The sequence below is a fragment of the Cebidichthys violaceus genome, unplaced genomic scaffold (genome assembly GCF_023349555.1).
Source record: "Cebidichthys violaceus isolate CVI_PGR_0920_01 unplaced genomic scaffold, fCebVio1.0.p SCAF_16, whole genome shotgun sequence".
Taxonomy (NCBI): domain Eukaryota; kingdom Metazoa; phylum Chordata; class Actinopteri; order Perciformes; family Stichaeidae; genus Cebidichthys; species Cebidichthys violaceus.
Genome location: NW_027176329.1, coordinates 13268915 through 13536368, shown reverse-complemented (window position 1 = coordinate 13536368; position 267454 = coordinate 13268915). Strand labels below are relative to the sequence as shown.

Here is a 267454-nt window from a genome sequence, read left to right as displayed (position 1 = left end):
TGTGGCAGCACAGGCAAGAAAAAAAGAGAATATTTGCTTCGGGTAACTTTTTTATTGTTGTTTTGAGGAAACTTGTGGTGAAGGTGTTGAGATAATCTCTCCATTGAGAGCAGCATGGAAGAACCAGGGACACAGAATAAAACACCTCCACGGCTGCTGTTTGTCTTACACATAAAAGCTCCATAATGATGTGTTTGGGGCTTTGTTGACGTGCAAGCTTACATGACAACGAACCTAACGGCGAAAAAGAAAAAACTGCAAATTTCAGGCGGGGAAAAAAAAAAGAGGAAATTATTCCTTCTCACAAACTTGCGTGCTAATTACAACAATGGCTGCTATAAAACAGTAGTTAATTACAACCTTAGAGCGAGTATAACATCTGAGGCCGGCAGAGGAAACAACTACAATGAAATGCAGTTGCCCCCTTTACATGAAATACACCAGAGCCTGATGTGACAGTTTTTTTTCTTACCAGATTTAGTGGAAGCATCTTAGCTGAAAGCGTCACATTTCAAATGAAGAGGGACTTTTCAGGCAATAGATTTCTTAAAACAAAGAGGAGATCGCCTTGAATGTGCCAGCGGGACGCCGCTTTCTTATCCCGGACACAATTAGGCAGCACAAATGTCTCGAATAAGAATAGGTGTTTCCAGATCAAAGTGAAAGGAAGAGGTCTTTTCAGGGCTGACTAACAAAGCAGACTAGCCACAGGTAGCTCTTTGTTTCAACTCGAGCATTAACAGAAACAGCATTTCATATCAACTCTGACAAACAATCTAGTTTGCATTCACTTAATCTGGGAAACAAAATGCTTTTCTATTCAAGGTAGGAATCCGCAAACAACGGATCGTTTTTTTTGTAAATGCGACTTCTTGCAGCAACACCGCGTGTCGGACATTAAGTACAAGGACTGGAGCGCTATCGAAGTACAACTTTCAGGTAAAGTTTAGAAGTTTGAAATGATGAAAAGATTTAGTTTAAATGCTAACATGTGTAAACTGTCTGTCAGGGACACCGTTCTCTTTTAATGAAGTCCACTGATCAGAATGTTGTAGGTAAAATAAAATGTCACTTGCTGATTCGCATGATCAAACGCTGTCACAAAAGAAGCCAACAAGTTAAAGATTTTACATTTGACACCAAACAGCATTTAAAAATTGCTTTGAAATAGTTTAAAAAAATAATTTAAAATTTTAATATCTTGAAATTCTTAAAAACCTTTGAGAATCCCTTAAATGCTTTATAAATCCCTAAAAAAACTAGTATTTTATAGCATTACCATTTCCTCTAACTTTCTACTTCTACTCGATAACATTGAAGTGGTAACTGTATTTTTTTAGCATACAAAGCATACAAAGTTATTTAGCAGACAAACATTTTAAATATAAGTATAATATCAACTCATAACAAAATGTTCCATTGTTACAGATTACATTTGCCCAACTGCATATAAAATGGCCTCACTGCTACTAGTATCTGATCACTTTTGCCACCAGCGGCTCAAACGCACACTGAAGCAGTAAGAGGAGGCCTGCAGGCCTCTCTGGCGCGTTACAGCAACATATGTGAGGGTGTTTGAGCCGCCTGGTACAGCGTGGCTCTCATTAGCAGACAGACAGCAGACGGAATAACGATTAGGAAACTCATCCTGGAGCGCATCAGGTGAAACAGAGTTTCCTCATAACTTAGACCAGAAGGCCAATAACTGCTGGTCACCACGGGCTCAATTTCCTCCTGCCACATCATCGTCACAGTCGTACGGAAGCCCTGAGAGGCCAGTGAGGAAAAAATAAATAAATCTGATGATTAATTTTCTAAGTCTGATGGAAATTATTTTCACTTAAAAAAAGATGAAGAAATGGTGAAACCGGTTTTGGAGGGGTTCATTTGTATGTAAGAGTGTTTATTATTGTAATACTCACTTCAGCCACAAGATATTGACATGCACCACTACCCCATGTGGTAAATAAGAAATGAGTATTTCAACAACAATTGAATGATTGTGACAAAAGTACAAAATTGTCTACTGCCAAAGAAAGATTATCCTTGTAGAACGATTTTTTCACCTGTACTTAAGTCATAAACACAGGAAAGAAAACAATAAATCATAGACAGATGTGGACACCATGGACGCATTGTAGTTCTGTTTATACTTTTTTCTCACTGGCCTCTCAGGCTCCCGTAGCGTTGGGAGCGCAACACTGAAGAGAATGAAACCACTTGTCTGTCTACACGATAGTAGTCTTAAAGAATTGTAACTCCCAGACATGTTAAAACCTTTTTTTTTTTCCTTTTGTGGCAAACATGAATGATGAGGCCGAGCTCACTCGTGTCCGTGTGAAGCTGCGGATCCTCGTGAAATGTGAAGTTTAAAGCTCTCAAACAAATAAAGGTGTCATCTCCCGCCCAGTAAAACAGCAAAGTCTCCACCACTGTCTGCACACAATGAAAAGGAGGCCAGCAAGAAGAAGGAAAAAAACAGAAACTAGAAAGGGCCCGGACTGATTTTTATGTGAATGTTGACTAAGAATGGTCTCCATCTGTGTAAACCCACTCAAACAGTGACTTCCTGTGAGTAACAGTCTGAAGCCTGGAGCAAATCACTGATATTTATCATGCAGGATGGCACACATTCCCAGGGTTACAGTTTGCCTGCTGCTGGTCTCCCATTCTGGTTCAGGCCCACTACAAGAGGCTACCTTTCAAAATCGTTGGTTTCTTTAACCCTGAAATGCCTGGATCGGATTTTTTAAAGTTGTAGGTAAGATTGTTTTCTATTTCACTCGTCGTAGAGAGCCAGCATTCGTGTTTGGTCACAAATATGTTCGGGATATAGCAGCATAGGACACATAGCAGCGGATCCAACGGGGAAGTAACTCAACTTGAAATGCTCTCGGTGGTTTAATCAGCGACGTTTCGGCCTCTGCTGGTCCTCATCAGACTCACAACTGAAGCAGTATTTGAAGCTAAAGCTGAAATTAGAAACAATTAATGAAACAGTGAGGCTAGATCTTTAGATGTAAATAATTGCAGATACAAACAGTTAAGGTTCAGGTTATGATTATTTATTCCCATAGGTAGACTTTGTTCGCAGTAGAAAGACGAAGTATCCATCGTGATGCACATTTTTACAAACATCCATCATAGCAGATGTTGCGGTGATGCATTCATCCGTCTTCTTGTAAATAAATATCTTGGCATCAAAGCCGCTGGAATTAAGATAGACAGTAAACTTGTCATTTGTTGGCATTACTTTGTTTTTTTCCTCTGTTAGCGCTTTGATACGTTCATGTTCTCTCTTTTTAGTTTTTTTTGAGTTTCCATAACCCTCAGCTGTCACCCCGGCTTCCCACGTATTAATGATGCAATAAAAGGCAGCACGGGAGGTGCAGGTTATGGATAACTGCAAAGTCATGCTCCGTAGGGCCGGCACGGTTTATTTGATTAACCTCTAGTGACAGGTCAGATGTTGAGAATATGTTTTTCAGCCAGATGATCACGGGTCATTTATGACCTGCTGCTGAAGGACAATCAATAGCTGGATGGACAGACAGCCGGACAGCTGACAAGATCTGTCATCAGGGTTGTGTTTGTATTATGTCTGGTCCTGCGGGCGTAAGAACCCGCAAACATCCTGATGCTGCCAGGGGCTCGTCGACACTTTTTTGACGGGGCCTGGTGTTTACAGAGAAATGAAAAGGAGAGAAGACTTTGGCCTCAATCAAACCCAGTAAATGTTTCTGTTTCTACCCGCCTCGCACTCTTGTTGTCCTGCACAGCCACGACGCAGCGGACTGCGCCACAAAAATGGCAGAACGTGCGTCAAATGAGAGGGTAGAGGAGACAGGAGGAGGGGGAGTGAAGAGAGAGAGAGAGAGAGAGAGAGAGAGAGAGAGAGAGAGAGAGAGAGAGAGAGAGAGACAAACAAATGTCATGCGATGCAAACAGTAAACAGTTCAATCTGCTTTACAGCAGTTTTTACAGCACATCCTGGGGCGAGCCTCGCCGGCTGCCTGCAGACAAACCCTCACTCTCACATCCGGGCCGTTCGCGGCGGCCTCGCCAGCTCTCCGCCGTCCTCGCCGGCTGCTGCACTTTGAAACCACCACCCGCCCTGAGCTCCGCAAGGCTGTAAACAAATGCAATTTTGCATTTCCTGTTGTCTAGACACAACCGAGGCCGAGCTGCAGCAGCACTCAGTCGTCGTCACGTGTAGGAAAAGAAACGGTTTTGCGAGACCAATGAAATGACAAAGATTTAGTCAAGATGCAGTAGTTACAGCGTTGACTGTGTGCAATTTCTTCCTTTCATTAAGGCCACTGAAGATGAAGGTCAATTATATGGAGTGTCATTATAAGACTGAGATTTTACAAAACACAGTAAAAACCTATTTCAAATTCCTTTAAAATCCTTGAGAAAGCCATAAAAGTCTCAAAAAATGTTTTTAAGGAAAGCCTAAATTCTAACAATCAATTACCTTTAACCCTTTAACCTTTTTTTGTCCCTAAAAATGCAATTAAAAACCTTTAATCATGCTAAAAATGTCTCAAAAGAAACTCCTGAATAAAAGAAAAAGTATTCAAACAACAATCTTAAAATTCACTAAAACATAATTTAAAAAATACCTTAAAAGCTATTGAAATCATTAAAATTCTTAGATTTCCAAAAGGACAAACCTTCAATAAACAATTCAAAGAGAAATTCTAAACAGAAAAACTAGGAATCTTAAAACTCAAAAAGCTTTAAAATAAACCTCTTATAAATCCATTTACTGGTACTAGTACTGATGAAGACAATGAGATGCGGCTGAAAGCCCTTAAGAAGGAAGCAAGTGGACCTTGAGTCTAAATCATCCCATCACACACTCACACAAGGTAAAGAATGAACTGCACTACATTACACTACACTTCAAATTTCATACATTTCTCCGGCCCCTTTTTTCCTTCAATATCCAGACAGTGAGCGTCTGTGTAATTTGTCCCAGCGCTGCTGAGACAGTCGACTCTGTTCTGCTGCGCGGCCAAACGAGACGGAATCAAAGAGCCTTCGGAGAGATGATCATTGATTTAATCACATCGTCGACGGCGGCCACTTCAGGGCCAAAGTAGCTAATCCATAACCAGCCCAGCAGATTCACGCCAACGCCTGCAATCATAGCTAAATGGGGATCAGGAGGTGTCGAGCGGGATATCAGCTTCTATCACGCTCAGATGTGTTATGAAGTGTCTCAGCATCGATCAGGGATAACAACTGCATGTCCATCGACCACATAAGACATAACTGCATCGACAAGAGAATTAGAGGGATAATTGTTCCTCCGTCATCTAACTCTAACATGACCGTCCTCCTCTATCTCTTTCTGAGTGTGTGTGTGTGTGTGTGTGTGTGTGTGTGTGTGTGTGTGTTTTCTCTCTGTGCTGCCTGTACAAAGGCTGACATTAGGACTTTCTTGAAGTGAAAGAGTCATCTGTTGTCAGAAAGCACCTTAGTTGTATTGAAAACTGAGTAAAGAATAACCGTTATACCGTTATATATACAGTGCATATAAAACATATTTAAAACACAATGAAATGTATATGCACAATTAGTTGATTAACGTGCAGGTTGTGTGCATAATGAAAACAGCCTCGTCTCCAAAAACCTCCAAATTACGTTCCCATGCAACGAAAGTTCATTGTGAATTATGTTAGTACTGTGTTTGCTTTTGATGTATCGCAAATACGTTTCAAACGAGTGGCGTAAAGAACACAGGAGACTGAAGAACAAACATATGACAAACATAACTGATTAGTAGTTCTGTTGCCTAAAGCTGGCAAAGTAGTTTTGTAGCATTTTTTTGTTTGTTTTTTTCTATTCACAACGTTAACGACTGTGATCTGGTGAGAAAATACGTTTCCTCTGAGACGTAATTGAGAGTTTAGTCATGAGGGAATGTAAGTTTGTAGGAGACAAGAGATGAATTAAAAATAATGTGCCATCTGGATGTTATTTTTTGAACCTATTTAAAGTACACATTCACGTAAAAATACAATTCATTCAAAATCCTACTCATGTAAAAGTACAGAAGTATTATCAGTACAACGTTCTTATAGTATCATAAGTAAAAGTACAGCATCTGCAGAAAGATGGCAGGTCAGCGATACTGATGCATCGTTGTCTACGTTTAAGTACTTTGGACACAGTTCGGTATTTTAGTCGTGGCGGTCACCAACCTGAGGGTCAGGCCGCTCCAAAGGGTCACAAGATCAGCCCTGGTGGGTCGTGAGCTGTTATGAGGGTGAAAAAAGAATCCTGTGATGAATTTGTGTTCACTTTTGGATTTTTCTCTGCTCTTTGCTTTTCTTTTCATATATTGAATGAAACCGTGTGAGAAGTTCAGAAGTGAACTGCTAACATCTGAAACATGACAAGGGACCTCGACTAGACACCGATTTTTGTTTTTATAAGAGTTACAAGCCAAACAGGTTGGAGATTAAATATTATGTTTGTTTTATGGAATTAGTAATTGAAGATATCAGACAAATGTAGGGAAGTAAAATTACAATATTTGCCTCTGGGATGTAGTAGAAATATAAAGGAGAAGTGTACTCGCCACCACTATGAAGTGTCTTAAAACATAATCAACATAGAAATCAACACTTGTATTGCTCCCATAAATCACATTAACAGTTTAAAGTGCTAAATATTATTGCCGTCATTTGATCAAATGAGCTCCGAGTCTCGTTAGTTTCTCGATGCGTTTTACAAAAGCGAAATCACAAGGAAAGAATGAAAAGAAAATGGAAAAAAATGGGGGGAAAAAATGAAAAAAAGAAAGATGCACTTGCTTTTAATTTTAAATCTGATATCTGGACAGAAAAGACTTCTTTCGTTTCCTCCTCCTGGGTGAAAAATACAGCCCTGGGAAAGCTTTGGGTTATTATTGAATGTCCACTCTTAAAAAAAAAAAAAGAAAGAAGTATTTCCAAACAATCCAATGTTGTGCTCTAATAGAACATCTATGAATGCTTCTCGGGGGCGGAGGACAAAGCTATGGCGGGGCTGTACATCTGTGAGTTTAGAAACAACGCTTTGTTTGTGAGCCTCAATCACTTGTGCTCATGAAAGCAGACACTTACTTGAAAAACTTTCTTTTTCTTTCAGGGGGGGGGGGGGGGGGGGGGGGGGAGAGACCGGGGAGAGGGGGGGGACACTCTAAACCTACATCCTGGTATAAATTTGCAAAACGCAATACAGGCCTGATTGTGTGTGGAGCAGACGCAGGATGCATACAAATAGAATCCCCTCTGAAATGTCCCCTTCCCTGCATGGCTCAGTGGCTAATGTACAATAAATCAACAAAAGGGGGCTTTAATACGAGCACCGGGCAGCTCCGGGATACTGTTATTTTATCTTTTTTTTTACAGTATTTAATTGGAAGTTTTCCCTGAAACGTTACACCGCGCTTTCAAATGACTTTGCCCCAAATCTAAGAGGAGATTGATAAGAATTTCTCCCCCTCTCTTTAAGTTTTTTTTTTTTTTTTTTCCTCTCCCTCTCTTACCCCTTCGCCTTTCAGGGGGGAGAGCAAAGTTTTTTGCCGAAGGGAGACTAAAGTTACAAGTGTGTGGCATTTAGTGCAAGGGAGAATGAAATCGGAGGCTCGGAGGGACGGATAAGGACAGGCTGGGAAAAAGGGAAGTTGGCAGTGGTGGCGGGTCAACAGCGCGCCTCAGAGCCTTACCCACTGCACCAGGTGTCCACTTAATTCAAATGATACTATTATTCATAGACAGAGGAAGAGTATTGAAACGGGCCCCCCATCCCCCCACCCCTCCAAATCATTTGCAACTGAATACAGATATAATCCTGGAAATATAAGTCTCCATTAAGGCTATCCCATTTAGCAAACAAGGCTCCCATTGTGCAACATGTTGTGTGTATAAATCAGTCTGAGAGAGAGAGGAAAAAAAAAACGAGGGGAGGGAAACATTCAGTCCGAGACGAGATTTGAGAATGTCACTCAGTCACACATGACAATTAAGAGTGTGTTTAACTTTCTGATTTTATGTGCCGTTTGTCCTCTTCCCTGTCTGGACTTTATTCATTATTTAATCCAGAAAAAAAGGGAGGAGCAGTAAATTAAGAGAGGAGAGAAAGAAATAGGCCAGAATAATGTCATATCTTTTGGAATATATATATATGTATATATATATATATATATATATATATATATATATATATATATATATATATATATATATATATATATACATATACATATATATATACACACACACACACACACACACACACACACACACACACATCATGTGTGTTAAATATATATCCCAAAATATCCGCACATCAGGGGCCCGGAGAACGGCATCACCCGTGTACACTGACAGCAACAAAGACAAATGCTTATTACTTTAAAAAGGCCAACAATATAAAACTCCATCAAACTATCTAGAAAAAAGAAAATGGAAAGACATTATTCTAAAAAAAATAAAAATAAAATACAGTTAAAAATGTTGGTTATTTGGAATTCATTCAATAATTTTTTTAATACAATATTTGTGCAAAAGCCCAGAATCTCTGACTAAATGTTGAAAGCGCCTCTTAAAATGTTCAATTAATTAGAAAAAGAACAGTAAAGTAAAGTTCCAGGAAAGTTTTGAGCCCAAATCAGGTCTTCTTCAGATGCAGGTGTATCACAAGATGCACTTTTTGAAATATGTAATAAATTCAAATCAAAACTAAAAAATGGAGGGTTCTACAGAGTTGTGAGCCCGAGGAAGAAGACTGTAAATACAATTCTTTACATGCTGTATATTAAAAGTGTGTGTGTGTGTGTCTAATATCGACCAAAAAGTCTATTTTGATTGAAATCTTAAAACAAAAAAACACTCACTTAAGATCTAAATCTAAATAAAAATACAATTTCATGGTAACCTTGTGATAAATTGGTCAATTTTAATAACTAATATTTTCTTTATAGACAATCTTGAGCTTTTGTTCAGTATTTCACTTATATTGATATTTTTTCCTAAGGCCTTAACTTCTCTGGACACTTTATTCACCCTTGCACCTTCACTCCTGAACATGTTAAAGGATTCACCTTCCAGCTGCAAACACACACACACACACACACACACACACACACACACACACACACACACACACACACACACACACACACACACACACACACACACACAATGGTTCCCAGTTGCCTAAAACGGGTAATTAATGTCAGTTCCCAGTAAAAAACCAAAAAAGGGACAAAAACAGCTTCAGGACCACTAACCCCTCCTGGTCCTTGAGTTGCTGGGTGCAGTACAGACACCAGGACTTCACCTTCAGTCAGTGGATCAATCTAATCCTTCAGAGGAACGTGCGATGGGCCGCTGCAATCACACCAAACAATGGCCGCGCAGAGGTCTATTCCTCTCACACGGGAACTCCGAGGTGAAAGGAGCGGCTGCTTTGTGGAAGCAGACAATATCGAGCTCCTGATAACTTTTTCTCTTCTGATTTTCTACGAGCACAGAAAGAAGAGTTTCCCCCCGAGGGCCAATTACAGTTCAATCCTCAGCTCGCTTGTCTAAATATCCAACGGACGGAGCTTATTTTGACAGACACCTCAAATAAACGCACACGCTGAAAGCTAAAGCAGCGCTCCTCTTCACACAACTTCACTCCGAGTGTCACTCCAACGCCTCCTTTTTCTAAAAACTTGACGAATTGAAGCCGTTTTCACTTTTCAGCCATTATTGCAGGGACAGAGAGCGGTGACTTAGAAGTCTTCATCAATGACTTTGTGCAAATTGTCGAATTATCATTTGGATTCTCTCAGCATACCTATAATTTAAGTAACTCTTTCTCCAACAAAATGACATTCCCATACAAGTAAACAGCACTACACTGCCTTTTGAGGGAAAAGTATTTCAGTTCGAAAATACACAAAAAATGCTGCAAAACTACTCGGTTAGGTTTGGTTAAAAAAAAAACACCATAAAATGACGAAGGAATTTAAACAAAACAAAACAAAAATTCAACAGAGGTACCTGGTTATGTTTAGGCAACAAAAAAGTCATTCCAGATCACACTGGACACTAATAGTCTTCAGAGGACTCATCTGAAACTTATTTGTAATAATAATAAAAAAAAAGCAAACGTAATTCATGACAAAATAGGTTTCCCTCTAAACGCAGTTTCGTTGTATCGGGGCCTAGTTTTTAGGATTCTGAATGTAAAAATGTTTGCGCTCTTGAATCAAGTTTAACAGCTCCAGAACGTTGGAAAGCATTCTTGTCAGGTGACAACAAACTATGGATGTACAGTATTATAAATACATCTTTTAAGGAGCCTCTTTATTTCACCCCCATGTTAGTGTGCGGGACACTTTTTTTTCTCTCCCAGTTTGCATCAAGAAGGATTACCACAAGCTGATTTTGAATTGAACTTTGAATTTTTAGAGGCCATCTTAAGTTGACACTTGATGACGGTTTAAAAAAAAAAAAATTAACAAAAATAGTTGAAATCAATTATCAAGTAAACACGTCAAAAATTATTTTTTTTAAACAATCTTTAATGTGATGAATAAATGTTGACAAAGCCAGTTTGAGCTGAAACGATTAGTTAATTATTGATTTGTTGAGTATTTTGATAATCAATTAGTCATTTCAGTCTTGTTTTAAAACAAAACATGTCAAACATGTTCTGCTTCCAGTGGTGGAAGTGTGAGGATTTGCTGCTTTTCTCTGATATCAGAGTAAACTGAATATCTTTTGGTTTTGGACTGTTCGGTCGGACAAAAAAGCAATTTGAAGACGACTTTTAGGCCTTTGGCAAAGTTTGACAGGCAACTCTAAACTTGACACTCTTTAAAAAGAGAGTTTGCCTTTTATAAATAAAGGTTTTAATCAGCCGATCAAATCGATCGCTTCAGTTCAGAACCTGTACTTTTGCGCAAACATTTCCAAAAAGACTAATTCAGATGAACATAAAATCTCTTGTCATACGTCTAAAACATCTTTATAGATTCTCCGGTCAGTTTGGACTTTCCATTATCAGTTTTCGAGACCTCTCTGCGTCTCCGTCCCTCCGTCTCCGAGCTGAAGTTCCCATGACCCGTCACAATACAGTGATGATGTATTCAAGCAGTGATGTATGAAATTCGGGCAAATAAAAACCTTTGTCCTCCCACACTGGCTAATTATTTGACAGATTGGAGCCCTGTTGTGTGTGGATACTGTGAAGGAGCCCTCCGTCGCCCATCCCCCACCCAATAAAGAGGCCACTTGCAGAAAAAAAAATTCCTCTATAGCCACCCTTTTCTATTCTTTGTTAGAAGATTACATTTTTTCACCACATTTTGGAATGACAAAATGGGGGAGAACTGTGGGTTTTTTTGGAGGGGGACCCCGTGTGCTCAGCCAGTGACAGAGGGGGCCAGGACAGCAGTCAGTGGCCGTTTAAAAAGATTTTCTCAAGCAGAAATATTTAATCTTCTCAGGGAAAATAAAGCAGAGAAAAAACAGAGGACAAAAAGAAGCTAATCATCCACAGGTCTCCCCCCACTCCCTCTGTCTCCTTCACTCCCTCCCTCCCCATAGTTATCTGTAAAAAAAAAAACTAAAAACAAGGGAGAAAAAGATTATGTAAGATTGATAGAATAAATCTGCATGTATAATTATGAATTATACATGTTCCCACATTTGCGTGTGCAGCTTTTCTGATGACTGTTAATTCTTTTATGTGAGCTTTACGAGACAGACGCATAGTCACATAACTGACAAGAAAAGAGAAAACTTTAACCAGCTGGGCTTTAGCAAAGGAAGGTGGCACTTTCTCCGTACTTCATGTTCTGTATTTGCTGACCTAATTTGACTTTTTTTCCCCCCTCACAGCAACAACTTTCTGGGCAGACTTCTGCAAACGGCTAATTAGCAAAGCTGGAAGCTTATACTCTCTTAACGGAGTTCTGTTTGTTGCATTTGTACTACTGTTGTAGACACGCAGGTGCAAGTTGCTATTGATGAGAAGAGTTAACACCTGCACACTGACTCCAAACCACAAACTCATTTCAATTAGATGTTTCCATCCAAGACAGACCTTCATCTGGTCAAAATGTGTATTAATGGTTACGACAGCCATAAATGCAATAGTCTAATTGGTGGACTTTAACCATGCAGGTCACTGAAGGCTATCGGCTTGTGGTTAGGAGTCAGTGTGTGAGTGTTAGGCTACTTTGATGTATTTGTACTTTTTGAAATCAGTAATTGAAGTCAAATTAGCGGCACTACGGATTACAAATTCTGTCACACTTTCTTTGATCTTTTTTTCTTAGCCGATTCATTTTGTTCTTTGTATCCAAACCCTTAATGGCATTGATAACAATGCTAGCTACATTAGCTTAATTTACAAGCTAACATTAGCTTTACTACTATCAAACAGTTGGTTTAATTGCAACTATTCATTCATTAATAGTATTGTTTGTGGTTGAGTAGGTTCAATAAGGTGAGCAAAATACTTGCCAACTTAGCATGACTTAGCATAAAAAGTAGGCTAACATCATTTGTTTTTTGCATTTATACCCCCTTCAAACTCAACTACTTTAACAACTTCATGCTAGCCACATTAGCCAAACTAGCCACATTAGCCAAACTTGCGTGCTAACATAAGTCAAACTTTTGTCATTTGATGCATTTAGTTCAGCTAATTCAGTGACATTAATGAACACTATCATGGTTTTTAAAATGGTTGGTTTTAGATATTTGCTCACTGGTTGGCTGTAGATTAAGTAAATTGACAGCCGCATACACAGAGTTTTACACCAATATTCTTCTACTAAGGTAAAACTTTTCTCTGTCGTTAATTACATCAAACTATAGTGAATTATTATTCACTTCTTTTACATTGTAATTTCTTGTCATTTCAGATGTTGCTGAGCCAGAACACAAACTGGCATCATACATCACGCCCTCTCCATGACTAATATCACAGGCTCCAGTTTTGGACACAACCTTGATGTTGTTGTCCTGAAGCTACCAGAGTTTATCCTCTTGGCATCTGGCTGCGAGGTAGAGGGGACTCGTCCTCCCCTCCCTCGTAGAGCCGAGGCTGGAGGAACACTTGGCACCGGCCCAGTGAAGAGGTGGCTGGAGTATTAACCGCACAACTTCCCCCACGTAGAAGGTTAAAACCCTTTCACGGTTTCCTCCCTCCCTCCCTCCCTCAGCAGCATTAGCACAGAACATATGCTCTTTAAAAACATATGGTCAGAAACAAAATTTAAAATCTTGAATGAAAACGCAAAAAAAAAGCTCACTTTGAACAAAAAAAGTGGTGAATGTAATGATACGTTTTCAACCAAAATGAAGGCGATTAGAGGATCCGATGGCAGGCCGCGTTGATTTATCACGCACATATTGTCCCAATTAGCACGATTATGGCGATGGAGCAGGCTGCTTGACCTTCTAGTACCATCCTCATTTGTATCGTGTCAACCAAACAACAGCTCCTAAATCACTGCTCCTCACTCCCTGGTCAAATTACCTCACACTATTTTAATCTGTGATCCCAAAGACACAGAACAGAGACACAGTTAGGAGTGAACTTTCCAAAATGTGATCTTGTGCTACTGCAGAACAAGTGCAAGAGAATTTGGACCAGTCATAATAGTAATGAATAGCAATGATTGTAGGTAAAAAAAAAAAGAAAAATTTCAGGCTATACTATTTTGTAGGAGTTAAAATGTTTCATCATAAAAATCACAAGCATCATATTACGAAGTACATACACTGTTGAGAGGTGATACAACAATATAAAGGGGATACAAAATAGACAAAGTAGATAAAGAATGTGCAAAGTAGACAAAAAATGATCTAAAGTAGATACAAAGCAGAAGGTTCATACAAAACAGGAGGAAGTAGAAACAACATGTAGAGTGGAATCAAAATTGGTACAAAATAGAAAGTAAAACCAAAATCAACACAAATTAGAAAATACATGAAATAGAAAATAAAAAGGAAAGAAAATCAAGTGAAACTCGTGAGCCGTTGAGTAAAAGAAGGTGAAAGTGATATACAGTATGCGTGGCTCTGATGAGTCTGGCGACTGCGGGAACAGAAAGATCAGCAGGCCCGCCCGTGTATTGAAATGAATCTCTGGTTGTTTTGGCTAATGGCTGATGTGTCAGCTCGTATGTCTGTGTCACACCACTGGCCAAGGCAGCCTCCCGACAGGGTCTTCTGGGTGTGAATGTGTGTGTGTGTGTGTGTGTGTGTGTGGTTGTAACAGAGAGTTTGGAGTTTTTTTCTCTTTTTTTGGTGGGGGGGCTTCAGGCTTCGAAGGGAGCACATGGAAATGAGACCCCATTCAGCCCTCTACCCATGACCCCCCCGATTGGCATATGGCATGGCATTGTCCTTGGCCGCTGAGCCAGAAGTGATGCAATTTGTTGGCATGTCCTGTCATTTCACAAACTACCCATCCCATTGAGGCCTCCAGAAAACAACAACAGAAGACATGGAAGGGCAGCCAACAGCTCAGCTTCGGCGAGTGCCCTGCCAAATTCACTCAGGAGGGAAATGAAAAATAACTAGGGTTCAAACACTCATACATTTACCAATATTAATTTAGGTTTTTACATTAGAGTGACAAAAAACAGCAAGACCAACATGTTTTATACATTTTGCAGCATTAATATTGTTGGGAATGCCGAAAAAGTTGAAGTTGTTTTTAAGTGGCGGTTGAATTACACATACTCAAAAAAGTTGATATAGCAGTTTAAATGGAAGTGGTCAAAGAAGTTGAAGTTTAAATGTACGCAATGAAGGAAGTTGAAGAGATTCAAACTAAGTGTACGCGTTGACTGAATAATTAGATCTGTATCAGTTGCAATGAAGATGATGAATGTACTTAAAGATAAACTTGAAGATAAAGCATTGAAAGCAGTTGAAATGTCAGACAAAATGGAAGGTGATAAATTGAAGTGTCAATTGTTTTTTACATGAGACCAATGAAAAAAAAGTTTATCAAAGTGCTTAAATATTGCAAAAAGTTGAACTTAAAGTAGCAGTCAAAAAATAACTGAAAGAATAATGAAAGTACAGTCAGTAGTTAAAGATTCAGTTGTTTCAAGAGTCAAGTTCATAAACTGAAAGGAGTTGAAATGTTAGACTTTCACACCGGGTCTGCGTTTTTAGAATGAAGATCTTCAATCCTTAATCTGATAAAAACAATCACGCACAGAAATCTGCGTGCGATGCGGTTAATTGTTTTATTTGTTTAGCTGCCTGGAGCACAATACTACTGTCTAATCTTTCCTCGCGTTACATCATTTGTTTCGCGACCCTCCGCGATTCCAAGCAGTTCTGCAATCACCTTCCCCAATCTATCTTTAAATTCCGAATCTCTGCATTCTTTAATTTGTTTGTCGCAAAGTGCTTTGAGCTGTAAAACGAATGAATGAAGTGAATCAGCTTATCAGTGGTGAACTCTAACGGAAGAAAAGAAAATTAAACCTGTTCCTTAAACTTTAATGACAGATGGAAGTTTGGGAGTTGCTGTGTGAATGTGATTGACACAATGTGAAGTTGTATTTATATTAAAGGTGCGACAATTTCGGAGGAAAAATATGGACTCGGTTGGCAAAGACTTTAAGTTTAGATGATAAATTGAGCTGGAAGTGTATAGAAGAAAGTGTATAAACTGAAAGACGATGTCAGCTAAAGCTGAAGAAGTGTAAATACTGAAAGCAGTGAAAGTAAATTGTGTATGTACTTGATGTTCAGAGGTGAAAACTTAAAAGTGTCTGTCAAAGTTCAAGCATTGAAAGAAAAAAAAAATGTGATGAATGCAGTCAAAAGTTCAGTTGACGTAAAACAGTCATAATTTTAAATGTGAGAGCTGAAAGCAGTTGATGTGTGAGTGGTAAAATTCAGAAAAATAATAATGACAATTTTTTTTTTAGCACTTCAGCAGAAGATGATTCGCTTACATTTCATAACAACCAATTATTCATGCAATGGGAGGATAAAACAAAGTCTTTTTCTCTTTCACTTTGAGCAGAGGCTTGACCCCAAGCTGTCCAATGTTTAATTAACTCTCACAGACTTGACGGGAGGGGAGGTGGGTGGGTGGGGGGGGGCAAAATCTTCAAAGAATATGGCCACTGCTTTGTGAAACATCAAATCCAGCTCCAGATCCCATTGTGCAGAGTTTGCTCATAGTTGACCTCACCTTCTGTTGGGATATCCTGTTGAAAGACACGGCCGGCTCGGACCGCCACGACAAAGAGGATTTCTCTCCAGGGAAACTCTGAGCCATCAGTGGGAGATGCTGCTGCTGCTGTTGTCGTATGTCTGATCTGTTACTTTTAAAGACTCACGCCTAAAAAAGGACCTACAGAGAGATTAGTTGTTGTTTTTTTTCCCTTTCGTATGTTTGGCTGAAAATCTGCCAGCCCCATGGAGAGGCTCCTATTGTTGCTTCTGGAGTGAATACATCCTTTCAATTGACGCACAAACGTCACTTTGTCTTTTTTTTCCTGACGGCAAATGTTCTCCACACTCAGCACAATCCCCTAAAACCTACACCTAAAGGATGTTCATTTCTCTTAATGCTGACCAGGAGTTTCCTTCTGCTGCCTCTGGTGGTGACAAGACACTCAGGGGTGTCTGAATGTTGGCTGGTTAAATGCTGCTATGCAGTAATTGCATAACTCATCTCACGCGTACAGTTCATATTTTCTTATGATGTGACGTCTGAGAGGGTCCTTAAAAAACAGATAGTAGCTGTGTTGGTACAATATTAGCTGGCAGTACAATATCCTTCTCAAATACCAGCACTGCTACCTCGCTGGTGATTTGCTTAATGCGGGTAAAAGATACATTATTTGATTTCACATTTGTTTGGGTTGCCCCTTTAAACTGTAGAGTGGAAGCTGTTTTACTTGTAGCAAAAGAAAAAAGCTTAAAAAAAATGGACAATATATTGTCAAATATTGAGCACAGTAGGACAAAGTCAAGGTGGTCTGAGAGATCCTCCATCCAGTGACATCAGACAGTTTGGCTCATATTTGTGACGCTCAAACGAATGGTTTAGTTAACGTGTTTAAACTGTGGATTTGCTTGAAACCTCTGATTATGGAGTCATCGGAGTGCATTCAAAATAAATATTTTGTTAAAAAAATATAAGTAGAAAAAAATGTGGAAATATAAAGTTATTAAGTTATTTGAAATTTCTAAAAATATATTCTTTGATTTTGTTATTCATTTTTTTGCATATAAATGACTTCTTAGATATAATAAGAGCATGTGTGTGCAGGACTGGACTACTCAGTCTGGGCAGGAAGGCCCGTCCAAAGTTTGGCCCTTCATAGAAAAGCAAAAGCAATAGAGAGAAGTAAAGGGCTAATAAAAAATAAATAATTATTTATAAAAATAAACAAATAAATAAAGTTTTAAAGTAAATAATAAAACTGTAATTCTCTAAGTATATACGTTTGTCCCTACCAAAAAAACATTAAATTGAGCTCAGCAGTGAAGCCGATGAGTAAAATGCTGTATTGGATAGGAATGATAGAGAAACGATGCAGATTCAAACACACACACACACACACACACACACACACACACACAGACCCCGAAAACAAATGCAAGAGAAAAACGCTGCAAATCCAGTCAACATGAAGAACGTGCTCCAGGCCTCTAGGAGGAGCGCTAAGTGGAGCAGCTTGATCTTCAACCTGATAGAGAGACCAGACGAGAGGATGTGTTTGTTCTTGAAGCGGGATGAAAAGTGGAGTAATGAGGCAACATAAAAAGGTATGTATTGTTTTTTACATTTGGCACGGTTCCGTTGTTTTATTTGTTTTGTATTTTTCGTATGTATTTTCTAATTGGTTACCTTTCTGAAGCTGTAGCATGTTTCTCCTACTGGGCTGTGATGGCGTGTTAGCGTGTTTGTCCTTGTCGGCCACCATACAGAATAACAATTGTTTTGAGCTGCATAAATTCTTTAAAAATTGTAATCTGCGAAATCCTTCTTTTCATTGTTTAATTACACTTCCTGTGCACCAGAGGACTTTTGTCCCTGGCAACCGGATCATAACTGGAATCAACGGGCCTCATGCAAGAGCATTTTCATATTCCAATACAACTTTCATTTTCCTTTTTTTCCGTATGGTGGGCTCGTACGTGTGAGACACGTCAGAATCAGCAACGCTCCTAACCTCAGATAACTGTGTGGATGGCCGGTGTAAACATGATCACCTGCGTGCAAATGAGCGCACGTTCACGAGAATTTTCAAACAGCATGATTGACGCCCCAATAATAAGGCTACACCCCTTTATGTTCTAACGAATAAATAACCAGAGTCGTTAATGCCGTGTCACCTGAGGGTCGTACTGTCTCAGATATAAAGAAGGAATGGTCTCGATATGAATAACGTCTCGCCACAGTGAGGCGTTCAGGGACTGCAACAGGAGGGAGGTCCATCACGGAGAAAGACAAGAAGAAGAATACGTACCATAGTGGGTGATGTGGCATTGTCGGGCAGAGCAACGGAGAACGTTCCCCTGGACAGCATGAACCTGCATGCGAAGATGAATATGAAGAACGATCCATCCGTCTCCGTCAATATCAAGACGCTGTCTGAAGACACGCTCTCTTCCCAGGGTCTGACGCTCTGAGGCCTCCAGAGGCTCCTGGTTACTCTTCTCTCTGACCTTTTCATCTACAGAGACAAATCAACCTTCAACTTAGCGCATAACGCAAGTCGTTTGGCAGCTTGAGATGCTCATATTGATATTGTTATACAATAGCATCAATAGCCAATTTTGAAAATTGTGTTGGTACCCAAGAGAATTTTTTAAATACAAGAAAATTGGTCATGTGATAAGTGCTCTCAGGGGGAAAAAAGGAATATTTTAAGTTAAATGTCGCTTTGAATCAGTTCTTGCTGCTTGTCACTGACGCCTCCATTTTGACCAACAGGTAACAACCACATTAATGGCAAAACACAAAAAAATGTGAACTTTAGAGCTGTTCAATCCTTCAATTAGACAGCTGTGTAAGGGGTCAAGCTCAGGCCCCGTCCATCATTTAGTTGAGCAGGCAAATAAATAAAGCGTTTGAAGGGGGGTTGAGGAGTGTGGAGGAGGTGTTCATGACAAATCTGGAGAGCTGTTAATGTGACAGCTGGGTCACACCGCCACTACCAGCGTGTCATTATTCTGGGTCAATGGACATGTATGTGATCCCTCCTTTCCTTTCCTTTGGTCCTATCTGTTCTGCTCCTTCCTTCCTTTTCCTTATGTTCCTTTCCTTTCTCTCCCAGACCTTCCCTGCTGCTTTTTCTGTATTTTGTGTTCTTCCATTTGTTTCCTTTCCGTTCTCTCTTACTACAAGCACATGCATCTTAAACCTATGGTCAAACATGATTACAGTAATTAACTCTAGAGGCCTTTACAGATCGGTGGCGTGACGAATAAATAACGCAAATATTAATAGAATATGTCTTTTATTGTAAAAGGTAAGACTGGAAGGAGTGGATCTGTGCTTTCTTTGTCATGGTTGGAAGGAGTAATAAAGTTTGCAGTCTTAGTTTGAACTACGGCGCGTCCCTGTTGTTGTATTATAATCCTCATATACATGAGCGCAACGCAACCTGTTCAGCACAACTCGATTGGTTGATGCCTTTATTCACAATACGAAAGCTCAGAAAAATCAACCATGGTGTGAAAAAAATTAAGTCCCGTAATGTGACGTAACGTGGCGTGAGGTGTGATTTTGTGTAACTCAGTTCTCAGTTCAAAAAAATATAGTGACGTTCAAATTGATGGCACAAGAAAAAAAATGTGTGAATAAAGGCCTAAATTCTGAATAAATGTATCTTTTAAAGTGACTTATCTCTTGAAAAACATGAATCACTGTTTCTCTCTTAATAATGAATGATAAACCAATGGCCACAATGCTACATACTGTAAAGTGATGTGTATTTCTCTGTCTTGTCCGCCAAAATCTTCGCACTCTGCCGGTCGTCTCTCTTCATCAATTAGGAAATGTGTTGGCATCACAGGCGAAAGGGGGGGGGGCTGAGTAATGCTGATGATGTCATCGACGCAACCCACAGCTTACAAATCACGACAAAATCATAAATCGCCTCACAGATGTGTCCCTCATTCGATTAGCACGGTGTCCATATGGCCCACTGTAGCATATCAATCAGCTCAATATGCCAGCCGCTCGCCGGCCTCTCCTCCACCTTAATGGAGAACACGCAGTAATACATAAACTCCTCAGTTTTACACTTTGGTGATATTGCCAGAGCTGTTATTTTCCATCACCGCAGACTGTCATCTTTTATTTGTTTATCCTGTCGCGGTGTCGGACAGTTTTTTTATTATTTTGACACTTCTTCTATTTCCCTCTATTTATTATTTTTATGAGAATCCAATTTGCAGACACGGCCATTTGCATTTCCTGTAAAGTGAAGCTCTTAGCGACTGCTCAAAGCCCGATCTTCCAGGACTCTGAAGGTAGCAGGAGGTTATGATAATTTCCCCACACAATAAGGCCGCTGCCGTGAGCCTCATAACACGGGCAGGCCTCAATGCTCCCTCTCTGCATATCAAAAACACAACCCGTTCATGCGCCGCGCGACCGAACTCATCTCATCTCTCTTCTGAAGAATCGCCCGACCATTCTAGTTTTGAAAAGATCTCAGAAATCATGCAAAATATAATTAAGGGATCGCGAGCTGCAGATATGAGCCCCCGGCACGCTAATTATCGTACTGTCGCAAATGTATTCCATCGTGTTTCAAGTTCACTCTATTGATTTGCTCCCTCTCAATAACATTTCTTTTATGTCCGCATGACCTCATGCATTAGTCCATCGGTCTCATTTACATTCAGGTCCAAAGCTCCGCAAATGACGAGTAAAACCTTTGAAGTAGGTGAATATGATTTATTTGTTTCTTTTCCAACCTGGTAATAAATATCTTTATCTTTAATATCTTTTCGAAGCAGCTTAGCACAAACATATAATTCAGAGGCAGACAACACAAAAGGAAAAGAGAAAAAGTTTTCTGTAAGAAGGTTCAAGAAGGTAGAAATGTCAAATTACTGTAAAGCAGCAGAATAGGAGAATCTTTAAATCTGGATTAAGCAAGCAAGTTTTGTTATTTTGTACATTTCAAAACAGGAGTTACTATGTGCTTCATATGAAGAAGAAGAAGAAGAAGAAGAAGAAGAAGAAGAAGAAGAAGAAGAAGAGAGATAGAAGTGACAGAGGTGGTGCACTGGTTTGGTTTTGCTGAGACTTTGCAGGAAGCTGTTCCGAATGCAACCTATTCCAAACAAAGCTACCACTACCAAAGTAAAATACCTCTGTCCTTAAGCCTGAAAGAAGCATAAAGGTGGAGATGCTACGGTTGAATATGGGGAAAAATAATCGATAATGCCATAGATTGTGTTTAAATATTCAAATTTGGCATTTTCTTATTAAATACGTGCTAATTTGCACACATTTCCAAAACAGAAACCTGAACATTTGATAAAGCCATGTTCAAAATTCTTGTTTTAGTTTGTTGACATATTAGAGTCAAAGGTTTTTACAGAGGGAATTTTGTTTCACTCCATAAATCAGAAAATGCTATTGACTGTCTTTGTTGATGTCGTATAAATACGCTATGAGTGATATCTGAACAAACCCCTCCATTAAAACTTTCAGAGTATAGAGATGAATGAAACTGTAAAATTTTGGTGTGTCATTTTGTCAAATTATGTTGAAGAAAGGGTACAAAAAATGAACTGCTAAAAATCACCATGAAGCTTCCTCAGCTGATTACTCATATTAAGACAATTCCTTTTTTGTATTGAAGGTTTTCTGAAATATTATGTATAAATATGCAAATGAGGCATTACCTAAAGGTAACTTTTGGTGAATTTAGGAGAAATCTACAGGCCAAACAGACAAAGTAGTGAAATGAACATATAAATGTGTATTTTGGATGTTATGGAAGCAAGATAGCCCAACACCTCTAAATCAACCAGAGCATGGCAAACTAAAATTTTCCACTAAAGAAATTTAACTTAAACTCACCTATATTTAAAAAAATATATTTACATCAATTTAAAACCAGCATCCGCCTATAAAATAGCAATATAAGTATTTTATAGGCCTACAGTACAGTCTATGATAGCCCAACATAGAACATAGAATTGTGTTATTTCTGAATATGGCTATTGTTGTATTTGTTTAAGCTGCTGTGTTTGATGCATTGGAGTGAGAATGTGTTGACGAATGTGTGTGTGGACAGGAATTGAACCACCAACCCTGTAATCACTGGCTGACCCTAAACTAAACTACAACCACCCACTCTTAGGCTGAACCTTTCACAACTTATCTGCAACCGGTATAAAGTTTATTTTTAAACCTGTATGATTTGAAAATCTCTGACTTTGGTGACTCCTAGTGGTAGTATCAAAGTTTACACCCTGGCAAATAGCATGAATAACCATGAATTAATGAATAGTGCTGTACTGCACACATTTTCACCAGGACTGTGTCTCTTTTTCCCAACACACAAAAAGAAAATGTTAGAGATGCTGTAGTTCGGGTCGCAGGAAGGCCAAACAGGTTGGGCTCTACTGATTTAAAGCATATAAACGATGGCAAGGGATATATTCATGCATACATTTTTTTTTTCTGCAACTCTCTAATTGGGTTGGGACATCCGCAGATACAGAATTAATAACTCAATACCAAAACAAAAGCTGCTATTCACTTCCCGCTGGTGGGTCCTCGCTCGTTTCGGATTGAATGGCTGATGTATACGCCTCATTGTCAATAGAGTGTTGTCTGGTGGGTACTTGAAAATGCATTAACCTACAAACCAGGGGGAATAAGCCAGAGAGGCTCCATGTAAAACCAGTGAACCCATTAAAAGGCCTGATCAGAGCGCTCCGTTTATGAGTGTCTTCCACTTCATCCTAATGTAGCTTTTAGATGATGCTAATAGATCACAGGCCGTTGTGATCAGACAAGGTAATGGACCTTTGTCACAGCTTGCTGAGTATGGCTTCAGGGCTACACGCACACACACACACACACACACACACACACACACACACAATGCTTAGACACTCGCGTACACACATGCACAGACAGACGTTCGTATACAAGCACAGGGACACATCAGCATACAAAAGAACGACACATAAACATAAACTGACGTGCACGCGCACACACTAGAACAATGACCCTAATTAATAACGATTAGTCCTTCTCTCAAACACACTCACAAAATGTGCAAATGGAACAATAAATATAGCTCTTAAACGTGGCTTTTTACAAGTGAGCTGAAACAATCTCGACTAATCATTAGTCAACATCGGCCCGATTTGTCATTATTACCCTGTGATGCGTTAAACGCAGGAGGCAGATAAACCGGGGGGGGGGGGGGGGGGTCGGTCAGGTCTGGCACAGCAAGCAACTCGTCAAAGTTCAGAGTGAGCAGCAAACACCTCAAAAAGTCCAAATACAAACTCACACAGAGAAAATAATTTGTCTAGTTTTACCCAGCAGTGGGAAATAACTATGTGCATTTACTCAACTACTGCTGTTGGAATTATAAAACAGTCTCAATTAAATAGTGATGCCGTCAGCGACCGGCCCGCAGCAGACTGACACAGATCCCGCTTCGCTGTGGCCTTCAACCTGGAGGAGGAGAGCTCAGAGCTCAGCAGCAGCAGCAGCTCCCCTCTCCAGCCAGGAGCAGAGCCTCGATGCTCCGCCGGACCTCCCTATAGGAGCCAACACCGACACCGCGCTGCTGGAGGCCCAGGCCTTATTGCCGGGCCCCCTGAAGGGAAGAGAGAACCAGAACCAGGACTGAGTGGAGCAGACTGTCAGACCCTGCTGCAGTAAAAATTAGAGGTTTTCTACGTTACCGCTTTTGTCCACAGGGACCGCAAGAATCAACACAAAACTGAAGTTGTTTTTTCCATTTAAAAGACTACTCCACACATTTCTAACGTCGTCGGACTCACGATGTAATCAACATTGACAGAGCAGAACCAGAGATGTGTTTTGTTGTTGTTCCATACATTACCCACAATGCAACTCCAGCGCACACTCACACAATTCTCCGACAGTTGGGTCTCAGATTTGGGTGTGTTATGCTAGCAGCAGCTAACGTATCCTGGAGCCTCTGAGCAGCGGGCTGCAGAGATCTGGTGAACTACGGTGACCAGACGTCCCTGTTTGTCCACTATTGTCCCGGTTTCAAGCTGGGTGTCCCGAGTCCTGACAAATATCTGTAAAATATTGAAATGTCTCAGTTCTCATCATTATTACCTTCATCAATAGAAAAACAAACAATGCACCGACGCGTCTGAATTCAACACTGACTTCTCCATCGATCAATGTGCCGTTGATAAGGCTGTTGCTATGACGCATCCTCTTTTCTGACAGAACCTTTCTGTTCGCTTAGCGGTTAGCTTTCATGCCGAAGAGAAAGTCATCTTTTCTAAAAGAGCTCCAGGAGGCTGACTCCTTAAATCGTAAAGTACCCCGCAACGAAAACGCTGTGTTCTGTACAAACTGCCAGAGTACATTTTTTGGTGGAAATGGCGTCATATTGAGACGGCCTGCTGCCAGTAGAATGTGTCAGAGTCGGCCATTTAGCCGGCAGACTGCGTAGGTATCCTACAATCAACAATGATGTCAGTATTGAGTGAAATGTATTCATATAGCACTTCTCATAGACATAAGTCACAAAGTGCTTTTCAAATGCTTAACATACAAGACAAATAATCTTAGAGGACAAAGTGACCACAAAGGCCTCGTAAATATAACAATAGTACTCTGTGATAGTACACCACTGAAATCCTTGCGTTGTGTGTTTACTAGTGTTATTATACAGTTTTTAAATTAACTATACTTTGGTGGATTTTTCATCTGCTGTCCTTGGTGTTGAAAGGTGCTCTTGCTAGGTGTGATAAGCACTGACCTGATGAAAACGCCTATGCATATGTGCATGATCGTGCAGTACACCTCACGGTCCCGCTTTGGAGGTTTGAAAATACTAATAACTAATCATTATTACATGTGGATTGTTGCCACCATATTTGTAACCGACTCACTTGTGCAGATACAGTGAAGCTTCTATTTAACATGGGGTGGCCGTGGATAAAGTGGAGAGCAGGGCCACCTTTCAATCAGAGGGTCGGCGGTTCGATCCCCGGCTCCTGCGCAACTAGTCTAGTCAATGTGTCCTTGAGCAAGACGCTTAACCCCAAAATTGCTCCCGTAGCTGCATCTACGGAGGATAGATAGATACTGAATTGTAAGTCGCTTTATATAAAAGCATCTGCTAAATGACCGTAATGTAATGTAATGTAATGTAATATGATCAGATTTTCAGGCAATGTTCTCTTTACATACATGATTAATTGATTTAGAGGCATGCCATAATAAGGACAAGTAATGAGTACTTTTACTTTAGATACTAAAAAGTTTAGATGAATGCATTTTCTGTGCATTATGTGGACATTGGGTAAAGTTTTTTGTTTGTTTGTTTAAGTTTGTTTCTGGAATGAATTTATTTATTACTGGACTGGATAATGAAAATCAGAAACAGGAGTTTGAGGTGGCCATGGTTGTTAACAAGCTACTTGTAAAGGGAGCCCTCTATGACTGAGGGTATCTAAAAACATATCTCTATTTTTCACATTTAATGTCGTGTTCCAAATGCCCCTTTCGAGAGTACTTTTATGAATCATTGAATGGTTTTCAGCCTTCAGGCCTCCTCTGATCTCTTATCAATGACACGATCTGGAAAAAAATAATACACCATCTGAACTCCACCACTCCACATGGTGCAGCCTGAGACAAGAGGCTGTGAATACTTTGGTTTTTTGCTGCCCAGCTTCTCAACATTTAAATCTGTTGCTTTCTTTTGTTTGTATCATCGTAAACTGAATATCTTTGGATTTGGACTTTCTGGCCTTTTTTTTTTTTTTTTTTGACAAAACGATTATTCAAATACGATGAAGAATAATCTGTATACTAATCAAAAATGTATCGTTAATTAAGGCCCGAGCTGGGTTTAAACGGGAGTCAACAGAAACTGTTAGAAATAGTGGGACAACATTAGACGTTATTCAAATGAAAAAGGAAAACTTAAACACTTAAACATCCAGGACAACAAATGACGGTGGGAGCGGGAAAAGTGCTGACAATGAACCGTTCACCTTCTTTGAGCGGTAAAAACCGCAGCGTTGATCCAAATACTCGCTGCAGTCTGTTGTCTCTCGTGTCCTCCATCAGTGAGCCGACCATCAGAGCATCACTTCTGACAAACAGCTTATTGTTTTAGCCCACAGAGACGCAGAGAGGGAGCACGGAGTGGTGATCGTGGGTAATAGGGGACATCAAAAAAAATAATGATTAGCCTACTATGTAAATGGCAATTAAAGGACACTAAGTGCTGCAGGCGTTGTCCTTGTATTTCACGGTTGGTTTTGATAGGAACACACCCAGCTGCTGAAAGCCTCTGGCCTCTGAACCTCATTTGTCAAAATGTGGTGGGGGGGGGGGTCTGGCACTATGCATTAAATCAATTAAGTTTAATAGAAAAAGTGATCAGAGTGATTAGTGCACAACCCAGTATCTACCCTGTACTGTGTGCACATTGTAAATAGATGATCACTTTCTCCACTTGTCCGAAATCCAAACTTTTGAGTCCACTCCACACGGCCTGAACACAACGCTGATAAATGATGGAGATGGTCAACAGAGTGCTGAGGTGTGCTTCTCAAAACGAGCATCATTAGTTTCACTTTAACTAAGAGGGCTCTCGGTGTAATCGGGGGGGGGGGGGGGGGGGAGGACAACAATCAGCCATGGATGTACAGAGCTCGTCTGAATTCTCACTGATTCAGCTCTTCAGACAGTCAGTCCAAACACAGACAGCAGAGGGACATTGGAGATGATTTGCATAGGATGGCACTGCCACCTAGTGAGAGGTTTTTATGCAAAAGCTCAGAGACGAGAGCAAGGTTTACGTTTGACTTCTTACTCATTGCTGGATGGTAATAATAGTACAAATAATAATGGTAAAAATAACTTTAAAGACAAAATGACTGCTTTCGAAGGACAGAAAAGTAAGTAACATGACAGAAGAAAAATGAAGAAGACGTTCGATCCGTAAAGATGGACAAAAATGAGTCAGAAAACGTTAAAAGACAGCTTTAAAAAAGACCAGTTAGTACAGAAATGCAAATTAATAAAAAATGGGTCTTAGGTAGAGATTCAATGGAAGTCTCTGATAATGGAAGACGATGTTGAGACAGTTTGGAGGCCTTGACAGCAAATCTCTTTTCAGTTTTGAGTTTAGGCCAGGAACTATTAACAGAGTTACATATAAGAAAGACAACGATTTCCTAATTCTAACACCTTCAATACAGCAACATAAGCACCCACCTATTGTCTTCTGCAAGCTTCTTTCTTCTACCATCTTGTTTGCTGCTTCTCAAGCAAACAAAAACAAGAGTTTTCAGACTTTTTTTCTTGATTGAAAGTTGATTTAGTTGCTTTATAGCGTCAAATTGTCCTTGGCCCTTTGCGTTACAATCAATAAAAGACAACTGAGGACAAATAACATGAACGCAGTAGGTCTATCTGGAGTATTTCTTCAGCTTCTTTGAGTGAATATTGTCCACAATTTCTTTGACTTCTGCTGCTTTGAGCACCACAAAACACCAAATAAAGAATAAAAACAAATAAAACCAAAACCAGCATGGCTATTTGCCACAATAAAGGTAAGTTTGCTATGAATTGGGTGAACCAACAACCTTTAAGCTGTAACAAAAACGTCAGCACCCCGACAAACCTCTGGGTGAGACAGGAAGGAGGTCTTTGTTCCCACCAGTGGGGGGACCAGTAATGAAGTGGACTGGGTTCCTCTGGTGATCTCAGTCTGGACGAGAGCAGCGATCTGGTCGCACTTCATTTTATTTCTTCCGCGCCGATGGGATCGCAGCTATTATCTGATGAAATTGAACAACCTTTACTAAGCGAATAAAGCTCTTTTGAGTGCCCCCTAACAGAAATCCAGAACGCCCCCCCCCTCCCCTCTTTGTCCGCTGTTTTGAATTCATTGGCCCCCTCTCGACAAGATGATAGGAATAATCTCGCCAAGTGAGATTGACAGTTCATTTCAGAAATCAATATTTACAATTTACTTCTTTCAAAGTTCATTCTGGGAGAGGGCTCCATATTATCCACCTCCCAAATAAGCTGATCATATCTCCGCCGGCCGTGGAATGAGTTTCCTACCCAAAATGTGTCGTTTTCTTCCCCTCCTCCTCCCTCTCTCTCTCCCTCTCAGAAATCAATGTCTACGTTTGTGCGCTTTAATCTGGCCTCTGATGACAGTAAATCTTTATCTGTTTCTGGGCGAGCAGCAGTGAGCGGCTGACACCATTTCCCATCAGAACAAAGAGCCGGGCCTGTGTGGACTCTGGGAGATACATGGGGCTCTAATGTGGCTGGACATGTTTCAGCAGGGCCATTAATCAGAGAGGGTGACAGCCAGGCCGGCTGTGGTTGTCGTCGGAGAGAGCCGCACCATGCACTCAGAAAACTGAGGAGTCCGGGAGAAGGTTGATAGAGATTAAACCTCCGGTGTTCTGTCACGACACGGGCCGGGTTTGGAGATGGAAATCTCCAAACCCGAGTGTTTCAGCAAGAAGTTTTTACTCAACTCAACTTCATCACCGCAAATGTTTGACAAGAGAGAACATAATGAAGTTCAAAAAGAGTGCAGCGGTAGGGAGGCTACACATGGGAAATGTAGTTCACGATTGTAGTTTGGAAGCTCAAGATAGTGGAAATACACGTGAGAAGTAAGAAGTAGTGCATTAGTCATATCAAAGCCCAGAAAACCTGGCTTCAAATTGAAATGTTTCCGTGTGACATTCATAGACCGTATAAAATAAGGACCTATGACCCATCACCCACAGGTTTCACCACACTGGCAGAGACAACAGCCAAAAATCACTAACTTATTACCCAACCCAGTAGAAAAAGCATAAACAATTCACCAAGCATCTAAATTCAACACTGATTTGTCTGCCCGTGCGTCAATCAATCGGCGTGTCGTTGTCAACGCTGTTGCGGTGACGCTTGCGGCTCTTTCTGACAGAACCTTTTCAGTACACCAACGGTTAGCTGTCGTGTCCAGGAGAAAGTTGTTCTTTTTTTTTTAAAGAGTTCCAGAGAGGTTAACTCATTCCTTCATAATGCACCCGGTAACGGAAACGTGGCGTTCTGCACACGCTGCAAGAGTCCTACAATTTCTGTCGCACACAGCGGAAATGCCAACGTAACATTTAGATGGCCAGAGAGCAAAACACAGAAGCTGGCAGTTGAAAGTGCAACTAAAAACCGGGGACAAGCAAATACAGACAACAATGCAAATACGTAGTAATAGTAATAGAAATAAAATGGAAGGAGATATTGTTGGAAAACTATAATATGATGCTCATGTCAGAGGATGTACAGAGTCTAATGTGATAATCCAGAACAGCCCACGAAGGGGAATATCATTACTTTTAAGTTTCAACACTAGAAATCACCTAAATGAGGTCTTAAGTTCCAACATGGCGCTAGGATACGTTCAAATGAACAGGAAGCTCATACACTGGTTCACCTGCCGGAGGGCCCCAGGGGTCAAAGGGAACTGCTGGGCCCCCATTCATTCTGCTGTTTTCCGATTCTCTTTTTAATGTGAACAGTTTTCTTTTGTTCTTTTGGTGCAATAAGCTACTACTCCCCCCAGGTTAGTGGTGTCAAAAGGTGATTCAATTAATGAATTAGTATAATATTGAATAGAAAGGTGCAAGCACAACAATAATGACATAATTATTAAGGTCTCAAAGTAGATTTTGACACGGGGGTTGTCAGGATTAAGAGATAATGCAGTTCAGTCGTTGTGCTTTATTGCTGCATATTCCCACAGACATTTCCAATGGAACGAGCACAAACCAGTGGCTCACCACACCAGCTTGGCAATCAAGCCTCACGAATTAGGGGAAGATCTTAACTCGATGTTGACATTCACATCATGCCTAAACTTCAATGACATGAACTCAAATATCTAAAAAAAAAAAAAAAAAAAGAAGAAGAAAGACAATCTGAGCTAGAGGAGTGTAAAAGCAAAATACAAATGCCACAAATAATCCACACAAACAATCATGAGTTACTCCGTTGCAAGTCAGAACCCTCCAGTGAAGTCCTGTAATGATTCATAACTTCCTCTGTATTAATAAAACCACCTCCAGCACTAAAAGAATGGACCACAGTAATATGTATTATTTTGCAGATTTATGACCCCCCCCCCCCCCACCCCCCACATACCAAACAAGGCTGAAGTAGCCCACAGCTCTATTCACTGTGGCTCCATGGGGAATTGCTGGTTGGTAATCTATTGTTAAACAGCTTTTAGAGTGATGGATGAAAACGGCCGCAGCCTCCACACAATCAATTCATATCTAATTAGCCCGTATTATTTATGACACTTTGAATAGGCGGAGTGGGAGTCTCAGGGGAGGGATAGAGACCTCAGCTGCCACACAGGGAAATGAGAAATGGGAGAGGTTATCAGGCTGTTATTGATGAGCATAAAAGATGTAGAAATCATTTTCCCACCAGTGGGGGAAGAAATCACGGTTGACTTAAGACGCCACAGATCCACCAACATCACACAAGGAGCTAAAGTAACTGGGATCCTATTTTTGGAGAGACAGGTTGCAGCTTTTGTTTTTTAAAGACGTGAGCCCCAGAAACCCAATTCCAAAGTGTTCATTTAAACACACATACATGTGTTTATATGGAGAGTGGTTTAAAGATGAAACCTACAAGTATTCCACAAAAATTGTGCAAAGATAAGAAAGAAAGAAACTCAAAACTTGTCTGAGCCTGACATCTGCTGTTCAACTCAGGTTATAACAGCCTGTGAGCAAAGTATTACATGTCTGTATCTACTTTAGTTTAAAGGCCTCAGGAGCAGCAGTGATGGAAAGAACTCAAGTATAGATACTTAAAATACATCTGTACAGTAGGCTACTTGTGTAAAAATGTTTAAAAGTAAAACATGGGTTAGTTAAAATGTGCTTAATAGACTGCAATAAATAAGGCCTTGTATCCACACCCACCATAGTAAGAAAAGCCTGTTATCAATTAGAAATATACAACATCCTCCCTCAGTGTAGCCTTACAACCAACTAGAAAAGAGAGAAAACTCATAACAATAGATACAAATTCAGTGGACAGGCATCCTATACACCCAACACTATATATTGTATTAGCAAAGCCGACCGCAGTTTGAAACACCTTGCAGACGCTGTCATATCTACAGTGACTCACAACAACAAGTCAGTGTGTGACTCACCCGTCTGAAGGCCATTCTGTGACCAAAGCGAATCTGATCCGAGCTCAGCTGCTCTCCTCAACCGTCATCACTGCAAAATACAAGCAGTACACTCAGAAAACTCTGTCCCAGTAGGCTATAACCAGTACACTTCTTACTGTGTTCCACCATGAGCATGTTAGCTCTCACTGGTGACCTGGTCATTTAGGTGGATGCAAGCTCTTTTTTAAACAATGCAGAGGTACAATAATCCAGTCCATAACCCATAAAGACATCATCTTTAATTGTATTGTTATGCCTTTAAGTAACGGTCACTAAGACAGACAGCTGTACAGACAAACGGGTGAACTGATACACCTGCAGCTCATCAACTGCTGCTGATTTATTTCCTTTCTTTGTTCCATTCTCACAGTTTATTATGACTTTTTTGAGACTTATCTTTTTCCTCTGGAACAAATGCGACTGGTAATGTGTAGCTTAAAGTGGTACTTGGTTTCATTAGAGTCTAGTTAACGTCAATGCTGTCAACACATCAGGGACCTTACTTCTGTCCTTCACAATAACACGACTTGCAAATGACATAAAAACTCCATTTTGCGGTAACAGCTTTGTTAAAATGTCCTGATTTCAATTCACAAGCAAAATACCAGCTGATGCATGACAATTAACAATTTTGCATACATATGTATAAAACAATTACTATCATTAGACACAGAGTAGGGTTAGATTTAAAGTAGCCTGTAACTATTTTATAAAATGGTCATCTCTTTTTTTTAACAACGACAAATGACTATAGAGCAAATGATGAAGAGATGGTTTATTCAGTGTTTCATTTAAAAAATAAGGACTAGATAAAAAAAAATTCACAAATAAATCCATAAACAAAATGGCCGTTAGTGCCGGAGTGTAAACTCCAAAGCTGTCTGCAGGCATTACGAGTGCCGGAAGTGACCGGGCTGACTGACTCTAAATGCTGACGTGAGCCTGCATGGATGATCAGAGATGAGGCCTGTCAGACGTCGTAATAAATGTTTTTTAAAACTGCAATTTAAATTCCAAACCAACATATTCAATATGAAATTGATCAATATAAATGATATCCCTTTTAACTGGAGCATGTTGCCCTCAGTGGACATTTTACATTATAAACTGGTGTCAGGGGTCGTTGGCTATGGGACCAATACTTTACCATAAACTACAAGGATTCTGTGATTCTCCGTGCCACAGTGTTACGAGCCAGGCAAACCTTAGCAAACTCTGTCTTCTTCACGGGGCAAATGTTTTCTGCTATTTTCATAACACAGTATTTTATAAAGTCACCCTCCGTAAAAGGTTTGCCATGTTTAGCAATTAACACGGCCACTTCGTAGCTTACTTTGGTGACGTTTTCATTTGACGCGAAAAAGACCGCTGCTGTGTGGCCAAGTTATCGTGGAGTTCACTTTTCTAGCACGGTCGCTCTCTGATAGCTTGTTGTATGCATTAGCATGTTTTGTCTCGTAGTGTCTCTTTACATTATATTCATCAAACAAGGCAACAGTCTCATGACAAATTAGGCAGACACAGTTTTCTCGGTTTTCAGTAAAACAATATTGTCCTCTCCTCTGTCCTGAAAGCGGCGACCCATGTTATTGACTTTCCTTATTTTACTTGCCGTAGCCATGACAGTTGAAGGGTCAGAGCAAATTCCAAACAGCCAGACAGTTAGAGAGTGGTGCGGCCACCATGAGGTAGAAAGAGGGATTGCATGTTGAATTTGTATGATTTATTTATTTTGTTAGACTGTGCTGGTGGGCCATAAATAATGCATTTTAAGACAGAAGGTGCGGCCTTATAAAATCTGACCTTGGGCCGTAATTTGCCTGCGGGCGGGACTTTGGACATGCTTTAAACCAACTTCAAACTAGAGTAGCTTGCTTATAACAGACTCATAATACCGTGCCATCATTTGAGTGCATCAATGACAAATTAAAATGACAAGAGATGTGAGCAAAACATGAAGCAACAGATAGCATTGGCCAACTTCGCTATGTCATTACGTTAGCGAGCATGCTAACGTTAGCTGAGTATGCTAGCATTAGCAAGATGTTTGCCGTTGCCATTAACTTACGTATATGAATATATATATATAATTTTGAGAATCTGTGATTCAAATGAAGCTGAAAATGAGGTTTAAAAATCCATTTAACCGTTTCAGGATGCTAAACTAGTTAGAATAGTACAGTGAGTGCGGAGAGATAAGTCAGATTTACAAATATATGAACCCAATAAATCTTAAATCACCATTCAATTGGCAGCCTGCACATTGACTACTGGTTGTTTTTCATATTTCATATCAGCATTCTTTACACACACATAGGTAAAGTACATATTTGAATCTACGTTTCAGAAGCGGAGCGCTCGCGGGCGCCACCCGCGAAAATTGTGAGATCCCGCGATAATCTCCGTAACAACCACAGATCTATAAAGAGAACAACAAACACTTAAAAGGTCACTTTACTTGTCCGACGTTGAACTGCTGTTGATTTGGTCATATTTCCCTGTTTTTTAGACATGTTTAAGCTTAGAATCTTGAATCTTTGTGGTTAAAGCAAAATATAAGAAGAAGAAGAAGAAGAAGAAGAGAAGTGTAGAAGAAGAACAACGACAGAACAAGCATAAACCCGACCCGTGGGCTCTCGCACTCCCCCTTCATTGAGGCAGAGGTACTGTTTGCCTCTCTGTGCTTTTTCACTGCGGTTTAATGTCAGATGTGCAACATTAAATATGTTCTACACAGCCGTGAAATACATTACATATTATATGGAAAGAAAGGACATATAATAAAAATGTCTACAAATATTACAGTGGTGACAAACAATGAGAAAGCAAAAGACACGCGCTCAACCCAGTTAGTGAGGGATTCACAATTTGAGATGAGGCACAGCTCACCTCGCGTCTCCTCTCTGTTTGAACAGGACATGCGCTAATTCAGCAATTTTGATTATAAAAATGCTTGACATGATTGGAATCATACAGAAATTACATTTATTGCACAGATTAGGAGAGAAATATTATTTTTTATTTTATTTTATCATTAATTGTTTTTTACTTTTCATGATGGCAGGGGAGGCTCTGCCTCTGCCTCACCTGCCTCCCCTGACCGCACGTCCTTGGAATAGTAATACGTTGATAATAAATGAGCCTTTGGTTCATTTAGTGAAGTCTGGTTCACCCACACAGCTGCGTCCACTTGTTGCCTCATGAGGCCTCTTGTCAGCACTGTGTAGATACAGACTGAGCTCTGTTAACACCTTCTGACTCTCCTGTGTTGTTACTTCTGTTAAGGTGGTAAAATTCACATCTTTATGATTTATCAACCCTCTTATTGTGGTGAAAATACAGGCAAATAACCAATTCAAATTAGTTATGTTTTATTATGGCTTGTCAGAGAATTCAGAAAGAAGAAATATAAGATCAACTGATCTATACGCTATAATAACAACTATTTAATAAATATATATTGTTAAGCTATGTCCTTCTCCTCTATTTCCCTATTGTTTGTAAAGATTGGCCCAAACAAAAAACCTTATGTTGCATAGTCTTTAGTCTTTGTCAGGATGCAACAAGTTCTCAGTAGAAGTGAGAATTTGAATGAAATCATCAACTGAAACTTGTTAAAAAAAACTTTTCTTGGCTGCTGGAAGCTTTGTTTTTGTTTAAATGATGATCTCCTATAAACTACATGCACCTGGAGACGAAACAACCGTAGAATCCCTCACGTCCATATTGTGCTCATGTGGTTTTCAAGGTCACATCTCACCTCTGTAATCATCTGAAGTTTCATCCAATCAGCCTGCAAAAAGGCCTGAGATCAAGTCAACATGTGACTATGAAGACATGTCCACATCTGTCCGCATCCTCAGTCATATTGTCGGATAGAAGTTTGTCTCCAGTCTTATCAACAGCTGGGCTATACGTCTTTTTGCAACAGTTTGACACAGAGTCTTAACTGCAACTTCATTACTGTTTATATGTTGTATTCTTTTCTCTTCAAGTTCATTAAATAAGCGGCTTCCGGTCTTTCCAGCAGCATCAACGGCCAAATCCCAATGTCCCCCCTAAAGCCTCAAACCCTGAACCCTCAAGGATTTACTGACGTCACCTGGTAAGTGGTTGAGTGTGAGAGACTGTGAGGGCTTGAAATGGTGTAAATATGAATGGGACAGCACTTTGCTGCAACATATCACGTTACCATAAAACAACAAAAAAATAAGATGTATAATTGTGGGTATTTATTTTATTTTTTTACTGATTTGAACGTCCTCACAAGATGAGGTGATTTCATATAATCTATTTACTTGTTTTTGACAAAATCAAATATTTGATGAATAAATAATAAATATCCTCTGAGTTCAAGTTTATTTTTTGTTCCATCTTTAACCCTTAATGTTTCTGAGTAAATGTAATATGACAGGCTGAACACATGTGATCCGTCCTCTTTATTTACCTTTTTTTTTACGTCTCCATGCGTCCACTGGTTACCCCGTGTTTATTAACGTCACATTGCAATGATTTGTGGGTAATTCCATTAGGCTAAGGAAATGGTTCATAAAGGGCTCAAAATGTCTGCCAGAGAGCCCTCAAACACTTGACAATTTGACAGTGGGACATCCCTAAACCCTCACGGATGGTGACTAGTAGTTCTTTTGATTACCAATGTTGAATGCACTTATTGTAAGTCGCTTTGGATAAAAGCGTCTGCTAAATGACTGTAATGTAATGTGTAATGTAAATGGATGCCTCAAAGTCTGTGAGTCCGTAAAGGGGGGACATTGGGATTGGGCCTGTCTTCACATTGAGAGAGGCGCGACTGCACATTTTACGCACGTGGCACAGCAGGCACGGCAGGCACGGCATCTTTATCAACGAGGCCTATTTGAATCACCTGACATAACAACAGGATGAGGAGGATCTAAAGTGTCCTTTAGAAAGAAAATAAAACAACTTAGTTTTACCTGATTAATAAAATGTTCTTTGTCTTCTGTCGAGATTATTGCTTTAATGCAATGTCTCGCGGTATTTGCAGCAGAGACCTCATATTCATCATGTTCATATACTGAACACAACTTCTCATAACCTTTACGTTAAATATCACGCTACGTCAATAGTAATAATGAAGATCATTATGTTTGTTTGTCTAGGAGTCCTGGCTGGAGGGAAAAATAATGAAGCTATGTACAGGAATGTAATCCCTGCTCTCGTTCAGAATTGTGTCTCTGTGCTAAAATATTCCACAAAGATACAATCAGGTTCTATATGCATCTCAAATACTCTCTGGTGCTGTAAAAACTCTTTTTAAAGTCATTCTATACACTAACTGACTGAACAAATGAATAAACGAGCATGTCAGAGATACATTCTTCTTCTTCTTTTCAATTGTTTAAAGTGGTAGATGATGCAGGTTTTTACATAATTTATCTGTCAGGGTAACTTGTAGATGAGAGGGTTATTTAAAGCCATGAACCTCAAAATTATGAAAAATATGGGTCCATTTCAACGTGGGATTTCCCTGTATTTACTGTGAATGCATTAGTAGTTTTACTTATATTCATTCATTTAGTTTTGTGTTGATATCAAGAAATATGTTCAACATAACAGAACACACATTACATTTTGAATTTGTAACATCTGCCTTTTCAATCACAATAAATTCAATTAGTAAACATGAGGAGGCCTTATCAATAATGTCTCAGAGGCCTTATTTACTAATTTCTTCCTAATTACAAACTCACCATTAAGTCCTCCAATTATGTAGAGTGGTGCTGATTGTACTCACACTGCTAGAGGACCGTAAGCTGAGCGAGCAGAAGGTGAATCTTCATCTCATTGTCCATTTTCATTTTTGAAAGGCATGAAATTTGAAAAAAATTGTTTTGTAATAGGAATCATCTTAATCGTGTTGTCAAACGTTTGTCATATTTGTCAGTTATACGTTTAATAAAACAACAAAACACATTTCAATTCCTGACACAGAAAAACAAGAAAACAACAAATAAAAAAAGAGATTTTTGTGATATGTATCTGCTGCTTGTATCAGTAGTGTACTGTAAACAAAAACCAGACAGCTCCTCTTCAGTATTTACAAGTCATTTGGAGCGTTTGCCTTCTTTATGTAACAGCAGGATGTCTTATGCAACACAGGATATTAAAATGAGACGCATATGTTTTCTAAGAAACCTATAACTATCATGAAAGAGACAACTCACCAGTCATTATGTGCACTGTTTCTTTACAATAAATCTTATTTTCAGACATTAAATCCTTCGATGCTTTACGTGACGTCATAATACTGAGAAGCAAATCCCTTTTCTTTGCTTTCTGAGGCAGCATGAAAGGCCAGGCTGCTATAACATATATAAAATGGCTGCAGGGGGTTAGAGAGCAACGTCCAGCACTATCTGTTTGCAAAAGTCATCTTAATCTAATGCTGCCTTTGCAGATCAGAGAGCCAGGTACGCCAGCTCTGCTGAAACTGATTACAAACTGTACCAAATCACTGATTACAGCTGTGCTTCATGCACATATGAGGGGCCTTTTCTTTTTAAAAACATGAGTAAATAATCGATTTGTTTGCAATATTATTTTTTCATCTCTTTGTATTCAAATATTCACATGCACATTGTTTACTTATTTATTTGGGCTTACTTTTAAGCATTTGTTTGCATATATAATAACAAGACAGAATCATTCACAGTGACGTTAACTTTACAGTACAGACAGTGAACCAGAGGTTCCCATTAATTGAACTGGGGAAAATCAAAAGCAAACAATATGTGTGATGTGTGCATCTGCATGTGTGACCGTGGGGTTGTATTAAAGAGAAATAGGAGGAAATTAGCTCCTTGCCATGTCTAATCCTTTTCCCTGCGGACATGGACTCTAGCAAGAGTGAATCTGCTGGAAACTACTAATGAGAATCTGATGAGATCGACCTCCCAGTTCCTCTGGTAGCTCAGATGTGAACCAGCGAGGGGCTTTCTTTATCCGTCACCCTTTTTGTCTTCGGAGACAGAATGGTTATTTAAATGCTGCATTATTATTTACATGTACCTCATGATCTGTGGTATGGCGCCAACCTACAGTGTGTACATAGTAACCCAGCCTATACCACAAACAATCAGAGTCTGAGCTCACGATGCTCCCATATGGGAAGAGAATGGTGCCTTCTGTGTTCGTCATGGCTGTGATGAATAGGCTCACATGAAAGGGTAAAATGATTGAATGCATAGGTTTGAGATTGAACAGGTGATTCTTTGCAAATCTGTCTGTGCTTGTTTTCCAAAAATGGTTTATGCTGCGTACTTTCCATGCTTAACCATGATCCACCTCTGACCCTAAACATATTGTTGTAGAAAAGCAATAACATTGAACTCTACATTTGAAAAAGTATGTTTTTGTCTGCCGATTTTCAAAACAGTGATACATATATTCCAAATTCAGAGAATTAAGGGATTGCCTCCACACGGCTCTCAACATGGCGACGGCTAAGCTGGTTGCTAGGAGCTAACGGTGCAAACGACGGCAACAGTGCCCGTCAGGAGTAGCTTATCCATAAAATGTGTGATAAAAATGAGTAAAAGGTCATGTTAATGGGTTTGATAAAGATCAGTAGGGCTGGTCAAGCACAGTTTACAATACATTAAAAAGAAATGTAAAAATCCAGTATTTATTCAGAACACAGACGATGCTCTCAACACCAGCGGCGACATCAAAGCATTTTACTGATCTGAGACTCGTGACCTTTTTGAGTCGCACTGACGTTGGTGGACGGCATCCTGCTGCGCAGCTCCCTGCTGTCCTTCACGGGACACGTGCTCGGCACCCGGCACCAGAAGACCTGCTTGTAGGAGTTCCGGAAGTTCTCCGACAGGAAAGCGTAGATGATGGGGTTGACGGAGGAGTTGCTGTAGGCCAAGCAGTGAGCCACCATCCTGAACACGAAGGAGGCCTGGTTCAGGGGGAAGGAGCCGAACTCCACCCACAGATGGACGATGTGGTGAGGCAACCAAGACAGACAGAAGACCACGACCACCACCAGGACCGTCTGGGCAGTCTGCAGAGATAATGATTGGTTGTTGTCATGTTATCGCATGTTACTGTAACAGGACAGTCTGTGGAGGCAGAGCAACACCAGATCATCACGTCATCCTTTAATTCTAGTAGACATTTTGTGACAAATTGTCACATGAATTCTTAAGTTTTGGCCAAAAACATGTTTTGTGAGGTCACGGTGACCTTTGACCTTCCACCAACAAATTCAAAACAGTTCATCCTTGAGTCCATGTGGGACATTGCCTTCTCAAGAATGGGGCGGACAGAATGATGTCCTGACTGACAGTTTTTATTTGTGAGTCCCTGAAATGTTAAAAGGTATTAAAAACTGCCCATCCCAGTTTCTCAGATTCAAAGGTTACATCTTCAAAAGTCAAGTTTTCTCCGACCAACTGTCCAAAACCTTAAGATATTTAATTTACTCTCATAATATGAGACAATAAAGAAGCAAATCCTCATATTTGTGAAGCTCTAGCCAGCAAATCCCAGGCATATTTTTAATTAAACTATTGAAACAACTAAAATAGTTTGAGACAAATTTCGGTTCTATATTCTAAGTCTATTATGTGTGGCTATTTTTTTTTCCCCCTGTGAGCAGTGTGCTCACTTTCCTTTCGAGCATCCCTTGAGAGACACAGACCTGGTCCATCACTAAACCATCAGCCATCAGGGACATCAGGGAAGCATGTCCACAGTCACTGTTCCCACGTTTCCAGTCACAACATTATAATATAACATGATGAACACATAGAGGGACAGAAATAAGCTCCCACCAACCTTCTTTTTGGACCTCTCGGATTTTTTGGAGACATTCTTCAGCTTTTTATGCAGATGGTTTAAAACCTGCAACAATAAAAGTATCATTAAGGATAAACGTTTTATCTTTAATTAATTCTTACTGTAAAATGATCAATCATCGCAGCACCGACCATCAGAGTTGAGGACAGATCATGTTTCTATTGTCAATTCCAAACCAGAAAATGAATTTTACGGAGATTGAAGCCACACCGTTTGCATCATGTTGAACTTTGCATTCATGTGTGCTTGCTCCAAACTGTGACATCTGTGTGGAATTTTACGTGCACACGGATAGTTTGTTTTAACTATGTTTTAACTATGTTTTTACTATGTACTGGCTCTGTGGCACTCTGAGATTCTATGAAAAGTGCGTTAAAAATAAAATACATTATTATTATTATTATTATAATCCGTGCGCACTCACCTTTGCATAGCAGACCGATATCAAAGTGAGAGGCAGGATGTATCCGAAAACAAACGTGCACATCACGTAGACCTTCCTCTGGTGGTCCGGCCAGACCTCCCAGCAGAAGGTGTTGTTGTCCTCCCTCTCCACGATGCTCTGGTGGTGCGCAACGGGCGCAGCCATGGCCAGGGACAGGATCCAGATGAGCACCACCCCGAGCATGGCGTGCCTCCCGACCCGAATCAACGAGGACTTCCTGGCGTGGACGATGGCCACGTAGCGGTCCACGGACATCGCCGACAGCGTGAAAATGCTGACCAGCATTGACACGGTGAAGAAGTAGTGGATGAACTTGCAGATGAACGCTCCCAGCACCCACGTGGGCAGCATGTAGATGGTGGACTGGAAGGGGACGCAGAAGAGGAGGTAGGACAGGTCCGCCACGCTCAGGTTGAGGATGAAGATGTTGGTGGTGCTCCTCGGCTGTCCCGGTTTGCTGCGCGCCAGCACCGTGATCACCATGGTGTTCCCGAGCACGCCGAGGATGAAAATAAGTGCAAATATCAGAAGAGAAATAAAGTTGTCCAAACCCATCCCCAAAACGGGTTTAGCTGGCAGCCGAACATTGTTGGTGTTGAAAGGCTGACTTTGGTTCTCCACCTGCAGCTCCATCTTCTTTTTTTTCCCGCTAGTGAAGAGAAGTTACATGTTGATGTGCTGAAGCTCAGGTTTGGAATTTCTCCTGAACAAAGGCTGGATGGAGCTCATGCGTGTGCAGGCTGCCTCCCCTGCCTTCTTTGGCAACGTCACCATGCCGCGCGCAACACATCGCGCCAATACCTTTCCACTGTTTCCAGTGAGATGGGAACAAACAGAAACTCTCGAACGCACTGTTTTAAACCATCAACAAGAACTCGGTGTTACTTTATTCAAACAAGTGCATCAACACATGTTATTCATGAATGTGTTACCAACCGTAATGTACACATTCAGATATTACTGCTATTATTTCATTCATTTTACAGAAAAGTGACAATGTCTTCTGCAATATTATCAAAACAGATTAATTCAATGTATTCCACATTACATGACAATTATTGCATGCATATTATTTTTCCCCAAAAAGATTTAAGAATTCAAGTGTGTGTGTCAAGTGTGCCTTTGTTTAATTTAAAGTGACTAACTTTTTCTGCAGTGTAATGAATCTGTCTGCCTACATTAAACAGAGGACTTTATACTTTCTCCAAAGGGTCCACTTCAGTCTTTAATATAATAAAACCTCTTAAAGGGCCAGTGTGTTGGAGCCATCTATAGCGGCGAGGCTGCAGATTGCACACAACCGAAGCTCTCGGGTGCTAAGCGTGTATAAGAAAGCAAAAAAAGCATGAGGGGCCCTATCTAGAGCCAGTTGTTTGTACAGAATTACGTGATAATCCATCCAGTATTTGTTAAGATATGTTGACCGACCGACAGACCAACATTGTCATCCCTAAAGCGTTGCCACTAGCATGGCTAAAATCTGTCTCGCAGAAGGCCCCCCAAATGTATGGAAGTGCAAAATGAAAGTAGTGGATAAGCCCTATAATTTCCTGAAATATTTAAGAACATTTAGATATAATACTTAAAAAATTTCCCTTTTCTGAAGGGTCGAATACTATAAGTGAACGTGCTTGTGACTCAACTACGTAATACTTTATGATTTTTCTCAATTCCATCGATCGTCCTCAGCCTTCAGCTATTGATCTGCTCTGACCAGGTCTGGGAACAGATTTTATTATCATTATGCAAGCATGTGAGTTTCAGGTGAACCAATGCTGAGAGATCCGCGCGGGGATAACCATCTGGAAATGACGACAGAGATGATGCACATGCTATGTAACGTGAGAGCAGAGGCTGATGTTATCTTGGGTTCCACTTGTCCTCAGGCGATTGTACACGTTTTGAAGATGTTATTGTATACGCGTCTGGGTAATTTGCTGGTGTTAATCAGGTGAATTAAACACAGATGCAGCTGCAAAAACCTAAGGATAGTGAAGATGATGATGGTAATGATCCGGTGATGGTTTTCTGGAGCTGAGCCTTGACAGCAGCCATTATATCACTGACTTATTATACTTTAGGGAGCATGGCTGTTGTTTTGTAATTGGTCCTGAAGCAGCCTGAAGTTTCCATGGTGACTCTGTACTCCATCGACCAAGATGTTATCCGTCTCTCTGCTGAGGAGAAGAAAGGCACACCGAAGCCTTGAGACAGCGTCCAATTTTTTCCAGAAACATATAATTCATCGTGACAAACATGACAATGTCATATATCTATTTTAAGAAATATCTGTCAGCTCAGATCACAAAATCGCAGCTGCATGTTAGGGGCACCAGCACGCACAACGTTTTTTAGCATATAGGGCAGCCTATGTTGCACTGGATCACGTTTTCTCCATTTAAGGGCACCCATTAGTGCACTGCATCCCATTTTCTCCACTGAAACGGTCCTCCTAGAGGGCATCATGTTTTAGCTACCGTAAGGGCATCCAAGAAGGCACTTTGTTATGGTTTTCTCCACTGGAAGGGAACTATCCAGGGCACTTTATCATGTTTAATCTGCCATAGGGGCATCCAAGAGGGCACGTCATCCTCTTTTCTCCACTGGAAGGGAGCTATCCAGGGCACTTTATCATGTTTTATCAACTATAGGGGCATCCAAGAGGGCACTTGGTGTTTTCTCCACTAGGGCATCCAAGAAGGCACTTTTTCATGTTTTTCTCCGCTGGAAGGGCACCTCAGAGTGAGCGTTGTTATATGTTTTATCTACCATAGGGGCATTAAAGAGGGCACTTCATCATTTAAATATAACTCAAATGCATCCAAGAGGGCAGTTTTGCTGCGTTTCTTTGTAGCATGAGAGTAACAGCAAGTTTTTGCTTTCTAAAAATGGCTGAAGAATAGCTTCTTTACTGTTTTTAGTCTTATTACGATTCATCATACTTAATCTTTATTGAATATTATACTTTCTTCTTGTAAATCAAGTGTTTTTTAATGAACTTATTCAATACAATACTTAAAGACATGATACGAACAGAACAAATAGAACAAATGAGGGCAGAGTCCTTGGGATTAGAGATTGAACACATTTAGCAAAATCAGGCTTTGTCTGACTCTACTACTACTGTTTTCCACGGAGAAAGCAAATAACATTCCTGGTTTGAATGAAGGAAAGCACCTGCTACATTTTAAAACTTCCAACAATAATTCTCGTCCAATAGTCAAATTTTTTTTTAGCGACGCTACATTATTTTGTGAATATTGTCATCAAATGGCACCTTGGGTGTGTCGTACAGATTGTGATTTTGTGCCCTGTGAAGAGATCCACTTTTGTTGTGACAGAATAAGACATGAGGCAGAGAAGAAGTCCCCAAAGAAACCACTGAAGCAGACTAATGAAGTCTTAAAGGGCAGAATCACAAGGCTCTCAATTTCTGTTCCAGCTTGAGTACACAGTGATATGATGTCACACTACAGTGTCTCTGCATCAGCTCCCTCCCGCCTCTGTGATCTTCTTTACCAACCTGGGTAGAAACTTAAGCTGCTTTGGACCCTGCTGCTCAGACCTGTTGTTACCATGACACTGAGCCGTGAGAGGAGACCACAGCAACAGCACATCCATTTTTGCCAATAATTTGAAATGAACTCGCTCTGTCCGCTAAATAGCCGGGAGCCTCGGATGGCCATTTGGGTGATTTACCGCTATCAGACCGCAGTGTTTGTTCTGTTTTGTATTGGTCAGTCGTACAAAAAGTACGTCTTCAGATAATGATGGTTGTCTCTAGTAAGACTATTTTTAAAATATTACAAAAAACGATTTTTGATTTGAATTTACTGGTTATTTTTCATATTGAGGCATTTGTAATGAATACATTGAATTTATTTCTCAAATGTATTATCATAATACAAAACAGGACCTTCTTTTTACAAAATCTCTCTCTCTCACATATATATATATATATATATATATATATATATATATATATATATATATATATATATATATATATATATGTGTGTGTAAAGTATCAGAAATCAGAGGAGAGGTGAGTAACAAAATAAAACAGAAAACACTACCATGTACATATAAAAATACAATAAAAACAGGGAGCAGGGCAGATATGACAATATCATATTATCAAAATGCTGGTGCCTCAACAAGTAAGCGGCATTTTAATTTAATGGCGGAGGCGGAACACATTTGAAGTACTTTATATACTGTTGGATAGGTTATTTAAAATGAGAAAGTACAGTTTCACATCTTATAAATTGATTGTATGTTTTGTCTGTAAAATCTTAATCTGTAAAGTAACTGATGCTTTCAGATAAATGTCAAGTGGAGCAACAATGACAACATTTTCCAGATGTCATGGAGTAGAAGTATGACGTGGCATGAAATGGAAGTAAAAGTACCTAAAAAAATGCTACTTCAGTAAATGTACTTAGTTACTTTCAACCACTGGACAATCTGCTGTCAAGCCATATCTCGCCGAGCCAAGCATTTATATAAAGCAAGAGAAGATGTTAAGTGTGGAGTTTTTTTTGACACTGTAAGTCAGAGAGGCGTTGATTACCATCAAGTCGAGTCAACACAGTGCCAGTGCTTTTAATTGCATGCTTTTGAATTGAGCATTAAAGTGTATTAAACCAGCAGGCGCAGTTCCTCGCACCAGCAGTAGAGGGAGTGAGGGAGGTTTGCCTCCACACTCCAGTCATTGCAAAGGCCATTCATCTTCCCTAAAGTGACACTGTGTCAAGTGCAAAAACAGACCGATCTGTTATCAGATGGAGTCTGGAGCCGGAGGACATTTCTTGTTTTATCTGCTGCGGATAAAATGAATTGAACATGTGTGCTCAACGCCGCCAGCGCACACACACACACACACACACACACACACACACACACACACACACACACACACACACACACACACACACACCACACACACAGTGCGTGCAAGCCGAGCCTAGTCGCTGATCTGAAGCAAATGCAGATAAAAGTTGTTTACTCAGTCAATCCCTGCTTCCATATTCTGTACATGTAACATTTTACAGGAGGCAATATGGTGGTAGGCCTACATGAAGTGATAAAGTGAAATGTGGCATTTGTGCTGGGAACATGTTTTTTTTTTAAACATGGCATCGGAAGTTACTTCTAAATGTCAAACACACCGTCAGATGAAGAATTCATATGCAAGTTGTGAAGGCAACAGCGTGTTCTCAGGTGTGACTGGAGGTGCAGTGAATACGTAACGCACAGTGCTCTTTAATATATAATAGGATGCTGCAGATGATTCTTGTTGCAGAATGAATGAAAACAACAGGTGGTTGGCCCGGTACCTCCAACTGCACTTCACATGAGTCTAGAAAACCATCGCCAGCACAATGAGTTGAAAATATTGCGAAATGGTGTTATTACAGAAACAATAAGACCGCACCGCGTTTCAGAGCATGCCAATCTCACGGATCTGTTCAAATGAACCAGCACAGGACATTGGTGGATGTTGTGTTCAATTCTGTTGATTCTGCCCAGAGATACAGCTAGAAAACGAAGCCGTCATAGACAAATGCATTACAGTTAGTCTACTTCTGTGAACCATCTTGTGTTCAGTGACCTTGGTTGCCTACCAACACGTTGCAGTCAGCGGGGTTGTATCACGAGGATGCGGTCGGTCTACAATCCCGGGAGAGATTTATTGTTTTCACAATTGATAGGAAGCTCTGATATTTAAGCCATCATGGCCGTAAAGATTTACTTAACCTCTCCCCTGTGGCACCTACATGTCTGTGGGTGCACCAGGTGCAAAAGTGTGGCCATTTTTAGACCCAGCGCAGGAGATTTGTGAGAACACATCTGTGAATCTAATGAATAGGAAGCAGTGACTGTCGGGTGATAATCAAAGGACGCTGTGAACTTCTGCATGCATGAAAAAAAAAATCTCATTTGCACATTATTTTGCAGGTGTGAGGCAGAAGAATGAGTAAAGAGAAAGACAGAGATTAGATGATGAGTCGATTACACACATTTTGATGCACCAGAGATGCATAAAATGATCTTTTAGGAATTAGTGTCAATTGATAAGATAAGTCTTTAGTTTATAGACGCTAAATTCAATCTGCAGAGAATATCTATGATTGAGGAATTGCCTTCATGCAGCTCTCAACATGGCGACGGCTGTGCCTTTAATTTGCCGCTAACGGTGCAAACAATGAAAGAAAGAGAGTGTAAAGAGAGAAGGAGCTGAGAGTGTTTACCTGGAGGAAACCAAAGGAATTTATCTCAAGAAACTATCTATGTCAAAATGCCATATTATATTATAGAGAAAAATATGATCATTTTTCAGATTCCCTTCAAAGATGACGGACTATGAAAACCATAATTCCCCAAAAGGCCTGAAATTACATCCATTTGTAGTGTGTCATACTTTTCTTTCACAAATCTGATGGTGAAGTGAAAATCTCAAGGTGAATGCAAAGAATTGGAATTTGAAAATGCCTAAAAGAAAAGCAAATTGATTAAAGATCATCACTGTAGAACTTCTCTTCTTTTCTGACATTTAACATCAGAAGAATACTCCTGTTCGCATCATTCCTTCATTTACAGCAGCGGTCGCTCAAAAAATATCCTCTGGCCCTCTGTTTGAAACCAGAGAGAATGATATTGTTGAGATGCTAAACAAATGATAGCATTATGCCCGAGCGCTGTGCGGCGGCTCCTGCCAAGTGTTGATGGAATCGCTTGGCTTCCGACCAACAAGACATTTGCATTGAGTTGTTTACTGGCCAAAAGGATTCGCTGTGAGGACGCACTGTGGGAAAAGAAAACCATTCACAACTTAGGGCTGATCCTATTAGTTCAAACAATGGGAATTTTCAGAGACAATGGATACACAAAATGCGTCAGAAAAACAGCAGCACATCAAGTTTTAAAGGCTTTAAAGGCAATAGTTCTTTGTTTTATCGAACACAAAAGGTGAAGTTTGACACAATTATGTTGGAGGAAGTGAGACTTTTCTTGGCCTGAGCATCCAATGAATGGTGACATCAGCTCCTGAGCGTCATACTTATGTTGTCATCTATAGACGGCAGGGGCTGGATGCGATAGGAAGAGGTCATCCAGGGTGACAAAGACACACAGCAACACAAAGGCTTTTCACTCCCAAAGCCAGTTAGTTGACCGTGATTTCACATAGAATCCTGCTTTTGAGTCACTGTCAATCCGTGCTGGATTTGAGAAAAATAAGTGGATCAAAGCAACACTTTAACAATCAACACAGTAACACTGTCTGATCTTCTCTGCAGACTTCAAGGCTATAAAACTTTTATGAGACAGATGTTCAGCGACAAAAAAACCTGTCAATGAGTAACGGAAAACAATCCTTTGTTGTTGTTTAACAGCATCTTTCAGGGTCAGACTGAGTTATTCTAACTGAAAAACAAGTATGACGCATTTCAACACTTTTGAGATATCGTCAGGTCAGATATGAAAGGAGTCTAAAGCCATGCAAGTTGTACTTCGAGCTAAATGCTAAAGTCAACACGCTAACATGCTCACAATGACAATGCTAACATGTTGTTAACAGGTATTCTGTGTTCCGTGTAGTTTTGCATGTTAGCATGCTAACATTTGTATACTAAACAGCACTAAACATTAAAGTCTAGTTCACACCACACAACTTTAGCACACATTTTTCAGTTTGGAGACCAGACATACACATCAGGGATTCCTCCTGTCACCGGTCAGTCATGTAGTGTGAAAACCACAACGACTTCAAGACTCCCGATGACAGCACAGCAAGTTGAGTAGTGTGAACAGTACAGCCAATCTGACGACTTTGAAAGTCATGTTGTATGAACTTTGCTACAGTGAAATGGGAGTGTCAGTAGGTTATAAACCAAAGCATTGAAAGAAGTACAATTTCGACCTGATGACGCAATGTAAAGTTAAGGGATCAACAAAGTTACAACAATTCATCCTGCGGGGGATATGAACGTCGGCAAATTTCATGGCAATCCATCCAATAGTTATCGATGCATTTCACTAAAAACCACAGATTGTAGATGTAGAGATGTTTGACATGATAAGCAAAAAGTGACCTGCTTGTGGTGCTGGAGAAAGAGTCTCTAAAGTTGATAAGATCCGTCCTCTGGCGACCATGAATATATCTAAAGAGTTTCATAGCAATCCATCCAATTGATGTTGAGATGTTTCAATTTGGACCAAAGTGGTGACCAACCTGCATTTGCATCTCTACAGTAGAATCGCTGTAGTTGTATAGTATTAAATCTGACATTGGGATATTTTTACAAACATGCTGATGGCTGCATTTGTTTTCTCACAGAGGTTTCAGAAGTCATTAAACGAGTTTTAATCAATTACTGGAAAAGCCCAAACTGTGTGTGCACATGTGATGGAACAGAGGAAGGCTTTCTTTCTCCCTCTCCCTCCAGCAGCAGATAGATATTCAGCTGCCTCTCTGAGTGGGCGTCTTTGGTCTAGATTGACATTCCTGCCAGGGTTCAAGGATATCTCCCGTGTTTGTGTCCCACAGCTCTATGGCAATGGCCGCTATTGTTTGCCCCGCGCTGGGCCTCAACCTTCCAGCTCCGGGGACAAATCCAAGACTCTTCTGGATGCGAGGGCACAAGCAGCGTGGTCAGCCCACTCTCTGCATTCCTGTACCCTACCTCTGTCAGGCCCGTGGGTGCTGCGCCGAGGCTCGGCCCTGCGGGACAAACAGACGGAGCACTGTGTGCGAGGCAGAGTGGACAAACATGTCCCCCCTCTGAGTCCATCCCCATTTTAATGTGTTTGTACAGGAAACTATGCAACTATGATGCCTCCATAGACTTCAGTGATATGAGCACTTGTGTTTCGATGAAAGCTTCCCCCGCTTTCATATTAAGGATCGAGTTTCTCCGTTTTTACAAGGACTTAGATTTCTTCTGAATCATCCGGATTCAGAGAAAATGATGTGGCTTTTACCAAACAGGAATGCAGCCACTGATGTGGCTGAATGCTCTGTATTTGAGGCCCATGTGGTTTCCAAAAGATTAATCACTTTGTATTAGTGGCTGTATTATAAGGAGTAATAGTCGGATAGTGCTCCACGTATCTGGTTCAAATAAAAATGCCTGTTTACTCTCAAGGCACTGCTACTGGTGCTTTGAGCTAAATGCTAAACATCAGCATATCAACATGCTCAAAGTAACAATGCTAGCATGCTGGTGTTTAGCATGTATAACGTTTGCCATGTTCATCTTTTGATTTAGCTAAAACAAAAACAAAACAAAAAAAAAATTATCTCGTTGTGGCACTGGTGAAAAGTCAAGGATGACAAAGTCATTAGGATTTATCACCTGAGAACCACGAATGTCTGTACATTATGTTGTGCCAATGTATCGAGTAGACGTTGACAAAAATTTCACTTGACAAGTGAAAAGCGTTGATCTGATGGTGGCAATACAGGAAAATACAGGTGATCAGTAGGATTCATCACCTGGGGAACACGAATGTCCGATCCAAATTCCATGGCAATCCATCCTAATTTTTTTTTTAAATATTTCAGCCCTTCACAAAAGTGGTTGACTTTGCCGTCAGATGTCATAAGCAATATTAAAGACGAATCTGGTGGTTGTTTAAAGTCTATTAAATTCTCATGTCCATTTTCCAAAGCATGCCATATAAAATTAGATTCATAGCTTACTGTGACTTAGACCCCCCACCCTTCTCTGTGATTGTCATGTGATGCAACATATTAAAACAGTCAGCTCAAAATAAATGCACTAACTTATAAGAAACCCAGCTTCATGTGAAGGGAGAGAAATGTCCATCTCCACTGCCCCGCGTAGACATCAGCAGGGAGGACTGGAAAAGAGAGAAAATACGATTAGACCCTACCAGCATTAGCCTGGAATGAAGCTTAGTGACACCGCGGCACGAGCATGATGTTGTCCACTTTCTATCTCATTTCGAGGGTTTAGCGCACACGGTCGGCCTCCCTCTGTGAGAGTCCATACGCAGGTCAAGTATTACTCATTATGTTTTCTCACGCTGCATCCGAAGAAACAAACAGTCTGTCGGCCGGGAATCTAATCCACCGAGAAAACTTCTTCATCTTGTGTGCTTTGTTAGTGACAGAAAATAGGAAATAACTCATTTTAGTCTCCTCACACCCTGTTTTATTTAGAAGGCATGCCACGTGTTTTCATTTAAATTCAGTATTTTGGGGACTGACATTTCCTGTGCTTATTTCAGTCCAATACACCTCTTATTGCTTGGTTGCTACTCAAATGCAATCAACACTTAAATCTGTTTTTTCAGTTTGTCATTGTTATTTTTTTCTTTTCTTATTATGCTCATCTGGGTTTTTGCTTCAATATAAAAGCAGCAGGATAAGAGGATGAAAACAAATTTCTGAAATTCTGAAGCTGCACTTCTAAAGTGCTGCTTTGTGTCATATGAACTGTTATATGAAAACAGATCCATCTGTTTGCCACACTGTTTTGTTTTTGATCGCTAAAAGTTACTTTCTGACTTGAAATAAGAATCAGCCATAACAACAAGTCGTCTGTTCCGAAATATTAATATTCCGATGCTGCATGGGTGTTTTCTGACACAACTCACCCTGCAACAGATCTCGCTTTGTTCGCTGGCCGCTGCGGCCGCTGCGGGTGAACCAACACACCCAGGACTCCTTGTAGTGATGAAATGTGGTACAATGGCAAATGAAGCTTAAGTTACACAGCCTAACATTAAAGGATCATTCGGAATCAAAATCTGACAAACCTACTCGACGTTGGAAACAGTGTTGTACAAAACACTCTTCACTTTTTTGTCCATGTTAGCTTAAATGTGGAGCATGACAGTTCATTCTTTTGGCTCTTCAAAACAGTTGACCAAATAATCTCCACTCTTAGCCCATTTTAGGTTTTGGATGAGTACATAATGTTGACCTTTAACTCTAACTGGGGATCTTTAGGGGGTGATAGCTGGTCAACAGTATATGCCACATATTAGTGTCAGACATCATCTAAAAGCTGGGAACCTGAAGAATAAGTGAGAATTTAGCTCAGCAGCTGTGTTTTGTTATCCACCTAATCACATTTTTTAAGTTTATACTGTATAAGGGGCTTGGAACAATATGATGGAAGTGGATGATGGCCATTTTTATCAAGAATTAACAAAAACATTTTTTTTTTGTCTGAAATCCCTCCAAAATACAACATTAAGACAGGAACTCCAGAGAAAAAAAATCCATGTTGTGATTTGGTATCAAAACCTTTCCTTCTGTAAGAATTGTTTGTTTTGACAATTGGATGGCGAACATTTCAGTTCTAGAAGCTGCTCAGAACACCAAGAAAATCCATACATCCTCTGAATCCACTAGTTCTCTAGTTTGTGGTTGTGAAGTTCCTTGAGGCTGTGGTTATCCTGGAGGTCACAACAGGTCATTTTTATCCCTTCGTGTCGGTGTCCGTCCGTCCGTCCATGCCTTTTTTTAATTTAAAGTTTTTGAAAATGGCCACAAGACAATAAAGTCTAAGCTTTGCAGTCACACCCAATTTATGCAATTTCTTGTCTGTTGGTATTATCATAAAGTAGGCATGTCCATAAAGGGAAGATTCATGGATATCCAGAGAACCAGTTTCATTCACATTTCTTGCCCAATTTTATCATGCCAAGTTTTTCCCTCACCAAAATGTAGCATAACTTTGTGGCGTTATTTAGCCTTTTTGCCGACAAGCTAGCGTGACATGGTTGGTACCAACATTGACCTGCTACGCCTCTTACAGACAGTAATGTCGGGCCTCAGACAATAGGCCATTGCATTCCAGTTTGGTAAAATCTTTTAAAAAATGTTAAATATTCAACCTGTAAAGCTCCATTAGCCATAAACCTCTGTCATAGTTGGAACTGTTTAGATTTTAATGGTTTCAACATGAAAACACAAACATTCAGAAAATCCAAACATGCAAAGTCACCACAAGTTTATTGTATCAGACACAGATACTTGGCCCGTGTCCATAGGTTTCCACACAAGAAGCTTTTCTTGTCTTCCGGGCCTCTCCTTATGTTAAACTGGGTGACTGTACATCCAATTTAAACACCATCCATTGAGAGGATATATGAGGCTGATTCAACAATGGCCCCACAGAGCTGCGGGGCTGCTTTGCATCAGGGTGTGAGTGCAGACTCAGAGATAACCCTTGTTGTCCCTGCGGCTGGGGTGAAGCAGATGGGGGGGAGAGGAACAATGGCCCGGGCCCATTCGGAGGGCGGCAGTGACTGACACAGCCACTGAAGCCCCGAAGAATGCCTGGAGCCGAGCCAGAGCCATGGACCTCACTGGCGCAGCAGCATCCCCCCCCCCCCCTCCACCCCCCACCACCACACCTGACCCTCCTCATGTCCCATGGTGCCCTGCGACTGGAGGGGGCGACACCTTCAAAGACGGCCCCCCGGCGCGTCAGAGGACCAGCGAGCCACCCTGAAGGAGCAGCAGAGCCGAGTGTTTGGCACTGTGGGCTGAGGACCGACTTGGAAGAGGACTACTGAGTAGACAGAGAGAGGACGACCCCACCCAACCTCAGCAACCACTGGCATGGCAACGGCGAGCACCTCAGGGCAGAGCACCTTCGGGCTCGGCAGGAAAAAGAAGAACCCTGGTCTCATGGATCAGATTACAAAGTTCTTTGGAGGAGACAAAAAGAAAAGGAGCAAGGTGAGCATCTATGCATCTGCATCAAAAGGATGTTTCTGGGTGTTTCTTCTTCCAGAACTTTTTAAAACTTTAACTTAATGTTAGAACCTCATTGCACTGCAATACGGCGCTATATTGTACTTGTTTTTTGTTCTTTAAACATTTGTTAATAATTCAAGACTGAATAATTTATTTTCGCCCATATAGTTATCCACAATATTAATGAATTCGGAAAAGCAATGACAAAATACATTTTTAAAGATTATCCACTGGGTTTGTAGACATTTAAGTTGCAGGGAAATGTTCTCAACCCATGAAGAAATACACACAAAACAAATCTAAATCAGGGTTTGCAGTAGACAGTATATCTCTTATCTCCTTCAGCTCCACTCCAAAGCATCCAGGAGACTTCTAATACAAACCAATAAAACATTTTGACAGTAGTTGCTTGAAGGAGCGAAGAGCCCTGACCAGACGCTCCTTAATTTGTAGAGGTGATTGCCATATTTTGGGCCTGTGTTTTAGGCAGAAGTCCACCAGGCCTGCACTATATTTTGTGAGAAACATGATGATTTCAATGTCATTGGAAAAAAAAAAAACATGCTCAGAGCACTTTTTTTTCTGGCTGGAAGATTTATTTCTTTTTGCCAACCGAGTGCTCACCTGTGCTGTTATCTTGTCTCTTCCAATTTGTAAGTAAACTTACACAGTACACTACGTTAAAGAAATAATGCAGTTTGTAATGTCAGCCTGGCCCTGAGCTGCAAATAGAAAAAAAAACTCTTTCAACTGCAAGACTGGACTCTCTGTGATGGGAGGGGCCCTAGGCAGTCAGATCTCATGCAGCACCGCGCTCCTTTTCATCTGACATTCAAGTGTCTCCAGCTTTGTGGATTTGTATGCGCGCTTATTGTCTGAGCTTGGATCTTTTCCCTCATATGTTGCAGGCTTTCTTTCCTGCACCAAAAGAAAGCCACAGAGATGTGTATCTATGAAAGCTATCTTTTGAGGCTGAAACAGAACATAGTAAAACAAATACACATGAATTAGAGGAAGAGACATCAATGTGTGTTTTGTCAGACTGCACAGAGACAGTCAGATGTGTGAGACTGTTCTGGAGGTTGTTGTGTCAGCCAGCTACAACCTGATGAACCTGACATCCCACTGTAGTCGACTACACTCTCCTCCACTCTGTAAACCTTTCATACCTTTTCCGTCTAGTATTTTAATTGCCTCTAATTGATTCAATTTGCAGATTTCCTGTCATCTCACATGATTGCAGTCCTTTTTTTTCTGTATATTGTGAGATGTGAAACTGCTATAATTACTGTAATTATAACATTAGGAGGTACGGTGCATCTGGGACCGATTTATGGCAAGATGACTGATGTCTTTTCAAGCTCACGCCACGCTACTCTGTCATGATTCATAAAGAAATACTTGACAATGCTATTGAGTTACATGCCGCTTAAAGTCGAGATGAAATGAAAAATGACTATTTGACCCTTTTAGATCACATCTCCCGGTCAGTTTCTTTGTAATTACAAAAATTTACAAAAATGTAATCATCTTTTACTTCTAAATTTTAAAAAAAGAACGTAAACCAGTGCCGTCCAATTTCAACCAATAATTTTTGCAAACTCCATCCATAAATAAATCTGCAGCTTTTAGTGACAAGTGAGGTGTGTGTGGATCCACAGTCCTCTGTAGCTTCGTATCAAGCAAGATTACTTGCTTGATACTTTTTAACGGTCCAATCAAATGCACAGGATTTGATTTAAACCCCTCATGTAGTTGTACACCGCTCAAATATTCTGTTTCACTGGGACTTTAAAGGTCTAAAAGCCATTTGATTTTGTTCCAATTTGGTTCCACAGTAGCATTTACCAAACAGATGCAGTTACTTGACCTCTGTTGATCCTCACAGGGTTCGTTCCGGGGTCACCTGGCCACCTCACCCCAGCAGTCCTCCGCTCGCCGCCGGACCAATGAAAACGCTGTGGTGCATTTCTTCAGGAGCTTTGTGAGTTTCTTTGATTAAATGGTTCTATGTTGTACATAAAGTCAGCTTTGTTGCGTCATGCTAACATCCTCGGGTTTAGGCAAATTTTGTATTCAGTTTTAAAATGTTCATGTATTACTCTGAGACTGCTATAAGCCACAACACAGAACAAAATCATTCTCCTCCAACTTAAGTGTCTTCTTTCAATTTACTTTGGCTCGGACTCTTGGCATCAATAGAGCGGCAGCGTTTTCAAAGCTAAACTGCTTCCCTCAGCTCCCTCACTGATTACAAAGCTGCATGACTCCTTCATTTACATACTGATAAAGATGAAAAATAAAAACAGGAAGTGGGGGAAGTTTCAGTCAGCAGCTCAAACATTTGTTGATTTCAAAACGGTGTATGTTGTTCTATCAGTCACTCTGTTGTTGTTGTTGTTGCTTGGTGTCTCTCAGGTGTCCTCTCCTCGTCCTAAATCCAGGGTGAGTCTCATTTTCTTCACAACATCTGTTCTGTTGATCGTTCCAGAGGTGTAGCCGCAGGGTGAAGATGCAGAGATGCATTGATCATTCACTTCTTATCACTTTTTTAGACATGACTTTCCTTCTCTATTTTGTTCGCCATCATATTTCTCAACATCCAATTTCAACTGAATTTTCTTTCAGCGTTTTATTCGATATCCACTTTAGGGTTTCGTTGGATACCTTTGAGCCATTATGTGTGGGAGTTTATTACTTCGGCATCACCCAGTGGGAGCATCACATTAGATGTCAGACAGCAGCGCAAGCCACTAGCCCCGCCCCCGAGCGGATCTGACCCGAACACACTTCAGACAACAAATAAACTAGTGCACTAATGCTCGCCGCCATTGTCGTGTCAAAAACTCATGCCATCAAAATCATTTATGCTAGTGGTGCAGTGAGCTAAATGCCAATGGCAGCATGCTAACATGTTCACAATGACACTACCAACATGCTGGTGTTCGGCAAGTGTAATGCATGTTCACAATTACAGCGAATGATTGGAACGTCATCAGTTTTTCTTTGACTTAAACCAAAGTATTGGACAAACTGAAATTTGGACCAGACGACGGCGCTAGAAGGAGTTTCCAGGGATCACTGAACTCATCAGGATTCATCCTGTAGGGAAAATTAACTTTAAATGTAAAGGCATTTACACACCGGGGGGCGGGACGAATAAACTACACAAAAGCGAGAAAAAATGGTTTGCGAATATTTCGCATTAAAACTATTTATGAACGGACGGCTGCAAAACACTTGAAACCAAGTGTACAAAAGTACAGTCAAATAATTCAAAGTTGACTTATTTTACTGTACTTTTGTTACGTAACTTACGTAGTACTTATTTGAATCCAAACCACGATCTTTTCTCAACCCTAACAAAGTAATTTGTTTCTTAAACCTAAAGTCGTTTCGTTTGGTGCGTTTGACCCGTCTAAAGCACTAGAATGGTAGTGTTACCCGCTGATTACGCCCAGTCACTTCACCCTGTAGGTGACACGAAATAAAAAGTCAGGAGAGTTTCATCCTCCGGGGACCATGAATGTCTGCATCAAATGTCATTTACAATACATTATAAAGTTGTATTTCACACCGCTAGTGTGGCTAAAATTTCTACACACTCTTAAGTTGTAGATGGAGGGGAGTGTTAGGGGGGACGTCACTCTTTCTGTGCAACCACTCACGCTTCATTTTAAGGGGTCACAAACCAAAAATAATGGGGACCACTGGGGTCGACTCCAGAGTGAGTTGGCTGAATGTATTTTTAAAAAATAAATAAATAAAGAAAGAAAGTGTCAACCTGATCGTCAGTGATCACCCATTTTTAATATACCACCACATCGCTGCTAATCTTGCCATTTAATATCTTTAACTGGATGACTCTCAGATGAGGCGGACGCAGGTACCACTACAGTCCGCTCACTGTATCTCATCTCATCATGTCACTGTCTGTTTCTTTTTCATGTCCAGTGGAGAGACGTCCTGGGCTTGGTACGTCACAACTTCCCTTCTCGAATCGAACAAAAGCCCCATTTCTGACCTCACCGCTTTGTGTGTGTGTTTGATTGTGTATGCGCGCAATGATCCCATTTAAGTCCGTCTGTAGAGAGCTCTTTGTCTGCAGCGCACCCGTTGCCTAACCTCAACGCTTGTCCTGTGTCTCTCTCACCACTGTGTGCTTTTTCCTCCTTGAAGAGAAATATCTTTTAAACCCGAGCGCATCGATTCAAGACGTGTACAAAAAGCTGATTCGCCAGTATCTGCATACAGCAGCTGGAAGGCCAAGCTCACTCTTGACGGGTGCCACGGGAAAATCCCTCTCATTCGGTTGATCAGTCAAAGAGAGTATTGGCTCATTGGTAAATTCATGACGTTGCAATAAATTCTTCTTTGCTTCAATCCAGAGCGACTCGCTGCCTCTGGATGACTTTGAAACTGCTCGACTATTTATGAACCACAACCGGTAAACATTTTCTCTCAGGACCTCTTGGCCTGCATCCTCCTCCTCCTCCTCCTCCTCCTCCTCCTCCCTCACACCTCTATTTCTCTGTAACACCTCCACCTCCTCTGTGCCAAGAGATGACTCACCGATCGATCTGTTGTGGCTTCCCACCTTCTTTGTGTCCTCCCATCTGTCAGGCGACCCTGGGACAGCCATGTCATATGTGTGTGTGATTGGACGGTGATTAAGGACCCATGTCCTCAGTTCAACGCTGACCTCATCTCGTCCTTGTCGTCCATTTTCTTTCCCTCCTGAAGGTTGCCGTTATCCGAGTCTGGTTCCTGTCACGTCTTCATGTTACCCCCCACCCCCCACGACTCGAACATATTATTCTCTCACAATAGCAGATGGAAGAACAGGGACCACTGTTCCTTCCACTTCACACTGCTGCTGCTGTTGCAGAGAAACCACAGACCTGCCGTTTTGTTTTGTCTTACCCCTCAGCTATAAGTGAAGTTCGGGTTATACAATAAAACAATTTGATGACTCAAATATAACTTCTAAAATGATCTAATGACAAAAAAACCCCACCTGTTCCACCTTTACTGTCCACAGGGGAAATTCAGCTTGTAGCAAAGCACATTTAAAACTCAGTCGAAACACTAGAAGGTTGATCCTAATGCAATTGCATAGGATGGATGGAAAACAAAGCGAGTCTTTTCTTCATTTTTGAAATACTTTATATTTGTGGATATATGTTTTTTTTTTAATTCAACAGCAATAATTGTTAATTGTTAATTTTTAAATAGTTGTTTTTTTTGGCTTTTGGTCAAAAAGTAGTGGGACGTCTCCGATTGCTCTGATGAGACAAAATGTGTCTCATCTTGAAAGAGAAGAAGGCCATCAATGTAAAGTGAATTAAAACATCTGGTTAAAGGTTACGCAATGACAGAGCAGCAAACATGCTTTCAGGCCCTGCTTCCAGGTCTCCATCTGTGCTTACAGAGCGTCTTTTTCTAGGCCTCGTCGCCGCGTGCCGAGAGCACAAAGTCGCCGGTCAGAAGACGCAGAGACCAAAGCACACTGTCCAGGATCTTCAACCTGGTGAGCTTACTGCATGTTCGCCCCCGTTGTTTCACTCAAATATACTTCCTGTTTCTACCTGTAAGACTGGGCTTCATAAAACACTGTTTCCTGTCTGTGTTTGCCTTAAAATGCAACAGTGATGCTCTCACCAAAGACCAGTGAGTAATGAATAAATACAGTATAATGATTCACCATTTCAGTTTCATTCATCAGCACGCGTTCACAGCAGCCTGTCATCATAATAAACTAACCAGCTTAAGGAGCGACATTTCTCATTTTCGCAGTGACACCGACATGTAAACCCAGATATCGCATCTCTCACACAACTGTTCATTAATTTCTGCAAATATCATCTACTTTGACTTTTGTGAGGGGTTCATTTTCAGTGTGGATGATCTACTAGAAATCCCAATAAATGTGAAGTACTCGACAATCAAATCTCTCGTGAGGTTTCCGCACAGCTCTAACTGAAAACGACTTCACCCCAGATTGCTCTTATAGATGCCATCTCTGGGGATAGAAAACACACTTTTCTCTCAGCCACCTCATCCTCCTCCTCCTCCTCCTCCTCCTTCTTCTCTCCAGGGAGAAACCAAGTCCCGTGCACCCCCAAAACGCTGGAGCACCATCTTCTAAGCTCTCCGCCGAGGACCAGGCCACAGATCCGACGCCGACGGGACGAGATGAAGGAGGGGAGCAAGCGGCGGACTCACAACCTCAAGAAATGCTAACCCACTAACACGAGCCCTCCTGTGTGTTTCGACGGTGACATTGACAGAGTGTTTAGAAGAGGTTTGGTCATGCTTTTAGTAAAACATCCCCCATCCCTTCGAGTATCTTGGTGCTAGTGTCCAGCTGTCCCCGGCAGATGTTTGCTTTTTCTATTTGTCTCCCGTCGCGTGCATTTTGTAGACGAGTGGCACTTTTGTCTGTCTGTCTGCTTTCTAGAAACCCGACTCACACCCCAAATTCCACACGTGAAAACCTAAGCGGAGAGTGGTCTGTTTGTGCTCGAGTGGAACGTATGTTGCAAAGCATTTGAAAACACAACTGGAAACCTGCAGTATATGAACTCTAATATTATCTTAATGCAACTGTATTTGTTTCATTGTACCTTAGTGTAATTAATGAAGATGTACAGTATGATGTCATTCCAAAAACAAATGAATAGAAATGCCCTTTTCAAATGCACTGTTCCATAACCAAAGAATGCTCTCTTTTCTATATTGTGGCTTTTGCATGGATCTCCTTTATTGTGAGTTATCTGGTTGCATCTTAAATTAGGTTTGAGGTTTTAATGTAATTTGTGTTTCATTCAGAAGACGACAGACACCAGTTGGTTTTATCTGATGGTCAGACAGTAAGTGGTTCAAAGGTTTAAGGCAGAAGCACCCGAGGTGGAAGGAGGAGTACTGAATGTTGAATTCAAATGTTCTGACGTGTAATTTGTCGATTTCATTTTGTTCTTAATGAAAGACATCGCCACTCTCATTTGTACATGCTCTGTTTGTATGTTCACTTTAACGGGATGGTCAGTACAACTGTAAAGGTGTTGTTGTGTTTTTGCTGACGTGGTGTTGCTACAGGAGTGTTATGTTTCCTTTTAAATGTTCAGCCTGACTAAAAATAAACATGTTGTGTCTTCTCTCGGCTATTAAATGTTTTAAAATTGGACAATTTAGCTGTCTTCATTGGATCATACTTACATTTTTTTCCCTTTTTACGGATCTCTTAAGCCAAAATAGAATGAGACACCATTATGTCTCATTCACTTTTAGTTAGCCTTGGCTGGACCCAGGAGACGGTTAGCTTAGCTTAGCATTAAGAATACAAACACTGGACAAATCTGCCCACCAGCAACTCACCAAGTATCACATTATATTGTGATTTGTCGTTTTGCAGGGGGGCTGTGTGCCAAAGTGGAGCCAGGCCACCTGTCTTTATGCTAAGCTAGCCTAACCCACTACTGGCTCCAGCCCTTTTATACCGCACAGACTTGAGGTGTATCGAGCTTCTCTTGGCAAGAATTTTCCAAAATATTGAACTAATTTTAGTTTTAGTTTTCTGCATACCAAAAAATGAGCTAACATTATCAACAGAATGCGAAGACGTTACAGTTTTGACGTCACGTGGACGTCTATGTATCGTGTTGCATGAGCATGCTAACCAGCTAGCTCCGGCCCATCCCGTCTTGTAATACCACTTGTACCTCGAGAGGCGATAGTGAGTCGCTGTAGAGTCCAACATGTCCTCGGTCCAACATGAGAGGACGAAGAAGTAGAGCTGCCCAGAGGACCTGTCATCAGTACATCCATGGTCCAAGTACGTTTAGTTTGTTTATTCTGATAAATCCAAAGTGGCAAAAATGAGAAAACAATTCGCACCCTCGCCTTGTCTTCCCGCTTTGGAATTTTCCCCCAATTTTTTAAACTGATGACTGTGAATTTAGAGCGTATGGACCCAGTATTACAGGTACCCCTATAAATGGTACCTTGATGTTTGGAACCATGACGACAGCAGAGACTGCAACCGGCTTCAAGGTTTACTGAGCAGCTGAATAACTGAAGAGGGAAACAGAAAGTGTGTATGTATCAGCCCCAAACTCAACCCATGATCCATAACTGAACACTCACACACACCCTCGAAAAAATCCTCTGGAGGCCAATCATCCATCTCAGACGGTAATCCCTGTATCAAAGTGTTGTACCAACTGAAAAAAAACAGATCTCAATTAAATCCAGCTGTACATTTTGTCCTGCAGTAACACTGAACAAGGATGATGCTCAGAGGCGGGAAAAACAATGTTTCACATCATTAGACATAATGCTGAGATCGAACTTTTCAAGGACATCTGCCCCTAAGATCACAATTAGCAAGGAGCTCCATCTGCCCTGCATGCAATGTTCCTGCGATAATTGGCTCAGTGGCACGAAATCTTCATCAAACAGGCAATTTCTCTGTATTTGACGCATTTTAGATTTCACAGCAACAACTAAATATACCGTGAGGCTTCGATTATGGTTTGCCCCTGCACTGATTCTGGCCACGGAGACGTCTAGTATGAGAAAAATTGCCCCAGAAATGTATTAAAGATTTCTTACTTACTTTGAAAGAAACAATGTCAACTATCTGTTGTGTAATTCCCCATCCTGTGTCCTAATTTAACTGGCTACATATGGAGTGCATTACAGTATGTAATACATTTGTTCCTCGTGATACAGTTGCTCTTTGGTGATGGTCACAACCTCATGTTTGCCATTAAAATGGGAATATCTAAGGGCTGCTAAATGAACCAGATTACATTAAATGAGTCCCATTCACTGGCTCGTCATCTTTCAGCGTCTCTGGGTCTTCAATGGAATTAATGGAGGATGCTTCCTTCAAACACAGTGAGGAGCTTTTGTACAGTTTGATCACAGGAAAGGGATTCTGTAGCGTTGAGCAAGAGAGACCTCTGGTGCTTCACCATTGTGCTGCAAAGGAACCGTTCTGAAATGATCCACAGTGTTCTGGTATGAGCCAGACTGTCCTAGAATGAGCCAAAGTACTTTAGAATAAGTTTTGGTATTATAGAATACGCCTCACAGTGCTCTACAATGAGCCACGAGTTCTTAATGTCAATGTCAATGTCCTTGAATAAACCACATCTTCCACATTGAGCCTAGAATAACCCACAATGTTATAAAATGAGCAAAATCATTTAGAAAAATCTAAAATGCTGTTATTACCACTTATACCGAGATTTTCTTCCTTCATATAGTTTGAAGAGACATCAATGTGTCGCAGAAAACACTTTTTATGCCCTTGTATTTATTTTCTAATTCAGATCAATGGCAAATAATTTATGTGCAAAATACAAATGAACTTTAATTGGGCCCAAGAAGTACATTTACTACACAGATGTACAGTTTACAGCATCACTTAACAAGAACTGAGGCTATGTGGCACTGCACAAATACAAAAAGGGCCACTTGATAAAAGCATATGATTGTTCCTTTTTTTGTTGTTAAAACATCCATGGCATGAAAAGAACAGTCACCGTGTGTATTTCTGCACACACAATTTACACTTTACAATTTAATTTCCGCTGAAGCTCTCACTCGCCTCCTCTTTAAAAACATGACTACCGGCGTCCAAGTTTTGCGACTGAGTTCTGAGCTCGTCCACAATCCCAGACACGCTGCCCAGGAGGCCACGCATCCCGTCCCCCATCTCCCCGCGAAAATCCACCTCCTCGACTTTCACTTGTCCTCCCGTCGCGAGAAAAGCCTCGCCGTCCTCAAATCCATAACCGAAGCCGTCGTCGACGTCCGCTGCAGGTGCGCTCTCGTTGTTGCCGTTGGCTGAGGAGCTGGAGGCGAGTCTCTCGCATCGGACCTGATGCCTGAGGAAGCTGTCCCTCCAAATGACTTTCTTCCCACACAGGCCACACTCGTAGGGCCGCAGCCCTCCGTGAGTCTTAAGGTGCTTGGTCAGATGGTGCTTCATCTTGAAGGACTTTGTGCAAACAGGACAGCCGAAGGGCCGTAGGTTGAGGTGCTGCATCTTCACGTGCCGGTCACGCATGCTCTTCAGGGTGTAGGCTTTGCCGCAGTGGCAGAAGTGGACTTTGCCCGTGTAGGGGGCGCCGGCGAGGGACACCGAGGAGGACGAAGACGGCGTCGGGGGCGAGGAGGGCGGTGGAAACGCAGCAGACGATGGAGACAGGAGGCGGCTTGAGGTGGGGGTCGACGAGCTACCCTGTCCCGCGCTGGTGGAGGGCCAGCTTACCTCTGACCCCGCCATGGTGAAGTCGGGGGACACGGGCACTAAAGGCCTCTGGGAAACCTGTCCCGTGCCATCTTGGATCTCGTCATATGTGCCTCGGCTAAACGTCCCTTCCGTGAAACATTCAAAGTCCGCCTCCTCCTCCTTGTCATCTTCATCCTCGTCTTTACTGCAGCTGCCACCCCCTCCGTCCTGCGGCCTCTGCTCTTGTTGAGACCAGGGACCCGTCTGCCACTGCGGCCGGGCTGAGACGGGACAGGCGGGGCCCGGAACTCCTTCACCTGTTTGGCAAGCATGAACGCCAGGCAGGTCTGAGGAGGGGTCTCTTCCTGCCAAACTTCTCTGCACTTTGTCCTTGATCTCCACACTCGTCTTCCCCGTGACTTGTCCTACACTTTCATCTGAAATTGGGCGGAAGTCTGCGGAATAAATATAGAAACAGGATCAAATCAAATCCACGCACAGCACAAGGAGAAGTAACACGTGTAGCGCATATAGGAACAGACACACAAATGTCTGTGTATCTCATCTCAATACCTTTTTAGGTGACACTGGACTAAATGTGCCTGTCAGTATCACAATCTCTAAACCAACGCCTAAATAATTTCACATTTCTACCACACAAGTGACCTAGTTTGAAGAAGTGACCCTCTTTCTTACGGTGAAATTCCTCTTAGGTAAAGAACTATATGTGTGTTAGAATTATTTGTGGTTGAAGTGAAATGAGGTCTTTGTATCGTACCGCAGTGCCCCATTTGTGCAAAGCCCCCCTTCTTCTCCACCGGAGCTTCTCCGACTCCCTCGTCTGCCTCAATCTCTCTTTTCTCCTTCCTCCTCTTCTCTTGCGTCTCATCACTGTCCCCGCTCTCTCTATTCTTATCAAGCAGCCTGTCGCTGCTCGGCGGCACTCCCCGCTGTTGAAACCTGACTTTCTGCTTTAACGCCTCGCCACTGGGGAACCCCCCGTGGTACCGGCCATTGTGGCCCGGTCCATCGTGAGCAAAGTGGCTGGTTTTGGTGTGACCCGATACCCACTCCTCCTCGCAGTTGGCGTAATCACCCTCTGCATAGCTAGCCAGCGTGTCCAGTTGGGAGTCGGCCAAGTGCTGGGCCGATGAGGGCCGCGGTCGCCCCCATCTAGGGAACTGCTGCGGACGTCTCCACGTGGCTAAGGGGGGCAGGGCATCCGGCTTCCTCTCTTTCCTTCTTCCCTCCCTTTCCAGGTACAAGCAGTCGGTGCTGCTCGGGGACTGCTGGCGGGACGCGGTGCCGGGGTGAGCTGCGGCGGCGGCCTCCCCAGGGCTGACTTCTGCTGAGGGCCGGGGCCTCTTCAGGATCTCCGTGCATTTGTCCACGATGTGCCACATCTGGAGGAAACTGGCCACGGTGACGTAGTTCACGATGTCATCGTGCACGATGCTCAGCTGGCCCGTGTAAGCCGAGCTCAGCACACTCTCGAAGGCCACCGGGTCCATAACCGAGGGTAGGGAAACAGTCGTAACATTCTTCAGCAACACCTGTCGAGAGAATGCAGAGAAGACGTACTGAGTTTTGAAATATTGGGGCTGAGTGAAAGCAACGACACCTTTTAGTAAATTAATGAATTTGACCCGCCCTGACCCACCTGGTCGTGAAAGTAAGGCGAGGATGCAGCGAGCACGCAGCGATGGGCCCTGAACACTTGCCCCTGCACCTGGATGGAGAGGTCACACAGTCTTCCTTCCTCTCGCTGGCGGTTCAGATTGTCCAAGACGGCAGCACGGGCACCGGGGAAGCACACCTGGACAGTCAAACCAGCTGGAGCAGCAGAAGCACTGCAGGTGGCATCCATGGTCTCACAGAACTATAGAGAAGAATAACACTTTACAAAGTGCAAAACGATTATTTCCAATATTTCGTCTCAATGCAGTAGATGTGCGTCTATTGTAGTTATTATGGTTACTTATCTATACATCTGTTCTTGTACTTCCCTTTGCTGCTGTTACACTTTCCTTGTGTGTAGTATAGCGTTTATCTACTGTGTTTATTTTTTGTTGGGTATAATATTTTAAAGAATGTGTCCTTTGTATCGAGGAATGTTTAAATTACAATATGTGTTGATGACTATAATGTTATAGATCATAAAACATTTACAATACTAGTACATGCACATCTAAACATGTTACTGAAGACAACAGGACAACACAAAAGACAGGAATAGAAGGCAGATCCAAGACAGAACTGAACAAAATGGAAAACAATGGCAGTGACAACTGAGAGTTTCTTCATTGCAACATTCTCAGTGAGGTGAATGTATTTTATCTCGACAGCAATTACATTCCCGCAGAGCTGAAATAATTAGTCAACTAATCAATTAGTTGATCAAGAGAAAGTTCTTCAGAAACTATTTTAATAATGGAGTAATTGCATTTTCAAGCAAATAAAAAACTAAATTGACTGGATTCAGCCTCGCAGAAGTTAATATTTACTGCTTCAGATTGTCTTATATGAAAGTATGTTGAATCTTTTTGTCATTTGGACAAAACGAGAATCATCAAATTGATGGTTTTCCCAAGTAACACTAACAATACCTAAACATATTCAGCTCACTGTCAAATAAACACAAAAAGCAGTGAATCCTCACAACTGTGGAACAGCTGGAACAGTAGCTGGAAAACAAACCATAACAATGAATTCATCACCCTTTAAAATGCTTTAATTGTAAATTACTTTTTCATTACTTGTCAATCGACCGTGTAGCTAACGTTTAACATGATTAACCGATCGTTTGAGCCCCATCCTCAGATGGGCAGGCTGTCGATAAAGAAATTGATTTGTGATCAGAAATACAGGAGCTTCCACCTGATGATCACGACCACATTTACCGTTAGCTCGCTAATGTTAGCTACAGTGAGCTCTCACATGGTCCGTCACATACACGGTTGTCGTTAAAAAGCACTATTAGTAACATGTGGTCAAGGTGTGCATTCGCTCATGTCTGCTCATTAGCGTGTAAAGTGAGCTGACCAGCGTCGGTTAGCTCACACGTTAGCTAGCTAGCAGTTAACGTTAGCTTAGTTACTTTACCTTTGATATGTCGGTATGTCGAACTTTTTTTTACTTTTACAAAGAGCGTCGCTGGCTATTTGCAGCACAACATTATTATTCGCGAATTCCAGATACAAAATGACGTCACCGTCGCTCGTTTGTGTAAAAAATAAAAATAAAAGCAAGCTCGTAAATGCTAACAGCAGCTTGCCCGTAGGCGTAGCTGATGCTAGCTGGTTGACAAAACAGCATCGGCACTCCTCACACACAACGTGAGTGGGTGTTTGGTGTTAGAGTTGAATTGTTGTGAAATACCATCACACTGGTTGGCAGCTAAAAACCCGCGCTTCAGCTGCATTGTTATCAAATTATTAGAAAAGCTGAACCCACAACTGCATGGGCAGTTATTGAACGTTATTGACAGATACGGCGTTAAATGACCATGATGACAGAGAGATGACGCATTAGCATAACTAACCACGCCCATTGGAGCTCAGTTAAAGGGCCAGTTCACCCTAATATCAACCACCCCAACTGTAAAAGCCCTTTGTTGCTCATTAAACGCGCTATAAACGCTCAGTGAGGCCCCTGCAGTGCCCCCTCGGACAAAGCTAAGCTAGTTTCAGTTTAAAAACAGCGGGGCAGAAGCTCAAACAGTCGTCACATACTGGTTCTGCTCAGCCACACACGCGCGGACGTTTTTTTTTTTTTTACCGCAGTGCATCTGCAGCTTCCTGAGATGTGAGCGACAGAGGTGCCGCTGTGGCGCAGGAAGAAAAGCACACCGTTAACAGCACAAGACGCATCTAATAGATTAGTTTCTCCTTTTTTTGGGAGGGCTCGCTTTTCATGCACCTGAGTGCGCTCACGCAGTTTTATCCGCAATGCCTGCACGAGCGAAGCATCTCTTCTACGAGCGCGGGGGTCAGTAGATAGGTGAAAATACAAAGTGGCTCCATCATTCAGCTGTCATCGAAGGGGAGGACGGGATTTTTTTTCTTCTTCTTCTTCTCCGAGGAGACGACTCGAGGAGAGGATGCCTCTATTTCAGGACAGTAGGCTCTGATTTCGGTGATCCGATTAAGGATACGAATTGGCCATTAAATCGGTCTGTATTTAATAGGCCTATTGTAGCGCGTAGCCTGTAATTGGTAGCCATTTCTGATCACAGAGCATGCAAATTCATTACATATGCACTGGCGTGTGAGTGTATTGCAGACGTGCAGTCAGTAGCTTGCGTGTGGCACATTATATAAACACACCTAATCTGTGTGCATACCCTGCTGTTGTTCCAACACAAGAGAAGCAGAGCATGTGGCCTCAGGCAGGTCTGATGGTTGCTCTGTGCATCTCACATTAAGACCTCAGGGGAAAAGAAGATAATCAAATCTCAGGCTGTTGATCTGGGTGAACTCTGAGAGTCAGATATCCGGATTGTTTCCTATGCTGCTGGATAATTAAAAGCAGAAAAGAAACCACCACTGGAATGCACCAGTTATAGAGATACAGTAGGGGGGCTGTGTCTAAAGCATTAATACTTTTTTTTGTCAAAAACAAAATTCTGCAACCATTAGGGTGTAACTGTTGGCTTTACAATGCATGTTTAGCTGATGCAGTCACTGCTTCCGTTCAATAACAACAAAATCTGAGGTCAGTTGACGAGTGTCATGACAATCATTTAAATCTCCAACAACAAGTCTTTTGGAGCTCCACAACAGGAGGGCTGCTGTTAAAGTTGGTACTTTTTTTGAGGCTCCTCGTCACATAAAACAGCTTCTCCAACATCCGGTTGACATGGCAGTATCAAACCTACTGCTCCTTGCTCTCCTCTGCAGCATGTTTGGTGAGTTGAGTCGATTACCTGTGGCCTTCGTGATGTGTTGCTGCATCGTGTTGTAGACAAAAGTAGTGAGTGTTTGTCCTTTTTTTTTTTTTTTTTTGCAGCATACTGCCGTGGGGCCTGTGCAGAGCCGGACTCTGACACGGAGGCGGTCGCGGGCAAGGGCTTCAAACTGGGCTGCCTCTCCTGCAAGAGGAGGAGTGAGGTGACGGGGACCGCCACCGTTGAATGGTACTTCAGAGGGAAAGGAGAGGCCGACTTTAATCGCGTGAGTGTCCAAATCATTCGCCGGAGAATTTCTTAGTCTGGTGCCGGCACAAAATCTAACTGACGCAGCACATTGTGGAGTACAAGGAGTATTTGTCCTTCCAAAGGAGTTTAAGTCGTGCGAGCATCCTTAAAATCCCACTTGTCCTAGGCCCCTTTCCTTAAGACAAAAGCTTTTTATATATGCATGCATATACAGTCCACACCCAAGCTTTTTCCCCCCCTCCCCCTCTTTCACACACACACACGCCCTCCATCCCATCATAGCGCCCAGTGCCGAGGTCATAGTGAGATTCAGAGGCGATCGATCGTTGGATGTTACACCACAGGGATCATTAAAGCTCCAGAGATGACACGCGGCCGTGTCCTCTGTTTGCCACTGGAGTGCATAGCTGCGATAATGTAGCTTCATATATGATTCCATGGTTGTTGTCCAACAAAATATATCATCAAGCTTGAGGATCTGGATTTTTGTGATGCATTGTAGGTGACCTTTTTTTTTCTTCTTAATGCTCCTTTATGTCGCTATAAAACACACATCTGTAAGTATCAACAGACACTTCAGGCTTCAGGTTACTTGCGCTTTATACTTTTTTTTTTTCCTTTTCAAAAAATGTATCTGTTCTTATTGTGATCACCATAGCACTGAAGGAACACAATTTCATTCCCCTGTATACTAAGCTTTTTTATTTTTGTTTGTTTTTTTCCTATAAAAAATAGACATAGACATACAAAAATAGACATAAATAACTATTTTAAATTATTAATACAACAAAAGAAGAAAGTAAGGAAATGACACTGAAAAACTATTATATATAGTGCATTACAATACCCAAAGGCCTCATATATGTATGTATATTCAGCATTTCTGACTAACCCTGTTGTCTCTGTGGCACCAGATCTACACCTACAACGAAGAGGGCCCAAACATCGAGAGCGACAACTTCTTAGATCGCGTGGATTGGAACGGAAGTAAGAGGAGCAACGACATCCAAGACGCGTCTATATACCTGCTCAACGTCACCTTCAATGACTCGGGCACCTACCAATGCTTCTTCAACCGCATCCTCTTCTACGACAACTACGAGTACAGCACCACCGTCAGCAAGGTGGTCCACCTCACCGTGGTCGCTAAAGGTAGGCCCTCGGCTGTCAGCGCTCTACTGTACGACGGTTTGGTTTGTGATATGAGAGCAGATTGCATCACCAGCAGGATTTGTGTGCATGCCCTCGATCCCGTCTCTGCACCACGAGCAGGAAACATCCCGCACCCATTGACAGTGATAGACACTTTGCTCATTCAGCGCTTTGGTTATATTATGTGCAGTTTCCTTATGAAATCATACCGTCAGCATTATGCTCTAAAAATACATTATATTCTTCGTTAACTGCGCAAAGCATGTAAGACCTCCATTTACGGAGGAACAAGGCGATGGTGCCTTTTTAATTTGATGCAAATTATGTGATTTCACCTTAAACGGTCAATGTAAGGGGAAGTGAATTGCATGACTAAAAATGTGAGTTATGGAGTTTGAGATTTTGAAAAAATTATATGTTTGTTATGGAATCAGGATTAAAACCCAACCGTTTCAGATGACTATGATTCACAGTACAAAATCCCAGAGGGGACTCCTGAACAATAAGAAATCAGGAAGAATATCGTTTTTTAGCCAGACAACAAAATGTGTCTCTATCCAGACTTACTCTTATGGAATGAAATACCATCATTTGTTCATTGGAAATGTTCCTAATAAGGGTTCAATTTCAGTTTTTTGGTGTTTGCCTGATTTCTTGATTTCCTGGCTTTCATGTGTGCAGCCACCAGAGGGACGGCGTCCATCGTGTCCGAGGTCATGATGTACGTGTCCATCATTGGCCTGCAGGTCTGGCTCCTCATAGAGATGATATACTGCTACAGGAAAATATCAGCAGCCGGGGAAGAAGCATTACGAGAAGCAGCGTAAGTGTTTTTTTTACTGCGTACATCTGTGTGCACATATAAAACTCACATGTGAAAACCTTGTAACTCCAGTTTTAGCGATTTCAGTTTTATTAATGGATGTTACAGTGCTTTTTTAAAATGTATTTTGGTATAGATGAGGCCATTCTTTCTTTGAGTAATGCAAATGACTTAAGCCAAAATTTTGTGGTCAAGCTAAACACTTAGATGCAGTTGTCAGTTCTTGAAAAGCAGACACTTTGGAGATACAAGGTTTTTATCCAAATAACATTAAAACCTTATATATACTGTAAGTATGTGTGTTGTTGAGCCCAAACAAAGTGCTGGATTTTTAAGGCAAATGCCTGCATAGATATTTCTAAGAGTCTAAAAAAAATCCAGTTACGGTATATCACGACATAAACACAAAACATAAGCAAATGTTTTTTGATAAGGCTACCTTACATTTAAAGATTTGTAGCTAAGGTAGGCCTACTGAGCACTTCAGTTTACTCTCAACTATGTTATGGAAGCACTGTTTCTAAATGACCTCAAATATATCTTAAGCACTTCCATACTGCAATTTATTCTTACTTATTGGCCAGCATGTATGCTGATACTGATATATCGTTTGGGCTCTAAAGCATGCAAAGCTTGTAACAACACACAACTGGAGTAAGACCCGGTTACATGAGCATTTAAAACGCTGACATTGTGGCCCCAAAATCACTTAATTACAATAGAGCCACCGTGATCTGTAGATTTACTGTCAGGGTCCACGTAAATCTGCTCAAATTTTTCGTGAACAGATTGATTTTGTGGGTGTTAACGTGCAAAATTTGCACGAACAGAGTCGAAGATTATTAGCTTAACGGTAGGAATACACGCTTAAACACCAATGGGTTTTTTGAATGGGTTTTTAAAACTTTTATGTGTCTTAAAAATGGCAATTGCTAACAAGTGGCTAAATGAGACTACAAAACGTCATCATGCCGTTGAGTACACCTTTACAGTATTGTTACTCGCACTCATGCAACCCTGGTGTAGTTCTTTTACAGCCTAGCTTCAGCTTTTTGACAAGAGAACCAGTGCGATGCTAACTTCCTGGTTGGCCCACAACCCATCCATGCAGCACTCTAGCTTCACTTTTCTTGAACCCTCAGTCTGTCTGTTCCACGAAAGAGTAACGGTTTTGTGGACAGTTTCGAGGAGTCGATGGTACAAATATGTCTCTTGAGTACACGTTCATTTATTGTCCTGTTAGCGAGTGAGCTAACGAGATAACTGACAGCTTGCTTACCTGACAGTTAGCAAGCTTGTTGGCGGGAATTTTTTTTTTCACCACTTAACTGTTAAGTGAATGAAATACAAAATAATAATATTGATAGAAAAAAGCTTGATGAGTTATTGTTAGTGACTAGCAGTAGTCATTTGCCAGCTTGTTAGCAGTTAGCTCACCTTTAGCGGCAAGCTTTGAAGGAAATATTCTTTCTGGTGTGACTGGGCTTTTACTCTAAAAAACAACTTCATAACTTGCTAATATGTTCAAAATTACAATAAATTATGCTTTGAAAAGTGTGTATTTCCCCATGAATACTGCCATATGTTATTCATGCTGTATTGCTGAAGTCACACCTATAATTTGAAACTTTTACCTTGTTTCATCCTCTTTGGTTCATGTTCCTCTCCTCTACTTTATACCCGTTATCTTCCAGCACTTATTTTGAAGATTATCAATGTTTCCATCTGGTTTGTGTCTTTTCACTTGTGTATCTCTTGTCCGTCCCATCCTGTCATCCTCCTCCCTAGTAAAAACCAAAACCTTCCTCCTGTAAGTCAAAAAAGGAACAAAAATCTGTCATAGCTGTGATATTTTTTTGTTTTTTGCATTTTTCACCCAATTCACTGTGCTAAAATTAAAAGTTTGACCTTGTTTCACAACATTATTTCTTCTCATTTTCCTCCTAGAAATGCTGAATATTTAGCGATAGCCTCGGAAAGTAAAGATAACTGTGCAGGGGTACAGGTCGGAGAATAGCACAGGTATGTTTGTCCAATTTTTTCTAGAGCTGGGTATCAAACCTCAGTACTTTACTTAATTTACTTTTTCTTCAATTATTTCAACAGTTTTGTGATTTAAATAATAATTTTGCTTATTTTAGACAGTATAGACTATGTTGGACATAAGCCCATTTGCTATTTGTGCCGATGGCAGATTTTACATTTGGACAGAGCCAGGCTAGATGTTTCCTCTGTTTGCAGCCTTTATGCTAAGCTAAGCTAACACGTTGCTGGGCTCAGCTTCAGATTGACCGTACAGTGAATATATCTGAAGAGATCTCTTGGTTATATTAGAAGTTAAATAAATTGATGATATCCGTCTTATATTTCTGAAAGGTATCACAAAAAAAAGTCAGCACCAAAACTCTGAGCTAGTATTATAAAGTAAACCCAGCTTTTGATGTTTATTTCAGAGGTTCTAGTGTTTATTAATGAACTGTAAACACAGTGGTTTTGAATCATTGCCATTAAATCCATTAATATATGTTGTCTTTATCCTCAGGCTTCTAGCGTGGACTGAAAACATCCTTCCACCCTCTGACCTGCATGTAGACAACTTGGGGAGGAAACTCCTCTTCATATCAAGCCTCTATTTTCCCTTTTCCTTGACAAAACTCACACATGGATATGACGTACAAAGAGAGCATGGTACCAGCACTGTATATAGTCTTCTGCGCCACAAAAGCATGTTCTGCACTTATCCGAGAAACCCATTATGCATTAATGAGCCACATTGTCAACAGCATAGACTGTTCATACAGCATTTCTTTAAGTATATGTAGTCATACATTTATATCAAACGTCGGTGGTACTCTTGAACTCCACAAGGATGATTGTCGAAGAAAGCTTTATACTAAATCACCGCCACCTCATGTATAAATAATGCGACACACACAACATGTATGGAAATTTAATAAAATAAAAATAGAATGTGATGGACTACGATAGTTTCCAGTTGCTAGTTGTACAGTCAATGGAATCTTAAGAAGTACTAATAAAAACTGAAAAAAGCACACGTGATGCAGAAGTCTTCTTTTCTTCAGAGGGTTGAAATGGACGCCTTCTGTTACAGAAATAATAACGCAGACAACCGCCAATCATCTTTTTGTTTGTTTTTAATGTCATGTAGCTGAAGCAACCACCACGTTAAAGCTTTGTGCTTTCACATGAACAAAACAATCCTCCAGAGAGTTAATAAAGCTCTATCGTAAGCACCATATTGGATTTATAGCCGTCACCATATACTCAATATGAACCGATCAAATTCCCAACATTTATTTGATTTATTTCCAAAGGTTAGACTGATACCACTCTCATGTCAGTGCGTTCACTACAGAGCTGGAGTTAGTGGAAATCGTGAAGGAACATATGGACATGTGCAACTACAAACAGTTATTTTTACATTTCTGTTTGCATATAAATAAAAGCAAACAAGCTATGTGTTAACTTGTGAGCTTTAGAAGTTCTGGTACGCTTACAGAGCCAGGCTAGCCGTGTACACCCGTTTCCAGTCTTTATGCTAAGCTACGCTATAGCCTCCAGAGCGGTATCGATCTTCTCATCCAAATCATAAAAGAAAGAAAAAAAGGTGGATGAGAATTATTTCCCCCACAGTGTTGAAAGACGACACTCTTCCTCCCATTGACCCCTCAGTGCATCGTCCCCTACAGTTGTAACACACAGTCCAGGCCCGGGTACTGAGGCAGGTTGAGCTGGTACTTCCTCTCCAGGCCCGGTGGCACAAACCGGCCTCCCAGGAAGTGGTACCGTCCCCTGAACAAGCTGGCAGACTTCTTGGGAGCAGTGAGAGAGATGAGCATGTCGGGCTGCAGTCCATCTGCGCTGCCCTGCTCCACATCCCAACCTTGAAAAAGTATGAACAATAAAACAAACAGGATGTCAGAATCCAGTCCAGGCTTCTTCTTCTCGTCAGTGAATATGCACAGTGGAAGTCGTGAATATCAGATCAATAGTTTTCAAGATATTTTGGTTACAGGAGGTTTGGTCTAATGGTCGCACTACAGGAGAAGTCAACAGGTCACCGAAAGCAAGAGGATTCTTCCTTCTGGGAGCATCAGCAGCCAATTCTATGCAAATTCAGTAAATGTTTTCTTATATATATTCTACATTTGTCACACACATATGAAAGACCATATAAAATCAAACCCCTTCCACCACTGCTAACAACAATTACATCCTGTAATGTATTTTAATATAATTAACTAGAAACGCTTTAGTGGAAAATGCAGATTCTACTGTGAGTGAGGACTGACCTGAGGGGATGTCGATGCTGGCGACGGGGGCGGTCGTCTTCTTCAGCACGTCCAGGATGGAACCAAAAGGCTCTCGCACCGCCCCCTTGAAGCTGAAGCCGAAGATGGCGTCTATCACCAGGTTGTAAGCCTCGTCGATCACTGCAGCCTGAGAATTTAATGTTGTTTTCTATTTTACATAATGTTGCAGATGTGTAACTGTGGAAACATAAGTAAAAGACTCTGCATCATTTAGTTACCAAGAATATAATTGACTGTGTTGTCCGTTGCAATGCAATCTCCATCCCTAATTCCCCCACAGGGATCAATAAGGCTTCCTCTACTCGAAACTGCAGCCTCATTTAGCTACAGCTAACGATGTGTAATAGAGTAGCCGCATAGCTTGATATAAAATGCACACTCATGAACACAATGAGCAGGAGGAATTGTCTTCGCCCCCCTGTGGATAGCACTGCTGCATTATTGATTAACGGCAAACAAACCTCAGGCATCTCAGTCAGGAAGGGGATCTCCATTTTCTGGCACTGCGTGGTGAGGCCCTGGAACAGAGGCTTGTTTGGCCTCTTCGGGTACAGGACAGTGGGCTCGTAACCCTGCAGGAGGAAAAAAAAAATGTTCAGTTTGAAAATTGACAGCCACTAGTTTGACCAAGCAAAGTTATTTACCATTCTGCACAGACGGGTTTGTAAATATCCAATGCTGATTGGTTCAAAGCTGGCACTAAGGATTTGACTGTCCTTAAATGGTCTTAAGCACTACTTAACCGCCTGAAGTCAGAATCTTGCCAGGATTGAATCCAATCATTTATTTTGCGGTGCAATATTTCAGTCTGTTTTAAAGCTACTACCAGGAACTGGAATTTTGTGTTGATGTTGGCGGTCCCTGTGGACAAAGCCGGTAGTGTTTACGAGCACCAGACCCTTTAAAAAACTAAAATTTGACTGCAGCAAGTGTCTGACAGTCTGCCCCGCAAGAGTGGGAATTCTTTCTACTGAAAAACGCACATTTTAGAAGCTTATCGTATGTTTTGTTTAAAAAAACATCTTCAACTTATGCAAAATAACTGTTATTTAACTATACTGGAGTAGAAGTATAAAATACACTAAAATATAAACAATAACTCAAAAGTTCTTGAGGAACTGTACTTTGTTAAATTCCACCACTGCTGCAGAGTATCTTACTGTCACTCAAGTGAAGGTCACTCACAAAGAGTTTAAGATGTCGTGCACAGACCAGACCGTCGCCTCCGTTGTTACCAGGTCCACAAATCACCAGCAGAGAAGGCCTGGCCTTGACCAGGGAGGTGATTGGATAAGCCTGTCGGAAAAAGAAAAAAAAACAACAAACATATCTATCTATCTATCTATCTATCATACAACTGGTATTGGACAAGGAAACGAGTATTTTCTTTACAGCAACTTCTGAAGAGAAATGCTTCTAGTGAGTAATCTCATTTAGACACATCCATGTACTGTAAACCTGGTTCATTTTATATTTCAAAATAAGAGCCCTGATTGATGTCTCACCCTGGCGATGGCCGTGGCACAGCTGAGTCCAGCCAGCTCCATCAGCTGGTCCACACTGAAGCCGTACTCACTGAAGAGCTCCTCATCAATGTGTTGGGCCTCCTCCTGCCTGTGTGGAGCATCAACAGGTCAGTCTGGACAGTCTACACACACATATTCTGTAAATATTGTTGCTGCTCTGAATACAAGATGTAAAACTTCACCCGAGATATTTGATGGTCTTAGCCATGGTGGATGCTGGTCTGCCAGTGAAACAGTCCTTCTTGCGGTTGTTAGCTGCGGCGGACAGCGGACATGTCCCTGTCTGAGCGAGGACCGCCGCGGCCCTTGAGGTCACCAGGAAGCCGATCCCAAACAGAGCCCGCGCACTCAACATCCAGGTGGATCCTAACTGCTGGGACAGAAGAGACCTCAGCGATCTACCCTGAACTGAAGGAAGCTAGTCCCCACATCGATCCCATGACTTCACCAGCAGATTGAAGTGGAACTGTGGAGCCTATTAGACAAGAAACTTTTACACAAAGCGAGGCCTGCAGGCTATGCTCAGTCTGGATGTTCACTTTTTCCCCCACTTATGAAAGCCCTGCTGCTCGGTCTGCTGACGCCGCTGCCTCCTACACATCCTACATTGCTGGCTTTTATTGGTTTTTTTTGCTCCCTCCATCCACTTGCAGGCCGTGCACTCACAGTCCCTGAAGGGTATTTGAGTCGATCGTCTCTGTGCTCTCAGCTCAATACGATACACAGGAACAGACGGGACAAAGAGTCTTGATACTTGAGTACATTGTATTCTATTTTACTACGCAAGGTCTGAACTTGAAATCAGGGCTGAGTGATCAAGCAGAGTCATACTGCAACGAAGTGATCCTAGCCAAGTACAGTAGGACACCTAACACCCTAATGAACACTTATGATCTATCATTCTGTTGATTATTATTCTGTAGATTACTTTGTATTAATTTAGTGTCAGAAAATAAAAAAAACATCTATACAATTTCACAGAGCCCACGGCCAATTTCTTGTCTGAACAAATGCTGAGAAGATCAGTCAATCATTCGATTAGTAATTTTTGTAAATCAACAAAGCTCTTTTAATTACCAATATTTACATTATTAATACAAAGAGTGATTAATTAACAGTTCTGTTGTTCACCATAAAAAAAGAAAAGCACTCAAAAACAGTCAAACCTGCCATAAATATGATGAAATGTAGTGAACAGTGTGTGGGAACTAGTTTTACTTTCTAACATGGAGCTCTATTTGATTACTGCAACGTAAACTTGATCACTTCTTAATAAGTTCATATATCAATACACGCCATGCTGACATTATGTTATGTGTGTATGTCTGATGTACACTGTGTACTTAGTAACTTTAGCAGCAAGCAACTAACGTTTGCTAACTAGTTAGCCCTTGATGGACATGGCAGTAAGAGTCAAGTATGTTAATTAAATACGTTTGTTTAGAGTTTACAGTTCATAAACGAAAGAAAGCATCAAGGAATATCAAGTCGTTGGTCTACAGGCTGTTGAGTTGTTGTATGTTGCTAGCTAACGTTTAGCTCGAGCTTGACTTTGTTAGCGTTCAAGACAAATTATCGATGACACTCACCCAATGCTAGCAAAGCCGTTCTTTAAAATAACTTCACACGCACGTGTTCTCAATTTACGGATCAATAGCATACAGATACAAAGGCAGGGGGCCGTGCAACAACACTTGCAGCCGAACAGTGTCTCCCACTTCCGGGTTTTAAAAAATATAAACACTGCTAATTTCAAAATAAAAGTCCGATCAGGAAGAAAGTATGTACCAGGTAGGGTGAGTATTGTTTTAAGCATCGGCAGTAGTGGAATCAGAATTTACTTATTTATTTGAAGTAAAGGTAGAAATTCTACTTCTAGCACAGAGGTAAAAGTCCGGATTATTTGCTACTTGGGTAAAAGTGCATATGAGGTTTTCTTTAGTTTTTTTTAAATCAAAATGCTCTTAAAACGTCAAAAGTAACTTAGGTAGGTTATCATCACACACAATGACCAATTTCTGAGTGTTGTATTGTTATATGTCATATTTTTTTTTGAGATTTCTTATTATTGGACCATTCAAACAACTGTCACATAGAGTTAACCGTACAATTAAAACAGCCTGCCGAACCTAATATTTCTGTACTATAGTAAGACTGTGCAAATACTGCAAGTACGTAGTCTATCACATCATTATTGAACAAGACACATTCTGAAAACATGTTTATTGATATCAGCAAAACAACACACAACATTCTACAAATCTGTAACAAGTTTACTTTAACTACAGAAGCTAATTCTATTTTCTAAAAATCAAAATAAGACAACACAAATTAATTTACTGCAACCCTGCTGCATCACTATGTTCACAGAGTGTAAATCTGATTTAACTATGATATGACTAGCATAAGACAGTGATGATTTTATCTGCCACTGTACTGTTTTAATCATCTTTCATATTCAAGGAAATATTTCATAAGCATGCCTATGTACATTATAAAAAAAAGCAGTATAAAGTTGTATTGCATAGAATAAGTGAAAATGATCCAAAGTACTTGAACTAAACGTAATAACTACAACAACTAAATAAGTAATAACTAAAAAGTAATACAGTTGAAGTGTTTCAGCGTGGATCCAGGTGGCTCACATAATTGGACAGTTCTCCATTCTGGTTCCAGTCTGAGAGGAAAGATCGACAAAGTTACTATCATTTAAATCAAAATAAAGGCAGAGAAGTTGTCAATTACTTTCAAAGGAAGCCAGTGTTGTAGTGCCCACCTTGCGAGGGGTGCTGGCGCTGAACACGTAGGAGTGCGGCAGTAGAGCCTCGGAGATCCCTCCGCTGCGGAAGGAGCGGGAGGCCGAGCTCACGGAGCAGTTGCCGCCGGATTTGTCGGAAGGAAGTCCGCAGGAGCCGCAGACCACCGTCCGGCTCCGCAGGTTGTACTCGCTGTCTCCACAGGTGCTGTGAGCCACCTGCTGAGATCGGGCGTTAATATCCGAGCATTTCATGAGAACACATTCTGCATGTTTGATTGCTGTGGTGAAGACGGCCCCAAAAGACTAAGACAAGATTGTTTTATTTTGAAAGGAGCACTGGGTATATCTTCAGGGGATGCAGAATTCTTCACTAAACTCTAAAGCAGACATAATAAATGTATTAAACAATAAGTTGATGAACAGAACATTATATCAGCAACTATTTTGATAATAGGGGATGATAATATTATCTGATTGTAGCTTATTCAATGTGTACATTTGTGGATTTTCTTGTATTTATTGAAAGCACATTTATTTTATATGTGTTTTGGACTACTGGTCTTATAAAACAAACTCTTTTGGCTGTGAATTGGCATTTTCCCCAATTTTCTTACAATTTATAGACAAAACGATGACTTAATTCAGAAAATAATCTACATATTATTAAAATATTTGTATGCTTGAAATATGGTTGTTCCACTCTGACAATAGAATGGGTAAAGAAATCAACTTTTCATTACAGATTTTCAGGTCGTTTATATGTCTCTGCATCATGTCAGTGCACATGGCCAATTTCCAATATTAAAATTACTTTAATACAGGACAATCCCAACCTGATCAAGATTGTTTAGAAGTGTTAAAATAGCTAATTTAATATTTCCAGGAAGCTGAAGAGCACTGCTAAGTGTTCTCAAGGTGTTATTGGCCTAATTCAAAGTGCACCAGCTCCATTTATCATGAAAATTAAGCATCTGATGAATGCTGCTGCCTTTTGGTCCTGCAGATTTCTGCGGTATGGGTAGTATATGTGATCAATACAACTGCTCTCACCATGTCGTCATCTTCTTCTTCAAACTGTGTGCGGGTGACCTTCCTCATTGCCATTTCCTGGAGGAAAAAGCTCAGTGTATAATACAACTAAATAGAAGTTTAGTTTCAAATAATGTAGCACAAGTCTGATGGGGAATTTATAGTACCTCTCCATTGGCGCTGATCAGGGTGGTCTGGAACAGGTCTCCGGTGCCCCAGGAGGGCTGAGTCTTCCACACCAGGTCAGAGGGAGGATTGTGGGTTCCACCAGCACCAGAGGCCCAGATCTGTCAGCCGTGGTAAAGGTACAGTATAGGGTGAGTTATCTGTCACTGTGTTTGTCGCTGTTCTTGACTTGTGATTGTGCTGAGTAAAGGTGCTGCTTACCGTGACCCTCTGGCCGGCCTTCAGGGTGAATTTTACCGGGAACTTGAAGATGCTCAGAGCACCGGACCCCACCTGCCGCTTCACCTGCCAGTTCCCCAAATTCTGATCCTGGTGGGTTGCATAAAAAGTCAGCGTGTCAAATCCTCCGAGTGCTAATCTCCAAGTCTAATTCGGCCTCCAATGGCAATGTCAGGAAACTGACTCGTATTGACCAAACACAACGTGTGCAACAGTGTGCAACTGTGACGGTAAAAATCTTTAGTTTCCATCACATTTGATCATCCCAGCATCTCACCTCATCTGATTTGTTGCTGAGTCTGACATATTTCCCGTCCAGGTCCACCTCGTCCACAGTGACCCGCCCGCTGGCTGAGGCCTGCTGGGCGATGCGTGTGCGAGCAACGGTTCCACCAGCGATACTCGAGGCCTCGCTGTCGGTGTCGTTGGGGCGGCGCCTCTTGGCAGGAGAGCTCTGAGCGCTGTAGTGCACCGAGCGAGAGGTAGCTCCTGAGGTAGAGGAGCGACTTCCTGTCATTTTGGCGGGCGGGGGGCTGGGGGAGAGACGCAGCCTACAAGAACAAACACAAAAGTGTGAGAGTCGGAGAAGATGTCTAACTAACAGTGGAAAGGTAAGACTCTTATTTTGTTGGATAAACTCATTGCGAGTGGCCAGCGTACCTCTGTTCCTCTCCCTCCAGCAGCTTCCTGTACGCACATATCTCCATATCCAAAGCCAGCTTGACGTCCAGGAGCTCCTGGTACTCATCCAGCTGCTGCTGCATTTGCTGCCTCATCTCGGCCATCTCTCTGTCTTTCTCCCCCAGCAGGCGACGAGTGGTGTCCCGCTCCCGAGACAGGGCGTCCTCCAGGTCCCTTAGCTTCGCCTCGCGGGCCGCCAGCTGGATCGGACAGAAGGATAACGGTTATTGTCAGATCAAAATTAACACAGCTTCCTTTTGGTTGCCAATGTGGAGGTAAGTCTTCTTCAATACAGCATGATGTTCATTTTGTAAATTATGGTCCATTTAGAGTCAAATAGACTATAAAGCAGGGTACGCTATAGGGTGGTGCTAACTTGTGATTGACAGGTCATTAACGGTGTTCTCCGGTCTGAGAGTTGTCTGTGTTTTCGTCTTACGACTTTAACTTTTTCACACTGTGTTCTGAGTGTGTTCTGAGTTCATGAAAGTAAATTGTAACATTTTGGTCACCTAAAAATGTGTTATTCAGCTTTTGGTTGTCCTTCGCTCCACCCTCTTGAGTCACTTCTGGTTGCAAAAAAACAAGATAGCGACCACCAAAATGCAGAACTCGAGGTTTCAAAACAGTTGTCAACAAACCAATGGGTGACTATACGTTCACTTCTTATAGTCTGTGGCTATAAATCTGCACATGGTCATCCTGATGCAATGCATTGTGCCTACGAGCATCTTGCATGAGTCCCAATAAGAACTCTGAATGCGATCTGTGTGAGCTGCTCGTTTCAGGTCACCTGTTTCTGCAGCTGGCTGATCTGACTGGACATGGACTCCAGGCGGATCCGGGTCTGCTGGAGCTCCTCGTGTGCTGCCCCAACCAGGTGACTGCTCCGGTCCGCTGACTGACGAGCATTTTCCAGCTGACAGAGGGAAACAACGAGGTAGAGCGTGACTAAAATCCAAATTGCCAAACAACTCTGCAGTCTGGATCTCATTTTGCTTCTTTGAGACCAGTTTGTGGCTTCTCCAAAACAAAAACTGTCCTGCTGTTTTGACATTTTATCTTCTGTTGAAGACCACAAAACTGAGTTCAGTTGTTTTTTTAAAAACCTTTCAACTGTTGTAAAACTGATGGACTACCTTGGAATTGTAGGTCTTCTCGATCTCATCTTTGTACATTTTGATCTGCAGTTCATGCTGGCTGCGCATGTCCGTCAGCGCCTCGGACAACTTGCTTTCAAAATCCTGCAGGTGGCCATTGTCCAACTCAACCATGCGAGACTCATGGCGCCGCTTTGTCTCCCGCAGTTCCTGTTGGACAATCACAAAAGGAATTTCACTCCCGACTACAAATTCATGTTTGGTTGATGCTGATGTGATCAAAATGAAGGAAAGAAAAAGAAGTAGAGAAAGTTCCCTTTTAACATGATTTAACAAGAACTTTTCTCAGGGACTCTGACCTCAGAGTGGAGGTTCCTCGAAAACTCCAGCTCCTCCTTGAGGGTCTGGATGCGATTCTCTCCGTCCACCCTCCTCAGCATCTCATCCTGCAGCTGCTTCTTGGCATCGGCCAAACTGGTGTCCAGCTGAGAGAGCACAACAAGAGCAGACTATTAGTGCGAAGCAGCACACAAACATTCACTGTGCCGAAATGTGCAGTAAATACAGTTAAGCGGCCAGAAGAGTCGAGAGAGTCGTGTTTTTTAATAAACATGTCTGAGCTCCAGCAGCCATGACAGAAAGACTGAAGTCAGCAAAGAAAACCTTAATTTGCTCTCACGCCAATACTGAAGATTATATATTATTTTTACTCAAGAAAAGTCCTGGGCTTGCTTTCAAAACTCCACTTGAAAAACTCCCAAATAAAGAAAAGCTAGTGGTAAATGCAAAAATAGGGTTGCAAAATGGGTCTCTGATAAGCTATCGTTGATCATCACAAAGTGGAAAAAAACAGGAGCATGAGGGACAAACAAAGAGTTGGGAGCTCCTAGGCTAACTAATTGCAGAAAGATTGACCCCAGATGTGTTTCCGCAGAGCCACGGGTTGAGCGTGGGTTTGAGTTTACCTTGGCAACCTGCGCCTTCAGGTCCCTGTTTTCCACCTCGAGGCCTCGTTTCTCTCCCAGAGCTGTAGTCAAGGACGCGTCCTTGGAGTTCAGCAGAGCCTCCAGGTCTTTGAGCCGCTGCAATGCTGCGACCAGTTCGGACTCCTTTTTGGTGTTCCTGCAAAGACAAATCAAGTCTCAGGTGTTAAGTTTCATCTTCCTGGATGTGTTTATAAGTATTGATACAGGACGTCCATTTTGCTTTGTAACTCAAGGGCCAAGTGGAAACTGAATTACTACAGTTTCCTTCACGCAGTCAAATTAATCAAATGTGAGCTATTTTTGAATGAGGATGTAGCCCGGATAGGAATGGGAAAGACCTCGGTGAGTATGACTCACAGGCCACAATGATCCTCGTCCAGTCCCACGTACGCGCTAGCCACAAACCACAGCAGTTGGTGTTTAGCTGAGACGCTGCCATGGCAACGGCTCGGCTTTGCCAAACACACATCGGCCCGTCGTCTCAATATTTATGGAAAAATAATGAAGGCAAGAGTGGAGCCCTGTAAACAGTGCCACGTATTGTGTGCATAATGATTACTGTGGCGAAGGAGGGGAAACTGGGGAAAGAGTTAGTCATCGGTGTCTGAATGTGGCAGCATGGGAAGGAGTCCGACGTCAAACTGCAGTGAGCAATGAGGAGGGTATGCTGAAGACAGGGAGTGGCCCCGAGGCTCGCAGGGTGTCAGCAAATAAAAGCATCGGCTATTCAAAGCTAATGAGTAATTGTGTTCTGCTGCTGTGGTCCGCATGCTGACATGTTTGACATGTTAACAGTGCGATTGCAAACACTCTCACTCACGCTTTAATGGGCAAATGGGTGCCTTTAACTGAGGAAGATTTGGTTGGAAATGGGGATTTCAGAAGCCTCGAGGCAGCAAAACATCTGGTTCTGTCGTGTCTTTTCATTTTATTAAAGGGCAAACCAGGCTGATTTGTTTTATTTTGGACCAATAACCCAATAACTGGTGAAGGGAAGCAACTTAGACAACGCTTGCTCTGCTCAGACTTTAAAGCTAGACTTTGTTGCCTCTGTGGCCGCAAGTGCTAATTATGGGATAATAGTAAATGCTCAAACAGTAGTGTAGAAAATAGGCACCAGGACAGCAGTTACACCACAATGTCTGTATAAAGTTTGCTAACATTTGCCACCGTTCATCCCAGACCACGTGCTGCTGCAACAGCAAAACTATTAACTGAGTGTATTGAATTAAAGGTGCCCTTTGTTGCTCGTGAACTCATCTTTTTTCATAAGTAAAAAGGAATATTTAAAGTTGTAAAAGTTTCTTTAGTCTCACTTTAATTGTAAAGAAACTACATCTCACAGACACACATGGGCGCTTCTAAGGGATTCAGGGGCTTTAAGGTGCTGAGACAACCCCTTAATACATCCTCCACCCCCTCACCCTAATCCACGTAATTTACAGTCTGGAGACATTGCTCCTTCATTTGGATTGCGATGTGCTGCGACCCACCTTGCCTTCAGCTCCTTGTAGTCCTCCCGCAGCTTGCCCAACTCCAGCTGCAGGCGCGCTCGCTCTTTGGCAACAGAGTCCAGAGTCTGACGGGCGTCGGCCAGCTCGGCTTCGTAGGCGGCCTTCAGGCCCGACAGCTCCCGGCTGACCTCGGTCTCCGACTCGGTGATGCGCACACGCAGGCCGGCGTTCTCGGTCTCGAGAGAGCGTACCTTGTCGATGTAGACGGCCAGCCGGTCATTGAGGTTGCACAGGTCGTCCTTCTCCTGGAGCCGGGTGATGCGGTTGGGGGACAGCGGTGAGTTGGCACCTCGGGGGGTGTTTTTGGGTGTCGCCATTTTACTTCTATCTTTCCTGAAACAGAAAACAGGATTACCAACTCAATTATTCTGAAAGTTGGTTCTTTTCATGCACAATAAATGCACAGGATTTATTTATTCTGATGTACAAATACATCTATTGTCATTGGACTGTACAATGTGCAGGCTATAATTAATACATAGGAGGATGGAGGAAGTTGGCCACACTTTTCTGTCTACAAATCTTCATTCAACATCCACCACTGTTATTATTCAAATAAATGAAACACATGCCGAATCCATCCAAGGAGAGTTTTACATTTAAGGGAAAGCGCGGATCTGTGAGTATGAAAAAGCCAAAACTAATAAAAAGTTTAGAATTGGAAAAAAAACTGAATTCTCTTTGAAGTGTGCACATGTTTCCAGAAACTCTTTTGAGTGCAGAGACATAAAACGTGCAAAAGACAAAGAGCATAATTGATCAGAAGACATGGGAGGGGTTGTCAACTCCACCCTGAAATCAAAGTAAAGTCTCTGCACAAATAACGCCAAAGCTGACAGGACGGTTTACCTTTTTAGTGCCGGTCAGAAGAAGATGAATCTGCTCCAAATACTTTCGTAGACTTCTCTGTTAATCGCCTTTTCGTTATTTTGTGATCAGAGTTCCCCCTCTTAGTTCTACAGCACGGTTCGGTCTGTTACTGCACTGTCTGCAAATCCATCTGAGGTTGCCCATATAGGAAAGAATGAGATGGGAGGAGAGAGGTTGGCCTCAAGTTTGGCACTTGGTAGGTGGTTGTTCCTCTCTCTCTCTCTCTCTCTCTCTCTCTCTCGCTCTCTCTCTCTCTCTCACTCTCTCTATGTCTCTCACTCACAGGAATGGGTGTGCAATCTGAATGAATGAGTCACCGGCTCCTCAAAGAAATGCACAATGCCATGTGATACAAGGGATAATTTTAAGGGTTGAGTTCTATTTATTCGCTGTGTTTGGCTCAAACCAGGCTTCCTTTCTGTAAAGTTCAAATGAAAAAAGATACAGAGCAGGTTTAAACTTAAGTTTCCAGAGCCTGAAGCCTGGTTTTATGCACAATGATTCGATCAAACTTCCTTATTCTTCAATTAAAACGTCTAAAAGGTCGGTTCAATTTTCAGGAATGTGTTTTTTCTATACTCGGGGGGGGGGGGGCATCCAGATCCTGAGTCAGCTTGATACTGTAAAACATCCAGAGGTTCTCAGCTGGCTGATAGAAGTTAGACATGTCCCAGTACAGCAAACAAACTAACATGGAGGTCTTTTCTATCTCATCTGGTAGAACATGCGTCCCGGGTTCAATTCTGTCCCATAGTCCTTTGTTGCGTGTCTACCCCCCTCCCCCCTTCTCCAGCTTCTCTAATAAAGGCAATTAAGGCAATAAAAATTGTCTTTAAAAAAACAAACAAATGTCCTCTAGCTAGCAGATCCATTCAACCAACTTCAAGCTAAGTGACCCACTAGTGAGCCAACCCTTACAAAGAAAAATCTCAATAATTTAGGATGAAAGAAGTGACATGATGGTGCAACTGTAATAACCTGAAGTCCTGTATTTCACTCAGCGTGAAAGGAAGAGGGAGGAGGAACAAGCTGATACAGAATATACTGAGTATGAAAATGGGATAGTGTTTGTTTTCCAGCCTTAGAAGCCTTAATTTTTAAGAATGTACTGTAATTATTACACATCTCCATCGGATGATCCAGCAGACCATGGTTTACTTTTGAAAATGTTTATTTACATGACTTTATTTAATTATTTGCTTGTCTTTTTTTCTTAACATTCAATACTTATCAAGAGGCAGTTTGTATTAACAAGCATCATTTTAAATGTCATTGAATGTGTCGGGCCCTGCTGCTGTGAATGTAGAGGTTGTTAAGGGTCAAGGCCTCAGTGTGGGAGACAGTCATTTGTCCTTCATGTTTCATTTGCAGGATTTTTTCAGAACGGAAGAGATGACAGCACTCAGTATTTCACGTTTCAACAGTTATGTTCCAACTGATTACATTTTTCTTTTTTTCTTATCCTTCCAATCATCTTGTGACCCCCTCCGATTTACACTGCCTTTAACAAAAATGCTTTTTAAGATTGAATGTGTATTTTATTTACACTGATCAACAGAAAAAGATAATTTAATGTCAAAGTGAAAACCGATTTACGCATTTGTATAATGTGTAATCATGTCCGTTTGGTAATATTTGTGGCATCAAACGCACAATGTTGTTTTCTACTCTACTTTATAAGGTTACGATGTTTTTATTTTATAACATATATATATTTCTTATATATATATTTCTACATACATACATTATATATATACACATTAATTTTAGCAAATATATATACATACATAAACATTGTTTTATATATATATATTACACACATTATTATTTATAAATTATGCATATATATTATACATTACATTATATATATACACACACAAACACACATTCCTTTATTATAATATATACACACACATATATATATATATATATATATGTACATATGCGTGTATATATATATATATACACGCATATATATATATATATATATATATATATATATATATATATATATACGCATATATATATATATATATACACGCATATATATATATATATATATACACGCATATATATATATATATATATAGATATATATATATATACACACGTTTATATATATATATATATATACACGCATATATATATATATATATATATATATATATATATATATATATATATATATATATACACACACACACACACACACACACACACACACACACACACACACACACACACACACACACACACATTTATTTAATTTTTGTCTCGCTGTATTTTGTGCTGAGGACATCCTGCATGCTGACAGATGAAGATCGCCTCCCATCAGCTGAATTTGATGGAGAGGTTGACTCTGACTGCACAAAGTCAACACGATCCTCTATCTGCTCTCCAACTCAACCCGTCTTCTGGTTTTAAAATAAAAACAGGTACAAGCTGTCCCAACACGACATAAAACCAGTGAATTATGAGAAGCCTCCGTGTGTGCGAGCGCTTCTGGCTCGACGTAGACGATTTTTGTCATGTGGTTTGTGGGAAAACCCGTATTGGATCTCCGCGGTCACCTGGGCAGAGAACCTGAAGAAGAAAAAAAAAAAGTGGTGAGCTGATTGTCTGTCAAATCAATGTTGTACAGATGAATACTGCCTGAGTAATACATTTATGACATTGTCTCAAAAACGCAAGGCAAATAATCCACGCGCGTGGAGGTTTTAATGCAGAAATAACCCGGGAACAAACACAATACTACAGTTTAACCACCAAACTATTTGAGTCACGTGAATGCTGGGTAACAATATCTGAAATCTCATAAAGCCAAACCAACACAATTCAGTGCAAAAACACCCCCCCCCCTCTCAAACATGTTTTTCTCCATTATAAACGAACAAAATAGTCCACTCCGCATCTTATTGGCCGCATGTCGCAGCCCGCAGCTTTGCGCGGATAAACAGCAGCTGTGCGCCGCGGAGCAAACCAAGGGCGAACACATTACCAGCGAACCAATTTAACAGGAAATGATCTTCCGTCCGTGCACCGTGCAGTTCATCTAATATATTATAACGACCTTAACCCCGCCGACCGGAGCACCGCCGCCTCCGTCGTAGCCGCGTGAACACCCAGAGTGTTTTTTTGTGCGTGTTGTGTAGTGTTTTCCGCGCAGACGACCGCCTCCCCGCTCAGCAGCGGCCTCCATTTTAGCTCCTCGCCCGGCCGCTGCCTCACGTGTCCTGGACTGTCTTCCTCACATGACCCGTGTGTTTGTCCCCGTGATCAGCGCTCCCATCTCCGTAAATCAGTGTCGTTGAATATCAGCGTTTTTTTTTTTACACCCGCAAAAGCCTTCATGGATATGCTGGAGCAGAGTCTGGACAGCTCGGCGAGGTGAGAGGCTGCCGGCCGCTTCCTGCTCAGCCATGGCTCCCTTACACGGCCTATAAAAACCCATGTTTTCCTTCTCTTTGCTAACGCCAGTGCTCCGTTCACAACCCCTGCATGCTCCTTGTAATACTTCTGATATCTGTGCACTGTTTTTTTGTTTTTGGTTGAATCAGAGAGTGTGCAGCTGGAGGAGATGATGCTCTTCGGCATCCGTAAAGACATTTTTTCAGCAGAAAACTGTGCGCCGTTTTGCAAATGTGTAACATGCCGTTTACTGTTTTATTTACTAGACAATGATTGCACCGCAGCAATTTGTGCCAGTATTGTCAGCGCGATATTTATGTAGTATTACTGCGTTGTTACTCTACGTTATCTAATGCAACTGTTTTTAGGGTTTAAATTCTTAACTCTAACTAGGAGGGGCGGTGTTATAGTTGTTATGTTAGTTTATTGTGAAGTTAGTCTCTTCTTGTGCACTAAATCAAACCACTTCCGCTTCAGTTTTGATTCATTAAAGTTTACATTTTCCGCCTGAAAGTTGCAGTAAACATATCTGTCACGCTTGCACGCCAGTTATGCATCACTTTATTTGTATGTCTTATCCGTTGTCTCCTCTTGTGACCACCAGGGGGCGCTGTTCGACCACAACTGAGATCTGGATCCACATTAACACAATTATGATTAATTTAATTTTCTCTTGTTGTTGTTTTTTTTAGTCACGACAAACAGGAAACGGAAGAGGTGGTGCAGTTACAGGAAGGTGGGAGCCTCGTTTTCTGCTAATCTAGACAACAAATAATAATAATATCTAATTAATAATAATCTGTTTTAATTTCTCAATATAAAAATATGTGATGCAGACACAGGTTTTGCCTCTTTTGAGACACATTATAAGAACTGAGATCTCGAACTAATATTGTAAAAGAAAAACATGTGTACGTGTCTGCAGTCCTAATCTGCAGACATGCTTGCAATCCTCTCACATCTGTGTTATTGATGCTCCTGCCCTGGGGCACCTGCACAGATTTGAAACACGTTGCCCTGTGTGTTGCAGGGGAGACGGTGGGGACGGAGGAGCAGACTGCAGTGACCATCACTGGCGTCCCGCAGGCTGCTTTCACTGACCACAATGTGCAGTACCAGTTCCGCACAGAGAACAGTGGAGGACAGGTGAGCATGGAGGACCTCTACAACAACAATGTGGTTTATATGTTAGTTCATTAGTTTGTTAAGCCCATACATTCAAGAAGTCTCATTCATTTTAAAACAGAGACAGCAACATCAATACATGTAACAGCTACACAGTGTAGGCTACAACATCACAACAAACCTACACTGATTAAACATTACTACAAAGTATCACTAAAATGATCAGTGAGTAGAACTTACTCGGATGAATGAGTGGGTCTAACATGACAGAAAATTAGTTTTCCTGTGATGTAATTATGCTACGTCTGGATGTTTTGTAGAGCTTTCATAATATGGCATATTTGTGTTAGCTTAACGTGAGCTAGTTAGCGTTAGCTCAATGGCTAACAGCATGAAGTTCCCATGCATGTTAGCTAACTGCCCTACTGGTGTTTTAATTTGTACAATTACTACACAATGAATGATTCATATTAACTGTACTCACTATGGAGAGCTGAAGTAAAACTCACAGATTCCGTTCCAGAAGTAACGTTAAGAAAAGCTCACGCAAAATCACATTTGTAACAATTTAAATAAACAACTTGATATGTGTAGTTCTTCAAAAACCTACCTCTCTCATGTATTTAATGCCAGTGTTTATTCAATATTTATGTTTTTGAAAGAGTGACCGCACACTTTAAACGTGTTTTTCAGCTGTAAACTAAAGGATACGAGTGTACTGTGATGAATTAATTAGTTTCAAAATAGCTCAACACACCCAGATAGTGTTTAGAATCAGCCCAATGCTGAGAGAGTCAACTAGTTGGGACTAATCTATGTCATAAATTATATAATGAAAATGACGTATAAATATAAAAATAGTGGCCTGTAAAGCCGGCAGTGTGTTTATTGTTTTTTCACCCAATAGAATCCCTTTTAAAAGATAAACACCATCTACTCTCTGCTCTGTCCCCAGGTGACGTACCGCGTGGTTCAGGTGACCGACGACCAATTAGAAGCAACAGCTGATGGGACCGGAGCTGTCAGCGTCGTCTCCACCGCGGCGTTTGCCGGAGCCCCTCAGGCTGTGGCTCAGGTGAGTGAAAAACGTTCTGTCAGACTGACTCACACGGTGTGCAAATGCATTACTTGGACAAGAAAGGAAGGGATAGCTGAGTGTTAAACTTCACACAAATGTGTTGACATGTAGTACCGTCTATCCAGAGAGCACTTTATGGTGCGTCCCGCTGTGAAAGGACCCAAAGCTTTGGTTCTTATTCCAGTTTTGGGCCTCGAACTACAGCAAGATTGTTCTATTGGATAATAAACGTAAATGAATGGATTCAGAACCGCTACGGCAATGTGAACACTTACAAAGACACACACAGTCTTACTGTATATTATATTAAGGCTGCAGCTATCGATTATTTTAGTAATTAAGTATTCTATCAATTAATCGAGAAATAAGATAATATATATTTTGTCCTTATTATTAAAGAACAATAGTAAAAAAAACAAAAAAATAAGACTCTTAAAATGAGCAACTAATTGGTTTCCTCAGAAGAATCCCACAGAATTAGTTTGCTTCAATTGCATGGAATAAATAATAAAACAAAACCCAACCAATGTCTTTAAATGTCATATTACATTCTAGGGTTTTAAATGAAACATTTTCTGAAATGCAAACAAATTGATTAAAAGAATAAGTTCAAAGTACTTTGTTTCAGCCCTGTATTATATGATGGTTGTTTACTGTTTGACCGACTTGTCCCTGACTCCACCTTTTGCCAGGCGGTCATCCAGAACCCTTTCAGTAACGGGGGCAGTCCCAGCGGCGAGACCGTGGGAGGCGAGACGCGCTTCGCTTATTTCCCCGCTACCACCGTCAGCGATGGGACAGCCGTGTCCGTGCAGGCCACCTCCGACCCAACGATAGCACAGGCGGGAGGTGAGCGAGCGGCAGTGGCTCCGACACCAAAATCCAAATTCAGAAGTCCAACCATCAGTAGAACTTTATCTAGTCCTCATTTCTGTCTCTTAAAACCCAGGCCAGTTTTACGTGATGATGAGCCCACCAGAGGTGCTGCAGACGACGGCCCCCCGCACCATCGCGCCACGCACACACACCTACACTGCGTGAGTATGACCGCACACATTCACCCCATCCCTGAAGTTACCAAACCCCCCCCCCCCCCCCCCCCCTCCTCCTCCCATGTTAACTTCACGGTGGATCGGATGTCCTTTACCTCTTCCTTCCCCCTTGCTGGAGTGATTAGTTGTGTCATTGTGTGTACAAATGAAGATACCTAAAAATACAAAAAGACAAATCATTTAAAACATCCAACATCTGAAAACCACACTGTGTCCTACTTACCTGCCATCCCCAGAGACCTTGGTGAAAGCGAGATGTTGCAGCATGGCAGTTCAAACTGGTGAGAAGAACTTTCACATACGACCCCCCCCCCCCCCCCCCCCCCCACCAAATCATGTGTTGTAGAGACAGCCGTGTGGCGGCTCACTAATCAATCGTTAGCACCCTTCTGTCATTCATTGTATGTTGACAGGTTTAGTTAATGGACAGCTTGAGGCTGTTAATGTCCTGTGACTGGGTCCCTTTGGCTCAAATTAGCAAAAGTGTTCTCCCCACATGGCGTTTTTCCTGTTCTGTTGCACTACAACCTGGCTTTAAAGTGGATTTTTATTTGGTTTGTATGTAATGGACCTACACAAAATTCAATTGGTAGCACCAGATCTTATTGAGGGGCTTTTTAGCAAAGGAGGTGAAAACATATGCATGCATGACTTTTTAGAATCTTTGAAAACAAGCATTTTTTTTCATTTCACTGCAGCAATTTTGACAATTTTGTGTTTGTCCATAACATGAAGTCCAAATAGAACTCCGTTTTAACTCCAGGTTGTAATGCAACTAAATAGGAAAGAAGGCGCTGTAAGGCTGATGGCAAATACTCGTCCTAACTCAGTGGCTGAATCCCACAAACCGTTGTCCCTTCAGAGGACCTGAAGGTTCAGCTGGGCCTGCACCTTCTTCCCCAAGACTCATAAAGACCAGTTCAAGGAACATCTGGGCACTCTTCGCCAAACATGACAGCAAAAAAGCCAAGAAATGAGTTTGATGCATCTGACGATAACATTATTCTAAGTCAGGTGTTCTATATTTGGTTAACACTGAAAATCTGCAAATGTATTAATAATTTCACCGTCGAGTTTGTTTTGCTGTGTCTTAACAGGAAGGTGGAGGGTCCACGGGCGCCCAGAGACGAGAGGCGACGAGCACAGCACAATGAAGGTATGTGGGCGCTGATGATGTAAAAGCTGCACAGATAACCGTTCTGAAGGTTCTCCGTTTCAAAGGGACTCGCACTTCATGACTTTAACTGTTGTATTTCCGGTTTGAAACCAGCTTCTTCCTTTTCTTCACAGTGGAGAGAAGAAGAAGAGACAAGATTAACAACTGGATTGTCACACTTTCAAAAATCATCCCGGACTGTAGCATAGACAGCAGAACTGGAGCGGTGAGTGCTGTGCAGAAACAATGATGCTCTCTAAGTGACAGATTGCTCTCGGCCTTCTTTGATTGCATTAAGTCTGGCTCTAAAGATGAGGGTTTAAGGACACGCTGCTGGAATGTCTGTGGTCTTTTTTTAAATTTCTGCGTCACATTCTCTGCTCTACAAGTCTTCACTTCGACACATGAAGCAGTGATGCTCTCTGTGCATCCTGTCTTTTCATCTAATGCATGCATACAAGATGCTGAAAGTCAGATTTTAAAACATCCGGTGTAGCCGGGTGGGTATGTGTCAGTGCTTCTTCGGTTTATTGATCTGATACAGCTCCACGTGTAACCAGAAGTTTGTCTGAAAGGGTTTAGTCACAAGAGGAAAGGTCGGCAAAGATTCTTGAGAGTGACACAATGGTAGGGAAATAAAAGGAAGTGCTGAGTCATATAAAAACCCCTTTTTGTTTTTTGTAACTTCTCGATGTGCTGTGTTTCTCAGAGTAAAGGAGGCATCCTGTCCAAAGCGTGCGACTACATCCGAGAGCTGCGCCAGAGCAACCAGCGACTGCAGGAGAGTTACAAAGAGGTGGAGCGGGTCGAGATGGACAACGAGGTGCTGAGACAACAGGTGAACTTCCCGCATATATATAATATATATATATATATATACTGTATATATTTATATTCCTCATCCAGAGCCTCTCTTTTCTTTCTGCTGTACTTGCCGTCAGTCAGGCTGAGTGATAACGATGTCATTATAGTAGCTCATGGTGCGTTCAACTGATATGGGAGTTATTAATTATCAGTTTCAAGCTTGTAAATAGCAACAATATTCGCATTGTGAAACTTTGTAAACACAAAAAGGCTGATGCATACAAAATATAGGTATCACTACAGAAATACTTTTACGAGTGCAACCGGTGGAGTGTAGGTCGGCACAAGCATTCTCTAAACAGAATCAGTCTCAGCTTAATAGAAAGACTTTGAAAAAACTTTGCTTACACGACGAGCAGCAGTCAAAAATCACTTCCAGCTGGTTGTTATCAGCAGACGGATCACAAACAATTTTCATGTTCCTCGGGGCTGTAGCGAAGTTCTAGCAGCCAGCAAACCTTGTAATTGATCGATTTATCCGTCACCTGAAATCGCACGAGGTGCAACTCCAGTGAAATGCGATCCCGTCAGCTCGGACTGCTGCATTATTCATCATAAGCACACCGCCTTCCCCTCCACCAGTTCTCTGGCAGGTCGGCTCACAGAGGAAGAGTGAGCTGGTTAAAGGGCTCTGTCCACTGGAGAAACATGACGCCATGTTCTATTTCTGATTCCATGCCTCTAATTTTCTCTTTTGTTTTTTTTTCTAGATTGAGGAACTGAAGAACGACAACGCACTGCTTCGAGCACAGCTACAGCAGCACGGCGTAGAAGTCAACGGAGACGCGACGCCACAGTGATCGTGGACTGGACACGAGCAAACGTCACCAGCGTGGCGTCGCATCGTCCCGCCCACCTGAACAATGCCAGGAAAGGAAGAATGAGAGACAATTTCCATCTGAAATTGGACCACACACACAAACATGTGAGCAGGGCTTCGAGAAGAGCGCTGAAGGACTCGAGGCCGCCGCCTCCTGCTCCTCCTCCTCCAGCTGTTCGAGGCCTGAACGCTCTGAAATCCGTTTACTGTGTAGCTACATGAACCTCTCGCCTCTGCTTGAAAGGAATACGACCTCCGCACAGCACCACCACCACGCTTGCACCAAACTTTCTTTTTGCTTTTAAATTATGAACCTGCCACAGAAAAATTTCCTTTTAAAGATTTCACCTTTTTATTGTAGCGCAAACTTTTTTTTCTTTTTCTTTTTCTTTTTTACTTTTGCTGTTTGAAACTACTAAATGTGACTCGAATGATATCTCTCCTTTGCTTTTTAATTTATTGGTGTTTAAGGAATGTTTGCACAGAAAGAAAAGCTGATTCTACAATTTACTTTGTTCCCCCCCAACAACAAACGCATAATGGACAAATCAGATGTTTTGATCACTGTTACCATGGGCGGTTAAAATTACCGTCAGTGGATCGCGTATATATATTGTTGATCTGTGTGCAATTTGAGGTAGCTTTTTTTAAATTTCTGCCTCTTTACCCTGACACTCCCAAGCACCAGGCAGTGCTCCAAAACTCTGTAAACATAATCAAAGGTCGGTAAACTAAATAAACTATCGTACTTTTCTGACAGTCAAAGCTGATTTGAAGGCACAGGCATGCAGCTTATGTGTTTAGTGCGAGGCCTTAATAGAGACCAGTGTGAGAATCTAGGCGTTAATGTAGCTCAGGTAATCGGCATAGTGCTCTGGCAAGAGGTTCAGACTCAATGAAGTCTTGACACGGTCTCAATCTCTCTGGTGTCCATATTAGGTGCAATGTAAAGATAAATGATGATTTTCAAGGTGGGAATCATTTTTTTAACGGGCATTAAAATACAGTTGGTTTGTATATCTGCTTAATAGGTCACTGGTGTAAATGCACTGAAAGAGGTTCAGTCATAAGAGGTTTTGGTTTGAGACCAGCCTCTGATTGGCTCACGAGTATTGCTGCATTTTAGTGGATACCTGAGGTGGTGCTTTTTTTTTTTTTTTTTTCTTCAATCTTCCCTAATCTCTAAACTCTTGGGAACCTTTGCTGCCAACAGACCATAAAACAACCACGGTCAGGAATGTGCTGAGGGCAGTTGGGATGCGAGTGATGGTAGTTGTAACTAACCAGCTTTTGTATACACTGAAAGTCACCACAGCATGGAGAAAAATATAACCACTGGCATGACTAAATCTGATACTACAATAAAACTGAAGTGTTTATACCCGACTGTTGTTCAGCGCAGGTCTGTTTTGTGTAGCGAGCGCGGTGATCAAATGAAACTTGGGTGTCTTTTCTGTGTTTTCTTTCTCAGTATTTTTTGTTTTGAATATGAAGCATTATGGCATCAAATTCCACGACCCATCAGATTTTGTGACCTCACAGGAATTTTAGCTTTATTTTGATGGGCGTTAAAAATGACGCTCCTGTAGTGTTTACATGGGACCACACATTTAGATAGCTGTTAACCAAAGACTGTGATATGATAAGTTTTTATAGTGTTTGATTGATCACTAACAACATCTGGTCCACAAGTTGGCTTGTGTCATATAGTTGATGCTTCAATGTCAGAGTGTTTGGCTCATCGAAATCCCAACTATCAGTATTTGACACATGTCGATACAGTAGCTATCTGAGAAAGTGTGATTTCAAAAAACAACTTCTGAACTGTCAATACAGCTGAAATTCATAATGACGTCACTGAACTTGGTGCTTAAAATGTTGCATAGTAACGTTTCCGCTCGACGCTCGAGCTGGAACAGTACGTGTCAAGTTTGTTTGTCCTTCGTTACGTTCCTTGTCGAGTGACGGTGTCACCGAGAGGAGCGACGTCATGAACGTTGCCACGGTGTTTTAATTATTAAAGAATTCCACGCGAACGTTGTGTCTGCTCGTTGCCCCGGAGACGGCTCGTGCACCTGTCGCTATAGGAAACCCTGGTTCCAGAGGAACCAGCACGCGCCGACTATCTCAACGTTCTAGAATTCCGGTGAGTAGAATTCAATAAGAAAACTTTGAGATGCAAAATGTTTAACGTCACGGTGTTTGACATTCAGCTGCGTAAACCGCAGCAACACCTAGCAGCTTCATGTTTAGGCAGTTGGCTACACTTTACGTCACCTTAACTCATTTACATATATCCGTTAAAAGTTGTTAATAGTGTCCTTCTAGCAAACGGCCTATTAAGTTAAAATGCTGCATTCAAATTAACCGTAAAATATTCAACGTTACATGAAACGCGTGTGTATGGTATGGTAACACAACACTCACCTCTGAGTCACTTAACATTAAATATTGTTTGACATTAACCATTTTAAGTGAACTTTGTTCATCATTCTCCTGCATCAACTTGTGTTTTCTGGGTCATTCAGACTGTGCAGAGGATATGACGACGTGATCAGACTTTTTACTGGCAAAGGCCGAATAGCCTACTTTATTTTTCCTCTTTGAAAGTAACATGATTTTTGCAAACTCTGTTAATTATAATGAAAGAACTGCTCCATCTTAAATGTTGGCCAAAGTAGCTCTGTTGGTCTGTTTCTGCTCACTATGAAACTCGAGGGTATTAATTAACATGCCAAAACAAATCCTGCACATGTAACTGTACTCAACAAATACGGTGATTTGGATGTTTTGTGTGTCGCCGCAGCTGTAGGATGTCTGCACTTCCTGCGAAGCCTGGCCTGCGCCACAGTGTGTCAGAGTGGAACAGCAACAACCACCAGCTGTCTGCCATGGCTCAGCATGAGCGATTTGTTTCCAGTGTGATCCGGCAGGAGGGGAGGTCACTACGCAACGAGACCAACTGTAAGGTGGGTCCATGTTGGCGAGGATTTCCAGCTAAACAGTCAAGAGTCTCTCTACAGGATGAAGAATATTGCGTAACGCCACGCATTGTCCACACATGACTTAATATGTCCACATGTTGTCAACCAGTTCTTTTTCTTTTCTCCGTAGACCACCTGGGATGAAAGTGATACCTGTCGCAGGCTGAGGGACCGGGCGTGGGATGTTGCCCGGCGGAAAGAGGAGCTAGAAACCTGCGCACAGAGAGTGGATGAAGAGATGGAGGCTCTGACCCTGGTGATTTATCCCAAAACTTGTGAAATGAGAGTTTGTCTCATTCCATGTTCATAATAGTACAAAGATGTTGGCCTATATATATATATATATATATATATATATATATATATATATATATATATATATATATATATATATATATATATATATATATGTTTGTGTGTTTCCCTAAGAGAAAGGATCAATATTCCTGGAATCATTCAATATTAAAAATCAAAGAAACTTATGAGCATAGATGCTGCTTGACTCTGACTTAACTGACCTCACCCTCAATGTGTGTTGGGACAGTCCAAAGAGCAAACGGAGCAGGCCTTGGCTGCGACTGCCGCGCCCCTGGAGGTCGGCGGCGAATGCTTGACGCTGAGGGACGGACGGCAAGGGTACGAGCTCGCCGTCGACCCCGTGGACGAACAGCTGAAGAAGGAGGTGGCGCAGATTGAGAGAATGCAGCAAGTTCTGCAGCAGCACATCGACAAGGCCTTCGAGCAGCTGTGGTGAGGGAAGCTACGGTGTGAAGCAAAAAAACTGCAGAGGCATTTTCAGTTTATTTATTTTTTTGCTTTTTCTCCGACGACCTTTCCACTGTTCTCCATCATAGTGTTTTGCAGGAGGCTCGGCACCAGCTGACCGCTGACCTCCAGAACAAGATGGACGCCCTGGACATTGATATGTCGTGCCTGTCGCTTACTATTAAGTCACCTCAGATCTCCCTGAAGACCAACCCAACTCGCATACTGTCGGGGTAAACTCGGGATGGGGGTGTGCACGATGAAGTAATGCTTTCTTTTTCACCTCTCCTGGTTAACACACATGAAATATCATAATGTTGAAATGTCTTTGTTGTAGTTCCTCCACCCCCCAGGAGTGGGTCCAGTTCAGCCAGTACAATGTGGCCCGTGCCCAGGAGGCCATGCAGGTGTCCCAGCAAATGAGGGAGGACATGAGTCTCACCAGAGCCCAGGTGTGCATGATGTAGTTTCTGTGTTCATTTCTTCTGTTTTGTCAAATGTGGCACATTTGCAATTCATTCGTCCTCTATCCTGTTTTTCCTCAGTTGCAGAATGAGTTGGATACTCGGCGCCGTGCCACGGAGTTCGCTCTTCGTAAGCGCATTCACCATGAAGAGCAGGCCCGGGACGAGCTGGAGTGGCAAATTAGAAATGTGAGTCATCAAGTAGTTTATAACAGTAGGTTTTTATTGTTCGAGGACTATGCATTTGAGATAAAGTGTGCAGGGGTTGCAGCAGTTTTAATCCAGCCATGTTCCTGGTTGGTGAGAGATTACTGTTTGTAGTTTAAGTGTCTCTGACTGCCTGCAGACTGAAGATGAAATGGCAGAAATGGGGAGAGACATCCACGGGCTGGATGCAGATCTGCTGGCAAAGACGGCCTCCCTGAAACTGGCTCACACTCGACTGGAGAACAGGACCAACAGACCTGGCATGGATCTGTGCAGAGACGAGGTTTGAATAAAATACCTACTATTTCAAATCTAGAATATTAGCATTAGCAGCGGAAGTAACAGTAGTGATTAGGCCAGGTTAGGTCATTGCGGTTAATGTGACTTTTGTCTTTTTCTTCCTGTTTATTTGCAGGTGCAGCACGGCCTCGTTAATGAAGTCCATCAGCTGGAGGCTACAATCAGGGCTCTGAAACAGAAGCTGTCTGAAGCTCAGTAAGTCAGAGTCAGATCACCAAGTGGATCTTATAGGTTGCACATACAGGGACGTCAAACAACAAGTCATTCTGTGAGTTTAATCGTTAGTATGTCCTGTACATGGCGTTGTTTGCGACCCAGCAAATTAAACCGATAAGAAGCCACAGGAGTAAATATCAGAAATAATACAAGATCCCATCAACAGATCAAAAGTGGCTAATAACGGTTGTTTTAAATGCCAAAAAGGGAAAGAAGTCACTCTAAAATGTTCACCCATGCTTTTCTCGCTCAGGCACTCTATGCAGAAGATGAAGCTCCATCATTCCCGCATGTTGCAGGATCTTTCCAGGAAACAGGAAGCCCTGTCTCTGGAACAACGGAGCGTGAACACTCGCTCGCGCCTCCCAACAACCTCCAGCACCGACAAAACCCCGGTGCTGCTGGTTCCACTCACAAACTCCAGTGGCAGGAGCAACCTGCAGCTGCTGGCTCAGTAAGATGACAATGTGTCCAGTTTGTGAAGGGAAGGGACATAACTCAACACATACATTAGAGGGATTCCTTCATTTTTAGCTTTCACTTTATGTTTTTCTGTCCACACTTGAGATACATTCAAGTCTCTTAAAGTCTTGAATTAATTAATCCTCCCCATTACTGCTGGAAGACAAAACACAATTTTATCTATTTATTTAAAAAACAGAAAAGTATTCTCCTGACCTGTCTAGACCTTTGTGTGATTAATTTGCTCTGTGTTGTGTTAATAATCAATTACCGTATGTACTTAATCTGTGTCCACAAAGTAACTATAATGTGGATTATATGTTTGTTTCCTCTTGTCTTAATTAAACATTTAGTCATGAAGATATTTCTGTTGTCTGACTATATGTTCACAAAAATGTTTTTTGCATAATTTTGATGATGATATGAAAAGTATTCTCTCTTTTTTGTTTTGTGATACACTTGTACACAAAGTCTGATTATTATTCCTAGAATTGTAGGCAGATGCTGGATCCCAAAGTCACAGAAAAAGGTAATTTAGTGTGTCCTAAAGACACTTTTATACAAGAAATTATATGAAATGAAAGATTATGCATCAGTGCAACTTCATAAAAAGCACTGGTCTTAACATGCAACACAGCTGACAGTAAAATCATACAATAATATCGAATTATATTTAGATTGTAATTTAGAGAATTTATAGTTATATTTTTAGTAGTGCTGGGCAAGTTAACGTGTTAACGCATTAATTAATTAACGCCGCCAATTATTTTATCGCGCATTAACGCAGTTTTTTCAAATTATTATTTTGAAAGTCCGTTGCTCACTGGCAACGGTGGAGGGAGGCTTCGGCAGACTATGTTGGATGCAGCGTGTGGGAGAAGTATAGATCAACAAAAGCAAGACAAGCTAACAGAGAAGTGGATAGCTACAAACTGCAGGCCAATTAGTATTGTGGAAGATGTCAGTCTGAGGAACGTTCTTAGGATCGCATCGAATAACAGCACATATGAGCCTCCCTCAAGACGCACCATCGCAAGAAGAATACATGAGTTGTATGAAAAGGAGAGAACTACAAAAGCGACGGCGTTACAACGTGCACCAACTGTTGCTCTCACTGGAGACTACTGGACATTGCTGGGTAACCATCATTACCTCGGAGTTACAGTGCATTATATTGATTGATGAACAGTGGGAGCTGCATTCACGTGCTCTGACTGTCATGAAAACAGCAGTCAGACATTTTGCTGAAACGTGAGCGGAACATTTTATTCATGTTGCACAGCAGTGGAACGTTTCAAATAAAGTCTGCACATTTAGCACAGATAGTGCAAGAAATATGATCGCTGCTGTGAGACATCTGCCTTTTGAACACGCCCCCTACATCGCGCACAGTCTCCAGTCTTATTTGTTTAAAGTTTTTGCAAACCAAATGTTATTGCACTTTTGTTCATATAGCAGTACTTTTAAAATAAAAGTGTGCAATACACTACTTTTTAATTAATTATTGAATTTTGCGCGTAACGATGCGATTGAAATCATGCAATTAATCGCAATAACATTTTTTTTGAGTTGCCCAGCACTAATTTATAGTTAGCATCGACACTGGAAAGTGTTTTACAGACTAATGAATAGCTGTTTTCAACAACAACAAACTCGCTGTACACCCACCGGATCAGCACCAAACAGCAGACAGACACAGTCACAGACTAGTTAGTGAATAGTGGAACATTTAAGCTAAAGAGGGCGGGTGGAGACCAAAAACAGCCAAAAGAGAGTAAATATTTGACTTACCTTCATCAGGTGGACACAAACAGGACTCCAAATGAATAATAGCATTCCTCCGTCGCCGCCATAACAACTTAAAAGATGATGATGTATCAAAGTTGTGTTCACAACTTGTTTCCACTGCCCCCAAGTGGCAAAAAATTAAATTTTGCAGGTCTAATAAGTTTAATAATACCGCCTCAATTAAGAGATCCAATGTTTTTGTCATGTTCTAGGAAAGTTCAATCAATATTTGTGAATGTGAGCCAGAGGAGCAGAGAGGGAAGTCTCAAACTTAAGATGTCATCAAGTATAACGTCTGGAGCTGCTCCATAAGCAATGAATAGGAGACTGATTCTGTGTTGTTATATTTTTTTATATCCAAATTAGATTAATTATATTGTAGTGTTCTCAGTTGTGAAACAGGAAATGTACTGATATATTCAGCTCATTCCCCTTTGTGCTCTCGATGTTATTGTCACATATTTTCCAATTCATTGTCTATGGAGCACTTCCACACTTTATACTTGATGACATTACAAATTGGAGTAGCACGCTAGTTTTTTGGATTCGGGAGAGAGTTGTTAATGATTACTTATAGTTTTGGACTGTCTTAGAACATAGAAACAACATGTAGGAAGTTTCTTAAAAGGAGCAGTGTGTGGGGTTTAGTGGTCTCTAGTGGTAAGTTTGCAGATTGCATCCAACTGAATACCACTCTGCTCATCCCTTCCTTTCCAAGTGTCAGAGAACTACGGTGGCCTTCAGGTAACGTAAAAAACGGGAAAGGTTCTAGCTAGAGCCAGTGTTTGGTTTGTCCATTCTGGGCTACTGTAGACAACATGGTGTTGCAACATGGCAGACTCTTTGAAGAGGACCCGCTCCCTATGTAGATATGATGGGATCATTCTAAGCTGACAAAAACACGATTCTTAGTTTCAGATGATTTAACAATAACATAGTTATAAACATTATATACAATTTCTGTCAATAAATCCCCCTACATCCTACACATGGGTCCTGTAAGTGTTTGGGCAAATATTTGGAATTAGGGAAAATAAGCACATTAGAAGAAGTTGTGGGATTCATACATTTTTTCCAAAATAAGCAAAATTAATCATTAAGGCAGTCATACCAATGACAATTTAGCTGGAGCTAATCAAATGGCCCTCATGATGGAAACACCCACTGTAACCTCCTGAAAAACGAAACCGAGAAAAAATATGAAAGGTGAATGACGCTAATGTCGTTTTCACTTCTGCTAATAAATATGGTAAATATGTCGTAATTACTTCCCTAGATATCAGAAGAGTAATTATAAACACATTTGTTTTGAGCAGTGGATCAATGGACTAATCAAACAGCTTGCATGTGTTGATCTGCTGCCTTTCTTTTCTCGGAAAAAACACTTCTCGGTATCCGTCATCCTGCTCCCAATAAAATGCTCCTGCAACAAGCCACGGTGATTTTCTGCTCCATTTTCTACACCAAAAGGCCCTTTTGCATGGCACACCCACCTTTCACACATACTCAGTAAAGAACTCATTCTCGACCATAAAACTGTGAAAAGCGGCCAACGCGCCACAAACAAGTTGACGTTTCCCAAAGCCCAACCCATCCCGTCCTCGCATTGACCATCAACTTCAGCACATTTATGACTTTACTGCCCTGGCCCTCCAGTTCATTTAGACAGCTTCGGCTTTAAGGGGATGGACATGTGCTTCCTGACACGCTGAATTAGTCTGAATCATTGCACTTAAGGGCCCAGATGCTACCTGTCTGTTGCCCTTCACTGAGAGGGCAATTAAGGCAGCCTGGTGCCTGCTAAATGACCCCCTTCTGCATGAGTGGATGCGTCTCCTTATCTGCATCTCTGTTTCAATGTCGTGTGCGCCTCGCCCCCTTCCTGCCCACCTTGTGGCCACCGCCTCCTTTTTTCCAGTCTCAGAGTTGTTGTCTATACGTCTCAGAGCGGATTTTGACAAACCCTGGAACTACAGAAGCTGCTACCAATGGAGAATCTGTCTTTTGGAAGATGTGGTTAATAAATGGAGAGGACACAAGGACAACCGTGCACCTAACTACCCGCCAAATAGTTAGATTGCTAGCTCGTTGTATTCCAGACTTTTCCTGTTTTGGAGAATCATCCTTGTCATGGTGAATTGGAGCCAGCGCTTCCCTTTGGCCGGACATCCTATGGCTCTCGGCAGCGATTGAAAACATGCAGGTGTCTTCCAAGGATTGCGCCGCCCTGACCGTCTACACCTTCACCTTCCTGCTGGGCCTCCCCGCCAACGTGCTGGTCCTGCTCGTGTATGCGCGCAAGGCCCGCAAGCGTGGTGCCACGCCCAACGTGGTCTACGCACTCAACCTTTGCCTGGCCAACCTGGTGCTCGTGGCCTGGCTGCCCGTCAAGGCTCTGGAGACTTTGCTTCAGGACTGGAGGCTGCCAGCGCCCGTGTGCCCCGTCTACAGCTTCTTCCTCTTCTCCTCGCTGTACGGCAGCTGCCTGTTCATCACCGCCGTGACGGTGGGGCGCTACCTCAGCATCGCGTTCCCGTTTATCTACAAGAGGTACCGCCGTGCTCGGATCTCTTGCTTCATCAGCGCTGCCTTGTGGTTCGTGGTGCTCCTCCACCTCAGTTTCTCCCTCGTGGCCGAAGGAGGGGCGAACTTTGTCTCCATTAAGGACGACGCCTCAGCCTGCTATGACCACTTCAACGCCTCCCAGCTGGCCGTGCTGCTGCCCCTACGCCTGGAGATGGCCATCGTCTTCTTTTTTTTGCCACTTATCGTGACGTCCTTTTGCACGCTGCGCTGCGTCACGCTGGTGTGGCGCTCAAACTTGCGCCCCATTGGGAAGAGGAGAGTCCTGACTGTTGCTCTGTCCACGCTGGCCGTGTTTGTGGTGTGCTATGCGCCCTACAACGCCTCGCACATTGTGGGGTTTGTGTTGAAGGCAAACGTCGAGTGGAGGACGTACGCCATGCTGACGAGCTCCTGTAATGTTTTCCTGGAGCCTGTGGTCATGCTGATGCTGTCGCCAGCGGTGTCGAGGGGGATCGCAGGAAAAATCTGTGGCCGGCAAAGCCAACTGAGCCGGATTGAGAGGTGTCGGCATCGATGCAACAGCACCAACGGTGTTGCAAATGTCAGGGCGCTACACACGCTATCTGAGAGGAGCCAGGCGGGCGCCGAGGTGACGAAAGAAAGTCAGGAGTGAGGTCACAGTGGGTGGAGACACCGGATGAAAAACATTCATGGACAGTCTGATAGAAGCTCATCGTCCTCCAGAAAATCTAGCATCACCACTGAAGGATGAGATCCAGTGTATCTCCTCCTAACGCCAGCAAATTACCTTTTTTCTTTAGATTAAAAATATGATGTCAAAAGACAACCATGAGTCTTAGTTTTAAACCAGTCAGTGAGGAACGCCGCTGAACTTAACACCAGATGATGATGATTACGAATGGCTCCATCTGGTGTCTGTCCCTCACTGCTCCAAGCTTTAACCGGGGAAACACTACGAACTACGTCATGTTCTCTTTTGGAAAGTGTTTGCGATGCGTTTTTCCTGCTGTGACGAGTCAAAGCAGGTCTACTGAGGCATATTAACAACAATTTGATGTCTGAAATTAGTTATGCATTTTAATGAATATCTGTTGGTGCATTTACTGCTTGGTTTCTGAACATGTTAATTATCTTTTATGTCTGTTAACTTGTAAAATGTTAAAAAATGTCCTTCAAAATAAACTGTGTTGTTTACAAATGTATTTTGTAATGTTGTCTGTTGTCTTTAGAGGAATACGGTATAATTTTAATGAATATTTCTATCTTCCTGCTACAACAAACACGTTCGAATGGAGGGTGAAGTCAATGAAGTTTAGAATTAAATTAAATCTTAACAATTATCTGTTATCAAGGAATGGCCATTTTATATCTAAATATATATTTTAAATCAAGTATTATAATATATTACATATTAAACTTGAATATACATTTTCAAAGGTTTTATGATAATGTAAAACCGTGAATGCAAAACAATAATGGAATGCTTGCATTATTCATAAAGAGTGTTATGACATTCTGATATAATTACATATTCAACACAAAAACTATTTAGAATGCCCACTTAATAAATCAACGAGAAAGGTTCACTAAGTAGAGTACGGATCTCTGCCAGGTGTGTCTGCAAAGACCACTGCTGTATTGTGTGTAAAACACACTTCATTTAAACTCAAAAACAAGCAGCGATGTATGCAAGCAATTGTCTTGAAATCGACGTATAAGACACTTCATACAATGTTGCCAAAAACAAAATGAAACTCACCAAGCTGTATGGCCACTTAGCAGCAACTGACTTGCAGCGCGGTACAGCAGTGTGTGTGTACTGGTAGTTATGTTAGCTGTTAGCCAAACATAGCATGAACTGTTGTCCACAAAGCAGCCAATGGGGGTGTTAGAGATGCACTCAGCTGTGTTATCACTGACGGCCCCTTGTGGTGAGTAGTGAGTGAGGAGTCAGCAGGCAGTAAATGGCTGTACAAAACAAGCAATAAAAGGTGTTTTGAGAAAGTGTGTCACCGCAACCATACCTTGAGCATACAGACATTACTGGGCAGCACAATTATAATGCAGTTTGCTGCAGAAGATTAGCCGTGGACAGACACAGACGTGCACACTCACTCACTCCTGGGCGCACGCACACACCGATCGCATGATCCTCCTGGCTGAGATAATAGAATGTCAAAACCAAATGAGGCGATAAGGACATGGAAACAATCCAATAAATACAAATAATACAAAGTAAACATCCAATATCCAAAAGTAAAAAAATAAATAAGAAAGAATACATTTGAAGAATAAAAACATTGTTCTGCTTCTGATTGAATAACTTTCCCTGCTGCTTTCAATGAAGACTGAAAATACAATAAAGGTAAACACACTAAATCTTGTCATATACATAAACATGTCAGTACTGTTGAACATCAGATCAGTCAGCGATCATTTGGCACCACGCAGCAGAACTACTCACAGGTTTGTTGTTGAGAATGTTGCTGTGCAGGCAGGTGGTGTAATAATAAGGGGGCTGTGATACAAAGTGACAGACCACTGAAGGAGCTGAGGGACTCCACAGACTGAACCCATCTGTTCCCTCCAGCAGGTTGATCCTCAGTGGACCGACACCAGTCAGCTGCCAGAACTGTACTCCATGCCACTGGTGGTATCAGATAACAGGTAAGTCAGCTCCTGGAATAACTACTGATGATATTTTGAAGGGAAATTCTGATGCTACTTTGGTGAATGAATGTAAAATTAGGTTTTCATGTTTGGCTCTTTTGCCAAAACATACATTCAATTTTATTCAACCATATTTCATTAGCAGGTTTGTACGTCTTTATTATACAAGCACATTTACAGCTCCCTTAATTATTTGCATCGAATTTAGTTCGTTTTTCCTTTATTTCGCTGTCAATGCAGAACCACTTTAAATGAAATACACAATTTTTGCTACGTAATAGGATTATGTTGGGTTTATAAAAAAGATAAACACTCATAAGAGATGAAGTCTCCTGATTTCAAACTCACTGTAAATAAAAGTAACAAGAGAAAGGCGTATTTGTTTCAATGTTATAAATATAAATTGCAATTTTTATGGGAACATGTAGAGTTCACATGTAATTCTGAGTTCTCTGTCCTCTGGTGGGCACTACAGTGAGATGCCTTCAACATCTGCTCACCATCTAAGCCTGTCACACAAAGAAAAGTTATCGCGACATCTTTTCACCTATATAACACCAAGCTTTTGAGCTGTTGCTGAGTGACGTTGTTTGGACAGTGAGGAAAACAAAGATTGGGTCCAGGAGCTTATTAAATCCCCCCCCCCCCCCCCCTCCCCCCCTTCATTGACAGTGAGATAGCAGATATACAGTAGGACGCGCATATTAAGTGAAGCCTTGTGATCTGATCAAACATTCTGCCTTCAGGAGGCGAAGCATGCTGCCAGAGTGCTGCAGCATCAGACAGGACGGCCGGTGATGGAGAGTCTGGTCTCTGAAGCCTTAAAGAGGTGAGTTAGTCACACTTCTCAATAACCTATCAATGATGTATATTCATATTTTGTCTGATGGGGGTATTGTTTGATAGTTAAGTGTTGGGTAAAACTGTGAGAGGTAAATGCTGGAATTTGAAGCTTTTGATTTTAACAGTCCATGTGTACAAAGCCTTGTACAGCTTCTTCCTCTGTGTCAAAAACTTCCGTTGTTGCTGTTAAAAACACATTATTCAACTTTTATTTCCAGACACATGAGTCCATATAAAACAAAAACAAATACAATATAATACGAGGACACCAAGATGCAGGTATAATCATCGCAGTTCAAAATTCACTCGTAAAAACAAAACACGAGCCACACACCTTATACATTGACATGATCCTTCATTATAATGAATGTGGCCTCTGTAGTTTATTATTCTGAAATCCCACAAACACTGTCCTAATACTCTCTACAGCACCCATGAATAGTCACCATCATTAAGACAATTTTCTCCTATTTTAGTCAAATATGCCTTTTTAGAGAAGTGTATATATAGTATTTGTGACTTTTTTTTTTTTTTAAATGACCTTTTTCAGTATGAACCAGTGGGCTTTGGGCTGAGTGCCACAGACGGGGTAGAGAAGTGGAAAGTATTTAAAGACAGACTAACATATTGCTGGTTTTAGTCTTTTCATGGGATTTGCTGAGAATAAGAAATACAAAAAAGAATACTTAGTGTAACATATCCTTAAACAACCAACTCACACAGGGTTTTTCATATAGATTTCTATATTCTCACCTTTCTCAAGTTGCAATTATCATCTTAAATCACTGATTCCAATTGAAAGAGTCTGTGAAGTTTTAAAGAGGATGACTATTTCAAACACACACGGTTTGTGAGGTATTTGAAGAAAAGAATTCTACATCTTTACTTGCAATTGTGAATGAATGAAAAATGAATGAGAAGAGTTTATTTGAGTAAATAATTCATCATTGCCTCTAACTTTTACCATTTTTAATTTTAGGGGAAAAAAGGAGAATAAAGAACTCATTGCCTTTACAAAGGAATTAAATGTGATCTGATGTAGTTTTCCTTAGAACCTGAATAACCTAAAGGAAATCTATGTTCAGATGAATGTATTTGTATGGCTTGATCTTGTACATGCAGGGTTTCCTTCGAGATGTAGTTTAAGGATTTCTTTAAAGCATGCTTACATGTGTTAACATGTTTAGCAGGCATATAGTGCTGCATAGACGATGTATTTTTGAAGGCCAGGAAGTTGGCATTGCATTGGTTCCCCGGTCAAAAAGCCAATGGGACTTTTCCATTGGATTTTAGATTATTACAAAAAAATAAGTTCTGTGGCAAACAAAACATTTTTGATATGTTTTGTTCTGCAAGATAATCTTCACAAATGAAGGTGACTTTTATGATTTTTTTAATGATTTTTTAACAAAAAAAAGGTTCAAACAATAAACACAAAGTACAGCTGAGGCTGATGGGAATGTCATCAGTTATGCAGGTAATTGGTCAAAAACCAAAGCATTGGACAAATACAATTTGGACCTGATTACAACTCATCCTCTGGGGACCGTGAATGTCTATACAATATTGGATGGCAATCCGTTAGTTGTCAAGACGTCTCACTCAAAATCACAAATCTCAACCCGATGGTGGCACCACAGGAAGTCAGCTGATGAGCAAAGTCAGTAGGATTCATCCTCTGGGGACCATGAATGTCTGTGCAAAATCCCATGGCAAACTATTCAGTAGTTATTGAAATATTTCAGTTTTTACCAAAGTAGTGGGTCGAAAGACATTGCTATCCCTAGAGCCAAAACCAGACCAAACTTTAGAAAGCCCACTGAATAGAGAGGGAATATCTCTCTAAAAAATATAAACTATTCAGCAAAATCCTCCTTGAATTGCTTATATGATTTCTGTTTTCTTGCGTCCAGTGTCTGAAAGAGTCCGTCCTTGGTGTGAGCAGCCGCCATGTCGCTGTTGCTTGCCGTCTACATAGTCACCTTCCTGATGGGGGTCCCTGCCAACATCCTGGCATTCTTCACCTTCTGCCGCAAGGTGCATCGCAGGGCAGCCCCGATAGACATCCTCCTCCTCAACCTCACCATCTCCGACCTCATCTTCCTGGCTTTCCTGCCGTTTAAGATGAAGGAGGCCTCCGACGGCATGGTCTGGTTGCTTCCCTACGCCCTGTGTCCCTTCACTGGTTTCCTGTTCTACGTCACCATCTACAACAGCACCCTGCTCCTCACAGCTGTGAGTGTGGAGCGCTACCTGGGGGTCGCCTTCCCCCTCAGGTATTCCCTGTGTCGCAGACCTCGCTACGCCGTGTTGGCCAGCATCCTGTTCTGGGTGGTGACCTCTGTGAACCTCAGCATCGTCTACATCATGCCCTACACCCAGTGGAGCAAAGGAGCAGACGGCAACAACAGCAATGGCAGCACCACCAGCGAGTCTGCCGGGCCTCCACCCACATGCTACCAGAATTTCACCCAGGACGAGCTCCACATCGTGCTGCCGGTCCGCCTGGAGCTCTTCCTTGTTCTCTTCTGCGTCCCCTTCTTCATCTGCTGCTTCTGCTACGTCAACTTCATCCTAATCCTGTCACGTCTTCCGAACATCGGCAGGCGCCGGAGGCTGCGTGCCATCGGTCTGGCGCTCGGCACACTGATAGTATTCGCCGTCTGCTTTGGGCCTTACAACGTCTCCCACGTGGTGGGGTTCGCCCGCCAGGAGAGTGAGGAGTGGAGGAACGTGGCGTTGCTCTCCAGCACCTTCAACGCCTGCCTGGACCCCATTATCTTCTACTTCTCCTCGGCGGCTGTCAGAAGCATGTTAAACCACTGCTTCAGGAGCATCATGGCAAAGCTGCACATCCTGAGGTGCGGAGGGGCTCCTCACCAGAGACCCTCCAAGACTGACAAATACAAGGAAGCACCTCTTCCTTGAAAGTAGTAGAGACATTTTTAAACGTAAATGTCTTTTTGATGGTATGTTTGTTTATTTCATGCAAAAAAATGTGGACAAAATGAATAGTTGAGAATTGTTATTCCACACGAATGAAAAGAGGCTTCGGGCAAATCTGAGAAGAACCAATAACTGTGGCTAACAGAGAAGTTTGTGTCCTTGTTTGTAGTCATGTTGGTACCTTTGAACTTAACTTTATTAATCTATAAAGCAGCTGTCACACAAACATATAGCCCAAAGTGCTTCACTTGCTCCAGAGCTTGAAAGGGATGCAGTAGTCACTTCAATGTGCAAGTTGATTTTTCAGTTATTTATCTGCTGATTCTGTTTTTGTCAAGCTGCAATATTCAAAGCTTAAATTTAGTGATATTTTGATGTCTGCCGTTCCAAAGTGGTACCTTTATTATCCATCAATGCTCAATAGAGTGGATGTGACTGTTTCAGGGCAAGCCATCAGTTCTGCACAAGTTATTGTTAGTAAGTTAATACGATTTGTTGTGACAGTTGAGAACAAAAGGTGTCAAGTCAATGGCCAACAAGTTCACATGGTGACACTTTCTAACGCACTGGGTAGCCCAGCGAGTCAAACTGCGACGCTCCACTACCGTGGCAATGAATACGTGGTTAACACTGTGACTTCAAACAAAAACACTTTGAAATTAATACGTAAACCAAGTAAAATGTGAACAACGTAACATAAGTACCGAAAAAACCCATCAAACTAAATAATTCAACGATGCATTCTGGTTGAAAGTCCTGTGTTTGTTTGATGTTGGTCGTGGACAGACACAGAGGTGCACACTCACGAACCCACAAACGAGCGATCGCATGATTCTCCTGGCAGAGGTAATGACCGAGAAATTAAAAGTGAAATAGTTTAATATGCAGATTGTAAAATCAGTTTTCTCAACATCTCAATCTTTAACTTCTGCCCGCCGTTAGCAGTGCCCGTCACTGGATTTTCAGCTAGGTTGATTGGATGTTTCCTGATGAAATGCTCCGCCGTGGGACTTGCAATTAGCATTTATTTATTTATAGTAAGTATTTATGTACAGTTTTACACATTTTAGTTCTGGAACCAGGGGGTGCCCAAAATAGCTTCTTCCTGCTTCAAAACTCTCGAGGATATTGTAGTTTTTAGAGCCGACTCACATGCCAGACTGACGGACAAAACCTGATTTCTGAGAGGATGGTAACATCGTGTTGTTGATCATTGAAACCATCTTTCAAATTTCAAATTTCAAAAGTGAATACAGGATGTGGAGCAATATTACTGGGAGTTTCATGCCCATCCATGGTGTAGAAGTGCTCCAAATTTGAATCATGTAACAACGTCTGTGGGAAAATACGTTATTTTTCTGTTTTCAGAGGATTCACCGGTGGTAACCGAATATTCCGTAGAGACTGAAGTCCTGCTGCACTCCGTGACCCTCGAGTACAGGTGAAGCAGGACACTGTGCCATCAGAAAACATACATCCAGTGTTCCTGTGACTCACAGTGCAACGAGGACACTGTTTAATCAAAGTTGAGTGTTTTATAGGAACACGGGATTAAACAATTAAAAACCAGAGGATGTTACATAAGCAGGATGTTGAGATGGTACGCCGCCGAGCTAATTTGGAGTTATAAGCACGGACCGACAGGAAGTGTAAACACAGAGGTTACACAAAGCAACCGTTATAAAGTATGTCTTTCGCTGATAACCGCCTTCTCGCCATTTCCCGTCAGTGATAATGAACGCAGCACTGCTATGAAGGTGGAGTGCATAAACACACAGATAACATCCCTTTATAGTGTCCTGTTGTATACTGCACCGCCAGGTAAAGCCAGGCCTGTTGGTTCAGCAGTGCACCGAGTTGCTTTATTAGTTTACCGTGCACGCCTACAATTTATAAAAAAAAATGTAATGAATCTAATCTCATGTTCCCCAGCAGGTAAAGAGTCTGCTGAAGAACATGCTGGATGCAGTTGGCTTGACTTCCAGTAGAATCACATGATACACAGTTTACTGTGTAACTCTGTATTCATGGCTCCCATAGTTTACAAATAATTTCCTTAAGAAACTAATTTCTGAAAAACATCTGCACCAAATTGCACGACAATTCACCCAATAGTTGCCGAGACATTCTGCTCGAAACAAGCAAATGTCAACCTCATGGTGGCGCTAGTGGTAAAGTCAGAGGATGACCAAAATCATTAGGATGCATCGTCTGGGGACCATGAGTGTTTGGTGCAAAGTGTTAGGTGCAATTTATCGATCAGTCTGGACAGATCTTGCCCTCCATATATGATAAAAACTGAGTGGCGACTCAAAGTTCACCCCTCTTACATGTGGTGCTATTTATCAATCTAGATTGCTTTGGTGGGAGTTGCCTAGTTCTGGAGATATCGGCCGTAATCTTCAATTAAAAATGAAAGTGCAGACAGAATACAGTGACGTCTGTGAGCGCGTTTCGCTGCCCTCTAAACCTTTCCATTTCCTTTTCATGATGAAACATCCTTCTGAAGTCTTAATATGAAAAACAGAACACATGTTTCATACATATGAGTATTTATTCCAAAAAAATTAAATATGACAACCAAATAAAAAGGCTCAACGTAGGACCAGGATCAGATGAGAGCTAAGACAAAAAAAAAAAAAAAAAAAAAAAAAGGTCTTGACGTACAGTTTTTCTAAAAGTGACACCATTTATTAATCAGGCAAAAAGAAACAAAAAACAAAACATTAATATACTGTGAAACCCAAACATTGTTTTCTTTGTGTATGATATGCAGCCAAGCACAGAAGTGTAAAGATTTATTGTTGTGGGGAATCCCTCAACATGGGAAACGGGCACTCGAGGAGTAACAACTCAACCGAAGAGCTGTCACGGGTCTGTAAACGTCTAAATAAAGATACAGGAGGAACTTAAAAAGAGGGGTCAGATAGAGACATGCATACACTGAGGGGAGGCCAAACTGATTGCACAGAAAATGTTTAAAATTGCGTCATTATTGCCGTCCATTTAAGAATGAACACATAAATCAAAAAGGAGCAAAAAAACAACAACAAAAAAAAACAGGTTTAGAGGCAGTAAGGGAGGAGTCATGTCTCTATAGAAATAAAGGTAAATAAATAATGCTACATAACGTCTAAACTGAGCTACTCGTTACCTACAGAGTCGTGAGTGTTCCCCTAATTTTAGTTATTTCATTCGTTAGAAATGTTAGTTTTTGGGTTGTGCTTCAGAGTGCCCGTCCACTAAACCGATCCCCACAGGCCTTTTGGTCCTGTCGGCTCCACACTGATCAGTTCTGCATATTTTGTGTTCTTGGCATATGTCGGAGGTATCCACACACGCACACACACACACACGTAAAACAAATACATATACACACACACAATCACGCCTTACAGTATTGTCATGTATCAATATATACTCGTCAATGTAGACTCGGGCCTGCGGGCCCGTTCTGAAAGTTAAGATTTCTTTGATTTACTTAGTTTGTTATTTTTTCAGCACCATTCAGGAAAGGCACAGTCTGTTTACGGATAAAATCGGTCCGAGGATGAACTTTCAACCCTCCTCCTGCTCCTCTCATGAATATGCGAGAAGAATTAAAAAAAAAAAAATTAAAAAAAAGGCTTTGCTTAGCAAGTGCATTGAGAAATCGATCTAATTCATAGTCCACTTCTTTGATGAGCTTTTGAGATGATAAAACAGCAGAGGGAGTTCTTCACAGGTTGTCTTCACGGAGGAGGGTTGATGGTTCATCCCATCACTTGCGCAACAACCCCCCCCCCCCCATCAGCGGTCTCTCCACAAAGCAGGCCGACACCGCAAATACATATCAGCGTTGCTTTCCACACAAGTAAACCTATTGCATTATCAAATCACAGACCACCACGGCTATTACACGGCCATATTTCCATACGGCTTCCGTTTCAAACAGGACTTTGTTAGAAAAAAATAAGTGGTGTGTGCATTACATTAATACCTCTACATATAAATATATCTCAATTCAGACTTAAAAATGCTTTTCTTCAGGACGAAGGCGTCTGATGTCCAGCTCTGTCGGAGGTGAATTTACTGTACGCATCACTGTGAGCCGTAAAAAGGTACGAAGGCTCCATATAGACTTCCAAAACAACAAGGAGAGCATTAGCCAACAATGTTAGACATGCCCACGACTAATTCTCTTCAAGTAAAATAAAATGCTGGTAATGTCTGACATTAAGAAACAGCTCCAACGTGACAACAAACAAAAGGGAGACAAGCTGCTCGGATAGATCCTCAGAATTAAAATGTTTTGAACCGTGGGCGACTTCGAACAAGAACCCCGTCTCTGTCCAACCATAAAAACAACTCTTTAAGTGCAGTAAAATACCATTATTCTCTTAATCTCTGTGTATTAATATATAGCCTATATGTATCTGATGAAATATTAAATAAATGTGTTTTTCTCATAGCAGCTTAGGTTTGGTTCTGGTGACATGTGGCTTGCACAGTAAGCAGTACAGAGCAGATCAGCTCCATGCTGTAAGGCCCCGCCCCTAAGTCCTCCACCCTTACCCCCCCACCCCCACCCCCACCCGACCAGGCACGTTGGTTTGGTCCAAGTGATGAAACCTCAAGGCTTCGTCTGTGTTAAACTATACTGCAAGGCCATGACTGAGCACATTCAACGGCTGGGCATTGACTAACCGAAGAACTTCTTGCAACAATGACAGATTAAAAGGCATAACAAATATAGGTAAACTTCATAATGTTGGATTCTTGCTAGTAGAGGTCCTTTCATGTGATATTATTTGGGATCGATGAGCAACCAGTGTGTCCAAATGTAGCAGGAAATCAGTTCCTTACTGCCTAATGGCACCGTTTTCTCTCAGAACTAGAGCTGCAATGATTCGTTGAGAAATCCGTGGAACGTAAAATAATTGAAACCATTTAGATCATTAATTAATTTTTTCAAGCAAAAAAAGCTTTCCTGTCATATATGACAGTAAACTGTATCTCTGGAGCTTTTAGACTGTTGGGGGGACAAAACCAGACATCTGATACATCTCCATGGGCCGAGGGAAATTAGAACAGACATTTGTGATACTTTTAGACAAAACGATTAATCGATAGTGAAAATAATTATTAGTTATCAGTCCTACTCAGAACGGTTAAAGAACTGAAACCCAAACTTCCTCCGAGGACAAGCGCAGCAAAGCTACAGTAGGTGATAAAGACTCTGAAACGTGAACATGAAGTCTTCGACTGGCAGTGAGTCCTACTGCTTCAGTACACGCATCCAAGTACACTAAAAACTACACTTAGTACAATCCAACACAACAGTCCTTCAGTAACGTCTACCTTTACAAAAGTTTATGAAGTTCAGTTTTTGTTGGCTTTGTCAGAATTTGTAAATGAAATTACTTGTGAACATAGGCACCGTAAAAGTCAAAGTCATGGCAGGACAGAAGGGTTGGATTGCAATATGTTGGGGGGGGGGGATTCTGAGAGCGTTTCACTAAACGTATGAACAGAGGCATCCAGACCTACGTACGATTAAAAGCTTTCCATCCAAACCAACGGTTGACGCTCTATACAAATCAGGCACTTTGTTTAACCTCTCCGTGACCCATCGGACCTCACCGCTGACCCTCACGTCTGCAGCGCCGGTTCTGCTCGCCCACGATAACGTAGAATGCCCCACACACACACACACACACACACACACACGCACACACACACACACACGCACACACGCACACACGCACACACGCCTCCGAATCTCAAGTTTATCGTCACTTGCCAAAACTCACTCATAACAAAACAAAGTTTTACCGCGTAAATACTCACTGAAACACATCCACCACTGGACCGGCTCTCTCTGCGCTGACACCTTATTGCACCAAAAGGAGTTTTCTTTGACAACTAAAAATTGGTCAGTTCCTTGAGTAAAAACTGTGAGAGGATATAAACTGCTCTGCTGGGATCTATTGCTGAACGTTGGTTTAAGTCAGAAAGAAAGAGGATTCAAAACTAGGGAGAAGATTAGAACGGCACAAGAAAGGTCTGGTACAACACAAGCTGCACTACAAGAGAGGGAAGGCCATGGCGTTGTATTCCAACAGTCTACATGCAGCTCGCCTCGCAGTAAGGCATCATGCGATGTACAATGCGTCATCGATGGCTGTACGTGGCTTTGTTTAAAAAAGATAGAATAATAATTAAGGTTTCATTCAGTGCTATGCGTCTTACTGTCTGGCTGACTGACAGAGGAACCACTGGCTTAAGAGGGAGACAGAAGAGTAACCGCCGTTTTGAGGGGAAGAAAAAAAAGAAGAAAAAAAAAAGGTCAAGCTTTAGTTTTTTCCAAGCATTCTGTTGCCGTGGCAGCCGCACATTTGCTTGAGAGAGGGAAATAACTCATAAATACAGTATTATGTATCTAGACAAGCTGACAAGGCACAAACAAAACATGTAAAAGAGTCTACAATAAGAATCAGCAACAACAGGCTCAACGGGAGGCTACGGAGCGAGTCGGGTCTTCACTGGCTCCGTTTTCCACCCATGCACCAAAAAAAATCATCACTTTTTAACACAAGGGGGGGGGGGGGGGGGGACTGAACTGCTGTCCAAATTGGAAGGCGAGGATGTGATTTGTGAGCTTAAAGAAGAAAACAGAATCTATTGTGATTGAAACACAGCAGAGGAGGTAAAGGTGACAGAGAGATGCAAACAATTGGCTGGTTTCAAATTGCATAATGTGGCTGTAACTCCTCTCTGGCTTACTACATCCTTACTACATCCTCACTACATCCTTACTACATCTTCACGCAGCCTGCAGTCGTCGTCATCGGTGACCAAAGCTGCACCAGCACAAGGGGGGGAGGGAGGGTCTCCACTCTGAGTCGATGCGGCTGATGGGAGTCAGACACTAAGACTGGCTGGGAAAGATGGAGGGAGGTCGAGGCGTTCAGGCAAAATACATGGTGGTCAGTGTGTCGTGGTGAATCTGAACAGCTTTGGCCAGCGCCGTGGGGTCCCTGCCGTTACTCTGCCCGGAGACGTGGCTGCCCTCCGCACTGCCCAGGGGAAATGATGGAGAGAAGTAATGGTGAGTAACATTTAAAAAAAGAAAAAAAAGTAACGTCAGCAGTGAACAATTAATTAATCCTGTCTGGAGAATGTATCAAATAAATGTCTGCTACATAATAAAGCCACTTCATGGTACAAATTATTTTTTTTTTTTAAATGGATAAAATAAATGTTAATTCTTTAGAAGATGCAAACAGAAAATAATTTAATTTATATTGAACATTTTTAGATGATACCACACTTGCTATTCTAGTTGAATGTTTTTGCTTTGTCACACCTGCTGAGCAATCTGTCATAACAGCAAATCTAATCTGATTTGAATCGTTTCTCTCCACCTGTCGTGCTCTTTGTCAACCAGGTGGTAGCGGGCGCGGAAGGCCACCAGGTGGGCGTAGTAGGCCGGTGCTGGGATGGAGACGGAGCGCGTGCAGCGGACGTAGGTGTGGCACAGCTGGTAGGTGAGCAGCTGGAACTCGTCGCCGGTGAAACAGTTGTCGTCCCACAGAACGTGGTAGTGGGAGGGCCGGCTCGTACCCTGGGGGGGGGGGGGGGGGTTAATCAGCAGAGTTAATCAGACCCAAGAGGAAGCAGCTCCACAGAGTAAGAACTAACAACGAGCGGCTAAAATTAGGGGGAGGTCTGGTTGCTTGATAGAAACTCATCCAGCCTCTGCCAGTGAAGTGTGGTTGAGGAAGATTAGATATTCTTTAATATTCTTTCACCGCTGGTTGGTCAAAGTATGCATAAATAACACACAGTAAGAACAACAGTTTCATCATTTTAAAGAAAATGTGAGACTGGCTTCAAAAAGGCCTTAAAAGGGATAGTTCGGATATTTTGAATTGGGGTCGTTTGCGGAACATATCCATAGTCATGTGTGGAGAAACAGACAGAAGTACCAACATGGAAACTAGGCAATATACTGCTGGATGGGGGCAGCAGCAAAACCTACTTTAGCCACCTTCTCGTCAGATAGCCCTATTTAATGGTGAACTGAAGACTCATCTATGCTGAGAAGCATTCACAACCTATGTTCTATTGCTATACCTTAACTATGAAATAGTCTCTTACATGCTTACATATTATGAAAAATCTATCATAAAATAATGGAAGCACACCTCCGATCACATCAGATGTACAGCACTTCACTTTTGTAGCTGTAGCTTCACAATAAAGTGAACATTTCATGTCATTTTAACCTAATGCAGCATTGCACTTGATGAAAAAAAGCTAGCAATGAAGTAAAAAAACAACAACACTAAACCGTTTTAGCATTTAGTCAGTGTTTGACTAACACTGATTAATCTCTTAATCTCTGATTCATTGTTTTGACCTCAGTTTCCCCATTCATCATTATCCAACTCTTTCAACCACTGCGTCTACCTGCCTAAAGAGTTGAACCACAAACCTTAAACCTTTGCAGGCAAAAAAGCTAGCAAGCACGTCAACTTCGGAACGGTCTTCTCTAGTTTGTTTGTGTCATTGTGTGACTTTGGTGTTGCCTCATACAACCCCAGTTCAAAACATCTGAACTATCCCTTTAAGTCTGCAGCAATCTGGCCCCCACAAGTGTACTACAGTAATTCAGTAAAGGTGATGCAAACAGAAGCAGGAATACTGTTATGTATATCTTTCCATCCTGCATTGAATCTATCACTATATAACTATGGTTCTCAACGGTGTTGAATGGTTTTTCAGTGAGTTCAGGCTTCAAAGCGTACCTGGATTCCAGCGTGACTGCAGAGGTAAAAGTCAAACTCGTAGGGGTGGGTGATGTCTGTGTCCACTGTGGTGCCGGCAGGAATGTTTCCACTTCGTCCAACCTGAGAGGGAATTCACCAAAATGATCTCAGAGAAGGTTAAACTGCCTGACAAATCCCCTTTATAGGCGTGAGCAGTGACCTCGATTTCAAATTCCTCTTTTTACCCCTTTTGGTCGATAACCTTTGACCCCAATTTATGAAATCAATCAAACATAAAGAAAGTAGGCAGCCATAACAATTACAAGACCCTCAGAGCACCACTGATAACGTCCGTCCTCTGTGTTACTCACCCGCTCGTTGCGATCTGCACAGAAGAGGCGCGTGTGATGGCGTTTCTGTACAACAATGTACGTAATCCCCGGCTGGTACTCCTTCTCTAGACTGATGCAGGCCTCTCTGATGGCCAGCAGCTCATAGTACAGCACCTACACAGAAAAAACAGTTTGACTTCATAAGTAAACAAATTAGCAAAAATATGTTTTTGTGAAATTTTTGATCTACTATAGAGCAGAATAATTTAACTGGTATTAAGACAACCTGCAACTAATCAAGAACTTGAGATCATGTGTTCACTCCATATAAGGACACGACAGGTGTAAGAATAAAAAAAAGGAGCCAGAGGTTATACCTGTCTGAACTGTCCCTCTGACACTCCGTCCCTGTAGAAGATGATCCTGGTTGGCTTGTAGCGGGTCGATTTGTAGAACTGGATCAAGAGCTCTCGCACCATGGAGGCCAGGTCCTGGATGACCTCCTGTCTAGGCCTCTGGACCCGCACCGTAGCGCAGTACCTGCTGGGGTGGGCGTCCATGCTGCCCACCACCTGTAGAGGCACAGCATCAGTCTCATGGGTCAGAAACTCAATTACATGCAAAAGCATTGCAACTGACGAGCAGTTAAAAAAAAAAAAAAAAAATTCTGTGCTTTGTCAATAATGCCAGAGAAATTCCATGATTCTCGATACCCGATTCAAAACCACAGTAAAAGAACAGAAACCAAACAAATACTTTTGAGCTCGTATTAGGAAGCAAAACAGCTCATAATTCCCTCTCTAATATCTATTTCAAATTAATGTGAAAATAATGATATACCTTACCTAATACTATTTTTTTTTACTACTGAATAGCGCTTGAACACATCATAATCAAACTCAACGATACCTCCTTTAACTTTAGCTTTTAGCTTCGCAGGACTGTGATGCCAACCAGCAGCTAACAGCTAACGTTATCTAGCTCTCCTGCTGATTTCAACACGGATTCATTGTTCACATGCAGCATTATCAGGGAAAAATAGGTTGTGTCCCTTGGATGCATTGATAGTGAGTATACTGTGTCCTTATGGATAGTGTTGAGCCCCCCCGGTACTGTAGAAGAACAAGTACCGTCACATTTTCAGAATTTCGGCAGTGTTGTTCTTTTAGCCTGCCTAGTTATAAGCACTCAAATTAGGGCATACAATATACAGGAACCACTGTTTTGTGCTCTGTGTTTTTGTAAAATATATCAGCAAGGAAAAAGGCTTCAGCCTGGCTTTTAAACATGTAGGTCCAAAATGATTTCAGGGAGAGAAAGTGCATTGTCTGGCAGTAGACACGGGCTGAAATGAGCAGTGTATGTGAAGAGAGAAAATACAAGACTGTTTGCCATTTGTGTGTTCTTATCTAAAGGGAAGTCTCACCGCTGCAATAGATGGCTTTTTCCCATCTCCTGCTGGAGGATGAGTGACATCAGCCCCGAGGAAGATGACAGGCTGCTGGAACACAGAGGGTCTGGATGGATGAAAAGAGGCACAAAATGAATCAATCAGTCTTCTTTTTAACAATGACTGGCAGTGAGCAAAGAGAAAACGATGAACGTCAATGTGACCACTTTAAGCAAAGTATCTCGAAAAAATAAAAAGACTGAAGAACCCTTGTTTATCTTTATTTGTTGTGTTCATTTTACCGTTGGTGTGGAACCAAGATGTTGTTGATGCCTCCCAGCTTGACGTTGATCTTGAGGCACAGGTTGGAGAGGGTCTGAGGGGACGTCTTCACTACGTTCTTCACCTGCACACACTGGGTGGCCATGCCAAGGAGGGTGTCGCCCACCCGCTTCACCTCAGCTGTGGGTCAAAGAGATTGGATGTTCCCTTAACTCTGCAACAACGGTTTACTGTTTGGACTTAAAATGCCTCACAAACTTCATATGACTGTCCTATATGACCTGTCCTAATAACAGGTAGCAGTAGTCTCGAGGTCAGAGCTTTAGATCCAACCGTTTTAATCCCACTGACTACTTCTGTTACTATTGTTGTGCTGCTGGTTTCTAAATAGTTCTTCTTCGTACCATAGACGGGCGTTTTCCCCGGCAGGATTACGATGATGAGCTGCAGCCCAGCGTAGGTGTTCTTCAGGTGTCTGAACATGGGCTCCACGCTGTCGGCTCCCTGGGCGTATTTACAGAAACATGGCTGGCCTTGGATTGGCATCCCAGCATCCTTTGAGATTTTACGCAGCTGGTCAGTGAAGCTCCTGAGCACGAAGAAAAAAAGAAATTACCATACATGAACATTTGTTTTTGCTTTTCCATTTATCTAAATACATTTTACTGGTTTCTTTAAATGTGAAATTTTCATTATAGCTTCCACAGAGCAAATACATGTATCATCTTACATTCAATCCGTCGATACTTTAGGTTTTTAATCACTCCAACTACACTGAACGGAGCAACAACAGTGATTTTTGTGAACTCACTTCAGGATCTCTTCTCGGCACTGCCTCTGGGTGGCGAAGCAGGCGATGGCCCACATCTTGATCTCCACTCCGGTGTGAAACTGCTTCCCCCTCATGTCCCACACGCCGTGGCTCGGTGTGGCCACCGTGCGGTTCTGCAACGACAGTGCAGGGTTGATCTGCTGGGACTGGCAGTCACACGGACACAAACGGTACAGAAGGACACAGACAACGTATGGATTCAGAGGAGTCGGGCAGCCAGTGGGATCTCAGGATCAAGGGCTACTGTGTAATTAATAGGCTGACATTGGTTGATTGGCTGATCGTGGCATTAGAGACAAATTTGTAAGTTTTGTCTGTGCTTGCTTCTCATTGGCTCATGCATTCATTTCAGTGCAGACATGCAAAACAGAGACTTCTTTCAAATCGAAACAGCTTCTACATGTGATCTCTTTACAAAAGCATGCTTGTGCAAAACAGTATAAAAACACAGCAAAGTCCAAACGATCACAGACAAAAAGTGTAGAAAAGACGTGTGAGACGCAATCAGAGATAATTGTGGGTTACTGTGTGAGCACATCAAATGTGAGAAAAATAAAAGTATAGATTGTTATCACAGGGTTTCCCCACTGACTAACCCGAGTGTGGCACGTTTCAGATTTTGGTTGAGTCAGGATTGTAAATACAAATTCAAACTGGGGGAAACCCTGCAGCCTCGAACACACACACAGAGACATGTTGGAAAACACACATGCGTATGAAGCGTGATTTAAAGGGAAGGTACCATAAATGGTTCAGAGCTCACCCTGCCGCCATATTGCAGCATGGGGGCCGGCAGGACGCGGCCCGTCACCTGAGCCATCTCATCTCGCACGCGGAACTGAAACTCCTGGACGAACGGGTCGGCCTCGTAATTTGCACTCCTCACCTGAGGGAAGACAAAATGATTATAATATATTATAACAGAAAGAAAATTAAAATAAGCAAGCTTTGTGTCCTATTTTGTCTCTCATCTACTCACCAGTCTGCTGATCTCCTCCTGTCTGTCTGGGGCAGAGCGGGCTGTTGCTTTGATCATGGTCGATGTCTGGTTGTCTGTTAGTTTTTTAATACAGCGCTGTCCAGGTACAATGTTGCACACCTAAATGGAAAAAAAAACACATCAGATCAGGTAAATTCATATCTTAATCCAGCCTAATTATCAGACTGAATTACTATTTTGTTTCACTTCATTCATTCAGACCGGACATTGTGGTCTGGTAATGGAGACAACTACTGTTTTTTGTTACACCTGTCCAAGGCACTGAGAGGCCAAACCCAGACCTGACATTATTGGCTTCATTTGTCACTATGAGCATAGCCGGTCCACCTTAAAAGATCAGCCCGCCTTAAGTGAGCCTGGGCATAAGTTAACTTTTAGTTTAATCAGCAGGTGGCAAGCAAGACAGGGGAACTTGGCTTGGGTCTTGAGGTGCAGACACTGCACCGATACTTTCGCAGCTATAACGTTACTACTCATTTCATATTCACCATTGCACCTCTCTCTCTCTCTCTCTCTCGACCGCACACTGCGTAACGTCACACAGCGTCAGATCGATGTGCTGAACAGAGAGGACATGCAGGTGGTGGCGGCAGTTGAATAAAATCATGTAGTTGGAAGAAGACTAAAGCCAAAATACCCCCCAAACACGTCCTGTAATCCCCACCACTCTTTCCCTCGTTCCCAAAATAGAGACTGGCTCCTGGTGGCTCATGCTGTGCACTACAGTACACCACATCAATACAGCATATACCGTAATACCACCCAAACCTACTCACTACACACACTTTACGCTCCTCTCATACCAATTTAATACATGTGGATTGAACTTAAAATCCGGCCTTGGCCAGTTTCACAGGGTAGTACAGTGAGCATCTTGCACGCAGCATTTTACAAGTTGATTTCTTCAACACCTTTTGATTAAAAGGCACACTGGAAAATGTTGAGTGCCGGTGCACCTAATGAGGCGCACCAGTCCAACCAATGTAAAAAGTTTGGATCCCTCTGCATCTATTTACAATTGACATGGAGGCTGGGGTAGTTTTCTTGCATCTGAAACATGCTTGCTGCCATTTTTCTGTCACTGTTTTTCACTAATTATCTGGATGAATGGGAGTTGGCTGCGGTTGAAAGGCCGGAACCAGGCTAACCTTCACTCATGCTGAGGCACGACATTATCCAACTGTGTAATGGGTATAAAATGGGATTTATTATTCATGGTACTGATTGTAATTTATATTTCACTGGTTTATGAGTAAACGTGTAAATGAGCTTTGACTGTCTGAAATAGAATTTGAATAAATTTAACAGCAAAAATGTTCTCAAAAGGTTTCACCAGCATTTGGCAGAGGATTCACACAGTCCCCATCAGTGCTTACCTCCAGGGGCAGATAGGTGTGTTTCTGTTCCTGGCCCACCTGCAGACAAGGCAGGTGGGGGTACTTTAGCTGCAGGCTGTACTTCTCTCTGAAGTACTGCGCCACAGTACGCTCAACTGTCTGACCGCTCTCAAGCTGCAACGGAAATCTGTGGATTTGAAGGCAACAAGGAATTAATGCGAGCCAATGACAGCTTGGATTTGGAGTTCACAGCTACCGGGGGTGCGATGTAGAAAACGTACGTCTGGAGGCTGGCAGGGCGCCGTGTTACATTGCAGACTCGGTACTTCCTACGCATGGTTCCACAGTGTGTCACTTCCACTTTAAGACCTGTGAAGATGGAGGAATAAGCATCGTCACTGACTTGTTGTCACTTAAATGTTGCCAACGAAACAGTGGAACAAATGAACAGGCTTAAGTGCCTGCTTCACCAAAACTCAGCTCTCGTCTGTGTAACAAACGCCTCCTTTATGTAACAAATAAACCCTCAAAACATACAAAGAATCAACCCAACTCCTGGGGCTGTATTCATAAAGCCTCCTAGTACAACGAGTCGCTCTTAGTGATTAAATTCTAAGAAACGAAGATAATGATGATGATTTTCTCAGAGGTCCCCCTGACAGTAAAGACCAGATCCTGGTGAAGATCAAAGTTAGTCACAAAGCATCTTAGCTGATAAGGCAAAAAGCTGTGGGAGGAGGACTTTTGAGAGTTTCTTAAGCAGACGAGAAAATGGTGGAAAGAGAGAAGGAGGGGAAATATTCTCCAAACTTTAGTAAGGTACTTTTAAAGTAGTCATAAGGCTCACAATGTATTCAACAGAAATGCTCATTACATAAAATAATAGTCATTATCACACCATGAATAGACTAAATTCTATAGCCTATTAGGCCAACAACAACAACAACAACAACAACAACAACAACACAAAAACCGTACGGGCTAAGGCAACAAAAGCTGCCTCACCGTGTCGACATACCTTTGATCTCTTTGGTGAACTTGACCCTGTGGGAGTCAGTGAGAGGGCGGGGCTGCTCGTCAATGTTGTGAATGTCCAGGACCTCACACATGAACTGGATGACTGGCTGGGCTTTATAAAACGCTGTGGCTGACACTGAAAAGATACGGGAGGAGACCAAACTGACAAATCACACATTTTTGGGGGTTTATGATGGGGGTTTTTGATCTTCTCATCAACTCATATGAAGCTACAGCAAGTAGACAGTTAGCTTAGCATAATGACTGGAAAAAGCTAGCCTTGTTCTGTCCAAAGAAAATCTAAAGGTCACTAATTACAATGAGAGGTTTTGGTTTTAAGCTGTGTTATGTTGTGCTGGACTGTTTCTCAGCCTGGCACATTAACGTCCTGGAGTCTCTGCTGGATGATGGTAGTGAAGAGAACATTTGTGTAATAGTGCAGCACATAACCTCACGTAAAACCAAGTTTTTGTACAAATTAAAAGAACAATATATATTGTGTTGATTACTAAACTTAAGACGTACTCGTAGGTGTATTTCATTTCCTTTGGACAGAACCAGGCGAGCTGTTTTTCCCCCGTTTACAGTTTCTGCGCTAAGCTAAGCTAAGCTTACCAGCTGCAGGCTGTAGCTTCACATGTACTTTACAGACAGGACATACTCACCATCGATGTTGAGCATCATTTTCCACATAGCTGGCCGCACCGACTGATGGAATCCAAACCAAACCTCTCTTCCTCCACCTAGCGGGTGGTCGTAGCCCTCTGGAGAGGAGAAGAAGGATCGTCCAACAGGCGTGTACCTGATGAGGACAGACAGGGTCACGACGGAGACACAAAGAGACTCACCCCGGGATTTGAGTTATGATCCCCGAGTGGTTCACTGAGTGCAGCAGAACACAAGTGCTGCCCGACTTATACAAAGCATTTCACCAAACATTTAATCTTAGTAATTCCTATCTCAAATATTTAGCTATGAGATATGATTTGAGGTATTTTAGAATGAGGTCTGAATTTCTCTACTATTCTTGGGAAACATTCCTATGAACAAGAAGCTACAAACAAATCTTTGTAGATGGTCAAGGGGAGAAAACTCACTTCATGGAGGGCAGGTGTCGAAGGACGACGTCCACGGCGTGAACGGGGTTGGTGCTGATGGGTTTCTCCAGGTCCACTGGCTCGGCCATGGCGCGTCCCGTCAACACCTCGTGCAGCATGTGCCAGCTGACTAACGACACAAACCTGATGGTGACTTTAAATGGGCGGTCCTTCCCACCGTCACCTGGCAGTGTGACATCCAGATCGACCTGAAGAGGAAAACAAGGATTTTGAGATCAACGGTAAAAAGCCTCCAGCCTATGAGCCTATGAGTTTTCAGGATGTCCCATTGAGAAGAAGAAGTCTTTCTCAAGCTGAACGCCCAGACAACACAAACTTTGATGTTGTGTCTTACCCCTCCGGTGGCGACAGGAATGGGGCTAGCGGTGTAGAGGCTTCGCTTCCCATCGCACATTCCAACTGGTCTACAGCTCTGTCCCGTTACCTGTTGACCCGGCGAGGACATTTATCAGGCTTGATGTCCACCTCGTACAGATAGACGTCGATCTTGGGTATTTCCACCTGGAAGCAGTTGGCCAAAAGCTTGATGGGCTTCCCAAGGGTGCCATAGCCAGGTCGCCTTGGCAACGAGAAAAGGACTTGGGGTTCAGCGGCTGCTCCAACGTCTCCTACGACAACAACGACCAAAAATAAATAAGAGTTTACATCACACTCTGTCTTTCTTGATAAATGATGCCATTGTTGTAACGATAATTTGAATATGCTTTTATATTACAGTAACCGTCTTGATAATTCAAACGTATAGCGTTTGGACTAAAGATGAGGGCCAAAGTGGCTCCACAGCTGTTGGACGTAGTTAGGAAACTGTTCACTGACACAATATTCATATCAACCTTATCTACGATCGGCATTTATGTCAATTCCGGAACATCTGTGTCCCAACATTCAACGTCTCAAAACAGCTCTAACAGAACCCAGACCAGTTAACATGAATGTGTTGTACCCTTTCAAAAGGAGTTGTGAGAGGAAGGAAGTGGTTAATAAGGTGGAAGGAGCAGCCGGTGGGTGCTGGCACAAGAGATGGTCAGAGACGTTAAATATTTCCTCATGTCGAACTGACAAAACCGAAAAGAAAAGGGGCCGACGCTGCATGGACCGTATAAACAAAGGCTACAGAGATAGGTGGCATTTTAAATAAAGACCTGCTCAGCGGTCACAGACGTCTCCTGACTGACGTGACCTTTGCCAGACGGAAGGAAAAGTGGGCGGGTGACACACCACGCCGATCTGACACCAATTTTCAGAAATGCCAAACTGGAAAGTACTCAGTGTAAATCACACAACCGCACAATTTCCATAAATGTGAGTCAGAGGATCCACACACATGCACACAGACCTCCAGCTGTTACGATACCAAGAGGTGCGCTTTGTTTGTAATGAAAGAGAATAAAAAGAGTACGGCTGAAAAAGAGCATCAAGAATGAAAGTGGCCGTGAAATGAGAGCGACAGAGCAGCTGTGGGTTGAAAATATAAGACAGTTTCAGCTGCTGTCAGAGTGGAGGGCTGACCCTGAACCTGCTGTAACCAGGCATCATTCATAAAACACTGCTCTTCCTGCTGATGCTTCCCTAAGCCGCCTCCTCCCCTATGCCGTTGCCACGGCGCCCATGTTGCTACAGTTTCTCCACGGCAACTAAAGGCATGCTGGGCAGGAAGAGGGAAAAACAGGCGCACACAGATTTGTCTCATTCATCTTGGAGCTCCAGTGACAAAAAACTGTTTGAAAAATATGTCTTCTGAAACTATGTTTTACTCTATTTGTATGGTCAGTAGTTGTTGATTATTTTGATGGTATTGTGATAGTCGTTTTCTTGGTTACGTTATTATGTGATGCAGTATTGTATATTTCCAGTGTTTCTTCTATTTACCGGACATAATCGGTCTGTTTTGATCATTTCCGACCTGATGAAGATCCTAAAACTTCACAGGAGGTCTGTGTTTTAACCAATAGGCCTGAAATAAGCTTATAATATAAGTCTTCTCCTTGCTAGGTAAAAGGTGATGGCAGAATGTTTTCTTTTATGCAAAAACTAAAGAAAGGAAAGACAAAAAGTGACAACAAAAGAAACTAAGCTTTCAATTTCTATGAAGAATTATGGAAAACATCCACAGCTATGCACAGACAGATAAGCAGCTGATGCACCAGTAATTACCCCAAAACACAAGAGTTCACTGCAGAATGAGCAACAATGTAGCGATAGATGACCTCTTATCAGGCTGCTTCATGATAAAAATGCACCGCACGACCATAAGCAGCCCACCAAGAGCTGACATTCAACCAACCCACACACTTTGAGAGAGTTCTTCACTGATGAACTGTCGTACAGTCCAAACGTATGCTACTCTAATTGGGGTGGAGTCTATGGGGACTGGTTGGGGAACCGGTTGGGGAACCGCAGAGTCGCCGGTTCAAGTATGGTATGTGGACTGATCGCTGGAGAGGTGCCAGTTTGCCTCCCGGGCACTACCGAGGTGCCCTTGAGCGAGGAGCCAAGCTAGGTATAGGACGATGTGAACATTAGATTTATCTTATTTGTATTTGGCCGATTATCCTGGCCAAAATAATTGCGACTCCTTGAATATTATACAGATAATCATCAAAATATGCTTAAAATGGCACTAAACCATACAGAAATCCCTTTACCTAACAACTAGTTAAGAAAAAAATATTGTATTGCATTACAGACAGGACTCATATGTTTCTTTAGTGAATGGGTCTGTGTGTAATGTGTAAAAAGTAACAGAGTAAAGAAATTGTATTTCCCCCTCTGGATCAATAAATTATGTATTTTTCTTCTAATACTGGAGACTAACAATGTGTAAAACTTGTAAACTGTTCAAATAAATGTTTTAACCTCTTTACACTCGTGAAGTGCGGACATTCTGGACAAACGCATTTGAAACAAGATCAAAAAGGCCAAACATTTTCAGCTTCTCAGTTGTTAAGATTTACTGCTGTTCTCTGTCACCACTATAAATGTAATATATATTAGGATTTTCTACAGTCTGACACCGTTTTCAAATTTAAAAATGCATGCTACTGTAACTTTGTTCGTTACTGCTGGGTGGAGTGGACAAAGAATGAATGGGTTGGTTTCAGTGAACCAGTTCTTTTTTTTTCCCTCTCCTAGTTCACCAGTGACCCCAACAACATCAATAATACACAAGCTGTGACTCACAAATTGTGCCCCATAGCAATTAAAGTAAATTGACTGCCATGCTCAATTGATTCGTAATTAACACAGGCAGTGGTTAACATTATGGTTAACATTATGCAATAACTAGGGTTGCTATAGCAGCAGCTAGTGTGAAAGGCTGCCCTTCAAACAGATTGACTGACACACAATAGCAATTAAAGTAAATTGACTGCCATGCTCAATTGATTCGTAATTAACACAGGCAGTGGTTAACATTATGGTTAACATTATGCAATAACTAGGGTTGCTATAGCAGCAGCTAGTGTGAAAGGCTGCCCTTCAAACAGATTGACTGACACACACACACACACACACACACACACACACACACACACACACACACACACACACACACACACACACACACACACACACACACACACACACACACACAGTCTCTCTCAGGCATCACGCACACCTGACGGGATCGCCACCTGCCTTTGACAGCCGGCAAAGAATGACGTAGCCAATCAGAAAAAAAACCGTCAGACTGGTTTGAGGCATCAACACACACGCGCGCACACCGAGGCGCAAAAATGACCGGTAAAACAGTACTCAACCCTGTATGTTACTCCCGTTAGAGCTGGAGATGGGAAATTAAATAGAGTTTTCAAGCTGAGCTGCTTCTGCACACGTGTCCATGATAGCCTAGCAACTTATTTAAACACAGCGTTAACAACTAAGATCAACTTGCAGCTCCCAAATACTTTATCATGGGGGTCTAGCTTGTGTCTCGCACTCCGCGCTGTCTGCAAATAACTCAAGTGCAGCACCTGGACACTAAATTAAGCATGGCGGTTAGTCGGGGGTTCCCACCTGTTGTTCCGATTTCCATTCATGAGGTCTCTGTCCGGATGACCCGGCCCCCAGTGATTACTTCTCCGGTTAAAACGTGACTATAGATCCGCTCCCCGGCTACGCGGCCCCCCGGCTCCCCGGCTTCGGTCGCTGATGTGGAACCGGGCCGCTCGGGGGTCCCCTCGGCTGTAACGTTGAGTCTTCTCCCCCGACCTGCCTCACCACGGCTGACAGCTCAAAGTTGCACAAAATGTCCCCGCTTTCGTCCTTTGAAGTTCTTCCTGTTGTATCTGAAAGAAAAAACAACATTATGTTCAGTGTGGGATATGTTTGTGACAGTTTAGACACGGAGTTGGTTAAATTGAGCCGAGAGTCGTTAGCGGTGGGTAAGCTAACAGCGATAGTTAGCTTTAACGGTTAGCCGACGGCAAGTAGCAACTCACTAGCAACTCGACACACAAGATCGATAAGAGTATTTACCCGGTCGGTGGCACAATGCGTCGTCCCGGTTGGTTAAGGTGACAGTCCGGTGTTGTTCTTTATCAAAAAGATACGAGGGGTCTGGTTAGGTTCACTATCCCCCGGCGTTCTCCTCAGTCTCGGCGTAACCGGTCTAAAATCTCTTACACCGCCCTCACGCTCGCTAATGTTACCATCGCCGGAATATAAAATCAAGACTTCCGGAAAACTGTTTCAAAATAAAAGTATAAATAATGAACAACGTGAGAATTGTTGCAAACCAGATGTTTTAGCGTCTGTCTAATAGCTATTATTGTTCAATACAGACTAATAATCAGTGGTGGACAGAACATTTACTCAATAGCTGTACCTTTGAGTATTTTTTTTCCGCCACAAATGTTATTGTCATGCGCACAACGATTAACGTTACAGTGAAGCAGTCGTTGGCAATGAAAGGTCTCAGGCTCCCTCCTAAGAAACAATGTGGATTAAAAAATTTGTGAGTTGAACAAAACCTAATGAGAAGAACAAAGTCAGAGGAATATATATTTTTATTTTATTTGACATCTATAGTTACTGTCTGCTTTTCAGATTTTTCCTTCTTTTATGAATGTTTTTAAAGGCCATAATTAAAGCAAAAATATCAGACAAATAAACACAATTTTGTGCAGCAGAAATTTATATTTGTTTCAACTTTCCAATTCTGCATACTCTCGACCCCTCCGATTGGGAACCAGATCAAACTATCCATTGGTACACCAAACACACACTTAATACTGTTTACATTATAACCATAAAATTACATAACACACATATACAATTTTCTCAAAGAGCCATTCTACATTACTAGTACTGACTTTTGGTACTTTAAGAACATGTTTCTGATGATTGCCTGCTTCTAGCGGCCTTTTGAATATGAAAGCAGGAGTTTTTCTTGAAACGAAGTATTTTTACACATTAGTTTGTACTTTTACATTATCTAATGATTTGTATTGCTGCATTTACATGATTTCAATAATATCCCTCTCACTTTAAGAGGAACATCTGACAGGGACTATTGTGGGATTTTCGGTATTGCCCTTTTTAACGTCGTCTAACTTGACGTAGCTGTTGCTCCCTCCTCCTCCTCCTCCTCCTCCTCCTCCTCCTCCTCCACCTCCACCACCTCCACCTCCTCCTCCTTCTCCTCCACCGAGGGAAATCCGTCAAGAAATACCAACTGTAGAAAACAACGTCACTTCCGGGATTATTTTTTCTCTAAAGTACGCTATGCTCTGAAATAACAGCTTGTATTTCAGTTTTTTTTGGGTTTATATTCTGTCCTATTCATCCATGTACCATAAGATTTAATTTAAAAAAAATCTTTTTTACAAAATATAACACAGGGTAAACCTACTGTTTATTTCTGAACATACACACTCCATACTGTAGATGTCTCCATAATCCATATATATATATATTTTTTAAACGCTTTATAGAAAAACCATAGAAGAAAAATAACCAGGAAATGTTACACTTCATGAGGAATTACCACCGTTTTCCTGGGAGAAGTTGTTGGAGCTGCCAGCAGCAAACAGGTGTGACTTAACACTCTTATATTTACCCCTTGATGCAGGAGCATACACTGCAGTCCCAGCAGCTGTGAATCAGTCCTCTGACTTGTGTTGAATTAGAATGGAAAAGGTGATCAGCTGTTTCAAGAAGAGCCCAGATGCTGTGGCCAGGCTGATATGCTTCCCCTGGGCAGGTGGAGGCTCGATACACTATGCGCGCTGGGGGAACGTCCTCAACAGCTCCATAGAAGGTAACACACCATGTTTAAGGGCTGCACTTTGCCCTGTTTAGCTATACTGTTTGGCTCTATGCTCTCAATTTGTCAGATGTTTGTAAAAAAAAAATACTAATGTATTCTAAAAAAATGTAAACACACAAAACAAACCTGTTACAATATGATTGTATTCCTATTTGAAATGTTATAACATCCTTTTGTTGTTGTCAGTGTTTGCTGTCAAACTTCCGGGCAGAGAGAGTCGAGCCAAAGAGCCCTTCTTTCAGGACATGCAGCAGATTGTGGACGAGGTTATTGGTGTGTTGTTACCGGTGCTCAAAGAGAAGCCGTTTGCTCTGTTTGGACACAGGTATGATAAGAAAAAGGGGCTTTATCAGTGACATCATATCTGTCATGACATCTGGCCCTGCCCACCACTCACTACTTCTGTTTCTCTTAATGTTTACTCTTCCCTGATCTGTTTCTAGTTTCGGGGCCTTCACCGGTTTTGCCGTGGCAGATGCTCTGAAGAGACTGCACAACCTGGAACCCGTTCACATCTTCCTGTCCGGTGCCTCTGCACCTTATGTGAGTGTATTTATTACATTTAACTGTATTGGGATTATCCACTCAAATCAATCAGTATATGTGTCCGAGGAGGCTTGGAGTCTCTGCAAAAAAGAAGAAGAAGGATAAACGAACACTAGTGTGCCAGATTTCTATTTATTCAGAAGGAATTGAATTAGATTTTTACTCGATGGAGGTCTACACACCAAAACATCTGGTTCCTTCTATAATTACACAACTGTACACACTCATAGTTTAGACACTTTAACTGAAGATGAGGGTTTGGTGTTGACGACTAACCACTAGCATGTTGCCTTTTGTCTTTCAGTCAGAGGCGCGCATCAAGACCCCAAAGAGAAGCGAGCTGTCCGATGACGATTTCCTCAAGTGGTTGATTTCGATCGGAGGAACTCCTCCCGAGCTGCTGGCGAACCCTGAAGTCCTGAAGCTCTTCCTTCCCGCCCTGAAGGCCGACCTGCACGTCGTGGAGAACTACAGGTAGTTACAGGCTCAAATTGAACCATTCGTTTTAAAATGATCTGTGATTCGGGACGAGTGCTTTGTAGTGAGTGGATCGCCTGACTTTGCTGCAGGTGCCAGAAGCCGGACAGCCCGCTCCTCTCCTGCTCCGTCACGTGTTTTGATGGAAAGGAGGACGTTCCTCACGACTTACAAGGTCTGTCCCCTCGTGTCCTGCAGCAATCACACACCTACTCTGACTTATTTAATACAGGGATTATTAAGGTTTCTGGATGCTCCATATCAGATATTATGGAACATTTGCAGTGTTTATTCATGCATGTGTGCACACTGCAAATATGGCTACTAATTTTAAATTATGATTATTATTCAGTGGGTTTTATTTTCCTTCTTATGTTGTGCATTCTATGTATTCTATTTTATCTAATATTGTATTTATGTGTACATTTTTTATTTAATTTATATGTAATATATGTGCTGCATTAATTGTGTGAAAGGTGCTATACAAATATTATTCTTTTTATTATGTTTGTACAGGGCTGTATGTGCCCTCTGTGTTTGCTGAAGACAGTGACTCAGTGTGAGTTGTCTCCCTGTTCATTTGTATTTTCCCAACAGCTTGGAAAAGCATCACATCTGGAGATTTCACCGTCAGGATGCTGGATGGAGCTCACTTTTACCTGAAGGAGTCTGAAAATGAAAAGACAATATTAGACTACATCACCAAGCAGGTGGAGACATCAGAAATGGACTATTTATGAATATTATATCGAATGACTTCAATGTAGTTGTTCTATTAATTCATTGTGATGGAAGCCAAATGTAGATACATTCCAGAAGTGTAACATTGTGAAACAAAGTTTGATATTAAAAAGTAATTCATTACAGCTTGATTGTTGATATATCAATATTATGGCTGCAACCAAGAATTATTATATAAATGATTGATCTGATGGTTGTTTTTAATCGATTTCATAGGTTAGTTTGTGAAACAGAAAAAATTAAAACAGGCCATCACATGTTCCTAATGACCTTACTTTAATGTGTTGGCTACACCTCACACATTACGTAACATCAGTTTGATGTAAGTGTGCCACATTCAGCCGAAAGACTCATTTTCATCTGCAGGAATAATGTATAATTAAAAAAAAGAAAAGCAGCCATGTTTGACACATTCATTCATAAATGATTAATAATTTATCAAAGTAGCTGTGGTTTATTTTTATTGCAATCTACTAATTAATGAAATGACTAACCATTTCACTCCACAAAGACTGTTTTTTTTCATTTTTTATTTCTAAATCCATATTTAAATGCACACAGTTTAAAAGCAGTCAGTGAAATGTTCTTTTTCAGAGGATCATAAAATATATACCCTCGTTAGAGATGGTGGACATGTCCACACGATACCAACCTTCATTTGTGAATAAATATAATATGTCTTTATTGTACATGTGACATTTTAATATTGAACCTTAAGTACTGCTGTACCAAATGAGAACACACACACAAACAATGTAACATTCAGAGTATACAGCTGGAATTATTTTCATGGCACTCTCGATTAAATCTATTATCTTTATGAACAACACAACTCATAAATATCTACATTCTTGAAAAAAGGTTTCTTCATCACATTCAGGGATGAGATACTCCACAGGGACGGACTTGCAATATTTGACCGGTTTACTGTGAACCCGAGGGGCAAATATAACAATGTTCAACGCGTGCTGGTAAATAACATGCCCAGCCTGCGCACAGGTTCTCTGGCTTTTACGAACAGCCTCCCTTTGCTCAGTGAAGGGTGAAGTTAGAGCAACAAAAGGAGCTGAGGAGAAGGGCACAAAGGTTGTGGGACTGTGAATGTTTGGTCTAGAGACTCGGGAGTCAGATTAAGCAACGCCACGGAAAAGAAAACATTCCCTAGTCAATATTTTGAGAGTAGACGCTGCAAAGTCTGAGGTCAGGTTCTGCACCTTAGTCGGCCGGGGTTAAAGGGAGACGGAGGAGGGGTGGGGGATGCTGCTACATGCGGCGATCGTCTGGGGGATAGGGTGGCGGTGGCGGTGAAGGCGGAGGCGGAGGCGGAGTCAGCGGCGGCCCATCGTCCATCTGCTGTGCGGCCTGCGCGAAGGAGTCGGTGGAGCGAGTGCTGATGCGAAGGGGGTCCAGGCGGTGCAGGTCACTGGCCGTCCATGGCAGCCTCAGCTGGGCCCGCTGCGAAGGGGCCACCGCCCCGCCGTCGAGCTCGGCCTCCGCCAGCCACGGGGGGATCTGCGCCGGTGCCATGGGGTCCAGGTCCGGCATGAAGGCCGGATTCTCAATGCCAGCTGGGCAAAGGAAAAGAAACGGAGTTAGTGCTGAGAGGGTTTGAGGGTTAGAGACATCGGTGGCAAATAATAAGGACATTTATTTAAGTTTTGCTCCTTTATACTTCTACTAATTCAGAGACAAATATTTTACACTCTAATCCACCACATTTCCCTGACCGCTTTCCGATTAAGTTTTGACATTAAATAGAATACATTTTAAATGTTTTAAGAGAAGAAAATAATGTTTTTTTAGTGAATACTATGCTACAGTGTGTAGCTGGGGCCCATTGGCACATTTCAGACGCCTTTGAGTTTTAGAAGCTCTACCAAAGAGTGATTTCCCCTCTAAACTTCTCAAATGGTTTTATTTAAATAACTTTTTTAGGCCCAGAGAGAGGCAAAAAAATTGTTTCACGATAACAGCAAAGCAGACCATGCCGAGGGGCCGGAGCCTAGGTTTGGAACCATGATACTAAAATACCTAACTGTGTAATAAAGTATTTAAATCTAGCTCCACCTTAAACAGTATACTTTTGTATCTTTATTTAAGTGGGATTTTGACTTTTACATATCACAGATTATTTCTAGAATGCTGTATTGTGACATTATATTAAATTAAGTATTAACCAGTGGTTGAAGATAAGTGGACAAGATGGTGGATTCATTTTACCTCCTGCTCTGTAGGTGACCCTCATGGGGAAGTGGTATGAACCGCCTGATGCCGCTAAGCCAGATGCGTTGTCTCCCTCTGAGAACTCAAAATCTAAAAAACAAAATAAGAGATAGTTTTAAAAAAAAAAAGCACTTGGAGAAATCAGGGCTAATGTATATATATTCAAACTGAAACAGAGGTACCAACCTTCATCGCCAGAATAGTAGCTTTTACTTTTGTCCGTTGATTTCCCATTTGGCACCTGCAGGTGGTAGAAGTTTATTTGTAGATTACATCGTTAACAAAGTTACAAAATGTGAAAAGCAAACATGTAAAACCCACGTTTAGACTGTTAGGGCTGGGTATCATCTGCAATTTTTGGTTGTAGTGCCGATTTTTGATACAATATCAGAGTTTGATAAATATATCTACTTATTTTTGATTTGACAAAAGAAATCAAAGATCGTCCAAGAATTGCCAGAATAAAGTACGATACGGTTGTGCAATTTAAATCGGGTACTATCTGATCTGAAAATATTATTCGATTATTATTACATCTGACCAAATATTTGGTGACAGCTTTCGTTGACAGATTTGATACTTCGTGTTATAAACACATTTTATTTGCTATCAAAAATCATTGAGGTTTAGTACCCAGCCTTTTTGACTACTAAAAAAAATTCCATGTATGTTGCACTGTAGACTGTCTCACAAAAATGACCTTTTGCTGCTGGTCTTTCTTTGTGTGCTTGGTAATCGTCTTTGGTGGAGCAACGCCCATCTTTGCAGACTTAAAGGACTCCAAACGAGTCCTCATGGTCCTCTGGAAGATCTCCTGCACCTCGTTTTCATCCTTGTTGACGTTGAAATGGCTCCGGCTGTATCTGTGCCGGTGCTGGATGCCAGAAAACAAGAAACAGAAATTAAAAGAGTCAGTATGACCCACGGGCTTGAATGAGGCCGGGTTTGAGCCAAGTTCCCGGTGTTTTTTTCCTTCTTGTTATACAATCTCTATTATGGCACTGGCATGACAGTGTCACAAATGTGTATATATATATATTTTATATATTTTAAAAGGGCTCAGGCCCAAAACTGCTGCCATGTTTCAGGCTCAGGCTTGGTTCATGTAGGGTCGGGTATGATTTTCTTTTGGTTGCGATCATAGCTTCTTCTGAAGTTAAAAAATAACACAACTAATGGGTTATTTCTCATTACAAACTGAGGGTGGATGGTTTGAATGAAGTGGGCAAGTATGAAGCAGGTGGCATCTAATGAAACTATTTTGTTGTATTATGGGAAATGTAGTATACGGCATTGAGACATAGTCAGGACTAAAAATCTCTAGCAATTGATCTCTGCTGCATTCATTTTGATCATTTCTTTATTACATTTTTTAATCTTTCTCTTAAAGTGCAAAGCAAAGCCATGAATACAGTGTGTATAGTGACGTGTTTGAAAATGATGACCTGTTTCCTGCCCTTGTACAGATGCTGCTGCAGCAGGTGGTGAGTGTTAATGTCCTCTGTTTCCCTCACACCCTTCATGGTCTGCTCGTGCATTTGCAGGCTCACTGATGGCACAGGGGCTCTGCTACTGCGGGGGGGAAAGCATGTCAGCTACTTTTGTGAGGGAAAAACATGAAGTGACTGCTTGTGGTCACCAGGGAGCAGTGTCTAAACAGATCTAATGTAAGTAGGTGTTCAATCAAAACAGTAGATCAACCCTTGTTTTCTTTTAAATAGTTCATTTTTTGATTTTCCTGCTCCGATGCTAGAGTCCTGGAACAGAGGATGTCGTCTGCTGTACAGATTGTAAAGCCCTCTGAGGCTATACAAATAATAATCTGAAATAAAAATAATGAAAGGAGTTGGGGAGTTTTTTGAGTTAATTGTTTGCTCTTGTATTGTCAAACTACCTTCTCCTGTGAATCAGGTAGAAATGTTTGCTCACCTCATCGAGGACATTGCACTGTGATCGTTCGACGTGTCGGCCGTGATGTCGGGCATGACCTCATAGATGTTGTAGTCAAACTTCTTCTTGAAGTCGACGAACGCGGTTTCATTGCGGACAAACTCCAGAGAACCTCTGCGTTCGCCCTGCAACATCGAGACCAGAGGACTTCCTTTACCGAGCCTCAGCTTCCCTCAACGTCCACTAGAACAAAACACACTCGTATGTACTTGAAGGGTACGCAGCACTCGGCCCTCACCTCAGCCACGTAGCTCATAGCATCCTTGATGTTCAGCTTATGGAAGACGTTGAAGACGTAGTCGCGGTTTCTCCTCGCCGACGGCCTCATCAGAATCCTCGACATCCACCTCCCCTCAAAGTGATTCCACCTTCACAGTGAGCGAAGAGACAATTGGAGCTTCATTCAAAACAGTTTAATCAGTATTAGTTAAACGGTTCTGAGACGTCTCTACATACTTGTCCCTCATGTAGTTATGTCCTATTTGTCCCGATATATCTTCTATGGCAACAAGCATGTGATCAAACACCTAAACAACAAGAATAGAGCATCTGTAATAGTTGCCTGGTAAAGGTTCTTGCTGTTGTGTTTGTAAAAAAAATGATTATTTCAAGCTTTACTTTGTTCTGCAATTTTTCTACGAGTGTGACCTCCGTCACTGCAGCTTTTTTGACTTTAAGCCAGTTGACCAGAGGTTTCATCGTTATTCCCTGCGGCAGAAAGAGATTCACAATAAAAGCTAATATGTGTTTTGTGTAAGAAAGCTACAAAAACAAAATGTACCAATATATTGTTTTAGCTCAGGAACAGGACAGAAATGTGGCTACCTGAAGAATGACGGTGAAGTACACTACGATGAGAGTAGTGCAGATCATCAGATTCTTCTCCTTTATCTTGCTCTCATCCAGCATCGCAGCCAGGCCATACGCGACAGCCCCTCGCAGGCCACCGTAGCTCATAATCACCTGATCTATAAACTCCACGGGGACCAGCCTGAACTTGTTCAAGATCCAGGTGAGGAAAAAGACACCTGCAGTACACAAACAAAGCTTGTTTCGTGACCCCCTGACATCAGACTGTGTACCGTTCGCACTCAAAAACTGACAGCGAAAGACGGGAAACTCACCGATAATTCTGTACACAAAGATGAATAAGAGCGTGAGGAGGATGAAGCCCGTGTTCCACACCCAGATCTCCTTATCAATAGCCGAGATCCCGAGGAACACGAAGATGATGGTTTCTGATCCGTTGGCGAGAACCTTCATGACATATCTGACTGTGGCGACGGAATTCTCGTCCATGTTTGCGTTGATGTACTTCTGGCAGCACATGCCACAGAACACGATCCTACAGAACAAAAGCCACAGAAGTAAATCATATCCCCCGGAACATGTTTATGGCTTTTAATTCTTCTTCTAGAAAATGTATAAAACGCTCAAACAGATGAGATGTTTTTCATGGATTACTCACGATAGGATGGCAGATAGGGAGAGCATCTCAGCAGTCAGGTAGGCGAGGTATCCCAAGACGAAGACGAACGCTGGCTCAATGATCTGGATGTTTTTAGTGCACCTGGTCAGGAGAGAGATCAGCAGGCCGAACACAAAGCCCACGAGGGAACCACCAAACGCCACCACAAAGAAGGAAACTGGAGAAAGATAGAGGATACGTGTGTAACAAAGTTGTTTTCATGTTATCCAGCATATCCAACACTTTCATTCAACATAGCCCTCTGTAAACATGTCCATGTGTAGAGTCTAGTTAGCCAGGCAGGACTCCCTGCACCACAAGCACATGTTACATTCCTCACTGGTAACAATAATGAATGTCTCTCCTTACTGATTCCTTTAATGATCTCCACAGCATCAATTCCAGATCCTCCCAGTGACACAAACGCATCAAATACATTGAAGAGCACCTAAGAGAAGAAGAAGAAAATGTCTTTTGGAGGTAGAATAAGGTAGGCTAATCAAATGCTTTCTTCCAGAGGTGTGGACATAAGTTACATGACTTGGCGAATTTGATGACTTACTCGACAAAATCAAAAAAGACTTGGGACTTAAGTGCAAAGACTTGAAACTTACTTGTGACTTGCAAAACAAAGACTTGGTCCCACCTCTGCTTTCGTCTTATTTTTGTAATTATTCCTTATCTGCAGCTTCTATAATGATTTACAATATATGCATTGCTACATAAAGGTTTGTTTACATCTATACACGAGGAAGAAAGGACATTAGGGGTTAAAACATTGTCATGTCCTTGTAGAATGAAACAGGAACTGGGAACAAAGCAGTGTGCAGGAATTTTCCCGTATTTTGGTGCAGATTATTGACACCCAGCACCTGCAACTAAAGTGTGGATGTGTGTGCAACTTTTGATGATTACCACATTAAAATCCCCAAAATTCGAGCAGCAAAGTTTTGACAGTACAATGCTTTTTTTCAATAAGCTTCAGAGATTTCAGAGTCTGTCATTAGAAAGATGCGGAAAGTTGAAAGTAACTAATTTCCCCCCCTTTCAATCCTCACTGTAGCTTCAGTAATGAATAGAGTGGAATTTCATGATTCATAACACATACAAGCAATGTTTCTTATATGATTAACCTCTTCAAAGAGCTGTTTTTTATTAACCAGTGAGGAATAAAGTTCAGGCAAGGTGACAAGCCGTCAGTCAGGGTAAAGGCTCTTATATTGAAGTGCACAATGTTTGCATTCTTTATACTTTGTGTCTTGAAAGTGTACTTTCCAATGATGGATGTCTCAGAACAAACTGTTCTGCTTCTCAGGTAACATGAAACAACAAAACTAAGAAACTCTGTAGCGTACGAACCACTGTCACGCCGTCGTTGAGCAGCGACTCTCCAAACACCATGATGAAGAGGACCTCGTTGACGTGGACTTGCTCGAACACGGCGATGACGGCCACAGGGTCCACAGCAGCAATCAGACTGCCGAAGAGAAGATACTGCAGCAGGCCGATGTCCAGGTCACCTGCAGCACCGCACACAGGGCACGAGATTACACACTACATTTGGATTGTATTTAAAGAGTAACTAATCCCCCATATATACACATATTGTGTTATAAATATGCGTAGAGACTGCCCTCGGCTGGTTGAAACCGGGCTATTGTAAGTGAATTTTGCTATTGGCTGATCCGAAACCAGGTGACGTATATGGAGCCAGCTTTGGCCACCAAATATTATATTCTATTTCTGTCAATAAATCCCCCGAAATGCTACAGACTGTTCCTTTAGGGAAACTTAGAAACGTGACAATTCTCTGGCGAGCTCCTTTTTTTCTATTCTTTCTACGCAGAATTATGGACGAATATTTGCGATGAACATTGGAGATAATAATATCCCCTTCTACCCAGAAAGTGTTAATCACACTGAATATAAAATATGTGTACCGTGACTGTGTGTTCAGAGAAGGAGTGCGATTTTTAACACAAATTGCAGGCCAAATCAGAGGCCAAAGTACAATACCTAACTTCCTGTTGTAGTTGACAGTTCTTTCCTTTTTGTTTTATATCGTCTCTCTGACTCACCCCTTCCTATCTTACACCCTTTATAGAAATAAACTACAGAAACAAATACTAAATTTCTCTCAAAATGCCAGTGGAACTTAAAGCTTTTGAGGTCCTTTAATCTGAACATCCCAGAATGATCCTGACTGATTTCACTGTAAGTAGCGGGCAGCCTGCTGAAGTGAAAGTCTCTTACCCATGGCTCCCCCCTTGTGACACCCCCACAGCGACAGCCCCAAGCTGGCGGCGTTCCAGCAGGTCCCGATGACGGCGTAGACCAAGATGGCGCCCATGTTGCTGAAGAAGAGCTTGTTTGGCATGGAGTAGCCCGCATCCAGGATGATTTGAGGCAACAGGTAGAAGAAGAACAAAGTTGGGGTCAGCTTGAAGGTCTGCACCTGGTCTGCACCCCAAATCATCCCCCCCAGAATGAAGCCGAAGCAGATGAGCAAGGCGCTCTCTGGGATCACACTGGTCACATGGTGGTTGGCCTCGATGACTGAGAATAGAAGAGAAGAGAGAAGTTTTTTTTTTTTTCAATTGACCAAAAACAAATACAATTTATTGTGAGGCTTTCTCTAGTGGGTTCCCACATAAGAACCAACAAGAGTAGATTCATAATAACCAATAATAATTTTGGGTCTCGGGGGTGACAAAGTTTAAAACTCATTGCATCATAAACAAACCATAAAACTAAAACTTTGGGAAGTTGCAATATTTGCAAATGATCAACTGTTGCGCTCAACTGAGAAAGTGTTCTGGGCGTATGATTAACCAGCATGGTGACGGTTTATTAATCTCTCTGCGTAACTAAAGACAGACTTTTGCTTAAGGTTACTTGACTTAATGGCCTGACAAAGTGTTGCTTAAGTTGATTTAATAATCAAACCTGCTGAACCGTATAGACCCATTTCAGAATGTTGATTTCTCCTTGCAGCCCACGGGCCTCAACTGTTGCTGTGCCGATATGTTCTATTCAAAGGAGGTTGAAGATTAAATTCAGAAAACTTGTGGGTCTGTTACGTTTCAATGCTGTTTGTATTTGTGCATGCAAAGTGGAAAGAAGCTAAGAAAGCAAGCAGAAGATCAGTGTAGCGAGTAAATGTGATGCATCGTTTTTCATCTCTTTTAGCACACAAGTGTTGTGGTATTCAATAGGATCAAATATTAAACAATGAACTGATTATAAAAGGTCAGAAACGCTTGAAGAAACTCTTCTGTTCATCGGTCTGTGTTGACAACACACACTGCACACTGCTGCAGGATGTGACACTGTTTGTTACAATATCAGTCGCATATCGCGTTGCAATTTGAAAAATTCTCGCTATGCAAAAACATAGCTTCTCACCTTTGACAGCCGTTATGTTACCGGCACTATCAGTCAACTTTGATCAAAGCACGCACAGCTGAACCAGATCAGCTGAGATTTTGAGTGTTAGAATTTAAATAAAATGAATGTGCTGTTTTTCCATTCTTAAAGTTTAAGCCATGCATATTTGATCAATGTCATACAGAAACAATTTTTGTTTATTAATTTAAGAAAATACTATGTTTTCATACGAGATAATAGGAATAATTTCTGCATATGCAAACACATGTGGAGGATCAGAGTCAGTCAGTGCTTATGGCAAGGGATTACTTTGTAACCATATGACATTGTGGATTAAATATAGCTCCACATTATTTTGTTTGACAGTGGAATCTGTCGGACTGAAAAATCCAAACTATGTGTGACATAACTCTGACTCATGACTGGCTGACGCTTTGCTGTTTCTTCTCTCATCTCATGAGATCAAACGTCATATGAGATGAGAAGCTAACGGTACCCGGTGACTGGTAGTCTACATTATAAATAAATAAAACATTATAAATAAATAAAACACCTTTCTAGCACATTCTATTTCCTAAACTGTTTGTTACATACCCAATTTAGCCAAACCAGCCACCAATATCCATAATACAACTAGATAAGGAGCCTCCACATGGTGCCACTTAAAGGTCACGACGGGTATTCCTGTGATGACGCTGGAGCCATGGCCGTGTTCCGTCTGACTCGAGTTGGATTTGGACTCAGATGGCGGCTCCAGGTGGGAGCCTTGATGCGTCGGCGCCGCGTCCCCGTTCACGGCCGTGATCCCTGAGGCGAGGCGGAACAGTAACACCAACCCCAGCAGCCAAAGGTGTACATATCCGCAGCGTTGCATTTGATGAAAGTAATGCACAAAATAGAGTGAGACAAAAAAAGAAAATGTCTCTCAGATGTCGAGGAGGTGAACTGTCTGCACCAAGGCCGGGCTGAAGCGCCGGACAGTGTGTCACACCTCTTATCCCTCCTTGTTTTTGTGGCTTTTGGCTTCCTCTGGCTTACTCTCTGTAGTTTACTATCACTTAACTAGTCTTTCCTTCTAGTGCTGCATCTTTCTATCTCAGTCTGCGACTCTGTATCATTCCACGGTCAGCAGCGATGCAGTGAATTCAGAAGTGTGCAGAACCTCGAACTCAGCCTTTTATATGTACAATATCTCCTCTATGGCCAAGGTTTTGTGTGTGTGTGTGTGTGTGTGTGTGTGTTAGGAGTAACGGATATCCAAGAAAGGTCTCCGGTTATTCAGTGACGTTTGAAACGTTCACCAGTCATTACTCTGTGCTTTCCGGCCTCTGAACGCATCAACTCAAGTTTGTCATGTGTGTGTGTGGGAGTGTGTGTGTGTGTGTGTGTGTGTGTGTGTGTGTGTGTGTGTGTGTGTGTGTGTGTGTCTGGGGGGGGGGGGGGTGAGAGTGATGGAGCAGAGGTCATTTGATGTTGAACGGCTACCTGAGCGTGGGTGCAGTAACACCTCCGCTGGCTTTGTCTCACTGCGTTGTGCTGAGTAATGATTGACGGTGACGTTACTCAATCCTGGTTAAAGACTCCCAGCCCCTTAACGTGAGAGAGAGATGAGAAAGCTGTCCTCTAGCAGTCCCGAAATAAACTCCTAGTACAATATAAAGGGGAAGTAAGTCCCTTAATAGGATCATTTCTTTGTGTTGTCTGGAACGTTTTGACTTGAAATGTATGATACACATTTGTAAAGGATAAGTCCAAGTCCAAAAACTGTCAAAAACACATCAGTGAGCCTTGTGATGCACATGGACACTGACGTTGATTTTGACTCAACCCTGCATGTGTTGTCCCGGTGCACTAAATACTCACTGAAGCACCAGATGTGTATTACTCCGCAGCTGAAAATAGTTCCCAAAGTATGTGCTTTTTACTCTACTGTTTGAGTAACTTTGGCTCAAAGCACCAGTGCCCAGCTGTTTAAAAGTACGAATGGTAATCTTCTTCAAAAGACATTTTGAAAGACGCGCTATCATTGTTGCCGACTTGGTGACTTTCTTGATAGATTTTGCAATTTTTGGAACTAGCAACTTTCTTTGGAAAATAGTTTGAGCTACGTTTTTAGGTTGGATCATTTTTTTAAATCAGATTTTTAGAGACCTACTCTTGCTAGTCTCTCAAGAGTACCAACCCCTTAGCTTTAAGTTAATTACCGAGCTTTTAAAAAAATGTAAACTGTGTATTTGTGATCCATTATTACAGATTCATGTTGTCAGTAGAAACCAATGGTCTTGGCGTTTAGGGCCACACACAGGGTGGGTAAGTATTAGGAGACGGACTGACACGTTGTTGGTTTTGGTCTTTTCATGAGATTTATTGACTGTATGAAGAATATAGAATAACGGCAGCCTTGTCCTTTACATGACCACTACGGTTACATCACTCAGAAGTGAAGGTAGATCAGTCTACTTATGCTAACAATTAGGCTACATACTGTGCTTATTCCCATAAGAGCTGATTCGTCATGATGGGTTTTTTTCGTCCAGGTGTCCCATCCTGTGTGAGCATGACAAGAGACAATAGCCTCGGTGTTAAGACCGGTTTAGTGATTTGATACGTAAGCTCTCGTACAGTCACAGGTGTGAACCAGTACTACTCTACGAAAAAAGGACAGAGATATCAGAGGTTGCTCATGCGGAAATATATTGTATTATTTGAGTTGGTAACTCAGCATAATTACTAATTACATAATGTGACGACCACTACAGTACTTAGTTTCGTCTATTAAATAGGTAAAGCAGCTTCTTATGTGATAAACATCTTCTTGGTTTCTGACAGTGGTGGAAGAAGTATTCAGTTCCCAGACTGAATAAAAAGTATTACTACCTCACTGTGAAAATACTAAAAGTAAAAGTTCTGCATTAAGTATTATCTGCTAAACTACCTTAAAGTATGAAAAGGGAAAGTGCTCATTGTGCATTAAAGATGTTCCCTGTCAGTGTTTTACTATTATATTGATGTTTCTGGATTAACATAATTGCTACATTAAAGGGAGACACTACAGGCAAAAACATTGTTGAGATACATTGTCTATTTTGGTTCCATAACATCTTTCAGACTAGTGGAACGAAAACATCCAAAATACACATTTGTATTTTACTACTTTGTCTGTTTGCGTTTGTAGATTTCTCCAAAATTCACCAACAGTTAGGATTGGATAATGCCTCATTTGCATATTTTATAAAACTTGTAATACAAAAAAATATTGTTTTTTTATCCTATTCATCTGTCGAGCTCAGAACATCTGCCGTTTTAAGTTTCGTGACGATGCATTTTTTTTTAGCTGATCCAACAGGCTTTGAATTTAGCTTTTAATAAGTAGGAGAATTTTCTCAAACCATAAAGTAACACTTCATCCTTCAGTTTATCAGAAAAATTAAGATAAAAAATCAACAAATTTGGAGATAAATGGTTTTCACTGGACAGTGAGGGTATGAAAAATTGTAATATGAAAAGTAACTACAGCTTTCAAATAAAAGTAGTGGAGTAAAACTTTCCATTAAATGGAATCATTAAAGTAAAGTCCCTTGAATTTGTACGTATGTACAGTACTTGAGTAAACGTACTTCACTCCACCATTGGTTTCTGATGTGCTGATAATCCTCTTTATAAGAACATCTAGCTGCTCAGTCAAGTATGATCGGCCCCGTTCGGCCTTATTAACTAATGACCTCATATGTCTTGCTGAACAGTAGCTGCCCTTTAACTTAAACCCTTTAATCATTCTAAAGTGGCCACAGCTCTGTGCACACTTCCAGCAGCCACAAAGACAGGTCAACGGACTTCATGGCGAAAAGAAAAGATCACGTAGAGGTTGTTTTCAGACCGGGAGTTACAGCAGCTACGGTTAAGGTTTGTTATAGGACTCATTGTTTGCCAGGCTCCTGTTAAAAAACACATTTTTGCTCAATGAAGCGTGTCATTTGTGACCCAGCAGACGCTAGAAACAATAGAAAGCACCTAAATTACAACGTCACCAACCTCATAAGGGGGCGGCCTGTTGGGAGTGAAAAGGTCAGAGACACTGACAGTGATTGTAAATGTGAAAAATTTATTTTGAAGAAAAAAAACCTTCTGAAATGTGGAATAATTCCATTTTGATTAAACGAAAATATATAATGTATAAAAAAGGGAGCTTTCCAGCCCGTGACAGATACATAAACCTGTATTTATTGTCCTTCAATTAGCACATAGCAGAGTGACTCGACTGCAGTGAGAACGAAAGAAAGCAAGCATTGTAAATCTGTGAAGAGGAAATAAGATCTGAAGAAAATTGGTGCCATTGTCTGAGCTACGATGAGTACGTATAAAGTCAACATTCGAATTGCGCCCGTATTGTTTGAGTTCATGCAACTTTACTCTTTAAAGATACGTTTGTCAAACCAACCACAACACGAGTTCTTCTTGGAATGAGTGCATGTCAAGTTTCTCAACATATTTAAAGTTAAGGGTAGGCTAATGGTGCAGAGCAGTCAAACATTTCTGAGTCCTTTTATCTCTGTATCCATAAAGGTTTAATCCCGGTATGAAATAGTGGATTTAGTGGGAACATTTCGGAGATGTCCTCTAATCCTCGAGTCAATGTTTGCCTTCTACGTGGCCTTTGCTCTCTCTAACGTTTTCTATTTAGACAATTTCAAGTGTGGGCTCAAATTTTTTCTCAAGGAGCTGTGGGGATAAATGTTAAAATTAAATAAACATTGGAAATTGTTATAAACCCATGCTTGCAAATCAGATTTTAGATTTCAACAAATGTAAACTATGCTGAGTGAAATTGAACTCATGCAACCTCTCAAACTTGTTGATTTTGGAAGCATTACTTTTCACAAAAACTCAAAAGACAAATGTCAGTAGCTGCAGAAACAGCTGCTAAAATCACACAAAACTATATTTCTTTGTTATCACTAATAATCTCCTGTGCAAGTTAGTGTCGGTGCAAACACGGCTGTAACATTTCCAGCTAAAGGCAGCACAGATAACCACCGAAGCTGTCAAGGCGTCTGACTTAATTGTTTGGTTACCAACATCTGCCATTTCCTGGATCCTATACAGACAACCACAGTCCCGTATTTATGCCAGTGGAGGTGTACACAAACACATGCACGCAGACACACACACACACACACACACACAAATGCATGCTCATTCATTTACATTGTCCACAGTGCCGCAACCCATTTGTGTCTGTTGTGTATACATGACATGCTAATGACCGTCCTAGGACAAGACATGCTTCGTCTGGCGAAGGTCAATCTCTCTTAAAGGCCCCAATTATGTACAATTCATTATTTCAGAAGTGTCCAATCAAAGCGTTCACATTAGATTCACAGACATCTTAGAAAAACGTGAAACGTGACAGTTTTTATTCCACGTATAAATATTTTACAAACCCAGTTGCATGCAAACCCTAAACTTTGGAACGAGGTTGGGGCGATATGACGACTTAATTCAATACCCATAATCACATACTGGCATGTATTAGTAAGCGTAAGAGATTTACGGCATGCATGTTCTCCATAAACTCCTTCAGCTACGACTCTAACGGGCCCTCTGGCAGGGACCAGTCCAACGCGGACAGACCCAGATCTGGCTTCACAGCCCCCAATAAGAAGGAGGAGAGGTCAGCGCTCAGCAGCGGCGGCTCCCTCCCCCCTGGGGGGCAACACCGACACCACGCTGATGGAGGCCCAGGCTGAACCGCTGGACTCGCTGGAGGGAAGGGAGGCCCCGCTGAACCAGAACCAGGACTATGGGGGGCAGACTGTCAGACCCTGCTACTGTAAAAAGTTAAGACTTTTTCTGCTGCTTGGAGACGCCAAGATCAACACAAAATGAATGTTCCTCGTAGCAACTTTAAGTGTTTCCACTTTATATTATGTCATACTTCTACTCCACATTTCATTGAAATAAGTGGGATGGACAAAATATTAGAAAAGCCTCTGTCTGAATATAATGCGAAACAATTCAACAACATCACAAACTCCAGCTTCCGGAATGACCATCAAGTTCATTCAACACCTCAAAAAGTGACCATTATAACCGTCATGTAGGCAGGGTTTATTGCAGGACCGTTGTGTTAGACTGTACTAGTTTTAGCTACAATAACTGTGCCTAATAAACTGGCTGCTGAGTGAATGATCAGCTTGTAAAATTTGATACATTTTAAAGCTTAAACTACCCAAAAGAAATTCAAATTAGCGGTACCTCATTCAGTTACAACATTAAAATGCTCATACATCAGTTATAACCATAGACTTATAAGAAGTGGACGTAGCCAACGTGACGTCATCCTGTGGTTTGTGAACTGCCGCTCTGAAGCCTAGAGTTTGGCATTTTGGCTGTCGCTTTCATGGTTTTTGGATGTTGCAAGTGACTCAAAGTGGACTCTTAGTATCCCCGAAGGCTGAATGAGACATTTTTAGGCAACCAATTAATTTTCACCAACTGAAAACAAATTGTGCAAGGGTTAAAGTTCTAAGACAAAAACACAGACAACTCCCAGCCTTGGTAGTGACCTGTCAATCACAAGGTAGCCCCGCTCTAAAGCATACTCTGCTTTATGGTCTATTTGACTCTAAATGGACCATAATGTACTAAATTGAAGAAGACTTGAAACTAGAGATTGAGACCATAAACTCACGTTTACAACGTTTACTGAGAGAATAAATCAAGTCATTCTCTCATAGACCTCTATACAACCGGAGGAGTCGTTATTAGATGGTTATTAGAGAGAATGCAAGTTTAAGGCACTTCAGTGTTGGTTTGACTTTTCATACCCGGGGAGGGTGCAGCCAATAATATAATATAATGTAATATAATACAATATAATCTGAAAGGAGTTTTACTTTTAAAAGTATAAATGCAGAACTTTTACTGTATAAAGGCAGGACTTTTACTGTATAAATACAGGACTTTTACTGTATAAAGGCAGGACTTTTACTGTCTATATGCAGGACTTTTACTGTATAAATACAGGACTTTTACTGTATAAAGGCAGGACTTTTACTGTATATATGCAGGACTTTTACTGTATAAAGGCAGGACTTTTACTGTCTATATGCAGGACTTTTACTGTATAAATACAGGACTTTTACTGTATAAAGGCAGAACTTTTACTGTATATAGGGAGGACTTTTACTGTATAAATGCAGGAATTTTACTTGCTATACACTGTGTCATTTACTAAACTAGAGGATCTAAGTACTTCTTCCAAAGCTGCTATCAACCATCTTTACCTTGGAAGTGTGAATTCTGCACTCTACTCACTGACTAATGACTATCTAATGTTACCTCTAATTAAGTCACCGCAACAAGTTTATATAAAAATATGCTAACCTAAATCATATTTACTGATAAAATAACCCTTTGGGGTGTACTCCAGATAAGCCCTGCATAGACAAGACTTTTTAAGACTCACTGAGCTTGCAGAGCCAGCTGACCAGGATCCAAAGGGCCACCAGGTAGGGGGTGGTGACATGGTGCCACTTCCAGCTCACAATAGGCAAAGTGGTTATGGGCCCCTCTCCATGACCACCGTCTCCGGCAGCACTTTCATGATCACCACCGTCAGTGCTGGAGTTTGTGGCGGTCCCTTGATTGTCATGTCCTGTGTCCTCAGAGACAGGGTCAGTGACGTGTCCTGTCTCCTCATTGGCCAGGCTGGGGCCTCTGGACACCATCAGCAACATGCAGAGAAAAAGAACAAGTCGCCTTGTAGCTGCCATGTTTGGGGAGAGTCACGACACAAACTCTTGATGCAAAAAGTTATTTAGACTGTTGACTCAAGTGCTCAGGTCCACCTCGGATAATGAGTCTTTCATTCCTCTCCTGCGTCCCCTCCTTCTCTGTCAGGTCACTTTGTTCTTACTGAGGTCCACATCTTCACCTGGCCCGAGCATTGTGGCCCCGGTCTCTCCTCTCTGCTAAGGACACAGCTATTTACAGCAGGTGAAGCTCAGCCCATTCTGATGCTTGTCTGTCTCCTCCCACTCTGCATCCTGACCAGCTAGTTTGGCTACTTTGCTCAATGGAAGATTTGATGCTCTCATCCTTACTTGGCTATTATTATATTTGGGTGTTAAAGCTTCATAAGCAAATTTTCACTGATGTTAAACTTCCACATTTATTGCAAGGTATCCTAATTTTAGAAGCTATTTCTTGTTTGAACACATTTTAAGTCCTTAAACAAACAAACGACTTAATAAGAGCTTGGATAAAGTGGGTGGGTATTTTCTTAGTCATAGCCATGATTTCTATTTCTATTTACCAGATTAAAGGGGCACCCCACCAATTTTACATATCAAGCTCAGTTTACTAGTCATGAGGAGTACTACTCAGTATTAACAAATACTTGATTGGTCGATCGACAAAATATAGCAACTATTTTTGATAAACTTCTCAGTTTCTCAGTTCTGAAGATTTGATGCTTTTTCTTCTGTTGGGATTTTAAATTTATTCTAAAAAACGGCCATTTCAAGACCACCTTGGGCTTTAATAATTTGGAATTGAGAATTTTTCTGTATTTTCTGTCATTTTATAACCCAAACAATTATTCAGTTAATGGAGAAACTACTTGGCGGGTTAATCAATAACGTTGTTGCAGCCTACGTGTCTGAAAACATAAACCTACCATACCAGTGAGATAGTGACCCACCAAGTGATGCTATTGGTTGCATGATGGGAAAAGTAGGAACCGGCATTTTTGGATCTTACCCAATATTAGGTCATAAAAGTCAGGATATCTCAGCCTTTTGCTGTATTGATTTTGAACATTCAGTGAGAGATGTGGGTGTATGACCAGACTGCTTCACACATCTTTGTAATGGAGTCCAATGGGGTCAGCAGCACAAACAAGTTTACCCATATTATCTAAACCAGCAGGCCATGGCATCAAATGTTGGTGACAACAAAATGATAAAATGGAAAAAAATTGAATTAAATACACAAAATAATGCTTTTTTTTTGTGACTTTGTCCAAATATTTCCCTTTTTTCTTTTTGGGATACCGACTAGTTTTGCCTCTTCATTGACTGACATTCAAAATGAAACAATTTGTGAAGTTACAGGGAGATGTGGCTTTATTTTAAGGGGTCAAAAGCCCAAAACAGCTAAAACACTTCCTTGGAAGGAGAAAAAAAAGGTAAATATCCAAACTATTTGGGTCACTTCCTGGTTCAACTCTGACCCTTCACGTAGTTGCGTGTAAAGGTGGTTTTGCAGAGCAAATAAAGAAATATAACACACATCTCAAGTAAATTCACCTTCATATTTCACTTTCACTAGCAATATAACCACAGGAATGACACTTGTGAAATCTTGTCAGTCTAAACTACAACAATAAGTTCCAAGTTGTAAGATGAAACATGTATTCTATGTGGGCTCCTGAAGCAAATTTTACGTGGAAATGATTGTTATCATATCAACCAGGATTTTGTGAAAGATGAAATATCATACTGTGTCTCATTGGCACCTTGCTGGCTAAATAAAGAATAGAAAAATTAAGACAAACTGGCACCGCCTACAGACCTTTCTATCCCTCGCTGTATCTTTGCCTGCTTGTGACTATCGCTGTGCGTATGTTCCTCAGAGTTTGACATAAATGTGTATTCAGTAAGAATCAAATGATATGAGGACAGGAAGGCAGTGTGACTCGTTTGTCTCCCTTATTGGAAAGGAACACCTGCACCCCCAACATCCCCTCCTCTTGGCCACGCTGCATAACACTGACTGTGTTGAGCCTTCATTGCCACTATACATGTGTGTTTAGGTGACACAGACTTGTAAATGAACCTTAGTTTGAACATGCCGTTTCTTTTCTCATGAGTCGTTAATCAAGGTTTTCCTCCATGCTGGGCACAATCCCTTTAGTTAAAATTTAAAAAGCCACATCGGCTCCTAATCTCCTCGGAGGGATTCAGGGTTAGTCAGAGCAGAGATTTGGGAAGCTTGACAAATGTTCAATCAGGGCATTACCAGAAATCAAGTTCCCAAAAAACAAATATAGATAAAAGAGAGTGTTTAAATAAATCCTGTTTCCTGTTACTTGTATCATTGACAAAGAGAGCTAGGGATGTTTAATGAGGAAATTGGACTTTTTATGTATTAGCCTTTCGTGGATAAGACTGAAACTGAATTCAATTTTTTGACTCTCTTCAGTTTGACATACTTCCTGGATTGATAAGACATGTCAAACTTATATATCTGGGTCTCGAGTGCTGTCGATAACAAGAAAATAGCAAAACTGCTCAAAGTTGTACTGGATTGCATTGATAAGAAATTCTTAAAAACAAGAAGCAAATAATCAGGAAAACTTAAAGTATGTTTTTTATGGATTTGCACCAACATCTTCCTCCTAATCCTGTGACCTAACTTTTCATTACATTTCCTCAAAATCTGTAAACAAGTGTTTGAAAAATATTAATGACAAGAGAACACAAAGCAGAACTAACAAATAAATATGAATCGTCTCTCTCCCACCCTGATACGATTAGCTGCCTAAAGGAGACATCTCTTCTTCACACATCAAACCACAATGAATCAAACCTCAAAGAAAGCTGCACCTCCCCTTTCCGTGTCCCGGAGGAGAACACCAGCATGGACTTCAGGGGAGCTGTTTGCACGGCAGCTCTGTTGACAGTTTATGAGTAAACTGGCTACATTGATTGCTAGCCTGGCTAAGCAAAGATCTGACACCTGTGTCTAAGGTCAGTGGTAATCAGAGGTCACTGTAGGAGCAGCGCTCAACAAAGAAGTGGTTGTGACTTGACCTTTGTCAACGGGAAACTGGTTGGAATCACAATTTCATCTTCTTCCCAAATGCAATAAATCAGCATTGATTTGTTTAAGTGTAGTACAATTATTAGTAGCCAACGATTCCATTATAAAAATTATAGATTCATCTTATAATTGATTAAATCAAATATCAAGATTAAGACTCTACTGCCAAGTCGTAGTGCGTTGAGCTAAAGGCTAACATCAGCATACTAACATGCGCTCAATGACAACACTAGCATGCTTATGTTTAGCAGGTCTAACGCTGACAATGTCTTAGTTTAGCATGTTAACATGCTAACATTAGCTAATTAACACTCAGTATTTGGTCATGAACCAAAGTATTGGACAAATGTACATTTTTACCTGATGATGGTGCTGGATGAAAAGTCAGGGCATCATCAAAGTGATTACAAATCATCCAGCGGGTCATGAAGGTCTGCCCCAAATTTCACGGCAATCTATCCAAAATGTATACGGAGTTATAACAGTTATAACATAAATATATAGTCGAGTTTTAATAATAGAGTTGAAGGGTCACAACTAGGGCTGGATATCATTTAAAAATGAAAATACCAGTGGCCTTAAAGTTCTACCGATACCAATAGAGTGCTGCAGGAGTGAGTCCTAAAACCCGGAAATGAGTCAGCATTTTTGCACTTCCTGTTCCCTCGTCTCAAAGTGGTTTTCTGAATGGGTTTTTGGTTAGATGCCTTCAATAAGTTGTGTGGTTAACACAAGCTTAAGATATTTAAACATTTGTTCTATAATATTAAATACGGCAGTAAATACCCCTCTAGTGAATTTTGAAGCATTGATGTTTTTAAAAAACGTCGGTGTGCTAACAAATGGCTAAATGAGACTACAAAACGTCATCACACCGAGCACTAGTCTGCCTTTACAGCCTTGTTGTTTACACTTACTTAGACTGTGGTGTTTGTTTACAGACTAATGTTAGCTTTTTACTTCTTTTAGATGCAAGTATCATAAGCTTGTGTTGGCCACAGAGCTTCAGCACTTCATTTGAAACTTTTTTTTTCTACATCATGAGTAAAATGCTACCACCATCACATTCATTTTTACCAGACGCCACAGGCATGTGTAGCCATACTTTCCAATGCTTTGGTGATAATTATGAGAAAACATTAACTGGCCACTCAAAATACTGAAATGGTCGACTTCGCGGAACCACAGACTGCATGGGTTGTAGCTGCATCACATCACGTGTCGCATTGAATCGAAGAAAACTTGAGGTGACTCGCTCCGAGCGAAACCACACAAATAATAATTTTTCTAGATCTGGGCACAAAAACGATCAAACGCAGTTATTTGATTGGAGAAGCAGCTCAGTGATTGTGTACACATGGACATCTGCGCACACAGTAGAGACACAGTGCCACATGAAGCGTGGACACCAGGGTTGGGGTTAGTATGTCACTCTCTCATCATCTTGAGCACTGACTTGCATTTTATGTGACGGGAAATTTACAGAAGAGAATGCTGAGTCACAGAGAGGAAGAATCATTAGCGCGTCACAAAGAAAACTAAATATCCTCATTCTTGAGATCGTGACCATTTACAAGATTTCAGTGTAATTATTTGGATAGGTTCTGGTCCCAGAAAATCCCTTATTGAGTGATCTGACTCGTGTCTGTCAATGAATGCCCAGTGGGAGTCTGCTTTTAAATCTTTTGTCACACAAAATCATCCTCACAAACACTACACATAAGATTTGTATTCTCTTTAGTTTCTGTCTTGACAAAGTCAAACCAGATGAGGACAAATGTGGATCTATCTACAACAAATCAAACTGACAGGGATTATTCCTATCTGACCGATTTTTCTTCATGGTTTCCACATAGATGACCCAATTGCCTGAAACTCGGCTGAACAAACACAACTGTATTTTTCCCACTACTGAATGTAGCTGTTAAAGTAAAGTCGCTGCATGTCCATCTGCCTCCCAGTCTGTTTATGGTGTCAAATTGCAGAGGAGAGGATGTTAAATAGGAGCAGTGAAACCTGCATGGACATCAGTGGAATGAGGGACGCGTCTAAGTTTACGGTACAAGTGAGTGACAGAAATGTTGAACCAACAGAAGATCACTGAGGTGACCTTCTATCTGTGCACTATTACTGAATATACTGTAAGTTTATTATAACTGAAGAACAGGTGCTACAATTTAACGTCAACAAAACTAGTGTACTTTCCACACAGCGTCATATCAACACCTGAATGCTGCGTCACACAATATAAACGACCAGAAAAAGACCACACCCCATTAATTATTCAACTTATTGACTCTGCAGAAAACATGAGTCACCTCCAACTGGGTGTTTCAGAGAGACGTTTTAAATTTCATAAGATTATTCACTCACCTCGGGAATTTCAACTGAGCGTCAGTTCATTCATGACGTCGTCTGCCATCTTAATATGGTCGATGGTCCCGAGGAAAACCTCGGCCTGACACTGTTCAATGAGATAAGGAAGCAAATAGAGGAGATTATACAAAATCAATTCCCTCACATTAGCCTGCAGAATGAAACACCTGAGTTCACCCTTTGAATTATATTTTACAAACTTTACGTGGTGAGTATATCATCAACATATTTTCACTTGCATGTATTTCTTTGTTTTAGAAATGTGGTTCAGAGGACATTGTGCAAATTCATTCAATTTATTATATTATAATTCAAAATTTTAGGGAAGCAATTCATTATTTTACTAATGAAAAAAGGATTGCATTAATGAGAACTATAGAAATATTAAAATATTTCTATTAAACATTTAATATATTTCAGAAAGTTACAATTACAATTACAACAGAGCCTGACTTGAAGATATCTACATACTTTTTTAGGCTTTTTGCCAAATTCAGCTCTTGTGAGTCTTTGTGGTTGTAAGAGCATTACAGAGACAGTTCTTCCCAAAATCAAAAAACACTGAATTGCCGTAGAGATGTCTTCCATCTCTCAAATATAACGGGGCATTGTGTCACTCAGCGTGTGGTGTTCAAAGCGCCAAAAGAAATTCAACAGCAATGTATCTTTCCATAATTCATGACCCGGTTACTCAAGATAATCCACAGAACTTGTTGTGAGCAGTTAAAAGAAAATAGTTCCTACATAAAACTGCACACAAGGTTTAAAAAAATTGTTTTAAAGTACAAAGTATAAAAATATTTTTTTTTATTTTGGGGAGAACTGTCCCTTTAAGTCCAAGTCCAGGCACTCTGTAGAGCAAAACTTGGCCCATGCCCAGCGTGTTGCAGATAATCTGACGGCCACTAGAGACTCCCATAACCACATCACATACTGCAGGATACTGTTCTTGCACAACATCTCTTCTACTCATTACTGTTTGTTGCATTCTGTGTTTGTACAACTGTGAGGAGGAGCTAGTGTACCACAACAGTACACAGAACACCACGCCTCATGGCAGAGTTTCTACAGAAGGTGATAGGACATGAGTATGAAGGCCTTTTTCCACGGAACGCATTACTTGTAAAACCTACATTTGACGTCACAGTAGGAAAAGCACAGCTGTAAATAAATGTATGATGGCTGGATTCCAATTAGCTGCTACAGTTTCAGGGTCCTGGTATTGTGTTGTGCTGTTATCCGTTGTTACACTGTTGAATAGATCAGAGTCGCAGTGCTTTGTCTGTAGAAGGCTTTATTTTAAAGGACTCTTCATGTCAAGCCAATAGCTTGACATGACAGTAAAATGACAAACTGTGAAAACATTTTGACAAGTTTAAATTTTACCAATTACATCATAACATTGACTTGGTGTCATACTTTTGACATAGAAAATAAAAAAATGACATACTATTTCATAACATCAGTATTTTTTCTATCGTTACAAATGTTTTCATTTTTGGATTTGGGCTTTCATGTGTTTGATTTACAGCCTTTATAATATTGTAAATATAGTAAAGTAAATGCTACATTAAATACTTAATCACTCTTTACTCAAACTCATGCAGGGAATAAGATGTATGTGATATGGTCCCAAACTGCCATAAGTCAGGCCTCTTTTCCAATATTTTCATAATTAAAACACTACTCTTTACAGTGGTGGAAGAAGCACTCATATATTTTATTTAAGTAAAAAATGACAATACAGTGTACACAGTGTAGATATACTATGTTACAAGTAAAAGCCCTACAAGCAAAAATGTACACGAGTGATGTACAAAAGTATTTGTATCAAAATATATGTAAGTACAAAAAGTAAAAGTACTCACGCATAATGACCCATTTCAGAATCATGTAGCCTATAATATATATTACTGAATTATAATTATTGATGCATTAATGTGCACATCATTTCAATGTTGAACCTGGTAAAGGTGGCGCTTATTTTTGACTGCCTGATAGCTGGTGAATTTCACTTAGGGATCTTTATCTATAATATATACTTGTACTTGAGTAAATGTACAAAGTTACTACTCTTTGCAGTGGGAAAGTACCTCAAATCTGTACTCAAGTAGCGTTACAGTAACGTACTTGAGTACTTGTGATTAGTTGTTTCCACCACTGACTTTGTGAACGTGCTAGCTTAGCTTACCTGTTGACCCCTTCATTACGCTAACAGCCTGCTCACCGGGGCACGCGCGTCGTGGGTGGCTCGCGCGCTGCTCACATGACGTTTCCCAGCATTCTGCGGGCGCCCTCACAGAAACATCAAGGAAGAGGATGCGGGTCGAGTAACTCTATGGTTGGTAAGAGAACTCTTTTTAACTCAAACGTGTCACATATGTAGCTACACATCCGTCGTGTTTCGCCCATTTAAAGCGTGTTATCGTGACGGCGGATGTCAGAGACGAATGTGAAACAATGTCGCTGTATTTTAACGTTTTTACACGCATGTAAGAAACAGTCAGCAACAGGGTGACCGACAGTTTGAAGTCCTCCAACTTGGGGTGGTGGGTAAAGTTGTCACCGCCCGTTGTCCGGTAACCACAACACTAAGAGCGATTACGTGAGTGACGATTGCGTGGAAGAATGGAGACATGTTGAAAACGTATCAAACCTACGAAGATGCGTTTTTAACATTATGGGAAGCTGATCTGTGCTGGAAAGTGATATCAGTGTTGGTGACAGAGGCGAGCCTGTTGACTGGTTTACGTCAGTATCAGCTGTTTTTGGTTTATAGAGACTACTGGAGGACAACCGGGGCTTTTCATTTATCGTTAGATTCAGCAGGATTCAAGGACTGAGTTCTGCTAAACAGAAACTGAAAACTCATAAACTGACTAAGTAAAAGTGAAACTTGGCTTTTCTAAATCCTTCATTATTATTTTTTTGCATTATTATTTTTAATTTCATGCTTTCGACCATTAGGTTTGGCTTATAATCTAATTCCAATACCTTAATGTATGAGATAATATACAGTATGCTGTCCTAGAACGGTGTCAGTCTAACATCAGACATGATTGCATTCGTATACACAATACATACTACACATGTACATTCATATCTCATTCATTCACCTGACACAGTTCTTGATTCAATGTAATGTTAGAAGCCTGATTTTGGTATTCTTAAAAGCCAGTATCTGGAGTGTGGTTGAGTGAAAATGTAATGGATGGATCTAGTATTTCACCAACAGAAATATACTTCTGGCGGTGTAGAAAACTCTTTGAAAGTACATTTAGACCATCATATGGTGAGATTAAAAGGTCAGCTGAAGAGACATACACATTTAAAGATATCAATATTAAAGATATCAAAGTGTTTTTTTTTTGTTGCTGTTGAGTGTTTTACAGCCTAGCCTGTGCTCAAATGCAGATCACACTGGGGCCTTGTGGCGTTAAATGTCTTGGTACCCTACGTCTCATGCAGGTTGGTCAAAGAGCATAGGACCAGCATCATAAACCTAAACCTCTGCCCATTAAGACACTAGCTGCTGGACAGAAACAGACAAACCCGATCAAGCATGTGTCAGAAGTGTGATAACTCCCACAGTGTTCATGAACAGCGTCCTGATTTCAGTTTTTGGCTCGAGGCTGTTTGTGCTGACATGCTGCTGTTGACACTCAAGAGTATCCATCCTTTTAAGAGTCTTTAAAGCTGCGAAGCACAAAGGTTCTGCTGATGGCTTTAATGTAGCTTGGGATTATCTATGGGTAATGTCATCCGAAGCATGTAGTCCATGAAACACAAGTCAAATTCAATATATACCTCCTCCAATGCTTTAAAAACAAAAAGAAAACATTATAAAATATGTCAAAGCCATTATTAATGATCCCATCGTGTCGTAAAAAGTGCAAATGATGTGTTCAATTATCTGACAACAGATAAGCACGTTTGAGGAAGACGTCTGCTCGTCGCATCTTGTGTCCGTGTCTTTGTGTTATTATTAAAATAAAGACGGCTAGAGGCGATGCTCCATCTGGACTTTTGTTGTGCTTAAAATCATCTCCAGTGCTTGATGCCGTCACCGCCAGCTGGCCTTGACTGGCTTAGTTTGAAAGAACCGTCCTCAGGCTGTAGTGGAACTTCAACCCCTGACCAAGCAGATAACGAGACTATAATCACTGTGAGCAAGAAGAGTTGCTGCATGAGATGAGGTCATTGATATTTGATGTGATGGTCTCTTCTCTTCCAGACATGCTTCATATGTCCGCTGAGTCGAGAGCTGCAGACGCTGATATGAAGGAGGTTAAATAAGGACTGTCTTGTCTCTCTTCTCCCCCCCCCCCCAGTCTCAGATATGGATTACAAGGTTGTGTTCGCAGCCTTGGAGACAGTATGTGAAGACAACATTTCCATTTTGTGCGGGCCCTCCGATTTGCCGTATGGCGCCGTTGCCAGGCGCCTTGTCACGTGCATGAGAGAGATTCAGGAGCACGGCCGATCCCTGGAGCCTGTGATCGCCAGCTTCACCGCCGTCTTCCACCACTATGACTTCGATGCTCAAACGCCCGGGAACGGCTACCGCACCCTGGCCAAGGTACGACTGAACCCGATGACTGGATGCGTTTCTCACTGCTGGTTTGTTGACAGCGGTGTGTTTTTGAAGGTGTCAATGTGTTAGCTGGTCTCGCAGTACTCCCCTCCTCTTTGTGTGGCTCTTTGTGTGGCTCTTTGTGTGGTTCTTTGTGTGGTTCTTTGTTTTTTTTGGACAGTTTTGGACAACAATGGAGCTCTATGACACAAAGAAAGCTACATAAAGCTTTGACTACACATGTTTATGGTCTTTTTATGGTATTTGTTCATAGTACTAAAAAAATGGAAAACACAAAAAAAACATTTCTCTCTGTTTTTCAGGTCTTGCTGTCTTGCCTTATGCACATCATCCACAAGGGGCGTTACATCGCTTCCAATTACAACAGTGCCTTCTTCAGGGCAGACCACAACGCGTCGGAGATGGAGGCGTACTGCAGCGCTCTGTGCCAGCTGCGGGCGCTGCTGCACCTTGCCGAGCAGCTGATGAACGACAACGGCTACGGCCAGCTGTACGCCATGCAGGACGGGGACCTGAGCCGCCGGTTCGTGCGGGAGTACAGCTCCATGCACAAGGCCTGCTTCTACGGCCGCTGTCTGGGCTTCCAGGTCAGCCGGTTTTTGTCCAATTCTTAGCATGCTAAAGTTGGTTTTCCCGGCAAAATATTATTCAAAATTCGATTGCTCTGACCCATCACTGAGCATCTCTCGTCATGTCAAATTATGTAGCCAAACAAATCAGATCCCAAATAGCCAGTTTATGTTATCTAAAGTATTTTTAAGAATGAAAAAGCATGTGTCACTTGTTTAAATTTTCCTATTAATTTTAATGATCTTATTATTATCTGTCTATCGTTTCTTATCGCAGTTCTCGCCAAGTCTACGCCCATTCCTCCAGACCGTTGTCATAAGCATGGTCACGTATGGAGAGACGTACAGTAAACAGCAGTCGGGTTTGGGTAAGTCTTGGTTTTGTCCATGATGTCATGGCATTGATGGATCTTTTTCAGAAGGGTTTCCCGCTCAAAATCGTCCCCTCCTCTTCCAGGTCTGGCGGCCCTTTCCCTCCTCACATCGGGGAAGTACGTCATCGATCCGGAGCTGCGGGGCGCCGAGTTTGAGCGCATTACCCAGAACCTGGACATGCAGTTCTGGAAGTCCTTCTGGAACCTCACGGAGTCCGGCCTTTTAGCAGTAGGCAGGGTCAATTATCCTTCTACCGACTCTCGACTCCGCTGGAGTCCCCTTTAGTGTTTTAACCGCTCAATCCGCTGGATGTCTTTCTCCCTCCAGGGCTTCAGCAGGATAGCCTCTTACCCAGTGCAGGTGAACTTCACCCTGACCGTGCCCCCTGTCACTCTGCACCTCCCGCTGGCCTCGGACCCCACCCTAAAGGCCACCGTGTCGCCTCCGATAGCCCACTGGGGCCCCGGACCAGTCCTCATGCGTCTGATCTCCTGTGAGCTGCGAGAAGGACAGGTGAGGCTCCACATGTGGTAGAAAAATGTATTTGTGTAAAATCAATCAGGGGAAGAACGGGAGCCGGTCGCTGTGATGGGCGGCCAGAGGCAGAATCAGGAGAAGACGAGTGAGGAAGGAGACTGTGGTTAATCACAAAAACCTCTGTTATGACTTGTCCGAGGTGCACAGTGTAACTTTTCTATCGCCAAAGGGAGGGAGGGGGGGGACTTAGGGTAGAATGGAGGGACTTAGGGTAGAATGGAGGTATAAAATAATGTACTATGCTATTGTGAAGTCGGTTTACTTGTACACTTTGTGGTGCAAATAAATCTGCGTGAACTGAAGAAAATCCAATCTTAAGACATTTGATCCTTGAGTTCCACATGAATTTTCTGTCTCTTTTTGTCCGTCATGTGACCTGATGTTGACAAAGGGATTTTCCTTTAAAAGTTGTTTTCGAAAACTCTCAAGAACTCGATAGATTAGAGACCCGATCAATCGTCTGCATGAGAGATAAAACACAGACCTGTACAAACAAATGTACAAGCCGACCCAAATCGATATATTACCAATAAGAACTATATTGTTACTATTTTGGGTGGGGGGGGGATTTCATATAAAGTGGTTGTATATTATGACGTAGAAAATGTGTAAATCTGGTTTGGAAAAGGTCATATCTGTGTCGTTCTCCTACTTTTGAAAGAGAATTGCATGTTTTGCTGCTTTGTGTCCTTTATTTGTTTATTACCTTGTGACTTGTCCTCTCACTTTTTAGGAGAGCGAAGAGTTGCTCGCTTATTCTCGAAGCGACCCCCCCCCCATCACCGCGTCCCATCTCCCCTGGGTACAGAAGCAGCCTCGCTCCCCCTGGCTGCTCATCCACTTCCACGGAGGCGGCTTCGTGGCCCAGACCTCCAGGTCCCACGAGGTTCGGCACACGACGCTGGCATTAACTGTATCACAGGGTTAATACTACGACCATCCGTACTCTTAATCCTCTTGTAATAGCAGTTATATTTAGCGCCAAACCTTTCAATCCGACTTAGTGTTTCACAAATTTGCAATGAAACTAAGCAGGTTTTCCATTCATCACATGAATTGTTCATTTGTTCTGCTCTCTATCCCCCCCGCCCCACGAATCAGAATTACCTGCGGAGTTGGTCCAAGGACCTGAGCGTGCCCATCCTCTCCGTGGACTACTCGCTGTCACCCGAAGCGCCATTTCCCAGAGCTCTGGAGGAATGCTTCTACGCCTACTGCTGGGCTCTGAACAACTGTCATCTGCTGGGTGTGTGTGTGCACAGCGTCACACTGCAGACAACACAGGGCTGTAGTGAACCAACAGGGAGAATTCATGTCTTTTATTTTAACTGATTATTACGCCAGTTTTTTGGGGGGATTAATTGCATATTTATTTATATGGGAATCGGGATTTTTTGGAAGAACATACAGTATTTATTGTTAAAATCACTTGTAAGTATGAACAGTTACTTACACTTCTATACGTATACAAATGCCCCGATACGAGAAAAATCGGACTTAAAAATATATGCAAATGAGTATTTATTGATTTAACAGAATGTGTGGATTCCAAATGCAACTGTGTGGGCCAATGCATTCACACCTGCAGCTCTACAGACGGCTGCATTTCTACACAAAGCAAAAGAGTCTGTGCATCTTCACACATTTACATAACACTATTACAGTGTACCCATTTCACATGTGGTGTTACCGTTTGTCCCCCAGTAGGAGGGACACCTTATGTCCTCAATACGGCATGTGATTTGTTATCTGTACATTATCCGAACGTGGAAAGTGTCATATGTGCCCACTCGCATGCGAAAATGGTGGATAAAAGTAAAGACATGTGGGACAGTATAGAAGTGATTATGATAGGATTAAAGGTTTAATGGTATTAGAGCTGCAACTAATGATTATTTGTATTATATATGTATCTATTGATTGCTTTAAGTTATTGTTTTGTCTATAAGATGCCCAAAGTGACATCTTCACGTTTTTGGTGTTGTCCAGCCAGCTGTCCTACATTCAAACGCATTCAGTTTACACTGATAAAAGCATGTAATGGTGGTGTAAAGTGATTGGTCACATCTTCCCAAACAGCCTGTTAAATGATCCCTGTTCTGTTATTGGTGAAAGTTCTCCCCGTTGTTCACGCACTAACGGCTCCGTCCGTGTGTCTCAGGCTCCACGGCGGAGCGCGTTTGCCTGGCGGGCGACAGCGCCGGAGGAAACCTCTGCATCACCGTGTCCATGAAGGCCATATCCAGCGGCATCCGGGTCCCCGACGGCATCATGGCCGCCTACCCCGCCACCTTGCTCACCACTGACGCCTCGCCATCCCGCTTGCTCACGCTCATCGACCCGCTGCTGCCTCTCGGTGTCCTCACGAAGTGCATCAATGCCTACGCAGGTGTGTGTGTGTGTGTGTGTGTGTGTGTGTGTGTGTGTGTGTGTGTGTGTGTGTGTGTGTGTGTGTGTGTGTGTGTGTGTGTGTGTGTGTGCGTGCGTGCGCAGCATTGTTTGCCACCTCATTTAACACGAGAACTTTCCGGCGCCACCGGAACAGAAAACAGAATCTGTGAGGGATTAATGTAGAAACCGGATAACGTGAGAGGAAAAGGAAAGGTGAGAATAATTAACCTGCTGTTATGTGTGTGTTCTGCACTTAATATACAGTGTGTGGCTCCACCTAGTTGGATGTTATTCATTGCCACAAGCCTTTGATTTACCACTGAGCTCTCTGAATCCTCCCACAATATTCATGTAACACTGAATCCATAAACAGTTCATCTTTCTGGAACAGAGAGACTCTAGTAAGCTCCTAGTAGCGTAACATTGTAGCAGATTCTATCATATCGCCTTGATATCTTTGTAAACTTTTGCTTTTCTGCACTCGTATCTCAGGTGTTGGAGAGCGTCTCTCTGTGTGCTTGTTGTCACTGAGTATCATAGAGAGAATGCTTTGTTCCCCATTGTAGATGAACAGAATTATGGTTTTACATCTGGATGGACTGATGCCTGTATTTGGTTTACAAATGTCACTGGAAGTTCTATAATATGTGAGGTCAAAACCGAAGATCCTCAGGGTGAAAAAACCAGCCTCAGTAAAAATCGCAAGAATCAGGATGTGTTGCCTAGCTCCCTGAAAGGACACTGTTTTCAGCTTCTCGTGCTTTTCAGTTTTATTTAGTTTTATTATTCTCCACCCTTTAAAGAAGGAACAACAAACAGTTACAGAACATCTAAAACTATCTGTGTTTCCACAGTAAGAAAACAGAAAAACGTTAAGAGCCACACTTCTTTCTCTCGGGTGTGTTTTTGTCCGTCTGTCCGACACATTCGCTTACGTCACATAACCTCCCTCCCAGGTGCAGACTCCCAGACGGTGCAGACCGCGGCGGGCAGCGGCAGCCTGAGCGCTCTGGGCAGAGACACCGCCGCGCTGCTCAGCGATCTCACCCAGGGAGCCTCCAACTGGATCCAGTCCTATCTGGACCCCATGCGGACTACAGGGGGAGTGCGCTCGCTGTCGTCGGCGCCGCGGGAGTCCGCAGGCGGCGCGACTCGCGGGACGCCCGCTTGTGCCGGCGCGACACACTGCGGGGGTCAGGTGGATTACCCAGAGGGCTTTGAGCCCCTGCGCTCCGAGTGCCTGGCCTTTGTTCGCCTGACGTCCTGCCCCGTCATCAGGAACCCGTTTGTGTCGCCCCTGCTGGCTCCTGCCAGCCTGCTGAGAGGCCTGCCGCCTGTACACATAGTGGTAAGAGTTTATATCTCCGAGAGGAACCTCATGTTCACCCCGAGGACAATTTAAAGTCTTAAACTAACTTCAGCAAAGGCGCAGACACAAGATGAGTCATAGTCACAGACTGATCGACGTAATCAATAATGATGACATGATTTTTGCTTGCTGCTGGTATTCTTCCACTTTAACATTCCTTTCTGGACTGCATGCAGGTTTGGCACAGATTTTCTCCAGCTATTTCAAAACAGCAAAGATTTATCTTGTTGCATTTGTGTCTGAAGACAAGACAGCTGAATGTTAACTTCATTGGATTATGTGGAATGTGTTTTCAAGTTGATTTTTCCCTTAATTGGGGGCTAAAAGCATGCAAGAGAAACCGTGAAGTAGCTCGGTGTGGTCCAGTTTCATGCACACACACCGCGTCATTTTCATGCGTGTTGGATCTATGATGAAGCTGAACAGATAAATCTGACCGGCCGATCGTAGCTTATTGCAGATATTTCAGCATAAATTGCAATACAGAACTAGGTTTGAGTTGTTTCCTGACTCCTCCCTGTGTCCCCCTCCTCAGGCCTCGGCTCTGGACGCCCTGCTGGACGACTCTGTGATGTTTGCCAAGAAGCTGCGTGACATGGGCCAGCCCGTGAGCCTGACGGTGGTGGAGGACCTGCCGCACGGCTTCCTCAGCCTGTATCAGCTCGCCAAGGAGACGGAGGTCGCCGCGGATATCTGTGTGGAGCAAATGAGGGCGATTTTTCAGCGAGGAAACCTTCGCAAGCGGCCAAAGCCGGGAGAGACGTCTCCGAGCGGCAGTCAGTCGGGCTGATTTTACCTGTCGGGACTTTGTTGTTTCTGGGGCGAAAAAAAGAGATCTGACAGAATGAGGGAGGGATGCAGTCGATTTGAGAAAAGGGGAAACAAGTTGGGCAGAATTATGAGGGCTGCAACGAAACCTTTAAAAATAGAGGAAGCTTAGGGATGCTGCTAATGAAACCTCCACTCCGCAACATACTTTCTGTCACCAGCTATAATCGAGAGAGACGCTTAAAACCTTCTTTACCAGCTCTGTGATCTGAAATGATGACAAAGGGAGGCAATGATGATCTTGTCTGTCCCACATGTTCAAGATCCAGATCCAAACGCACATTGAGACTATTACAGGCTGTCATGAAGTTCGCCGTAACCAGCCCCTGTAGTCGTTTCTTAACTGGTTTACTGTACGTCAGGAAGGGGAGCTGCTGTGCCTTGAATTTAAAGTGCTGCTAAAGTGTGTGAAGAGAAGCTTTGCCTACATTACTGCACAAACTGACAAGGTTTACTTGCACAGAAAAACACACTTCAAACACACTCTGATTATTATTTTTATTATATTGTTTTGTTTACCAGCGGTATGAGGACGTGGGTTACGAAAGTTACTTGCTGTACTGTAAATTAATTCTTAACATTTGTCAAATATTTAACACTTTTGTTGTTTATATTTAAAGTCTGAATTAAAATAGAAACTTCCAAGGACTGCTGGTGTTTCTTTCAAGGAGCGTGGACCCCCCCCCAGCCTGACATTTCCCATCCTACACAGTAAGTAAGGGACGGGTGGAGACCTACGACACAGACGGGTGACCGTTCTAACCATCTGCATGAGCTGATCCTGCCCATTTCGTCCCACTGTGGCCTCTCGGGGGCGAGGACATCGAGCTACGTCAACAATGAAGTCATGCTGATTAAACTCTGTGTCTGTCTGTCTGTCTGTCTGGGAGCTTTAGTCTCTTTATATCTATGTATTTATTTGTCACATTTTGTTTTACAGAGTTAAGAAAAGCAATGTTTGATTCAAGCTTGATGGGTTTTTTTTTAAAGTTCTATTCATTTTATTCTCTGCAGGTCTGCCAGTTTACTGACTGGATCTGCTCCACTATGGCCGCTCACTGAAGAGGAAATTATATGAGGACCAAACAGCTTTCCTAACCAGTTCATGACTTCTCTGACTGTTTGCAGATCATGATTTAACAGTGACAGTAAAATAGCATTGCGAGTAACAAGCTGACCACGTTGTCTGGAACCATTTCATCAGTCCTTTACCATAATAGACCTGTTGAGTTTTGTAAATGAATAGCTTAAAATGTTCTTTAACCTGAGTTAGTATTAGTCAGTATTCTTTGTCATGCCACTGACTTTGAGGTAGACTGGTTCCACCACTCACAAGCAGAAGAGATCTGTGCGGGAAAAGTGAAAAAGCAGCGTTTGATCACAGAACCGGCCGTCACATCAGACTGGGGTTGGACTGGTCGAATGGGGTGTGAGGGTGGGTGGAGCAGGAGGTTCCTGAAGGTGAACGCATTGCACTACCCTGGTTTAAGTTTTGGAAAGTCATCATGAAAAAAAATAATGCATTTTACTTTGAGGTCACATAAATCCACAACACAACCCACATTGAGCCCCTTTTTGTTGCCTTTAAAAACAGCCACACCAGGGGTTTTGCACTTTTAGTCAATTTACAAAAACAAACCACATCTACTTTACACCACTGCTCACCATTTTCCATACCATGTTATTGTATTTTAGAGATTAAAAAAATGTCTTTCTGCGTTTACAGACAACTATTGATATGAAAATCAAAAAGAATCCCCAAAAATATTTTCTCACATCATGAAAAGCATGTTTCAAGAGACGTGTCATTTTTGTGATGGACAAAAATGAATGATGCAATTTCTTGGAATGATCCAAAAAAGCTGCATAGTGTGAATTTGACAACCGTCAACCTCTGGTTATTAAGATCTAAACTTTCACTTGAATGCTCCTTTTTTAAATCACATAGGGTTCATGACAAAACTGATTTTTTACACTTATTTGAAAACAAATTATTATTATTATTTCCCCTGTGTACTGTTTTTTCCAGCATTAGCCTACTTTTACTGACATAACAGTTAACTATCACTGCAGTTTACTTGAGTAGCGTATTATGGCAACCACGATGTGACACTCAGGAAATTGCAGAGTTTGACCGTAGACTATAAGACGCAGATGGATTGATGAGGAGGCAGCAGGGAAGATTAAAAAAAACAAAACATTAATGAATTACCTGAAACACAACAAACAGAAGACCCAAAACCCAGAACACGAAATCCTCAACTGATCTTCTAAAAAAGCAACACTGTCCAGTCTTAAGAGAAAGTTAACATATTCACCCCAAAGTCAAAATGAAATCTTCAAAAGCTACACATAGTGGCTTAATGGCTTAATTAAAACAAGTTTGCCTTCAAACAGGGTGTAAATGCGCACTGTGTGAACAAGTTGTTGTGATTAGTGCCCAAATAACAAAATATTATGTTATCATTATAATTATTTTAGCATCTTTGAAATTATTGTAATGGCATACATTTTTGTTTGCAGGAAAATTAAACAAACGCAGTGCAGTCTGAGTTGATTTCAGCATAACAAAAGTCAAAAAGTCAGACCATTTCATATATTCTCCACCTGTTTTTTTGTAATGATAGAATATGTGTAAACAATGGAGGCAAGTGTGTAACTGGTATCATTATTGATGACAACTGATTTTCTGCACGCATTGTTTATTGAAGGGCCTTCAGTGACACTGAGACATACAGACTGTGGTGACATTTGTGATAAAATAAAGAGTATCTTTAATCATGAAACAGTTTCCGCAGGTGGTTTTGATGCAGAAAGTGACGGATAAACAGACTGATTACAGGTGTTGCTGTTTCACTCGCTGAACATGGAGACTAAAGGCTGAAACCATCTCTTCAGGGTGGATAGCAGGTCTTCGGCGGTCTTATCAAAGTGCTCCTTGATGTCCTCGGCCGTGGTCTGAATCTTGTCCTTCATGTTCTCCCCCTGCGACTCCAGCAGATCGTTCACGGTGGAGATCTTGGCCTGGGCGTTGTCACGCACCTGAGCAAAGTAAGGGTCCAAACTCGCCCTCACGTCCTCCATTTTGGTCGAGATGCTGGATTGGCGCTCGTCAAAGAAGTCAGCAAAGCGTCTGGGACGAAGAGCGAAGAGAAAGATTCAAACACACTAAGATTTATCACAAAAGACAATCGAAACGTGACTTAGTATGAAAACGTAGATTAGGACAAAGTATTTGAGGAAGCATCTACGAAATGAAAAGATTTAAAGTTTGACTGGTCAAGGTTAGAGTTCCCCATCGGCCTCCAGCGAACGCCTCCCTGCTCCAGTGGGTCTCGCTCACCTCTTGATGTCTTCCGTGTCCTTGTGGAGGCGCTTCTTCATCTTGCGGGTGTAGGCCGAGATCCTGACCATGACGTCGTCGGCGTTCTGCTCCATCACGGTCTGCAGCTCCTCGCCGTACTTCTCCATCTGCCCCCAGCCCCCCTTTATCTGCTCACCCAGTTCGTGGGTCATTCTCTGCAGGTCTCTGTCCAGGTTCTCTGCAGCGTCCTGGGCGGAGGGCACCAGCTTGGTCTGCAGGTCCTCCTTGTACGTGGCCAGCTCGGACAAGCTGTCCTTGAACAGGGTGCTGCGGGGGCGAGACGGATGAGGTTCAGAATTATTTGTTGGTGGTGTTTGTGAAATATTTTAGAACCAAAGGGGGTCAAGAGCAAGCAAAGGCCTTTATTAAAGATAAGAAAGGAGCTCTGTTTGTACTAAGCCAACTCATGTCCAATAAATCAATGCAAAACTCTCAGGATTTTAACTGAAGAGTTGAGAGAAGATTCAATAGTGACCGGGACTAAACCAATAAAAGTACACATGAGAAGTCAGAGACGTGGACTTGAGACCAGGGTGCACCATACATGTGTCACCACACTGACACGCTGATTATTAACCTCCTTGCACTCAGCTAAGGACACAATGTGTGTTGTGTAACCAAGCAGAGGTCTAAAAACAACATTGAGCTGATCCTTTCCAACTCACTAGGTCAGACAAGGAGGCAAAAAGTCAGATAAATAATGATCAGATAAATAATGGTTGGTCCTAGTCACAGTGTTTAGAGAGATTTTAGATCAAAATACCAGGATCTAAAAAATACTCCAAGAGAAAAGGTCCTAGTTTACCTCTAGTTGTGGAGTGTGGTATTTGTACTATCCTGGAATAGATTTGAAATGTTTCCTTGAGAAAGTGGTGCAGATTAACATAACATGACAAATACGGCCTGTAGCAGTCCGTCAGAGCAGGTATGGGTATTTATCGCACACAGGATAAAATATTCACACAAAGGTCAAAGGTGCAAATAAACCGATCTATCACTCTGATAGCTTTCCATCACTGGTGAAATGAACTCACTCCAGTTCTTGGCTGATCTGCGAGCTCTTGATGTCCTTCACCACTTCGTCAACCTTCGAGTTCAGGTCCGTGAAGTAATTGTTGATCTTGTCGACCGCTTCCTCCCAGGGTTTCTTCCACTCGTCCTGAGGCACGCTTCTGGCATGGCAGCCTGTACGTTTTGGACGGAGACGAACAAACTCAGATATTCACTTCAGACAAATCGTTGAAGTGGGAAAACAAAACAAGATGGTCGACCCTACGGATGAAACACTTTCTTTGAATAAATACCAATAAGTGTCATTTAATTTAAGGATTTCTCTTCACCTCTGAAGGACAAACCACTTTATAAAATCTGGGACCCATATTTGGACTACATGGACACTGAGGAGTCCAAAGACAGATTTTAGATATTTAGACTGGATGACCTGCATATGGCCCACTGCTCACATGTTCACACTGTCATTCACTTTAATAGCTTCTTTTGCTTCCTTTGTAATATTATGATATACTTTCTATTATTAGTAGTAGTAGCAGAAGTAGTGGTAGTAGTACAAATAGTCTGAAATCTTTCAAACTCTCACACTAAATGAAGCCTGTCGACTGATTTCAAAATAAAAAGTGTCACTAAGAAGACATTTTGGACTCACCTGATAGGACAGCCAGCACAAGGATTACAGCAAAGACCTTCATGATGACAACTGGAATATCATATAATAAATAGGTTAAAATAAAACTCAGGTTTTTGGGAAATTCAGTAGTTTTCTTAGAGAAAACATGTTCAACCTTTGAACAGTAATTTCAAGACTTAAAAAAAACAAACGAATGCAATGAATCATCATGACTTTTTCTTTAATCAAAGTCTTTACACATTTAGTAAAAACTACAAGACAAACCATCTGTTGAAGAGAAGCTGTGAGACTTACCTCAGTGATCCAGATCTGTGACGACTGTGAAACTGACTGAGCTTGTCACTCAGTATTTATACAGTTCAGGTGGCTTTAATGCGATCCAATATATATCAGACGGATCGATGACTTGCGTCCGAAGTTCCCAGCATGAACTGCGTTGTGCGTTGTTGTCATCTTTTATTACTGTGTGTGTGTGTGTGTGTGTGTGTGTGTGTGTGTGTGTGTGTGTATATGTGTGTGTGTGTGTGTGTGTGTGTGTGTGTGTGTGTGTGTGTGTGTGTGTGTGTGTGTGTGTGTGTGTGTGTTTGTTTAGGCTCCACGTCGCACACTGAAAGTACACATGCAAGCTCAGGTCAAAAATTAGGAACACCCAAAATGTCTGATCAGAGTTTGCATGGGGTCAAGGCGTCTGGATCCCCAGTGGGACAGTTTGCTTGGCTTCCCTGAAATGTAGCGCAGTTTATTTGCAAATGGTCCATAGTCTGCTTTAACAACCACTGCCAGCATTTATACAACTTTCATAATCTTCCACACAGATTGGGGTAATCAATGAAATACTTTATTGTCTGTAAGTGTGGAAATGTACTTTTAGCCTAAACAGACATGACACTGACAACCATCAGAAGATGCGTTGGCACTGTATGAGTGCTTTTAATATGTATAAGTTGTTGTTTTTGTGTTGTTGTCTCAGGCAGCGGATCCTAACCTGGAGGGTTATGAGATGATATACAGGACATAAAAGAAGAAGAAAGAAATGTCCTCACACAAAATCCTGTTTTCAGACTTTCCTCAAATCTTCTACTGGATAATGATTTGAATAAAAGTAGAACATCAAACCAGTGACGAGGAATCACAAGTAGTTTATTTTGGAGGGTCACAAGCCAAAAAGGTTGTATTAAGGAAACAAGCTTGTGTTGTAGTAGTTTTTTTTATATCAGCTTGACCCTTTGAAAGGAGGTGAGGACATGAACCTCTGTTCACATCAGTGGAGCTGAGGTGAAGCAAGTGAACAGTTTTAAGTTCCTGGGAATCGGCATCACAAACCACCTGACATGGTCATCACACATCTCCATCCTGGTACAATTTCTTAAGGAAAATGAAGACGGGAAAATTCCTGTGCCAAGTTCTTGTTAACTCTTACAGTAGAGAGCATCCTGACTGGAAACATTACAAACTGCGACGGGATGCGCACGGCACAGGACAGGACATTGGTACCATACGGAGCATCAACGATATTGGTGACAAGAGGTGCCTGCAAAGAGCCCAGAGGATATTAAAAGACAACACCCAACCACAGCCACGGCCTGTTCACTCTGCTGACATCTGGCCAGAGATAGTGAACAGCTGCCGCACCACCAGACTTCAGAGAAGCTTCTGAAACTCCTAAATTCCTCCCCCCACCCTTCACATCTAATATTTTTTTGTTTTGTTTTTTGTGTTTGTCTGATGCCTCAAATTGGGGCGTTTTGGTGCACAACCCTGTTGTGGTATGACAATAAATAACCTTGTAACCTTTGTAATTTGAAAAGGCTTTTATTTGCTTAAAAATAAAGACTTTATATTTTTTGCAACACTGGTTATAAATAGTAATATATATATGTATATATATATATACGTACACATATATATATACATATATATGTATATATACATATATATACACGTATATATAAATATATATATATATATATACATATGTGTATATATATATATATATATATATATACACGTATATATAAATATATATATATATATACATATGTGTATATATATATATATACGTATACGTATATACGTATATATATATATATATATATATATATTATTTATTTATTTATCCAGGTGTTTTTCGACTTATTTTTGGTGATTTGGGTTTTTCCCCTCGGCTGTAACAATTTTGGCAAATGCTATTCATTGCTTGATGCACTTTTCATTTAGCACGTTCTCTGTCCGTGTTGCTGCTCTGCCTTTCTGTGATTGATGATTTGCTGAACAGCAGCCACTGCAGCCAAAAAGGCTGCAATGAGACAGCAGGAAAACACTGAGAAGCAGCTTAACAATTGCACAAGTAGAGCAGAGTTGTTAAGTCAACAATCTGACTCATTGATGTTACAGTTCACAGCAACATCTATTTAAAGTTTGCAAACCCCTAAGAGTATTGATTTGAGCAAGTGTGTGTTTCCCTGCTTATGAATTCAACTTTTCATTCAAAAAGTTACATAAACTTGCTTTAATATATGTAAGATTGTCTTTGTTGAAAAAAATGTGGACAGACATAGTTGCATTCCTGGATTTATAGCTCTTTTTCAAACTGATGAATGCAAAGAAAATTAAAACACAAAATACATTTAACCTATTTATTGTTGTTTTACAGATGAAAACTTACAGTGAACAGTAACACAATAGAGGAAATATTGACATCAATCCTTTCTGAGTATCTTTCATCCACATAAAAACATAGAAAACGAGGTATTGCACTTTTGTATTTGTCCCATAAACTCAGTAGAGATATTAGTCCGTTTACTGGGTCATCTTAGTGAAAGACTCCCACAGAGCAGTCAGCTGCCTCTTCATGTTCTGGCTGTCGGCGTCCAGCTTGGCCCTCAGCTCCTCTCCTCTTTTAGAAAGGTTCTGCTGGATCTCCTGGGTTTTCTGGTTCAGCTGGGTCTCGAAGCTCTGGGTCAGGGGGACCATGCTTCTCTGGAACTCCTCCAGGCTCTGCTCCATCTTCTCCTTGATCTCCTCGGTGTAGGGGACCATCTGGGCCTGCAGCTGATTCACGCTCTTATCCAGCTGCCCCTTCAGCTCCTGGCTCTTCTGCAGCAGGACAGTCTTCAGGGACTCTGGGTCCATGGTCTCGGCGTAGGGGGCCGCGTCCCTCTTCAGCACCTCTACCTGCTTCTGGAGGTCAGCCACCAGCTCCTCGGCGTAGGGCTGCAGGCTGGTTCGAACGGTGGTCAGGTCCTTCTCGAGACGGGTCTTCAGCTGCTCGGCCTCCTGGGTAAACTTAGACATGAGGTCCTGTGTCAGGGGAGCCACTTGAGTCCGGAGAGCGTCGGTGAGCTTGTTGACGGCGTCTGTGCTCTCGGAGATGAGGGTGCTGCAGAGACACAAAGAGAAACCAGTCACGGAAAACTCTTTTTGCTTCTTTATGGATTCATCACCCTCTCCAAGCTGATGATCAATAACTTATTGATTGTTGTTGTTTTGGTCATGAAGATCTAATGTTATGTTGAAATAATTTTGTAAAAGTGTCTTTATCACTTTGAGACTCTTACTTCACTTCCTGTCCCAGCTCAGACTGCCTGATCTGCTTCAGGGAGTCCTCGGCGGTCGTGGTTGCCTTGGCGACGTAGTCCCAAAAAGCATCTTTCACCATGTCGACCTGTTTCTCGGGCTGGCTTTGCCACACGATGTTGGCATTGCAACCTGCTGACAGAAGAAAGTCAAATGCATTCATTGCCACAATGAAAACCTTCTTGCTCCACCTTGAAGATGTTGATTTTCACATAAATTACAAAACTTTCTCACCAGTGAAAACAGCGAGGGCGAGCACCACGAGGACCTTCATGACTGCAGCTGAGAAGAAACACACAACAATTAGCTCTTTGTGGTTATTTTTGATACGACAACCTGAAAAAGTGACATCGGCCTTCCAATGTCTCACCTGTGTGGATGCTTACTGTTCAGTCAGTGAGCTGTTGAATACAGTGTGTGTGTGTGTTGTGTACAGCTCATGGCGGAGTATATATAGGCAGCCGAGTCCTATAGAGGAAACGCAGGAGCAAAGTTCACCGCTGAGTGCCGTGCTGTCACTGCTGCTGTCACTGCTGCTTCCACATCACAGTGACAGTGGTAACAGTGGACTACGATGTCACCACTCTGATGAAACCTCATGTAGCGTCTCTCAGAAAGATTTCAGAGCAAGAAATATATTTCTTAGATAGAGAGAGAGAGAGAGAGAGAGAGAGAGAGAGAGAGAGACTATAGCAAATCATATTCACAATATAATACCCTAATCATCATGTTACATCATATTTTGTTGTAACCAGTGGACACTCAGGAGGCCTGAATTAGGGTCACTCATTATGTAACATCTCAGTGACACTGAGGAGTAAGAAATAGATTAGATAATGAGGCTATTTCTGTTTTTACTCTGTTGCAGTGTGAATACTGCATTGTTTTTTGTTGATTACTCCATTATAGAGTACACATACATATTAACCACATGAATGCTCTCAGCTTAGATAGAAAGGCTGTTGTTGTCAAAGGTTTTATAGGTCAGTGAATTGGGAACAGGACTTTGATCCAGTCGTGTAATCAGAACTGTGGATAATCTTAACTGAAGAATGTTAAGTCTCCTTTTATTCCCTCCTGACAAACTGATAACACAGAGGAGCTAAAGTCTTTCTCCAGGTGAAATCACTGATAAACATCAAACTGTTTTCATGTGACGCACAAAGTAACCGTGAAGCCGATGATAAGGTGAGGTGGATGTAGCTGAAGATGTCCCAATCAATACTGTTGAGGGAATACATTAAATACCAAAAGTACATCACAGAAAAATGATTTAGACAAATTAATGTAATTTTTTTTTACTCAGGTCCCTCGGAATGTCTTAGCAAACCACGGTTAACAACTCCCCAAATACATTATTATCTGTTGTTTTGATTTTACAGCCCTCAACTTTACTTTATGGTTTTGGTTCAGTAAAGTCAGTGCTGTCATCAACATTCATTTAAGCTCTAAAAGCCCACTGAACAACACCTGCTCCGCCTCTAACAGCAGACAGACAGTTAGCGACTAGCTAGTGAACAAAGTGGAGCATTTAGCAGCAAAAGAGACAGATATATCCCACAGGAGTTGGTGGAGACCAAAAACAGAGCTAAAAGAAGGTGAACAGTGGACTCAAACTCATCAAGTTGACTCAAACGTGACTCTAGTGGGATGCTAACGCTGCTCTGTATCTGCTGGGTGTTTAAAAACGCGACAACATGTTCCTCATACCAACTTTATAGAGCTTTGCAGGGATGACTTTTGACTTCACTACTAAGCTAAAGGCGGCCTAGTGTTCGTCGAGGTCACGTCTTGTAGTCTATTTAGCCACTTGTTAGCAACATGTCACGTAAAGATTCACAGGAGGGGTATCTACCGATGTATTTTAAATCGTAGAAAAAAACATTTAAATATCTTTACCTTGTTTTAAATAACTAAATACCCATTTATACAACATATTGACTTTGAGACGAGGGAACCAGAAATGCTAAAAGCTAACTCATCTCCGGGTTCTAGGACACATTCCTTTAGCACTCTATGGCCAAATCCCAATGTCCTCCCTAAACCCTAAGCCCTGAACCCTCAAGGACTTACTGACGTCACCTGGTAAGTGGTTGAGTGTGAGAGGCTGTGAGGGCTCGAAATGGTGTAAATATGAATGGGACAGCACTTTGCTGCAACATATCACGTTACCATGAAAACAACAAAAAATAAGATGTATAATGGTGTGTATTTATTTTATACTTTGTACTCCCTGATTTGAACGTCTTCAGGCTCTTTCCTCACAAGATGAGGTCATTTCATATAATCTATGTACTTGTTTCTGTCAAAACATCTTCGATGACAAAATCAAATATTTGATGGATGAATAAATAAATATCCTCTGATTTCAAGTTTATTTTGTGTTCCATCTTTAACCCTTAATGTTTCTGAGTAAATATAATAAGACAGGCTGAACACACGTTTTTAATGTCTCCATGCGTTCACTGGTTACCCCGTGTGTAACGTCATGTTGCTATGACTTGTGGGTAATTCCATTAGGCTAAGTAAGTCAGCATACCATGCTGACTCACGGAAAGGGTTCATAAAGGGCTCAAAATGTCTGCCAGAGAGCCCTCAAACACTTGAGGATTTGACAGTGGGACATCCCTAAACCCTCACGGACTTCGCGGGAGCGCGCCTCAAAGTCCGTGAGTCCGTAAGGGGGGACGTTGGGATTTGGCCTTTAAGGTGATTAGGAGCCATTACATCAGCTCCTTGCCCTACCTCCAACATGCCAAAATCAATTAATGCAGCTGTAAGGGACATTTTTGTCACATTAATTTTGCCATATTCAAATAAAATGTATTTGAATATCCATTACTTAAGATGCCAGAGATTATTTATCATAGAACAAATAAGGCGGTGACACATATTATGACGTGGAGTGACCAGTGACAATAATCTGTCCAGCGTGGCAAATAAAGGAGGACTTTACCCTTCAGTATGGCTATAAAAGGTCCTGACGGACGTCTGCACAGCACAGGTCATCGGACTCAGATTGAAGAAGAGACAAGCTGCCTCTCTGTAAGGTAACATATTTCAGCATCATTAAAACACTTCATAGCTAAATTAAGTGTCAAAGTATAACTTTCAAACTATTTTTTAACTGTGCATTCATTTTCTCTATCCAACAGAGTCAAATTCAATCATGAAGGTACTTGTGGTTCTCGCACTTTTCTCTGGTGAGTGAATTTCTTTCTATGAAATAAAGGTGAACCACATCTGATCTGGGTTTCTACTAAAGCTGCTTTTTATCCACAGTCTGCAATGCCAACATCCTGTGGCAGGAGCCGCCCAAGAGCAGTCTGGAGTTGGTGAAAGATGCTTTCTGGGACTACGTTGCTAAAGCGACACTCACCGCCGAGGACTCCCTGTCGCAGATCAGACAGTCTGAGCTGGGCCAGGAAGTGAAGTAAGAGCGATAAAGAAGCTTAATGACGTTAGAAATATACGTGTTCAATTTTAATAACCTTTCTTCTCTGTGTCCATCAGTACCATCATCTCTCAGAGCGCTGACACTGTCAATCAGTACACGGTCGCTCTGCGGGCTCAGGTGGCTCCTCTGACCCAGGACTACATGACCCAGTTTTCCCAGGAGGCCGAGCAGTTGAAGGCTCGCCTGGAGAAGGATCTGACCGCCGTGAGCACCAACCTGAGGCCCTACGCCGAGAGGCTGGTGGCTGACCTCCAGAGGCAGGTGGAGGAGCTGAAGAAGGATGCTGCTCCCTACGTCGAGGCCATGGACCCAGAGTCCCTGAAGGTCCTCCTGCTGCAGAAGAGCGAGGAGCTGAAGGGGCAGCTGGATAAGAGCGTGAACCAGCTGCAGACCCAGATGGTCCCCTACACCGAGGAGATCAAGCAGAAGATGGAGCAGAGCCTGGAGGAGTTTCAGAAGAGCATGGTTCCCCTGACCCAGAGCTTCGAGACCCAGCTGAACCAGAAAACCCAGGAGATCCAGCAAAACCTGGCTCAAAGAGGAGAAGAGCTGAAGTCCAAGCTGGACGCCAGCGCTCAGGACCTGCAGGCTCAGCTGGCTGCTCTGTGGGAGTCTTTCAAGACCACCCAGTAAACGGATGCCTCCACCAGCCTCAAGGCCTCCACACACCAAATATTTATTTCAACTTGACCCAATGTATATTTTACTAAATAAAAATAATCGGACGAAACAAGTTCAGTCTTTTGGTGTCTTAATTAGCATGCAACACTAATTATTTCACAGAAGAATGATTCATACAGAGAACATGTTTATATTAGGACTAAAGCTGCACTAAAATACACAAGACAATTTCATGTCTGTTCATGAAACGCTTTGTGCTAAAGTGATGGAAAGAAGGAAATACGTTTGTTTGTTTTTTCAAACATGAATCTTGTTCTTACCAGGTTCAATAATGCATTTCACTCAAATTAAATCACAGCCGAGGACAAATCATCTCTCAACCAATTCTTGATTTCTTTACTCTATTAAAATGCATACTGGGAGCAACATTTTTTTTATTTTGTTCACTCAGTTTTAGTTTAACACTTTTCTCCTCTTTTTGTGTGTGTGTGTGTGTGTGTGTGTGTGTATGTATGTATATATATATATATATATATATATATACACACAAATAAATAGCACTGATAAACTGGTTTTCGTGCCAACATCTAAAAGAACTCATAAAAACAAATTACACGTAAATGATGAATGGATTTATGACCACTGACTAAACGGCACCTGTATCTCAGCTCCCTGGTTCAGTTACCTGAATCTCTTTTATTATAGCCGACAGCGGTCACACAGACTTTATAGTCGGACACAGTTTTGGAGTGTTTAATCAAATGATTGCTAAATCTAAACCAACTCTCAGTCCTCACATGAACTCACACTCCAGAGACTGAAGGAAACGACCAAAGACGTGCAGCTTTGTTTTTTGTAAGAAATGGCATTTATCAGTTTCCAAGAGGTATATACAGGTCATATATATACTGATCCATATGTATGTAACATAAAAAAGGCAACAAAACAAGTGATGTTTGTGTGACATGCAGTGTTGGCTGGTAAACTGGTCTGTAACCAATAAATCCCCTTTAAACAAAATAATGACAACGATTTCATTCACCGCACGCCAAGACAGGATTTACAGTAAAAAAAACAAAAAAACAAAACGAGAATAAAACTCAAGACTGGAGCGACAGGCACTGAACTCAGTGAGGAAAACAAAGTTCTGTAATGTCTCTTTATGTGTTTCTACTGCCTACTGGTAGTCCGCAGGCAACCAATTCCCAACCAATCACATTGTTTGTTTCGCTTCTGATCATTCAGGCGACGATTCTTACAGGATTAAACGCATTAGATCTTTATATACCTCTAACTTTATTACCTTCTGAAACCAGTAACGCGATGATGGCCGAACGGAGCGACAGATTGAAGAAGTGATGGGACGGACACACACACACACACGCACACGCACACGCACACAGACACACACAGCGTTGGACATGTCGTAGTCTGCTCGTCCATGGGGAGTCTGTCCGTTCTGAGGTCAGTCTGCAGGCCGGCGACCCGCCGCTCGGTCGCTCTAACCGATGGTGACGCCAAAGCCGCACTGGAACTTGTTCTTTTGGTGGTTGAGGAAGGTGCAGAGGACCAGAGAGAGCGGCAGCGGGAGCAGCTTCTTTTCTAACGTGGCACCGACTACCCAGTTACTGTCTACTGAACCTGGAGGGGGAGACGGAATAGTAGGTTTCATTAAAAAAAAGCTAGTTTATACTTCTACTCCGAGGTAAAGACTGTGCTTTTTACTACATAATATTCATTTGATAGCTTTAGTTACTTTGCAGATTTAGAATTAAAAAATAAAAAAAAAATCTACTAATAAATGATGATATATTATTATTAAATTCATTATAAGCCCCACCTTTACCCGCTGCAACATTTAGGTGATGAACACATTAAGTCAGTGGTTCTCAAACTTTTTCTGTCACGCCCCACTTTGGAGGAAGAAAAATGTTCATGCCCCACCGCCCCAACAAAATTGTAACAAAATGGTCCATGTTGAATTTGTATTGAAATAACATTTTGTGACTCCTCCATCTGTGCTTTTTCAAATAATAGAATAAAGAAAATCACGTTCAAGTGAACCAGATTGCGCCATCAGACAAAAACAAATAAAATCACTTTGTTAGGACAATGCAAATAAAGTTCTATCTGTGCAAAAAATAACTAATATTTAGAGTTTTACACTGCATATCTTTTCAAAACAACAATAACGTGCAACCTGTGCAAAACAAAACAAAAGTAGTGCAGATATGTGTGAGCCATCAAGTTGTATCAGTATTAGTGGCTGCAGTGAGCCTGCTTTACACTACAAATCTTTTTAAAACGGGGTTGCAGACTTGATTCGGTCACTCTCCATTCATGCTCAATGTTGACTTAGATCTGTGTTTGGTTTTGAGAGAGGCAGAAAAGCCGATCTCACGGAGGTAGGATGTGGCGAAGGGAAGCAGAATGCCCACAGCCCTCTGTTCGATGAGCGGAGCTCACATGTGAGTCGCCAAGGAGCTTGGCTGTCGCGCAAGCGTAACCTGTTAACGGCGTAACGTAAACATTTACACGAAAGTACAGGCATTTCGCCATGTATTTATTAATGACTTAGTTTTATGTCTGTGTACTTTGTACTTTTGTAACGTGAAGTTCTCAATAAAGTTCTTGAAATCAAAAAATCAAAATCAAAAAAATTAAAAAAAAAAATTCTGCATTTCCCTCTGCACCCCACCTGTAATACCACTGCGCCCCACTAGAGGGGCGCGCCCCACAGTTTGAGAAATACTGCATTAATGCATCAATAATCCTAATCCAGTAATATAATACTGAATACCTTTCTGAATTGGAAGGGGGGGGACATTCTGCATGATGGATATTTTTTACTTTTGGTACTTTTAAGTATATTCTGATGCTAATTATACTTGTGAATTTTGACTTGTACTTAAATGACATGTACTTGTCATACAGTATTTATTCTAGAATAGAGTATTTCTAAACTGTGGTATTAGTGCTTTTATTAAAGTAAAGTATGAGAGTATTTCTTCCATCACTGGTTTTCTGCATTAATATGACAATTTCTCACTCTCAGAATTTTCGCCTCTTTGAAAACTGTCAGCTTAAAATCAATTTGAATACATTTTGTTAGCATGACATTTCACGGCTTAATGCCAAAACACTAATGGCTCTCGAAGGAATAGTTCAATATTTTGGGAACGTTGCTTATTGACATTTCAGCTGCTGTGTCAAAACATCCATTAACGCTACATTTTAACAGAGTTAAACCTTTTGGATTGTCCTCTGTCATTTATGACAAACAATGGCTGCTAAAATACAAATAAATGTGACGCTCCCTGTGCAGGATGATCGTATTTGTGTTTCAGAGAGCACACCGTACCTTTAAACAGCAAATTAGCTTTAGGCACATCTAGCTGGTAGCCGAAGGACACGCTGGTGTCCTGCATGCGGGTGCTCGCCTCGTACTCCACGCCGAGCTGCAGCTGTTGAAGAGCAGCGGGCGGTTAGATCCTGAGGGAGGCAGCTTCGTGAAAAACGTCTTCAGCGCAGCAGAAACAGCAGCATTCAATCTCGTGCTGCGTTTAGTTCTGAAAGGACGACTCGCTTCCTAACGTTCAGGGAACTATCAATCAACCTAACCTGCTCTTACAATCAAAAAGCTGCAAACTGTCTGCATTGTGCGTGGACGGAGACGGAGTTACCTGCTCGTTGGCTTTGTGATAGTATGAAGCATGAGCTCCTGCCGAGCCGAGCGTCAACGTGGCGATGTAGTTGCTTCCTGCACAGAGGGAAGAGGCCAAGTCAATACCGGTTGAAGCCAACGACACCAAACACAAAAGCGACACAGACTGGACCTGCGTCTCACCCGTGTATCTGCCGACTAGAGACATCACGGTGCCCTCCTCTCCCGGCCTGCGGTGGTAAACCAGCTCCCCTCCCAGAGCCAGAGCCGGCGTTATGGACTGGAGGTAGTGTGTTACGACGATACCTGACAGGGGGGACGACAGCAGTGAGCATGAGGTGCCCGGGTTCACAACAAGTCTGTCATTTGGTTGAATTAGAAACATTGAGTGAGTTTAGTGTTTGGAGGACAGGATGATGAGCGGAGACCCACCGGAGCCGACGAGGACGTCGGGGTTTCCAAGAGTAACGGTCGCAGTAAAATCTTCTCCCTTGATCTCAGCGTCGCCTTGCCAGTTCACAAACTTGTTTTGTTGCGTCTGAGGAGGTGACAGAGCGTGACAAAGTTAACAGCAACAAAGACATTTTTGGTTCAGGGAGAGTCAGGTAAAACATTCTGTTTAATAGAAACGTCCCCACTTGATTACTTACATTAAGACAATTACTTTTTTGAAACAAGAGTCGAGTATTCTGCCACAACCTCACCTACTTCTGAAGTGCATGTTGTGTTGTTTGGGCATGTGGCCTTCATCGGGGTCACCCAAGGATGATGATGATGACCCCGATGAAGGCCACACGTTGCAACGCTAAGGTCAAAACAATGGAGATGTTGTATATACTGTCGATGGAGTTTTGACCTCTTGACCTCTTTTACTTTTCGTATTTCAGGTTTTTTTACATTTTATTTTTAAATATGTGCTAATTGTCGTAAATTTCCAGAACAGAACTCTGAATGTTGGATAAAGCCAGGTTCAACACTCTCGTTTCATTTTGTTGACATATTAGAGTCAAAGGTTTTTTGGATATCTCTTGATATCACTGCACAAATGAGTAACACTGTCGACTGTCATAAATAAACCTTGAGAATATAGGTAGGAATGAAATTGGTTAAGTTGTCAAAGTAGAAACAGATTATGGCACTAAGAGCAACGAGTCACATAAAAAGGTTCTCAATGGGGAAGCTTTACCTGGAAGGCTAGTTTGGATCGTACTCTGCTGGCGACCTGGTGGATGATCTGGGCGTTGAGGCTGCCACTGTTGTCCATGTCTCCAACCATGACAGGAAAAAACTGAACCAAAACCAGCATTTGTTTTACGGGTCATGAATAAAGAATATATATATAAAAACACCTTTCAGAGGAGAGTCACTGCAGCGTACCTCTGCCGGACCCATCTGCTTTGTTCCGACGTATGTGGCGCCGAATCTGTAGGTGGAGTCTCCCGTGGTGCTCAGCAGCACAGTGTGATTCACCTGAAAGGGAGTTTACAACAGCAACGCAACTCAGGAAATGTGCCCTTTAACCATTTGCAGTTCATTTCTTTTGGTCTGCTCTAAAGTGGAATTTGCTAAAAATGTCCATTTGATTCATGTTGTAAAATCTTCAAGGAAAACTTGAGCTTCTGAGATGTAGGCTGCATTTTGTTTAGCAGTTAGTGAGAAACTGTTCCAGTTTGAGAGGGTGAAAAAAAAGGTGTGTAAAAAGAAAGTTAGCTGACCTGGAAGTGGTTGCTAAGGCCCTTGTTGACGAATAGCCTGACGCCCTCCATCTGCATCGGGAAAACCTCTGACGAGAAAAGAAAATGCAGAATAGACGCATAATAAAGAGAAGACCAGGTTGTAAATCATTTAGTGGATTTTTATTTGAGTCGAGGCTTAAGAGGTCACAACACGCTTCTCATGGCTGTCTTAAATTATCACCATTCACCTTTGCACTTGCGATGGCACTCATCAAATGCACCAGGGTTAGGTAAGGGGGAGTCCGCCTCCTGCTCCTGTCCCGAGGCTGCCCCACTGGAGGGTAGAACTGGAGAGACTGGGGGCATCCCGAAGCCTGGCGGTACCGTCAACCCGGGGGAGGGGGCGGCGGCACCGCCGGAGGAAGGGGGAGGGGGGTTGGGGGAGCTGGCAGCCAGAACACTGCCCATTCTGGCAGAGAGAAGTTAGGGGATAGAGCATGAGAGATGGTGCGAGACTGGATAAGTATTTGGCTGTTAGTACCATTGAGTCTGAGCAGGTGCATCAACACAGGAGATGAGTAACATAAGATCAGCTAACATAGTAAGAGCTGTTAAGATGTAGGTTACTGCCACACTATACCTAATCAATAACAGTTTTATTGATGCAGGCAGGCCAGATAATACAAAAACGTAGAGCAACATGTAAAGTTGTGAAGATGGGGACTCCCAAAAGACAGGTTTTAAAGAAAGAAATCTGAGAAGCAGAGGCAGAGACATCCTCTCAAAATACATAAAACAACCAAATAGTGTCTTTCATTAAGCTTTCCATGCTCCGGTAACAGACGTCTTTCAAACTCCACTTGTGCAATTTGTAATGGAAAACATTTTAATCACCCATGCAGTGTTGACGCCCTGATCCCTGATAAGATAAGATTGCTGTGCAGCAGTTGCAGTACAAATAATCAATAAGATGCAATGTTTACATTTGGATTTTGTATGATGAAGAAAATCAGTTGCTCATTTCTCAAGTTGCTTCATGGTGGGTTGCATAGGTTCCCTGACATCTCACGTTAATTGCGTTAAAAACAGTGCACTGACAATAAAGCATCATCATCCATTAGTTGTTGGTTTAATTACCTTAAACGACTGATTAAAGGGGACAGTACCTGCGTTTTTGGGCAGCTTTAACATTATTTAATCACCAAGTCGGTTACATACGAGCTTTCAGAGACACCTAGTGTTTTTGTGAACGCTATTTTCAAGTCAGAAACTGGTAAATTCCCTAACTCATATAACGAGAACACAACACACCCTGATGACATCAATGGGGGTTATTTTCTCAGAAGTTTGAGAGCTTCCCTCAGTGTTAAAGAAGGCATGTGTCACAGGCCTCAGGCGGAAGAATAAGGTGTAAACTAATCTTCACGTGCACCGTTACAATAGGTGGAGTGCCCCTTTAACCTTTCGCACAGATCATGTTCATTCATATGAAGTTAGAGCAGCAGCAGGTGAGAAAGACCGGCTAATGATAATAAACCATAACGTCGTTTGACGGAACTGGGTTTCTGGTTCCTGCTAGGCACTGCTTTCTTTACAAGATGTCGCTAATGTTTTGAATGAAACCTGTCCCACCTACAAGCCTGCATGAAAAAGTTAGCTAAGCTAGCTAGCTTCCAACCAGCAACTGGCAGGCTTAAAACAAACGGTTGCTCCCGGTATAGGGAAACAAAGATCACTTTATGAGATTTCAACTGCTATACAACAGATAATATGTTCATATATTTCCTGCTAATCCTCTTATTACGTAAAACACAGAGCTAACGGTAGCGACTCACGTTGTGATTTCCAGAGGACGATGCAGGCGGAAGTTAAATACGGTAGCACCAAAGAAGAAGAAGTGAGCGACACTAGGGTTCCGCCTATTTTCTTAAGACGCGTTATGATTGGATGACACACCATGACCCAGAGAAATGATTGGCTGAAAGACGTGTCGGTCAATTCGTGTGTCAGAGGAAACGAGGGCGTGTTTTGTGGCAGTGATGTCACGCTCTTACTCAAAGGCTATTGGCTAACGGGAGTGCAGTGCGTTGTAGAGGGGCGGGACGCTTAATTCTGTGGTTACGATTGGTGGAGAGCTGCAGACGGAAGAGCGGGTGAAGTAAAACGTTATGAAGGAATACCTTCAAGGTCAAATGGCAGCCTGAGGGTTTGGATGTTGCAACGTTCCCAAAAAACAGTTTGTTTATTTTTGAGTTGAGTAAACAGAGCCTCTCTCTTTAGATAGCCACACTATACACAGCAGCAGCTTTCAGGGGCCACAGAGCCCCGCTGTTCTTACTGTATGGGGAGTAGTGTGCACACCCGTGTCCCAGAAATGTTTAATTTTTGTCATTGTTCCATAGGAGTATTGTAAATCAATCAATTTGTTGCCCACTAATTACCAGAAATCGCAGTTCTGTCTCTGTTTTACCGATTTCTATGCTTTCAAATTGTCCAGCAAGTACTTCCTGGAACTGAGTCACGTGACGATCAAGCATTTAGAACTTCTGACGTGACTCTCTTTATACAGCTCTGGGAAGGTATTATGAGTGGAACGCTGCCAATTATTTATATTGTGTATATATGATACAGTCGTAAATGTTATTTATTCAACATAAAATATGAATAGAAGTATTTTCAGATTAGATTTTGACACAGGGTCCCTTTTAAACAAAAGGCCACAAGATTACATAATTACGCAGGACCAACTTGATATTGTCCTTAACATTACAACCATTTGGCAGATTTTTTCCTCCAAAGTGACTTACATTGATGTATTAATTCTCCATAGAAGAAAAGCAAGATATCATCAAAAAGGATATCCCTTCCATGCACAGAAAGAGTGAGTTCAGTGCTAACGTAGACGTATGGTAGAGGTTAAGGCTAAGAGACCACATTATGTATTAAGAGTCAACAATAAAATAAAATACAGAACACCAGGCTGCGTAAATTCCAAATCAATTTATTGAATTTTATAACCCCTGCATGAGTTTCCAAGTTACAACAGTCGAGGACAGAGTGATCAACACAAGTCGATGAAATACCTTGTGCCTCTCTTATGCATTTTGTAAGGAAAGAAAACAATGCAAGAATTACTTTTTTTTTTTCTTCTGGTACCATCTGATAGTGAACTGAGTTTTATTCTAATGGTATGAAAAGGAAATCACGGGACAGTGAAGGAGGGAAATTAATAGACATCCAAAACATGGAGTCTGGTTTTAGGTCATTACAATTGAAGTCCAAAAATGATGCAACTCACTTGAACATTGGGCTGAAAATTGTTTTAGGAGCAGCAGGGGCACCAAGGTACCAATAAGTACAGAGGAGACTGAGGAGCTCAAATAAAAAAAAAGAAAAAAAAAAGGAGTTTTTGTTGTTTTTTTTAAAGAAAAATGCTTGCGAGCCAAATTAGAATCATACCATTACCACTCCTTCATATCCACGTTGTAGACAAAATGCTACAATTGCAACTTTATCCTCAGCTACATTAAAACCAAAAATTAAGCGCCAATTTACCGCCTCTTTTCTGTCCACGTTGCAGGGGAAATACAACGGTTCTTAAACCCTCAGCTTACTACAGCAGTTCTGCCGAATTCTTGGTTAAGTTTGGCTGAATTAGCCTGAAGTGCGGGTGAGTCTTCATTAGTGCAGCAAATCAAGAGATCCAATTCAATTTAGCTGTGCACAGCAGAAATTAGTGGCAGTTCAGCCGTTAATACCGTTTTTAAAAAGGCCAAGAAGCTCCCACCAATTTAGAATTTGGAGAATCCCAGAACTGCCATTTTGTATCCAAAACCTCACCCTTTTATTTTAAGTTACCCTTTTCAAACAAGTTTGACCCATCCCCCCCCACCCCCACCCCCCTTAAGCACTCCGGACTCTGGACTCTAAAGGCCAGAGAGTGCGCGCGCACACACACACACACACACACACACACACACACACACACACACACACACACACACACACACACACACACACACACACACACACACACACACACACACACACACACAAAAACATTCATCATGAGCTCCTTTGTGATGCACAATTTTTCCCTCGAGATGTTTAGTTTCATAGCTCCAGTCATCAGTTGTACTGTGTTTGATAAAACTCATAACAGGTCCAACACATGGCCGGAGCTACAAACACTTGAGTAGTTTTTCTTGAAGGGGTTGAGGATTTTGAGAGCCAATTCCTGGGATGAAGTCTAATATTTAGTTTGTGATGTAGCCATAACTACACTACGTTCAAAACTCTGCCCCTTTAAAGAAAAGGTCTCGACAGGTTCAGCTGTAGATCTGTGTGTGATCTTTGCTGTTATTTGGGTCACAAAGGAGACGATGGAATGACTGTCAGGGACGTGATCGGGGACACAAAACAGAAGAACAGAAAAGTGTGATTAGAAATGAGGTTTTAGTCCACAAACTGAAGCTCCTGGAGGAAGAGGGTGATGGAAAAGAACAAACAAAATCACATCCCTGACTGTAAACATCCTCCACACTGATATTTAAGACGTCGTACACCGCCGACAAAAACACAAGTCGAGTCTGTGCATGGAAACACAGACAAACAAAAAGACATCAAATAATTATGTTTACACGCAGCGTCAAACGGTTAAACGGACAGATCCGTTCCTATTCCAAATTACCGGTCATTCTCAGGAGTAACCAAGTTGTCTGACTTTCTGGTTCAGTTGAAGCTGCATGTAAACGTAATGATTCTTAACTAAACTCAGCCTGTTGCTGCTTCAAACGTACATCTCATGACACACACACACACACACACACACACACACACACACTTTTTTGGTTTTGCTTCAATGAAAATCTATTTCAAGGAAAAATAAAAGGGAATTAAAAAAAAAAAAAAAATCAAAAAAAATCAACCTCCTCCTCCGCTCATGAAGCAAAGTATTTTCTTTTTTTGTATAATTGTAAACGACTAGTGTAAACAATGAATCATTTACAAAAAAAAAAAAATCCTCAAAATGATTCAGAACACCTCGTATAAAGATTGCCCTAGTGGAAAATGGATCGAGTTGCTGAAGAAAAGAAAATAGAAGCACTTTGATCATCCGTCACACAAACATGGAACATGTTCAAGAAGATCAGTGCTTCACTGCGTTCCAGAAGCTCTCTCCAGTATAACTTAACACTCTCTCTGGCACTTACAACACAAACAAAACAAGGTGTTTTATGTACTTTTGAGGAAAAAAACCCAAAAAACAAAGCTTTTATATTTGCTTTAAGTGCCAGAGAGACGCAAAGAATCAAGACGCCCAGAAAGCATCTGATAAAACACTTGGCTCCAGCAAACAACCCCCCCCCCAAAAATTCAAAAAAATAAAATAAAAATCCACAAATGACCCAGTACTAAAGCCCCCCCCCCCCTCTCCAAACTGCTTTAAGCAACATCAAAAATAAATCTTAAAAAGCAAAAATACTCTTTTCAACATTAGTGACGCTCTGTAAAGGGGAGGACAAAAACAAAGAAGTCACAGCTGCCTGTTCAGAGATGCTACAAATTTTGCTTTCAAAAGCACAGAGCCCGCCCCTCACACACTCAATCATAAAACATAGCTGTGCTGGGGAAACAAAAATAAAAGATATCGCTGCTGCTGCAGAAAGAAAACAGACTTTTCTAGTTTTAGTACAAGTTAAATTAAAAAGGTCAATGTAGTCCTTTATATGCTGAGCAGATTCCACCACTCCCATGAAACCATTTCATATCCAGTAGAAGGTTTCAGAAAGGCAAAGCCTGAAGAGCAGTTTCTAGTGCGACAGCAGCGATACAACTCAAGAGCTTGGCATCCAACCTCTGGGCCGAGAGTATTCACATTGGCAACCAATACATTCACCAACTTGGATTTTGTCACGATGGGGCCTAAAAAGAAAGTTTTATCTCAGTATTTGGAGAAAGAAATAATGCTGCAGTAAATAACTGTATTTCCACACAATAGAACTGACTCTGAAGCAGTCGGCAAAAATAGAAAAAGAAAATTCTAACTATTGTTTTGCACCAACTTTCACAAAAACTATTTATTCCTTGGACCTGTCAATCTGTGTCTGAGCTTAGTGATGGCCAACGTTAGGGTCAAAGCTGTTCTGAAACAGCCTCCGATGCATTAGTCCTGCGCTGCAGCAGCACGCAGGAGAAGAAACCAGTTTCACAGCTACAGTGGCCCCACAGGTTTACAGCACTCACCGACCCAACGGGATTTTCTTTACGTTAAAGAACCTCCAGACAGAAGCCGTCTGCAGGCCGACTCACCAGCAACAGCCAACTCAACGCCATGGATCAGTAATGGGGGCTTGTGTGTCAAGCAGTGTTCTCGTATTAACTCTGCTCATGTATTATTCACGGTGAAAGAGGGAAAACAGTCACGCAGTATTTAAATAAAGCTGCCCTTTTTTTTTTCTTTATTGCAACGTTCACATTAAAAATAAACGTTCACATTCAGGATGTTTTTTTTTTTTTTGAGCTGTGTTACTACACACCTCTCAGCAGCAGAGAGAGAGCGTGTGTGTGTGTTGTCTTTTTCCCTTGCATAATGGATGTTTAAATAAACTTGGGTTACTATTAAATTCATATTTGTGCTCGTACTCTGCTGCATGACAGAAGACAGCAGGCTATGAAAGGATGAGTGCGCATGGGAGTAAGTAAGGCACTTGAGTGACGACAACAGTGTTAAGTGGACAGACCGGTGGCTGGTGTGAGTGCACCGTGGTAAGGTGACAAAGAGGCCGACCTCGCCGTCTCTGAGAAGACGGCTTCAGAACAGCTCCGATACTCCGTCAGGACAGCCGAGTGTCGTCTAACCGAGATCACTCAGAGGACAGAAACACTAAGCTCATACGCAGGATGCACGGTCCATTCTGAGTTTGGTGCAAAACAATATGGTTTCTCAATTAATTATGGGAAAAAAATAAAAAGAATGAGGCAGCGCTTTTTGAGGAAAAGATAAGGAAATGTTTAAAAAAACAACAAAAAAAACAGCCTTTACGTCCACTCGACAGGCTCTGGGAGAAATTTGGAACTGAAGAGTTGCCTGTGTGCAAGCGATGATGTCTGTGCAAAAGCCCGTAGCGTCCTGGAGGGGGACATAAAAACTCTGGTTAGGAAGAAGAGTCATGTTTTAAAGCAGTAAACGTCGACTTATCATCTCAAAGCATCTCGCCTGTTTTAGGTGCCGTCCTGCTGGCGTCCTGGTTTCTCCTCGATCTCCTCCACGTCGCAGTCGCCGCCGGACGTGTGGAACTCGGCCACGTAGAGGCTCTTGTCGATGCTGCTGGGGATGGGCTTGATGTCGGTTACCAGCTGGTCCTCGATGGCCTTCAGGTTGAAGCGGTCCTCTGACGTGATCAGGTTGATGGCCAAGCCCAGGTGACCAAACCTCCCTGAGAGAGAAATAGAGTCAGAAATCACCGTCTTCTAGCCAGCTTACGCATTTCATCTACTCCTAACCGAGACAAGTGGAATGAAAACCAATTCACATCCTGTCAAGTGTCCAAAGAAGAGGCGAACTGGGCAGATGGGAGCTGTACTTCTGTCATCCCACAGGAAGAACTAGTACACTAGTTCAACACATTGCATCAAGCTTTCATTAAAACAAGCTACTGATTCTTTGTGCCTTTGTATTTTTATTTATTTTTTTAAATCATAATTTCGCTTTGCGTTCTTCTTCTAAAGCCCGTTTTCAAACCACTTTCCACAAAAGAGACGGAGAGGCCTTCAGATAATGAAGCAGTGCAAACAACATACCTGATCTTCCAATGCGATGGAGGTAAGTCTCAGCATTCTTGGGGAAGTCAAAGTTGATGACTACATTGACAGCCTGGATGTCAATACCCCTGGTGAACAGATCTATTGGAAGAAATTACATATCAATCTCTGAAGACCTCCGTGGCTTTCTGGCTTAAAAAAACCAAACAATATAAAGAATTGTTTACAGCAGAAACTCACCAGTGCAGACCAGGTTTCTGCACAGTCCATTTCTGAAGTCGTGAAACACGCGGTTTCTGTATTCCTGAAAACAAACAGACGAAAAAATGCTAAAAAAAAGAGGCCATCATGCAGCACAACAGTGGTCATCTGAAAAAAAAAAAAAAAAAGACAACAAAAGGCATAAAGGCAACATTTCTTGTCCTCACCTGCATCATCTTGGCGTGGATGTAGAAGCAGGAGTAGCCCAGCTGAGTGATCTTCTTGGCCAACAGCTCCACCCTCTGAGTGGAGTTACAGAAGATAATCGACTGGTTGATCTGAAGCTGTGATGAGAGAGAAAGAGAGAGAAGAATATCTTATGGATCAATACATAGACCACGTGTCTTGTGGTTCTGATCAAATTGCTAAATTGACCAATTTACTGTTGAAAGAGGAACTGGAGCAGGTTGTTAGAGGCAACCCTAAAAAAGTAAAGTAGATTGTTCAGCGACTAAAGATGCACTGCTGTACTCCGTTGCCATTCGTGATTGTGATAAAGTACGACACACAGAGGTTTGATTTGCTTGAAGAAGTGCCGTTGGCTGGCAGTTTAAAATGCATGGATGGTGAATATCTTATTAGCCAGTTACCCTGGAGAACAGTGTGTTGAGGCAGTGGACTTTCTGCCTTTCCGTGACGTAGGCGTAGTATTGAGTAATGCCCTTCAGAGTCAGCTCCTCCATCAGGTTGATCTCGTAGGGTTTCTGAAGATGCTTGGCCTGCAGCAAGGAGACGCGCAGAATACAATAGTTTAGAGTGTGCATTCAAAAAACGAATGTACAATCATGAAGGACTTCATCTGATCAGTTTGTTTTGTTTAATTTCAATATAGCTTTACTTAACTGATATCTGAAAAATGTACACGCATAGTTTTCTTAGAAAATGTCAGTATTCCAAAAGACATAGTAAAGAGACTTTTACAGAATCTAAACTATTAAATCCTGCGACTGTTGGCCGAGTTGCTTTCGCCGAAGACGGCCCTTAAAAAGTATACCAGAGACGAGCGCAAACACAGATCTGGACACCGTGTGAGAACAGCTTGGTCTGCAGTGTGAGCCAAGCGGTGCCAAGTGGCCCCGAGCCATCGGGCTGGCCGAGTGGTGCAGCAATCAGCCGACTACCCACCATGAACTTCTGCACGCTGATGGGGAAGGTGGCAGAGTAGAGCAGGATCTGCCTGCCCTTGGCCAGGAAGCTGATGATATCCTCGATGAGCACCACAAAATCCTGAGACAGCAGCTTGTCGGCCTGAGTGGAAACGGAGACAATTTAACAGGAAGCAGGCAAAAACTAACTGATTTTGATGAGCATGGAATGACAGAATTGAGATGAATTAGACTATAATACACTACTGATTATGAGCAGATGTCTTAATATATATATTTTTATATTTACCTCATCCATCACCATCATCTGGACTCTATCCACCTTTGCCACTCCCTTCTTTATCAAGTCCAGAATCCTACCAGGCGTGGCGATGACAACATGCACTGATGTGGAAAAGGTGACAACATTGAAATATGTTTATCTTATATTTGTTGGAAACAAAAACAGGCGGGTATTTTCTAAACACTAGAACTCCATAAGCCAACATACAGAGCTGATTTATTCATTTCTGTCGGTCAGTGAGACACACTGCAGCTTCTTACCGGTCTCATCCAGACGCATGATGTCATCTCGCAGGTTGGTGCCCCCGGTGGTGGCCATGACTTTGACCCCCCCCAAGTGTTTGCTGATCTGGATGGAGATCTGGCTCACCTGCAGAGCCAGCTCACGGGTGGGCACCATGACAAGTGCTAGGGCATAAAAAGTACTGGTTACAAATATGGTTGGTGGTAAAAAGATTTACAAAAGAAACAGCTTACAGACAAGAGATGACAATAGGAGGGACACTGAGGGTACAGATAACGCAGTGAGGGGCAAGGAAGATAGTGACGTAGATGGTTGAGAGACTGTAAAACTCCATGCAGCGTCTCACCCTGTATGTGGTCTTTTTTCAGGTCTATTCTCTCCAGCAGTGGGATGAGATAGGCTCCACTTTTCCCTGTTCCGTTCTTAGCCCGAGCCAGAATGTCCCGTCCAGACAGGGCGATGGGAATGCTCTCCTCCTGCAAGGAAAAAAATAAATACATTATCTTTAGTCTCCTTCTGTGACTCTTATAGTGTCATAATGCTGCAACATAGAAATCATCTACACGATTTATGCACATTGGATTTTATAAATCAGACCTTTTCATTTAAAAAAAAAAAAAAAAAAAAAAAAAAAAAAAGGCACGAGGATTACATTCGGTTCATCTGGTAAGCAAATCAAATTTGACCAAAAGAAGAAGCCATACCTGGATAGGGGAAGGTTTCTCCCAACCCATCTCAAAGATGCCCATCAGGAGTTCTCTTTTGAGACAGTAATCTTCAAATTCATTCCCCTTCGTGGACGTCACATCCTACAGTACACACAGGACGGTTAGGATGACAGCAGAACACCAGCTTTCAGATTCAGTAAGATTAGACAAACCGTTGTCTGGCGGGACTCACTGAAGTTTTGACCCTGTTGTCTTTGGGTGGGAGCTTTAGGCTCTTTTTCCAGTCATCTCCAAACTTGATGCCTCCTCCGTCCTGAGCAGCACCGCCTGCTATCTGGGCTGCACCCAAAGCCTTTCCTTGAGTTGTGGGTGCTGGCTGGACTGAAGCTGGTTTGGTCTGTCCTCTGAGCTGCCCGTTCTGCTTGTTCAGTCCCATGACGACCGGGCCAATGTTTTCTGTTCTGGCGGTGGCCATTTTGTCCCGTTTTCCTTGCTTTTGTTTTTTTCTTCTTCAAAAGTATTAGATTTTTGCCTCTTAGGTTTTTCTTTTTAAAAATTCTCTTCAAAAGTAAAAAAGTTTAATAAAGCATTAACAAACGATATTCTCTATTCTTTTTAAGTCCAAAGCTTTCACAACTGAAGTCAATTGGTAGTATTTACATATACACATGTACGTGCAGTTCGGTCCCCTTCAACAACAGAGTGACTGACGTACAGGAACAACAAAAAAACAACAAAAAGAAACACGTTTTTACACAAGAGCTCTTCAAAATGAAGAGAAATTTGCATTCATATGCATGTATATACTTGCCCACAATATAGAAAAATTATATGTGAACAAGTATCAAAGCGGTTCAAGTCCTGAAATAGAACAACTAAGGCAATCTGAACTTGGGGAACAGCCTCTTCAATATAATCTTAGTTCAATGCTTAAACTTGTGTTTCTAAATTGAACAACATTTCCTCTTTCCACTTTGAGTCCATAGAGTTGCTCAATATCCCTGTTCTTGCAAAAAAGGATGTCCAACTTTGTACACGTTTTTCCCCAATATCATATAGTCTGTAATGCTCTCCGTTTGTTTCCACTGTGTGTGGATATGTCGCTCCACTGTGTGAAAAAAAACCTGGATCCTGAATTCACAAAAACAAAAGGGGGTTTCTAGTCCAAAGCCAAAAAGCTTTCCACCCCTTTTGAGTCCTCAGTGTGCGTTTCCTTTCTCCTCCAGGTGTTCGACTCCTCTCTCCACAGACACCACAGGTCTTCAGGTCGGTGTGTGAAGTGTGCGAGTGCGGCTGTGATCAACCCACTACCTCCTCAAAGTCAGCCAACAACTCAACTTGTAACCTAAAAAAAAAGAAATTACAAATCAAATCCACCCAAAAGGGTAAAAAAACTAAAACAGGCAATTAATTAATCACTCAAGCAATTGACAGGAAACTGCCTCTGGAACACCATTTAAGTAATCCATCAAATAAAAAGAACCAAAACTTTCCTGATTACATCTTCTTCAATGCAAAGATTTATATTATTTGCTCAAGAATCCAATACCAAGATCTTGCTGTAGTAGGGCTCCAACTAACTATTTCCATTATTAATTATTCTGCCGTTTCCTGCCTCTTATCTATTGGTCAATATACATGTCAGAAAATTGTGCAATTAATTTCTTAAAGCCCTGCCGAACAATCCACACCTAACTCTATGACATTTATGATTACAAAACAAAGAAGAACAGGGAATCCTTAAAACTGAGACGGTGGAGCTGGGAGATTTCCCCTTAAGTCAACTTGAGCGATTACTCCATTATGATAATATTTACTGACTGAGTTCCAATAGTGGCCGATGGCTGCGCAGCTCCCACCTGTCACACGGGGACATACAACACTGCTTTACACATATCTATCTATCTATCTTTTTTTTTAATATATATACAAGTTGTGAACCATTACACAAAAGAGAGATGTCCCTTTCAGATTCATGAATGATGTTGATTGCCAATTTCAATAATTTTACTTTTAAAAGTGCACAGATATTGCGATATCAAGCTAAACCTAAATGAATAGTCAGGTTTGATGTCCACTACTTCGCCAGACCTCTGTGAAAGGCTTTAACAGCTAATTCGCTAATTGCACAGGTGAACTTGCCAGGTGTCAATCTTCTGAGGCCGATTAGCGAAGCCCAAACTGCCAGGATTTAAAATAAGACTGGCCTACAGTAAAGACTATACGTCTGACTGAGTTAAATCAAACATTTCCCTTATATATCATTAGCTAAAAACTGCAAGTCGGTCAAAATTCCTTTCCATTAATTTACTTTGGCTAGCTTGAAACTGTCGGCTCGTATCGCTCGGGTTTTCTTTTAGATGACCGTCAGGTTATTCTTGTTATTCATTATTTCTAAACCTTTTCAGCAATAAGGCTAACATTTACCGTTATTATTAACTTTTACATATTCCAACCATCTGTGTAGCTATGTTAGGTTTGACTAATTTTCCTTCATCAAATCAATAACATGACGTTACCTTAAAGCTGCGTCTCAGGTGAAACAACATTAGCATTGTTGGGCTAACGTTCCTAAAGCTAAGCCAGTGTTAGCTCTAAGCTAACAAACCACTAAGCTGTTTAACACTCGCATAGTTTTAATGAGCCTTTAATTACGAAATATGACAACATGTGTGTTAAGTACGGCGCATACAGCATTACATGTCGTTGACGTAACAGTCTTGTTCATTTAATTGTTGACGTTATATATGACAAAATTAGCAAGCTCGTTAGCCTCAGGGCTAATTTAGCTCAAATAACTCCACTTGCTAACGTTAGCTATGTGCTAGCCAGCTCTCAACAACTCGGGATGTTTTTAACGAAAACTGGACGGTTCCGTGTCACCGCAGACCTACCTTGGTTCCTCTGTTGTTTTTACAAGGTATATTCGGTGTGCGGTTGATCAACTACTTCCTTTACAATTCGCTTCATTAACTGATTTTTACTTCAAATAAATCTCCTCTATTGTGTTTCTTCTTCCTTTAAATCAACATGGTCGCCTTCTTCTTCGTCTTCTCTTCCTCGGTGCCTCTCTCCAGTTTATTACATGCGACACTCTACAAGCTACCACCACCTGCTGTCACACCTGGGTACTGCAAAGATTATTTGGTACTGTATTTTACATTTCAAAAGAAATGTGCGTTTTCATGGCAATATTCTCAATTCAATACCAGACTATTGAAAAAATGATTTACAGAGATATTACTAAATATTATGTTTTATTGTATTCATTGGTGTTGTGCTTTTCTGGTATTCTAAAACAATTTTCCAAACCGTTTTTATAATAGTATTCAACAATTTCTTTTTTGACAATACAACAAAATAATAATAATTACGTAATGCATTTGGGCATCCATGTATTATTTTAAAATGTACATATAACACGTCCTTCTCTATTTCAATTTTGCTAAAACTGAGAGGACTAGTTTGCAGTGACCGCACGTGCAGCTAAGGCACGGCGAAACCAGACTTTAATAAGTACGTCATTTATACATCCAATCACATTTCTTCATACGTTTCTCTGAGCCAATCACAGAAGCTCCTTCGTGTGAGGCACAACGTCGTGTTTGGTTGTTGCTGTTCGGTGTTGTCATTTCCAAACCATGTCCCAAACATGTCCATCATGTTCAAACTTGTAGACGATTTTACATGTTATCCTGATTGTTGATTTTCGTCACAATGAGTAACTTTTGTAAGGAAGTCATCACTCTCCAGTTGGGACATTATTCAAACTTTGTTGGGACTCACTGGTGGAATTTACAGGTAAGCGGCTAACGCTAAGCTAGCTAATGTTAGCGTCGCATGTGTAGTCAAACTTGAGGGAGTACTCGATCTCTCTTCCAAGCTGCAGAGAAAGCTACAATATTAACAGCAACGTGAATGTGCGCTGTGTGGTCCTTTGAACAGACCGAGCACACCCGACGGGATGGAGCTCATAAAGATAACGGTGGTCAGGCTTTATGATGCTAACGCTGCTAACTGTCAAGACTGAAGTCAGCAGTATATTTGTGATCAGCTTATCATAGTTTTTGACCGACATTGGTGTGATTCTCTGGTAGAAGATACAGATGCATCGCTTCACATGATACACAACGTGATATTAGACTCTGTCTGAATGACGGAGATGCTGAGTCACTTTGTCATTGTCATTAGTCATCTCTGAGCCCCCTGCATCCAGCTGAAAATGTCCTGTAGAGGATAGCTTCTCGTATATAGTCTATGGTAGATAGCTTCTTGTATACTGTCTATGATTGATAGCTTCTTGTATACAGTCTATGGTTGATAGCTTATTTTATACAGTCTATGGTAGATAGCATCTTGTATACTGTCTATGATTGATAGCTTCTTGTGTACAGTCTATGTTAGATAGCATCTTGTATACAGTCTATGGTAGATAACATATTGTATACAGTCTATAGTAGATAGCATCTTGTATACAGTCTATGATAGATAGCTTCTTGTATACAGTCTATGGTAGATAGCATCTTGTATACAGTCTATAGTAGATAGCATCTTGTATACAGTCTATGATAGATAGCTTCTTGTATACAGTCTATGGTAGATAGCATCTTGTATACAGTCTATGATTGATAGCATCTTGTATACAGTCTATGTTAGATAGCATATTGTATACAGTCTATGGTAGATAGCATCTTGTATACAGTCTATGATAGATAGCTTCTTGTATACAGTCTATGATAGATAGCTTCTTGTATACAGTCTATGATTGATAGCTTCTTGTATACAGTCTATGGTAGATAGCATCTTGTATACAGTCTATGATTGATAGCTTCTTGTATACAGTCTATGGTAGATAACATATTGTATACAGTCTATAGCAGACAGCATCTTGTATACAGTCTATGATAGATAGCTTCTTGTATACAGTCTATGGTAGATAGCATCTTGTATACAGTCTATGATTGATAGCTTCTTGTATACAGTCTATGTTAGATAGCATATTGTATACAGTCTATAGTAGATAGCATCTTGTATACAGTCTATGATAGATAGCTTCTTGTATACAGTCTATGGTAGATAGCATATTGTATACAGTCTATGGTAGATAGCATATTGTATACAGTCTATGGTAGATAGCATCTTGTATACAGTCTATGTTAGATAGCATCTTGTAAACAGTCTATGGTAGATAGCATCTTGTATACAGTCTATGGTAGATAGCATCTTGTATACAGTCTATGGTTGATAGCTTCTTGTATACAGTCTATGGTAGATAGCATCTTGTGTACAGTCTATGATAGATAGCATCTTGTATACAGTCTATGGTTGATAGCATCTTGTATACAGTCTATGGTTGATAGCATCTTGTATACAGTCTATGATAGATAGCTTCTTGTATACAGTCTATGGTTGATAGCATCTTGTATACAGTCTATGGTTGATAGCTTCTTGTATACAGGCTATGGTAGATAGATTCTTGTATACAGTCTATGATAGATAGCTTCTTGTATACAGTCTATGGTTGATAGCTTCTTGTATACAGTCTATGGTAGATGGCATCTTGTATACAGTCTATGATAGATAGCATCTTGTATACAGTCTATGGTTGATAGCTTCTTGTATACAGTCTATGGTAGATAGCATCTTGTGTACAGTCTATGGTTGATAGCATCTTGTATACAGTCTATGGTTGATAGCTTCTTGTATACAGTCTATGGTTGATAGCATCTTGTGTACAGTCTATGGTTGATAGCATCTTGTATACAGTCTATGGTTGATAGCTTCTTGTATACAGGCTATGGTAGATAGATTCTTGTATACAGTCTATGATAGATAGCTTCTTGTATACAGTCTATGGTTGATAGCTTCTTGTATACAGGCTATGGTAGATAGCTTCTTGTATACTGTCTATGATTGATAGCTTCTTGTATAGTTTCCTGTCCAGTGAAAACCATCTATATCCACATTTGTTGATTTTTTTTCCCAAAAAAATCCTCTTGGATCAAAAAGCTGCATCTTCACAAAGCTAAAAAAAAACACAACACAGTTTTTCTGAGCTCATGATAAAAAGAGACGCTATAACATATGATGATCTTATCATAAATCAAACTACCCAACTTTATATACAGGACTTCTACAACATCTACAGCAGTAAAATAGAACATACATAGGAACACAGCAGTGATATTAATACAGTGGCATCATATATAGTACAATACTGACAGGTAACAGTATTACTGCACAGTGAATACCTATACCTACATACTTTTACTTTAGTAAGTTTCTGAATCCAGGAATATTACTTCCATTGGAGTATTTTCACAGAGTGTTTATTCTCAAGTAAAGGATCTGAAAACTAAATCATTATAAATGCAATATACACAGCTCAGCCCACATGGACACATAAGACAACGCTGTACTATGTCAGTCATTCTGATGATTGATGATGGAGTTTTAAGTTATTACTGTACTCTGTTGGAAGTTTTTGAATGTCACACATTTTTTCTCAAAAACAGAAATGACTAATGTCATTTGTCGATCTATTTGTTTTTCTTTTTTCTTTTTCTTTTCACTGTTGAGAATACTTTACGATTTGATGTTTCGATGCTGATTCGATGAATGCGATGGAGCTATTGTGGTATTTAAAAAAATAATAATAATACCATCACAGTCTGTGACGGGTAAATGACGACGGGCTTGTGTTTGCATGCAGGATGCATCTTTATCGTACGATCCAGAGACGCCACCGAGTGAGATCCAGAGTGACATCCTGTTTCGTGAAGGACAGACTTCGGGCGGACATGTCACCCACACACCTCGCCTCATCGCCATGGATCTCAAAGGTAACGTCTTCCTATCACGCGCTTTTTAAAATGAATGCTGAAAACATCGTCTTTGCTGGGGCAGCTTTATATTTCTGTTCTGATTTAAATGTACGTTGTTTAGTTTAACTACATAATAAACGGTTTTGTTTCTTAGTTGGATACAGGTCCGTACAGTCACTAGTGATGTGTGTGATGCTCGCTCAGCTGAATCACCTCTCTCTCTCTCTCTCTCTCTCTCTCTCTCTCTCTCTCTCTCTCTCTCTCTCTCTCTCTCTCTCTCTCTCTCTCTCTCTCTCTGTCCGTAACAGGAAGTCTCCGGACTCTACGGCAGGAGGGAAGTCTGTATGACACCGGCAAAGACACCTCCGCTGCCACGTGGTAAATAAGTCTCTGCATGCACATGTGTTTACACATTTAAGGGCCCAACAGATTTCTGTTTGGACAATTCTTAGTCTTTTTTTGATGTTACAAAAATGCGCTCCTTCCTGCAGGGAGGGAAGCCTCATGGTGCACAAAGAAAGTCCAGCTAAGAAGAACTGCTTTCTCGAAGACCTGGACAAGCTGGATGTGAGTATCTGTGGTGGAAACGACACATACGATTTTCCTTCACAATATTGACATGACACAGTGATGCCAAGCCATTTATAATAATGGTGATCTATACATCTGAAGAAGTATCTTGATCTAGTGTGATTAGATCGTATGAGGCAGTCATGCATTGCTACTTTTGATGTTAGTATTGATTGTATATTTGTGTACAAAGGTGTCTGTCTATTTACCTTTTTACCAGCTTGATAGCATCCACACTGCTTCTAGAAATGCACAACATGTTTGCTTTTCTTTGTTCTTTTTTAAATCTACGGTAGAGGCGTAGTGTTGCAGCTTCATACAAATCGTTATCCTGACAGCTGTTTTTCTTTTCTTGTCTCCAGAGAGGGGAGATCCTTGCTGAAGATAGTTTTTACTCCAGTCCCGTGCTTCAGCGCTCAGGTGAGAAAACCCTTAAAGGAAACCTTCTTTAAATACTCTGCACGACATACTCGAAGATTTAGCGTCACGCTCGGCAGCGACCATTCTAGAAACTCCTCCCCTCCCGGCAGGTGCAGTGAGTGTGGACACCGTGAACAGCCAGCTGGCTCGGATCCAAAAGGGCTACTGCCTGGAGGGCAGCGTGAGGGTGTGGTCCGACTTCCTCAGGATCCACCTGCACCCTCGCACCGTCTCCGTCATCCACCAGTACAACCATGACGGGTAAGGTGCCACGTCGCACTTCCTGCACTGTGTTTCGCCAAAATGAGGTGAATTTAATTTCCCCCCCACATGGATAACAAAATGACATGGTGCCAAAGACCAGGAACTGCTTTTCTCCAGTAGATGTCAGGCTTTACACAGATTTGGGCTTTAATCACAGAGTGCTCTCTGTGGGCTCAATCTCACGGATTCAAAGATCATTTATTGTCATTATGCAACAGAGGGATGCACAACGAAACCGGGCATCAGACAGTCAGGAGCATGCTGGGTAGTGGAGTAGCCTCAGGTCCTAGCTGGGCTAGCTTAGCTTCCATCTGGGCTCTCCTCCCTGGTGGTGTTTGGTCCGGCTGGTTGGTCGGCCGTGATCGTCCCAAAGTCCGCTGCGGTTAATCCCCACGCTTCCTTTTCAGATGTCGATGAATGTATTCTGTCATATAGCATTAGTGACAAAAATGCCGCTGTTGCAGTGATGTCTCTTTTTTGTGTGCAGGGAGGCTCACCGTCTGGAGGCCTTTGGCCAGGGAGAGGCTCTCCTGCAGGGCTCGGTGCTCGAGCAGCTGGAGGACAAACTTCACTTCTTTGTAGAGGAGTGTGATTACCTTCAGGTAAGACTCTTTTTTTTATTTTACTGTACTGTATTATTTTACATAGATATTTCAGGTTAAACTTCCCAAACGCTCAATCTTAAGTTATTCCGGTGTGAAACGTTGCTGATGTATTTTGTGCTGTTTGTCATCTCAGGGTTTCCAGGTCTTCTGTGACCTGGCCGATGGCTTCGCCGGTCTGGGGTCGAAGGTCACGGAGATGCTGCAGGACTCTTACGGCGGAAGAGGCATCCTAACCTGGGGGATGGCGCCCGTCAGTCACCCCAATTCAGTGAGTCACGGAACTCCAGCCGGTTAAGAGGGGGTGTGACAGCAGATGTTTTGTGAATGGGCCTCTGTACTCACTGTGTTCTTCCTGTTTAACCAGACTCCGATGAAGGAGCTCTACCACGTGTTGAACTGCGCGCTGGGAACGGTCAACATGGCCACCCACAGCTCCTTCTTCTGCCCGCTGACCCTGCGTGGTGGACTGGGGAGACGGCCCTCAGCTCCCGTAGTGTTCCCCCACCTAAATTATGATGTGAGTTTTTTATTTTTAAAATCACTTATTTATTATTGTCAGACTTTTAAAGATATGTTTAATGGTAATTTAACTGGGTTGATATTTTTTAAGAGCTTTTCAATGATTTATTTTGACATATTTAATTGACTTTGTTTGAATTAAATTTGATTGAACACATAAATGAAAATGAGAGAAACATGGTGATGATGAATGGAAATAAAAATAAGCGTTTCTGAAGTAGCGCAACACCAAACCACACGATTCGTCTTTAAATAAAATGTCTTTTTAAGACTCAGAGTTTAGATGTGGTCATGTTAAGACTCTGATACACGCTTCCTGTATGTGCGTGTGTGCATGAGTATATATCTGATCTCGTCGGTGTCTAACGGTCCGTGTGTTTGTCTTTCCCGCCTCAGCCCTCTCTGTGGTACCACTCCAGCTCCGTGCTGGCTCTAGCCCTCGATGCCCTCACTTTGCCTTACAGGCTGAAGAACAACAGCGCCCCCATGTGGCAGGTGGCAGACTCGCTGGCCGTGTCTGGCAGAAAGGTGACGTACTGCTGCTGGAGTAGACCCTCGTTTGTTTTCAAGCCTCTGGGCTCACGGTGTGATTTGAAACCCTAGGTGGTGGCCGCTTATGGCGCCGTCCCCTTTCCCATGATGCACGGCGGCTCTCTCCCCGAAGCCCTGAGCGCCTGCGCGGATGCATTGCCCTGGAAATCGCTATCGGCTTGCCCTGAACCCGGCGACGGTCGTTGCTATGGCCAGTGGGCGACACTCAAAGGGTTCGAGGGCCAGAGACTCACAAGGTGAGACGTTTATGAACACATTAATAATGAACCACACTTTACAATCTGGCTTTTATTAATTCCACCTTTTTCTAAATATGTATTTCATTTTCATTTTGTTTTTATCGTTCTTATATCTTAATTTTTTTTTTTTTTTACCACTACCAAATTTATTACTAGTTTTATATTGTTTTGGATTTTTAGAATTTTATTGTTTTGTGTTCTTGTCGAGCACTTTAAGTGTCTTTTTATGTTATGAAGGGTGCTATGTAAATAAATCGTATTATTATTATATAACTTTATTTATATATCAAGTCAAGACAAGCTGGGTAGACCAGTTTAAGTGTCTCATTCATATCTGCACGCCATAACTTTCTACATCGACTTTCAATGAAAAAAAGCCCGAAATTAGTTGTGGAGGTTGTTTTTTTTTAGATGCTTGTAACTTTTCCTTTTAATGTTTTGGGTTCCTGGCAGCTTGATACTTAAATATTAAATTGATGAAAATGATGAGTCAGATTTATAGCCAAGTTTGTGCTAAAAAAAGATGAAAGATAAAAGCATGCGGGATAAGGATGGTTTGAAAAGTGCTTAACAACGCAGAGTTTACATGTGTAGAAAGCGTACAAAAATAAATGAATCAACCATAAAGTCAAGTAACAAAAATGCAAAAAAAACACATTGAGTCAACAGGCTTACAAATGAAGATAATCAGAGGAAAATGAGTTATAGAAAGATGCAGGCATCAAACCTGATATCACCTTTTACTGTGTCGCTGAACTCTTTTACATCCACCAGCTCTCTGCCTCCAGGGACTCAGCCAGCCACTCCTCTGCACGGCCTCCACAGCGGGGAGGACGTTCTGGAGTCCTACATCCAATCTTTCTATCCTACGTCTCCTCTGTGAGTCCCACCCCGTCACATGCTGCCAACCAACGAATCATTCTACTTGTTTATACAGTATATATGTATTTAAACCCAACTCCCTCTATCTCGTCTCTTCAGGGCTCTGCACTTGGTGTCTACACCCAGTGCGCTGACGCCACCTTTCCCTCAGATATTCAGTCACTCCCTCAACACTCAGGGCTTCCTGCAGAGCCAGTCTCCTTCGCCTGGCTGTGAGCGTATTTCTATTTCACTCTGTTTGTAGCTTAAAACAACGTTTCCCTCCAATGTTTTTTTTTTAATAAATGAATCCCATCTCTGCAGCTCGAGCCCCTCCGGTCTCCTCCGCGCCCGTCATGACGTCCCTCCAGTCGGGTCCCGCTCTCGGCTCGTGGCTGTCCGAGCTTCATCGCGGCGCCGTTGCCCTGGACATCTGCCGAGTGGCCCCCAGCTTCCTCTCCCAGGGGCCCGAAATGGCCGACTACAAGGAGGCCCTGGAGGAGCTGCGCCTGCTGGGCCGGTGTTACCGCGACGAGATGACGCACTCCTCCTCAGAAGAGGATGACGACTGACAGTCTTATGGGTCGATCTGGATAGACTGCCGACCTGTCTGGCATCAGCATGCATGCACTCAGACAGAGCGATGAAGAGGAGCTGTGCCCTCGCTTTGTGAAGGACCAGGACTGAATGACATGCAAACAGATGAGGATATATTAAGTTAGACCTCTACATGTGTTGAACCATGAGGGGATGTAGCATCATGTGACTGTATGGACTGTGGTTACATTTCCTCAGATGACTGTTTATCTGTAATTAACTGTTTTATACGAAGGATATGCTATAAAATGGCTGCATTTACATTAAGATGCTCGTCTCACCTTTGTTTTGGCCACTGGTTGCTCCGACCATGAATTCAAATAAGAGTTCATAGCACACATTTCGGGTTTGTAAAGCCACAGTTATCCTACCAAACAGACACATGGTAGATCCGTTTTTACTCTGGAGGACGCCAGCCAATCAGGCGCTCCGATGACAGTTTACATCATGCAGATCCAGAAAGTACAACTTTAACTTAAAGCTGCTCCAATTGATGTGCCAATATTCATTCTAGTTTGTTTGGTGAGCTATATAAAGGCTGATCAGACACATTTAAGAAAGTAAATGTTTTCAATACTTGTTTGCCTGCTTTACAATTTGCTTTTATTATAAATTGAAATGATCCAATTCTGATTAATGGAATTTTTTTCAGTCCTTGCCAACGCTTTTGATTGACCTTTTTATTGTTTCAATTCCATCGATTTCTACCCAACACAATTTTGAAGTCAGCCCATCAACTATATTAGAAATGGCTTAGTTTAACTGCCGTTTTTTATTACGGACTCACGCCATGTTAGGAGTGTGAAGGACACGTGATTAAATCAGCAGATACTAACTTTAGCAATCGGCCCCTAAAATCCCATCATTGAGGTCTCAGAGACCTCTTCTCTTAACCTCACTGCCAGAGCTGAAAGTGGCCAACAGCCAGAAAAGGCTAAATGCCAATTTCATATTAAACAAGTTTGACCCGGCCACCACAAATGCTTTGTAGTTCTAGACAGTTGCATAACTGGAACACATTTTAGGCAGAATGCTTGTTTTAGACATTCAAAGAGTTTTATTACTATCAACAAATCCCATGGAAGGATCAGAAACAATTGATTTTAGTTCCCTTTTCTAACTGAAGCCCATTCAGCTCTTACTGTAATAAAAAAATAGAAATTTGTCAAAAGATAATGAGCTGAAGTTCACAAATGGAGTCTTCTTTGGGACTCTTTCAGCCACGGATATCAGAAAACTGTGGAAATTAACATTTGTTCCAACTGACATTCGCTCACTGACCAATACAAAAACTCAAATCCAATGACAAATGTATAACAGGTGTTTCTTTAATCTGAAATAAAATGATACAAGGATTTCACAAAAAGATGAGATGGTGGAACTTCTTCCCACCAGGCTTTTTGACTAAACAGTATGCTTCTACATTGGATTAAAAAAGGCTAAGACACACACCATACCATCATTTAAACTTAGAAAACTGAGATTTGCACCCTGTTGTTTTACAAACACCCCCATACGAGATAGAGCTAATGAAAAATTACGCAGAGTAAAAGTCAAATGAAATGGAGTAGCGTGTGCATAAAAGACGTCGAGTGCCTGGTCATCTACAGCTAGTTATCAAAAAACGGGAGGCGGGGGGGTGGAGGGGTTTGGGGAATGTAAATGGCGGGCAGGGGGAGACACTGGGAATAGGGATCAAGACAAAACTGTTCAAAATCTGAACTACGAGCGGGAACGGGAGCGAGAACGAGACTGGGAGCGGGATTTGGAGCGGGACTTGGAGCGGGACTCGGAGCGGGAGGCGGATCGAGAGCGGGAGCGGACTTTGGCAGGGGAGGGGGAGCGGGATTTGGACTTGGATTTAGACCTGGCTCTGGTTTTGGATTCGGCAGGGGAGCGTGAACGAGAGCGGGAGCCACGTTCGGCCTCGCCTCCCTCGTCCTCGCTCTTAGGCTGCTCACGGCCCTTTGAGCCGGATTTCCTGGAGCGATCCTTAATCCCAGATCTTGAACGAGACCTGGAACGAGAGCGAGACCTGGACCTGGACTCATCCTTCTTGTTCTTCTTCCCGTCTTTCTTGCTCTTTTTACTCTTGGGGCTGCGGCTCTTGGAACTACGGCTCTTGGGGCTGCAGCTTTTGGGGCTGCGGCTCCTGCTGCGCTCCTTCTTCGGAGCGCCGTTGCTGCGCTCTTCCTCCTCCTTCTTGACCTTGATCTTGTTCTTCTTGCTGCGAGATCGGCTGCGGGAGTGGGACGCCGCTCTGTGGACAAAACCAGATGGAACTTAGTGTTTGATTCCTTGCTGTGGCCAACCTTCTTTCACTTTTAAAAAAACAAGACCCTCCACACAGGGCGTGGAGAGTATTTTTACTCTGCCACATTCAGCCCCGTCTTTATGGCAGACAGATGACCCATCAGTCGACAGCAGGAGCATGTGGCCTTGGCCTGCTTAGATTAAACAGCTGTAGATATCAGGCTTCTACTTGCTGTCAGCAGCTGTAGGCTACTTGCACACCAGCGCATGCACCTGTGCACTTTCATGAAAATCTATTCATAGAAACATGTGCTCTCATCTTACGTACTGGAGATCTCCCAATCAAAATCTTTTGATTGGGAGATCGAATGCAGTTTGGACACAGCAACTGAACTAGGACCAAGAACAAACTAATCTAAAAAGACGGCTTCCTCAAGTTAGTTTACTCTGTTTATTGACGGCTCTATTCCCTACAGAAACATCCCCTCCGATGGTTTGGATCTCTCACCTGGAGCGGGAGCGGCTGCGACTGCTGCTCTCACTGCGGCTGCGGCTCTTGCGAGACCTGCGGCTCCTGGAGCGGGACCTGAGAACACGGGTAGCAACAATTAGCAACAAGCAGAAGGGATCGTATGAGGCGGCATTTGTCGCTAGGCCAGTTTAAATCCTAGTGCATTGCAGTACAATTACTCACACTGCATTCAGAAACAACATACATCAGGAAGCCTTGTGGAATTACCTGGAATGGCTGCGGCTGCGAGAATAAGAGCGTTTGCGTCTGGCTCCGGGGCGGTCCTCGATCAGCCGGATCTTTCTGCCGTTCACTTCTGTGCCATCGAGCTTCTCCAGAGCCCTCTTCATGTCGGAGTAGAGCCTGAACTCGATCACCCCCTCATTCCTCCGGCCCTTGTGGGTGTCGGCGTAAGTCACCTCCCCGGCCTGCCTCATGTAGTCCTTTAGAGAAACGGAAACACAGTGATCAGGGAAACGGGGCGACTTTAATCGACATGCTCAGCTCAGGAGAGAAATGAACGACATGCTGACAAACTCAAAAGGGGGAAAATGCGTTAGCATGGCCATCTTAAAGTTTGTCTTTGTGTATTATTCTCTAAAGAGGTGGGACTGATGCCTCCATTTGTTTCATGTGTTTAAGTTAATCTCTAATAGCCTGGACAGCAATTATCCATTTCAATATTCCTTGTAACTGTTGAGGAAATGCATCATCAAGTAAAGCATTTCAGACAAACAGAGAACATCACGTTAAACTGGTTGACAGTTTGTGCATTTATATTTCTAAATATGGAGTTCTTAAGAACACTTCAGGTGCATTACTTATTGGCGTTTGGACAACACTTCCTTATCACAGAAGAAAAAAAGCTTCATACCTTCAAGTCCTGCCAGCTGCAGCGGCTGGAAAGATTCTCAACAATGAGCCGATAATCTGTCCTTATTGGTGGACCATATCTGTCTCTTCCCCAGCGGCCATATCCACCTTTTAAGGTAACAAGGAAAGGACAGAAAGAAAATGAGGACCAAAAAGAAACTATGGTAGTGCATTAATACTGAACTCCAAGCTACATACTACAAAATATATCAATATTCACTTGGGAAAAAAGGAAACAAAGAAGGGGAAAAGCAAAAAAGGTGAAAAGGAAAAAAAAAAAAAAAAAATTGGTTACATCCTACAAAAAGAAATAAAAATATTTCTACAAAATTTAAATGATTTCCAAAGCCTAAACCTAACATTTGTAGCTTATAAAATTTTGGTAAAAATAAAAAAAGTCAATATGCCTATTTTCTAAATAACAAAATCAAAAAAATAACTGATCAAAGAAGTACTTACGGTGAACTAAAGCAAGTTTCTAAGCTATCTTATCTAACAACATTTCACTGTTACAAAACATGTTCTTTTTTCAGGCACCTATAAGAGCTGAACCCACATCTGATCCTAACCCCATGGCATCCTCACCACCCGGCCTGGGCCTAATGGGAAAAGCGGTCTTCATTCACAATGGCTCCCTTTTTTGGTCTGCCCTGGGGCCCAGAATGGTCAAACCACACTCTTGGAAAGGGGGGACACCATGGCCAGCAATAGGGGCAGGCAGTCAGCAAAGGACTCTTTCAATTAAAACATTGAGGTTCTTTGTTAAATCTTTACCTTTAAATTGACAATCATTTTAAATAAAATAAAAAACGGAATAAGACATGAATAGATTACAGGATATTTAACAATCAAATAGTAAGTTTACAGTGTTCAAATTAAGACATTTATATCCTTTCCATCAGTAAGCCATTTCCCCATCACATGTACCTTCATTTTCAATCCATCAAATTAAAACCAAAAAGATCTTTCAAGTCATTGGTGGCTCTGGTGCACACAAATTTGATTGTGTCATGTACTGATGTGGAAATATCTTCCCACACCTACTGAACTAAAAAAAACAAAAAAAAACAAGACAAATTGCAGCTCTGGAGTGCCCTATCCAGAAACAGAGACATGCCTTTATGTTAAGCAGGCCATCGAAACCATGGAGGATTCACTGAGGCCACAACAACAGCAGATACTGGTGAAAGTAAGATGAGGGGGTGAGGGTTACATTTAAATCTGCACAAGTAGACTCTGTTCAGTCAATGAATGGAGATGAGGTATCAGTAGAGCTGTGCGACCTATTTGTTGCTGCATTAAAAAAAGGGTTAACACTTGAATTGTAATTCCTATTAAAACAATTTGTTTTTTTAACAATAATTAATCCAGTATATATATATATATATATATATATATATATATATATATATATATCTTCAAAATTAGGAAAGCAATGCTTCAGTCCAGCCTGATGAAAAAGAATGGTCACTTCCACACAGATGCATACAGCTTATGACTGGTATGGAATCGGTACTCGGCCGATACCCAGGTATTGAAAAAGCTGGAGTGCATCTGCACTCAATCCACCTTGATCAGAGTGTCAAACCTACAATTTCGATGACAAACACTAGGACATAAATTGAATGCACATCAGCCACCAAGGACTTAAATTTTTGGCCCTTTGAAATTTAGCTCAATGGTTCCCTGTAATGAATGAAATCCCTCATCAAATGACATTATCCTTGTGAAAGAAACACAATTCTCCATTGAACACTTACTTCTTCCACCACCACCGCCGCCTCCTCCCCCGCCTCCACCGCCGCCGCCACCGCCTCCTCTTTCGCCGCCGCCACCACCGCCGCCGCCGCCACTACCACCATAACCTCCATCCCGACGGGGTCCTTTGGTGTGCTCCACAATGACCCTCTCCCCACACAACTCCTTGCCGTTCAAGTCATACACAGCATCATCTGCATCACGTGGGTCATCAAATTCAACAAACCCATACCTTTATGAAAGAAGAGCACATGTTAAGACCTGGCGACAAATCATTTGGATGTTCATAATCGAAAACACAGTGGAGGATTGGCCAAAGACACCCCATACACACACCTCCACAAGTCACTTAATGCAATAGCAGAACAAAAATAAATAAATTACATTTTGGTCACATTTTCCTTTAAAAAAAAAAAGGTGTTCTTGAGCAGAGAAACCTGGTTACAGATCTCTTTCACAGGTGATTTTAGGAAAGACGATCACATCTTCCAAGCTGGTTAATTTGAAAGACAAATAAGTGCAAACTAAGACGATGTAACGCTCAACTGTCTTGTGGACGAGTGTATAATATTGCTAGTCTGATGTTGATGAGAGTGGAAATATGAAGTTGATTAATCAATTGGAAGGGCATCAGAAAACTAATCAGCATATTCTCAAAAAATAAATGCAATTATTTTTCTTCCATTGTAAACTTTATATTCTGGACTGGTGGACAGACAAAAACAAGCTGCACTAATGCATTTTACTCTCTTTGATGAGTGCTGAATGAAAAATAAATGATTCAGTAGATAGCCAATTGTTAAATGTACATCGATTAAAGGTCTTTCGGCTTTGTTGAGTGCTGAATAGTTAGTATGAATTGTTACATGACTTTTATAAAAACCTTAAATAAAACATAATTTACGTTTGTGAAGGCGAAATTTTGCTAAGAATATACTATTGATATAAAATAATACTTTTTTTGTTCTGAAATGCGGGGAAAAAAAACTAATATTTGTAGAGTTATGAAAAATGAACAGAAATGTTACAGCGATGGTACAAAGCGGGTGAACTCTGTTCAAATCCTAAAAATAACTGGTTGTTTCGACATTAACTGTGCACAGACAGAGCCAGCAGTATCAATGCCATCTCTTACTCACAGCTAATAATGCTCGGCTGAACAAAGAAGTTTGAACACGACATCTTGAGGCGTGATCGTGACCAAGTATCTCGGAGATTCCTACAAACCATTTGTCGCTGGACTGCAGTAGAAAGTAGAAAGCGGATCCAATCTATAGTTACACGCGATTGTGAAGAAACTCGCGCTCGTTTAGCTCGCGGTTTGCTTGCAATACACACGACGGCCTGTGACATTGCCACGTCTAACCTTAGCTAACGTTAGCTAGTTAGCCGTGGTCGCGAGAGCGCAATAGCTCACAAACCCAAACCTATACGTTGGTAGCGTATCAAGAAATACAAGCATTAAGCAAAGCTAAGACCTCGCCGTATACAACATTCTCGGCTGTATTGATTAGTAAAGATCAAACGCTACTAACTAGCTAGATAGCAGTAGCAGGCTGCAGCGAAAAAGAAGGCCCATGCTGCACGTTAACGTCACGGTGCGGCCTGTGCAGCTTCACCGACAATGGACATCGATATAGAGCCTCAACGTTACCCGTTTTTCAGGTCGACTTCGAGTATCTTCCCGTAGCCTTTGAAGAATCTCTCCACGTCCTTTTCTCGGGCCCTGTAGCTCAGTCTTCCGATGTACACCCTCGACATCGTGCTAGCTTGCGTGTGCTAACCTTGCGAAATATCGAATCCGGCTCAAACCGACCAAGCACAGAGATGAGGCGCGAGGCTGCAAAGACACACACACACGCGCTCCTTTGATACAATAGGTCGCGGCCAGAGGGGGCGTGTTTTTTCTGCATGGGTTTAATTGGCCTGAGTTCAGTCTCTCAGGTATTTACCAATCAGTACAAAGTAAAGCAGTTCGAAGTAGCCCCGCCTTACATATTAATGGATCGCTAATTATGATTAATTTATATCGGAATCTGAAATGGGCTATTCTGGATAAGGACTACTTTTACTTTTGATACTTATATATTTAGTTTCTATATTTAAATACACTTTGACTACATTACACATACATTACACTTTAAAATACTGTTATCTGTTTGTCTGTGCACTATATTTTATATTTTATTGTAAATGTTAATATGTTTCTATTTGTTTGCACTGTGTTGATTGGTTAATGTTATGCACTATCCACCATGTCAAATTCCTTGTATGTGCAACATACTCTGGCAAATAAACGGTTCTGATTCCGATTCTGATGTTGAAGCTGGTAAAAGTGGGACTCATTTTAACCAATTAATGTACTTTATGGGTAGCTTGTGAATTTCCCCAGAGAGATCAATATAGTTAAATCCTCATCTACAATATTGCATCATATTTAAATTAATGATTATAATTTGTTTTATTAATCTCAATCTGAAAGGTGAAGTAACTAAAGGTCAGATCTAATGGTTCTTCATTCATTAAAATTAATGTTGTGGAGTAGCAAGTGCAACATTGCATCTGAATTAGAGTAGAACTACGAGGTAGCAGTACCGGTACCTTAAATGTACTTGAGTACATTTACTTAGTAATTTCAGCATTCAGAATTTTTCACATTGAAAATACCGACGGACGACTCAAATGATCGACTAACCGTTTCAGGCTTACTGTCGAACACGCGCTGTGGTCTTTACAAGTTACAGAAACCTTTACATCCTGTCGCTACATGCACGAGCCGCGGTGGGCGGGGCTAACAACTACAAAGACACGGAGGGGGGTCATTACAAATACACCAGCTGCCCTCTTATGTGTCGGTCGTTTCACACACTTTTCTCCATGAAGCCATGCCTGCGACGTTGTTGTATCAGCTATTGGAGTGAGTTCAAACTGTAGCTCAAATACAAAAGTGTTGGTAACTTCTCTCTTCAATGGCGTGAAGAGAAGTCTCTGTGGGAGGTGAGATAACGGTACAGGACGCTAGCCTAATGTTAGCTAACCAGCAACAAGTCGTTTGGTTGGTCAACTAGCAAACAATACAAAAAAAAACTTGTCATGGAGCGCGCGACTTTTTCGAAATACTCCTGGATCGACTTCGCCTTCTCTGTGATCGGAGTGTGTACCTTCTTGGTGGACTGGGGCTCGGACGTGTGGGTGGCCACCGAGCTTTACTGCCGCGGGGACGTCGTCTGGTTCGGGGTGCTGGTCGGCCTCATGGTCCTGTCGTCGGTCGTGGTCCAGACGTTCAGCTGGTTCTGGTTCAAGTATGACCGAGAGCTGCCGGGGTTCCGCAACCACACCGTGGGAGCGTCCGTGTTCTTCAGGGACCGAGTGAAGCTCTCCTGCGTGTTGCATGTGCTGCAGCTGGGTTTCCTTTGCAGGTAGACCGACCACTGTGTGAAGCTTTAGTAAACCCGCTGTATCATCACAACGACGCAGCTGATCACCTGGTTGTTTGAGCTAAACCCTCAGTAACTATTGAAGTTCATATCTATCCACTGCTATTATTAGGGCTCGTCATTGTTCCATCATTATTCTGCTTACTACTCCCATGAATAAGTTCTGTCATGTGCATTTCATGTGTTGTAACTCTGTTATGATGTCCATCTGTACACATGACAGGTTTCTTCCTTTTCTTTCTCCCCGTTAAAGGGTTCTTCCTGTTCCGATGTGAGGGTCCCGGGACAGAGGATGTCACATGTGTACAGATTGTACAGGCAAATTTGTGATTTGGGGCTATACAAAATAAATTGTATTGAATGTACGGAATCAAACAGCCTAAAACGTTACACCTATTTAAATCAGACTGCAAATGCTTTTCTGTTTTTTTAAGATCATAATAAAACGTATTACATAAATTGATGCACTATGCAAACACATTTTCATCTTGCCAAAACTGAAATAATGCACCATTGGCTCAGCTGCAGGAGTGCTTCTCTCTGTACCTATTTTAAAAAAAAAAAGATATTCCCACAGATTAAGTAGCTAATAACATTTGACAGGTGCCGTCAATCGTGAGCACAAATGAACATGTCAGGTGTGTCAATACGTCAAACCAGTGTCTCGCACAAATAAATGCACAAATACTGAGTTAATGAGGTATGAGAAGCACAAGCGAGGCTAATGCATCATGCCAGGTTGCTTCTATTCACATACTCATAAGAGGACGTTTAGCTGCGTGGGGTTTGGTATGTGGTGGCAGTTTTCTCACAGTCTGTGTGTCACGCACGGTTAACGACCCTCTCTCCACGCAGGCACATCTCCGCCATACGACAGGGCTTCAGGGTTTGGTGGCGTAAAGAGGAAGGGTCGGAGTACGCCGTGTACCTGACGCACGACCTCAGCATGCTGCGGCTCATCGAGACGTTCTCCGAGAGCGCCCCCCAGCTCACCCTGATGATCTACGTCATGCTGCAGACGAACAAAGCCAGGACCTTTCAGTGTGAGTTTACTTCCACCCCACGAGAAAAGCAAACTTCCTCAGCCTGGGACGGTGTTTGTTATTAATGAATCAAAGATAGCAACCCACGTTTAGCTTTTATCTGTGTTGTGGCAAGTCGAGAAACAGCACGAACGTGTGTTCACTTCCTCTCGGGTTGCTACACTGATTGTATAACTTCTTCTTTTTTCTTTTTTTTTTGCAGTCGTGAGCATCGCTGCATCGACCACTTCCATAGCCTGGATGGTGGTGGATTACCACCGCTCGCTGCGCTCCTTCCTCCCAGACAAGGCCAAGCAGGGCTGGTGTTCCTCTTTAATCTACTTCCTGTGGAACCTGCTGCTGATCGCCCCGCGCGTGGCCGCCCTCGCCCTCTTTGCATCGGTCCTGTCCGGGTACATGGCTGCCCACTCCCTGATGCTGTGGTCCGTCTTCACGATGTGGGCCTGGTGGCAGGAGACCAACTTCATGGACAGCGTCGCCGGGGAGTGGCTCTACCGGGCCACCGTGGGGCTCATTTGGTACTTCAGCTGGTTCAACGTGGCCGAGGGTCAGACCCGAAGCAGGAGCGTCATCTACCATTCTTTCATCACCATCGACGGAATGATCCTGCTGACGACCTGGTGGTGCTACAGGGACCCCGTCCAGACCGAGTCGTACGCCCTCGCTCTGCTCATCGCTCTACCGCTCATCTACCTCCTGGGTCTGCTCTTCAAGGCCCTCTACTACTGCTGCTTCCACCCCAAGCTGTGGAGGCCGCCGGTGAGGGACCCAGGACTTCCCGTCGATCAGCCCGATGCAGAGGTGTCCTTCAGAGACGTTTCCATCCAGGACGGCGACCTGTCCTCCCAGCTCCTCAACAGACGGATGGCCGGCCACGCCGCTCGTTTTTACACAAAGAAAGGATTCGTTAGAAACTCTGACGGCACAAATGGAGCGGAGTCATCACGTCTGTGATGTCTGGCTTGTTGTGCGTCACGGCTAAAAGTTTACTTCCTGATAATGTTCGCCTTCTTCGTTTGTGATAGTCTGCAACCATCTCACTGGACGGTTTCCTATATGTGCTGAAATCTCACCAGTTGCTCAGTATCTCATGAACCAAATTACTGGCTCAAAAACAGCATTTTAACCAAAGAGTGGGCAATATGGATCAAATCAAGTTCATATCAGTACATACATCATACATCAGTACACATATTGCAATGTAGTGAATTCCTGGAAAAGAAACTTTGACTAAAATATTTGTACTAATCCACACACTTACAAATATTCCATAAACCTGCTTGTTGAATGATGCCACAATGTCCTAATACCATAGATATTAAAGAGGACAGCTGCCACGGTTTGAACTTTATACATAATTCTGACTGTTATGATCTCACTGTATGCATTGTCACATGTGTCGGCTCTACTTGAAACTGGGGGTAATTTGATAACTTGAAGGTGAATGTGAAAGCTATTTCATACATTTTCTACAAAGCAAATAGTATTTAGTTATCTTTACACATGAAGTAAAATTATACAAATCATTGGGATAACTTTTTCCATACATACCATATAGTTATATGGGTTTGTTGTTGCTGTTGTGTAAACACCTTGTATTTCCAAAACACAGACAAATAAATATAAAACAATACTATATTAAATACATGAATAAATAACACTTTATTTGTAATTATCTTAATTTATGTAGTTGATCTTTAAATTTGAATGACCAGGATTGGATTTCTGAGGTTTTTACATAACGAGGGGTCTCAAAACGTGTGTGTTGTGTTCTTTGTGTGTTTTGTTGTTACATCTGCTGCCACTGGAACCTATTTGAAGGACTTTGAATGTAGACTCGACCATAAGGTCTCCTTTTATAATTTCTATGTTCTGTTACTGTGTGAAACAGCTGTTTTACACCTCTGGACAGGTTTTTTTATCAAGATGGTGTGAACGAAGTTCAAGTCAAGTGTCAATTCTTTAAATGTCAACCAAGAATTGTGGGTACAATATTTAAAAAAAATGTCCCCTTGTGGGATTAATAAAGTATCTATCTACTCTATCTATCTACTGTATCTATCTACTCTATCTATCTACTGTATCTATCTTGACAACAGCAGACAGTCTGGCTTCAGGTACAGAACCACTAGTGTTACTGTTTGCTCATCCACAGTTTGTTTAGCTTGTTTAAATGTCTCGCGTCTCTGTTTACTTCAGTGTCTGTTTACAAACCGTGCGACACTCATTATTCTAGGCACTTTGTTTATCAGGTGTCCTAAAAGTGAATTTAAGATGTTTTTTGTTTGTTTTTTCCACCTCTGTCGGTTCATTCTTTGTTTCTGGTTTAAGGTTCAAAAAGTGTTGTGGATCCACTTCTTTGTCAACATACTGCTGAAACCAAAAGTCAAGGTCACTACTGGTTGTTAATATTTTACCTCATTTGCCATGTGCAATCATTAAAGTGGTACCAACGTTGTATTCTAATTATTTTTGTTGTTTGTTTGTTTTTTTACAGTAAAGTGGGAATAGGACAGAGCTTAGTTGTTACAGTGACAGCTCTCGGTGTGAGTTGTACATAAACTGGTTGTGATAATATTACTACAGTGTAATATTCAGGCTCTCATAATTATGACGTTTTATCTCATAATTGTGACTTTCTACCTCATAATTTCGACTCTATCTCATATTTATGACTTTTTATCTCATCATTATGACTTATTATCTCATCATTTTTTTTTTTGATGGCGGAAACGGGCTGCCATAGTTGCGTAACCCTGAAGGGGGAGTTGCACGGTATTTGAAGGATGGACCTTTGCTCACTTTCAGTTCTTCTCTAATGAGTAACGCGGTAACAGTTGTGTCCCAGAGAACGTAGCCACGCAGCCAGCAGGCAGGTAGTGTGAGAGACGGGGGGGGGGGTTTGTTAACTTTTGACAGGACACTATGGGTGTGTTCAAGTTCTCCCCCGGTGACTTCATCTTCATTTGTCTGGGCCTGGTGCTCCTGCTGCTGGACATAGTGCTGGACATAGTCGCCGTCGTGTCTTTCTACCAGGAAAAAGACTACGCGAGCCTCTGTATCCTGCTGCTGCTTCTCGTGGGCTCGTCCGTCCTCGTCCAGGTCTTCAGCTGGCTGTGGTACAGCTACGAGGACGAGAACGAGGACCAGAGGCAGACGAAGGTGGAGAAATGCCTGAGCCCGTGCATGCTCAAGCTCCTACACGTGCTGCAGCTGGGAATCTACTTCAGGTGCGTGAGGGAACGTGTGTCGTGGGAAGCTAGGTGTGATTACAGGAAACACGAGGTTGTTCGGGGATTATTTCTCTTTTAGTTGTCGTTCCTCATCGGAGGGCTTCACCCTCGCCTGTTCCTGAAAAACAGTTTCAGTTTCATTTTCTCTAAATGGGGTCTGTAGATTACTTTATGGGGCCACAGTGACTCAGCAATAGTAACACCAGTTATACCACAACTTCCTTGTTTACAGACGATCACATTTGATTGTTAAACAGTTTTATATGATAACTGTGTGTGTGTGTGTGTGTGTGTGTGTGTGTGTGTGTGTGTGTGTGTGTGTGTGTGTGTGTGTTCTCGACCCCCACCACCTTTTGCCTCCCCAGGCACGCGGGTGTGGTGGAGCTCTCCTTGTGCAGCTCCTACTCAGACATCCGTGACCCCGAGGGCGTCTCCGTGTACCTGAGCCACGACCTGAGCATGCTGCGGCTCATAGAGGCGTTTTCTGAGAGTGCGCCCCAGCTCCTCCTCATGCTCACCATCATCCTGCAGAGCGGCGAGCTCGGCCCCGTGACAGGTGTGTGTGTGTGTGTGTGTGTGTGTGTGTGTGTGTGTGTGTGTGTGTGTGCGCGTGCGTGCGTGCGTGCGTGCGTATGTATGTATGTGTATATTTATCTCTTTCTTTCTTTCTTTCTTTCTTTCTTTGGGAGTCACCAAAGCAGAGCAAACTCATGTCATGAGTGATGTAAGGCTCACGTAGGATTGATGTTACTCAAATAGCAAAGTAGAAGAGTCTTTTTAAAGACTCCTGAGTATCAGTTAAAAGGGCCAATGTGAGGTCCTGAATGTATCTCTTCTATGTCTTTACACTTCAGTTCTGTTTTTAAAGGGCCAGGTCAACCAAAGCCAGTGGTGGAACTTAACTAAGTACATTTTCTCAAGTGCTGTACTTAAGTACCGTCTAGATGTGCTTAAATGATCACTTTTGTTTCACTATTTCCATTTTACTCGACTACATTTCAGAGAGAAACGGCTACAGTACATTATACACACAGAACACGTGAGCTGCTTACAAAATATGATACATAGTAGGTCAAATAAACTCCAACGTTAAACTTTAGTTCTTTACATACTTTGACAACTTTTTTTTTCTTCTTTTTTTTACTGATCATACTTGGATAATACACTTTTTTTCTTTGGTACTCTAAATGATCCACAGATGACACTGTTGAGTCTTCTTAGGGACTATTTAAAAAAAAAGGAGTTACAATAAAAACTGCAGACACTGTGTTCTGTGGATAATCACCTTATTCTATTGTGATGCAGCCAGAAATATAAAGATGAATTTCTGGACGAATGAAACCCACCACTGTATTAATTTTGGTGGACTGACCTTTTTAAATAACAAAAAGACAAAAGTTTAGAGCAATGTCCTCTTTATTGTGCTTATACAGCACAACTGTGGGTTACTCTGTGATCTTCTCGATGCCGTTGAGTGGAAGTGTAGTGTCTGAGGTTTAATGCACTCAAAACTTCCATTAAAAACTCCATCACTGAGAGTACTTTCTGCGGGGTGATGAACAGTTCGTTGTACTGTAGCGTCTCTAATGACTCCTCCTCCTCCTCCTCCTCCTCCCTCAGTGTTGAAGGCCTGCGGGTCGGTCTCGGCCATCGCCTTCAGCGTGACCATGTACCACCGCTCCCTGCGCTCCTTCCTGCCCGACAAGGAGAAGCAGCGGATGATGTCGTCGGTGGCCTACTTCCTCTGGAACCTGCTGCTCATCTCGTCTCGCCTCGTCGCCCTCACCCTCTTCGCCTCTGCGCTGCCCTGCTTCGTCTTCGCCCACTTCTTTTGCTCTTGGCTGGTTTTGTTATTCTTCGTGTGGCGGTCCAAGACAGACTTCATGGAGAGCCCTTGCGGAGAGTGGCTTTACCGAGCCACCGTGGGCCTCATTTGGTATTTTGACTGGTTCAACGTGGCCGAGGGCAGGACGAGGTACAGGACCCTGCTGTACCACGGCTACATGCTGATGGATATTTCCCTCCTCTGCGCTCTGTGGTGCTGGAAGATGAGCCCCGATCCGCCTTATTTCGAAGTTCCCCCTTTGTATGCTGTAATCACCGCTGTCAGTGTTGTTGCAGTTTATATCCTCGGCCTATTGTTTAAACTGTTATATTATAGGTGCTACCATCCAAACCTGGCCAAGGAGGAGCTGAAAGGGGACGCCAGAGTTGGACAGGGCGCTACTAGGCTTCAAACATTTTCTGGTGATGAGATTGATTCTCCTATGTCCTCAGCCACGGAGGACGTCCCGGAAGATGAACACTACCAGTCTCTCAGGATCCTGGAGGCGGACACAGACGTCACCGATCGCAGCGGGCCAAGAGCTCCAGCACCCGACATCAAACGTTGCAATAAAAGAATGAGGAAGTTGGCCGAGAACTTCTACTCCTGACCTGCATCACTTGACGTCCACCAGACTCGGAGGTTGGACTGAGTCACGCAGACTTGAGCGGCCCGATAAATGAGGATCACGGGGTTTCGTGGGATAGGACTGTGACCTGCTCCCTGAGCAACAGATCCAACCTCGCGAGAGGCCAAGTCCAAGTCAAGACCGCTGTATTCTGCTGTAAGCACCTTCTTCACTTTATTAGCCGGTGCTGCCAATCTTTATTTCATTTTCCATTTTAAAGGGTAGGTTCACAGTTCTTAAAGTCTGTGAATATGTACATGTACATTTGTTTGTTGCTTATTCTTATGTATTACTATTAGAATACAAGCAATCTGGGACAAAACTCACAGTTCTTTCTGTGACAAATGCATTCCAAATTTTTTAATATTTTTATATTTTTCTAAACATTCCAATGAAATGGTACAACTCATTTAAAATTTTTTAAATGGTTAATATCGAGTCCTCAAGATTTTACTGAAATCAAACCTCATTTCTGATACTATTTATGAGACAAGTATTTGTTTTCACAAAGTTTGCTGCTTCAGTGTTTTTAGATCTTTTTGTCCGATGTTACTATGGTATAACTACAAGCATTTCATAAGTGTCAAAGGCTTTTATTGACAATTACATTAAGTTTATGCAAAGTCAATATTTGCAGTGTTGACGAGAAGTTGCTCTCGGAGGATGTTTTGGTACCGTTCTTTATTCATGGCTGTGTTCTTGGGCAAACTTGTGAGTGAGCCCAGTCCCTTGGCTGAGAAGCAGCCCCACACATGAACGGTCTCAGGATGCGTTACTGTTGGCATGACACTGGACTGATGGTAGCGCTCACCTTTTCTTTTCCGGACAAGCTTTTTTACGGATGCCCCAAACAATCGGAAAGGGGATTCATCAGAGAACATGACTTTACCCTAGTCCTCAGCAGTCCAATCCCTGTCCCTCTTGCAGAACATCAGTCTGTCCCTGATGTTTTTCCTGCAGAGAAGTGGCTTCTTTGCTGCCCTTCTTGACACCAGGCCATCCTCACTGTGCGTGCAGATGCACTCACACCTGCCTGCACTGGTGGTGCCCCGATCCCGCAGCTGAATCAACCTCAGGAGACGGTCCTGGCGCTTGTTGGGCGCCCTGAAGCCTTCTTCACAACAGTTGAACCTCTCTCCTTGAAGTTCTTGATGATCCGATAAATGGTTGATTTAGGTGCAATCTTACTGGCAGCAATATCCTTAACTTTCTGGAGTATATGCAAATTGTCATCATAAAAACTGAGGCAGCAGACTTTGCGAAAATTAATGTCACTCAAAACTTTTGGCCAGCAGTGTACATTATTTAGTCATTTTATCAGTATTTAGCTCTCAATGTAAACACTAGATTCATATTGCCTGTCATCCATAGTTAGTTTTTTAGTATTTCATTCTGTGCCTCAGCAAAGAAACACTGACCAGGGAAAGGGTGAGTTTTTTGCAATAAAATGATCATAATCTAGGAAGATTTCATTTTCAGCTTCAGAATTCATATTTGCATTAGCAGGGGAGCCCTTTGTGGTTCATCCAGTATAGCAACATTTCTTTCAAACCACAAGGTTTTAATGAAAATGGAGCAAATATGTTTATGTATTTGTAATTTTTCAAAGTCAATAAATGACAGATACTTGAGTCTGAAACTTTATTTACACTGTATTGAGTGTCTAATGTACACAGGAAAACCTTCCAGGACTGTGTCCAGGTCCTAAATGCCTACTGAGGGGAAAATAGTGATTATTAAATTAGCATTGATTATTATGATACGTGTTGAGTTTACAGGATCACATTCAGGCTCTCTACATAACCCAATGCATCCTCACAGCTCATTTGAAGATGAGATGAAATAAGTTGTTTACGTACTATTTAAAAAAAAAAAAAAAAAAAAAAAAAAAAGACTATTTGGCATTGGAAAGAAAAAAAGGACACAAGAATATAGTCCCTTAAACATATTTAACAGCCATGGTATACTTCAAAACCAACATTACATGCAGACACAGTAAAGAAATACACAAAACACACATTCAATAAGCAGAAAAAAAAAATATGCAAAGATTGCATATGGTCTCCTAAGTTCTCTCATGTGTGTCAGGACTGAGATGAGCCCGTTTACCTTTTACTCACCAAGTTATTAGCAAGACGGTGAACAATGTAAAACGAGTTCACTTTGGTGATCTGATCTGTGTTCATAGATGGTGATTGTCTCTCAGCGACGCCGGGCGTTTCACAGCGACAAAATAAATCTCCTTTTCAAAAGGAAGCAGAAGTCTAATACAAAGCAGACATCGAGTACATTTATGTGAAAATCGGCAAAGTATTGTCACTCCATATTCAGACATCTATTCTCGGAAAAAAAACTAAAACATTTTGAGTGAGCGTCTGTCGGCAAAGTGACGGGAAGCCATCTTTTCCATTGTTTTCAAACACTGAGCTCCCCACAATGGAGGCATCATTTTCTAGATGGAGGCCTTTCAAATACAGTTCAGACAGGACAATCACATCAAACAGTCTAGGAACAAAAACACTTTAAAATTCTAAAAAAGAAAGTAAGATAACACTTTGGATAATAAAACACAATAAATGTACCAAACACAAAAAAAGCCTTACATATTTCCCTTTGAGATTATGCATACAGATGATGGTTAAAGGCACGCTATAAATATGCACAGTCACGCAAGACAAACAAAAACACACATTAGATAGATACACATTCTTAACGGTCAAGCTGCATGTGTGTGAATACGAAATCTTCAGGCTCAGTATCGTTCAGTCGTAATCTGATCGGTCGACCCTTCCTTCTACTCGAGAAAAAAAAAATCCCTTCAAAACACAGTTAATGGGCAAAGTAGCAACGTATTGCACAGTCATCGTTTTTTTTTGTCGCGGGTCGTCATGTGACTGAAAATTCAAAGCTGTGGAAGTAATTCTGTGGTCACAGCTGTGACACAAATAATACCGCCCATGTTTTTAGAAGAGCTGAATCAATTCATGGATGATTAGTTGGCAAACTATTTTGACTTGGATGAGAATTTTAGATTATGTCAAAAAAAGAGAGAACAATTCCCAGTTTTCAAATGCTTGTTTGTAACCATAAACACTTGAAAAACCCCAAAAATATTCTGTTTACTTAAAGGCAGAAAATCACATAAATGTACCTCTGCATTGTTTTTAGATGAATATCAAACCGTCCGATGCAACGATGATCGTTTGACTCATATTTAAAAAAATTGTAATTTGTAAATAGTTGCAGATCATTTTTTTGTTTGTTGATTAATCTAATAATCAAGAAAATGGTCTGCTTATAAATCAATATTGGCTACAATAATTTGTTGCTGCTCGAGTTTTAACTAACTGATATAATGAATGTCAGCTAAATCTAATTTTACAGGAAAATGTGATGTAATGTTTTTGGAAACAAAACTATGCATTTCTGTTTTTGGTAAATGACAACATGACGTGCATGAGTATTAAAATGTAACAATACTGGTTTTGCCAGATTACACAACTTGTACAAGATGTACAACTGTCTTCACTCTGAAAAGAGGAATCTTTCAAAAGAAACCTCTTCAGTGACCGTGATCCTTCGAACAATGTGTGGACGGATTATGAGACAATGGGCATCAAGTCCGGTGTTCATCTAAATGTAGTTTAAGGAAATGCTAATAATCTGCATTTCCATTCACTACAAACTTGATATAGATCCCTCAGAATTGTGACCAAGGTGCATCCTGGGCGATACATTTTACAGCATGAAAACAAACGGGTCAGTGCTCTCGGCTGGATAAATGATGTAACGGAGACACCGTTTCTAAATGACAGATCTGAGGTACAAACCAATAGCGACATATCCGCAATAAGCCGGTATCGGCTGACGTATGAAAGGAAAAAAAGACTTCTAAAAGGATCAGGAGCAACATGAAACACAATCAGGACGTCCCGAGTGTTGATGGAGCTCTGTGACTTTACAACATGTCAGCGGTAAGTGTCCAGCTCTGTAATCCATCCATGGGGGCCATCCTTCACATCTTCCTGCCTCCAGTTAGTTAGTTAGTCCCCTTATGGGATTTCAAGGATGATAATTATACAACAGCTGTGTTCGTATTCAACCCACAACTCTAAGATCCCAAATCCATACCACAAACTACTTCTGAGCAGGTTTTCAGTCTCTTCACACTCGAAAAAAAAGATATATATAAAAAAAAAAAAGATATACTCAAACCAGACAGTATGTCGTCTAAATGGAGTCAATTCTGGACAATATTCTCCCACAATGCAATGCACAAAAGGAAACGAATGTGAGGGGGAAAAAAAAGTTGAACTGTTGGGTGGCGAAACAGCTCCAGAGAGAGCTTGGAAAACAAAACAAAAAGTAATCTAAGATTTTTTTTTTTGTGAAGTTCAACATTTGCACACATGTCATTTCCTGCTAAGCGTAAAAATGTTACGCATGTACTTTTTTTTTTTTTTTTCATACTTACTGCTAAAAGACGGTTAGTATGCAGTACATACTGTATTAGAAGTAATATGTAGAATGGATTTGGGACACAGCTATGGTCTTCATTGGACCTGTGCTCTGCCTTACTAATACTACGACTACTGGGGGGTCTGCTGGGTTTAAACTACTGAGTCATTGCTGAAGCGGATCAGAGTGTGTGCGGTGCTGTGTGTCACAAGAGAGGCCGCTTCAGGTTGGTGAGAAGATTGTCAGCACAAGCTCACCGACCACAGATCACTCTGCTGCTGCACCACAGCGGAGGTCAGGACAGCTGACTGGTTTTTAACCCCTTAGTTCTCGTGTTAAGATGTCAAAGGCTACATGGAGAGTAATAGTGGGATTATACTTTTGAACAACCCAGAGAGAGACTTTTAGAAACTAAATAAAAAGCTACAACGAAAGAGAACGCCAACAAAACAACAATGAGCCTTTGGTTGTTTAAAATCCAGAGAGAGAAATAAAAATGAAGAGGAATTGTTTTCACCGCGGGAGATTTTGCTAAAAAACAAACAAAAACAAAAACAGACAATGTAACCAAAAGAGAAGAAAAAAAATAAAAAATGGATGTCTTCCCTTCTGTGTCCAAATCAGTGCCAGTTTCATCCGTGGTGAGCTTAGCTGCCGTAGAGGAGGGAGCGCCGGGGCGTGAGGAACCTTCACTCGCCCATCCAGTCCGTCTCCGGCGGTCAGCTCCGACCCAAAGTCCGCCTCAGTGCGTTGCCATCACACACAAATACACAGAGAGTCATAAATTGTCAAGTGAGGGCAGATTTTTCTAATAAACGAGCGAGTGTTGTCTCTGGGGGAGGGGGGTATTTCTCGCACAATGTCACTCTGCAGGCCGACGGGACGACCACCGGGTTGTTTCTCCCTTTGGTGTGCGGTGTTGGACGCCGCCTCCTTTACAAGAAGTCCAGCTCCAGCGCTTGGTGAAGGGACACGAGGTCGCCGTGAGTGGAGATCCGCCAGAACGGCATATTGTGCTGCGGACAGAGAGACAAACAGAGCGTCAAGAGACCGTTTCAGACTGTCAGACTGGAATGTTTCCATTTGAATCATTTTAATGAACAAATGGTGATTTGTTAGTCTGGAACCAGGCTGCTAACACACAGGCATCATAGTAGTTTAGCAGCCAAAGACAAACTTGGATCGATTATGATCTATTAAACTTTCTAGTCGGTTATGCTCACAGCTGGATTTGTAAGCACCTTCGTGAGATGTGGATGCCTTTTAAGCAAATAAAGTGAGAGCCACAGCATTGTGTTTGTACTCTTCTAAGGAAATGCAAACTGCCTACCGACTAAGAGCCTGTGTCCACATAGCAGGTTTTTGTTTTTTTCGAGCCCCATGGTCTTTTGTCAATTCCCAGTGAGGAGAGCGCAACGAGTTGAAAAACGCTGAACTTTAAAAAAAAAAAAAAAAAAAAAAAAAAGCACTGGTGACGTCACCGTGGAAAATAAAAGGGGACGCTTGTTTTGTCTGTCTGTCCTGAGCTTTCTATGTCGGACAGACACTATCACAACAAAGCCTGTTTGTGGGAGCAGATCGGCTCTATAGACCAAATAGATAAAAGCAGAGGGCCTGTGGCAGCTACCATACAACGGAGGTTAGAGTGGTTGTCAAGATATAGAAACATTTAAAAAAAAAAAAAAAAAGAGCTTAAATATAAGTAAAGTCCTGGGATGAAGCGCTATGTGGCCCTAAAACACAAAAGCAGGCAGGCGTAAGGAGAAGTTCACCTGTTTCGCTGCAAACTCCTCGTCTCGACCGTCGCCGATCACCACATAAGTCACCTTCTTCCCAAAGCGGGAGACGATCCTCTCAAAGCAGCTCTCTTTCCCTGCGCGACAGGAAAACAGGAGATCACAAAAAGCAGCACTGTAACACGATTCCTCTGCTGCAGTAGAGGAGAACGAATGGTGTCAACGGAGCGGTTTTTCCGATGCGTACCTATCTTGGTGGCGCTGTAGATGTTCTCGATGGGGAAGACGTCTCCCAGGCCGTAGAGCAGCACCTTCGCCAGAGCTGGAACCAGCTGGGTGGTGGTGACCAACACATTCATACACTTCCCCCTGTTGGCGGAACATCACACACATATGCAGAACCTGCATTAACATATGTGGGCTGCGAGATGAAAACATAAAGCTTAATCAGGGGACAGACCCGTTTACACTTGCATTGATGTCGGGCCAGATTTTTCAAAGCAAATTCAGCACAGGAAAATCACAGCCCAGCTTCTGTCCTTCAAACCAGCGGAGACGGGTTGCATCATCCTCTGAATAAACATTGCCTTTTAAAGCTCAATCACAAGGGTCACTGAGCCTAAGCAGTCACTAAATGTGACGGTAACGTGTAATAAAGCCGTCACTTGACTCTAACAAATCACAACTCACATGCCGCAGAGTGCGACCTGAGAGATATTCTCCAAAGTAATAACCTCCGCTCAGACCTGGACTGGATGAGCAGCAGAGACTTGAGCGCCGTGCAGAGCCACGCGTCCGTCACGTTCTCGATCTCAGACTGAAGCCGTAGAAGCAGCTCCCTCTTCATGGGACTCAACAGGCCTGAAAGACACGACACGCAGTAAGACGACCACGAGATGGAGACCCCACTGTCAGCATGTCGCCATAAAAAAACCTGCAGAAGGATGCACTCCTCTAAATGTTTTGTCAAGTCTGATATTTAGTGTGTGTGTGTGTGTGTGTGTGTGTGTGTGTGTGTGTGTGTGTGTGTGTGTGTGTGTGTGTGTGTGTGTGACAGTGCCAGAATAAAGTGGGGGGGGGGACTCAGATCCGTTGAGCGTTTTGGTTCCTTTTGCCTCTTGGATATTGGACTGTGGAGCTAATTTTGATGTTGTAACACAATCGTCGTAATTCACTCGGCTGTAAAGTACTCCAAGGTTTTTCTCTCAGTAAAACAAACACTCCCTAGAACGGGCCATTAAAAGCATGAAAGGCCAGACGAAAGAAGAACGTCTGAACACTGTTTTACTGAAACTGAAGAAAGTGTTCACGAGCCACGGTTGTTTTCTCGTGTGCCGGTCATTTACAACTTCACGTAGGCAAAACATATTCATCACTGATGCAAACTCACCTCCAACGTTCCCTTTAAAGTTGCTGTAGATCTCTTTTAGCCGGCGGTAGCGGAAGGCCAGTTTCCGCATCCACTCCACGCCTCCCTGGACCCCTGTGGTGGGTCCTGATGCCCCCCCGCCACTGGAACCATTAAAGCCATCTGCCAAGAAGTTGTAGGTACTAAAGTGGAGAGACAACACACCTGTGAATTGATTGGATGAGGGGAATAAAATCTGCTTCTGAGTCATGATGTTAAAGTGTGTTATGAGGTCATTGCACTGTTTATATCACACCTCAGGTCCTGTCCATTGTCATCAGAGGCAACGTCCTCAACATGGACTTGATCACATTCCTGAAACAAAACGAGTTATTTTTTGTAACGGATTATGTAATAATGTATTCGTTAAAAAAAAAAAAAAAAAAAACTCTTGTATTCACTTGTACAAAGACAACATCCAAGTACCGTTGGGAAAAGTCATAAAGTCATAAGCTTCAGATTAAGCATCTTTGCAGCAGCCTCTTAAATTGCCTTGTTTAAATGTAGGTGTATAGACCAAAATAAACTGGTATTTTGAGCGTTGATGGAGCCGCTGCAATGTTAATAAAACCTAGCACCGATTTATCCAAACTCCATTCTGAAAACAAGCATTTTAAAAGTTGTTTGCTAGTCGCTTCGGACGGACCTGACAAAAGCATGAATACAGACTTTCTATGAATCGGCATCGTTACGCAGTCATTTCGGCATCCTTTTTATCCATTTGTTGCATATAAATCAGAGCAGAATCTGTTTATTTTTGGGTTCACACCGCTGTAGTAAACCAGCCGATGTGTGGCTACAGGGAATACAGCTCAGGTGAAATTCACCGGGTGCCTCCAGATGACGTTATGAACCCAGAGAGGCCAGCGTTTGGGGAGAACACAGCCTTAAGCTGCCATGTGATTGGTTTAAAAAGGTGGCTGAGTGTATATCACTGTACCTCCAGGTCGTTGAAGAAAAGGTGAGTGTCTGCCAGCTCAAAGATCAGCTCCTCCATCTGCAAGCCCAAGTTCAGCACCGTGGCCGGGTCCTAAACGGACACAACGCAGACCCACAATAGAGTCAGACTGCTTTTTATTTCATGTCGCATGCTCAAACTTTTTGGCCATTTACAAAAACAAACCTTGCCAAACTTCTGTGCGTAGGAGCCAGTGAGCAGTGAGTGGAATATGATAATGGTCTCATCCAGATCCCAGAGAAAGATGCGCTACAACGAGGAGGGAAAAACAATATCACACTTTTACAACTGACAGGAAACAACATTTACCACTGAATAATATTTGATCTTTTTAACGTGGTGATTTGTTGGGTTTAGCTTTGTCTTAAACTCTGACGTGCTGCTTAGCTAAATGACAAACAAACAGCCATGTTTAAGTGTGCGAAGAGGAGCTAAACTGCCGACTTGCTCACCTCCAGGTCGCTGTCGGTAGGCGGGGAGCTATCGGACCTCTTGCCTTTCCCTTTGGATTTGCCGACAGAGTTCCTGCGTCCGACGTCGTCCTGATCTCTGGCTCCGGCGGGGACGGCCACGCTGGTAGGAAGGGCCGCACCTGCCGGGAGGTTCTCTGGTGGGGACGCATCTTAATGCAAGCAAGTCGAAAATCAGCACTTGAAGGACACAATACTTCTGTTTTGTCTCAAACTAGCACTAGGATGCTGAACGGAATAACAGGGGGCTTTTAAAAAACAGCCACCACAATGTAATCTACCTCTAATGTTTAAATAGAACTACTGTCAGTCAAAGTGCTGAAGTCACCTCTGGGAGGCAGCCCGGCTGAGGCGGCCTGCTCCGACTTCACAGCTGAATACCCGGCCGCTCCGGCGCCGGGGTCGTCGCTGCTAGGCAGCCCGGCAGGCACGTAGTTGGGAGGCAGAGCGTAGTACTGAGAGAACTGGTTCTGGCCCAGAGAGTTGTAGCCACTAAATTCCTGGAGGAGATTAAAAAAAAAACAACTGTGGTCAATGGTCAGCCACATGAGATACAATAGAAATAGAGAGCTAAATAGATATGATGATGCTCAGGACAGGAGGGCCGAGTGACCTAAAGATTTGACACAGTACAACAAAGCTTAAAGAAATGCTGACACAGCTCAGCCGTCAGCTCAACAGGCCAACAGCAACATTATTTAACAGCGGGCTCACATTCAAGTTAAAATGGAACCTTCTTCGTTTGGTTTTGTTTGTTTATTCCCTGTACTATTTTAATTCTGAAGAAAATTATTTTAATTTTATTAACATAATTAATCTTATTTTTACAAAAATAGAAGAAATACATAAAAAAAAAAAGAAGAAAAAAAAAAAGCATATTTAGTTTAGTATTCTTTGGTAATTTTACAGGTCTTTTTTTCCCTGTAAATCTTACATCTACATACATTACATATTACCGAGATGTGTCTCTGTACATATATACACGTTATCATGGGGATTGGGTTGCTCCAGGTGCCATGACAAGAAATGTCTGTGCCATGGTAAAAAATAAATAAAAAAGGAAACCCGTGGTATATTGCAAATATTTATCAAAATTTATTTTATGCATCACTGTTTAGCTGTGTAATTTCCTACTAAAGGAATTGGCCTGATGCACTGCTGCATCACTTCTACCAAAATATTTTTTAGTTTTTCTGCATGTTTGAGATCCTTAACCTCAATCCTGAGTGTTGATGTTCTTTTGGTATTTTTAAATTGCTCTAAAAGATGGAATATACTTTGGGGTGCCGGATGTTTAATTAAAAAAAAACGTTTTCTTCTTTTATGCCGCACTGATGGACAGGAGAACGCATGAGAACAACCACGGAGACACTTTGAGGAACACTTGATGTCCTCCTTACCTGGTGTGCCGCTGTGGTGGAGGTGGTGGTGGCAGCCGTAGCCGACGGGATGCTGGAGTACACACTGGATGTTGTGAAGCTTGAGCCTGGAGACAGAAAGGTCAGCTAAAACAGTGCCAGAGGAAAACATAAAAATAAAAAAATAAAGTATTTGAAAACAGCATTTGAGGTGATGAGCAACAAGAGAGGAAGATAAAGCTGTGCCACCGCAAGATCTTTGTGTTTCAGCGCTTCTGGTGTTTGCAGAGGGTGTGACAGCGCTGTCGTGTGAGTCAGTGAGGTTGCAGCTTGCCTTGGTATGAGTAGTGCAGCTGGGCTGGCTGGGTTGAGGTATATGCGGTGCTGAAGCTGAGAAACCCAGGCTGGCCACCAGAGGGCGCCTCAGGCAGCCCTGTCTCTGTTTTAATGCCTGGCCACATAGCACCTGAAGATGACAGGAGAGCAATGGAAGCGGAGAATGAAAGAGGCAGCGGGGGGGACGAGTGGATGAAGGGGCAAAAGTTAGGAAACCGGGTCCTTCAGGTTGAGGTGTGGCCGTTTAAGCAGAGATTTAAAAAAAAAAAAAGAAAAGCAAAAATCGATTCTGACAGCGCCAAAGCACAGTAAGGCCTCTAAAGCAGAGTGACAAAAAAATATTTTAAAAAAGGTGTGATCCTAGCTTTTCTTTTTTTAGTGAGCAGACAGTGTTAAAATAGGCTGTTAGGGTAGGAGCGGGGACCAACCAAAGGGCGGGAGGCCGTAGGTCTGGCCGGTCTGGGGGAAGGCTGAGTACACGGTGGACTGGGCCAGCGGAGGATAGGCCACCTGGCTGGTGTATGACGTCACTGCCGGGCTGAAAGAAAGACAATCAGTGTTAGATTTTTTTTTTTAAATTGTTAGGGTTCAAAACTGTGTTTTTATGTACTGGCGCACAAAATTTGGTTGGCACAGAAGCAACACAAAACCAGTATATTCCTCACTGTAAGATTTGATGTTAAGTCACACATTTATGTCATAGTAATGAGCTGCAAAAATCCCCTTTAAAGCAGCAGCTAATATTGGGGTGTAAAGGCGTTGCTTACAAATACGGCCTGGAGGTAACTGAGGAACACTGGAATAATAGAGAGTACAGGAAAGACAGCCTAAATCTGGAAGGAGAACCTGCGGTAGTATGTGACGGCAAAGTTGAAATGTATACAAAGGGGCACTCTGGGACAATGTCCCCAAGGGAGGAGTCGTACTAGTCTCTGCATGCACCTGGCTGCTTATGCACTTTGTTTCAATGACGCATTATACTGTGTTTCTTTCAAAGAATTGTAGTCTAAATGTCACCTCCATAAATCTGTGTAACATCACAGCGTGATACATGATAGGATGTTCACATGCAGCGCACTCACTTGCTTCCCTGATAGACCTGTTGGGCGTATTCGGATGACCCCGTCGAGTCTGCGCCTGTTAAAAAAAGAAAAGAAAAGAAAAGACAACAGGGCTTCAGTTCAACAGCATTCAGCTTTCTTCTTTTTTAAAAGACCTTTAATGTGCTTCTGTTCGTACCCGAATGTGCATACGAGTTCATGGGGTCGCCGCATGCTTGAGTTGCCGGCCCTCTGTCCGCAGCAGACTGCTCCTGATCACCTGCAATCACACATGGTCAGTATCTTCCAGGCAGAAAAGGGGAGGGGGGGGGGGTTTCTTAATGCTGAGCGAGAGAATAAGATAAACCAAAAAGGTGAAATTCTAGTCTGTCGGCTACGAGACAGTATTAGAGCCACTCTGAGATTTTGATAATGAAGTCATAATGGTTGCAATAATTGGTTGCATGTTTCAGCATTCCCTGCGTAGTCACCGTGACCTCACCCATCGGTTGTCGGCTACGGTTTCAAAGCCTAAAGTTTGGCATTCTGTCTGTCGCCATCTTGGTTTGTTGCAACCAGAAGTGACACGACAGGGTGGAGCCAAGTACAACCAAATGCTGAATAAGGCATTTTTCGACTACAGTTGTAGCACACAACTCCCAGACCGGACAACGCTGTGGTAGCAACCTGTCAATCAAAAGGCAGCCCCGCCCTAAAGCATACCCTGCTTCATGGACTATTTTATTTATTTCATATTTGGAATGTGGAGGAGTGACGTAGTGACGCCATATACAGCTCTGGTAGCGCCTGCGACCTGTCAATCACAGTGATCCCGCCCTAAAGCATACTCTGCTTTATGGTCTATTTGACTCTAAATGGACCATCATTTACTAAATGAACATCATGCTGTATTGAAGAAGACTTGAAACTAGAGATTGAGACCATAAACTCAAGTTTACAATGTTTACTGAGGTAATAAATCAAGACAGTCTCATAGACTTCTATACAATCAGACTTCTTTTTGCAACCGGAGGAGTCGCCCCTGATTGTTATTAGAAGGAATGCAAGTTTAAGTACCGTCTCTTTACTCCATGATTTTCCACTGAAAGCAACTTTGAGCTGCACTTTATCAGAGGTGGTGAAGTTCACATTTTTGTAGAAAATAAACCACACAATGGTGAGATTTATGCATGATCAGATGTGTTTTCAGTTAGTTTAGAGGGGATTACTACCGTATCAGCAGAGCAATAAAGTAATGCACAGCAGAATAGAGGGCAGGTCGATTTTTCTTGAAATATTATGACTTTGTCATTAAATCACAAAATGTCCTAAAGCCTTGCTTTAGGAACAGTGCGGTCACATGTTCTACTTACCTGGATCAAGCTGGGCTGTGGACAGGGCAGAGTAGGAGCTCTCCGGCTCTGATGAACCCAACACTGCAGCTGGACTCCTATCGTCACCTAAATTACTGAACGAGCCAAAAGAAACCATTCAAATGATAGAATTTCTGCTGGCAAAGAGAAGACGACAATCACATAAAATACAATCTACTGTGTAAAATTCTTTCTCTAATAAATAGTTAATTCAAAACTTTTTTTCATCAGAATGACGAGGCAGCACTTTCAAAACATAAAAGATCAGAGACAGATGTCAGCGAAGACCAACCTGGGCTCTTTCTCCAGTCCACCGTCGATCTCAAGCCTCGGCTTCTTTGTCTGCAAACACACGAGTTCACAGAGAAAGGTTTTCACTTGGAATTCTACTTCCTGTGATGTGCATCTTTTTATTCCCTCTATATGATAAACCATCAAGTCAGAAAAAATACACATAAAACCAAGCCACTGAAGCTCAATTAAAAAACAACAACAACATTATTACTTTTGAACAAAAGTTGTCCTTCAGAGTTGTATGCATTCTTTCATGGAGTGTTTCATGTTTTATTTTACGACGCATTAAGCATATTTCCTCTATAGAATCCCAAAAATACTTGACATCAATTAACAAAATATTGTGAATAAACACTAAACCACAACAATACAATATGATAAGAAAAAAAGGATGCTGCAGCTGTGATACAGAATCACAGTGAAACCATTTGTTGCATCTTAACTTCTTCGTCGTTGGAGGTACAATAGTACAAAAATTTAAATTTAAATTTTAGTGACGTCTGGCGTCGTGTGCGGACTCACCGGCAGCTCGGGCAGCTCCTGCGAGTCGACCATCTCTGCGGTGGAGCGACCCGACATGTCTGCGAGCTCAGCCTACTCTCTGCACCGGGAGAGCTGGTCCGGACCCTGCTTCACCCGAGCAGCAGCAACAACAACAAGAACACACTGAATAAATGGAGGGACGAGCCTTATGTAGTGCTGCCGACGCGTGACTCTCCCCCTCCTCGTGTCTCATAAATGCACATCAATGCAGCCGCCGCTTATCGCGGGTCTGATCAGCGGCACGAGGGGTTAGAACCGGGGCTCCCTGGTCTAAGCCCCCCCCCCCGCCACGAGCGTGTTCACCGCGGGGATTAAGGAAGCGTTCCATTTACATGTGACCTAACCTCCGGTCAACGAAAACATATTCTCCAGACGCATTAACTGCTCAGGTGCAAGCTGTCCTATCGGTGAGATCGGCCCGAGTTGGGATAACATCTATCCTAGTTTTGTCCGCCTCTCGCCCAACCGGCCTTTTACCTAACTCAAACTGTCAAGCTTGTGTAAGTGAACTTAAAAAAAAAAAAAAGGAGCAACATTTGAAGGGGAATAAGGACACGTGATGATGTACTGATAGTAGATAAACTCGCATACGTTTGTATCTTAGATATTTCAGAAAAGAAAATCTCTATTTCCTCAGCTGCACTGACCCCAAAAACATATTGTGCTCTCACGCGGCTGTTTAAAAAAAATAAATAAATAAATATATATATATATATATATATATATATATATATATATATATATATATATATATATATATATATATTTTCATTGCTCATTCATTTCTCAAACCAAAGACAACCGGTTTATATACACTGCTGCTGCTTTGTTCGTTTGTTTTGATCACACCGTTCCCTCCAGCTGTTTCCACCGGTAACTGGGCCGCTCGTGGTCACGTGGAGGGGACACCCCTGAATCAGAATAGATTCTCATGTATTTCACAGAAAAAAAAATCTGAAACATCCAATGTTCACGATTTATTTAATTTCTTTATATTTTACTGAAAGGTGTTCTGGGAAAACAATAATAACTACTGTTTTGTCCGCCTCTCGCCCAACCGGACTTTTACCTAACTCACAAACTGTCAAGCTTGTGTAAGTGAACTAAAAAAAAAAAAAGGAGCAACATTTGAAGGGGAATAAGGACACGTGATGATGTACTGATAGTAGATAAACTCGCATACGTTTGTATCTTAGATATTTCAGAAAAGAAAATCTCTATTTCCTCAGCTGCACTGACCCCAAAAACATATTGTGCTCTCACGCGGCTGTTTAAAAAAAAAATTAAAAATAAATAAATAAATATATATATATTGAATGAGCAATGAGAATATATATATATATATATATATATATATATATATATATATATATATATATATATATATATTCTATAGTTAAAAGTAACTGTTCAAGATCTCTGTCACTAGAGATCAATTACAAAGACAGAAAATATTAATTGAATTGTAGTCTTTATGAGTGTTGAATTAGCTGATTGTCTGCTAAATAATCTTATATTTGAGGTAATAGCTAATCTGGAATACTCTCTAGGTTAGGGTATACATAAATTCCAACTGATCACTGTATTTATGTTCCCTAAAAATAAGATACATAGTCTTTTCCAGACTATTTCATCATAGTCGTATTTTAAACCATTACCAAGGAGGTCTTCATATGACGTCTGCTCTTCAGTTACATATACATCTAAAAAGGAGGCTTGTTAGATTGGTTCCAGTCACACTCTGAGATTAAAATAATTCCTCATTGTTTGCAGATTACAAATACATCTCAGATGTAGACACATATTTTTGACATCCCCGGTTTCATCCAACACCCATGTTTCCGGTATTGTTTGTCCTGCACACTAAAGTAAAGCAAACAAACAGCAGCATCCACTCAAGGTAAAGTTCTATTCATGACATCTGCTAATGTTAGCCGACAACCGTTACGTTAGCTGTGTCCAGCAAATAACCGGGGACGGTTTGAGTGAAGGTGAAGTCTGACATCTCACCAGCTCATGGAACTCAGCGGCTCGTTTATCTTTAATCTGAAAGCTTGGAACATAATCTGCACCGTCAACACATGAACCTAGATGTTGGCAACTAATACTAACCGATACAGTGAGCGACTGTGGCAACAGACACTAATTAAGCGTAGCTTCCCAGCATTTAGACGGCACCGCGCAAGCTTCCCAACAGCGGCGTTAGCTTACCAACGTTAGCAAACAGAGTCGCTCTACTCACGCGCTTTACTATCAGTTCTAACTGAAACACTGGGTGTCACGCGCTGTCGATATTACATGTATATTAGATAACGTGTCTGAGGCCAATGGTGGTTAAATAACTAAGCTGGCTTTGAGCGATACTTAGTTTGGCCCGGGCATGAAAGTTTTCCGCTCCAGAGATTAGTCGGCATCAGCAGCCATTGGAGCGGGTGTTGAAATGGCATCGTGTGAAAGCATCCCACTCCCGCTGCACCCAACTGAGACGCTCATCGCAACACAAACACTCCCGACAAACCAAAATGATGAAACCCTGTCTTACCATTGAAGGGGTGACCGAGAAACGCTTTTATCTAAGCGCCTTCAATTGAATCCACAGTGTCAAGCTTTGTCTGTTGTTAGGGAGCACTATTTTGCAGGAAGTTTTCGTTGCTGGGCCCACTGCGCATGTGCGGAATGTTCATTCACAGGAGTCCTTTCTTTCTTTGGCGCGACGGGGGACGACAGGTGTGGCGGTGAGTCAACACAGGTGAGAGAAAAGACTGCAAACATCTGTTATTTGAACAGATGAACCCTCTTACTAAATATTGCCAGGCAGCTTAAATAATTATAAATGCATGTTAATATCAAACAAACCGTAGACCGTGTGTAGAATTGTTTTTATTAATCAAGAGTTTGGCTAATTTTAAGCTAGCTGAATTTCTGTGGTTGAATGTGTCCAAGTATAATTTAATATATTAATATAGTTTAATCAGGTACTGTAGGCTAGTGCAATTTAAGTATTTTTACTTTCCTTAAGTATTTCTATTTTATGATACTTTATATTTCTACTCCACTATAATTCAGAGGGAATAATGTGCATTTCTACTCCACTACATTTATTTGACATTTGTTACTATATAAATAAATAATTTAAAATCTAATCAACAAATACAAAAAAAAATGTAGTATACATTACAACTCTAATCTCTGGGATGAAAATCACAAGCAACATAATATAAAATGTGTATATATATATATTTTTTTTTTTTGTATTTTGTAGCATAAAAGTAGCATCAGCAGAATTAAAAACAGCACACATCCCTTGATTTTGGAGAATTTATTTGTCATTACTGACCCAGATTACACAATTCAATATTTCAGTTGATCATGTAAATTATCTTCTTTTACACAGTAGCATGAAAATAAATATACATAAAAAATACAAAACAGAAAAGTTATGCTTCCAAATATGGAAGAAAATGATCTAGAACTGTGTGTTTCCTTATTTTTGTACTTTTTTTTTTTAAACTTTCAGCAGGTTTGAAAATCCACTCTGTATGCAAACGCCTAAAATATGGAGACTCATTGCGGCAAAACAAAGTCATGAACAATCTCTGAGTGAAGATACTCGATTAATACCTTAATCAATATCAGGTCATAAATTACAACTAACATCTGCTAAAAGAGATTAAATTATATTATTCTTTTGGAGTTATCATGATTTTATTGCACTTTCCAGAAACGTATAATGCAGTAGGCCAGTGGCTTAACACCGATAGAGGAAAGCCAGCACCTGTGCCACCTAGTGGTTCTTTTTTTCAGGTTAATGAAGCACGTTCTTTCTACAGATTATTCTCTAGAGAAGGGACATAGGTGTTTGGGGAAAAGAGATATGTACATACAGTAAATATGGATCAGGCCGCCTTGGACAGGCACAAGACATTCACAGTTCCTCACTACATGATGCATAAATACAAAAACAAACATTTGTAATCACAGATTCTGTAGTTTGTCTGGAGTGTTTGCCTTAAAACAGCAATCACTTGAATTTAAAAGGAGTTTGATATACAGTAAATGCTATCGTTGATGTGGGCCTGTTATTGCTGGTTGAACTCTGTTTCGCACTCTCCTGATCATTAAGAGACGTGAGTATGTATAATATATATATGGAAACATTTACCAATATTTGCAGAACTTTCTGAGAAGTAAAGAGTGAATGTTTGTAAATTTATTAAAACAAGGAAAACGGTTTGCTTTTGCAATAAAATATATGTAACTTTTCTTCTTCTACACAGTACAGTAAAACTTTGATCTTCACTATTTGAGGACAAACCGGTCAGAAAAAGTGTCTGCGTTAAAGCGTGCCACAGCCTACTGTTTGGTCCTTATTGGCGTCAAATATTGAAATGCCACACTTTCTTTGTCCAAAGTGGAGATATGAACCGAGGAGCGGAACGATATGAAGCCGTCGAATCCAAAGTTGCTGAAGCTTTAAAGCGGAACGTCTCACTTTTCTTGACCCTTGTTTCCTTCAGTGCAATTGAGCATTCGACACAAAATAACAAAGTCTTTGTAACATACGTAGACATGTAACGAAGGCATCAACCTTAACGGCTAGCGCCCCGGTCAAAAGTCCCAACAAGTTATTGTGGTTTTTGATAAAGCCGGCTCTCGCCAAAACGCCGCCGCTGCCGCCACCACTGCCGCCGTCCAAACTGCCTTTTCAGAACCTCAGGCACTTCTCTTCACGTCACCTCACCAGTAGCTGTGAGAGTGATGTTTGATGAACCCAGAGTGCATCCACACTTGGCACACATGTATTATAGTTGTGGGCGGCTGAGGCAGAAGAGTAGGTGATGTCACGACATGAGAGTCCCCCTCTGCACACTTCTCATGCTCAGATCCCTCAAGATCTGGCCCCCCCCAGTTAGATCCTCTTATCAGGCTCTGTAACGCCCCCTCCCCCATAAAAACAGGCTGCTCCTGTGTGGTCACTCTGTCGAAAAAAAAAAAAAAAAATACGACTCTCAATCCAACTTGTGTCCCGTCTCTTGTGAGTTCCCAGGCGGAGCTGCCGGCGCTCACATGAAGGAGTGGCCCGCCGGAGGGCCATAGGAGAAGCCCGGGAACGCTCCGGCCGCCTCCTTGACGCTGCTGGTCACGGTCAGCGAGTCGTTGCACAGAGAGGAGGAGACGGGCAGGTGGGTGAACTCGGGGTCGAAGTGTCGCAGGTCTGTGGGGCCGCTCTGTGAAACCGAGACAGAGGGACAGGAATCAGAAATGTATTCTCAGGAATAAAATGTCAAGACACTTATGGATGTTCACCGTCATGCATTATACTACTGTAATTTGGTTATAAGTTGATTGGTTGGGTCGTTGATCATGCAAAAATGCCAAGGAACCACACTGGTAATAGTGAAACAGTTAGTGGATTAATCCATCGACAGACCAACTCGGCTACAATTTTGACAATCTGTTCTTTTTAAGCATAACTGGCTATAATTTACTTTTTCTATCTTCTCAAATGTGCATATTTTCGGTTTTCCTTTGTCTCCTATGAAGATAAACATTGTTGTTTTGGACTGTTGGTCAAGACATCACTATGGACTGTGGGAAACTGAGGGGCATTTGTCATTTTTAGCCGACATTTCGTGGACCTAACAGCTAGATAACTTGCCGCCCGTATATGACTGAGACTTGAATATTTTAGTTTTCGGACCGTTGGTTTAACCAACGAGCTGAAGACGTCACACAGGGCTCTGGGAAACTGTTGGCATTTCCGCCTATTTCCTGACGCATCGACAAAATGAGGAAACGCCATCGGTTGCGGCCTCGAGCTTGAACTCACCACTGAGGGGATGAACGGAGGCGTGATCTTCTTGGCCATCAGGTCCTCCCAGTTGATCGGCGAGAAGAAGGAGTGGAACTTGAGTTCAAGCTGGAGGGGAAACGAAAATGCTAGATCAGCATATTGACATGCAAACAAGCATCACGGACCTCTTGCCGGGTCTCTGTGTCAAATGATCTCCGGGCTCAGCTGTGCTCACTCACAAAGTCATCCTTGACCCCCAGCCTCTTGGTGCGGTCCTTCTGCAGGAGCCCCTCCAGCAGCTCCCGGCCAGCGTTCGACACGTTGGGCTTGAGCACGGGAGACTTGTGCAGGATGTTGTTGTACATCTCGGCTGTGTTGCGACTGTAGAACGGGGGCTGTAAAGCAAAAGCGGCGACAGCAAATTAGGTTTATTTGATATATAAACAAGCCGTGGAGTTGCACCAAGAGCGCAAAGTCACAGATTTCACGTACGAGTCCGTAGAGCATCTCGTAAAGCACCGATCCCAGACACCACCAGTCCACCGTGCGGTCGTACGCCTGCTTCTGGAGCACCTCAGGGGCCAGGTACTGAGAGGAAAGCAACAAGAAGGTGTCAACCCACGTCTGACAGTTGTAATTTGTTGGTGGAGTCTCTGTATTGATTGTAATGATGCATGAAAGTCTAGAGATTTTGTTTTGCACCTCTGGCGTCCCGCAGAAGGTTGTCGTCGTGCCGTTGTCTGTGAGGCCTTCTTTGCAGAGGCCAAAGTCTGTGAGGACAATATGTCCCTGTGAGTCCAACAGGATGTTTTCAGGCTTCAGGTCCCTGTTAAGAAGAAGAAGAAAGCTTAAAAAAAAATGTATTGTATACAAAATGTATTACTATAAACTTCCTTCAGCGCAGATTTACAAATGCCCACCAGGGGGCGCCGTAGGATCGCTCATTACCTGTACACAATGTGCAGGGAGTGGAGGTAGCCAAGTGCACTTGCGATTTCAGCAGCGTAGAACCTGGCTCTGGGCTCCAGGAAGATCCTCTCTCTCTGGAGATGGTAGAACAGCTGGAGAGGAAACGGACGCACATCTGTCAGCTTCGATTTGGAAATAAATACGCCCATTTTCTGACCTCGTTTCTCAGTGTTGTGAGATCTTAACTCACCTCCCCGCCGTTGACGTAGTCGAGGACGAAGTACAGCTTGTCGGTGGTCTGGAAGGAGTAGTGCAGCCCCACCAGGAAGGGATGCTTGATGTTCTTCATCAGCACGCTGCGCTCAGCCATGATATGCTTTTGCTGGAGGGAATATGTAGAAGTTAATACAACACCGGAGTCATCACAATGACGTCTAACATTAGGAAACGGAAGGAATGTGGATTGGCATTTAACTCGCAGTTCACGACATGATGTGAAAACACACCTCTTTCTTCTTCATGATGATTTTCTTCTGCAGCACTTTGACTGCGTAATATTCGCCGGACTCCTTGTGCCGAGCCAGCAAAACCTGTTAACAGAGCAAACGTTTGCATCGGTGACGGCGTCGCAGCGGTTACAGGTGTGAGAAGACAAGAGAAGTTGGTTATAAGAAAAGAGAAGTCTGCCCGACTCACCTTTCCAAAGCTGCCTTTGCCGATGATTTTGAGGTAGTCAAAATCACAGGGTTTGATCCTGATGAAGAGAGACAAACAGAAGATTAGTTTTCTGTTTGTTTTGTTGACACACAGGGAGGTGTACATGTTTTACAAAATGTAGTAAATGGACAGATTTTATGTGTAAATGGACAGATTTTATGTGGCTACTTACTGAGTGTCCTCAGCCAGTGAACTTCGTGAATTTAGGCACATCTGGAAGATAAGAAATGAGGAAATGAGAACAAGTACATTGACATATTTTGGAAAGAAAGTGAGTCAAATAGTCGGTAAACAGTGTCTGCTTACCAGACTTTCAGGAAGTTCGTTATCTTCGCCCTCCTCGTTTTGATTCTCATCGATCTTCAGGAAGTTGTTAACTTCAACGCTGGAAAAACAAAAAAACAGATCTGGTTAGAAGATGAATTTTGATATCAGCCATGGCACTTTTACAATATGACCCAAATCACAGGATCCACAGGATGTGTTTGTGTAGCGGATGCTCCCTGTCGGGCCACGCACAGCGATCTGAAACATCCAGACGGGTTAAGTTCAGGATGTGGCCATCGAACATGCGGCCTGACCCGTCTGTGAAAATAAGCTTAAGCCGCTGACCCATGACGCGAGGGTTTCAGCGGGCTCTGCGGTCCGGATCAGACGCCCCCTTTTCCCTTCTGGAGAATCTGAAGGGGGACAGGTTGTTTTTATCTTCTCCACAGCACCTGACTCCAAATTGAGAGTCCAGGCTGTGCGATGGGACGAGCCACGCATCATGTAATAACTGAATTACCGGTTTATCCCCGTCTAGGGGACAGAAGGGATTTGGCCCCGAAAGGTGATTAGGCAGTGGAGAGGTTGTTCGTCATGAAAGGACTATTCTTGCACCTGGCTCCTTGGACCCAGATTATGCTTTTCACAGGATGTCCTGCCAAACTCAGGTGGCTGATTGGATTGGCCGGGGCCCACTGACCATAAATGGGCTGACGGTCAGAATTAAACACCAGAGCCAGGGCTGACCCAGAGATGCCCCCGTAGGCTTGTGACTCGATTAAACGCCAATTTTCCATCCCAAATCTAACATATTGGATTATACTTTGAATAGAAAGACTCACTGTTGGCAGATATGTGGGGTAGACACCAGCTTCTGGATGAAGTCATTCAACCCCATTTTTCTCTCCTTGATGAAAGCTGCAAAGAGAGAGAGAGAGAGAGAGAATAGAAATAATTAATGTCAGCATCAGTGTCATTCACCACACATTGATGCACATATGTTTTGGTCTCCCGTTAGAGAAGGACATATCAGAGTTGGAGCTGTAATCCGCTGTTCCAAATGTCCTGTTGTACGGTACAGGCTTGCGTGTTGTGCACTGATGGACCTCTAATGCTGCGGGCTTATAGGTTACGCAAGCACTTGGGTCACTCATTGTGATACTGACAGAGGTATTTTCCATCCTATATTCTCATTGCGCCGCAAATGTTACAATTTAAGGCTGATTTCTTATCATTTTATTGTGATATTTCTAGAAAATTCTGTCAAAGTAAAATTTGCAAATTTGTAAATTTACAAACAGGTTCTAATCATCTCCGGGCAGCCGTTTGTCTTACTAATCACTCACGTGCAAACTAAAAACGTTTACTTCGCTCCACTAATCGACACACAGGCAGTCGTGATGATTGTTTCAGTCGCTCACCGGTGAGAACCGTGACGATCCCCCTCATCTTGCAGTAAGTTAGATCACATCCAGCTTCAGTCACCTCCATGGCTACCGGTTGACAAAAGTATCCAGTGAAAAAATAAACAACCAGGAAGAACAAACAATAATAGTCCCCGCGCGATCCTTCAACCGTCAGTTGTTGTCACGACCGTGAAAACCAGCAGAGCTCAACGTGCCGCGCGCCGCTCTCAAATGCCGTTGCTGCCCACACTGCGCGACCCAGCTAGTTTATATATACGGAACACGTGGTACTTTTTTAAAAAGGTGACGCCCCCTTTTTTTCTCCTTCTTACGTCACCCGCGTTACTATGGTAACTGCGTGACATCACGGGATTCCGCTGCAGCCATATTCTGCCTGACGAGGAGAGCTCACTGCAGAGGAGGTGAGAGGAAGCACTCCCCCTCCTCCTCCTCTTCATCGTTTTCTCTCAATGGAAATCTCCAACTGACTGTGATCACCCATACAAAAGGGATTAAAGTCAAGTTAATAAAATAGGGGGGGGGGCAATCACGCTCTGGTACAAAATGTGCAGCGTCTGGATGCTCCCTGCAGTCGCTTTATTTTGAAAGGACACGGGTAAAAATCTATGTCAAGATTGCTGCATTTAAGCTTCTGCTTGCAACTGCTGCAGTTCCTGACCCCAGTGCTCCATGTACATATCATGAAATGCAAAAAGACAAATAAACAACACCGCATGACATAACCCGCATATTTTAGATCTATGCATTTTCCACAAACCGCCACATGCTTTGTATTCCTAAAAATTAGTGGATTTCAGCGGCTGGCGAGGTCGAGGTTACAAAGGTGACTTGGTACGGCAACATTATATAAATTCTGAGAATTTGCCCATGACATCATGCTGGTCTAAGCCGAAACAGTGATCGTCCAGCTGTCACAGATGTGGTCCACTGACCCTATACGTTACATAACTGTGCCATAATGCAGATAGCTATACTGCCTGAGGAGGAAAGAGAGAGCCACAAAGAAAAGTTTCCAGTGAGCGGGAGTGATGTCTTTAAACTGAGGTTATCTAGTGTGCTCTGATGAAGGTGTTGTGTGATCAGTCACAGAGCAATTCTCATGTTTTATCTTAGTTTACTTCACTGTATATCAGAGCAATATTGTGCTTTTTTCTACAATTCTTACCTGCTTCAGTTGCTTTACAGATAAATAGATTCATATTTTGCCTAGTGCTGGAACCGGTACACCAGTTCAACCGGTACACCAGTTTTAATTTCCCGTATGATATGAATTTTTCACACACAGTCATACTGGTGAATAGCCGAAACAACTGCTGACACTCTTCATCAGGCAGTTAAATATATTGTTCGACGCTGTAATTGCTTCAGTAGGAGCTAGTTGTGTTAAGTGTATTGAGAGAAAACCCTAATCATGGTTATAACTTTATAACACAACAATTAACAACCCTAACTAATGCTCTTTAACAGGGCAAAACACCACGACACAACAGTTTGTGACACAAACGATTTGTAACACTAATTATTGTACATTTATAAAATTTCACCGCCAAACGGCATGCTGGGTACAGCTTGCTAGCTACCCCGTTAGCTAGTCGGTTAACAGCTGGGGGAGGCTCCTTTCGCTATGGTAACGTTACATTAAAGAACAGAAAAGAGCGACGCAGGGTGAACAAAGAGAGAGGAGCAACTTACATGACCTCAGCAGAAAACATGAGTTATTTTCATGTGTGTGATAGATGCAATCTGAAACGTACACCTTGAAAACTGCAAAAATATCTACGTCATTATTTTGTTTGTTAAATTCTCAGTAGCGATAACTAAATGATATGCTTATTATACATATTACAAACAAAAACACTTTAAAAACTCAAAAAAAATAATTTAAATGAAACTTTTCTTCTGCTGAATATCTTTTAAATGAATTGGTTAATCCTATTGTCTAAAATAATAATACATTTAAAAAAAGAATATGTCAGAAAATAGTGAAAAATTATAAATACTTTCTCAAAGCCTCAGTGGACATCATCAGATGCCAACGTTCCAATACCCAACAATGTATAGTTTATTCTAAAATTCAACAAAGAAAACTATCAAATCAGCAAATGTTTGTCATTTTCAAACGATTATTCGATTAACAAAAGTTGCGATAGTGAATAAATAAAAAGCCTTTTGACTTTTACTTAAGTAGAGGATCTGAGGACTTGTTCCACCCCTGTGAAAAAAACACCTGCTTCAGTCCTCAGAGATTCATTCATCTGTCAAAGGGAAACTCCTGGGTCTTGTCTCCAGTTTGACATGTGACAGTCCTGCATGATTTAGAGGAAGTGAGCCATCACAGGACCGGTCGTTCTTCTATCGGGGAAAGAGGAAGTGCCTTATCTGTGGCAGAACCCAGCACAGTGTCCTGTCCGACTCGGCTTTAGCTCCGTTTCCTCACAGCGACACCTCTCACCGGGCTTTGAGCGAGGCCTTCTCCTCAGAGAAACCCGGTCTTACCCTGAATTATTCAGGTGTGTCGTTGTGTCATCGTCTCTGGTAACATGTGGGAGGAAAAAAAAAAACCACGACTCGGGCAGTTCCCCATCGAACAGCGTCATGCCATGTTTGATTTGCGTTGTTTCTGTTGTGATGGAACAAGAAAGTGAGGTGCTGCGGCGCAAAGCGCAGCTGGTTGAGGAGGTGTTTCCCCCCCATTTTTCTACACGATGTCTTTATGAGTGAGAAGTGTGAAACTAATCTCACATGCACGTCGGTGTGAGTAACAGTCTTTCCTGTTATGATAAAGACAGATTATCTGTAGGTTGAACAATTGAACCGAATGCGCTTTAGAGATGTCGGTTTCTCTGTGACTGTCTCTCCAGGGCCAGGTTTTATTTAGCGCCTTCACAAACGGGGCCCCGCTTCCCGTCGCCCCGTCCAGCCGCGTGATCGATGCCGAGCAGACGGGCAGCACTTCTCGTGTGAGTCACCTGCCAACAGATCTGGTGAAAGCCTTTCCAAACACTCCCCGGGGTTGCCGTCAGTCACACCTCCCCAGCCTCACTTGTGCCACAATGATTAGAGGCTCTTTCTGGCGCTGCAGGTTGGTGCATGAGTTGCACGGATTTAAATAAAGGCCCCAGCTTGTGCCTCTCATGTCGCAGAGCTACGCATCTGATTTTCTGAAAAAAAGAAATACCTGGAGATCTAACCTGTAATATTGATCATATCATTATCTTTTTAAAGGAAGTTAGCACTCACAAGAAGTCCTTTTAAGTTGAAATGTTAGCAAACGGCTGCTTTATTTGCACATCCAGCTGTTTCAGAGCAACATTGTCGTTCATCTGGAGTCGTGTTTCTGTCCAATATTCTCTCCCTTTTTGCCCTGTTTTTGGTCTCTACCATTTCCTGAGGGACATATCTGCCTCTTTAGCTCCTCAATGCTCCAGCCTGTTCACCAGCTCATCTCTAACTGTGTCTGTCTGCTGTTAAGTGCTGCACACATAATGTAACATTGGCTTTCTAGAGCTTTGTTTGCTGGAAACGGCTGCCTGCTGCGGCTGAAAACAACGGCATGGCGGTTAAGTTACAGACTGGACGGAGACTCATTATTTTGCTGCAGATTCAACCCTTAATTCTCTGTGGGTTTCCTCTTCCTCTTTGACATTGTGTAGCCACTTTAAAGACTCCTCTTTCCATCTGGATGAAAACATATTCTGTCTGTTGCGTATTAAAAATGTGTTTAACCCGTTTGTCAAGTTGCGAAGGTATTTCCTTATCCAAAGTAGCTGAAGATGTTATATGTTCTATGTGTTATATGATATATTATTGATATGTTATATGATTTTGGCAGGAAAGATCTTTGTTATTGTGAGGTGGATGGAATATTTTCTCACTCAGATGGTTTAAAAAAACTGTTTTGAAGGATTCTGGAAATACCTTCTCAACCAGTAAGTGATGTTAAACGATCCTTCTGGGTTTTTCAAAGTATTTATTTGTCAAAATCGCTTAACTCTGTGACTCGAACGTAATACACGAGAAGCTGCACTTCTACCCGAGGCAGCAGAAGGTGGATGGATGAGTCATAACAAACAGGTCCTCACCAGCCAGCAGCAGGAAGGCTGTCGACTAATGACGACGGAGGTTCTCTAATTACAACTTGGGTCTCGTTGACCGGCTCCTCGGAGCGGACCGCGGCCTTGTGTGTTTCACACCCACACAGTCATGCCAACACGCTCTCACCGGAGAACAGAGCATCGCTCACACATACACACACACACACACACACACACACACACAGAGAACCGCCAAGAGCCAGACCAGAGGTGGCGGTTCGGTCCGACAGCGTCGCGGTTCAGCCTCAAGCCCCAGTGAGTGGGAACACATTTTCCCTCCTGAATTCCCAGGCAGGACATGAGATGTTGTTTTTCTCCATTCTCCACAAGGGATTAAATGGCTGCTTCATCAGATAAAAAATAAAAATAAATAGAAAAGAGGGAAGAATTGTTTGCTCTCTGATGTGATGACTCACACACACACACACACACACTGCTGCCAAATTACTCCAAATGAAGCATTACTTTAATTTGCTGCCAAGCAAATGGGATGATCCTGCCTGTTTGGAACCACAAATCCGCTATTTATTATATTAATGTGTCTGCTCTAATTACTGCCACGGTGGAGAGACAGGCTTTGTCCTGATCTAACATCATGTTTCTCTGGTGCTGTATGCGACTCCATGCAGGCAGGTTTCCTGTGCATTCCTCAAACGGTTCAGTAACAAGGAAGCAGATATTTAAAAACAGCCATTTTCATTCAGAGCACCAGTCGTTCACTTACTGCTCCTCCGGTGTTGACTAAATATGAATCAGTGAACAGTGGACGTGACTTCTGTTATTGAATGCAGTTCCTGTTTCTGGCCTGCATTGTGATCGTATGAACATGACATTTGAACATCACCGTTTCCCTCCGTAGCAGCACACAGACTAGCCTAAATATAGCCAACGAACAAGTCATTCATCTGGTCCAGTTTTGATCCAGCGCAAACCTCATGAGGTCAGTTACCGCTGCGAAGATATTCATCCGGAAAAACATCCGTTGAGAACGGATCGAGTGTGGCAGCTGGAAAGCAAACAAATTAATGATACGGGCAAATTGCTGTAGATGATGACAACGAGCGTCATTGTTTTTACCATTTTGAACCGGTCGCCAATTTGCGGCCCTGCTTGTCTGCGGTGATTAAAAACAAGATGAAAAAGAGCCCTGGTTGTCTTCCCTTAGAGTTCATTCGGGGACGAATTTCACTTTGGACATTCTCAGAGGGATTTGCCAAACGGCTAGCGTGCTTTTCCAGTTGAAGCTCAGTGAGTGGAGCAATTATTCAGTCAGGTGCAGGAGAATGTAGGGGCGAGATTAGTTTTCATTGATCTGTATTACTTGGTTAGAGTCTGACACAATCACCCGCAAAGTGATTTAGGTCCACGCCCACTGGTGGTGCCCCTAATCCAAACAGATTCCTACTGAGCTTTCCCAGACCACAATGAGTGAAGCAAAGTTTACATGCTGGCTTTGTGGCGCTGCAGAGCGGAGGCCAAGTATGTACCTCTGTCTGTGGCTAACACTCTAAAACACATCCACGTTTGGTTTGGTGACGGCTTCAAAGGAAAGGTTTGACATTTTGGGAAACACGCTTCTGTACAGTAACTTTGAAGCTGCTGCTAGCAGCTGGTTAGCTTAGCTTAGCATAACAAGCCTACAGTACAGTGGAATATCTACAAAAAACCAAAGGGCTAGCTATGCGCTGGACGATAGCTTGGCGGAGCACAGTGACTTCCTTTAGTGTTGTCGTCACAGTGAGGTTGCTATGCAACCAGCAGAACAGATACAACGGACATATAACGCGTTAATTAGTGGACTTTAAAGGTGCTGGTATTTTACTACCTTTAGAATTTATGCTAAGCTAACCAACCGCTAGCTTTAGCTTGGTATCTACCGTACAGACACGAGAGGAGTTTCATCTAATGCTGATGTAATTATCTGCATGAAACACATTTGCCAAGAATGTAGAACTGTTGCTTTAAGATTTAAGAGCTTGATCTTTATTTAAACCATAACATTTCACGCAACCGCAAATCATCCAATCTGTCAGCCTCTCTGTTAAAATGCAGAGGCACGGCAGTCGCCTTTATCCTCTCAGGTGACAAATGAGATGAGGAGCAGGGGGGAGGAGGGGAGAGCCTCAGCTGTCGGACATTGCAAAATTAACCGGACAACGCAAGCACAGACCTGAGGAGTGCTGATCGATGCCTTTTTAGAATTTGGCAGGTAGTTGTTTGTGCAGCGAAAAGGCAATCTCAAGCAGTGGCAATGACGTCGCAGCAAGCAGAGGGAGCAGCTGGTGGAGGGAGCTGAATAGTTAATAAACAGTCTTAAAGATACAAGATACACATGATCAAAAAGGCAAAAAGAACATTCAGACGGTTGAGCTAGACTGGAATGTTAACCCACAAAAGAGGAAAAGTTGCACGTCTCGTGGTGCATCCTCCTCTGCTGTGCCGCTGACAGGCTGCACGTTCATCCAGACAGTGAATTAAAGAGAGCGCCTACCTATGAAGGATCTCTTGCCGGTCTTCATGTCCTTCCAAGTGTTTGACTGTATTTGCGACCGGGCACAGAGTCTCTGATGAGCGAACGTCTGTCTGCCGCAGAGCGTCCAGGTGATTGAGTGCATAAGAGAGATGTGGTCCTCCTGTAGATACGCCTCTCCCTCTCCCTCTCTGTCTTCTTTTCTTTCTTTCTTTTTTTTTTTTGTTCAAACGCCACTCACCGCAGCTCTGGTCAAGAAAAGTCTTTCGATTCACAGGCAAATAAGTTTCCCCACTGCACTTCCCTCTGCTGTTTCTTTTCCTCTCGTCGCCCTGCCTGCGCTGCGACCAAATAGCTGAAACCAAAGATCTGTGACGCACCTGCTTCTCCTCCTCAATACACCCCACCCCCCCACCCCACTCTCATTTGTTCTTTTATCTACCTAGAGAGCCTCGAACAAAACAAAAAGCAGGTGTCTGGTTACGAGGAGCGTGGGAGTCCCGCCGGAGGGGGAACCAGTCTCCATGACACGGGAACCACCTGAGGAATACTGGTGAACAGACAGTGAGGGTGCTTTTGAAATCTGCTTTTTAATTGGTCGCCGCTGCACAAATGATGTGTTCGCTGCTCATCAGCCTCATACACCTCCTTCATTTACAGTCCCTGAGGAGTTTAGAGGGGTAAAAATCTCCCACTTAGTCCCACTCACTGATGGCCTCGATTGCTTTGCTAGCTGTCTGCCTCGGGCCTCGTAGGCCTTCATACACAATGAGCGCTATGTGATGAAGAGCGAGGTCTGTGAAGGGTCGACACACGGGAGCAACAGCAGCGTCATCGATGAGTCGTGGCCATTTGTCACACGGAGAGGCGTTGAGTCATGATTTAGCTTTGGGAGCTGGAAAAGTGGACCACAACCATACTGGATGATAAGTTGTGATCTATTACTTAAGCTCGCAACCTGAAGAGAAGCACTGCCTCAGTGTTGCCGAATCAACACTGAAAGACGCAACAAAATCCGACTTTTCAGACTATATTGGTATTTGCTGCATCGCTGTTGCGTTGTATCTTCTGGTGTTGTTTGGTTTGACAATGAGCGAAAACAACAAAAAAGGCAACGAAATGTTGAGCAAATACTGTGTTAAAGCATGAACTCTATATAAGAAGGGGATGTAGTCGCTGTGACGTGTCCCAGCGCGTCCATTGGTTTGTGGACTGCAGTTTTGAAGCTTCAAGTTCAGCATTTTGGTCGTCGCCATCTTGTTTTTTTGCAACCAGAAGTGACCCAAAAAGGTGGAGCTAAATACAACCAACATTTGATAATGATCTAGTAAACACACTGTGAAAGGGTTAAAGTTGTAAAAAGTAAACACACGGGTCAAGGACCGGACAACGCCGTGGTAGAGACCTGTCAATCACAAGGTAGCCCCGCCCTAAAGCATACCCTGCTTTATGGTCTATTTGACTCTAAATGGATCATAATTTACTAAATGAACATCATGCTGTATTGAGAAAGACTTGAAACTAGAGATTGAAACCATAAACTATTTTTTTACAATGTTTACTGAGGGAATAAATCAAGAGAGAATGTTCATGAGTCATTTTCTCATAGACTTCTATACAAGCAGAGGAGTCGCCCCCTGATGGACAGTAGAGAGAATGCAGGTTTAAGACACTTCAGCATTGACTCCACTTTTCAGAGGATTGCCACCTGTATTAAAGATGTCTTTGTTTACACTGGCTCAGCTGCTCTGTTAGAAATAGCTTTAGATTTACCTCGAGACTTGCAGACCTGAAGCAGCGCATACATATGGGTGAGAAATTAAAGGAGAAGCTTTTTTTTTTTAGCTGTAAACATCCAGAACAGCTTCAATCCTCAGCGGGCACCGATCAGCCTGAATTTTCTGACCGGGCTCTGACGGAAAGTTCTCACAGCTGACGTTGATCGTCTACTGCCCTTTCATTTTGTCTTTAATGATGCTTTGGCTGGGCGGTATACTGGTTTTGCTTTCTCGAATGTTATGAATTTTTCACATACCGTCATGCCGATTTAGCTGGAAACAATTACCGTCATTCTTCATCAGGAAGTAGAATACATTGCTCGCTGCTTAGAGGGTTACGGTTGGAGCTACTTATGTAGTGAGAGGGACCCCTAAATTATGGTTATAACTTCATAACACAACAATTAATAACCCACAACTAACGCTCTTTAACATGGCAACACCACGGCACACAACAGTTTGTGACACAAACAATTTGTAACACTAATAATTATACATTTATAAAATTTCACCGCCGAACAGCATGCTGGGTACAGCTCGGTAGCTAGCCCGTTAGCACAACAGTCTGCTAACAGCTGGGAGAGGCTCCGTCGCGTTACTTAAAGAACAGAAAAGATCGATGCAGGAGGAACAAAGAGAGACCGGAGATGCACCAATAGAGTCTGAGCCCAAGAGAGGAGCTGTGTCTGCTGTTTGGAAGTGTTTTGGTTTAAAAAAATCCGACGTTTTGCGAGTTTGGAGCCACCGTTGATGCTGCTTGTGGTAACATGAGCAACTTACATCACCTCAGATGCTATCTAAAATGTACACCTTGAAAACTGCAAACCTGTCTACGTCATGTTTTTATGTTTGTTAAGTTATCAGTAACGATAACTAAATTATATGCTTATTATACATCTTACAAACAAAAACACTTTAAAAACTCCAAAAAATTATTTAAATGATTTTTTTGTGCTTTTTGGGGTATTTTGGTCAGACACATATGCAACGCTGATTAGAATGTAATATGTGTGGTATTTGTTATAAATGTAGTTGGTACATAGAGGGTGATAAGAAGCTGTATTTGGAGGGTCTTAGGACCCAGGGGAATGTAGGTGAAGGAAGCAGGAAGAGACGGAAAACATGCCACACAAACAGCTGTTCACCGCTCGCTGCCGGCCAGATCTTGTGTTAAAAATGTCCGCTTAATAATTAAACGCTCGATAAAATAATTTTCGGCGTTAATTAGTTAACGCGAAAAAAATACCGTGAAACCGGTATAATCTTACAAAATACCGTTATATACATTTTTGGTCATACCGCACAGCACTAATTGATACTGAATCCAAAGCTTCCGACACACAGATTCCTGCCCCGCTGCTGAACTCCCAACTCCACAGCAGCCAGAAACTGTCCCCACATTATTTAAATTTGAAAACTTCAAAGAGGTCAAAGAGAGTTTACAAATGGGCTAATGCTAATGAACTGTACAGCAGAACTGAGCTTCCTCTTTAAAGCTTCCACTGAGTCATCGTATATCTGCAGCCCTGTGTTGAAATGAAGCAGCTTCGCCAACAAACATATTTTTTCAGCCTGCTCATCACCTCGATCAACACCGCACGACACGGTTCACAGGCAAAGGGAAAATAAATACAGAGTGGTATCGTGTAACTGGAGAAAAGACTGCAGGGATTTTTTTATTTTCATTTTAGATAGGAATACAGCGTTTCATGATGAGGCAGAAGCACGGGAATAATCTGTGACTCCACTTTGACTGGACAGATCTGCATGTAATTGATGTGAGACGGATATGAGTTGGTGTGAGATGGAGTGACGCAGAAACGATGCGTTGATTCAGACGTGATTGTTTGTCACTGACGAACTTTGGCTTAATTGTTGTTTGTTTGTTTTCCTGTTGGACACAAATGTTCTAATCAAGTGTTTCTTGTTGTTTGGACCAGTTAACTGCTATATGAGCTAAAGTTGGTCATTATCCTCAAAGGCTGAAGCTAAATCTGCATGAGAAATGTACACAGCTACGAGAGGACGCTTCTGTTGGATAGTACATAGCACAATGTGGATTTGTGCCATCGTGATTAGTTGGTTGATTGAAAAGTTTGACATTTTGGGAAATACGCCTTTTCACTTCCTTGCTGTGAGAGTTGGATCTCTGTCATATTTGTCTGTTAGATATTAAGCTGAAGCCAGGAGACTTTAAGCTCAGCTTAGCTTAGCATAAAGACTGGAAACGGGGGGGGACTGCTAGCCGGGCGCTGTCCAAAGGCAACAAAATTTGCCTTCCAGCTCCCAAAATATTAAACAAAAAATGTAATGGACTAGTCAATCAAAAATAAAAGATTTTATGTTGTATGTTATTTATCTAACCAAAACAACAAACATCAAGTGGTTTTAGTTATTTTTTTCTTAATATTTATTTATGTATTTTTTATTTTAAAGTTATATCAATGTAAATGGAATTAAACAAGCAAGACACAATCTGAAGACACTCTCCTGGGCTGTGAAAAAAATATAATATTATAGTAAAATTAAACCATTAAATCATTTAAACTAAAACAAAAAAAACAATGCCATTTTTTGACATTAAATTACAGGGAAAAATAATAGAATAATAAAATTCTGATATTGTGGGCAAACCAAATGAAAACATACAGAGTGTCTTTGTGTTGTTTTAAATTGTACTTAAGTCCCGCATTGTGTTTTCTTAAAACTCGGCTCTCCCTCTCAAAGCAGACGTGAGTCTAAAAACCCGCTGCCTGGGCTCAACCCTTATCTGCCGTCTCCTACAGATCTGCACCTGTGCTGCGGAAGATGTGAAGGACGAATGGCCGGTGAGCGATGAAGGCGAGGGATTGAGACAACGCCGTTTGCACAGTAGGTCAGTCTCACCTGATGCTATCTGTAACCCGATTAGCAGCAGGCCATGTTGGGAGAGGGATCTGTCGTGTGTGTCGGCTCAGCTCTTTTACTGTGAAAGTCAAGGCTGCTGGTTCCCATGGAAATCTACCGTAATACAAGTCTCTCTTGTCTTGTCTCTCGGGAGAATTTGCACAATTTCAGGGACGTCAAAGAGACGCACGGAGTCTCTGTCTCGAGGGTCACCCGCTAGGTGAGGGTGGATTTAAAGGGACGCTCTCTAGACGTGGAGCAGCTTATTGCGCGCTGCGACGTAAATAGAAACAAGCCTGGCTGCTTTAGTCGCCTTTAGAACCGTGTGATCCTGAATGTTGAGTCACACATGGCATGGACGGAGCGGTGCTCATCCGTAAATATCCCAGTATGATGAAGAGAAGGGAACAGTTGAGGAGAAATGGGAAATACGATGCTGTTTATGCACCAGAGTCTTTAGGTAAAACAGGCCAAATAATTCAATGCAAACAGGATTTTCTGTAAAGTACAAACTTGAAATAATGAGCAGTACTTTATTTTGTGGTTCTCTGTGCCAGTATATTTACCAGCACATGCTTTATGTTTTCTCCTGACCCCACAATCAGCTTTCAACACTGACCCTCTCAGCCTCTTCGGAGACGCTTGCTTAGAGGAGTCGGACGAGAGAAGTGCATTCGCAAATCCCTCTATGTGTCAACCATTTATCTTTAGTACAGAGACGTGAGTTTGTAAAAACCAAAAAATATAACCCGCCAATTCTCACGTGTGTGATATCCGCAAACACAACCGAGGTGAGAGTTACTGCCCCACATAGGACGCCACAAAAGGAGCGACGCTCAATGCACCGACCGACGGGAGGAAGGGAGGTTCAGGCCGACCGTTCCGCCGCACTTTTAAAAATGTGACGGCTTCATTTCTGTCGATAACGAGGACGCCGCGCTTTGCTTGGATTATAGCAGGGCATCTGGCCAGTGTCCCCCCATGAACGGAGCAGGATGGAAATATCATTTGTGAAAATAGAGTTCCCTCGTTCCTTCTCACGTGCATGTGATTCTCAGAAGTCTCCATGCTTTTATTTTTATTTTATTTTTATTTTTTTACAGGTCAGAAAAGACGGTAATGACACACATTACATCACACTTAAAGGGTCAGATCATAATCTCTCCTCTAGAAATGTCCTTATCTGCCAATTCCTTCATGATGGCTTATTGTGTGAGTGCATAAGAGGGGTCCGTAATACGTGTGTATGTGCGTGCGTTTGTGCTTTTATAACCCTGTATAGGCGTGCAGCGCTGCAGACCAGTGAGCAGGATGAGTTCCAGTGTCTATCACAAACGCTTCGTGCTGGGAAAGTTACACAACACCTCTCGTGGTTTTACGGACGCGATGTGCTACTGGGGAGGATTACAGGGACGAGGTGGGGTACTGGGAGCTTAGGGCGAACTCAGACTAATGTATCTGTCGCGTCCCGCACACACTTAAGGCTGTTTATCAGTAAATAAAGGCTCTTCACGGAATGATACTTCATTTCCTCTTATGTATAGGGGACATCAGTTAAGCCGCCCACCGCCCACACCTCGTTTAGAAGTGCTGTGAACGTCCTATCATGGATGATAGCAGAATCGGTTGTATTTGCGTAATTTATATTTTCTTATGCTAACATTCGCGATTTACACAGCAAACAGCCATATTTAGCAATACAAATACTAGTTAGCGAGGGCGTTTGCGAAACGCTGGTTACCAGATCTTATGAGAGGGTGCTGCTGAGACAGAGAAAGGTCCTGAACACAGTGAATTTTCTCCACATTTGTGTGTCTGAAAAATGCAATTTTAGTGTCGGATTGTTCGGAAGATATGTGGCTTGTGAAAAATGGGTCCAATATTTACTTTGGTGACGATGGAGCAAAGGAATCAGTCATAATCTGTGTTCACGTTTTCACTTCTCCAAATGGACTCAGGACCTGTTGCTGGTCACCTAAAGGGGCGTGGCCTCTTTAATGGGAGCATGGCCACCTTTAGCCAATCAGCACTAAACACAAAGTGCAGCTTTCGGAATTGTTTTGCTGCTGTTTGGTCATAAATCAAAGTATGGGAAAACTTTTTGTCCTGATGGTCATCCCCTGTAAACATGAGCATTTTTAGACAGAACTTTTTCCTTATTTTGTCATTTTTCAAAAGTGTTTTTTACATAACTGCTAAATGAGTGCACTTCTTCTTCTTCTTCAGCCTTTAATTTGATGCATGCGCCGCACACTTCCAGCCAACAGGAAGCAGAAACGCTGCGGCGATGCAACCAAGACGTCGATGTTGGCCCTTCGAGTGTTTATCACAGTTTGAGATGAACGTTAAACAACGAAGTGCTGCGTCACCGCGCACAGCGTTTGCACCGCGCACAGCGTTTGAATCCGGATGTACAGTTTCATGTCCTCTGGGCATCAGAGGACATCTCTGCGGTTGGACTTCAGAGAGCTGGCGAGAGTTCAGAGGAGGACGATTACATCAGCCTGCATCCCAGAGTTTAATATTAATGAGCCCGTCTGCTATGACTGAGTTAGTGGAGAACGGCTCTGGAGATGAGAAGCAGGGAGCAGGTGCAGGCCTGAAGCAAGTGGTGATGACGAATCACTGCACATTTCCCCGAGAACATGACTGGAACATTTACATAATGCGTGTGTGTGGCTGTGGGGGTGGGGTGTGGGTGGGTGTGTGTGTGTGTGTGTGTGTGTGTGTGTGTGTACGTGTACAGACACACTCATCACACAGTGACGTCCAATGATACGGAGCCACAGGAAGTGATAAGGTGTGATCCATCCCTACTTTTGGATCTGCTTCATATTCACGTTGGGGAATCCCTTTTGAATTATGTTCAGACAAAACTAGAAATTCAGAGTCAGGATAAAGATTCAGAGTCAATTATCCCTCTAATAATTAATACAAAACCAGAACAGTTCTTCTTGTAAGAGGATGCAAGTCAAGCTTTGGGTTAAATGCCTTTTTATTATCAACTCATCTCCTTCGGGAAAAGGTTTGAAGCTCATGCATTTTGGCTGCTCTCCTCCCTCTCGTCCGGTTATGTTATGTAACATCCAGAGAGGAGACCGCTCTGACCTGCAGGCGCAGTCGCTGTGGGAGGACCGCCTGTTTTTGTGGCTGCCGGAGCCTTCAGACAAGTTTAGCACCAAAACCCAAACACACGTTAAACCCACGCATTTCATGCAGAGGCACGTGGAGAAAACGGGAACGAGTGAAAATAACAGCACAGAGAGCATTGGTTTCTGTTTGAGAAGATTTGAGCTAAATCCGAGTAGGTAGAGCCAATATTTCTGAGTACGTAGTAGAAATGATCTTATTGGGTTGTTTGTGAATAATTCAGCTATTGATTTCTTTAATAAAACTACAGTGTTGTACAGTATTAATCCAGTTCAATAGTGCAGCGGTTGTGACTCTTTAACACAGGAGTTGTCTTTGCAGTTCAGCTAAAAAGTATTTGTTCTTGTGTTTTTTCATTTGAAAGATTTTAGAGGCCTGAATAAGTAAAAGCATCCATTATTTCACAAGAAATGCTAAAATAAAGAAACAACAAACAGAAATATTCCCTTTTTTTTATTAAACCTTTAATCATCAAATGGCGCCTCAAATGTATCCCCGGTTGGGAACCAACAACAAAAATCTGTATCACAGTTGTTTCACTTTCTATATTAAAAAATGAAAATTTTATGAAACTTTGAAATTACCATCGAAGCCAAAAAAAGAGGCTCTGCCGGCTCATCTGATTCATTTGTTCTTTCCTTTTTAAGCATCGGTTTCAAACAAAAGATGTAATTTCAAGGACTGATCAGCAAAAAACGAGAGAGTCGTGACTGAATGCATGAAGGAAGTAGTTTATCACGACTAGAGTTCTTCTCGCTCTCATTGGTCAGGAGCCATTCAGCACTGATGTCATCACAAATACAGACGTAATGAAAGCACAGTTCAAACAGATACCGGCCAGTTTGAAAAGTGATGTTTAAAATATATTCAAATAAATGATTTGATTAGTAAATATGTCCGCCAATTAAGCCTACAAACTCAAAATTCCATCTTTTCAAGTTCATCAGATCGTCAAAATAACATAGAGGTGCTGTTTCCGATTAGGTTACCTGTGCACACAGCCAGGCTAGCTGTTTCCACCCGTCTTTATGCTAAGCTAAGCTAAACGGCTGCTGGCTGTAGCTTCATGTTAAGCGATCGGTCTTCTCCTCTAACTCTCTGCAAGAAAGCAAATTAAGATTAATCAAAAATGCTAGAATATTCCTTTAAGCTTTAGCTCAACTAAGAGATCATTTCTGCCCTCAGAGTAGCTCTACGTTTATAAAATAATGTATAACTAAACCTGGTCTGTGCTCTGATAAAAAGCAGTCCAACCTGTATGAACTAACCCAAGATGTGAGAGTACCTGACATTTTAAAAGCCTTACATAAACAAGAGCATAATTTGCTTTTGAAAGGATGCTCGAGAGCAGCAACAAGGGGCTTATGAATTAGTCCCCTCACTCATGTTTCTCATGAGTGCATGGTGGAGAAGTGGAGCCTGTGTCTTTTTAGTCGAACACGTGAATGAATATGCGGAGCCCCACAAACGGGATATCAGACAGCTCAAAGATACTGTACAACTGAATGCATCAACAAATAATACTTTAAGTTAAATGATAGTAAAACGGAATATAAAACTTTTTATGATGCTAAACACGGGGGCAATTTGTCAGATCTGGCCAGAATTTTGGTGTAAACCAAAAAAAAAGTGCAAACTTTATCAACACAATGTGAAGAGGTTACAGTGTTGATGTCATGTCAAAGACGTCTTTGTATTGTTGCAGAGATATCTACTGAAATGAGCATGCTAACCAGTTAGCCCTGGGGCCAATGAGGAAGTGCCTTAAACTTGCATTGTCTCTAATGTCCAGCAGGGGGCGACTCCTCTGATTGTATAGAAGTCTATGAGAAAATGACTCTACTTCTCTCTTGATTTATTCCCTCAGTAAACATTGTAAACATGAGTTTATGGTCTCAATCTCTAGTTTCAAGTCTTCTTCAATACAGCATGATGTTCATTTAGTAAAATATGATCCATTTAGCAGAGTATGCTTTAGGGCGGGGCTACCTTTAGTGATTGACAGGTCGTTACCACACCTTGGTTTGGGAGTTGTCCGTGTGTTCTTCTTTGAACTTTAACCTTTTCAGTGTATTTTCACTTCATGAAAGTTGAATCGTAACATTTTGGTCTTAAAAATATCTTATTCAGCATTCGGTTGTGCTTAGCTCCACCTTCTTGTGTCACTTCTGGTTGCAACAAACCAAGATGACGTAGACAAACTCAAAGCTTCAAAACGTTGTTGAAGACTAAACTGTAGATGAAAAAAAAAAGCAAGTAGCCCCCGTGATGTCAAAACAACAATCATCCATATACTGTGTTGCATACTGCTGCTTAAACGTTTCTAATAACATCATGTAATCAATAAGTCTCAGGCTACAGAAAGTGTGTGTGTGTGTGTGTGTGTGTGTGTGTGTGTGTGTGTGTGTGTGTGTGTGTGTGTGTGTGTGTGTGTGTGTGTGTGTGTGTGTGTGTGTGTGTGTGTGTGTGTTTAAATAAAAAGTGACACCGTGTGACAACAATCCCTTCAGATAAACCTGCTGAAGCGCTCCTTCATTATCCACGGGGGGAAAACTGCTCAGCGGCCCGGATCCGACACTGACCCGGATCAATGACCTCAACACAAACTCTCCGTCTCCTGAGCTCACGTGAAACCACACGGCTCGTCTCATGTGGCGCTACAACAGAGAGCGTGTGCAGTCACATTACTGATCCACGGCTCGAGATGACGGAGGAGTTCTACATTCTCGCCGCAGAATGGGCCTCTTGTTTACCAACGTCATGTGAATCCCATGATGGGATTTAATTCCTCCTGGGTGAAGTCATCCTGGATACGTCACAAATACAATACACACTGCTCGTTTTAGTGTGCCCATCACAGGTTCAGAAGACACCCAAAGGGGGGAAAAATCTTTTTAGGAAATATTCAGGGACTTCCTATTGCTTTTCAGGGAAACGAGGTTGGAGTCAGTGATGTAAGCGTGTGCAGTCGCTCGCTGTAGTATCTACAAACAAAACCAGGTAAACCAGTCGCGGTATGCAAAAGAGCGGCAGGGACAAATGGAGCGTGACTCACTCTGGATTCTCACTGCCATGATTCATTTGAATGTATGAAAAACCTGCAGCGTGGTCTCGCTCAGGCCTCTGCCGAACAGGAAAGGCAGCGTTAGTCTCGACCTGCTTTACATTTCTGCCTCGTACTCGTTAAATTGAGCGGCTGCTTCCATCTACCTGACAAATGCTATTTGTCTCAACCTCTCAACCCTTCCCTGAGGGAAAACTAAGAAAATGCATAAATCATAATAAAAACTTTAACAGAAGTTCATATAAAACACTTTGCATAAAGATGAGAAAATAACCAAGCTAATGGATTATTTGCATGATTGTTAGCTTTATTTAAATGGCAATCTTTTGAAGGCCGTAACTCTTTTACAACTCCTTTAAATGAGTCTGACTGACACGAATGATAGTGTTCTCATCAGGAAAGTTTCAGGCAAAAAACCTTTTAATCAAACAAAATATTCAACATGAAAGTAACTCAATAATAAATATGATCAAAATGCTAAAATATAATAATAACAAACAATAACTACATTTTTTTAAAGTTGATGACTCAAGTAAACGTTCATTAATGAAGTGAAGCCTTTTAAAGCCGTAGTTGTCAGACAGAAATGAAGGTTGAAGCGGTGTTATTTGTCGATGACATACAGTATGAGCTGCTTTAACTGCTACAAAGACCGATCATATTTGGTTAATGATTGTGCTTTTTTCCACCACTGTACTTGCTGTTTTGTGCTCAGGCAGGTGGTTTGAGCTCTTTGTTGTGCTTAGTTGTCTCGTGTTTCTTTGAAAACCTGATTATCAAAGTCCTGACTGGTCGACCTGCTTTGTTGCTGACAAAGACCATCTGATCAGCATTCAACCTGTTCTGACCCACCAGAGGTTTTACATCCTCTCACGCAATGTATTCCCATCACGTTGTGTAGCTGGAGTGTACTTATCTTAAACTGACATTCAGCGAGCAGGTATGTTAACAGAACAAAGACGCTTTGTGAGACAATGAGGACAGACCTTCGATCAGAATCTGCAGAATCTGCTGGAGGGAAGAGACGCACGGGGAAAACCAGAACCAGACTGTCAGACTTTAATTAGAGACGCTGGTGTTCGGAAACACTACCGCTTTCGTCCACAGGGACCGCCAAAATCATCACAAAAAGAAAGTTCCTCGAAGTAACTTTAAGTAAACGTACCGATGCTGTTGTATTTGGATTAAAAATGCATTTACACTTCAATGGGGTCACAACGCGTCTCTGACCACCTCACAATCCGTCCTACATGCCTTTTGGGTACATTTACTCCTGTACTTTATGCAGTAAAGCATCCAGTCATCCAATGTGTTCATCCAAAACACATCACCAGCTGGGGCTTTAGCTGGAAAATCTACATTAGCACTTTTTACTTTTTCCGACATCCTTTTGAGTTATGCTTCTGGTTCTCACATTAATAAATAACTTCAGTTTAGTTGGATGACTGCTGCACATTCCGCTCTGCGTTTATGATTAACTCTGCTGATTGAAGTCGGAAACAAGAATCCGCCGTCTCAGTGGAAGAGATGCTGCTGCTGCTGAGCTCAGGAAAGTTTCAGCTTCAGCCACGGGGGAGCTTACATAACCCTGAGAAGCTGTTTGGGTTAAAGAACTTTATATACGTGCAAAGAAAACTAAAATCAGCATTTTTGTGTGTGTGTGTGTGTGTGTGTAATGCTACAACAGTTGCTTGTGAAAAAGATTTTGAGTCATTGAATTTTGGTAACTCTAAAATAGAGGAACAATAATTACTCTTTCTTCTCCAACTAGGAAATAATAACAAAGTACTTAAAATGTAAGTAGTTATATGACCAAACAGAGTGATGACGCAGTCCAATCATCTGGACCCTTTAATCCGGACTTTGTTTGAGTCTCCTGATTACTTTTTGTTCTTTAATGCCCCCCCCTCTGTCTTCTGTTTGAGTCACTCTTCATCTGCCGCAGACGTCACTCGGCTTGATTGCCAGTCTCTCTCTTACATAAAGCACAAGGCCAGCGGCGGCAGAGAAACACAAATCCTTTTGAAAGACCAAAGCTCTTTATCTTCTCTCGGGTGAGTTGATGCGTGGCTGCCGGAGCACTCGGCCTCAGTCTCTGCCGTCGGTTGGCCCGAGGCGTCGCAGTCAGTGATGGCTTTCACGTCTGCATAACCTCCAGTGTTTTCTTTACAGCTCTGTGTCTTTTCATTCCTTTTCAGACTCCGCGCACACAGGAAGGATCGTGATGCCCCACTCTGATGATGGGGTTGCATAAGAAGCCAGTGTTTCTATTTATTTATTTATTTTCTCTGAACCAAACTCCGCCGGTCTGTAACTGGGTTACTGCTGCTGCAGCCGGACTGAACAAAGTCATTCAATTGATAACAAAAAAAGATGTTTGCAAATAAGTTAATCATTTAATAATTTTAAGTTTGAGTATTTTCTTTTATCGTATTATTTTTTATCATAAAGGGCAGCACGGAGCTAATCATTTGAAAACGGTCCTGGTACTCATGAGTGCCCGCTGCTGCTCTAATTGGACGTTAGCTCAAAGCGCTGGAGTGGGCTGATGCACATATAATTGGCCCACAGTGAGGCTGGAGAATGTGGGGTTCTGTCTCTGTGAGATATGAAGGTCAGTCAGAAAATGGAGCGATGAAGAGACATAAAACCGCAGCATCAGTGTGCAGAGAATAAACAGGGCGATCTGTATTCAGCATCTTGTTTAAAGTGTGACACGGTTATGGATGAAGTCTTAAATACTGTGATGTCTTTTCCTATAAAATCCAGACCTCCATCTTAATCCCACAGGGAGTCTTCTAATGGAGGATTTTAA

The 267454-nt window shown here is 42.1% G+C and overlaps 25 protein-coding genes across 40 annotated transcripts; 12 read left to right on the top strand and 13 right to left on the bottom strand.

Annotated features, from left to right (window-relative positions):
• Positions 1 to 38117: 38117 nt before the first annotated feature.
• On the bottom strand, positions 38118 to 41402 carry galr1a (galanin receptor 1a). Its single transcript, XM_068710649.1, has 3 exons — positions 40749 to 41402; positions 40304 to 40369; positions 38118 to 39527 (listed from the first exon to the last, which is right to left on the bottom strand). Exons 1-3 carry the CDS (start codon positions 41400 to 41402, stop codon positions 39183 to 39185), a joined length of 1065 nt encoding a protein of 354 aa, XP_068566750.1. The 3' UTR covers positions 38118 to 39182.
• An 11829-nt stretch (positions 41403 to 53231) lies between these two features.
• On the top strand, positions 53232 to 60700 carry mbpa (myelin basic protein a). Of its 4 annotated transcripts, XM_068711396.1 has the most exons (7): positions 53232 to 53493; positions 55400 to 55495; positions 55930 to 55956; positions 57466 to 57486; positions 58958 to 59041; positions 59161 to 59181; positions 59609 to 60700. In XM_068711396.1, the coding sequence occupies exons 1-6, from the start codon at positions 53374 to 53376 to the stop codon at positions 59161 to 59163; spliced, it is 351 nt and encodes a 116-aa protein (XP_068567497.1). In that variant the 5' UTR covers positions 53232 to 53373; the 3' UTR covers positions 59164 to 59181; positions 59609 to 60700. The 4 variants fall into 4 exon arrangements, with proteins under 4 accessions (XP_068567497.1, XP_068567495.1, XP_068567496.1 ...); XM_068711394.1 differs by lacking the exon at positions 59161 to 59181; XM_068711395.1 differs by lacking the exons at positions 57466 to 57486; positions 59161 to 59181.
• A 2137-nt stretch (positions 60701 to 62837) lies between these two features.
• zbtb22a (zinc finger and BTB domain containing 22a) lies at positions 62838 to 67319 on the bottom strand. Its single transcript, XM_068711389.1, has 4 exons — positions 67296 to 67319; positions 65415 to 65633; positions 64533 to 65307; positions 62838 to 64209 (listed from the first exon to the last, which is right to left on the bottom strand). The coding sequence occupies exons 1-4, from the start codon at positions 67302 to 67304 to the stop codon at positions 63101 to 63103; spliced, it is 2112 nt and encodes a 703-aa protein (XP_068567490.1). The 5' UTR covers positions 67305 to 67319; the 3' UTR covers positions 62838 to 63100.
• Positions 67320 to 67365: 46 nt separating this feature from the next.
• Positions 67366 to 73946, top strand: scn1bb (sodium channel, voltage-gated, type I, beta b). Its single transcript, XM_068711392.1, has 6 exons — positions 67366 to 68660; positions 68762 to 68925; positions 69824 to 70061; positions 70743 to 70884; positions 72832 to 72906; positions 73427 to 73946. The coding sequence occupies exons 1-5, from the start codon at positions 68612 to 68614 to the stop codon at positions 72899 to 72901; spliced, it is 663 nt and encodes a 220-aa protein (XP_068567493.1). The 5' UTR covers positions 67366 to 68611; the 3' UTR covers positions 72902 to 72906; positions 73427 to 73946.
• Positions 73947 to 74021: 75 nt separating this feature from the next.
• Positions 74022 to 78460, bottom strand: naxe (NAD(P)HX epimerase). Of its 2 annotated transcripts, none has more exons than XM_068711391.1 (7): positions 78334 to 78460; positions 76927 to 77117; positions 76724 to 76832; positions 76404 to 76514; positions 75680 to 75790; positions 75198 to 75345; positions 74022 to 74788 (listed from the first exon to the last, which is right to left on the bottom strand). In XM_068711391.1, exons 2-7 carry the CDS (start codon positions 77097 to 77099, stop codon positions 74589 to 74591), a joined length of 852 nt encoding a protein of 283 aa, XP_068567492.1. In that variant the 5' UTR covers positions 77100 to 77117; positions 78334 to 78460; the 3' UTR covers positions 74022 to 74588. The 2 variants fall into 2 exon arrangements, with proteins under 2 accessions (XP_068567492.1, XP_068567491.1); XM_068711390.1 differs by having other exon boundaries at positions 76927 to 77114.
• Positions 78461 to 78979: 519 nt separating this feature from the next.
• Positions 78980 to 86268, bottom strand: LOC137872885 (lamin-A-like). 2 transcript variants are annotated; one of them, XM_068711384.1, is made up of 13 exons: positions 86067 to 86268; positions 85197 to 85550; positions 83683 to 83839; positions 83077 to 83202; positions 82757 to 82927; positions 82411 to 82536; positions 81597 to 81817; positions 81214 to 81487; positions 80919 to 81026; positions 80699 to 80818; positions 80553 to 80609; positions 79521 to 79721; positions 78980 to 79421 (listed from the first exon to the last, which is right to left on the bottom strand). In XM_068711384.1, the coding sequence occupies exons 2-13, from the start codon at positions 85532 to 85534 to the stop codon at positions 79386 to 79388; spliced, it is 1935 nt and encodes a 644-aa protein (XP_068567485.1). In that variant the 5' UTR covers positions 85535 to 85550; positions 86067 to 86268; the 3' UTR covers positions 78980 to 79385. The 2 variants fall into 2 exon arrangements, with proteins under 2 accessions (XP_068567485.1, XP_068567487.1); XM_068711386.1 differs by having other exon boundaries at positions 79521 to 79718.
• Positions 86269 to 89387: 3119 nt separating this feature from the next.
• usf2 (upstream transcription factor 2, c-fos interacting) lies at positions 89388 to 96976 on the top strand. 2 transcript variants are annotated; one of them, XM_068711387.1, is made up of 11 exons: positions 89388 to 89474; positions 90188 to 90231; positions 90526 to 90641; positions 91576 to 91695; positions 92391 to 92547; positions 92648 to 92735; positions 92987 to 93031; positions 93848 to 93906; positions 94041 to 94132; positions 94616 to 94744; positions 95481 to 96976. In XM_068711387.1, exons 1-11 carry the CDS (start codon positions 89437 to 89439, stop codon positions 95568 to 95570), a joined length of 978 nt encoding a protein of 325 aa, XP_068567488.1. In that variant the 5' UTR covers positions 89388 to 89436; the 3' UTR covers positions 95571 to 96976. The 2 variants fall into 2 exon arrangements, with proteins under 2 accessions (XP_068567488.1, XP_068567489.1); XM_068711388.1 differs by lacking the exon at positions 92987 to 93031.
• A 675-nt stretch (positions 96977 to 97651) lies between these two features.
• tekt2 (tektin 2 (testicular)) lies at positions 97652 to 101307 on the top strand. Its single transcript, XM_068710648.1, has 10 exons — positions 97652 to 97736; positions 98397 to 98559; positions 98705 to 98830; positions 99119 to 99324; positions 99429 to 99572; positions 99677 to 99791; positions 99885 to 99992; positions 100150 to 100293; positions 100426 to 100505; positions 100780 to 101307. The coding sequence occupies exons 2-10, from the start codon at positions 98404 to 98406 to the stop codon at positions 100982 to 100984; spliced, it is 1284 nt and encodes a 427-aa protein (XP_068566749.1). The 5' UTR covers positions 97652 to 97736; positions 98397 to 98403; the 3' UTR covers positions 100985 to 101307.
• A 3599-nt stretch (positions 101308 to 104906) lies between these two features.
• On the top strand, positions 104907 to 105975 carry si:dkey-211g8.9 (free fatty acid receptor 3). Its single transcript, XM_068710647.1, is given in 2 exon segments — positions 104907 to 104966; positions 104968 to 105975. Coding segments are annotated over 2 exon segments (1068 nt in total).
• Positions 105976 to 108749: 2774 nt separating this feature from the next.
• On the top strand, positions 108750 to 111848 carry LOC137872432 (free fatty acid receptor 3-like). The gene is made up of 2 exons (XM_068710645.1): positions 108750 to 108822; positions 110750 to 111848. Exon 2 carries the CDS (start codon positions 110787 to 110789, stop codon positions 111762 to 111764), a length of 978 nt encoding a protein of 325 aa, XP_068566746.1. The 5' UTR covers positions 108750 to 108822; positions 110750 to 110786; the 3' UTR covers positions 111765 to 111848.
• A 4519-nt stretch (positions 111849 to 116367) lies between these two features.
• On the bottom strand, positions 116368 to 132438 carry ago3b (argonaute RISC catalytic component 3b). Its single transcript, XM_068711379.1, is given in 20 exon segments — positions 116368 to 118840; positions 119189 to 119388; positions 120575 to 120676; positions 120907 to 121041; positions 121245 to 121439; positions 122294 to 122384; positions 122560 to 122719; positions 122944 to 123128; positions 123351 to 123517; positions 124114 to 124257; positions 124351 to 124470; positions 125748 to 125895; positions 125990 to 126077; positions 126727 to 126861; positions 127391 to 127527; positions 127823 to 128031; positions 128178 to 128266; positions 128269 to 128451; positions 131858 to 132129; positions 132320 to 132438. Coding segments are annotated over 19 exon segments (2616 nt in total). The 5' UTR covers positions 131877 to 132129; positions 132320 to 132438; the 3' UTR covers positions 116368 to 118731.
• Positions 132439 to 133789: 1351 nt separating this feature from the next.
• On the top strand, positions 133790 to 136059 carry olah (oleoyl-ACP hydrolase). Its single transcript, XM_068711383.1, has 7 exons — positions 133790 to 133875; positions 133972 to 134102; positions 134298 to 134436; positions 134555 to 134654; positions 134962 to 135131; positions 135227 to 135309; positions 135732 to 136059. Exons 2-7 carry the CDS (start codon positions 133973 to 133975, stop codon positions 135872 to 135874), a joined length of 765 nt encoding a protein of 254 aa, XP_068567484.1. The 5' UTR covers positions 133790 to 133875; position 133972; the 3' UTR covers positions 135875 to 136059.
• A 329-nt stretch (positions 136060 to 136388) lies between these two features.
• LOC137872880 (sodium/hydrogen exchanger 3-like) lies at positions 136389 to 152856 on the bottom strand. 2 transcript variants are annotated; one of them, XM_068711377.1, is made up of 16 exons: positions 152372 to 152856; positions 143770 to 144072; positions 142876 to 143036; positions 141886 to 141964; positions 141517 to 141694; positions 141173 to 141393; positions 140874 to 141076; positions 140667 to 140756; positions 140505 to 140575; positions 140287 to 140416; positions 140028 to 140173; positions 139544 to 139670; positions 138799 to 138972; positions 138285 to 138339; positions 138096 to 138188; positions 136389 to 137443 (listed from the first exon to the last, which is right to left on the bottom strand). In XM_068711377.1, exons 1-16 carry the CDS (start codon positions 152676 to 152678, stop codon positions 137139 to 137141), a joined length of 2643 nt encoding a protein of 880 aa, XP_068567478.1. In that variant the 5' UTR covers positions 152679 to 152856; the 3' UTR covers positions 136389 to 137138. The 2 variants fall into 2 exon arrangements, with proteins under 2 accessions (XP_068567478.1, XP_068567479.1); XM_068711378.1 differs by having other exon boundaries at positions 139544 to 139667.
• Positions 152857 to 160395: 7539 nt separating this feature from the next.
• lipea (lipase, hormone-sensitive a) lies at positions 160396 to 169417 on the top strand. 3 transcript variants are annotated; one of them, XM_068711381.1, is made up of 11 exons: positions 160396 to 160447; positions 162438 to 162685; positions 163003 to 163287; positions 163547 to 163637; positions 163727 to 163872; positions 163972 to 164157; positions 164915 to 165067; positions 165283 to 165427; positions 166343 to 166570; positions 167529 to 167920; positions 168477 to 169417. In XM_068711381.1, exons 2-11 carry the CDS (start codon positions 162446 to 162448, stop codon positions 168729 to 168731), a joined length of 2121 nt encoding a protein of 706 aa, XP_068567482.1. In that variant the 5' UTR covers positions 160396 to 160447; positions 162438 to 162445; the 3' UTR covers positions 168732 to 169417. The 3 variants fall into 3 exon arrangements, with proteins under 3 accessions (XP_068567482.1, XP_068567481.1, XP_068567483.1); XM_068711380.1 differs by having other exon boundaries at positions 160404 to 160451; XM_068711382.1 differs by lacking the exon at positions 160396 to 160447 and adding an exon at positions 162147 to 162271.
• Positions 169418 to 171454: 2037 nt separating this feature from the next.
• On the bottom strand, positions 171455 to 174186 carry apoea (apolipoprotein Ea). The gene is made up of 5 exons (XM_068711376.1): positions 174073 to 174186; positions 173797 to 173847; positions 173168 to 173318; positions 172113 to 172400; positions 171455 to 171902 (listed from the first exon to the last, which is right to left on the bottom strand). The coding sequence occupies exons 2-5, from the start codon at positions 173837 to 173839 to the stop codon at positions 171623 to 171625; spliced, it is 762 nt and encodes a 253-aa protein (XP_068567477.1). The 5' UTR covers positions 173840 to 173847; positions 174073 to 174186; the 3' UTR covers positions 171455 to 171622.
• A 2214-nt stretch (positions 174187 to 176400) lies between these two features.
• On the bottom strand, positions 176401 to 177783 carry LOC137872878 (apolipoprotein A-IV-like). Of its 2 annotated transcripts, none has more exons than XM_068711374.1 (4): positions 177725 to 177783; positions 177589 to 177636; positions 177336 to 177489; positions 176401 to 177157 (listed from the first exon to the last, which is right to left on the bottom strand). In XM_068711374.1, the coding sequence occupies exons 2-4, from the start codon at positions 177626 to 177628 to the stop codon at positions 176578 to 176580; spliced, it is 774 nt and encodes a 257-aa protein (XP_068567475.1). In that variant the 5' UTR covers positions 177629 to 177636; positions 177725 to 177783; the 3' UTR covers positions 176401 to 176577. The 2 variants fall into 2 exon arrangements, with proteins under 2 accessions (XP_068567475.1, XP_068567476.1); XM_068711375.1 differs by having other exon boundaries at positions 177336 to 177486; positions 177725 to 177782.
• Positions 177784 to 180336: 2553 nt separating this feature from the next.
• On the top strand, positions 180337 to 181544 carry LOC137872876 (apolipoprotein A-IV-like). 2 transcript variants are annotated; one of them, XM_068711372.1, is made up of 4 exons: positions 180337 to 180404; positions 180510 to 180557; positions 180637 to 180787; positions 180868 to 181544. In XM_068711372.1, the coding sequence occupies exons 2-4, from the start codon at positions 180524 to 180526 to the stop codon at positions 181442 to 181444; spliced, it is 762 nt and encodes a 253-aa protein (XP_068567473.1). In that variant the 5' UTR covers positions 180337 to 180404; positions 180510 to 180523; the 3' UTR covers positions 181445 to 181544. The 2 variants fall into 2 exon arrangements, with proteins under 2 accessions (XP_068567473.1, XP_068567474.1); XM_068711373.1 differs by having other exon boundaries at positions 180339 to 180399.
• A 733-nt stretch (positions 181545 to 182277) lies between these two features.
• On the bottom strand, positions 182278 to 188625 carry tomm40l (translocase of outer mitochondrial membrane 40 homolog, like). The gene is made up of 10 exons (XM_068711371.1): positions 188608 to 188625; positions 187021 to 187241; positions 186812 to 186879; positions 186474 to 186566; positions 186283 to 186384; positions 185529 to 185634; positions 185280 to 185402; positions 185116 to 185192; positions 184794 to 184896; positions 182278 to 183073 (listed from the first exon to the last, which is right to left on the bottom strand). Exons 2-10 carry the CDS (start codon positions 187238 to 187240, stop codon positions 182934 to 182936), a joined length of 1032 nt encoding a protein of 343 aa, XP_068567472.1. The 5' UTR covers position 187241; positions 188608 to 188625; the 3' UTR covers positions 182278 to 182933.
• Positions 188626 to 189757: 1132 nt separating this feature from the next.
• LOC137872874 (probable ATP-dependent RNA helicase ddx6) lies at positions 189758 to 200157 on the bottom strand. The gene is made up of 13 exons (XM_068711370.1): positions 199992 to 200157; positions 197330 to 198442; positions 197134 to 197238; positions 196776 to 196905; positions 196447 to 196593; positions 196193 to 196287; positions 195923 to 196045; positions 195388 to 195516; positions 194965 to 195081; positions 194777 to 194840; positions 194576 to 194677; positions 193992 to 194211; positions 189758 to 193904 (listed from the first exon to the last, which is right to left on the bottom strand). The coding sequence occupies exons 2-12, from the start codon at positions 197570 to 197572 to the stop codon at positions 193997 to 193999; spliced, it is 1470 nt and encodes a 489-aa protein (XP_068567471.1). The 5' UTR covers positions 197573 to 198442; positions 199992 to 200157; the 3' UTR covers positions 189758 to 193904; positions 193992 to 193996.
• Positions 200158 to 200720: 563 nt separating this feature from the next.
• On the top strand, positions 200721 to 208815 carry msto1 (misato mitochondrial distribution and morphology regulator 1). Its single transcript, XM_068711367.1, has 14 exons — positions 200721 to 200898; positions 203810 to 203939; positions 204230 to 204299; positions 204413 to 204488; positions 204854 to 204911; positions 205022 to 205172; positions 205663 to 205777; positions 205914 to 206048; positions 206145 to 206297; positions 206696 to 206827; positions 206903 to 207087; positions 207865 to 207969; positions 208072 to 208184; positions 208276 to 208815. The coding sequence occupies exons 1-14, from the start codon at positions 200815 to 200817 to the stop codon at positions 208521 to 208523; spliced, it is 1755 nt and encodes a 584-aa protein (XP_068567468.1). The 5' UTR covers positions 200721 to 200814; the 3' UTR covers positions 208524 to 208815.
• Positions 208816 to 209860: 1045 nt separating this feature from the next.
• Positions 209861 to 215796, bottom strand: LOC137872873 (serine/arginine-rich splicing factor 6-like). Of its 2 annotated transcripts, XM_068711368.1 has the most exons (6): positions 215598 to 215796; positions 213946 to 214175; positions 212187 to 212293; positions 211541 to 211755; positions 211310 to 211387; positions 209861 to 210808 (listed from the first exon to the last, which is right to left on the bottom strand). In XM_068711368.1, exons 1-6 carry the CDS (start codon positions 215702 to 215704, stop codon positions 210271 to 210273), a joined length of 1275 nt encoding a protein of 424 aa, XP_068567469.1. In that variant the 5' UTR covers positions 215705 to 215796; the 3' UTR covers positions 209861 to 210270. The 2 variants fall into 2 exon arrangements, with proteins under 2 accessions (XP_068567469.1, XP_068567470.1); XM_068711369.1 differs by lacking the exons at positions 213946 to 214175; positions 215598 to 215796 and adding an exon at positions 212723 to 213573.
• A 984-nt stretch (positions 215797 to 216780) lies between these two features.
• xkr8.3 (XK related 8, tandem duplicate 3) lies at positions 216781 to 220881 on the top strand. The gene is made up of 3 exons (XM_068711366.1): positions 216781 to 217362; positions 218236 to 218423; positions 218626 to 220881. Exons 1-3 carry the CDS (start codon positions 217037 to 217039, stop codon positions 219375 to 219377), a joined length of 1266 nt encoding a protein of 421 aa, XP_068567467.1. The 5' UTR covers positions 216781 to 217036; the 3' UTR covers positions 219378 to 220881.
• Positions 220882 to 221261: 380 nt separating this feature from the next.
• On the top strand, positions 221262 to 226009 carry LOC137872870 (XK-related protein 8). Its single transcript, XM_068711365.1, has 3 exons — positions 221262 to 221653; positions 222022 to 222212; positions 223277 to 226009. The coding sequence occupies exons 1-3, from the start codon at positions 221349 to 221351 to the stop codon at positions 224089 to 224091; spliced, it is 1311 nt and encodes a 436-aa protein (XP_068567466.1). The 5' UTR covers positions 221262 to 221348; the 3' UTR covers positions 224092 to 226009.
• Positions 225833 to 240709, bottom strand: eya3 (EYA transcriptional coactivator and phosphatase 3). 3 transcript variants are annotated; one of them, XM_068711362.1, is made up of 19 exons: positions 240626 to 240709; positions 238063 to 238167; positions 237539 to 237588; positions 237247 to 237341; positions 236073 to 236153; positions 235916 to 235970; positions 235262 to 235371; positions 234832 to 234963; positions 234540 to 234625; positions 233468 to 233639; positions 233122 to 233291; positions 232835 to 232918; positions 232652 to 232741; positions 231968 to 232026; positions 231694 to 231854; positions 231050 to 231164; positions 230551 to 230672; positions 230340 to 230440; positions 225833 to 229583 (listed from the first exon to the last, which is right to left on the bottom strand). In XM_068711362.1, the coding sequence occupies exons 2-19, from the start codon at positions 238117 to 238119 to the stop codon at positions 229503 to 229505; spliced, it is 1821 nt and encodes a 606-aa protein (XP_068567463.1). In that variant the 5' UTR covers positions 238120 to 238167; positions 240626 to 240709; the 3' UTR covers positions 225833 to 229502. The 3 variants fall into 3 exon arrangements, with proteins under 3 accessions (XP_068567463.1, XP_068567464.1, XP_068567465.1); XM_068711363.1 differs by having other exon boundaries at positions 238063 to 238170; positions 240626 to 240691; XM_068711364.1 differs by lacking the exon at positions 234832 to 234963.
• A 678-nt stretch (positions 240710 to 241387) lies between these two features.
• Positions 241388 to 254098, bottom strand: si:ch211-195b13.1 (STKc_SGK domain-containing protein). Of its 2 annotated transcripts, none has more exons than XM_068711360.1 (13): positions 253783 to 254098; positions 246613 to 246688; positions 245810 to 245888; positions 245676 to 245716; positions 245483 to 245540; positions 245293 to 245376; positions 245037 to 245168; positions 244826 to 244938; positions 244580 to 244703; positions 244370 to 244465; positions 244117 to 244272; positions 243914 to 244003; positions 241388 to 243311 (listed from the first exon to the last, which is right to left on the bottom strand). In XM_068711360.1, the coding sequence occupies exons 1-13, from the start codon at positions 253904 to 253906 to the stop codon at positions 243147 to 243149; spliced, it is 1338 nt and encodes a 445-aa protein (XP_068567461.1). In that variant the 5' UTR covers positions 253907 to 254098; the 3' UTR covers positions 241388 to 243146. The 2 variants fall into 2 exon arrangements, with proteins under 2 accessions (XP_068567461.1, XP_068567462.1); XM_068711361.1 differs by lacking the exon at positions 253783 to 254098 and adding an exon at positions 247192 to 247410.
• Positions 254099 to 267454: the final 13356 nt, after the last annotated feature.

Bases quoted from the DNA above. Each gene is read 5' to 3' on its own strand.
- LOC137872876 (XM_068711372.1), top strand. From the start codon at position 180,524: ATGAAGGTACTTGTGGTTCTCGCACTTTTCTCTG. The intron at 180,558-180,636 runs GTGAGTGAATTT...TTTTATCCACAG, and splicing joins GGTTCTCGCACTTTTCTCTG to TCTGCAATGCCAACATCCTG. The intron at 180,788-180,867 runs GTAAGAGCGATA...TGTGTCCATCAG, and splicing joins GAGCTGGGCCAGGAAGTGAA to TACCATCATCTCTCAGAGCG.
- LOC137872870 (XM_068711365.1), top strand. From the start codon at position 221,349: ATGGGTGTGTTCAAGTTCTCCCCCGGTGACTTCATCTTCATTTGTCTG. The intron at 221,654-222,021 runs GTGCGTGAGGGA...TTGCCTCCCCAG, and splicing joins CAGCTGGGAATCTACTTCAG to GCACGCGGGTGTGGTGGAGC. The intron at 222,213-223,276 runs GTGTGTGTGTGT...CTCCTCCCTCAG, and splicing joins CGAGCTCGGCCCCGTGACAG to TGTTGAAGGCCTGCGGGTCG.
- LOC137872880 (XM_068711377.1), bottom strand. From the start codon at position 152,678: ATGGCAGCTACAAGGCGACTTGTTCTTTTTCTCTGCATGTTGCTGATG. The intron at 141,394-141,516 runs GTGAGTAATCCA...TTTGTTCTGTAG, and splicing joins TCCCTATCTGCCATCCTATC to GATCGTGTTCTGTGGCATGT. The intron at 140,174-140,286 runs GTGAGGGCCGAG...TCGATGTTGCAG, and splicing joins CTATGAGCTACGTGGCTGAG to GGCGAACGCAGAGGTTCTCT.
- apoea (XM_068711376.1), bottom strand. From the start codon at position 173,839: ATGAAGGTCTTTGCTGTAATCCTTGTGCTGGCTGTCCTATCAG. The intron at 173,319-173,796 runs GTGAGTCCAAAA...CAAAACGTACAG, and splicing joins TGTGCTGGCTGTCCTATCAG to GCTGCCATGCCAGAAGCGTG. The intron at 172,401-173,167 runs GTGAGTTCATTT...TCGCCCCCGCAG, and splicing joins CAGATCAGCCAAGAACTGGA to CACCCTGTTCAAGGACAGCT.
- msto1 (XM_068711367.1), top strand. From the start codon at position 200,815: ATGAGTAACTTTTGTAAGGAAGTCATCACTCTCCAGTTGGGACATTAT. The intron at 200,899-203,809 runs GTAAGCGGCTAA...GTTTGCATGCAG, and splicing joins CTCACTGGTGGAATTTACAG to GATGCATCTTTATCGTACGA. The intron at 205,173-205,662 runs GTAAGGTGCCAC...TTTTGTGTGCAG, and splicing joins CACCAGTACAACCATGACGG to GGAGGCTCACCGTCTGGAGG.
- si:ch211-195b13.1 (XM_068711360.1), bottom strand. From the start codon at position 253,906: ATGCACTCAATCACCTGGACGCTCTGCGGCAGACAGACGTTCGCTCAT. The intron at 244,939-245,036 runs GTGAGTTAAGAT...TTTCCTCTCCAG, and splicing joins ACTACGTCAACGGCGGGGAG to CTGTTCTACCATCTCCAGAG. The intron at 244,273-244,369 runs GTACGTGAAATC...TTTGCTTTACAG, and splicing joins ACGAGATGCTCTACGGACTC to CCCCCGTTCTACAGTCGCAA.
- mbpa (XM_068711394.1), top strand. From the start codon at position 53,374: ATGGCAACGGCGAGCACCTCAGGGCAGAGCACCTTCGGGCTCGGCAGG. The intron at 55,496-55,929 runs GTGAGTTTCTTT...GGTGTCTCTCAG, and splicing joins TGCATTTCTTCAGGAGCTTT to GTGTCCTCTCCTCGTCCTAA. The intron at 59,042-59,608 runs GTGAGCTTACTG...TCTTCTCTCCAG, and splicing joins TGTCCAGGATCTTCAACCTG to GGAGAAACCAAGTCCCGTGC.
- LOC137872432 (XM_068710645.1), top strand. From the start codon at position 110,787: ATGTCGCTGTTGCTTGCCGTCTACATAGTCACCTTCCTGATGGGGGTC.
- LOC137872873 (XM_068711368.1), bottom strand. From the start codon at position 215,704: ATGTCGAGGGTGTACATCGGAAGACTGAGCTACAGGGCCCGAGAAAAG. The intron at 212,294-213,945 runs GTAAGTGTTCAA...TTACCTTAAAAG, and splicing joins CGGCGGTGGTGGTGGAAGAA to GTGGATATGGCCGCTGGGGA. The intron at 211,756-212,186 runs GTATGAAGCTTT...GTTTCTCTAAAG, and splicing joins GCAGCTGGCAGGACTTGAAG to GACTACATGAGGCAGGCCGG.
- naxe (XM_068711391.1), bottom strand. From the start codon at position 77,099: ATGTTGAGTGCGCGGGCTCTGTTTGGGATCGGCTTCCTGGTGACCTCA. The intron at 76,515-76,723 runs GTGAGACATCAA...TTTTTCCGACAG, and splicing joins GTGCCACGGCCATCGCCAGG to GCTTATCCAATCACCTCCCT. The intron at 75,791-76,403 runs GTGAGTGACCTT...TTCCTCCTGCAG, and splicing joins CACGACATCTTAAACTCTTT to GGTTACGAGCCCACTGTCCT.
- scn1bb (XM_068711392.1), top strand. From the start codon at position 68,612: ATGGCAGTATCAAACCTACTGCTCCTTGCTCTCCTCTGCAGCATGTTT. The intron at 68,926-69,823 runs GTGAGTGTCCAA...CTGTGGCACCAG, and splicing joins GAGAGGCCGACTTTAATCGC to ATCTACACCTACAACGAAGA. The intron at 70,062-70,742 runs GTAGGCCCTCGG...TCATGTGTGCAG, and splicing joins CCTCACCGTGGTCGCTAAAG to CCACCAGAGGGACGGCGTCC.
- eya3 (XM_068711362.1), bottom strand. From the start codon at position 238,119: ATGTCGGGTCGCTCCACCGCAGAGATGGTCGACTCGCAGGAGCTGCCC. The intron at 235,372-235,915 runs GTGAGTGCGCTG...TCTTTCTTTCAG, and splicing joins CAGGTCTATCAGGGAAGCAA to CCCGGCAGTGACGTCATACA. The intron at 233,292-233,467 runs GTGACTTCAGCA...GCTTGCATTAAG, and splicing joins AGCCGGGCTGCCTCCCAGAG to ATGCGTCCCCACCAGAGAAC.
- galr1a (XM_068710649.1), bottom strand. From the start codon at position 41,402: ATGGAGCTGCAGGTGGAGAACCAAAGTCAGCCTTTCAACACCAACAAT. The intron at 40,370-40,748 runs GTGAGTGCGCAC...TTATTGTTGCAG, and splicing joins TATCGGTCTGCTATGCAAAG to GTTTTAAACCATCTGCATAA. The intron at 39,528-40,303 runs GTTGGTGGGAGC...TTATCTCTGCAG, and splicing joins CCGAGAGGTCCAAAAAGAAG to ACTGCCCAGACGGTCCTGGT.
- LOC137872878 (XM_068711374.1), bottom strand. From the start codon at position 177,628: ATGAAGGTCCTCGTGGTGCTCGCCCTCGCTGTTTTCACTG. The intron at 177,490-177,588 runs GTGAGAAAGTTT...TTCTTCTGTCAG, and splicing joins CGCCCTCGCTGTTTTCACTG to CAGGTTGCAATGCCAACATC. The intron at 177,158-177,335 runs GTAAGAGTCTCA...GTGTCTCTGCAG, and splicing joins GAGCTGGGACAGGAAGTGAA to CACCCTCATCTCCGAGAGCA.
- lipea (XM_068711380.1), top strand. The intron at 162,686-163,002 runs GTACGACTGAAC...TCTGTTTTTCAG, and splicing joins GCTACCGCACCCTGGCCAAG to GTCTTGCTGTCTTGCCTTAT. The intron at 163,873-163,971 runs GTAGGCAGGGTC...TTCTCCCTCCAG, and splicing joins CGGAGTCCGGCCTTTTAGCA to GGCTTCAGCAGGATAGCCTC.
- tekt2 (XM_068710648.1), top strand. From the start codon at position 98,404: ATGTCTGCACTTCCTGCGAAGCCTGGCCTGCGCCACAGTGTGTCAGAG. The intron at 98,831-99,118 runs GTGATTTATCCC...GTGTTGGGACAG, and splicing joins AGATGGAGGCTCTGACCCTG to TCCAAAGAGCAAACGGAGCA. The intron at 100,506-100,779 runs GTAAGTCAGAGT...TTTCTCGCTCAG, and splicing joins CAGAAGCTGTCTGAAGCTCA to GCACTCTATGCAGAAGATGA.
- LOC137872874 (XM_068711370.1), bottom strand. From the start codon at position 197,572: ATGGCCACCGCCAGAACAGAAAACATTGGCCCGGTCGTCATGGGACTG. The intron at 195,082-195,387 runs GTAACTGGCTAA...CTCTCATCACAG, and splicing joins TCAACACACTGTTCTCCAGG to CTTCAGATCAACCAGTCGAT. The intron at 194,841-194,964 runs GTGAGGACAAGA...GTTTGTTTTCAG, and splicing joins TCCACGCCAAGATGATGCAG to GAATACAGAAACCGCGTGTT.
- zbtb22a (XM_068711389.1), bottom strand. The intron at 65,308-65,414 runs GTGGGTCAGGGC...TTCTCTCGACAG, and splicing joins CGCCTTACTTTCACGACCAG to GTGTTGCTGAAGAATGTTAC. The intron at 64,210-64,532 runs GTACGATACAAA...TTTATTCCGCAG, and splicing joins TGCACAAATGGGGCACTGCG to ACTTCCGCCCAATTTCAGAT.
- xkr8.3 (XM_068711366.1), top strand. From the start codon at position 217,037: ATGGAGCGCGCGACTTTTTCGAAATACTCCTGGATCGACTTCGCCTTC. The intron at 217,363-218,235 runs GTAGACCGACCA...CTCTCCACGCAG, and splicing joins CAGCTGGGTTTCCTTTGCAG to GCACATCTCCGCCATACGAC. The intron at 218,424-218,625 runs GTGAGTTTACTT...TTTTTTTTGCAG, and splicing joins CAAAGCCAGGACCTTTCAGT to TCGTGAGCATCGCTGCATCG.
- usf2 (XM_068711387.1), top strand. From the start codon at position 89,437: ATGGATATGCTGGAGCAGAGTCTGGACAGCTCGGCGAG. The intron at 90,642-91,575 runs GTGAGCATGGAG...CTCTGTCCCCAG, and splicing joins CAGAGAACAGTGGAGGACAG to GTGACGTACCGCGTGGTTCA. The intron at 94,133-94,615 runs GTGAGTGCTGTG...TGTGTTTCTCAG, and splicing joins TAGACAGCAGAACTGGAGCG to AGTAAAGGAGGCATCCTGTC.
- tomm40l (XM_068711371.1), bottom strand. From the start codon at position 187,240: ATGGGCAGTGTTCTGGCTGCCAGCTCCCCCAACCCCCCTCCCCCTTCC. The intron at 185,635-186,282 runs GTAAAGCTTCCC...TCACCTCCTCAG, and splicing joins GATCCAAACTAGCCTTCCAG to ACGCAACAAAACAAGTTTGT. The intron at 185,403-185,528 runs GTGGGTCTCCGC...CCCCCCTGTCAG, and splicing joins CGACGTCCTCGTCGGCTCCG to GTATCGTCGTAACACACTAC.
- olah (XM_068711383.1), top strand. From the start codon at position 133,973: ATGGAAAAGGTGATCAGCTGTTTCAAGAAGAGCCCAGATGCTGTGGCC. The intron at 135,132-135,226 runs GTAGTTACAGGC...ACTTTGCTGCAG, and splicing joins CACGTCGTGGAGAACTACAG to GTGCCAGAAGCCGGACAGCC. The intron at 135,310-135,731 runs GTCTGTCCCCTC...TTTTCCCAACAG, and splicing joins CGTTCCTCACGACTTACAAG to CTTGGAAAAGCATCACATCT.
- LOC137872885 (XM_068711384.1), bottom strand. From the start codon at position 85,534: ATGGCGACACCCAAAAACACCCCCCGAGGTGCCAACTCACCGCTGTCC. The intron at 81,488-81,596 runs GTACGCTGGCCA...TTGTTCTTGTAG, and splicing joins CTGGAGGGAGAGGAACAGAG to GCTGCGTCTCTCCCCCAGCC. The intron at 79,422-79,520 runs GTGGGCACTACA...CTTTCCTCTCAG, and splicing joins GCGCCAGCACCCCTCGCAAG to ACTGGAACCAGAATGGAGAA.